The 288,358-nt window shown below is 42.5% G+C and overlaps 3 protein-coding genes and 1 non-coding gene across 4 annotated transcripts; 2 read left to right on the forward strand and 2 right to left on the reverse strand.

Annotated features, from left to right (window-relative positions):
• Positions 1-14,546: 14,546 nt before the first annotated feature.
• On the reverse strand, positions 14,547-114,464 carry dpf1 (double PHD fingers 1). Its single transcript, XM_060942170.1, has 12 exons — positions 114,343-114,464; positions 91,386-91,415; positions 83,502-83,662; positions 73,366-73,473; positions 73,017-73,144; positions 63,238-63,327; positions 52,317-52,395; positions 50,733-50,864; positions 30,763-30,882; positions 21,821-21,933; positions 21,605-21,686; positions 14,547-14,617 (listed from the first exon to the last, which is right to left on the reverse strand). The coding sequence occupies exons 1-12, from the start codon at positions 114,462-114,464 to the stop codon at positions 14,547-14,549; spliced, it is 1,236 nt and encodes a 411-aa protein (XP_060798153.1).
• Positions 114,465-124,238: 9,774 nt separating this feature from the next.
• LOC132900897 (zinc finger FYVE domain-containing protein 1-like) lies at positions 124,239-165,121 on the forward strand. The gene is made up of 11 exons (XM_060943242.1): positions 124,239-124,438; positions 145,989-146,493; positions 146,639-146,850; positions 152,477-152,583; positions 152,909-153,017; positions 153,111-153,208; positions 157,233-157,350; positions 157,623-157,793; positions 158,030-158,219; positions 159,539-159,637; positions 161,999-165,121. The coding sequence occupies exons 1-11, from the start codon at positions 124,325-124,327 to the stop codon at positions 162,229-162,231; spliced, it is 1,956 nt and encodes a 651-aa protein (XP_060799225.1). The 5' UTR covers positions 124,239-124,324; the 3' UTR covers positions 162,232-165,121.
• Positions 165,122-185,823: 20,702 nt separating this feature from the next.
• Positions 185,824-224,679, reverse strand: LOC132900265 (zinc finger FYVE domain-containing protein 1-like). The gene is made up of 6 exons (XM_060942272.1): positions 224,519-224,679; positions 190,438-190,942; positions 190,076-190,287; positions 186,444-186,550; positions 186,019-186,127; positions 185,824-185,925 (listed from the first exon to the last, which is right to left on the reverse strand). The coding sequence occupies exons 1-6, from the start codon at positions 224,630-224,632 to the stop codon at positions 185,824-185,826; spliced, it is 1,149 nt and encodes a 382-aa protein (XP_060798255.1). The 5' UTR covers positions 224,633-224,679.
• Positions 224,680-286,499: 61,820 nt separating this feature from the next.
• On the forward strand, positions 286,500-286,571 carry trnaq-cug (transfer RNA glutamine (anticodon CUG)). The gene has a single exon. It is a non-coding gene; the product is annotated as a tRNA-Gln (tRNA).
• Positions 286,572-288,358: the final 1,787 nt, after the last annotated feature.

A 288,358-nucleotide genomic window follows, 5' to 3' on the forward strand; every position in this document is an offset into this window, starting at 1 on the left:
ACTGCTGAATAAAAGCTATATCACATGAGCAAGAGTGTGATTTTCTTCAACATCAGCACTGTTGTGTTTATCTTCAGCCCAATCACAGCCATAACAATATTCAGTACAGCCTCACTCTTATTCAATATTTTATTTGCAATTACAGTTTCTTTAAATGTCATGATTATAATTTATTCTTCAGCTGTAAAATAAACCGTCTTAATCCTCTCAATCGCCAGCTTTTCAACAAACAAACAAGCGTTTGAGCCAGAGTGAAAGTCAAACCTTTTCAAGTGAACACGAACAGGCCTTGATCCTTGAAGAGAACATCATGGCTCAATTTAACGAGCTGATAACCCATGTCATGAGATCAATTAAGCCAGTGTGTGATGGTGTGATTGAAGTGAAAGAGGTTCCCACACTAAAACCCCACATCTTTTGAGTTTGCATCATAGTACAGCACCTTTCTGAAGTTTTCTGCCTTTTTATATTTTGTGTTTTTCTGTTTGTTCTCTGAACACGTTTCCTGCTTGCCCATCACAGCTCATTACGGACTCTGCTATGTTTTATCGGAAGACTAAACTGTCATCCTTTTGTAGTTTATGGTTATGTCTCATGTCAGCAAAGTCTTGAAGAACTCTTTATTTGGTCTACAATCATTTCTTGCCATCTGAATTTGAAGGAACTTTTCTTATCAGTTCTGATAACCTGTGGTTGGTAGAAGAGAGCAACTGGACTTGCTTGAAGATTCTTGAAAACGTTTCACCTCTCATCCTAAAGGCTTCCTCAGTTCTGTCTGACTAATAGGGAGTATCCAGTATCTATCCTCTCATGGAAGAGAGGACTTCCAGAAAACTGGCAGACATCTTTAGCCAGAGAGGATCGTTCATTTTTGTCAACCTAGAACGACCATCATTGAACAGAGGTGGGTGTCTATGACATCTTTTATCAGCCACCTACAATACAGCCATCAGCATTCTGATTCGGATTCTATGATGATCCATGAGAGGATAAATACTTGATACTTCCTATTAGTTAGACAGAACTGAGGAAGCCTTTAGGATGAGAGGTGAAACGTTTTCAAGAATCTTCAAGCAAGTCCAGTTGCTCTCTTCTACCAACCACAGATTACTATGTACCTGGATGACTGAGAATCTTCACAGACATCAGTCCTGATAGTTAATAAGTAAATAAAGCTTGATTTCTATAACACTTTTCTAAAGCAAGCTTACAAAGTGCTTTATGAGGGTGTTGTTGTTATTAATAATAATAATAATAATAATAATAATAATAATAATAGGGGCGGCATGGTGGTGTAGTGGTCAGCAAGAAGGTTCTGGGTTTGAGCCCAGTGGCCGATGGGGGACTTTCTGTGTGGAGTTTGCATGTTCTCCCCGTGTCCGCGTGGGTTTCCTCCGGGTGCTCCGGTTTCCCCCACAGTCCAAAGACATGCAGGTTAGGTTAACTGGTGACTCTAAATTGACCGTAGGTGTGAAATGTTGTTTGTCTTTATGTGTCAGCCCTGCAATGATCTGGAGACTTGTCCAGGGTGTACCCCGCCTCTCGGATGGATGGATGGATGGATGGATGGATGGATGGATGAATAATAATAATAAAAGCAAGCAATTGTCATCATAAAATGTATAAATGTAAAACAGAAATAAGAGCAAATAAAAATAATAGTAAAGCCAAAGTCAAGCAAGATAGCATCCAAACTCATACAATTATTATCATCATAAAATTTATGACAGCTGACCTGGGATTAGTCCCCATGTCAGAACTAAAACCTGACGAACTCAACTGTGAATACCTCCTTTTGTCAATAAGATTCCATTTGTTGAGCACAGAAGAGTCTTTATGATTACAGCAGCAGTTTCCTGAAGGTGCATATCGACAGCATCCATGTAAAATTACCACGTCCTAGATTCCCATTTAACACCAGGCCCAGTCGATTATCTCCATCCGCTTTTGTCTGTGTATCTCTGTGGTCCACCTCCACCTTCTGTTTCTAAGGGTAATGTGGTGGATCATCACAGCTGGCTCACAGAACAGGGTTTTACTTCCTGTAACTTCTGTGAGCCAGTCAGGACAACAGTCGCTTCACTTGTTCTCGAAAGGCATTCTCCTTTCTCAGTGCCACTAGTTCCGTTTGGGTTTCGTATGGAGAGTCTGTTGTGCTGCTTTGTGGGTGTGTGATGGCCACAGCCACATGGTCATATCATCCCACATTCTAGCTTTGCTGCACAGTCACCTATACGATCATACTCAAATAATTGACACACAGTTTGAGTTACAGTTTATTTGCTTTAACCTTACATTGTTTAATACAGTGGTGCTTGAAAGTTTGTGAACTCTTTAGAATTTTCTATATTTCTGCATAAATATGATGTAAACCGGCGGCACAGTGGTGTAGTGGTTAGCGCTGTCGCCTCACAGCAAGAAGGTCCGGGTTTGAGCCCCGTGGCCGGCGAGGGCCTTTCTGTGTGGAGTTTGCATGTTCTCCCCATGTTCGCGTGGGTTTCCTCCGGATGCTCCGGTTTCCCCCACAGTCCAAAGACATGCAGGTTAGGTTAACTGGTGACTCTAAATTGACCATAGGTGTGAATGTGAGTGTGAATGGTTGTCTGTGTCTATGTGTCAGCCCTGTGATGACCTGGCGACTTGTCCAGGGTGTACCCCGCCTTTCACCCGTAGTCAGCTGGGATAGGCTCCAGCTTGCCTGCGACCCTGTAGAAGGATAAAGCGGCTAGAGATAATGAGATGAGATGAGATGAGATGATGTAAACCATCATCAGATTGTCACACAAGTCCTAAAAGTAGATAAAGAGAACCCAGTTAAACAAATGAGACAAAAAAACATATATGTGAGTGGCAAAAGTACGTGAACCTCTAGGATTAGCAGTTAATTTGAAGGTGAAATTAGAGTCAGGTGTTTTCAATCAATGGGATGACAATCAGGTGTGAGTGGGCACCCTGTTTTATTTAAAGAACAGGGATCTATCAAAGTCTGATCTTCACAACGCATGTTTGTAGAAGTGTATCATGGCATGAATAAAGGAGATTTCTGAGGACCTCAGAAAAAACGTTGTTGATGCTCATCAGGCTGGAAAAGGTTACAAAACCATCTCTAAAGAGTTTGGACTCCACCAATCCACAGTCAGACAGATTGTGTACAAATGGAGGAAATTCAAGACCATTGTTACCCTCCCCAGGAGTGGTTGACCAACAAAGATCATTCCAAGAGCAAGGTGTAATAGTCTAATTACTAAGTGTAATAGACAGCGAGGTCAAAAAGGACCCCAGGGTAACTGCTAAGCAACTGAAGGCCTCTCTCACATTGGCTAATGTTAATGTTCATGAGTCCACCATCAGGAGAACACTGAACAACAATGGTGTGCATGGCAGGGTTGCAAGGAGAAAGACACTGCTCTCCAAAGAGAACATTGCTGCTCGTCTGCAGTTTGCTAAAGATCACATGAACAAGCCAGAAGGCTATTGGAAAAATGTTTTGTGGACAGATGAGACCAAAATAGAACTTTTTGGTTTAAATGAGAAGTGTTACATTTGGAGAAAGGAAAACACTGCATTCCAGCATAAGAACCTTATCCCATCTGTGAAACATGGTGGTGGTAGTATCATGGTTTGGGCCTGTTTTGCTGCATCTGGACCAGGACGGCTTGCCATCATTGATGGAACAATGAATTCTGAATTATACCAGTGAATTCTAAAAGAAAATGTCAGGACATCTGTCCATGAACTGAATCTCAAAAGAAGGTGGGTCATGCAGCAAGACAACGACCCTGAGCACACAAGCCGTTCTACCAAAGAATGGTTAAAGATGAATAAAGTTAATGTTTTGGAATGGCCAAGTCAAAGTCCTGACCTTAATCCAATCAAAATGTTGTGGAAGGACCTGAAGCGAGCAATTCATGTGAGGAAACCCACCAACATCCCCAAGTTGAAGCTGTTCTGTACGGAGGAATGGGCTAAAATTCCTCCAAGCTGGTGTGCAGGACTGATCAACAGTTACCGGAAACGTTTAGTTGCAGTTATTGCTGCACAAGGGGGTCACACCAGATCTCGTCTCGTCTCGTCTTCTTCCGCTTATCCAGGACCGGGTCGCGGAGGCAGCAGTCTAAGCATGGAAGCCCAAACTTCCCTTTCCCCAGACACCTCGGCCAGCTCCTCGGGAAGAACACCGAGGCGTTCCCAGGCCAGCCGAGAGACATAGTCCCTCCAGCGTGTCCTGGGTCTTCCCCGGGGCCTCCTCCCGGGGGGACATGCCTGGAACACCTCCCCAGGGAGGCGTCCAGGAGGCATCCGAAAAAGATGCCCGAGCCACCTCAGCTGGTTCCTCTCGATGTGGAGGAGCAGCGGCTCTACTCTGAGCTCCTCCCGAGTGACTGTGCTTCTCACCCTATCTCTAAGGGAGCGCCCAGCCACCCTGCGAAGGAAACTCATTTCAGCCGCTTGTATCCGCGATCTTGTTCTTTCTGTCATTACCCAAAGCTCATGACCATAGGTGAGAGTCGGAACGTAGATCGACTGGTAAATTGAGAGCTTCGCCTTTTGGCTCAGCTCCTTCTTCACCACGACGGACCGGTAAAGCGACCGCATCACTGCGGAGGCTGCACCGATCCGCCTGTCGATCTCACGCTCCATCCTTCCCTCACTCGTGAACAAGATCCCAAGATACTTAAACTCCTCCACTTGAGGCAGGACTTCTCCACCAACCTGGAGAGGGCAAGCCACCCTTTTCCGGTCGAGAACCATGGCCTCGGACTTGGAGGTGCTGATTCTCATCCCAGCCGCTTCACACTCGACTGCAAACCGCCCCAGTGCATGCTGAAGGTCCTGGTTTGAAGAAGCCAACAGGACAACATCATCCGCAAAAAGCAGAGATGAAATCCTGTGGTTCCCAAACAGGATTCCTTCCGGCCCCTGGCTGCGCCTAGAAATTCTGTCCATAAAAATTATGAACAGAACCGGTGACAACGGGCAGCCCTGACGGAGTCCAACATGCACTGGGAACAGGTCTGACTTACTGCCGGCAATGCGAACCAGACTCCTGCTCTGTTCATACAGGGACCGGACAGCCCTTAGCAAAGAGCCCCGAACCCCATACTCCCGAAGCACCCCCCACAGAATACCACGGGGGACACGGTCGAATGCCTTCTCCAGATCCACAAAGCACATGTGGACTGGTTGGGCAAACTCCCATGAACCCTCGAGCACCCTATGAAGGGTATAGAGCTGGTCCAGTGTTCCGCGACCAGGACGAAAACCGCATTGTTCCTCCTGGATCTGAGGTTCGACTATTGGTCGAATTCTCCTCTCCAGTACCCTGGAGTAAACTTTCCCTGGGAGGCTGAGAAGTGTGATTCCCCTGTAATTGGAGCACACTCTCCGGTCCCCTTTCTTAAAAAGAGGGACCACCACCCCAGTCTGCCACTCCAGAGGCACTGTCCCCGACCGCCACGCGATGTTGCAGAGGCGTGTCAACCAAGACAGCCCCACAACATCCAGAGACTTGAGATACTCAGGGCGGATCTCATCCACCCCCGGTGCCTTGCCACCGAGGAGCTTGCAAACTACCTCAGTGACTTCGGCTTGGGTAATGGACGAGTCCACCTCTGAGTCATCAGCCTCAGTCTCCTCAGTGGAAGACATGACGGTGGGATTGAGGAGATCCTCAAAGTATTCCTTCCACCGCCCGACAATGTCCCCAGTCGAGGTCAACAGCTCCCCACCCGCACTGTAAACAGTGTAGGCAGAGTACTGCTTCCCCCTCCTGAGGCGCCGGACGGTCTGCCAGAATTTCTTCGAAGCCGACCGATAGTCCTTCTCCATGGCCTCCCCGAACTCCTCCCAGTTCCGAGTTTTTGCCTCCGCAACTGCCCGAGCTGCAGCGCGCCTGGCCTGCCGATACCCGTCGGCTGCCTCAGGAGTCCCGGAGGTCAACATGGCCCAATAGGACTCCTTCTTCAGCTTGACGGCATCCCTTACTTCCGGTGTCCACCACCGGGTTCGGGGATTGCCGCCACGACAGGCACCGGAGACCTTGCGGCCACAGCTCCGAACAGCTGCATCCACAATGGAGGTAGAGAACATGGTCCACTCAGACTCAATGTCCCCCGCCTCCCTCGGAAGCTGGGAAAAGCTCTCCCGGAGGTGGGAGTTAAAGACCTCCCCAACAGAGTGCTCGGCCAGACGTTCCCAGCAGACCCTCACCATACGTTTGGGCCTGCCAGGTCTGTCCAGCTTCCTCCTCCGCCAGCGGATCCAACTCACCACCAGGTGGTGATCAGTTGACAACTCAGCCCCTCTCTTCACCCGAGTGTCCAAGACATAGGGTCGGAGATCAGATGACACGACTACAAAGTCGATCATCGACCTCCGACCTAAGGTGTCCTGGTGCCACGTGCACTTATGGACACCCCTATGCTCGAACATGGTGTTCGTTATGGACAAACTGTGACTAGCACAGAAGTCCAATAACAAAACACCACTCGGGTTCAGATCGGGGAGGCCGTTCCTCCCAACCACGCCCCTCCAGGTGTCACTGTCATCGCCCACGTGAGCATTGAAGTCCCCCAGTAGCACAATGGAGTCCCCAGTCTGAGCACCCCTCAGTACCTCTCCCAGGGACTCCAAGAAGGCCGGATACTCTATACTGCTATTTGGCCCGTAGGCACAAACAACAGCAAGAGCCCTCTCCCCAATCCGAAGGCGCAGAGAGGCGACCCTCTCGTTCACTGGGGTAAACTCCAACACATGGCGGCTGAGCTGGGGAGCTATAAGGAAGCCCACACCAGCCCGCCGCCGCTCACCACGGGCGACTCCAGAGAAGTGGAAAGTCCAGCCCCTCTCGAGGAGCTGGGTTCCAGAGCCCAAGCTGTGCGTGGAGGTGAGCCCGACTATCTCTAGCCGGTACCTCTCAACCTCCCGCACAAGCTCAGGCTCCTTCCCCCCCAGCGAAGTGACATTCCATGTCCCAACAGCCAGCCGCTGTGTCCGGGGATCAGGTCGTCGAGGCCCCTGCCTTCGACTGCCACCCAATCCACACTGCACCAAACCCCTACTGCTACCTCTGTGGGTGGTGAACCCACAGGAGGTCGGGCCCACGTCACCTCTTCGGGCTGAGCCCGGCCGGGCCCCATGGGCAAAGGCCCGGCCACCAAGCGCTCGCATACGAGCCCCAACCCCGGGCCTGGCTCCAGGGTGGGGCCCCGGCTGCGTCCTACCGGGCGACGTCACGGTCCTGGATTTTTTCTCCATAGGGGTTTTTTGGTGAACTGCTCTTGGTCTGGCCTGTCACCTAGGACCTGTCTGCCTTGGGAAACCCTAACAGGGGCATAATGCCCCCGACAACATAGCTCCTAGGATCATTCAAGCACACAAACCCCTCCACCACAATAAGGTGGCAGTTCTAGGAGGGGGTCACACCAGATACTGAAAGCAAATGTTCACATACTTTTGCCACTCACAGATATGTAATATTGGATCATTTTCCTCAGTAAATAAATGACCAAGTTTAATATTTTTGTCTCATTTGTTTAACTGGGTTCTCTTTATCTACTTTTAGGACTTGTGTGAAAATCTGATGATGTTTTAGGTCATATTTTTGCAGAAATATAGAAAATTCTAAAGGGTTCACAAACTTTCAAGCACCACTGTATGGAGTGCACACATTTAAACAGTGGAGGGTTGCAAAAGCTCTGTTTAGTTGTTTGAGGTTTTTTTTTTTTTTCTTGGGTTACCTTGAACATTGGGGGTGGTCCCTTCCTGGTTGGGCAAAAGGTGTGGCTGAGGGCTGAGGAGACATAAATCTTGGAGCCTGCTCATTAGGCCATACCACGTCTCACCGTGTGCCTGAGGGGGATTTGGTTTTAGTTAGTTTTGCTTTGTATCTGTTTGTCATCAGTGTTTATTTTTGTTTACCCTCTTCTGTGTGATTTAGTTTGGCCAGGCCACTATATACTGTATGTTCCCTTTTGTTTCATTGTGTGAGGTCAGTTTTGTTCAGTTAACGTTATGTCAGATGGCTGCTTGTCTTAAGTCAAATTATAGTTTGTTGACTTCTTTAATAGGCCTAGCTATTATTAATTTTGGTCTTTGGAAACTTTTTTTTTTTAATTTTGAGTAAATAAAACAGTGCCTTTTGAACCAAAAACTCCTGTGTCCTCTTGCATCCCTGTTTGGTCCCGTACAGGGTGTTCAAACCCAGCTGTATCCTCATGTACTTTGTGTGACGGTATTGTAGAAGGAGTCTGGCTGGAGAAGGACCTAACAAAATAAAATTATATGAAATACACTATCAGTAGAGGAGTTTGCATGTTCTCCCCGTGTCCGCGTGGGTTTCCTCCGGGTGCTCCGGTTTCCCCCACAGTCCAAAGACATGCAGGTTAGGTTAATTGGTGTCTCTAAATTGACCGTAGGTGTGAATGTGCGTGTGAATGGTTATTTGTCTCTGTGTCAGCCCTGCGATGACCTGGAGATTTGTCCAGGGTGTACCCCACCTTTCACCCATAGTCAGCTGCCTGCGACCCTGTACAGGATAAGCAGTTACAGATAATGGATGGATGGACACTATCAGTATATGTATAGTACATGGTGTCCTGTGATGGAAGGACTGGTGTCCTGTCCAGGGTTTATTCCTTCCTTATGCCCAGTGTTCTCAGGATAGGCTCTGGTTCTGCCATGCTCCTCTCCAGTTCCTGAAGATGAATGATGAACACCATAAGCGTGAAAAAATACTTCATCACTGCGTCTGCATATTACTCCCAATTCCTCCAAGAGACGCAAATAATGACCAAAAGAATAACATTCCGGGCGCCACGGTGGTGTAGTGGTTAGTGCTGTCGCCTCACAGCAAGAAGGTTCTGGTTTCGAGCCCGGCGGCCGGCGAGGGCCTTTCTGTGTGGAGTTTGCATGTTCTCCCCGTGTCCGCATGGGTTTCCTCCGGGTGCTCCGGTTTCCCCCACAGTCCAAAGACATGCAGGTTAGGTTAACTGGTGACTCTAAATTGACCGTAGGTGTGAATGTGAGTGTGAATGGTTGTCTGTGTCTATGTGTCAGCCCTGTGATGACCTGGTGACTTGTCCAGGGTGTACCCCGCCTTTCGCCCGTAGTCAGCTGGGATAGGCTCCAGCTTGCCTGCAACCCTGTAGAACAGGATAAAGCGGCTACAGATAATGAGATGAGATGAGATGAGATGAGATGAGATGAGATGAAGGACTGAATAGTTAAAAAAAACCTTGGATGTCCTTGAATTAAGGAACATCTCTCAGATGTTTTCACACTGAACAGCACTAAGGTTCCATGCGATGTGGTGAACTCTAGATGGCAGAAGAGTTGAAGAATTTCACAAAAGAGTTTTTTTGTCCAACACTCATTACACTCTGTTACACTCACTTTCCCATCTGTGTGTAGTGATTGTGATCAACGATAAAGTCATAAGAGGTGACAGCATCAGTGAGGGCAGTACTGTCATGGAATATGATATCATTTATGTTTAAAAAAAAACTTTAATTCCTTTCTCCTGTAACTACATCTATTATTTTTACTGCAGTTACTGAATAATTTATACTAAATCATATAATTTAATATGGATAACTAAATAACAAGGAGGTGAAGAGATGAAAGGAATGATTTTTATCATATTATTATTATTATTGTTGTTGTTTGTTGAATTAAACGAATTGCTCATTACTGCTCTTTAACGCTCTCGCTGTGTTTCAGGGCAAACTCAGTCCTGCTTGTAACTGCATATTTCTTGGTTACTCTGAGAATACGGTTCAACATGGAACACCTCAAAACAAAAAGGTGTGCCAAAATACCCTGCTGAGATGTTTGGACTGCCCCAGTACCCCAATACTCCGAGACAGAGCCTCTGTGGTGGAAAGAAAGGATGAAACTAGAGCATGTTAAAACTCCTTTCTGATTCTCTGACTGTGTTTATAAAAAGGAAATGCATTCCAAATTTATTCATACATTATATTTATGCATGACTACCCCCACCCTCCCTGCACACACCCCATCTACTTACAGTAATCTATCACCCCGGCATCATCCGCCATGCAAGCAGGCCCGCCGAGTTACCATGGCAACCGCCTCGGGCCTAGCTGCACTCCTATTGGCTAGGAGTCAGAGCCTGTCTGCTGGATGTGGTAATTGGCTTGGGGTCTCCAATCATGCTTCAACATACACACAGACAAACGTGTGTATACACACACACACACACACACACACACACACACACACACACACATGAATTGCCACATGATGATTCTAGGCAGCCAAAGACATATATGGTGTGAGACTGAGCCCAAGGTAATGATCTGATTTTGGTGCATGCGTGTGTGTTTTGGAAAGTGAGATACTGGGGTTGTGGTGTGAGTATTTTTGGACATACAGTAATGCAGTGTGTCCAGGAATGGAGGGATTCACAAAACAAGAAAATATGTGGAACACGTGCCCCCCAAAAAAAGAATGAAATAAAACCGTTAAAAAGGTTTATGTTATAGATAGATAGATAGATAGATAGATAGATAGATAGATAGATAGATAGATAGATAGAAATGAATTTTTTTTTCTCATGACTACAGAACTGGAATGGAGTCCTTGATTTCCAGTGGACTCTGATGCTGTGTTCTGTTTCCTTGTCGCTGGACTGGAACCATCTTTTGTACCTTTTGTGTTTAAATGTAAAGCTGCACATGTGGTGTGTGTGGTGTAGATTAAAGACTAAAGCTTTAAATGTTCATCAGTGATCCTCCAGGTCCAATTATGTACCTTCAATTATTTCTGAAGGTATAATGGAACGTTCTAAAGGTACAAAATACGTCTCGATGAAACCAGCCAGAAAATAAGGAACAGTACAGATTGTTACCTTTATTTCTCAAAGCGTCTCGAAGATCTTTGAATTTTTTTTTTGTATAATCAAGGTATTATACAGTATTATACATATGCTAATCACCCCTACAAGCCCTGATAATAAATCTACTTGCTGTGATTTCTTTCCATATGTTCAGTTTTGTGAGATGTTTTCACATCCTTAATCCCTGTTCTGGATTAATTACAGCAGGAACAAGTCAGGAATGAGGACACGTGTTTCAGAATGGCAGAAATGAAAAGGGGGATTGTATTATTAAAAAGGAGAAAGATGTAATGCCGGTGACACGCAACTTGCTAACTGTTTCAGTTTCAAAGCATTTCTAGTTTTAAGGTAAAAATCAATGACTCGATCAATTCAAATGAAATAAAAGAAAAGAAAAATGACAATAGCCTGAGCTCAAGCTCATTCCTTTTCCTGATTTTTTTTTCACTTTGTTTCTGAATATTGACATGAAATGAATCCATTCAAACACTTTGGCGAAGAAACATTTCTGCATAGCAAAAAGAAAGAAAGAAAGAAATGTAAAAAGGGCGAAAGCAAAGACCACAGAACAACAAGGAACAGGGGAAAAAACATAAAAACAGAAAACAAAGACTGTCTCTGTCTTTGACTGGACACACCTGGGATGTGTAGCCATACAATAGGCTGGTGTGTGTGTGTGTGAGAGAGAGAGAGAGAGAGAGACTATATGGACTATATTTATGATTTACCAATTCAAAAATATTTATTTCAGATATTTTCGAGCCCGAGACATACACTTTTAAGTCTTAAGTACTGAAGTTTTCATGGAACTTTAGAAACGACTCTGATCGGAGCACAAGCGCAGCTGATCAGCACCTTCTACTGAACATTTACTCAGTCAAACACATGGTACTTCATTCAAGATATGAATACAATCAGATCACATGACTGACCCCCACAGCAAAGGCCAACAAACTGACAAGCTTCATTCGGACTAATCACAGACCCTTCCGGAAGGACGGCATCAGCCACAGAGCAAAACACATTTCTACCGATTTTACTTTAGACTTGAAGCAGGAACACGGCTCTCATCCTTTCTGCTCGAGTCCCGAGGCCACGTCCACATGGATCATCAGGATATTTTTGAAAAACAATGAAAACAATTTTTACACCTGTTTCTTGTCCGTGAGAAAACTGCATGATAAAATGTTATGTTAAGAAAACTGGGCAGAAATCACGAAAAAAATGAAGAACACAGGATGAATATAGTGAACACATTCTCGAATAAAAAATTACAGAGTTCAAGGTAACATCCTGCACACACACACACACACACACACACACACACACACACACACACACACACACACACACACACAACTTCAGTGTCCATGTACAGGTTGAGGAAAAGTAGAGTTTTAATGTGTGTGTGTGTGTGTGTGTGTGTGTGTGTGTGTGTGTGTGTGTGTGTGTGTGTGTGTTTTAAAAAGGGCAGTGATCCAAACTTCTGCTTTTGTCTGAACCCAGAGAAAGAAACACGTTTTCAAAAATATCCGTGTGCACATGGATGAGGCCTGAAGGCGTAGATTTTGCGAAAGAGAAAGAAAAACTCCATTCTGTTTATGAACTAAGGCATCACAACATGCAAAGGTTTGGCTGTATTTTCATTGCTTTTGTCATCAAGTCAAAAAGAGTCACACTCAGTGCAAAATAGTTAAACAAGTACTCAAAAGTACTCAAAAGGATTGGTGAAAGTAATAGTACTGATGGAGAAAATCCCAGACTTGTGTCTAAACATGAAACATTTCTATTTGAATTTTATTTTATTGTGTTCAAAGTAAGCAATGAGCATCTAATGGTTCAAACCACATTTTTTTTTTTTGGAAAAAATACAAAAATAGAAATGACCCGACAGATTTTATCTTCCAGGAAGCTTCGTTTTCACATTTTTAATGTATATGAAGTCATAACATTTTCAGAGTCATATGGCAAAAGTACGTTCCATTCAAAAATAAGAGAGCAAAAGTTTATGTACAGCGAGTGAGCGAGTGTCTCCCAACTTAAAGCTTGTGGCTGAAACCAAAAAAAGCAGACAGTCTTTCAGGTAGGCCACAGATGGACGGGACTTTGGGTTCAAAATCGCCTCAGCACAAAGTCACATACACATGCTGGCATCCCAGTGATACTCTCCTGGGTTTATTCATTTTTTTTTCTTTTTGTTAAGCACACTGCAATTACAAAATCCCAGAACACAAAGCAGACGGACAGATAGGAAAGAGCTCATTGTACAAAAACGAGGCGCTATAGTTTCTCAGAACTGGCTTTCAGTTTGTCCAGAAAAGAGTAAAAAGGAAAAAAAGAAGAAGTGAAAGGAAATACGGTGCCATCATGGAGAAGCTTGAAATCCCAAAACCTCTGCACCTTTCCAACACGATGCCTAGTTTCACAGTTCCACTGAAAAGTGGCGCACGCACACACACACACACACACACGCAACGTCCCCATGAGGGTCACAAACACATTATTGCGAATTAAGTGTGCTTTCGGATTTTTTTTTTTTTTTAATCCCGCCCATTCTTAAAAGTTTCATTTTTAAAACAGTATCACAACATGCATCCAAAGTAATAATATAAAAAAAGAACAAACATTAAGGCCCTGTTTTTAAAACAAGGCTGGACATAATTCATTACTATACACCCTGACAAACACACAGAGAATATCTTATATTGGCTTTTTCAGAAGGAAAAAAAAAAGCAGAAGGGGAAGGGGGTGTTTTTGATGGATGAAAGCAGAAAGTTTGATCTTTTTAACGGACGAGTTTCACCCAAGCTGAATGCCATGCACCTCAGACCTCCTTGAACTTAAAGGGTATCCGTTCGAAGAAAACAACACCAAAGTTTGTGCGTTAAAAATAGACTCGTATTTCCAGACAAATCCAAAACCAAGTCTCTTAAGACTGCAGGATATCAAATTTCTTCTAATCAACGTTCGATCTGAGGGTGATGTGTTGAGCTCCATAAGGTGCACGTCGAAAGGAGCTGAATAATACATTGATTCATTTATCTCTCTGGAGCGGTAATGAGCTCTGAATCAGACCTGGTGGGTAAATACGCTCAGGAACCTTGCTGGTGTCTGCCTCTCACAGTGGGCTGCAGAGAGTGGGCGGCACCGCGGCTGAACAACACGAGTGGGGTGCTTCATGAACCGAAAGCCAATGGACGAAGGGAACCGTGAGATCTCGTGGTGTTTTCCTCATCAGCAGTCAAAGCGTTTTTTTTTTTTTTTTCCAATGAGAACACTCAGAGTCTCTTGCCATTCAAGTGCCCTCTTGAGCCACACATTAAAACTGACTCTTCAGTGACGAGTCGCTCGGCGCCTCTCGACTAAATGCTGCCAAATAAACGTGTGCATCAATAGAAATCATTCCCTCGTCAGATAGCTGGAGAAAATGACGAGGGAGATGTGGGGAAAGTATATTGAGGGCTGAAGAAAGACGAGGCACATCTGCGGTGCACCAGAAATGAAGAAGGAACCTGTTCTCTTCATGAAGTGGATGTTTGCAAATACTCCCTGCAGGAATGATGCAGTGTGTATTTTTTTGTTCATGCGAATTGAGCATCTCTTTCAATCTGCCATTGTTGCGTTGGTTTGTCTTGATGAGGCTGTGGAGGCAGAGGCTGGGTGACTGCAACCCAACATGTAATGAAGATTAATTCAGCATGATGTAAGCAGAGGCCTTTTCCTTCAGTTGTCGCAGACACAGGTGACAACTCCAGCTCCCTGTGGAGAACAGGAAACAGTTTGGAACTTTACACAGTCATCTATAAAATAGAGATGCATCAATACCTGTACTACAGGGGACTGGTCTGATACAGTGTCTTGCAAAAGTATTCATCCCCCTTGGTGTTTGTCCTGTTTTGTCGCATTACAAGCTGTAATTAAAATGGATTTTTGGAGGGTTAGCACCATTTGATTTACACAATATGCCTACCACTTTAAAGGTGCACATTGTTGTTTTATTGTGACACAAACAATAGCAAGAAGACAGAGTCATCTACAGTATATCCCTGCCCTATATACCAACTATATACCAAGTTTCAAGATGTTATTTGTCACATTTTTCAAGTTCTGCTTCAGGAAACCAACCCTACCTCTTTACACTGACCTCAGCAGCCCATGGCATAAACCCACCGGACCTTTGGTCCAGGCGAGCTAAAAATTAAAATTTCTCACATTTCTTAGTATCAAAAGGCACATCTACATTACTTAATCAACACATATACCAACTTTCAAGACCATACCACTCATAGTTTTCAGGTTCGACTCCAGAAACAAAACCTTAGGGGTCTAAGACTAACCTGAGAGACTAAGTCTGAAATTGTTTCCATGGAAACATGACAAATTAAAATTTCTCAAATTTCTTAGTATGAAAAGGCACATCTACATCACCTTGTTAATATGTATACCAAGTTTCAAATCCGTATCATGAATAGGTTTGCATATATGCTCCGGAAATGAACATTGCTCTTAGAAACTAAGTCAAAATTATTTTTATGTAAAAATTAGAAAAATACTTCTTTTTTTTTTCCAAAAATCCAAAATAGCAGAAGGCACCAGTTTACATGTTGCTTGACATGTATACAAAGTTTCATGAAGATATCTTCAGTAGTTTTAAAGATATGGCCCAGAAACAAAAATGTGACCGGATGGATGGACAGCCAGATGGATGGACCTTGTTTCTTTATCCCCCACCAAACTTCATTTGGGCAGGGGATAATTAAGATGAAAAAACAGAAATCTGGAGTGTGCATAGGTATTCAACCCCCCCAAAAAAGTCAATACTTTGTAGAGACACCTTTTGCTGCAATTACAGCTGCAAATCTCTTGGGGTATGTCTCTATTAGCTTAGCACATCTAGCCACTGGGATTTTTGACCATTCCTCAAGGCAAAACTGCTCCAACTCCTTCAAGTTAGATGGGTTGCGTTGGTGTACAACAGGGATTCTCAAACATTTGTGACCTGGGCCCCCCCGACTGTAGCAAGTGTACTTTGAGCCCCCCCCCAAAAAAAAAAAGATAGATAATCTATTATTATTATTATTATTATTATTATTGGGCTGTTTTTTATTGTTGTGTATTATTGCATTATTACAATGTTAGACAACACAGTCCGAGACTGAAAATGTTCAATTTTACCCGATATCCTTTTAAAAATTTCTGGATCCAGACGTGGTTCTGGATCACCTCCAAAATTTAAGTTATTCATTGGGCCAAGACACGTATCTAGTAAAATTTTCATGAAAATCTGTCTGTACATTTTTTTCTGCAAAGTTGCTAACAAACAAACAAACACATGAATGAACAAACAAACTCTACCAGAGTACGGGAGGTAGTGTTAACGAATGTCGTGTGACACATGAGCCTGCTTTGTTTGGCAGAGTTCTCAAATTCTCGGCTCAATTTTAGTTAAACACGGCCTCAGGTCATCCTCAATCTGTGCACGATTGCGGTACTTAGTTTTGAGCGCAGTCAGTTTTGAAAAGCCTGCCTCACATAAGTATGTTGACGCGAAAGGTAGGAAAATTTTTAAGGCAACGTCATAGAGCTAGGGGTCCTCCTGCATCAGTGTTACCCAGAAGGATGGAAGAGAACAGGTGCTAAAAAGGTGCTTCAGCCTGTTGTCACTCTTCAGCTCAATAAGCTGCTCTTGCATTTGCAGTGACAAATCGTTTGTGGTGCAAACAAATGGGTCCTGAGCCTATGAAAATGACCAGTAGTCCTCCTTGAAGTAAGAAACTAAATGCTGCTTAAACCCAGACAGGTGATCTGCAGCTGATTGAAAAATAGAGGAGAAATCACTGCCGCGTGCCTCAGTGATGACGTCTGCGAGGCTGGGGTACATGTCACAATTTCCGACAATTATGTGGTCATGCGGCTGCATGGTGGTGTAGTGGTTAGTGCTGTCGCCTCACAACAAGGAGGTCCGGGTTCGAGCCCAGTGGTCGGCGAGGGCCTTTCTGTGCGGAGTTTGCATGTTCTCCCTGTATCCGCGTGGGTTTCCTCCGGGTGCTCCGGTTTCCCCCACAGTCCAAAGACATGCAGGTTAGGTTAACTGGTGACTCTAAATTGAGCGTAGGTGTGAATGTGAGTGTGAATGGTTGTCTGTGTCTATGTGTCAGCCCTGTGATGACCTGGCGACTTGTCCAGGGTGTACCCCGCCTTTCGCCCATAGTCAGCTGGGATAGGCTCCAGCTTGCCTGCGACCCTGTAGAACAGGATAAAGCGGCTAGAGATGAGATGAGATGCGATCATGCCAGAGGACAAGTTTTTGGATGAAAGCATCCACTCTGTCAGCAAGGACCAACACATTGGAATCTTAGCTTTGCAAAGACAGATTCAAACTATTCAGTCTGTCAAATATGTCGACCAAATATGACAGGTAAGCTAGCCACAGGGAATCATGGAGGTGCTTGGCCAGTTCCAAATTGCTTTCAGTCAAAAACAACTTCACCTCTTCTTGCAGCTCATACAAGCGCTGTAACTCTCCCCCTCTGGAAAGCCAGCGAACCTCTGTGTGCAAGAGCAGCTTTTCATGCCCAGAACCCGTTTCCTGACAGAGGACCCCGAATAACCATGAGTTCAATGGATGCAACTTAATGTAATTTATCATCTAAACTGCCTGTTGAAGCACAGACTGGAACAGCGTCGTCATTTGTTTTAGCTGCAAGTGCCTCACAATGGATTGTGCAATGAGTCCATCTTGCTAACGGAGCTACCTGTTGAAGGCGTGTCACTAGGCCACTCTCACGTCCCGTCATTGATCGTGCTCCATCGGTACAAATACCAACACACTCCTCCCAGACCAAGTCTGCATTTTTGACAAATGAGTCAATAAGATGAAAGATTGCTTCCCCAGTTGTATGAGTTTGAAGAGGAAGACAAAACAGAACATCCTCTTCAATCTCCTGGTCTTTACAAACCTTACGTAGGTAAGCACCTCAGCCTGCCCAGCAATATCAGTCGACTCATCTAACTGCAATGCATAGTAAGGACTCTGTCTAACTAGTTGTAGCAATTGCTCCTTAACATCACTGGCCAAATCAGAGATCCTGCAAGCTACAGTGTCATTGGATAGTGGAATGTCACTAAGTTTAGTGGCGGCGCTTCCCCCAGCATTATTCTGCAAATATCCTGTGCTGCAGGCAAAATCAGTGTCTTGGCTATAGTATGTGGCTTCCCAAGTTTAGCTATTCTTTGGGAGACCACGTACAAAGCTTTGAGACACTGACTAGACACGGTGGTATGTTTGGTTATGGTGGACTTTTGTAGATGAAGGGCATCACACTTTCTTTTGAAATAATCCACTGGTTTTGTTTTTCATATCAGGGTGCTTGGTGCCTCATTAATTTGCATGGTTTCATGTTGTCATTGGCGAGCACCTCCGCACAAACGACACATTGCGGATGTGGTTCCAGTGTCCCAGTAACAGAAAAACCGTATTGTAAATAACTTGTCATATTTGCGGAGTTTTGGTTTTTTGGGAACTGGTGCATCAGTGGGACCAGCTCTTTTTTCACGAATTAGAAATTTGTCCATATTGTTTATTAACCCAATAAAAGATCGTTATTCTGTAAGTGTGAACGTAGCAAAGGGACTTGCTCAGCTAAGAATGCTGGCACCTTACCACCACGCACCAGACTTAGCTCCACTAAAATGAGCAATCTACAAACTGTGCTTAATGTAATTAAGTTAAAATATAATTAACTGTGATACGATGTTGGACCTTACAATTTTTAATTGAAAAAAAGGTGGAGGAAAGAGAGAAAAAAGTAGGAGAAAGATTAAAGAAAGGAGAAAGAGTAGGTTGACAAGTAGGAGAGAGAGATGGTAAGATCAGATTTAAATGGAGTTTTAAAGCAAGAAAAGAGGGCTGAAATAGTTTTTAAAAAGACTGTTTAAATTATTACTGCGATAGCAGTGCTGGAAGGCTAGCTATATATGCAAGGATATAGCTTTTAAAAAGGTTGTTGGTAAAAGGTAATTGAAAAGCTAATAGTAGGCTATATGAAAGCTGCAATGGTACGAGCTTGATTTGATTGCACAGTGGTGTGTTTCCGATGTCTGTGATCTCTTATGTACTTGAGGTGTGTCTATAAAAGTTCCTTGCTGAGATTTCAAATAATAACTCTCTGTTTTCATTGGCTGGACTGAAGACGAAGACATTTGTTATTTGTTGTTGCAACTGTAAACCAGCCTTTTGCATTTGCCACTGAGCGGTCTATGACCACGCCCCCCCCCCCCCCCAGTTTGAGAACCACTGGTGTACAGCAATCTTCAAGTTATGCCACAGATTCTCAATTGGATTGAGGACTGGGCTTTAACTAGGCCATTCCAAGACATTTAAATGTTTCCCTTTAAACCACTCCAGTGTAGCTTTAGCAGTATGTTTAGGGTCATTGTCCTACTGGAATGTAAACCTTCATCCCAGTCTCAAACCTCTGGCTGAGTCAAACAGGTTTTCCTCCAGAATTGCCCTGTATTTAGTGCTAGCCATCTTTCCTTCAGTCCTGACCAGCTTTCCTGTCCCTGCAGATGAAAAATATCCCCACAGCATGATGCTGCCACCACCATGCTTCACTGTTGGAATGGTGTTCTCAGGGTGTTGGGTTTGTACCACACATGGCATTTCCATGATGGCCAAAAAGATCAATGTTAGTCTCATTTGACCAGAGAATCTTCTTCCATGTGTTTGGGGAGTCTGACACACGCTGTTGGGCAAACTCCAAACGTTTACTTCAGCAATGGCTCTTTTTCTGGCCGCTCTTCCATAAAGCCCCGCTCTGTGGAGTGTACGGCTTAAAGTGGTCCTATGGACAGATACTCCCATCTCCACTGTGGAGCTTTGCAGCTCCTTCAGTGTTATCTTTGGTGTCTTTATTATCTCCGCCAAGGAGGTTATGTTTTCGGTAGCGTTGGTTTGTTTGTTTGTTGGTTTGTCTGTTAGCAACATTACGGAAAAAGTTATGAACGGATTGCTCTGAAATTTTTTCCAGAGGTGTGACTGGACACAAGTAACAATCCATTAAATTTTGGAGGTTATCCAGATCACCTTCTGGATCCTGGATTTTTTTAAAGGATTCTTGATGGAGGTCTGCGCTCTCCGAGTGCTTTTCTAGTTGTATCTCTGATTAATGCCCTCCTTGCCCAGTCTGTGAGTTTTGGTGGGAGGCCTTCTCTTGTCAGGTTTGTAGTGGTGACATATTCTTTCCATTTTGCTATAATGGATTTAATGGTGCTCCCTGGGATATTCAAAATTTGGGATATTTTTTATAACCCAACCCTGATCTATACTTCTCCACAACTTTGTCTCTGACCTGTTTGGAGGCTCCTTGGTTTTAATGTTGCTTGTTCAGTAGTGTTGCAGAGTCAGGGTCCTTCCAGAACAGGTTGATTTATACAGACATCATGTAACAGATCATGTGACACTGATTGCACACAGGTGGATCTTAATCAACTATATGAGTTATGAAGTGAATTGGTTGGACCAGCTCTTATTTAGGCGTTTCATACGAAAGGGGGTGAATACCTATGCATGCTCCAAACTTCTGGGGGTTTTTTCATCTTAATTATTTTTTGTGTCACAATAAAACAACAATTTGCTCCTTTAGAGTGGTAGGCATGTTGTGTAAATCAAATGGTGCTAACCCTCCAAAAATCTATTTTAATTCCAGCTTGTAATGCGACAAAACAGGACAAACACCAAGGGGGATGAATACTTTTGCAAAACACTGTACTTCTTTTGCTTGGAGAAAATGTTCTCATAGCATTTTTAGCATCAAATACTGCTTGGTACTATGTGACATAACCACGCGTATGTTGTCAGGTTATGAACAAATGACACAAAATGACAGCGATCTGGATGTATTTCACAATTACAAGGAACTTAACTTATACCATTTAATTGCAATTTGAAATAGAGACCGTGGGGGCAGCTGATCTGAGAGTGCAGAGGATGGTTAATAAAAATGAATGCATTGCGCGTACAAAGGTATTGAAATCATGTGCACGTGCACGCAGGTCAGTTGGCTCCACCCTTTCTATAAAAGACACTATTTAAACATAAAACTCAGCACAAGCAGTTCATTGCTACCCACACACACCAGCCAACATAAAAACACACAAAAAATGCTCCTGACATTCCTGATTGCATAATATTACAGTACGTAGGAGAATAATTTCAGTATCCATATCAGTCCAGGTATTAACAAATCCCAAAAAAACCCAAATATCATCTCATTATCTGTAGCCACTTTATCCTTCTACAGGGTCGCAGGCAAGCTGGAGCCTATCCCAGCTGACTATGGGCGAAAGGCGGGGTACACCCTGGACAAGTCGCCAGGTCATCACAGGGCTGACACACAGACAACCATTCACATTCACACCTACGGTCAATTTAGAGTCACCAGTTAACCTAACCTGCATGTCTTTGGACTGTGGGGGAAACCGGAGCACCCGGAGGAAACTCACGCGGAGAACATGCAAACTCCGCACAGAAAGGCCCTCACCGGCCATGGGGCTCGAACCCAGGACCTTCTTGCTGTGAGGCGACAGCACTAACCACTACACCACCGTGCCGCCAACCCAAATATGTGCTAGGACAATAGTACTCACACACCCTTACGTTTGCTTGATCATACTATTCTTCTTCTATTCTTCTCTATTTATATATTACAATGTATATGTAATAGTTTTAGAAGAAGTGCATACCCTCTGGAGGTTCTGCCATCGGTGGACTGAGACAGTACATGTGATATCCTCGATCGCAATCATCACAGAATAAAAGCTGATCCTACAGCCAGGGATTTGCAAACACACACGATAATAAAAAAAAAGTCAATATTCTGGATATGCCAAGCCATGTGGAAGTGTTAAGAGGTAATCAAATTAAACGAATCAGAAGCGAGCAGGTGAGCAGTAACTGACGTCATTCTCGGAGGTGCCACACAGGCTGCATGACTTGCACTCGATGCACTGCCAGCGGTACGTCCTCACTGCTGCTGTCATGTTGACTGTGAACTGCAGGCACGACGGGTGGCCTGGACAGAAAAAACACGCAAAAAAAACTTCAAGTGTTATATCTTTTTGAAGATCCTTCCAGGGCAGTTCAACAGACTTGTAGAATCAAGGTGCAGCAAAGCTGTTCTGGTCATTTGTAGTGGTTGAACACCTTACTAAAGACACTATACATTGGCTTTACCTGGAAATAATCACCTTTGTAGCATATATGTACACTCACCGGCCACTTTAATAGGAACTTGTTCTCGATTCTAAGATTCCTGTTCTTGGCTGCAGGAGTGGAACCCGATGTGGTATTCTGCTGTTGCAGGCTGAAATGCTTTTCTGCTCACCATGGTTGTAAATAGTGATTATATGAGTTACTATATCCTTCCTGGCAAAAAAGCTCAAACCATTCTGGCCATTTTCCTCTGACCTCTCTTAACAAGGCGTTTGTTTCCACCCACAGAACTGTCACTTACTCACTCAATGTTTTTTGTCTTTCGCACCATTCTGTGTAAACTCTAGAGACTGTTTGTGTGTGAAACCCCCAGGAGATCAGCAGTTTCTGAAATACTCAAACCAGTCCATCTGGCTCAAACCAACACCCATGCCATAGTGAAAGAAAGTCACACTTTGAGATCACAATTTTTCCCATTCTGATGTTTGAAGTGAACGTTAACTGAAGCTCTTGATTTGTATCTGCATGATTTTATGCATCGTGCTGTTGTCGAGGGATTGGCTGATTACAGAACTGCATAAAATAGCAGGTGAATGTATGCATGCTCCTAATAAAATGGCCAGTGAGTGTTTGTACATGTTCCACCTCCTATAGATGAATACACCACAGCCTGGCTAAACAAATGAAGCTTTAACTTGTTCATTTTCTATGTACAGCTATCTCTGAAGGTCCTTGTGGAACGTGTAAACCTTTATATGCAAGCATACAGTCTAGCGTGTCCTTCAAAATTAATGGCACCCTTCATGGAAAAATCAGCACGCTTAATATATAAAATGAATTACACAAAAGGTGAAAAAGAATCCTCTTTCCAATTCAGACAAGTTTTCAAGAGGGTTTGAATCTGGAGTCATCACAAAACACTGATTTTGTGTTTCTTTATTTCTGATTTGCTGAAGTATGTTTGATTCATCAGCTTATTGAAAGCTGTATCCACTGTACATAGCAAAGACGTCCAGGATTTGGGTGGAAATATTCTGAAAGCTGTCAGCATCCATGATGCTACCCTATCTTAGCCACACTGCATTGGCTCCCAATTAAGTTCAATATTGATTATAAAATACTACTATTGAACTTTAAAGCACTGAATGGTCTTGCACCACAATACCTGAGCAAGCATCTGGTCCTTTATGACCCACCACGCCTACTAAGATCAAAAGGTGCAGGCTATTTGTTGATACCTCGTATCGTGAAGGTTACATCAGGGGGCAGAGCCTTTTCTTACAAAGCCCCACAGTTATGGAACAGCCTTCTAAGTAGTGTTCGGGACTCAGACACAGTCTTAGCGTTTAGGTCTCGGCTGAAAACATATCTGTTTAGTCAAGCCTTTTGTTAATAGTGCTTATTAGGTAAAGGAGTAGATCTGGAGGATCCTCAGGCACAGTGTGTTTTGGTAAACTGGGATGTATGGATGCTGTTCCCCCCCACTCTCACTTGTTCACTCAGGTTTGTTGATGGTGTAGTGGCTGGCTGCTTTATGTCCTGGGGCTCCCTCATGCCTGTGTTACCTTCTGGCTCTCCTTTTTAGTTTTGCTGTTATAGTTAGTCCTGTCGGAGTCCCTGCTTGCACTCAGTGCAAAATGTATACTGTTCTTACTCATTAGGTGACATTGGGCATACCTAACAACCTGTGTTTCCTCTCTCTCTCTCTCTCTCTCTCTCTCTGTCTCTTCCCTCTGTCTGTCCCTCTCTGTCGAGTTACATGTCGATCCTGAGACACCAGTAACGCTGACCTCTTCTGCTCCTCGGACCTGCCTGATCCATCCTGATGCCCTACGTCTGGCCGGAGTCTCATCACATCGTTCCTATGGAGGACGGCCCCATATGGACAGATAAAAGTCGCACTTGGAAGATGCTCTGGACACTTACAGTAATACATTTATGTCTGAGGACTACAGTTGACTTGTTAACTTTCGGACTGCAGTCGTCATGAACAGTTTTGCACTCAAGTTTCCATCAACGAACAGTTTATAACTTCAACAAAACAGACCTCATGTTAAAACTATAATGAATTTCCTGGTTACACAGTTATACTTTGTGATTCTATAGGACACAGTTATAGAAGCGAGTTATTTATAATCACGCTATATGTTATCACCCAGATGAGGATGGGTTCCCTTTTGAGTCTGGTTCCTCTCAAGTTTTCTTCCTCGTGTCGTCTGAGGGAGTTTTTCCTCACCACCGTCGCCAAAGGCTTGCTCATTGGGGATAGATGAGGGATAAAATTAGCTCATGTTTAAAGTATTTAATCTTCTGTAAACCTGCTTTGCGACAATGTCTGTTGTTAAAAGTGCTTTACAAGTAAACTTGACTTGACTATCAATCTTCAAAAGAGCCCCTGAACCATCAGCCACAAAACAGCTCCAAAGCATCACTGATCCACCTCCATATTTCACAATGTGGGTATCAGGTGCATTTCTTTTCATCCAGTCACCAAACATGTTGATGGTGTGCATGGGCAAAAAGTTGGATGTTGGTCTCATCTGAGCGTCATACACAATACCAAGTGGAGTTCTAATGACATGAAGTTGAGCTCTGTTCCCAAAGTGCTTCTTTGTTACGATGCTTTCAAAAGGTTTGTCATGAAACTGCTGATTTTTTTTCAAGGAACTGAATAAACTATGCAGTTCGACAGTGATCTTTAGGTTTGTTTTTCCTCCTTCACCACCACCTCATTCTCCTCACTGTGTGGGGGCAGTGTGCAAATTTGTCCACCTCTTCTAAAATTTCCAACTTTGTCAAATGCATCATAACAACTTTTTTGTTTCAGAACAACATGTTCTGAAATTAGACTAACTTCTCTTCATCAATTTTGTCTGTAGATTCAAATATATGCTTATTTTATACAAACTTTATTCCTCATTATTATTAAGGACTGCCAATAATTCTGAAGAACATAATTATATACAATATATTACACACATTGTATGCAGTATATTATATACATATACACTATATTGCCAAAAGTATGTGCACCCCTGACCATCACATCCACATGTACATGTTGAACGCCTCATTCCAGATCTATTCCCCTTTTCCTGTTATAATAAGCTCCACTCTTCTGGGAAGGCTTTCCACTAGATTCTCAGGTGTGGCTGTAGGGATTTGTGCTCATTAGTGATGTCAGACACTGATGATGAGATGTTGAGGCTCCAGTTCCAGTTCATCCCAAAGGTGTTCAGTGGGGTTGAGTTCAGTCAGTTCTTCACTCCAACCTGAACACACCATGTCTTGTGTACAGGGGCATCATTATGCTGGAACAGGTTTGGAGCTCTTAGTTCCAGTGAAGAGAAATTAGAAAAAGCTATAGCACACAGAGACATTTTATATGACTGTGTGCTTCACAGACCCAGTTTGTGGTAACAGTTTGAGGAGGAACCACGAATGAGTCGAGTTATGGTCAGGGGAGCACTTACTTTTGGCCAAACCGTGTACAGGCAAAACATTTTAACATTTCAAGAATTAAGTTTGAGATACAGTTGACAGTCAAGAATGAGAAAATCTATGAAATAAGTAGGTATGAGATGAAAAAACATGTGATTTGTGTAACATACAAAATAAATTTACATTCACTTAAAATCCAAGAGGGAGAGAGACAGAGTGTGTGTGTGTGTGTGTATATATATATATATATATATATATATATATATATATATATATATATATATATATATATATATATATATATATATATGATATGACCTAAAACATCATCAGATTTTCACACAAGTCCTAAAAGTAGATAAAGAGAACCCAGTGAGACAAAAATATTATACTTGGTCATTTATTTATTAAGGAAAATGATCCAATATTACATATCTGTGAGTGGCAAAAGTATGTGAACCTCTAGGATTAGCAGTTAATTTGAAGGTGAAATTAGAGTCAGGTGTTTTCAATCAATGGGATGACAATCAGGTGTGAGTGGGCACCCTGTTTTATTTAAAGAACAGGGATCTATCAAAGTCTGATCTTCACAACACATGTTTGTGGAATTGTATCATGGCATGAACAAAGGAGATTTCTGAGGACCTCAGAAAAAGCGTTGTTGATGCTCATCAGACTGGAAAAGGTTACAAAACCATCTCTAAAGAGTTTGGACTCCACCAATCCACAGTCAGACAGATTGTGTACAAATGGAGGAAATTCAAGACCATTGTTACCCTCCCCAGGAGTGGTCGACCAACAAAGATCACTCCAAGAGCAAGGCGTGTAATAGTCGGCAAGGTCACAAAGGACCCCAGGGTAACTTCTAAGCAACTGGAGAAAACCACTGCTCTCCAAAGAGAACATTGCTGCTCATCTGCAGTTTGCTAAAGATCATGTGGACAAGCCAGAAGGCTATTGGAAAAATGTTTTGTGGACGGATGAGACCAAAATAGAACTTTTTGGTTTAAATGAGAAGCGTTATGTTTGGAGAAAGGAAAACACTGCATTCCAGCATAAGAACCTTATCCCATCTGTGAAACTTGGTGGTGGTAGCATCATGGTTTGGGCCTGTTTTGCTGCATCTGGGCCAGGACGGCTTGCCATCATTGATGGAACAATGAATTCTGAATTATACCAGCAAATTCTAAAAGAAAATGTCAGGACATCTGTCCATGAACTGAATCTCAAGAGAAGGTGGGTCATGCAGCAAGACAATGACCCTGAGCACACAAGTCGTTCTACCAAAGAATGGTTAAAGAAGAATAAAGTTAATGTTTTGGAATGGCCAAGTCAAAGTCCTGACCTTAATCCAATCGAAATGTTGTGGAAGGACCTGAAGCGAGCAGTTCATGTGAGGAAACCCACCAACATCCCAGAGTTGAAGCTGTTCTGTACGGAGGAATGGGCTAAAATTCCTCCAAGCCGGTGTGCAGGACTGATCAACAGTTACCGGAAATGTTTAGTTGCAGTTATTGCTGCACAAGGGGGTCACACCAGATACTGAAAGCAAAGGTTCACATACTTTTGCCACTCACAGATATGTAATATTGGATCATTTTCCTCAGTAAATAAATGACCAAGTATAATATTTTTGTCTCATTTGTTTAACTGGGTTCTCTTTATATATATATATATATATATATATATATATATATATATATATATATATATACATACACAGTGTGTGTGTATATATAAGGGTAAGTCAAAAAGTTCAAAGACAGATGTTATAATTTCAAAAGGAATCCAAAAGAATTCAAAAAAGGAATACAAAGAAGGAATTCTCCAAAGGAAACATCGCTTGCAGAAGTGTTGAGACTTAAATGGAGGATATGTAGAGAAATAGCTTTGTTATTTTCATAAATAAAGATTTTTTTCATTTGTCTTAGAACTTTTTGACTTACCCTCGTGTGTATATATATATATATATATATATACACACACACACACACACACACACACACACACACACACACACACACGGTATACACCAGTGGCGGCTGGTGGTCTTTCAAACAGGGGAGGCTGGTCGGTTATATTTCCAGATTTTAAAAGAAAAAACACATCAATTTTGCCCATACTCTTGCCTCTGATCTGGCTGATTGTTGGCAGGGTCACAAACTGTGAAATAACAGGTTTTTTTTGGCTCATTAGCCTACTGTCCAATATACATGACGGTGGTGATGGGGGGGGGGGGGGGATATTTTAACATTTTATATTTTAAAATTGTGGCATGTTGTTTAAAAATTGATCATTATTGAAAGCAGCTCTTTGTCAGGAACCTCAGCAGTAACAGCAGAGTGTTCTGGAATAGGCACAAGCACTGACCTTGGGGAGCCAAACATAGAGCTGGGTGCCACACATTTCATTCAATGACACTTTCCCTATATTTTACTTATTTTGACTGAGAAATGTTTTATTGACAATTTTGATAACCCTTCACTTTTAATCCAGGTCTGTAGTGTGAAATGTTCTCGGCTGTGTTTTTGTTTAAAAATGTTTTCCAAATTGTAGCTGTGTTTAATTCATATCCAGAAAAATATATATTCCAATATAATATACTCAGCATAAACATTTTAAATAGATTCTATATTTTTGGTCCATCCATGACATATTACTAAAGTAGCCTATTTACTGTTGTTGATGTGGGTCACTTGCTGTTAGCCAATTCACTTTCTCGTACCAGGAGAGCTGAAAGGAACGAGTATTATTCCCTACCTTTTTCACCAAGTCAATTTGAGGCGTTGGTCTACCCTGGTCTTTAATTTTAATTTTTTCCTCGAAAGGAAGACTGGCAAATGGCTTCGCCAAAATTAAATCAGCAATGCTTGGCATCCGTGAGCAGCTTTCTTGCTAGCTGACTAGCCCCCTCAAATTCAAGTTCAGTCACTCAAATAAACAACATTTCTGGAACTAAGATAGCAAACTTGACAACACTATATTTACACTTTATTTACAATGAAAATATATACAAACTAAAAAAGCTGGTAGAAACCGTATGTAATGAATGAAATTGAAATGTAAGCCGATCTCTTACAATACACCACAGCACTTGCGAATCCGCATGGGACTGAACTGAAATTCACCGCTGCCTGTCTATATTTGAAACGAGCTGTCAATCAAAGAAAATATCCGGCCGCTTTCACCAATCACCAGTCTCCTCACGGAAAGCTTTGCCATGTCCCTCCCACTGTGAGGCTGGGAGTCCGTGGGAGTCCGTGGGTGGGCGTTTTCGCAGTATTTGTCCAATAACCGTCTTGCATTTTGATATTGACAAGCGCATAGCTCTCAAATGCTATTGAAGTCCACTGAGGCTGGGAGTCCGGTGGGCGGGCGTTTTCGCAGTATTTGTCCAATAACCGTCTTGCATTTTGAGATTGAAAAGCGCATAGCTCCCAAATGCCATTGAAGTCCACTGAGGCTGGGCTGCATCGCGCTGTCACGAGGGGGAAAAACTCACGCACACATTAGGCGAACTGGGGAAAGTTATAACGGAATGATTTCGCACTGTAGTTGGGTTGAGCACATATATTTCTATGATTCTGGATCTGAAATAGCAATGTTATAAGGTCGGCTATAACATAAGCCTAGCGCAATTCATCCTACATGATGTTCGTCATTTTTAGAGGAGGCTGAGCCTCCCTCGTTGTCTTAGAGCAATCGCCCGTGGTATACACACACATACACACACACACACATATACATACATATATTTATCAAGTCAAGTCAATTTTATTGTCAAATATGCTATACATGCTCGACATACAGCATGGATGAAATTTCAGTCCTCTCTGACCCATGGTGCAAACAGGCAATGCAATAAATAAAAAGAGAATAATTGAAATAAACAATATAAACAGTATAAACACTCTAGATAAGAACTAGACATAGACTAAACACTCATATATATATATATATATATATATATATATATATATATATATATATATATATATATATTTACACACATACACACACACACACACACACACACACACACACACACACACACATATATAAATTGGAGCAAATAAACAGTAAAGGGCACTTGAGGTATACCAGGTAAACATGAAATAAGCAGTATAAACAATGAACTAATAGCTGTTAAGGTGAGGTAGTGCGGAATAGTGCAAATGAGCGAGGTAAAGTGAAATATGCAGTCCCTGAGTTCAGTGTGTGAATGAACACTGAGAGTATGTGTGTGTTGGGGGGGGGGGGGGGGGGGGAACTGTGAGGGTGACACAGGATAACACACAGTATATTATATATATATATATATATATATATATATATATATATATATATATATATATATATATATATATATATAATCCTCTTTTTTTAAACAGTTATTCCACAAAATCAAGTTGTACATGAGCTGATAGCTCATGAGGCATGTAACGCTGAGTTGGCTATAAGCCATGTACGATGAGATTGAGTGGAATAACTGTTTTATTCTATCCACATTCACTGGATTTTGAGAAACAGAGCATTTTTATTATTAGCAAATTTGATAAATAAAAACTTTATACAAACCATCCGACAAAATCATTTCTACTAAGAATGTAAACAAACCGGTGAAATTACAGGAGCAATACGTGAAAAATGTGATCATAATAATAATTTTTGAAAAATTAAAAAAAGAATCCATTCTTACTATCAAATACTTTTATTCCATATTTTGTTGCATTTTTTTTGGGGGGGGGGAGGTCTTCTTCTTCTTTCTGTTTTTTTTTTTTGATGGTGGTTGGCAAACCAACTTAAAGGTGCATTACTGCCACTGACTGGGCTGGTGTGTGGAACAGGAGATAATGGGAGGAAAAAAACTATATTCTTTTTGCTGTATCTGTTTCTTTTAAATACTTGATATTTGTTGGGGTTTTGTTTTTGAGGAGAGTTTTTATTTTATCTTCGGTTGGTCCAGCAACATGCTCTGCTATTTTGTTTTTCTCTACTCACAGTATATGAGCTGATATCCTGGTCATAGGAGTAGCCAATCAGAGTGCGTGATTGCTCATATCCAGTGAATGTGGATAGAATATTATGTGTATATATATATATATATATATATATATATATATATATATATATATATATATAAACACACTCACACACACACACACACACACACACACACACACACACACACTGTATACAGTATATGGGATTTTATTTCAAATATTTGTCAGAGAAATTGTCAACACACCTGATCGTCCGCAGTCTGCACAGGAGATAAGATCCTCTGGGCATCCCGTCTTCTTCGAGCCTCCAAGACAGAAATCACAGTAGCCATTGGGGATGACCGAGCCATCTGCTGCTTTTTTGGCTGTGGTATGACAGAAAAGGGGGACAAAAATTAGTCCACAAAAGGTCAGACTCCACCCTCATGTCTGTCTGTGTCTCAAAGAGCCTCTAGAATACTGAAAACATGAATCTTCAAGTACATGAATCATTATCAGTAATGAATGGATTTCAGGGCATATATTTATAGATATTACAGGTAACTGCTGCACTGTACTCGGTGAAATGGACGTTGATTATTTCACACGTTTTTAAAGACTAAACAACAACAAAATAAATAAATAAATAAATAAATGAGCTGCTGTCACAGTCCCTCCATCATTTTCCCTCCACATTTCTGTTCCCCAGCCATCAGGCTTCTGAAAGGATAGAGGGCTTTTCTTTTAATCGAGATGTTTTTATATTCCTAATAAGATATACGGTATTGTGTAATTTACAACCATAATAAAAAATTAAAAAGCACAAAACCCAGGCCGAGTAGTGAACATTCACAAATCATTCCTTTGCTCACTGTAAGGAAATGTAAGACAACGAAAGAGGAGCTGAGTCGTGAGTTTTCTCTCATGTGCTCGTGTTCAGTACTGAAGCGTGGAATTTGGCTGCACTGCTCACATACTGTACGAGCATGTGGTGGAGGAGGGGATGGGTTTCTCTCCACTGGGGAGCCTACGGCTCTGTTAAATATTGTCACAGGAACAGAGGGGATGCTGAGAACTGAGAGACAGGTACGCCACAGGAGGTTACTATGTTATATCATTAACAAGGAAGACAAGTTAGTTGGCAGCTTTCACACCCAGCTACTTACACACTGGCTTCACATGATCACAGCTGAACGCTTCAGTCAATCTCCCACAGGGGGACGTGAAGAGCAATGCAAGAGTTGCTTAAAGCAGCTAAATACGAGAACAAGAACAGTGCTTAGGTGCACTAACAGATATGTGGATGGGATTGTTGGGCTCCTCCAGAGAATAGCTAATGTTCAGACTTCAGCTCTCACGCATGCATGCACACACGAATGATTTGGAGAGCTTGGGTTCTCTCCAGTGAGGTTATTAATCCACCCCTGTCCCCTGAGATTCTAAGATCGGCGTGAATAGTGTGTGTGTGTGTGTGTGTGTGTGTGTGTGTGTGTGTGTGTGTGTGTGTGTGTGTGTGTGTGTGTGTGTGTGTGTTGGGGAGGGACTGTTGCAGTGTTTCTTTTTTAAGATTCTATGAGTCTGTTCTGCTCACTAATCTTTAGAGAGAACCCAGAGACAGAGAGAGAGAGAGAGAGAGAGAGAGAGAGAGAGAACCTCTGATCAGGATAAAAGGAAGACCGGACGAGTCGATGCAGTATTAAAAACTGTGATCCACATGTGCCGCATGTACCCCACACTCTAAAAACAGCGGTGTTCACACACTACACTGTAGGTCGGTTCACAAAATACAACAAGCACAAAGGTGGTGCAGAGGCTGTGACGCTGTCCAGGGTTCTGAAAAACTTCATGCAAAAATACATGATTTCTACTCTGGAATGCTTGCTTGTGTTTAGATGTGACTCCTGTCAGTCATTTTATACACACCGTCTCAGGCCACCTACAGTGGTGCTTGAAAGTTTGTGAACCCTTTAGAATTTTCTATATTTCTGCAAAAATATGACCTAAAACATCATCAGATTTTCACACAAGTCCTAAAAGTAGATAAAGAGAACCCAGTTAAACAAATGAAACAAAAATATTATACTTGGTCATTTATTTATTGAGGAAAATGATCCAATATTACATATCTGTGAGTGGCAAAAGTATGTGAACCTTTGCTTTCAGTATCTGGTGTGACCCCCTTGTGCAGCAATAACTGCAACTAAATGTTTGCGGTAACTGTTGATCAGTACTGCACACCGGCTTGGAGGAATTTTAGCCCATTCCTCCATACAGAACAGCTTCAACTCTGGGATGTTGGTGGGTTTCCTCACATGAACTGCTCGCTTCAGGTCCTTCCACAACATTTCCATTGGATTAAGGTCAGGACTTTGATTTGGCCATTCCAAAACATTAACTTTATTCTTCTTTAACCATTCTTTGGTAGAACAACTTGTGTGCTTAGGGTCGTTGTCTTGCTGCATGACCCACCTTCTCTTGAGATTCAGTTCATGGACAGATGTCCTGACATTTTCCTTTAGAATTCACTGGTATAATTCAGAATTCATTGTTCCATCAATGATGGCAAGCCGTCCTGGCCCAGATGCAGCAAAATAGGCCCAAACCATGATACTACCACCACCATGTTTCACAGATGGGATAAGGTTCTTATGCTGGAATGCAGTGTTTTCCTTTCTCCAAACATAATGCTTCTCATTTAAACCAAAAAGTTCTATTTTGGTCTCATCTGTCCACAAAACATTTTTCCAATAGCCTTCTGGCTTGTCCATGTGATCTTTAGCAAACTGCAGACGAGCAGCAATGTTCTCTTTGGAGAGCAGTGGTTTTCTCCTTGCACCCCTGCCATGCACACCATTGTTGTTCAGTGTTCTCCTGATGGTGGACTCATGAACATTAACATTAGCCAATGTGAGAGAGGCCTTCAGTTGCTTAGAAGTTACCCTGGGGTCCTTTGTGACCTCACTGACTATTACACGCCTTGCTCTTGGAGTGATCTTTGTTGGTCGACCACTCCTGGGGAGGGTAACAATGGTCTTGAATTTCCTCCATTTGTACACAATCTGTCTGACTGTGGATTGGTGGAGTCCAGACTCTTTAGAGATGGTTTTGTAACCTTTTCCAGCCTGATGAGCATCAACAACGCTTTTTCTGAGGTCCTCAGAAATCTCCTTTGTTCGTGCCATGATACACTTCCACAAACATGTGTTGTGAAGATCAGACTTTGATAGAGCCCTGTTCTTTAAATAAAACAGGGTGCCCACTCACACCTGATTGTCATCCCATTGATTGAAAACACCTGACTCTAATTTCACCTTCAAATTAACTGCTAATCCTAGAGGTTCACATACTTTTGCCACTCACAGATATGTAATATTGGATCATTTTCCTCAATAAATAAATGACCAAGTATAATGTTTTTGTCTCATTTGTTTAACTGGGTTCTCTTTATCTACTTTTAGGACTTATGGGGAAACTGATGTTTTAGGTCATATTTATGCAGAAATATAGAAAATTCTAAGGGGTTCACAAACTTTCAAGCACCACTGTAAGACCTTGGAGACAGAGCTTCATGAACATGGACTGGAGTCATTCAAATGTCAGACCCACCTCACCCCTTGGGACCTAGGGCCAGATTTACTAAGCAGCATATTAGTGTGAGACCGCAATTAAAAAAGTGCCAGTTCTGTGGGTGATCTACAAACACTGCACATATTAATGAACACAGATGCAGTCAGGGCATTTTCATCCTGACCAACACAATCCACCAAATTAGTGTCTGGTCATAAACAGGTACAGAATAACATGCCTCGGCAATCGATATGTTCTGATCCAGATAGGTTCCCCCTAATTTTGCAATTTGAAGAGCAAACTCGTCCTGAGGTCAGCCATAAAAATACCTTTCTTCACACCTTTCCATTGATAACTTTTCACTGTATGTCTTTAGGAAAATCCAGACAGTAGTTTTTTTAATGCTAAAAGAGGGTTTGTGCAGGCCGCACACTGTGGCCAATTATCTCGAAAAAAAAGATGAACGTTCTGCAATGAAACTTTCTCACCACTGATGAAACGAAAGTGACTGAACTGCAATTAAGAATTGTGCTCAAACTCATTTTACAAGGTGGAGTTTGTTTAAAGCAGAAGTGTGCCTCAGTTACACACAAATCTGGCCTTGGAGCTAAGTTCACTTTTCTTGTCTGATATCAGCTCAAGTGAGGAGCCATCTTAAGTCTCGCATTACTGTCTGAATGTTATCACGCTAAAATTTACAGCATGGTTTTGGGCTGTAAAGGCACTCAAGAATGATAGAATGCCATTTAAACCCAATGTTAAAAAAATAAATGTAGCACAATTAATTATGAGGGCGGCACGGTGGTGTAGTGGTTAGCGCTGTCGCCTCACAGCAAGAAGGTCCTGGGTTCGAGCCCCGGGGCCGGCGAGGGCCTTTCTGTGTGGAGTTTGCATGTTCTCCCCGTGTCCGCGTGGGTTTCCTCCGGGTGCTCCGGTTTCCCCCACAGTCCAAAGACATGCAGGTTAGGTTAACTGGTGACTCTAAATTGAGCGTAGGTGTGAATGTGAGTGTGAATGGTTGTCTGTGTCTATGTGTCAGCCCTGTGATGACCTGGCGACTTGTCCAGGGTGTACCCCGCCTTTCGCCCGTAGTCAGCTGGGATAGGCTCCAGCTTGCCTGCGACCCTGTAGAAGGATAAAGCGGCTAGAGATAATGAGATGAGATGAGATGAGATGAGACAATTAATTATTTAATAGACTCATCCATTTAAAGTCCAAGGAAAGTTTTTTTTATGCATGGACAAGGTCAATGGAGACAGCATCTTAATCAGAGACATTGCTTTTCTCAAGGACCAATTTGTTCTGGATAAAGTTATAACTCAAAGTGGGCTGTAAGTGTAGCAGTGTAGAGTGCTCAGTCAGCTTATCCTTCAAACCACAGTCACATGGTCACGTTTTCTTTACAGGCAAACATTTCTAATTCATAAAATCATCAGCATTGTTTGACTCAAAATCGTCACTGAAAGTTAGACCACCTTTCAGATTTTTCAAGTGTAGGTGATAAAAATAATTTTCCTCGACACCCAATCATTTTTGTTTAGTAGACTGAAAACTACATAATTCGAATCACAGACTTCCAATTTTATTAGGTTTTTTTTTTAAACAGAACATTTAATGAATTTAGAGCCATGTGACCCTAAATTCTCCACTATTTTTTCCTGCTTCACCATGACCCAATACAAGATACTACATCATGCATGATGTGGTGGGCTTTCTCCATTTGCCTAAGGCATTGTGGGATACAAATTTGAAACAGGAGATAAAAAGGAGGACGTGAGTGTGCGAATGAAACGTGAAAGACCGACTACAGTAACGGAAAGTGAGAAGAAAAGACGTTATGTTATATACAAAGGAAAGGAAACGCAGGACCAAACTAATAAATATCGGCGCTCAGCGAGCACCTCGGTGTGATCAGCTGTTCGATTAGCGACAGAATGATGGAACTGTCAGTGCACGCTCAAAGGTAAACCTGCGCATGCACACACACACGGACTTCCTCTGCCTGCTTGACTGCGCAAAGTGAGCAATTTATGCACATTATTTGCTTTAATCCCCTCAAATTAAATAACTTCCCAGCCACAGAATGGCTGTTTTTTTTTTTTTGGCTTTTATTTTTGAGGTATTACAGAAATAAACATATCACAATGACCAAATTTCAGAGGGAACTAAATTTGACCAGTTTTATGAAATCGAAAGGCCGTCTCGCTTTAAAAGTTTAATGACAATTTCATGACCTGGATTTGGTTCTTTATCTCATGGCTACATTAAGTTATGTGAACAGGCAACTATCGGAGCATGACGTAAAAATAATAAATAAAATTTAAAATATTAGGATGTGTTGGAACAAGTGCTGCTTTATAATCCACTGAATAATGAGAATGGAATCCATATTGATCAATTTAATTCAATTACACTTAGCAATGATTAATGTTGATAATTAAGGACTATTCATCCATCAATATATTGGCAATATACCAGACTCTGATTAGACATTTAGTTCTTTGCTTGTCCTATGAGCGACATCTCATCATATTAGTCTTTTTTCTCGAATGTCTTTCATTTTTAAATTGGATTTTGTTTTCATGATACACTGCAGTGCATTTTATAGCAAAGTGAAGAATGCAATTTCCATTTTAAGTCCACATTTTGGATTCCTGATGGATTTTTTTTTCCAAGTTCAAACACTGGACTTTGTTGAAAACGCGGTTCCCTGAAGCTTTTGCTCAAGAAAAATCTGGAAGGTAATTTGCATAATGTGAATGATGCATCCAGAAAAAACATTTAAGTGCCGGTGAAACCCAACTCTGAATCTCAGTACAGTACCTTTCCCTGCACACACACACACACACACATATATATATATATATATATATACACACGGGGCAGCATGGTGGTGTAGTGGTTAGCGCTGTCGCCTCACAGCAAGAAGGTCCGGGTTCGAGCCCCGTGGCCGGCGAGGGCCTTTCTGTGCGGAGTTTGCATGTTCTCCCCGTGTCCGCGTGGGTTTCCTCCGGGTGCTCCGGTTTCCCCCACAGTCCAAAGACATGCAGGTTAGGTTAACTGGTGACTCTAAATTGACCGTAGGTGTGAATGTGAGTGTGAATGGTTGTCTGTGTCTATGTGTCAGCCCTGTGATGACCTGGCGACTTGTCCAGGGTGTACCCCGCCTTTCGCCCGTAGTCAGCTGGGATAGGCTCCAGCTTGCCTGCGACCCTGTAGAAGGATAAAGCGGCTAGAGATAATGAGATGAGATGAGATATACACACACACACACAGAGTTGTGGTCAGAAGTTTACATACAGTGACATGAATGTCATCTTGGATATGAATGTCATGGCAATATTTGGGCATTCAATAATTTCTTTGAACTGTTCTTTTTCTGGTGCAGAATACTTGTACAGCATACATCTTTAATAATAAAAAATACACTAGAATTTGGTGGACAAGTTTTAATTTTCTTTGGGTTTTATGAAATCAACACAGTCAAAATTTACATACACTCACTTAGATTATTAATTCAGAGATGCTGAAACTTCCAAAATGTCTCTTATCTTACCAAGGCCGAGGTCTCTTAACTTCCTGTTAGTGATCATGATTGACTACAGCTGGTAGCTTCTCTGTGCCTTCATAAAAAGGAGTTGTTTACAGCACTCATTGGATTGACCAACACACAATACAATGGGAAAGTCCAAGCAGCTCAGTGCAGATCTGAGAAAAAGGATCGCAGATATACACAACTCCAGAATGTCTCTTGGAGCCATTTCTAAACAACTGCAAATTCCAAGATCAGTTCAAACAATTGTATGCCAGTTATTGTGATGTGTAGTCACTTTGCCAAGCCACTTTGCTTCAAGAAAACCCAAACTCTCACCCTCAACTGAAAGGACATTGGTTTGGTTGGTCAGGAACAACCTGGGAACCACCATGGCACAGCCCTGCCATGAACTGGAAGCTGATGGATCACTGCCTACAGTTCAGATCACCATGAACTAAGAGGCTGCTATCCAAGAAATAATCCCCTGCTCCAAAATTGACACCTTCAAGCTGAAATGAAGTTTGAAGCTGACCATATGGACAAAGAAAAAAGCCTTCTGGAGGAAAGCAGTATGGTCAGATGAGACAAAGATTGAGTTGTTTGGCCACAATGACCACCATGTACAGAGGGACACTGTACCAGCTGGTGGTGGTGGTAGGATCATCATGCTCTGGGCCTGTTTTGCTGCCAGTGGAACTGGTTCATTGCACAAAGTGGATGGAATAATGAAGGACTACCTCAGAATTCTTCAGCATAAACCACCAGAAACTTGAAAACGACTTGGGAGTTACAACAGGACAATGAACCCAAAGACGCTTCAGAGCTGGTTGTGGAGGATAAAGCAGGCTAACATGAAGCTTAAAACAAGTCCTGACTTCAACCCTATTGAAAATATATGGACCGTGCTTATAAGTCGAGTCCATGCCAAGAAAAAAAAAATTTAATTGAACTCTACCAATTCTACCATGAAGAGTCGTGAAATATCCAACCAGAATTCTGCCAGAAGCTTGTTCATGGGAAACAACAATGTTTGGTCAAGGTGAATCTTGCGAAGAGACATTTTACCCAGATATTAGGTGTGCTGTATGTATATTTTTGACCCTGTGTTGATTTCAGAAAACCCAAAGAAAATTAAAACTCGTGCACCAAATTTTAGGGTTTTTTAAATTAAAGATGTATACCGTACAATCATTCTGCCACAGAAAAAGAACAGTTCAGAGAAATTACTGAAAGCCCAACTACTGCCATGACATTCATATCCAAGATGACATTCATGTCACTGTACGTAAACTTCTGACCACAACTGTATATATATATGAGCCTAAATTAACAAACTCCGTTCGTCACAGAAGCTTTAATAAATGAAGAGAAACTGCTCAGTTCCTGCAGAGAAGTGACTCAGATGTGTATTTTGTATTATTTCAGCTCATCTTCAGCATGCGAATGCTGCTGTCTGTGATCCTGCAAAATAACAAAACGATGCTGAAAATTTTCACTTGCTGACATTCCGCAAAACACTGAGAAAAAAAGGTATGTTTTGAAGAAAATGCTTGTTCTGTAATGTATGTCAGTGGTGGGTATAGAATGTCTTTATTATTGAAAACATACACAGACATTCAGTATAAATAGCGAGCAGCAGAGAAAGTCTGCATTTAAAACACGATGATTGATAAAGTGAGATGCTGAAGCGCAGGAGGCAGGTTCGGAGAATATGGAAAAGTGCGTAGCGAGAAGTGAAGCACACAGTAAATAAGAAAGTGAGCAAATCTCCATGGCACTCTCGTTGAGAGCAGAGCATCTAATGTCTATAATTAGAACAGCAGACAAGTGCTGAATGCTGAACTGTCGTAAACCTACAGTATGTACTGTACTCGACTCATGTACCCATGTCCAGTATGAGGCGAAAAGAAATGCACAGCGCTATGGATCTCTCTTCCTCTTTCTCGTTCATTTGTTCTTTCACTCTCGCTGAGCAGTAAACACGGCACTAACTGCACCCGCACCATCTCTCGCACTGTTTTACATGCAGTTCAACATTAAAATGCTATAAAAACAACATTACAAAGGGAACAAAGGAAAATGCGCAGGGAACGAGTGCAAAACAAATGATCTGCATTGTTGAACAAACATGCTCTAATTCCTCAAAAGCGAAAACAATTTATCGCCAATCTAGAAGGAATTTTCATGGAAAGGAAGAGCTTGTGGAAATCTGCTCTTTTGTCTTGCTGTCATTTATTTCAACTGCAGACTGAGCTCACTGTTCCCCATGGAGCAGCAGCGAGTGCACACACACACACACACACACACACACACACACACACACACACACACACACACACACAAGTCTCTCAGATTTTTTCCCCTACAGGATGACAAAAAGTCTTGCAAAATGATTCAGCAGCTCTTGGTGTGTGTGTGTGTGTGTGTGTGTGTGTGTGTGTGTGTGTGTGTGTGTGTGTGTGTGTGTGTGTGTGTAGATATATATGTATATCATATATTAATAAGGTATAGAAGGCAAGGCTTGGCTTTGCTCTGTCGAACTGAAAAGTTCTTTAATGTAAAAATGCCTGTGGCTCTAATGTCAGCAAGGTAAAGACAGAGAAAGAAAAAATAAAAGGAGAAAGGAATAGACAGATTCCATGTCTTTGTGTAGTCCATGATCTTTCCCATGTCTCTGTTTTCTCTCCATATCCCAGTGCTGCACTTGTCCAATTACAGGGAGTACACAGGCAGAACAGCACACTTCATAGCTTTCAAGTGTGTCTGCAACCCCATGGGAATTTGGAAAAAAAAATCAAGACAGCGAAAGACATTCGTAAAACAGCCCCTCCTTCCATCTCAGCTCTCTCTGACTGCCTGGTTATTTCTGTCGCTTTTGGTCAGCCTTCCATGTCTCTTTTTTTCAAATGGTTCCAGAGGACCTAAATCAGATTCCGCTCAGATCGGGCCGTCCCTGGCTGGTCGATAAGGTCTTATTGAATTAGCACTTCCACAGAAATTACCCACAACCACCTGTTCCAATGCCCCGTGCCATATACGCAATATAAACTCATGCACAGTCGCATTGCGGCCATTATCCAAGACCAACAGAAACACCACAGTGCAGTGCTGCTCTCTTTCTGAAGAAGTGCACCATGAGACCCACAACCCACAGTAAAGCAGCCTGAAAAGTGTAGAAATACAGCAGAACCTGTACATTACCCTGAAGTTATTATGTTGTTCAACTGTTTTGATCTTCAGAGCTCATTATGTGATGGTCAGCTTGCAGGCATTTATTTAAACGAGATACTGCTTCACTTTATTCACGTCGTTTCACAGATTTATACGTTAAGTCTGAGGAAGATGAGACTATAACCAAACACCTCTATTAATAAATAGCATAAATACTCACCAGCCACTTTAATAAGTACATAAAATCATGCAGATTAAGAGCTTGAATTCATATTCATCTCAAACGTGTGATCTCTGTGGCGTTAAAATGATCGTGACATGGTAGTTTGAGAAGTTCAGAATTTGCTGGTGTCCTGGGGTTTTCACACACAGCAGTCTCTATACGGAATCGTGTAAAGAGAAGAAAGACCAGATTGGGCCAAGCTGATAGAAAGGCTGTGGTAACTCAAATAACTATCCTTTCCATCCATGGTCTAATGGTTAGAGAAGCAGCTTTGGGAACAAAAGGTTGCTGGTTCAATTCCCTTGACCAGCAGGAATGGGTAAAGTGCCTTTGAGCAAAGCACCTAACCTCCAACTGCTCCCCAGGCTGCTCTGGGTATGTACAGTAGTACGTTGCTCTGGATAAGAGCGTGCCTGTAATGTAATGTAATGTAATGTGATGAGCAGAAAAGCATCTCAGACAACACGTCATCTCAGAACTGGTTGGATTAATCTTGATTTCTGCAGAGATGTGCAGATGGTTTGGTCAGAATGTGACATGGATCCATGGCCAAACCCTGTCAACAGTTCAGGTTGTTGTTGGTGGTGGTGGTATAATAATGTGGGGAGCGTTTTCATGGCACACATTGAACCCATTAAAGGGAACATATTATGAAAAACTAATTTGTTCAGTGCTTGTGCAAATACATTTGGGTATATGGAGCCTTTCTCAGATTCAGCTACTTCTTCTATGTCACAAGTGGAGCTCATTAGAATTAGGTATTGAGTGTATATATCGGAGTATCTCTACTCACGGCTTGAGAATTGCCTTTGCAAATGAATATTCATGAGAAAGGTGGGATCTGATTGGTTAGCAGAAGTGGTGTAGTGGTTAGCGCTGTCGCCTCACAGCAAGAAGGTCCGGGTTCGAGCCCTGTGGCCGGCGAGGGCCTTTCTGTGTGGAGTTTGCATGTTCTCCCCGTGTCCGCATGGGTTTCCTCTGGGTGCTCCGTTTTCCCCCACAGTCCAAAGACATGCAGGTTAGGTTAACTGGTGACTCTAAATTGACCGTAGGTGTGAGTATGAATGGTTGTCTGTGTCTATGTGTCAGCCCTATGATGACCTGGCGACTTGTCCAGGGTGTACCCCGCCTTTCGCCCGTAGTCAGCTGGGATAGGCTCCAGCTTGCCTGCAACCCTGTAGAACAGGATAAAGCGGCTAGAGATAATGAATGAGATTCTCAAATCAGCCGTTCTGGACAGGGCAAGAAGGAGCTGTTGAGCTTTATCCTTGTGAAATTTTGACCAAAGCATGTCACAGTCATTTCATTCCAACTTCAGGAAACTGTGTCAACTTGTAGAAAAGGGGTAGAACATCCATCCGTTATCCGTAACCACTTGTAAGCTCAGCCCGAAGGGTAGAACATGTCACCTTTAATACCAAGTGAGCATTGTTTCAGTGCTCCAGCCACAATCTGAAGCAATTATCAGTTGCTAGAGTATGTTCTGAAATCCTGCGATAGAAATGTATAATTAAGATGTAAAACAGAAAGGCGGATTTCTGAAACTCGTGGGCACTACCAGATAAATATATACACTCAATACCTCCTACAGCTTGCACTTGCAGCACTTACACAGCTGATAAAGGACCTGCTGTTTCTCTGGAGATAACCACACTGTAGATTTTTACTATATTTTATTACTAAAATACATCGAATGTATAACCATGTGATGAAGGACGGCTCTCAAAGCGCCTGTTACTTAAGCAATCAATCTCTCTCTCTCTCCAGATATAGTACAGTATCGTGTAGTATATATAAAGTGAGCAACATATCAGCCAGACTGGTTCAGAAATCTACAGTAACTCAAATAATCACTCTTGACAGTTGTGGTGCATAGAAAAGCATCTCACTGCAGAACTGCTAGACTGTGACTGTTTTTTTTTTTGTGTGTCTGTGCGTACCATTTTATGCCATTCTCAGCAGACCAGACCATCTGACCTCAACTTCAATGTGAGGTTTAATGTGAACTGAAACTCTTGACCTACCGTATATTTGTACTATTCTGCTGCCACGTGATTGGCTGATTGGATAATTCCACGAATGAGCGGAGGTCCAGGGGTCAGCAGGCATGTTCATAATAAAGTGGGCAGTGAGTGTATCAAACGGATAGATCACGGGGCGTAAGATGTGGTGTGTGGGGAGAAGAAATCCGTCACCGCCGTGTCAGCTAAACCCACTTCCACTTTAATTTTGAAGCGTTTCTTAACACGTGCGCCACTGCAGACTCGATCAAACCTCCCACAGAAAGTGTAGAGAACATATTGGCATTAAAACAGGACACACACACACACACACACTGCAACACATTAACAGATGCAACCATGCAGATTAAGTCAGACAAAAATGCTATCACACAATCTCTCTCTCTCTCTCAGTCACACACACACACCATCAGTACCCTGGACACAGATTTTTGCATAATAACCTTTTTCTAGCCTGCTGCATTTGCTGCTGTTGTTTTTTGTTTTTTTTTTCCTCGGTATCCTATATACATCTGTCTGTCACATTACACTGGGCCTTGAACAGAGTGACACTGCAAAGAGATCAAATTGAGAGCTTTTTGTGCTGAATGAAACAATCCATGCCCCCCACACACACACAACCTGAAAGTGTGTACAGTATGTACCCGGAGTGCATCCTACATACTTTGTATACACATACACACACATGAAGTGTTGCTGCACTGTCCAACTGAACATAAGCAAAATAAGTTGAAGATAAAAATTTATTGGAGAAAAAAAAAAAACACGGCGGCACGGTGGTGTAGTGGTTAGCACTATCGCCTCACAGCAAGAAGGTCCGGGTTCAAGCCCCGTGGCCGGCGAGGGCCTTTCTGTGCGGAGTTTGCATGTTCTCCCCGTGTCCGCGTGGGTTTCCTCCGGGTGCTCCGGTTTCCCCCACAGTCCAAAGACATGCAGGTTAGGTTAACTGGTGACTCTAAATTGGCCGTAGGTGTGAATGTGAGTGTGAATGGTTGTCTGTGTCTATGTGTCAGCCCTGTGATGACCTGGCGACTTGTCCAGGGTGTACAGTACCCCGCCTTTCGCCCGTAGTCAGCTGGGATAGGCTCCAGCTTGCCTGCGACCCTGTAGAACAGGATAAAGCGGCTACAGATAATGAGATGAATGAGATGAGAAAACAAAAAACACTAAACCAAAAGCTTAGGATGAATCGATATTGCTGTGTGCAGCCTAATGTCACTGTAAAATAAAAATCCTTTATTATTTTAAAGACTGCAGCCATGCTTTTGTCATTCGAAGGCCTTTTTTTTATGTAGAACCTGTTCCTAAAGAACTTCACAACAATCCTGCCTCGATACAGTAGATGTTTCTTTGGAATGCCTTGTTTTTCCTCCTGTCACTGAGCAGAGTGTGTGGACGGAGAGAGAGAGAGAGAGAGAGAGAGAGAGAGAGAGAGAGAGAGAGACAAAAGACAGAGGGAGACAGTATGTTGGATGGGGGTGGCGAGGTGATTCTGATATAGCTCAAATTACTTTCAGAATCCATTCCCAGTGCTGCAACCCCCAGCCCTCCGTCATGCTCTTAATACGGAATAGCAAATGAGCTAGACTGCAATATCATTCACCCCCTGCACTCCCTGGCCTCATACATATGGAAAATCATAAAGAGAATTTTCATTCTCTCTCTCTCCATCTCTCTCTTTTGCCCTCTCTTTCATGTTTATTTCACACACACATAAAAAAAAAAAATCCCCCACACACACATACATGCGCACTCCTTGAAGCTCAGGCAAGTTGAAACTCTGTGGTCTCCCTTCTCCTTCCCCTGAACTTGATGTACATATAACAATGTACTCTTTATACCGGGAGTTGGCTAGCTGGCTGGTCGCCATGGCAACACCATCGCTAGGCAACGACCGTTGCTCTCGCCGCTTTGTTGCGTATTGGGTGTGTAAAGGAGTGTGAGGAAGGAGCTGGCAGTAGCAGAAGCTCAGCAGCTCATGGCTCGGGCCACGTCCCAAACGTACTCTGCTTATTTCCAGGAGCTAATGAGCATCAAGCGTGGACCTGACAGCAAGTGGTAATTACAACTGGGTTGGGTTTTATATGTCAAAGAAGTAAAAATTGCTTCAATGAATTCTGACGGCTACAAACATTTTTGTATAATTTCCAAAAATTAGCCTTCATACGGCTTTATACTGGATAAAGCATCAGCTGACCAAAAGATCCTGACATACCAGAAGCTCCAAAGTGAGCCGTATTCATAACTCGTAAAATGTCACGACTTCAACAGATATCATACTGATGAAGTGACTGCGAGTTGTTTCAATTACTAGGGTGTTATATCAGTATATTATTCTATCTACATTCACTGGATATGAGCAATCGTGCGCTCTGATTGGCTACTCTACGACTAGGATATCAGCTCATATACCATGAGTAGAGAAAAACAAAATGGCAGAGCGTGTTGCTGAACCAACTGAGGACGAAATAAAAACTCTACTCGAAAACAAAACCACAAAAAAAAAAGGCTGCAAAATATGGAATAAAAGTATTTGATGGTAAGAGCATATGTTTTCTTTTTGTTTTTCAATAATTATTATTATTATTATTATTATTATTATTATTATTACAGCATTTTACACAAATTGCTACTGTCATTTCGCTGGCTTGTTTACATTCTAAGTGGAAATAGTTTTGTCGGACATTTTGGATAAAGTTTTTATTTATTGAATTTGCAAAAAAATAAAAATAAAAATGCTCCGTTTCTCAAAATTCAGTGAATGTGAATAGAATAAAACAGTTACTCCACTCAATCTCGTCGTACACGGCTTATAGCCGATTCAGTGCTATGCGCCTCGTCAGCTATCGGCTCATGTACGACTCGATTTCATGGAATAACTGTTAAATATCTGAACTCACTGCAGGTTTCAGATCAATTTCAGCATCAAAACTGACAAAATCAGTCAGTCATTCGGATAATTGACACTTTTTGGAATTAAGTCTTTATTTGAAAAAAAAAACTTGTATGTACAGGACTTATGTACCGTATTTATTGAGATAAAGAGCTTAAGATGATGGTACACTACCGTTCAAAAGTTTGGGGTCACCCAGACAATTTTGTGTTTTCCATGAAAAGTCACACTTTTATTTACCACCATAAGTTGTAAAATGAATAGAAAATATAGTCAAGACATTTTTCTGGCCATTTTGAGCATTTAATCGACCCCACAAATGTGATGCTCCAGAAACTCAATCTGCTCAAAGGAAGGTCAGTTTTATCGCTTCTCTAAAGAGCTAAACTGTTTTCAGCTGTGCTAACATGATTGTACAAGGGTTTTCTAATCATCCATTAGCCTTCTGAGGCAATGAGCAAACACATTGTACCATTAGAACACTGGAGTGAGAGTTGCTGGAAATGGACCTCTATACACCTATGGAGATATTGCACCAAAAACCAGACATTTGCAGCTAGAATAGTCATTTACCACATTAGCAATGTATAGAGTGTATTTCTGATTAGTTTAAAGTGATCTTCATTGAAAAGAACAGTGCTTTTCTTTCAAAAATAAGGACATTTCAAAGTGACCCCAAACTTTTGAACGGTAGTGTATGTAGCACTGCATTAGGGTTAAAAGGGTTAAATTGGGAAAAATAAAGGCCTTTATTCACACTCCTGCCTTCAGTTTCAACTAAAACCATCGTCGTCAGGTTGTGTTTACCTTTTTATCATTAAATATGTGTGAAAACTTTACATTGGTTTAACTCACATTGTGGAGTGAAGAGAACATCATCCATTCACACATCTACAGTCAGAAGTTTATGACTGGTTTAAATGAACGCGATTCAGATAGTGTCAAAACACCTTTATTTATTTATTTATTTATTTATTTATTTTCATAAAAATTTGACCATACTTCCTGGTTTGTGCTCAAACACTTATGATTTAAAAAAAAAAAAAGACAAATTGGGTTGTCATCAATGTGATCAAATATAACACGATGTACACTGCGTTGAAGAACTGAACGCATCTGGCTGATGAGCGTGGAATACGCCGAGATCACGTAGAACTGATGCTTGAAAAGTTTTTGCTTGAAAATGTGAGATTTTCATCTGTGGCAGTGCAACTACGTCGATAAGACGCTGACATTATAAATTCCTGATGGTCTGAGTGAGATCAGACCTGGTGTTTAACTCCGGTGTCGTGTATTTATTCCTCCGTCTTTTGGAATCTCATACACAGCTTATGAATGTGAAATATTTGAGAGTAAAAATGCACCCTGGACAACTTTTTTAATTCACATCTGACCTTCAGTTTATTGTGGAATAGAATTAACTTAATTAAATTACTGTAATCTTTCATCAACATGAAAGTGGAAGTATTTTCACCAGTGAGATTTAACACCTGTGATGCAGCGGCGCTTTAGTCCTTTAGTCTGTCCTGCTCTCTTTCCTCCTCATCTGCAGGCTTGTAGTACTCGAGTCTGACTCGTGCCCTAATTTTAAGGACTCATGACTCGACTTGGACTTGAGCACTGATGACTCAGACTCGGACTCATGCGTTAACTGCATTCGGACTCGTAAATTGGAGAAAAGGACTCGGATTTCTTCTTTATTTTTTTGTAACATGCCATAATTATTAGGCATAAGATATTTATAGTGGGCGGCACGGTGGTGTAGTGGTTAGCGCTGTCGCCTCACAGCAAGAAGGTCCGGGTTCGAGCCCCGTAGCCGGCGAGGGCCTTTCTGTGCGGAGTTTGCATGTTCTCCCCGTGTCCGCGTGGGTTTCCTCCGGTTTCCCCCACAGTCCAAAGACATGCAGGTTAGGTTAACTGGTGACTCTAAATTGACCGTAGGTGTGAATGTGAGTGTGAATGGTTGTCTGTGTCTATGTGTCAGCCCTATGATGACCTGGCAACTTGTCCAGGGTGTACCCCGCCTTTCACCCGTAGTCAGCTGGGATAGGCTCCAGCTTGCCTGCGACCCTGTAGAACAGGATAAAGTGGCTAGAGATAATGAGATGAGATGAGAAGATATTTATATCTGCATTAATTTTTGTACTAATTTCCTGCAAGAGAATGCACATTCACCTGTTCATACGTCATGTTCAGGAACAAACTAACGTTAATGGCGCTAAAATGCCTGGAGAGAAGCCCCTAGGATTGTCCGCTTTGCTTCTATAGACTTCTCGTGCAGTGGGAAAAAATGCACTGCTGTGTGTCCCATATGTAGAAGAACTATCGAGGAGACGACGGGGACGACCTCGAACTTCAATCATCATTTGTTCAGACTCCACCCAGAGAAGGAAGTGACACACTATGTTCATTGGTCTGTTGATAGTGGGCGGGGCTTGCTGAGCGATGAACTAGCTAGTGTTAACCCTCTCTCATGTTATTTGCCCTGTTGATAGTGGGTGGGGCTTGCTGAGCGATGAACAAGCTTTTTATCTGTAGCCTGTTAACTAAAATGGAGCAGGCGAGCAGGAACGTTAGTCCAACACAGCAGCAGAGACGCTTTCACATAAAGGCAGCAACAGCCACCGTCAAATAGTGCGGATGGAGTCTTGTTCTCGGACTCGACTTGAAATTTTCTTTAACGGCTCGGATTTGAACACTGGGGACTCGAGGTTTAGTGACTCGACTACAACACTGCTCATCTGTACACAACCAGATCAGATTCCAAAGCGTCACCTTGAACACTGATACCACGTCAACACCATCGCTCTCGTCACCTCGTACACACGATAACGCAATGCAACTCTACTGTATGTTCGAATTCGCTGAAATCTGTTCCCTGATTAAACTCTACTCTAACTACGCTGATAACATCCTCCTGTGACCTCAGCATGAATCACAACCACCACCGTCTCACAATAATAATAATAATAATAATAATAATAATAATAATAATATAAATACAGCACGGATTCCTCATCACAAATAATCACGCATTTCTGTATCAGTGTTCCAGAGCGGAGTTTTACTTTCGGAGCAGATGCTTTTATGCCTTTAACTGTTCCAATCAGGTGTGTTTCTGTGTCATTACCATCAGAGCTGCGAAACGAGGCCTGCAATCATGTCACTCTACTCGATTATTCCTTTCATTTGCTCAGTGCAGGAGCCATTTTGAGTTTCAGTGCTGTTTGTTTATCAGCATCTTTAGTTGGAACATCAAATCAGCGACGAGAAACGGACTGCGGTGATGTCGGGTTTATAAATATACGTTTTGCAGAATGAAAGAGACAAAAAGAGGGTGAAATATGACAGAAAGAAGGAGAGGAGAGGAATGGGAGCGAGGAACTGAATAAAGAGTGATAATAATACTGGAATAAACAGAGTCTCTCTCTCTCTCTGACCCACAACCCAAGTCCCAATCTACACCTTGTGCTATTGTAGGGTACTCCGTGTGCATGTGTGTGTGTGTGTGTGTGTGTGTGTGTGTGTGTGTGTGTGTGATGTTGGGGGAAGGGTTAGGTTCTTAACTAGATCTCCCCGAGTCACAAAATCCAATTTTCAGGTGCACATCTAGAGGGGCGACCTCTAAAGCAAACAGCAACCTCCACTCCCCCCCCATCCCTCCACATCAGTGCCCACCCAAAACACCCCCAACACACACACACACACACACACACACACACACACTCCAAAGCCTCGGTGCCTCATAGGAAAAAGAATATGAGCAGACATGAATTTTAATGCAGTTTCTCATCTCCAGTCGAGCGGTTTCATTTCAGCCATGGAAATAAATAAAAAGTAGGGGGGAAAAGACGGAATACAGATAACGGATAGATGAATCTTCAATCAAAAATAAAGCAAAGAGAGATGACGGAGCAAAGGAGGATTGGAGAGAGAGAGAGATTGACAGCGGCTGACAGACAGACAGGGAGAAATTGAGAGAGATTTAAGAAGAGTGAAAAGACAAGACAAAGAGACGAGCCGAAAAAAAGAGAGAGAATGGGGAACGAAGGGAAGATATTGGGGGAAAGAAGACGACAGGAAAGGAGACAGCGAGTAAGATGGAGAGGAGGAGAGAGAAAATGGGAAAGCGAAAATCTCATCTCTTGGCAGAATAATCTGTCATTTATCAAACTGATTGAAAAAGGAGAGAAGAACGAGAGGGTGAGGCGAGGCGCTGGAGAAAACCAAATAAAGACAGAGAGAGAGAGAAAAAGAGAAAGAGAGAGAAAAAGAGGAGAATGTGGATTTGGTCCTGTTCCAATATTTCATCGTGCCGCTCGAGTCACGCGCCTCAGCATCACGTTCATGTCTAGACGTTTCTTTTTTTTTTCTTTCCTTGAAATATTGCATGAATAATGTATAGCTGAGGTTTCATTAAAACTTCCCCTAATTAATGATATTATTGCTCCTCGTGTGCTGTGGATGAGGTGTGTGTAACCTGGGAGATTGGGAGGGCATCAGAATATATGTGTCCTCTTACACATAATACCACACACACACACACACACACACACACCTTTGCAAACAGACTGCATGATAATATAAGTAATGAACACATTACTTTTTTCAGACAAACACAACAAGAGCCAACTGTTTTACACACACACACACACACACACACACACACACACACACAGGTGCGCAGCCAATTAACTGTAGGAAGCAAGTGTATGCATGCACAAGGACACTGCATTGAGGTCAAATGAGGGAACACTGCATAAAAATCATGGTCCAGTTTAATAATATGAGCAGAATATATTCCTGTGTGTGTGAGAGAGACATACGCTTGTGGTTGTTCTTGCGTTGAAAGGGTAGAGTGTGGCGTTCTGAGTCTTCTTCGCCCTCTTCATCTGCCAGGTGTGTGTGAGTGTAGTGGTAACTCAAACCCGGGCGGTTCTTGTAGCGCTTACCGCAGACTACAACACACACACAAAGCAGACAAATGATTATTAATAAAGTTCAAAACCACAGACCACTGTATTATATAAGTATGATATCATCATCCTCGGGCGGCACGGTGGTGTAGTGGTTAGCGCTGTCGCCTCACAGCAAGAAGGTCCTGGGTTCGAGCCCCAGGGCCGGCAAGGGCCTTTCTGTGTGGAGTTTGCATGTTCTCCCCGTGTCCGCGTGGGTTTCCTCCGGGTGCTCCGGTTTCCCCCACAGTCCAAAGACATGCAGGTTAGGTTAACTGGTGACTCTAAATTGACCGTAGGTGTGAATGTGAGTGTGAATGGTTGTCTGTGTCTATGTGTCAGCCCTGTGATGACCTGGCGACTTGTCCAGGGTGTACCCCGCCTTTCACCCGTAGTCAGCTGGGATAGGCTCCAGCTTGCCTGCGACCCTGTAGAAGGATAAAGCGGCTAGAGATAATGAGATGAGATGAGATCATCATCCTCGCGATAATACCGTCGCTGCTTTCAGTCGGAATAAAACCCGACGTGTTGCGGCGGGAAAATACAAACTCTAACCACCCAAAAGTTGATTATTTTCCAATAACAGCATGCTCTGGTGTGTTTTATTCCTCTTACACCACAGCAACTTGGCAACAATTTATTAAACAATGACACATCATAGTTTTGTTTTGGGGCAATTTATATTTACATTTAATGCGATGGAGAAGAGTTCGTTACTCAGTATGTCAGAGCAGCTCCTGGATACGGTGGTTACATCGCCAGCCTCGATTATTTCTCTCTCATTTCATATTACAGAGAAGCTGCAACAGCGTAAACTCATCTGTCCTCAACACTGACTGCTACAAAGCGCTGACATTGGAGACTCCCTCCATAAATGTTAAATAAACATCTCCTTACAAAAAAAAACATTTCACCATAATCAATAATTATATACAGAATTTATTAAATCGCACAGTACTGTGGATTACCTGTTACTATAGAAACAAACAGTAATGAAAAACATCACGACAGTATAAAATGATATGATCCTGGGATTGGGCTTGGAGCTGCACTACTGTCAGAGCCGCTGTTATCGAACATTAATCAACTCCTTCTGACCAATCAGAGCAGAGAGTTCAAAAAGACTGTGATCTCATGTATACTGTGTTACCTTATAGTTATAGCGCTATGGGCATGATCTGAGAATGAGGTTTCTTTCAATCAGAAATCGTTAAGATTGTTTTTATCGTAGTTTATTTTAAAGTTCAGAACGCAGTTTTGTCTATTTTTATCTCATGGGACACTTGTTCTGAAGCGCCTGTGTTTTCTCAGGGAGAGATGATGATGTGCACCACGAGAGAACAAGCTGAAGAGGATAAACACTGGACATGAAGTCCGTTTCTCACATGTGTGAATCCTCGCTGTAAAACTAGAACATAAAGCAGACACATGATGGAGCAGTGATACGATACGCACTGTCACAAACATATGGCTTGTCTCTGTCCTCTATGGAGGCTGGTTCCTGTCTCTTCCTCATTCCTCCGACACCGCAGGCCTGCATGGGACAAAATCACACACACACACACACTGACATGTGGCTTTGAAACCTGAGTCAGGAAGAAAAGAAAAAAGTGTGTTTCAGTGGAAGCGTATATTTAAAATGTATTCTACACGCTTTATTGATAAAACTTTCAAGTGAGTCACATGAAAAAAATTTTTTGTGTTGTTGTTGTGTGCTGGGGCGGCACAGTGGTGTAGTGGTTAGCGCTGTCGCCTCACAGCAAGAAGGTCCGGGTTCGAGCCCCGTGGCCGGCAAGGGCCTTTCTGTGTGGAGTTTGCATGTTCTCCCCGTGTCCGCGTGGGTTTCCTCCGGGTGCTCCGGTTTCCCCCACAGTCCAAAGACATGCAGGTTAGGTTAACTGGTGGCTCTAAATTGACTGTAAGTGTGAATGGTTGTCTGTGTCTATGTGTCAGCCCTGTGATGACCTGGTGACTTGTCCAGGGTGTACCCCGCCTTTCGCCCGTAGTCAGCTGGGATAGGCTCCAGCTCGCCTGCGACCCTGTAGAACAGGATAAAGTGGCTACAGGTGATGAGATGTTGTGTACTGTTTTTTGTAAACAGGGATATAAAAGTGTATCAGGTTTAAAGCACCAGTCAAAGGAGTGATTTTTACATTTTGACATTTTTAATGTCTTTCAAATGTATGTCACGCTTTCAAGTGTTTCATTTGACTCACCCTTGTACACATACACTCATACAAACTATAAATTAATTATTTTAGCGTCACATCAGATCCCCAGAATACAACACGGCCTACAGTCACGGCCGACTCGGACGACACGCCCCATAGTCCATCTTGAACTCTGTCACGCTCAAGATGACATCGGATTGATCACACACCTGAATCCAATCACAGTCACTTTCACACACTGACGCTCACTGGCCGTGCTGTGAAAACTGTCCATGCAGACGCTCATCTAAGTTTCCAAATCTGCTATTGCTTAACTCTTGAATATTTTCTATCATGAATACTCTCATTAAAAAGCTTAGAATTTCTGCTTTCCAAAGAAATGTATCTGTTCAGTACTTTGGGAGTAACGGCAGGTTGAATTCGATACAACAGAGTAAAAACTCTGCTCGGGAAACTGTCGGTGCTTTTCTTTTTGAGTCACGGGAAAGCAGTCAGGCGCTCTCTCTCTCTCTCTTTTGATCGGTTTCCGACTGGATTACTCGTGAATATCAATCAGATAACTTTTATAGGGATGTTCTCTCACTCTCACTGTTTCTGATAAAGGATTCAGCAAAATTTTCCATCAGCTAGTTTTGATGTTATGGTTCATGGGAGACTTTGAAGTGAGTTTTCAGAGCTTTACCTACTTATTTTTTCAAATCAAACTGATTCCTGTAAATAAATAACTATTTTAGAAAATAACTGGAGTTGTTTTGATGAAAAATATTGAGATCTTAGTGGTTGGAATGAGATTTTAAAAAACCTGAAGTTAGAAATGCGAGTGTTAATTTCAGTTCAGTTAATGTGAATTGTTTATTGGATGTGGATCAAACAGTTTTTTCGAGGTTCGCCTTGAAAGCTGTGAATATTAAATCGAAATAATCATTTATATTATTTAATATAAACACTGGTAGGCCTTACTTTTGAGAAATACAAAGGCCTACAGAGCACAAAGAGGAGATTAGAAATAATGTTTTATGACATTTTTTATTTTGATAGAGAATGGTAGATGTGAGACATTCAGTGCTTATTTAAGCAGATTTTATAATTAACACTGATTTCTCCTTCTTTGTGATGTATAAATGAAAGTAAAGATCAGCCTTATATTGCACAAATAAAGCCATTTCGTGAAACTTTGAAGAAGAGAGTGTACCGATTTAACATTTTACCTAATTAGCATAATTAATATTAATGAAATGCTAATGTGGCGGCACGGTGGTGTAGTGATTAGCGCTGTCGTCTCACAGCAAGAAGGTCCGGGTTCGAGCCCCGTGGCCGGCGAGGGCCTTTCTGTGCGGAGTTTGCATGTTCTCCCCGTGTCCGCGTGGGTTTCCTCCAGGTGCTCCGGTTTCCCCCACAGTCCAAAGACATGCAGGTTAGGTTAACTGGTGACTCTAAATTGACCGTAGGTGTGAATGTGAGTGTGAATGGTTGTCTGTGTCTATGTGTCAGCCCTGTGATGACCTGGCGACTTGTCCAGGGTGTACCCCGCCTTTCGCCCGTAGTCAGCTGGGATAGGCTCCAGCTTGCCTGCGACCCTGTAGAACAGGATAAAGCGGCTACAGATAATGAGATGAGATGAGAAATGCTAATGTGCATAATTTGTTTTTACTAATTTTTCAAAATTTGTATTCAGTATACAACCATCTATGTTCCTGCCAATTTCCATGTAAATATCTTGAAAAATAAAAAATTATTAAGAAAAAACATTTGATTTCATTGGTTACTGAGGCCCATTTTGGACCATGTGATCCTCAGACAGAATATTACAGCAGTTTTCCAAAAATTAAGCCGTTTCTTCAATCTTTGATTTGCAATATATCAAGAACGGATAAACATGTTTTAATTCTGTAAAAAGTATCTTGTTCTGCACTCAATTCTGAATTCAATGAGAGCAGTTTCAAGCAATTTGGATTGAATTTTCACCTGATATACCTACATACAGTATTTAAGGACTTCCCCAACACACACAAAATGCAAAGTACACACTCTTGTATTGTTATTTCTCCAGTTCATGACAGTTTGTGACGCTTTGTTCACCGTCACATTGCTTTTCTGCTTTTGACTTTCATCTTGACTTCCTGGTTTCCTGATTATTGTCGTGCTGAGTTCGTTCTGCTTGATCGCTGGAGCTTTGCTTGAATTCTGATCATGACTTTGATGATGTTTTGGATTTTGTCTGCGTGTTCATAAAGACTGCAGCCGCTCTGATGTTTCGTATGGACATCATAAATACATTTAGTTGTGCTTGTATTTTTTTTCAAGTAAATTAGTTGCACTCTTGTAGACTTAAGAAGAAACCTTTATTCGTCACATGCACACTTCAAGCACAGTGAAATTCATCCTCTGCATTTAACCCATCTGAAGCAGTGAACACACACACACAGAGCAGTGGGCAGCCATACTACAGCACCCAGGGAGCAGTCAGGGGTCAGACTGACTGAAACCCACGCAGACAACATGCAAACTCCACACAGAAAGGCCCTCGCCGGCCACTGGGTTCGAACCCGGAACCTTCTTGCTGTGAGGCAACTGTGCTAACCACTACACCACTGTGCCACCCTTAAGAATGTCATTTGTAAACATAATTGTTATTATTCAATCCACATTCACTGGATATGAGCAATTGTGTGCTCTGATTGGCTACTCTACTATTAGGCTATCAGCTCATATACTGTGAGTAGACAGGGCAGAAAATGGGAAGGGGGGGGTCAACCCAGTAAGGCCAGGGGTCCGGGGGCCACCAGAGTCCCCTGGAAACTGCAGTCTTTAAATGCCCGGAGGTGCATTTTGAGCTGTCAGAGACATGTCGTAAATGAAATCTCTTCAAGAAAATTACCATATCAAAAATATGTTTTAAAAGTAGGAACTTTCAAAACCATTTTATTAGGTCACTGAAAATTGTCAGAGTTGCAGGTATATGTGTAGAACATAATTGCAACTGATATATAGTAATATTTATGAAAGTTTCATTGTCATATAATGCATTTCCATATGACACACTACAGTGTCGTACACTGATCACAAAACACCTTATAATCAATAAATTAAATTATTACTGTTTTACCAACTGCAATCTGAGATCACTGGAGAATTTTAAGCAGACTGTCACAGGACAGACAAGTCTGAAATGTTGTTTGTCCGTCCGTCCGTCCGTCCAAATTTCAGCTTGTCTGAATGACGGGCCAAAGGGCTGGAACAATGCGGCCGGGGGTCAGGCGGGCCTCGAAAGCTGAAGGGCTTTAGATGCCTGTAGATGCTTCTCAGCTATTTCCAGGCACATTTTTGTGATCTTCAAAGGCCAAATTACACTCGACATTAGTTGCTAATTACATGACAAACTGAATATAATTTACAACCCCGATTCCAAAAAAGTTGGGACAAAGTATAAATTGTAAATAAAAACAGAATGCAATAATTTACAAATCTCAAAAACTGATATTGTATTCACAATAGAACATAGACAACATATCAAATGTCGAAAGTGAGACATTTTGAAATTTCATGCCAAATATTGGCTCATTTGAAATTTCATGACAGCAACACATCTCAAAAAAGTTGGGACAGGGGCAATAAGAGGCTGGAAAAGTTAAAGGTACAAAAAAGGAACAGCTGGAGGACCAAATTGCAACTCATTAGGTCAATTGGCAATAGGTCATTAACATGACTGGGTATAAAAAGAGCATCTTGGAGTGGCAGTGGCTCTCAGAAGTAAAGATGGGAAGAGGATCACCAATCCCCCTAATTCTGCGCCGACAAATAGTGGAGCAATATCAGAAAGGAGTTCAACAGTGTAAAATTGCAAAGAGTTTGAACATATCATCTACAGTGCATAATATCATCAAAAGATTCAGAGAATCTGGAAGAATCTCTGTGTGTAAGGGTCAAGGCCGGAAAACCATATTGGGTGCCCGTGATCTTCAGGCCCTTAGACGGCACTGCATCACATACAGGCATGCTTCTGTATTGGAAATCACAAAATGGGCTCAGGAATATTTCCAGAGAACATTATCTGTGAACACAATTCACCGTGCCATCTGCCGTTGCCAGCTAAAACTCTATAGTTCAAAGAAGAAGCCGTATCTAAACATGATCCAGAAGCGCAGACGTCTTCTCTGGGCCAAGGCTCATTTAAAATGGACTGTGGCAAAGTGGAAAACTGTTCTGTGGTCAGACGAATCAAAATTTGAAGTTCTTTATGGAAATCAGGGACGCCGTGTCATTCGGACTAAAGAGGAGAAGGACAACCCAAGTTGTTATCAGCGCTCAGTTCAGAAGCCTGCATCTCTGATGGTATGGGGTTGCATTAGTGCGTGTGGCATGGGCAGCTTACACATCTGGAAAGACACCATCAATGCTGAAAGGTATATCCAGGTTCTAGAGCAACATATGCTCCCATCCAGACGACGTCTCTTTCAGGGAAGACTTTGCATTTTCCAACATGACAATGCCAAACCACATACTGCATCAATTACAGCATCATGGCTGCGTAGAAGAAGGGTCCGGGTACTGAACTGGCCAGCCTGCAGTCCAGATCTTTCACCCATAGAAAACATTTGGCGCATCATAAAATGGAAGATACAACAAAAAAGACCTAAGACAGTTGAGCAACTAGAATCCTACATTAGACAAGAATGGGTTAACATTCCTATCCCTAAACTTGAGCAACTTGTCTCCTCAGTCCCCAGACGTTTACAGACTGTTGTAAAGAGAAAAGGGGATGTCTCACAGTGGTAAACATGGCCTTGTCCCAACTTTTTTGAGATGTGTTGTTGTCATGAAATTTAAAATCACCTAATTTTTCCCTTTAAATGATACATTTTCTCAGTTTAAACATTTCATATGTCATCTATGTTCTATTCTGCATAAAATATGGAATTTTGAAACTTCCACATCATTGCATTCCATTTTTATTTACAATTTGTACTTTGTCCCAACTTTTTTGGAATCGGGGTTGTACAACAAAATGTCAGACGATTCAAGAAAAACATGCTGAAAGTTCTATCTAAGAAAACAGTCGCACACATGGGTCAGTTCCGTGTCTAGAAAAAGTACGAGGAGCCAAGGATGGTCCAGCTGGTTACAACTTACTGGTCCTCATACGCTATATAGGTACTATAATAACACTCATGAAACATTATGTCAACAATGATTATTTTTATACTATGTTTATAATAAGTCCATAAGAAATTTAGTAATTAGCAATACAACTATTCTTACATAATAGAGTTAAAATTTTGAGGACGAGATTCCAAGTAACTTTGTCACAAAATGACTTTTAAAACAACTCAAAACTAGACACGGGAATATCATTTGGTATTCAGACTCAAATCTGCAGGACTAGAACTTAGAAAATAGAAAAAAAATCACGGCGAAAGAGAAACCAAATCAAAAGCAAAGAGTGAAAGTGATTATAATGCCATTACCATGGGAACAGTCTTTTATGAATGTGTAAGTGGGCGCTCAGCGCTCCGACTCCGGTGTGACTAAGGTGATAAGTTTTATGTTTCTTCTAATTGAGGTAATTTAAAAACTATAATATTATTTGGCAGTGAGCACATAGGAAAGTGTAAAGTATAAAGTTCCTGTTAAAATGTTTATCATGCTTGTATGATAAAAACTCACAAAGATATTTGTCTAAATACATGACCTACTCATTCTAAACCTGCTGAGCTTCACCGGAGAAGCTCTCGACCCCAGAGGGTTAAAATACGATGGAAAAAACCTGTAGTAATCTATTTTGTTTTAAATGTTAGTAGTAAACCTACCCAGCTGATAACAGCGTCGCGTGGTGTCATGCCAGAATGCACTCCTACTCGCTGATGAGAGGCGACTTGTCCTTCATCGAGAGCGTCCGCGATCAGCCAATCACAGGCCGTGTTACGACGTAATGTATTCACTCAGTGTAATATTTGGAAGGAAATTTGAAGTAGATTAGACCCAGAGCTTTACAATTTTTTCATGGGCCATCTGGTTTGATGCTTTTGAAACACAGACAGACAAATGCGAAAATTACCGGTCAGTGTCCGCCAGTCCGGCCTTATTTCCCACACATTTCCCAACATAGGAACTTTGTGCATCGACATAATAAAAAACCTAAGCTAGGACCAACTATTAAATATAAATTTATACCATAAACTATTCAGCTCAATCCCATATAATGATTTATTTTGTTTATTTTTTAAAAACCTTATTAATTAAATATAAAACTGCACGCACATCTCGGTATCTGCAATACTAATTTTTTTTTTTTCAATTGGGGGGAGGGGTGCATGCCAGGTACGCCCCCCTTAAATCCGCACCAGGTAGAGAAAAACAAAATGGCGGAGCGTGTTGCTGAACCAACCGAGGACGAAATAAAAACTCGACTTGAAAACACGTCCCCTACAAAAGCAACAAAATATGGAATAAAAGTATTTGATGGTAAGAATGTACACTACCCTTCAAAAGTTTGGGGTCACTTTGAAATGTCCTTATTTTTGAAAGAAAAGCACTGTTCTTTTCAATGAAGATCACTTTAAACTAATCAGAAATCCACTCTGTACATTGCTAATGTGGTAAATGACTATTCTAGCTGCAAATATCTTGTTTTTGGTGCAATATCTCCATAGGTGTATAGAGGCCCATTTCCAGCAACTCTCACTCCAGTGTTCTAATGGTACAATGTGTTTGCTCATTGCCTCAGAAGGCTAATGGATGATTAGAAAACCCTTGTACAATCATGTTAGCACAGCTGAAAACAGTTGAGCTCTTTAGAGAAGCTATAAAACTGACCTTCCTTTGAGCAGATTGAGTTTCTGGAGCATCACATTTGTGGGGTCGATTAAATGCTCAAAATGGCCAGAAAAATGTCTTGACTATATTTTCTATTCATTTTACAACTTATGGTGGTAAATAAAAGTGTGACTTTTCATGGAAAACACAAAATTGTCTGGGTGACCCCAAACTTTTGAACGGTAGTGTATCTTCTTTAATTCTTCAAGAATTATTATTATCGCATTTTTCACAAATTGCTCCTGTCATTTCGCCGGTTTGTTTACATTCTAAGTGGAAATGATTTTGTCAGACGTTTTGTATAAAGTTTTTATTTATCGAACTTGTTAAAAATAAAAATGCTCTGTTTCTCAAAATCCAGTGAATGTGGATAGAATAAAAGTTATTCCACTCAATCTCGTCGTACACGGCTTATTTCACGGCGCGCCTCGTCAGTGATCAGCTCATGTACGACTCGATTTCGTGGAATAACTGTTCGTCACACTTTAAGTACACTACAAATATATGACTGATATCCTGATATACTAATACACAACACATACAGTGCCCTCCATAATTATTGGCACCCCTTTTAAAGGTTGGATTTTTCTCATTTTTCAGTGTGGGATGAAACAACTTCATCAAAACGTGGATTTTTTCTAACCTTTACACAATGGATGCCAATAATTATGGAGGGAACTGTATACAGTACTTCAGTGCTGCTTGTACTGCAACTAAAATGCACTATGTTATAATTCAGTGTCACAAAATGTACCTGAATACGTTCAATAAACTCAAATAAAAATATATATTTACTTTTATACACAATAAAATAGAAAAAACCCACACACACAGTGTTCAGATCAGATGTCCGATGCCCAAATTTTCCCAAACTGAGTTGTACATCGACGAGAATTTCAACACAGGAATTCCTCAAGAAATCTACTGAGTCACCAGTTGTGATGTTTTCTGTTCTAAACTGGAACGATACATGTGAAGTCAAGCATTGGGAATACACTACTTTTTGATATACTCTTGGCTTTGCTGGACTGATTCACATTTTTGAAACATTAACGTGCTTTTTATTTCTATTACTTATTTTGAGTTGCATTGCAACTAAAATGTACAATACCTCCTTGATGTAATAAATCAGTCTTTATGTTGTTTTAATAATACCCTGAAAGTGAGACGGACTTTCGATTTCATAAAATCGGTGAAATTTAGTTCTCTCTGAAATTTGGTCACTGTGAAATATGTTTATTTCTGTAATATCTAAAAAAAATAATAATCAGGCCATTATGTGGCTGGGAAGTTATTTAATTTGAGGGGCTTGGAGCAAATAATGTGCATGAAATCGCTCGCGTCACGCAGTCAAGCAGACTGTCCGTGTGTGTGTGCGCGTGTGCGCAGGTTTACCTTTGAGCGTGCACTGACAGTTCCATCATTCTGTCGCTAAACGAACAGCTGATCACACCGAGGTGCTCGCTGAGTGCCGATATTTATTAGTTTGGTCCTGCGTTTCCTTTCCTTCATATATAACATAACGTCTTTTCTTCTCACTTTCCGTTACTGTAGTCGATCTTTCACGTTTCATTCGCACACTCACGTCCTCCATTTTTCTCTCCTGTTTCAAATTTGTATCCCATAATACCTTGCGCCAACAGGGAAAGGCCACCACGTCATGCATGACGTAGTATCTTGTATTGCGTCATGGTGAAGCAGGAAAAAATGGTGGAGAATTTAGGGTCACATGGCTCTAAATTCATTAAATGTTCTATTTTTAAAAAAAAACTAATAAAATTGGAAGTCTGTGATTCGAATTATGTAGTTTTCAGTCTACTAAACAAAAATACAGAAAAGTATATTTTAAGCAAATTTCCAGAAAGAACATCAAATACAGTATGTTTTAGATCCTTGAAGTAAATTGTTGATGTTCTTCGTGTAAAGCACACATTCGTGTGACAGACTGGGAAAACTCTTCACAGGGTTTAAAGAGAGAGAGAGAGAGAGAAAGAGAGAGATTTTATTTTATTATTATGATTTAACTCTGAAAACTACTGTCTTTCCTCATATGTAAGATTTTGGATGTGTCTTAACCAGAAATCAAGAAGTATTTTAAACAGGCTGAAAAAGTGAAAAACGAGAAAGCAGCAGGTTATTAAAAACGGATTAAGCTTGTTTCCATTTGCAAAGGCGAAATTATCAAAGTATGACATTCACTGCGGAAGGAAATCTCATTTCACGAGCAAGGGTTTATACAATATTTACAGGAAGCCTCGGCGCAATTCCAAAGCAATTACATATTTCCATTTGGTTCTGTTGAAATGTATTTCTATAGTTTCTTTATGTTCAGGTGTGAAAATATGTTGGAGTTAAAAATCCTCATTTTACGGCCACAAATCAGTCACAGCGACATGTGATGGGTTTCTCAGACATCTTCACGTACACGTATGAACATACAGAACAGACCGAACTAGATTTGGAAGATTGTGATATGATAAAAGCGTTTGATAAAACGAAAGGAAAGCCACTCGCTTCCCTTGTGGATGTTTCAGAGACGCGATTACTCTGACACTCCGTATGATTGGATCTACAGCAGTGTGATGCCGACACACCAAACTGAACTTTAATCAAATTAACTGGAAGTAAATTGAATAGAACTGCTCTACTGGATGTGCATACACTTTGTTCAACATGGGGAGAAGCAAAATGTCTCCATAACGTCTTGCCTTCCACACACAAGATGAACGAAGCACTAAGATGAAACACCCTCCACCCTTAATAATTAACGCTGTAGGGTTTGTAACACCTGAGAGCAGGGAGCACATCCCAATTAACAGTGGCGAGGGTGTGAGATTCTCACACAAACTGCTGACGCTTTCAGAGCTCCTCCAGCCACAGCTGCACCACAGCCCTCTTTGTTCTCTAAGCAAGCTTCTGGCTCACAGAGACACATTCTGAATTTATACACAAGTGTGTGTGTGTGTGTGTGTGTGTGTGTGTGTGTGTGTGTGTGTGTGTGTGTGTGTGTGTGTGCGCGCGCGCGCGTGTGTGCGCGCGCGCGCGTGTGTGTGTATGGACCGCAAGCTGCAGATGAACATGATAATCAACCCACTGGGGTTGAGTAACATCAACAAAAAGTATTCCAACAGCCGGGACAAAACATGCAACGGCGCCTGGTTTACTTTTTATGTCGCTCCTTCCATGATCACAGCACACGAGGGAACAGATCAATGAACTTCGTATCATCTGACAAGAGCTTGATGGATGACTGTCTGAGTGAGACAAGTGTGTGACTCACATTTGCAAAAAGCGCAAGCATGTTGACGACAAGCATAGTGCTGAGGTGTTGTTTGTTTGTTTGTTTGTTTGTTTGTTTGTTTGTTTGTTTGTTTGTTTGTTGTGAGACATACCCGTCCTTTGGTGCGGTTCTTGCGCTTAGGCACGTCCTCCTCCATTTCTTCCATGTCCAGCTCATGAGGAAAGTCTCCCACCAGCAGTTTCTGCAAACACACATCCCCCCCGTACCCCATAATAACACAGTAATCATTCCCTCTTGAGTTGTATTTACTGTATTCACATGATGATAAATATCTAAAAGGTCATATCTGGAGACGTGAACCAGCATATACAGTGCTGAGCGTAAATGAGTACACCCCCTTTGAAAAGTAACATTTTAAATAATATCTCAATGAACACAAACAATTTCCAAAATGTTGACAAGACAAAGTTTAATATAACATCTGTTTAACTTATAACGGGAAAGTAAGGTTAATAATATAACTTAGATTACACATTTTTCAGTTTTACTCAAATTAGGGTGGTGCAAAAATGAGTACACCCCACAACAAAAACTACTACATCTAGTACTTTGTATGGCCTCCATGATTTTTAATGACAGCACCAAGTCTTCTAGGCATGGAATGAACAAGTTGGCGACATTTTGCAACATCAGTCTTTTTCCATTCTTCAACAATGACCTCTTTTAGTGACTGGATGCTGGATGGAGAGCGATGCTCAACTTGTCTCTTCAGAATTCCCCGTAGGTGTTCGATTGGGTTCAGATCAGGAGACATACTTGGCCACTGAATCACTTTCACCCTGTTCTTCTTCAGAAATCCAACAGTGGCCTTAGATGTGTGTTTAGGATCATTGTCATGTTGGAAAAGTCCACGACGAACAAGGGCACGGAGTGATGGTAGCATCTTCTCTTTCAGTATAGAGCGATACGTCTGTGAATTCATGATGCCAGCAATGAAATGCAGCTCCCCGACACCAGCAGCACTCATGCAGCCCCACATAAGGACACTGCCACCACCATGTTTCACGGTAGGCACCAGGCATTTTTCTTTGTATTCCTCACCTTTGCGACGCCATACAGTTTTGAAGCCATCAGTTCCAAAAACATTTATCTTGGTCTCATCACTCCAGAGTATAAAGTCCCAGTAGTCTTCATCTTTGTCAACATGGGCCCTGGCAAACTCTAGGCAGGCTTTTTTGTGCCTGGGCTTTAGGAGAGGCTTCTTTCATGGACGGCATCCATGTATGCCATTCCTCTGCAGTGTACGCCGTATTGTGTCACGGGAAATAGTCACCCCAGTTTGGCTTTCTACTTCTTTAGATAACTGCAGTGAACTTGCATGCCAATTTTCTTCAACCCTTCTCATCAGAAGACGCTCCTGTTGAGGTGTTAACTTCCATGGACGACCTGGACGTCTCTGTGAGATGGTTGCAGTTCCAGCTTTCTTACATTTTTGTACCACTTTTGCTACAGTATTCTGACTGATAAGTAAAGCTTTGCTGATCTTCTTGTAGCCTTCACCTTTATGGTGTAAAGAAATTATTTTCTTTGGGGAATTCTGAAGAGACAAGTTGAGCATCACTCTCCATCCAGCATCCAGTCACTAAAAGAGGTCATTGTTGAAGAATGGAAAAAGATTGATGTCGCAAAATGTCGCCAACTTGTTCATTCCATGCCTAGAAGACTTGGTGCTGTCATTAAAAATCATGGAGGCCATACAAAGTACTAGATGTAGTAGGTTTTTTTGTGGGGTGTACTCATTTTTGCACCACCCTAATTTGAGTAAAACTGAAAAATGTGTAATCTAAGTTATATTATTAACCTTACTTTCATGTTATAAGTTAAAAAGATGTTATATTAAACTTTGTCTTGTCAACATTTTGGAAATTGTTTGTGTTCATTGAGATATTGTTTAAAATGTTACTTTTCAAAGGGGGTGCACTCATTTACACTGAGCATTGTACAGTGCCTTCCGAAAGTATCTGAACAGCAAGGTCAGTTGTTTTGTTTTAGCTTTACACTGAAGACATTTGGGTTCAAGACCAAAGACAAATGAGATATGTCAGAATTTCAGCTTTCATCTCCTGATATTTACATCTAAATGTGTGAAACAACTTGGAACATGGCACCTTTGTATAATACGATCAGAAATATTGGAACATGTGACTGACAGGTGTTTCTTGTTGCCCAGGTGTGACCTGTTAGATTGACTGTTTACATAATTAATAGCTCTGAACGTCTGCTCTTCTTCCGAGCCCTGGGTTTAACCTGTAAAGACTGCATGTGTTGTTAAAAAGGATAAACCAATATTAAGACCAGTGAGCTGTCAATGGGACACAATCAAGCCATCTTGAAGCTGAGAAAAAAAATTGGGAAAATCTTAACCTTCAATCTTGACCTTAACCCAACTGAGCATCATTTCACCTCCTGAAGAAGAGACTGAAGGGAGAAACCCACCAAAACAAACAACTACTGAAAGAAGCTGTGCTGTAACTCTGATGTATGAGGATCACGTGGTCCAAAATGGGCCTCATTACCCAATGAGATCAGATGTTTTTTCTGAAGATTTTTTTTTCAAGATATTTAAATGAAAAATTGGCAGGCACATAGATGGTTGTATACTGAATACAAAGTTTGAAAAATAAGTCAAGACCAAGCATGCAAATTAGTATGTAATTAGTATTAATTATGTTAATTAGGTAAAAACCGTTAAATCGGTACATTCTCTTCTTCAAAGTTTCACCAAATGGCTTTATTTGTGCAATATAAAGCTGATCTTAACTCTCATTTATACATCACAAAGAAAGAGAAATCAGTGTTAATTATAAAATATGCTGAAATAAGCACTGAATGGTAGATGTGAGACATTTTCTAACAAAATTTAAAAAAAGTAATTAAAGATTATTTTCTAATCCCCTCTTTGTGCTCTGTAGGCCTTTGTATTTCTAAGTCGGGCCTACTAGTGTTTATATAAAAGAATATAAATGATTATTTTGATTAATATTCGCAGCTTTCAAGGTGAACCTCGAAAAAGCTGTCTGATCCACATCCAATAAACAATTCACATTAACTGAACTGAAATTGACACTCGCGTTTCTGACTTCAGGTTTTTTTAAATCTCCTTCCGACCACTAAGATCTCAATATTTTTCATCAAAACAACTCCAGTTATATTATAGTTATTTATTTACAGGAATCAGTTTGATTTGAAAAAAATAAGTAGGTAAAGCTCTGAAAACTCGCTTCAAAGTCTCCCATGAATCATAACATCAAAACTAGCAGACGGAAAATTTTGCTGAATCCTTTATCAGAAACAGTGAGAACGAGAGAACATCCCTACAAAAGTTATCTGATTGATATTCACGAGTAATCCGGTCAGAAACCGATCAGAAGAGAGAGAGACTGACCGCTTTCCCGTGACTCAAAAAGCACCGGCAGTTTCCCGAGCAGAGTTTTTACTCTGTTGTACCCACTTCAACCTGCCGTTACTCCCAAAGTACTGAACAGATCTTAACCAGATACATTTCTTTGGGAAGCAGAAATACTGTAAGCTTTTTAATGACAGAAAATATTCAAGAGGGAAGCAGTGACAGATTTGGAAATGTAGATGAGTGTCTGCATGGGCAATTTTCACACCACGGCCAGTGAGCGTCTGATCTGCCTACTGTAACAGTTTGGTGATGTCAGTATGTCACTGGCTTGATGAGTTATTGGAAGGAAGGGATATGGAACCAAATATTAAGTAGTGTGTACTTTAAGACCATCATGTGTTCCAATACTTTTGCTCACCTAAGGATTGGGTGGTCTGCCACTAAGTGTGCCATGTTCTAAGTTGTTTAACACATTGAGATGCAAATATCAGGAAATGAAACTGAAGTGATGTGAATTGGAATCTAATCAGTTGAATGAAAATGCAAAGTCCAGAAATTAAAAGTAACTAAAAATAAATTTAAAACTCCAGCTTTAATTAAAAGGCAAAATATTTCATACATTCAGGTAATGTGCATAATTATTTTAATTTTATTTATTCATTTTTTGAATAAATAAATCTTTATTAAGGGAGTCTGTGATATATTTTTTAACAGTTAAAGAGATCCCCGAATATAAAAAGTTTTAGTGATGAAATATTACTGCATTTCTTGACCAAAATTAATATTTGGTCATGTTACTGCTGCCTCACAGCGCCAGGGTCCCTGACTCAAACCTGTCTGTGTGAAGTTTCACATGTTCTTCCTGTAGCTCTCTGTGTGGGTTTCCTCTGAGATCACTGGTTTCCTCCCACCTCCCAAACACATGCTAGTAGCAGGATTAGCTAATCTAAATAAATAAAAGTGGTTCCTGGGATTGACTGTGGTTCCCTGATCATGACAAAAAAAATTTACTGAAGATGAATGAACAAATAAATGAATGAATGAATGAATGAATGAATGAATGAATGAAGTACAGTGGATATAAAAAGTCTACACACCCCGTTAAAATGATCAGTTTTTCTGATGTAAAAAATGAGACCGCGATAAATAATTTCAAAACTTTTCCCACCTATAACCTGTACAATTCAATTGAAAAACAAACAAATCTGTTAGAGGGAAAAGCATAAAAAAAAAAAAAATGTACAATAAGCTGGTTGCATAAGTGTTCACACCCTTAAACTAATACTTTCTTGAAGCAGCTTTTGATTTAATTCCAGCGTTCAGTCTTTTTGGGTCGGAGTCTATCAGTCTGCCGCATCTAGACTTGGCAATATTTGCCCACTCTTCCTTGCAAAAGCGCTCCGTATCTGTCAGATTGCGAGGGTGTCTCTTGTGCACAGCCCTCTTCAGGTCACCCCACAGATTTTCAGTTGGATTTAGGTCTGGGCTCTGGCTGGGCCGTTCCAAAACTTTTTTGGGGTCATTGTCGTGCTGAAAGATTAAATTCCTCTTCATCTTCAGCTTTCTAGCAGACACCTGAAGGTTTTGGGGCCAAAATTGACTGGTGTTTAGAACTGTTCATAATTCCCTCCACCTTGACTAAAGCCCCTGTTCCAGCTGAAGAAAAACAACCCCAAAACATGATGCTGCCACCACCATGCTTCACCGTGGGTATGGGGTTCCTTTGGTGATGCGCAGTGTTGTTTTTGCACCAAACAGACCTTTTGGAATTGTGGCCACAAAGTTCAACCTTGGTTTCATCAGACCAGAACACATTTTCCCACATGCTTTTGGGAGAGTTGATGTATTTTTAGCCGGGCCTGGATGTTTTTCTTTGACCCTACCTCATAGTCCAGACATATGGAGAATACGGGAGATTGTTGTCACATGTAGTACACAACCAGTACTTACCAGAAATTCCTGCAGCTCCTTCAGTGTTGCTGTAGGCCTCTCGGCAGCCTCCCTGACCAGTTTTCGTCTTGTCTTTTCATCAGTTTTGGAGGGACGTCCAGTTCTCAATAACATCACTGTTGTCCCATATTTTCTCCACTTCTTGATGCCTGTCTCCACTGTGCTCCATGGTATATCTAATGCCGTGGAAATGTTTTGTACCCTTCTCCTGACTGATATCTTTCAACAATGAGATCCCTTTGACGCTTTGTAAGCTCTCTGTGAACCCTGGCTTTTGCTGGAGGATGCAATGGAGTTTGAGCTTTATTTGGGGTTAATCAATCATTTTAACTGATGGCAGGTGTGAACCCAAAAAGACTGAATACTGGAATTAAACCAAAAGGTGCTTCAACAAAGTATCAGTTTAAGGGTGTAAACGCTTCTGCAACCATGTTTGGGGGGGGGGTGGGGTTGTTATGTTTTTCCCCCGAACAGATTTGTTTGTTTTTCAATTGAATTGTACAGGTCACAGGTCACATTAAAGGTGGGAAAAGTTTTGAAATTATTTATTGTAGTCTCATTTTTTTACATCAGAAAAACATATTTTAATGGGGTGTGTATACTTTTTATATCCACTGTATTTTGACTGATTAGTCTACTGGAGAATGATGAATCAATCACATTCAATCATTCTGATCATTTCAAATATTTGCGATGAGGCAGTTATGTCATAATTATGACACGTCTGGTCTAACTTGCATGAAGTAAGAAGTGGAATGCGAGTTAAATGAAATTAAATAGCTCAGCCTTTATTAAAGTGAAGGCAGCAGGAGCAGGAGCCCCGAGAGAAACGTAAAGCCTGCAGGGGAAAAGAAGCTCAGAAGAGTTCCCTTCCTGCAGAGAGACAAGATGTAGGATCATAGGTCTTCTCCCTGATCAGCCTGAGGTCTGCAGAGTGCCTCTTAATTGAGGTGCAAATTGGCTAATTGTCGACCCATGGGATAGATGTCATGTCTGGTGTGTGTGTGTGTGTGCACGCTTGCGCGTGTGTGTACATAGTTATGTGTGTGAGGAACAAGACAAGGCTGCACCGAGAGCGATGACATGCTCACATACACACTATGTACATGAAATGTGTGCCCACTTGCAGTCTCTCCAAGCTGTCAGTGCAATTCTTGTTCATGCAAAGCACACAAGCACACACACACACACACACACACACACACACGTTGACAGCTGAGCTGATGAACTGTGGTAATGTCCGAGAGAGATATAGGCGCTATATAGCTCCATTAGAAGCAGCAGATGGTTGAGAGACAGATTTCTGATTATTGTAATCGATTCATTCCTCCATATAAAAGCTACATACTGTGTACTGAAATGATCTGAGGCATAAATGTAGAGTCGTGGAATCCTTTTGCACATTAATATTGCAATTTAATTTTATATAATATAATAAAATAATTTAATCTGGATGAGTTGTGTGAATGTACACCAAAGTTTAAATCCCAGAAAGACACTGTAAGCAGTCAAGCAGAGACTGCCCAATTCCGGAAGAGGTTCGTGTGCTTACAGAAGCTGACAAAGATCCGATCCAGAGTGATGCTGAAATTTGTTTCAGGTCTTATTTAAAACATGAGCACAATGAAGAGAAGGAACAAAATGCAATGTAACATAGATTTGGAAGTGTTTGGAAATTTGACTGGTGAAAAATGATGGGAAATGTTTTTGGCTACGCTGTCAGAAACAGGGGTAGAATCAGAGTCCATTTCTGTCCCCCAAGGTACAATCAACATTAATGTACCCCCTAGGGCTCATTTTTGGACCTCAAGGGCTAAAAAGGTACATATACAGTTGTGATCAGAAGTTTACATACAGTGACATGAATGTCATCTTGGATATGAATGTCATGGCAATATTTGGGCATTCAGTAATTTCTTTGAACTGTTCTTTTTCTGGGGCAGAATAAATGTACAGCATACAGCTTTAATAAAAAAAAATACACTAGAAGTTGGTGCACAAGTTTTAATTTTCTTTGGGTTTTCTGAAATCAACACAGGGTCAAAAATTTACATATGCTCACTTAGATTATTAATTCAGAGGTGCTGAAACTTCCAAAATGTCTCTTATCTTACCAAGGCCGAGGTCTCTTAACTTCCTGTTAGTGATCATGATTGACTACAGCTGGTAGCTTCTCTGTGCCTTCATAAAAAGGGGTTGTTTACAGCACTCATTGGATTGACCAACACACAGTAAAATGGGAAAGTCCAAACAGCTCAGTGCAGATCTGAGAAAAAGGATCGCAGATATACACAACTCCAGAATGTCTCTTGGAGCCATTTCTAAACAACTGCAAATTCCAAGATCAGTTCAAACAATTGTATCGAAGTTATTGTGATGTGTAGTCACTTTGCCAAGCCACTTTGCTTCAAGAAAACCCAAACTGTCACCCTCAACTGAAAGGACATTGGTTTGGTTGGTCAGGAACAACCTGGGAACCACTGTGGCACAGCCCTGCCATGAAATGGAAGCTGATGGATCACTGTCTACAATTCAGATCACCATGGACTAAGAGGCTGCTGTGCAAGAAATAACCCCCTGCTCCAAAATTGACACCTTCAAGCTTAACTAAAGTTTGAAGCTGACCACACAGACAAAGAAAAAGCCTTCTGGAGGAAAGCTGTATGGTCAGATGAGACAAAGATTGAGTAGTTTGGCCACAATGGTCACCATGTACAGAGCGACACTGTACCAGCTGCTGGTGGTGGTAGGATCATCATGCTCTGGGCCTGTTTTGCTGCCAGTGGAACTGGTTCATTGCACAAAGTGGATGGAATAATGAAGGAGGAGGACTACCTCAGAATTCTTCAGCATAATCCACCAGAAACTTGCACATGACTTGGGAGTTCCAACAGGATAATGAACCCAAACATGCATCAGAGCTGGTTGTGGAGGATAAAGCAGGCTAACATTATGCTTAAAACAAGTCCTGACTTCAACCCTATTGAAAATATATGGACCGTGCTTATAAGTCGAGTCCATGCCAAGAAAAAAAAAATTTAATTGAACTCTACCAATTCTACCATGAAGAGTCATGAAATATCCAACCAGAATTCTGCCAGAAGCTTGTTCATGGTAAACGAAAATGTTTGGTCAAGGTGAATCATGCAAAGAGACATTTTACACAAATATTAGGTGTGCTGTATGTATATTTTTGACCCTGTATGCATAATTTTGACCCTGCGTTGATTTCAGAAAACCCAAAGAAAATTAAAACTTGTGCACCAAATTTGAGTGTTTTTTTTATTAAAGATGTATGCTGTACAATCATTCTGCCACAGAAAAAGAACAGTTCAAAGAAATTACTGAAAGCCCAAATACTGCTATGGCATTCATACCCAAGATGACATTCATGTCACTGTATGTAAACTTCTGACCACAACTGTATGTTCCCTAGAAGTATATAAAGGGTACAGATATGTACCTGAGAGGGTCCTGCCCCAGTGACAAGCCGTTGTATCCCTAAAAGTACAATAATGGACTTTATTTCCTGAAAGTGCATGAATGCCAAGAATGTGTCATAATTATTGGGAAAAACTCAGATGATTTAAAAAAAAAAATTCAACTGTCAGAATCAACTTCCACCACATACACTGTACGAAGGTTTTATTTCCGTAACATCCTGTGTAATGGGACTTTCATGGCAAGAGTACAGTAAAAGTGTGCACCCTGTTCAAATGTATTTTAATGGCTGCATGTTTGAATGATGCCATGTTTAATCTGGCGAAGGTGCCAATCATGTCCCAGGTCTGGAGTGTGAGAGAGAGATAAGCACATGGGGTTGTAGCCCGAGTTTCTGATTTAAGTCCAAAGGTTACATCAATATTTATGTGAAAAGTTACTCATATTCAGTCAGTCATCCATGTGTACATGCTTCAGATGATTTTTCTGGCTGCACCATTCAGATTATCAGATTATCCAAATCACCTGCCTGCAGTTCACACCTCTACTCTGGGACAGAAAATGCATTCTTGCGTTTAAACACAATATGATGTCACATTAAATATTATAAAAATAAGATGATACAGTCTGGGTTTTGGTTTAATTTAACAGTATGGCTTCTATCTTCATTATCCAACAGCTTATATATATATATATATATATATATATATATATATATATATATATATATATATATATATATATATAAAGAAGCACTTGAGCCAGCATGTCCTATTATTTTGTGTTTATATTTTTTATAAAATATAATCACACAGATTATTGAAGCTGTGAGACACTAAATAGAGGTTATGAAATCATTATGTGTGTGTGTGTGTGTGTGTGTGTGTGTAAGATCAATTTTTAATCCTGCTTTTAATTTACTATTTTGGTTTGTCGAATTAAAACTTAGACTCCGTTCATTCTATGCGTCTGACAGTTTGAATGATAAGCTGACCTAGCACTCAAGTGAATTTTTTTCTGATTTGAGATCCTGCCTCCTCGAATGTCCTCCAAAAACACATTTTGTTGGTTTATCTGTAGAACTTCACCTGCACTGAAGTCCACAGATAAAAGTGATCAGTGTTGCTCACCTGGCACTCGCTCATGGCCTCCTCCTCCTTCGTCTCCACTTTCTTATCTAAAGGCTCTCCACTGAGAAGAGACTCAAGGACCGGACCCTCAGGAACACCTCCCTCCTTCTTCAGGGCAGACTCGTAGTCTGATCACACACACACACACACACACACACACACACACACACACACCAATAATCCCACAGTTGCTTTCAGCACATGCAAACAGTTTTTCAGGGATCTGTCTATCACAGTAGATCCCTGCATCTCTTTATTAATGAGTACTTTTTGACAAATTCACTGCTGCCCCTAAACCTACGGATGACCCCACATTCACTTCATCAACCAGACAGCACCTGTCTCTTACCGATCTTAAACTCGATGGGTCCCAGACGTGGGTCGTCCAGGATGTTTAACCGTTTTTTCTTACGCCAGCAGCGAGCTGGGTAAGTGTACAGCTGCCCCGGAGACACACCTGCAACCCAGAAGCAAAACCAAAACTGTGACACAGAAACTGTGTTGCTTTACAAATCAGGATTCTTCAGACATATCGCTTCAGTTCTTTTACAACCCCGATTCCAAAAAAGTTGGGGCAAAGTACAAATTGTAAATAAAAACGGAATGCAATAATTTACAAGTCTCAAAAACTGATATTGTATTCACAATAGAACATAGACAACATATCAAATGTCGAAAGTGAGACATTTTGAAATTTCATGCCAAATATTGGCTCATTTGAAATTTCATGACAGCAACACATCTCAAAAAAGTTGGCACAGGGGCAATAAGAGGCTGGAAAAGTTAAAGGTACAAAAAAGGAACAGCTGGAGGACCAAATTGCAACTCATTAGGTCAATTGGCAATAGGTCATTAACATGACTGGGTATAAAAAGAGCATCTTGGAGTGGCAGCGGCTCTCAGAAGTAAAGATGGGAAGAGGATCACCAATCCCCCTAATTCTGCGCCGACAAATAGTGGAGCAATATCAGAAAGGAGTTCAACAGTGTAAATTTGCAAAGAGTTTGAACATATCATCTACCGTGCATAATATTATCAAAAGATTCAGAGACTCTGGAAGAATCTCTGTGCATAAGGGTCAAGGCCGGAAAACCATACTGGGTGCCCGTGATCTTCGGGCCCTTAGATGGCACTGCATCACATACAGGCATGCTTCTGTATTGGAAATCGCAAAATGGGCTCAGGAATATTTCCAGAGAACATTATCTGTGAACACAATTCACCGTGCCATCCGCCGTTGCCAGCTAAAACTCTATAGTTCAAAGAAGCCGTATCTAAACATGATCCAGAAGCGCAGACGTCTTCTCTGGGCCAAGGCTCATTTAAAATGGACTGTGGAAAAGTGGAAAACTGTTCTGTGGTCAGACGAATCAAAATTTGAAGTTCTTTATGGAAATCAGGGACGCCGTGTCATTCGGACTAAAGAGGAGAAGGACGACCCAAGTTGTTATCAGCGCTCAGTTCAGAAGCCTGCATCTCTGACGGTATGGGGTTGCATTAGTGCGTGTGGCATGGGCAGCTTACACATCTGGAAAGACACCATCAATGCTGAAAGGTATATCCAGGTTCTAGAGCAACATATGCTCCCATCCAGACGACGTCTCTTTCAGGGAAGACCTCACATTTTCCAACATGACAATGCCAAACCACATACTGCATCAATTACAGCATCATGGCTGCGTAGAAGAAGGGTCCGGGTACTGAACTGGCCAGCCTGCAGTCCAGATCTTTCACCCATAGAAAACATTTGGCGCATCATAAAACGGAAGATACGACAAAAAAGACCTAAGACAGTTGAGCAACTAGAATCCTACATTAGACAAGAATGGGTTAACATTCCTATCCCTAAACTTGAGCATCTTGTCTCCTCAGTCCCCAGACGTTTACAGACTGTTGTAAAGAGAAAAGGGGATGTCTCACAGTGGTAAACATGGCCTTGTCCCAACTTTTTTGAGATGTGTCGTTGTCATGAAATTTAAAATCACCTAATTTTTCTCTTTAAATGATACATTTTCTCAGTTTAAACATTTGATATGTCATCTATATTCTATTCTGAATAAAATATGGAATTTTGAAACTTCCACATCATTGCATTCTGTTTTTATTTACAATTTGTACTTTGTCCCAACTTTTTTGGAATCGGGGTTGTATTCTTTATAGGGCACAGAATCAAAAAAGCTCTATGGAAAAACATATTTAACTTCATTCATGTGGTCATTTTCAGCGAAGTGCCTAATCTTGGGTCAGGGTCACCCTGGATGGGAGCGGGCATGTTACAGGGCACCATACACACACACACACACCAAGGGGCAATCTCATGGTCACCCAGCCACCGATGTACATGTTTTTGCAAGGTGGGAGGAAACCAAAGAACTCAGAGGAAACCTACGCAGACAGTAATACAAGTGGAATGAATATACTTGAAAATATATAATCCATAAAGTACAAATAAGCGCAAAATTATTCTAAGATGATGCCAGTACGGTGCAGCTTGATAGGTTTTAAAGGAAGCTTTAAAATTACTGTGTCCATAAAAAAGCCCTCTAGATGATGTCAAACTGCCAGCAAAAGCTATCAATTAATCCCCGGAACGCCTCCTATTTGAAAAGCAGCAATCAGATTTTGACACTTTGAGAAGAAATTTCTACAGAATGACATTCTCTGATGGAAGGCAGTGGTGGAAATCATACAAAAACACACTGACTCGAGTGAATGCACTGCTACTGGAGTAATAATTCGTTTCAGTCAGTGTAAGAGCACTGCTCAAGCAATTTTTTTTTCTGCTGAGAAGCTACTAGAGTTATTATTTTTCCAATTGCTTTTCAAAAGGTCTTCCTTTGACACGACTAATCCTTTCATCAGAAAGCATTTTGTGATTAATTCTGTTCACTGTGTGAGCGACACTGGAGTGAAAATCTTTGTCATTATGAACTGTACATACTGTAAAAAGAAAAGTAACATTAGCTAGCAGTTTAACTTAACCACATGCTGTTGAGGACTCAGTCGCTTGCTAGGTGCTGTGTGTTAACTAGCTAGCTAGTTAATGTTAATTGATACAGTACATAGTGAGCTATCTAGCAAAGAAATCCCTTGCACACTATCCTGAGCAATACACAGATCTCTTTAACACAATCACAACCAAACATCGCAGTGGCATAAGTTGAATACAGAGCGTTCATACTGTTCAACATCCCAAGATCTGGAGAGCGCGTCTAGCTCACTCGGCTTTCTTGCAGGTTGTATGTTTATATATACAGTTGTGGTCAGAAGTTTACATACAGTGACATGAATGTCATGGCAATATTTGGGCTTTCAACTATTTCTCTGAACTGTTCTTTTTCTGTGGCAGAATGATTGTACAGCGTATATCTTTAATTTAAAAAAAACCACTAGAATTCCATGCACAAGTTTTAATTTTCTTTGAGTTTTCTGAAATCAACACAGGGTCAAAATTATGCATCTCATCTCGTTATCTCTAGCCGCTTTATCCTGTTCTACAGGGTCGCAGGCAAGCTGGAGCCTATCCCAGCTGACTACGGGCGAAAGGCGGGGTACACCCTGGACAAGTCGCCAGGTCATCACAGGGCTGACACATAGACACAGACAACCATTCACACTCACATTCACACCTATGGTCAATTTAGAGTCACCAGTTAACCTAACCTGCATGTCTTTGGACTGTGGGGGAAACCGGAGCACCCGGAGGAAACCCACGCGGACACGGGGAGAACATGCAAACTCCGCACAGAAAGGCCCTCGCCGGCCACGGGGCTCGAACCCAGACCTTCTTGCTGTGAGGCAACAGCGCTAACCACTACACCACCGTGCCGCCCCAAAATTATACATACCGGGTCAAAAATTTACATACAGCACACCTAATATTTGGGTAAAATGTCTCTTCGCAAGATTCACCTTGACCAAACATTTTTGTTTCCCATCAACAAGCTTCTGGCAGAATGCTGGTTGGATATTTCGCAACTCTTCATGGTAGACTTGGTAGAGTTCAGTTTAATTTGTTTTTTTTTTTCTTGGCATGCACTCGACTTATCAGCACGGTCCATGTATTTTCAATCGGGTTGAAGTCAGGACTTGTTTTAAGCTTAATGTTAGCCTGCGTTATCTGTTTGGGTTCATTGTCCTGTTGTAACTCCCAAGTCGTGTGCAAGTTTCTGATGGTTTATGCTACCAGTACCAGTTTATGAACCAGTTCCACTGGCAGCAAAACAGCCCCAGAGCATGATGATCCTACCACCACCAGCAGCTGGTACAGTGTCCCTCTGTACATGGTGGTCATTGTGGCCAAACAACTCAATCTTTGTCTCATCTGACCATACAGCTTTCCTCCAGAAGGCTTTTTCTTTGTCCGTCTGGTCAGCTTCAAACTTTAGTTAAGCTTGAAGGTGTCAATTTTGGAGCAGGGAGTTAGTTCTTGGATAGCAGCCTCTTAGTCCATGGTGATCTGAACTGTAGACAGTGATCCATCAGCTTCTAGTTCATGGCAGTGCTGTGCCATGGTGGTTCCCAGGTTGTTCCTGACCATCCAAACCAATGTCCTTTCAGTTGAGGGTGACAGTTTGGGTTAGAGCCCTGCACTCCCACGGGAGTCCCGCAGGACTCGCGGGACCCGCCGCAAAGCAGTGCGGCACGGGACAAATTTTGAAAGCTCATTGCGGGCGTGGGCGGGAGCAGGAGTGCACATATGCGGGTGGGAGCAGGAGTGCACATATGCGGGCGGGAGCGGTGATGAGCTGCAGTCCCGCTAACTAAAAACGTGTTTAAAATAAAATGTATAAATTATTAATTTATGTCTATCATATATAATTTGTACTGGATATTTTATTTGGCATTAATAAAAACATTTTAAGATGCCTAAATTTGCAGAGAGAGTCAGATTGCCAGATTGAGTGAGGAATGGCATCTTAAATTTGCCATTGATCACCCTAACGGGCAATCCTTTGATCACTCTAATGACTCGCCGTTCACACCCAGCCTCCAGTGACCCACACTAACATGATGCCTCAATGACACCTTAGATGAGCTGGTCATCAGAATTCTGATTCTGATCCAGGAGAGGATAAATAACTCTCGTACGTTTCCGATTCCTTTCCTCTTCCGTGTTTGAGATCTCCGATCATGGCAGAAGAGCAGAGCTCCTTTACTGAAGCTCACAGTGCTTCAGAAGTAAGTGCTGCTTTAAAAAGAGGTACATTTACCGTTAAAAAGCCAAGAGTCCTGAAATCGGACATTTTAGAAATGCTTTACAAATGTAAACTGGGTTAGCCTAATGTTTTGTATGGCTGAACAATAAATATACCAAATTTCCACTTGGAATTACGTGCTCGCCTGTCTTTTATTATTATTATTATTATTATTATTATTATTATTAGAAACACTGACGAAGGCAACAGCCGAAACGTTTGTCTCCTTCTGCTGCTAAAAACAACTGAAAAGAAATGTAACTAAAAGAATAAGTTCAAGAGTGCGATCCATCTCTCCTTTCACACTAATTATTCATAGGAGATGCACCACGGGAGAGCGCATACTTAAATGATTAGCCTAGTTAAATAATTATTATTATTAGGTCTACATGCTGCCATTTCAACATTCCGAATTCAGAAACAAGGTAAATAATAACAAACGTGAACGTGAGCTGTAGATATTTATGTTCAAATCCACTCAAAGTAGGGGGCGAGGCACCATCGGACATTTTAGAAATGCTTTACAAATGTGTCAAGACAAGAACTTTCCTGAGAAATAACACGAACGTCTGCATCATGCGGGATTTGCGGGCGGAAGCGGGACAAAATATGGCAGGCGCAGGCGGGAGCGGGACTGAAAATCATAATTCTTTGCGGGCGCAGGCAGGAGTGGGACTGAAAAATCATAATTCTTTGCGGGCGTGGGCGGGAGCGGGACTGAAAAATCTGACCCGCGCAGACCTCTAGTTTGGGTTTTCTTGAAGCAAAGTGGCTTGGCAAAGTGACTACACCTCATCATAACTTGGATACAACTGTTTGAACTGATCTTGGAATTTGCATTTGTTTAGAAATGGCTCCAAGAGACATTCCAGAGTTGTGTATATCTGCGATCCTCTTTCTCAGATCTGCACTGAGCACCTTGGACTTTCCCATTTTACTGTGTGTTGGTCAATCCAATGAGTGCTGTAAACAACCCCTTTTTATGAAGGCACAGAGAAGCTACCAGCTGTAGTCAATCATGATCACTAACAGGAAGTTAAGAGACCTCGGCCTTTGCAAGAAAAGAGACATTTTGGAAGTTTCAGCACCTCTGAATTAATAACCTAAGTGAGCGTATGTAAATTTTTGACCCTGTGTTGATTTCAGAAAACCCAAAGAAAATTAAAACTTGTGCACCAAATTCTAGTGTTTTTTTATTAAAGCTGTATGCTGTACAATCATTCTGCCAGAGAAAAAGAACAGTTCAAAGAAATTACTGAAAGCCCAAATATTGCCATGACATTCATATCTAAGATGACCTTCACGTTACTGTATGTAAACTTCTGACCACAACTGTATATATAATGTTTCATTTGAAATGTTTAATTCTTTGGACCTGGGGTGTTCATCTGTCTCCTTTGGCTCAGACATTGCTGCAAATGACTGTCTTTGGCACATCAAGTCCAGACCTTTTGTCAAGAAATCGCTTGATTTTGATCGGGTCTTGAAATAGAAATCATTTAAAATTTGCACATACTGTATTTTAATTTATTTACAGACTTCTGTAGCGAAATGCAGGTTTGTTTGTTTGTTTGTTTGTTTGTAATGGTGATCAAAAATTAAATGTCAAGAAGCTGAATGTTTTCTTTTTTTTTAAATCTCAAAAAACTAGAAACACTGATTTATCACTTTACATCAGACAAAAAACATGCAACTTCAATTAAAGGGGTGTAGAGTTTTAATATCCACCACATACATAGTGTATATTTAACAGTTATTCCAAGAAATTGAGTCGTACATGTCTCATCTCATCTCATTATCTCTAGCCACTTTATCCTGTTCTACAGGGTCGCAGGCAAGCTGGAGCCTATCCCAGCTGACTACGGGCGAAAGGCGGGGTACACCCTGGACAAGTCGCCAGGTCATCACAAGGCTGACGCATAGACACAGACAACCATTCACACTCACATTCACACCTACGGTCAATTTAGAGTCACCAGTTAACCTAACCTGCATGTCTTTGGACTGTGGGGGAAACCAGAGCACCCGGAGGAAACCCACGCGGACACGGGGAGAACATGCAAACTCCACACAGAAAGGCCCTCACCGGCCACGGGGCTCGAACCCAGACCTTCTTGCTGTGAGGCGACAGCGCTAACCACTACACCACCGTGCCGCCCGAGTCGTACATGTGCTGATAGCCAATGAGACGCTTAGCACCAGGTTGGCTATAAGCCATATATGATGAGACTGAGTGGAATAACTCTTTTATTCTATCCACATTCACTGGATTTTGAGAAACAGAGCATTTTTATTTTTTACAAATTCGATAAATAAAAACTTTATACAAAACGTCCAACAAAATCATTTCCGCTTAGAATATAAACAAACCAGCAAACTGACAGTAGCAATTTGTGAAAAATGCTATAATAATAATAATAATAATATCTCATCTCATTATCTCTAGCCGCTTTATCCTGTTCTACAGGGTCACAGGCAAGCTGGAGCCTATCCCAGCTGACTACGGGCGAAAGGCGGGGTACACCCTGGACAAGTCGCCAGGTCATCACAGGGCTGACACATAGACACAGACAACCATTCACACTCACATTCACACCTACGGTCAATTTAGAGTCACCAGTTAACCTAACCTGCATGTCTTTGGGGGAAACTGGAGCACCCGGAGGAAACCCACCCGGACACGGGGAGAACATGCAAACTCCGCACAGAAAGGCCCTCGCCGGCCACAGGGCTCGAACCCGGACCTTCTTGCTGTGAGGCGACAGCGCTAACCACTACACCACCGTGCCGCCATAATAATAATAATTTTTGAAAAACAAAAGACACATTCTTCCCATCAAATACTTTTAGTTCATATTTTGCTGCTTTTTAAATATTTTTTGCCGTTTTCTTCTTCTTCTTCTTCTTCAGGGTATTTTTGGCAGCGGGCAAACCAACTTAAAGGTGCATTACTGCCACCAACTGGGCTGGAGTGTGGAACAGACGATATTGGGGGGGGAGGGGTGAACAAGAAATATTCTTTTCGCTATTTCTGTTTCTTTTAAATACTCGTTAACAATTTTTGGGGTTTTGTTTTCGAGTTGAGTTTTTATTTCATACTCAGTTGGTTCAGCGACATGCTCCACCATTTTGTTTTGTCTCTACTCACGGTATCGATGACTTGCAACCACGTGATCAAAATGTGCTACGTCATGAGCGTCCACCATGATGGTGGACATACAAAGCAACTAGGATGGCAGCCGCTGAAAGTGTGTTTGTAAACATTGCTGAATTTTCTCAGTATTACCATGATTTGAACAAACGAAAGAAGAAAGATGTGTGGTTTTAACCCATATTATTTTAAAAAGTCAGATTTTTCTGAGAATAAGACGCTTCTACCGACCATCGAGTACGAATATAGGTCATTTTGTCCAAAGCCTTTTTCATACGCACCATCAGTTATTTTATATTTCAGGTATTTGTTTGTTCGAAAAATGGAGGAATTCTCAGTGGAATTTGACCGAAGCAAAACACATTTTTGTAAAGCAAATGAGTGCCATAGTACGTGCGTTTCGACACTAAAGAATGTACTAACAGGGATAACCACGTCAGCCCGTGCCGCTTGCTGACCCTGGGATGAGTTCACTCCCTTGTCGCTTGCATGTCTATGTTTCCAGCTGGATCATGTTAAATCTTTAGGCGTGGAGCGACGCTCTCGCAGGGGCTTTTATTCGTGAACACCGGAATACCTGAAATATAAAATAATTGATAGTGCATATGGAAAAGGCTTTGGATGAAATGGTCATTGGACGAAGTGTCCTGATCCCCTCGTCTCCTCTCCATACTAAGCCTCAGAGTTTCCTCACCCTCTTTCCGAATCACGGACGGAATTCTAAAAAATCAGAACATGCCCCAGTTATGAGTACTGTTGTGACCACACCATATACAGCACAAAGATATGGCGTCGCTAAAAGAACGCTTAAAGCAGTGGAAAAACAAAGAGAGTTGCGCACGCGTGACTATGTTTTGTATGGAATGTCGCTTGACCCCGCATTTGTATATCCACCAACATGCCCGACATCCGGGTTTCTATTTTGCTTTGACGTCACTTGCAAGTCAAGGATATGAGCTGATATCCTAGTAGTAGAGTAGCCAATCAGAGCGCGCGATTGCTCATATCCAGTAAATGTGGATAGAATAATAACATCTATGTATTAAACTGTTTTTCCAAAATGCACTATATAGCCAAAAGTTTGTGGAGAAATTATAATAAGCTCCACTCTTCTGGGAAGACTTTCCACTGGACTTTGGGGGTGTGGCTGTGGGGACTTATGTTCATTCAGCTACAACAGCATTAGTGAGGTTGAATGAGGAGGTCTGGGGTGCAGTCGGTGTTCTAGTTCATCCTAAAGGCATTCAGTAGGGTTGAGTTCAGTCAGGGCCCTGTGCAGGACACTCGAGTTCTTCAGCTAAGAAAGATGAGACTGAGATGGTATGGGCACATCCTGAGAAGAGATGCAGAGCATGTTGGAAGGAGAATGTTGAGGATGGAGCTGCCAGGCACATGAAAACAAGGAAGGCCAAAGAGGAGATACATGGATGTGGTGAGAGATGACATGAAAGTGACAGGTGTGGTAGAGAAGGATGCGGAAGACAGGGAGCAATGGAGACGAAAGATCCACTGTGGCGACCCCTAAGCGGGAGCAGCCAAAAGAACAAGAAGGAGTTACTTCCAGTGAAGGGAAACTGTAATGTTCCAGCGGTCATAGACATTCTATACAATTGTGTACTCCAGATTTTATGTGATGGTCAGGTGTCCACAAACTTTTGGCCATTTCAAATATTTGGATCTTTCAGTATAAACTCATCATCATCATCATCATCATCCAAGTGACCCACACTGTGCTCTTAGACATATTGTGGATCACAGAACAAACTTCCTTAGCTCAGTCCAGAGTGAGGGTTATCGTCTGTATTCCTCTCCATGTTCTCTGCATGTCTGCATGGGTTTCCGATTTCCTCCCACCTCTGAAAAATGTCAGTGGGTGAAATGGCAACTCTGAATTCCTGAACTCTGAGGTGTGAATGTGTGTCCAAATAGTTCAGGGTGTTTTCCTGCCTCATGCCTTGTGTTCCTGAGATCAACCAAGACCCTGACCAGGGTCAAGTGGTTACTGAAGATGAACAAATCAATAAATGGAAGTTGAATTTCTTAAAATTACGTTTATTTATATTTAACAACAGACCTGTCTCCCTTACCCCTTTTCCTGTTAGATACAGTAATGTTGGCCAGGATACACACACTCACCCGGGCCTCTGTGGTTCTTCTCCATCCATATGTAGCAGTTGCTCTGTGCCACACCAGTCTGGGAGTCCAGGAAGGGCAGACGCATGGAGCGCTCGGCACACAGGCGAGCATTGTAGCTTCGGCAATGTTCAATCGCCTCACGATAAAACTCCTCACCCAGGCTGGAGAGAGGTACGAGGGTGAAGACATGGTTTAATATTAGTATCTACAGAGAAACTGAGATTGGATTTTTAAATCTTTACTTTTTTTTTTTTGCTAGTGGTTAGTTCTACATGGTAAATACACTGTGTGTGATCGTCTGAATCCCATGTTTTATCCGACAGAAAAATATAATTCTGTTTTTCACATCAAAACAATTAGTCATGTGAGAAAAAAAAAATCACTTTTAAAAATTTAAACCACATCATGTACATCTTTAAAAATGAATCTAAAAATAAATGAACCATGTGAAAAAGTCATATTCGATATAAACACATGCTCTACAGGTGAAAAATCCAGTGCATGCAAAAACAAACAAACAAACAAAAATAAACGTGTGAAGCAAAATGTGAAGTTTATAAAACCAGTGTATAAATTGTGAATAAAATCTCAGTCGTGACTTTTCTGTAAGGGTTTAACATATTCAAGGCTTCTGGGCTACTGCAGGCTTTTCAAAACTTAGAGACCTTTTTTCAGGCATGTGTTACTCTATAAACATCTGGCAAATTCGCAAACATGAACCCCTAGGCTAGATGACTGTAATGTCTTGCTGTTCCAGGAGGTGCATAAACAAGCTCCACATACTAGAGAAAGCAGCAGGATAAGCAGTATAGATAATGGATTGACCTCTAGCATTGAATGGTCTTGAACCACAGTACCAGAGTGAAATTTTTGGTCTTTTATGAGATGTCATGGCTGTTTTGATCAAAAGGTGCAGGCTCTTTATGAGTACATAGATTAATGAAGACAACACCAGGGGACAGACATTTTCCTACTGTACAAAGCCTCCCAGCAATGGAACGGCATTCCAATTAATGTTAGAGACTTGGACACAGTCTAATCTAAGTCTAGGCTGAAAACCGATTTGTTTCATCAAGCTTTCTGTTAGAGTTTCAAAATAGCTATTCGCGAGAAAATCTAGCCCTGCCCTTTCGACTGACTCTGAAGACTCCAAAGAGGTCCAAATGCAGGCAACATCAGCTAGACAACTGCAAGCAAGCAATTTGTATTGCAAAACAGCCAAACGTAATTTAATTTAATCCAAGCCATTAAGTTAATTTGATGAGATCTGAAACTATGGCCCTGTCCACACGGCAACGGATTCAGGTGAATTTGATAAAATTGTTTATCGTTTCGGCCTGGTGTCCACACGGCACCGGCGTTTTGGGTGCCCCAAAACAAAATCTTTTGAGAACAGCCTCCAGAATGGAAAAATCTGGCAACGGCTCCGTTGCGAAGTCGTCTGGATGAGTAGAACGGATTTGTGTACGATGACGTCACAACCACATGACAATCCCACCAGCAAAAGTAGGGGAAAAAAAGGAGCGATCTCACCTCTTCAGATGTTGGTTTAAGTCCAACAATACATTCCTCAAAAAGGGCGTAGAAGAACAAAGTAATCCATCAACGTGTAGCATTCAATTTATTTCGGACCATTAAAGAATTCTGGAGGATATCAGAATGTTGGCGTACCGGCTTCCATCTACCCCCGTTCATTCCTCTTTCCGCGTCTCCATTCAAAAAACGAGCACGTGATTTAAAGGGACTATAGCCATAGGACAGGGAGTGAGAAGGTGTGTGTGTGTGACAGTGACAGGGAAGAACCTAGGCTCATGCTCGCCCTGAATTTCTCTTAAAGTGAAGGCAGAAGAACGTTCAGCACCTGGCCAGGCTTTCTATGTATTAATTTACATAGACGTTTTAATATGAAAGATAAATAAGTGTCTTAGACAATAGATACTATTTTACGCTACTGACTAATAATCAAAACTTTATGTGGCTGATGCTACAGAAGAAGGGGTTTATGCGCATGCGTCTACTTCTTCTATTGTTCTGGTGTCTCCGATGGGACCGTCTTACAGCGCACGTAGAGGTGTGGCATGTGTATTGCATCGTTTTCAGCAAGCGTTGCGTTGCCATATGAACCTGATATTTTACTGATCCGTCGCCCATGTGGACGTGATATTTAAAAAAAAAATCTCGTTGCCGTTGTCGTGTGGATGTAGCCTAAGCTTCACACATCTGTTCTCCACCAACATACACCGTTATATGCTTTAACTGGTGGAAGTTTTGGGTCACAGTAACAAACTATTTCACACAAAAATAAAAGATGTGCAACAAAAATCTGACGGAACTGCACCCACAAGTGAGGATCACGTTTCGAGAGAAAAATTGCTCCGAGGATTGCATTTGGAGATCTGCAGATGGTGGTATATTTTGGGGTCACCAAGTCTTGAAATCTACAGTTCAACACCACCTCCACAGCAACAAACTATTTAGAAGGTGTGCAAGGAAAAGAAGTCTATGCTTATTTTCTATCGAACCACAAACATGAGCGCCTGGAGTTTGATCGATGATACTGGAACTTTGGAACTGGGTTCTGTGGTCAAATGAGGCAAAAATAGAACTTTTTGGCAACAAGCACTCAAGCCGAATTTGGAGTAAAAAAAAAAGAAGAAGAACGTTTATACATATAAGAACATAACTCCATTGGGTAAGTATGGTGGAGGGTCAGTGGTGTTGTGGAGTTGTTCTTTTCTCCAAAAGCCCTGGCAGTATGGACTCAAAGTTCCAGGAGATCTTAAAGGGAACTTGGCTGCCTTTACCAAGAAGCTACAGCTGGGCCATGGTCGGATCTTGTAGCAGAACACTGACGCAAAACTCACATCCAGATCCAAACAAAAATGGCTCAGTGATCACCGATTCAAATTTTGGAACCCTGACCCAAAGTTTATTGACAAGCTGTGGGTGAGCTGAAGAGGAGAGTCCATAGGCGAGAATTCAGGACTCTGTACTGAACATATTGACAAATCACTCTGTTTCCGCATTGTCAGGGATTTATAGGGGAGAAAGAAGCAAGCGCAGATTTAGTTTATTTTGAGGAAAATACACAAAATACTCATACCAAAAAATGAGAAGCAAAGCAAGGCAGCAACAAGAACAGGACAGGAATTCAGCTATAAAGACAAGCAAGAGGTAAAAGATAAACACCGAGTGTTGGACAGGACATGACTTAAATACCACTGCTTATTAAGCAAATACGAATCAGGTGCAAACAGTCATGTGACATGAATGTCGTAATCACGAGGTGCAGTGGCTGATGGGAGTTGTAGTCCTGCGCCGTATTCAGCGACTTTCACGATGTTCTCTTCAGCATTTCATCAAGCATTATCAAAGACTTGGTTTTGGGGTGGGCGTGTGTGGGGGGGGGTGAGGTACTGAGCTGCGATCAGCATAGTCCTGTGCAAAAGTCTGAGGCACCATATTTTTTTCATCCAAATTTTGTTATCGATTTCTATTTTATGACTTCTACATTATCAAGTCAGTCCAAAAACATTTTACAGTCCAAATGTTTGTATGTTTTCCAGCACAAAATTAAATCTTACAGAAAAAATATGTTTATATCTGAGCAGCGTATTCCATAGGAGATCACTTTTCAGATTAAAAAAGAAAACATAATGAAGGCTGCTGGGTTTTGGTGCAAAATGAAGACGCGAGTGTGACAGTCAAAGTGTCCAGAAGAACTGTGGCTGGTTCTGGAAGATGCTCAGTAAAACCTACAGCTCATTTCCGCATCAAACTGCACTCACTGTACCTCAGACGACTATTTTTTTTTTAAAGCAAAGGGTTGCCTCACACCAAATACTGACTTTGTTTCATTTATTATGGCTCACTGATTATTGTTTATAGTGGGAATGTTGAAACATTTTTCATTTCCTTTCATTATTTTTAAGCCATTTCTGGTCCACAGCATTTCTTTACATGTGCGTAAGACTTTTACACACTACTGTATATTTGAAAAAGAGCACGGTTTCACAGACTCCCACTCAGGGGCTGGAGGAGGTGGGCGTCCACCTCTGATTTAAGGGTGTGAACATTCTTTTTTTTTTTGTAATATATAAAATTTCATGATGTAGAATATCATGTACCAAACAGTCAACTCGATGTCAGCATCGGCCTTATAATGTTCAGGATGACTTTAACCAGTAGATGGCGTTTTGAGCCATTTTCAACCCATTAAAGGAGAACTGAAGGCAAATTTTTTTATTATCAAAATTCTATTTATCTCATTTTATTAAATATTGGAATGCATTTTTGATCGCTATTTTGTCGCTGCTATAGCAAGTTATGAGTGTTTGAAATATGCTCTGTAATATATCAGTCCATATGTCAAAGCAATGGCCGTAAACGAGATTCGTTGAGACCTGTGCGAGACATCGTAGGACAGAAGTAAAAGGTACAGCGGAAATCAAAGTGACCGACATCTGCCAACGTTGTCAAAAGACGCGCGCACCCTCTTTCGAATGCTGACGGAATCAAGCCGGAAGTTTTGTTTGTTTTGATAGCAATCAGGAAAGTTTGAAAAAAAGTAGACAGTAATCGTCATTTAAACTTGTTTTTGTGCAATACTTCGTTTGGAAAACAATTTTCAAAATGGCGGCACTGACACCTGGCTGACGCTTCACGTTTTGAAGTCTCGCACAAGTCTCGTGAAGATCGCGCGGATAAGCGATGCCTGCCGTGGACCAAACGAACTCAATTCAACAAGGCTAAAAACCGAATAGGCCGATAAGTATAATATTTAATTGCAGTTAGTTGCCAGTACGATATAAAGTTACTAAAACCGAAAATGTAATTGAATAACACGTTAATTAAGAAATAAAGCAAGTTTAAAAATGACTTCAGTTCCCCTTTAAATATCGATTTTTTTAAAATCACTCAAAAGCACATTTAAGTATACAGTACTTCTGAAAAGTTTAGATTTCTTTCATGCTGAGTGCGAGATTAAGCTAACTAAACACAAAGATTATGTTTTAATAACCATTTTTACACTTTCAATAATTGTGTGTGTGACTGTGGAGCTGATTGTATATTAAATTGGAAGTTTAATGAGCCACGTTTATCAAGCTGGATACAAATGAATTTGTGCGCAGGAAGAAACTTTCTATGAGGTCATTCCTAAGTTCCTTATGTTCCCCAACTCGATATAGCATACAATGGGTAGCTGAAAAAATGTTCCCCAGCTCAGTATTTGCTTAATATGACATCATGGGGACTGGCTATGGGGGGTAAGGTTAGGTTTGTATTAGGGTGAGAACATCTCATCTCATCTCATTATCTCTAGCCGCTTTATCCTGTTCTACAGGGTCGCAGGCAAGCTGGAGCCTATCCCAGCTGACTACGGGCGAAAGGCAGGGTACACCCTGGACAAGTCGCCAGGTCATCACAGGGCCGACACATAGACACAGACAACCATTCACACCTACGGTCAATTTAGAGTCACCAGTTAACCTAACCTGCATGTCTTTGGACTGTGGGGGAAACCGGAGCACCCGGAGGAAACCCACGCGGACACGGGGAGAACATGCAAACTCCGCACAGAAAGGCCCTCGCCAGCCACGGGGCTCGAACCCGGACCTTCTTGCTGTGAGGCGACAGTGCTAACCACTACACCACCGTGCCACCCGGGTGAGAACATCTCATCTCATCTCATCTCATTATCTCTAGCCGCTTTATCCTTCTACAGGGTCGCAGGCAAGCTGGAGCCTATCCCAGCTGACTACGGGCGAAAGGCGGGGTACACCCTGGACAAGTCGCCAGGTCATCACAGGGCTGACACATAGACACAGACAACCATTCACACTCACATTCACACCTACGGTCAATTTAGAGCCACCAGTTAACCTAACCTGCATGTCTTTGGACTGTGGGGGAAACCGGAGCACCCGGAGGAAACCCACGCGGACACGGGGAGAACATGCAAACTCCACACAGAAAGGCCCTCGCCGGCCACGGGGCTTGAACCCGGACCTTCTTGCTGTGAGGCGACAGCGCTAACCACTACACCACCGTGCCGCCGGGTGAGAACATAATATCCATAATTCTCTATAATCATCTGTAAATCTGTAAAGTAATCAGGTGACTTTTTAGCATCAGACAGCTTTGAGGAGATCGTCTAAATTTCTTACGAATGCAAATGAAGAATGAGATGTACCACCTAATCTGTTACAGTTTGTATTGGGACAGCTCGCTATTAGCATTCAGCTAGTTTTTTAGTCAAAGTTATTGATAAATTAGCATAAAACCTGTTGTTACTTAGCCTTCTCTCATGTTTTCCTCCATTCCTCAATGAAAGGGGAACTATCACAGTTCACGATTGGCAACTAAAACCGTGTGCGATTTGAGCTAGACTTCTTTTTCTTTCGTGAATCTTTCTTGTTCTTTCATATTTAAAGTAAATCTAAGCATTTCTACTTTATTTTGAATGAAAAACTTCAACCTTTCCAGAGTATATTTTTAGCTCTGTGGTTTGTTTGTTAGGGTTTTTTTTTTTTTAATCTGAAAGCTGCTTTGGTGAGCTCACAGAACATCCAAAATAACAGGAAACATCAGGCATCTCCTCCGCCTAAAAGCTGCTGTGCTTTTAATCTCAGAAAACCCTGAAACTCATTATAAAGTTCCCATCTCACCATTCGACTGATGCCACTTATCTCCCTTGAGCATCAAATCATTTTCACACCACACTTTATCAACGACTCAAAGTAGCCGTGAGATAAAATGACACCGCCACAGTTTATGAAATAACAAGAATGATGCATTCAACACCCAAAGCAAAAGCAAAATATCCTGTGACATCACTGTGGCGCATCTGTGCTCTAATGAAGAATTTCGGCCCTTGAAGCCCAATTCAACAGGATGCGAAATGAGACTGAATGACAGCAGCCACTGCGCAGAACAACACTGAATGATTCCAGGATTGACAGGCATTGATGAATCAAAAAAACATCACAACAGTTCGGAAATCTCTGCTGGTCTCAGGGGACGAATCAGAAGCCCAAGTGCCCAAAATGAGCAGATTTCATGTCCAGAATGTTCGGGAGGTTTTTTTTTTTCCCCATAGCTGTTTGATGTGCAACAGCTTTAACAATTAAAAAAAACTATTCCTTATTGACATTTACATTTCATTTCCTGAAATATCATGCATGCCTGATTCATCCTGTTATTCTACTTCTGCTGGTGTAGATGGTCCCACACGGATACTCAAAAGATTTGTGGAAACTTTCCCGTAAACAGTTTATTCCTGAGTCTCGACCTTGCTTCAGGAATACTGTCTGCTGTAATCATAAAATAACCATCCTGTAACTTCTTTTCAACACAATTACTACTCCGACTTCATGTACACTTGGAACAGAGTCACGATTTATCATCACATCACCAGAAGACGATGAGTTCATCTTATAGACCGGTTCTTTTCTCATGATGTCTCAGGGGGTTTTTCTTTGCTCACTCGGGATCTAAATGCACAGCATTTCAAATTTCTGTATTCTCATCATTCTGTAGGTTTTCAGAATGTGGAACTCATAAATATGTGAAGAAGACTGGAAAGCAAAATAAAACTCAAAATGCTTCCTACATGCAGCCAGCTGATTGTTAAATGCGTCAAGAGCACAATTAACCCACAACTTGTTGACTTTTTATCAGGAATAAACGCAATATGGTGCGTGATACATTTGTCTTCACGCACCAAGACTTTCCATGTGTTATCACATGATGTTAAGTACCCCTGTTTTATCCTGGCGCTTCGAACCTAGCATGTGAAAATGAATGTTATTGTGCAACCCAGGCTGCTCTGACGCATAGCAGTGTCACGAGCTTAGATTTGTGCATGCAGTGTAATAAGCATACCTGTTCTTTATGACTGTTCCACTCGACTGCCTGGAAAGAAAATCAGACAGAAACATGATAAGAGAACGAGAACAAAAATAATAACCATCATTGTCTTTAAAATCTGTGCTGTGATTCGAGAAGCCAAACATTCGGCTACTGTTATAAATTTCTCTAATTATGTTACACTGAAATGCATTCGTCTGCACATGAACGTGATTTCTGTAAGAAAATGCCAGACTGCAATCATCTACAGTGCGGCGGATTTTTCAAGGGATTTGTCGTCGTGGAGGAAAGAGTGAGACAGCAGGTGACAGAACCAGAGCCTGGAGTAAATTAGCCAGAGTTTGACTTGTGTTCATGTCAAGGAGTGAATGAGAAGGGTGCACGCTGGTGTGTTCTGCAGAGGCAGATTTTTTTTTTTCGGAGAGCCTTTAAAAGGTGTTGGAGTGTGTAAACGCATGTGTGTGCTGGTTTTTAACAGTTGACCAGTGGTATTGAACCTTGTGATTTAGTTTTTATTTCACTGCCATAGCAATATAAGGGGAAAAAAACCATAACAAGCTTAAACTACTGTCTGGGGTCCAGTTTGCTAAAAGCAATATAGAGTTAACTGCTTGAGAGAGTATTTAAAATGATGGCTCAACTGCTTTTCCCCCACTTACACAGTTTTAAAGCATGCTAATACACCATGACTGGATGACATTGGCTAAAATAATCATCGTGACCATTTTGTTCGACGATGAAATCGGGATTTTTAATTACAATTTATTTTTGTTGAGACTTGGCACATGAGCAAATTTCCTTTCACAGGTCTGTATTCTTTTATCTTTAGTTACATTAATGAAATACACGCAATCAATCCCGACATAAATTAGTACTACAAATCGCATATATACACTACCGTTCAAAAGTTTGGGGTCACCCAGACAATTTTGTGTTTTCCATGAAAAGTCACACTTTTATTTCCCACCATAAGTTGTAAAATGAATAGAAAATATAGTCAAGACATTTTTCTGGCCATTTTGAGCATTTAATCGACCCCACAAATGTGATGCTCCAGAAACTCAATCTGCTCAAAGGAAGGTCAGTTTTATAGCTTCTCTAAAGAGCTCAACTGTTTTCAGCTGTGCTAACATGATTGTACAAGGGTTTTCTAATCATCCATTAGCCTTCTGAGGCAATGAGCAAACACATTGTACCATTAGAACACTGGAGCACGGGCGATTGCTTTAAGACAACAAGGGAGGCTCAGCCTCCTCTAAAAATGACGAACATCGTGTAGGATGAATTGCGCTAGGCTTATGTTATAGCCGACCTTATAACATTGCTATTTCAGATCCAGAATCATAGAAATATATGTGCTCAACCCACTACAGTGCAAAATCATTCCGTTATAACTTTAATGTGTGCGTGAGTTTTCCCCCGCGTGACAGCGCGATGCAGCGCAGCCTCAGTGGACTTCAATGGCATTTGGGAGCTCTGCACTTTTCAATCTCAAAATGCAAGACGATTATTGGACAAATACTGCGAAAACGCCCGCCCCACGGACTCCCAGCCTCAGTGGACTTCAATGGCATTTGGGAGCTATGCGCTTGTCAATATCAAAATGCAAGACGGTTATTGGACAAATACTGCGAAAATGCCCGCCTACGAACTCCCAGCCTCACAGTGGGAGGGACATGGCAGTTTCCGCGAGGAGACTGGTGACTGGTGAAAGCGGCCGGATATTTTCTTTGATTGACAGCTCGTTTCAACTATAGACAGGCAATGGTGAATTTCAGTTCAATCCCATGCGGATTCGCAAGTGCTGTGGTGTATTGTAAGAGATCAGCTTACATTTCGATTTCATTCATTACATACGGTTTCTACCAGCTTTTTTAGTTTGTATATATTTTCATTGTAAATAAAGTGTAAATATAGTGTTGCCAAGTTTGCTATCTTAGTTCCAGAAATGTCGTTTATTTGAGTGACTGAACTTGAATTTGAGGGGGCTAGTCAGCTAGCAAGAAAGCTGCGCACGGATGCCAAGCATTGCTGATTTAATTTTGGCGAAGCCATTTGCCAGTCTTCCTTTCGAGGAAAAAATTAAAATTAAAGAGCAGGGTAGACCAACGCCTCAAATTGACTTGGTGAAAAAGGTAGGGAATAATACTCGTTCCTTTCAGCTCTCCTGGTACGAGAAAGTGAATTGGCTAACAGCAAGTGACCCACATCAACAACAGTAAATAAGCTACTTTAGTAATATGTCATGGATGAACCAAAAATATAGAATCTATTTAAAATGTTTATGCTGAGTATATTATATTGGAATATATATTTCTCTGGATATGAATTAAACACCACTACAATTTTGAAAACATTTTTAAACAAAAACACAGCCGAGAACATTTCACACTACAGACCTGGATTAAAAGTGAAGGGTTATCAAAATTGTCAATAAAACATTTCTCAGTCAAAATAAGTAAAATATAGGGAAAGTGTCATTGAATGAAATGTGTGGCACCCAGCTCTACTGCTGAGGTTCCTGACAAAGAGCTGCTTTTAATAATGATCAATTTTTAAACAACATGCCACAATTTTAAAATATAAAATGTTAAAATATACCCCCCCCCCCCCCAACACCACCATCATGTATATTGGACAGTAGGCTAATGGGCCAAAAGAACCTGTTATTTCACAGTTTGTGACGCTGCCAACAATCAGCCAGATCAGAGGCAAGAGTATGGGCAAAATTGATGTTTTTTCTTTTAAAATCTGGAAATATCGTAACCGACCAGCCTCCCCTGTTTGAAAGACTACCAGCCGCCACTGCACTGGAGTGATAGTTGCTGGAAATGGGCCTCTATACACCTATGGAGATATTGCACCAAAAACCAGACATTTGCAGCTAGAATAGTCATTTACCACATTAGCAATGTATAGAGTGGATTTCTGATTAGTTTAAAGTGATCTTCATTGAAAAGAACAGTGCTTTTCTTTCAAAAATAAGGACATTTCAAAGTGACCCCAAACTTTTGAACGGTAGTGTATAATCACTGTTTGTTGAATGCTTGAATCTGATTGGTGAAGAGAAAAATCAGACGATTGTGCCTGGGACGCAAAGTGTATATTAAATGCACTTGTTCTAAATGTTATTGTTTCTATAGTAAAAGCTCGTTCACAGGGACTCACAATAATCTACACAGAATAATACATAGATTTTAAAAATGTGTTTTTATTGAACAAAGTCAACTCAATGTAATCGCTGTTCCTGGGGACTGTCAGGAGACGTCTGTTTTCCAGACTGACGACTTTCTCTTTCTTGTTTCGCTCGAACATCTGGGATTATTTTTATCTTCTAAACTCACTTGTCTCACAGTGTTTCCACAACATTACACATGACTATAAATCTTTGAATGGAATTGAGAAGCACTCAGTATCATTCATTAATGAATTAAAGTGAATGTAATGCCTTATTGTAAGGCTTTAAAATGAATATATATCATTAGTAATGATCAAAATGAATTAATAAAGAAGAGGGGGAAATCATATTAATTATTTGTTATTTTATTATCAAGCACAAAACTATCGATAAATCGCAGCGTCCGGATCCCAGAAAAAGGCAGCCTTGCCTCAGGGATAATCTCGCATGACGCCATGCATGGAACCCCGGTTATCTGGGTCATTTCGGTTCATCTGACTCTGTACCTGTTTACGTGCTGAAATTGGATATTGTTCTTGGAATCTTACAAAAATAACGATGTGAAAGAAGCTGAGTTGTGTTTGGCTGTTCAAATCCTGATACATCAGGACATTCAGTTCACGAATTTCTGAGAAATGACACTAATCTAAAGCGGCAGTGGGTTAGGTTTGTGCAAATGAAGCGGGGAAATTTCGTGTCACCTACTAATAACAAATCCGATTCATCAAGTGTTCATCACCACCAGAACGACCACATGGGAATTACTGGAGCAAAAAAGAAACCCGTTTATTTAATAAATGACATTTGATCTGATGTTTGGACAGTTCGTCGATTCCCCTATTATCGCCCATTTCATATTTTCTTTCAGTAATTACACTGAATAAATGTACGCTTTAAAGATTATATTTCTGCATTTATTGAGGTACATGTAAATATTTTCCCTATATTTTGCAGCAGCCAGCTTAGAATAAAAATCCACAAACCAATCTGTGTTTCCAGTTCTCTCTGACTGGTGGTGCGCTATCGGTAGTGAGCGGGATTGTCGTGAACTGAGTGAACTGGCATCTGTTTCTCATCTTGGGGTCTCGAAAAGAAAACCATGTACTCCGTAATATCCTTGATAATCTTCTGCCCCTTCATCTGACATATAAGAATTCCAATCACTGTCAGAATTCTCTCCAAAATGTGGTTCCATATTGAGACTGGTGTAACCGCTACTGCGCACGGGAACGAAACTGACACCTGGATTGTTAGACGTGTGACATCACGCACCCTTTCGGGATCTTCCGGTTCAATCTCGGCTGATCTTATTGATTTTCCATCAATTTATGGCCTTTTGGATCAGCTATGATTCGAAAACACATTGTCAATCAACAGAATGATTGTTGCGTTGTCTCGTGTCATCTCATCTCATTATCTGTAGCCGCTTTATCCTGTTCTACAGGGTCGCAGGCAAGCTGGAGCCTATCCCAGCTGACTACGGGCGAAAGGCGGGGTACACCCTGGACAAGTCGCCAGGTCATCACAGGGCTGACACATAGACACAGACAACCATTCACACTCACATTCACACCTACGGCCAATTTAGAGTCACCAGTTAACCTAACCTGCATGTCTTTGGACTGTGGAGGAAACCGGAGCACCCGGAGGAAACCCACGCGGGCACGGGGAGAACATGCAAACTCCGCACAGAAAGGCCCTCGCCGGCCACGGGGCTCGAACCCAGACCTTCTTGCTGTGAGGTGACAGCGCCAACCACTACACCACCTTGCCACCCTTGTTGCTTTGTACAAGGAAAAAAGTGCGGTTTAGAGAAATTAAATTCACTTTAAACACTGTACTCTTTGGCATGTCGCTGTAGTACAAAAGGAATTTAAAAAAACACTTCAGGATGTGTTATACTGGGAAAATAAGCAACTTTGAGGTGGTAGCTGTAATTCTGTCACTCGAACTTGAACTTGTTCATTGATTAGCTACAACAGCATTCCAGGGCACGTGTTAATCTATACTTGACTCCAAAAATATTTTACATAAAAGATTGATTATTTGCGCAGCTGTACACTGTATTGTATACAGCGTATGAGAGAATGACCGAGCCCTGCATCGTAGCACAACACAATATCAAATATCCAAATCCGGCATTGAGGACATTATTAGATTTAGTTGCATTGCATTTATTGCGTTTATATTTATTCATTTGGCAGACACTTTTATCCAATGTGATATAGAAGTGAGGCAGAAAACAGTCTGTGAAGAGACTCGTGAAATGAGCCCAGTGCCACAAGACTGAGTGTCCACACACACACACACACAAACACACACACACACACACGAGCTGGATGAAGTACTGCTTCACAGAATTGCCACAAACATGTCAGACAAAAAGATAATACATAACTGTAACAATGATAACGTTATATGTTTAAGGCAAAATACTACAGATGAATATGGTAATTTTATAAATAAATAAATAAATAAATAAATATCACAAGCAATCTTTGCCCTTTACAACATCAAACATTGGCATTTATGCATGCAAATGAGGCTTTGTCTAATTAAATAAAATATCTGTAAATTTTCCTCCTGAATAGAACCAGAATTCTAGTCTTTGGATAACAGAATTCATTTAAAGATTTATTTCACTATTTCACACTTAAGAGACATTTTTACAGAACGATTGACTGGAATGTCATTTCTTTGTCTCTTTCTTTCAGCAAGGAAAATGTGTTATTTAAAAATGCTGCATTCCATTTTTCAGTATAAAAAAAAAATCTAACATACAGGACATCCAACGATAGTGAACATTTTATAATATCCTTCTGAATAAGGATGGAATAAACATATCAGGAATGTTTTCATGAGCACATGTTCGATAGAAATTGATATCTTTGGCTCTGAACATAGAAAAAAATACACTTTGAGTAAAATGATTTGACAAATATGATGCGTTTCCACTCAAAGTGCAATTTCTAAGGTATATAGAGGAAGATGACTGACAATGTTTTATGTTTCAGCAATAATTAATTGATAAACTGATATACAGTACATCAGGAAGGAAGCTTTCAGAGATATGACCTGACATAACATGACGTAATATCGGCTGGCTTTTTTCGTGGTATATCAGATATATTCCATTCAGCTCGCGTGATACTGAACAAGTCGAAGATGAGTAGCTGAATGGAATATATCTGATATACCACAAAAAAAGCCATGCAATATTATTATTATTATTATTATTATTATTATTATTATTATTATTATACATACACACTCTCTTTTCCAGTTTTTCACTGTCCATTGGTATGTTTTTCTCTTGTAAAGATGTGTGAAGAATATCTAATGAAGTTTTGGTCGCTTTTCAGGTGTTCAACGTGTCTTTCTCTTTCTTGGCAAACACAGAAATGCTTGTGTGTATGCGCAGCAGAAAACTCCCTCATTGGATATTCGCATCAGCTCCGATATGTGATGTCATGTTGTCTTGACAACCATGCAATATCGCAAACCACATTCAACTCTCATTCTCCATTGGGTAGAGTGATGTAATACATGTCAGATAAGCGATATGCTAACAATATTGCATGCTATCAAATCAAATTAATGAAACCCGCTAGAAGGGAACAGAACACGTTTTTATTCCATCAACAAAGAGTCCTGTATGGATAATAATTGTGCTTAATGCATGGAGTTTAAATTTGTCGTGAACAATGCTAATCTCAGTGAGAAATATTGTTCTGTTCTCTAATTTTGGTGTAAATACATTTCAGAGTTTATAATGTATCCATCACCAAGATACAATATTATTCTGTAAAACAAACAATCTATAAATACTGGTTGAATTTGTCGGCCAAATAAACGTGATGCATTAATTTCAATTTACACGTCACAAAGTTTCCAGCTGATTTCCTCCAAACTTGATTTTCTGCTAATATGATGAGACCTGAACAGTTTCATTAATCTCTCTAGATTGGCGGCGCCAAATTTAATGATCAAACGGTCCATTATTTTAAAGATAATTAACTGTATATTTAGAATAACCAATAAAACATTTTTTTTTCTACTAACTGGACTCATTTTGTGATGATGCGTCCCATTTTTTATTACTTTGTTCTCAGAGAAGGCACAATATAGATGCAGTTTATCCAGAATTGTCATTTCTAACTGTCGTGTCTTGCTTTAAAAAAAAAAAAAATCTCAGTGGCAGTTTCACCAAAAGACAGACATCGACATAAAATGTGTGAAAATAAAATGTGTGTAAAATAAAGAGCATTCACAGCAGTAGTCAGGATTGATCAATGTTTATATGAAGTGTTTGATTATGGATAGTGTTCCTACAGGAAATTATCCATCCTTCAACCTTATCTCACACACACACACACACACACACACACACACACACACACACACACACACGCCCCTTTTTATGCTGTTGAGCATAATGTGGGGGAAAAAAAGCACCAAGTTAAAAACCACAACACAAAAATCCACATGCAAAACAAAAATGGAGTCCTCCGGGTTCCTCCTGATGCCCCTCCCTCTTCTTCCCCATCCCAATCTGAATCGAAACCCCATCGCTCCTGCCCTCCTCCATTCCAGCACTCAGAGCGCAATCGGCACAAGTCGGCTCTCAATAATACTTTGACAGCTGTAGAAAATGGCCGCTCTCAGTTTGGTTGCTTCTCATTACATTATGCCATCGCCATGCGCCCTTGAAAGCTCTTTTCCAGAGGATAATGGAGAATAGTCTAATGGAAAAGGCAGGGTAAATAGGGCAGCCTGGCTCGAAACAGAAGCAGGAAATTCATCAGACTACAAATTTAACATTCGCTCATGAATTCTGTTTCCTCTCCCTTTTTTGTATAGAATGTGAAGGTAAAGAAGCAGAAATGATTTCCTCTGAACGTGTTACGGCTGCTGGGAAAGTGAGCCGGGGCTAAATCAGTGAGAAAAGCACGCCTTTAAACGCATTAAAGAACATCTTCAGCAAATCATCTTGTGCTTTCACTGTATTCGAGTTCATTATATCATTAGAGGTGAAACGATATGTAACCTTCAAACCAATATGATGTTTATATTCAGTACATCATGGTGTCCACTTACATGTTCACGTCTGAAAGAGAATGGCACTGATTGCTGTACAATTATCAGGTTGAAAAAATGATATCATTAAATATACAGTGGTGCTTGAAAGTTTGTAAACCCTTTAGAATTTTCTATGACCTAAACCATCATCAGATTTTCACACAAGTCCTAAAAGTAGATAAAGAGAATTCAGTTAAACAAATAAGAAAAAAATATTATACTTGGTCATTTATTTATTGAGGAAAATGATCCAATATTACATATCTGTGAGTGGCAAAAGTATGTGAACCTCTAGGATTAGCAGTTAATTTGAAGGTGAAATTAGAGTCAGGTGTTTTCAATCAATAGGATGACAATCAGGTGTGAGTGGGCACCCTGTTTTATTTAAAGAACAGGGGTCGATCAAAGTCTGATCTTCACAACACATGTTTGTGGAAGTGTATCATGGCACGAACAAAGGAGATTTCTGAGGACCTCAGAAAAAGCGTTGTTGATGCTCATCAGGCTGGAAAAGGTTACAAAACCATCTCTAAAGAGTTTGGACTCCACCAATCCACAGTCAGACAGATTGTGTACAAATGGAGGAAATTCAAGACCATTGTTACCCTCCTCAGGAGTGGTCGACCAACAAAGATCACTCCAAGAGCAAGACGTGTAATAGTCGGCAAGGTCACAAAGGACCCCAGGGTAACTTCTAAGCAACTGAAGGCCTCTCTCACGTTGGCTAATGTTAATGTTCATGAGTCCACCATCAGGAGAACACTGAACAACAATGGTGTGCATGGCAGGGTTGCAAGGAGAAAGCCACTGCTCTCCAAAAAGAACATTGCTGCTCATCTGCAGTTTGCTAAAGATCACATGGACAAGCCAGAAGGCTATTGGAAAAACGTTTTGTGGACAGATGAGACCAAAATAGAACTTTTTGGTTTAAATGAGAAGCGTTATGTTTGGGAAAAAAAATGCAGGAAAACACTGCATTCCCATCTGTGAAACATGGTGGTGGTAGTATCATGGTTTGGGCCTGTTTTGCTGCATCTGGGCCAGGACGGCTTGCCATCATTGATGGAACAATGAATTCTGAATTATACCAGTGAATTCTAAAGGAAAATGTCAGGACAGCTGTCCATGAACTGAATCTCAAGAGAAGGTGGGTCATGCAGCAAGACAACGACCCTAAGCACACAAGTCGTTCTACCAAAGAATGGTTAAAGAAGAATAAAGTTAATGTTTTGGAATGGCCAAGTCAAAGTCCTGACCTTAATCCAATCGAAATGTTGTGGAAGGACCTGAAGCGAGCAGTTCATGTGAGGAAACCCACCAACATCCCAGAGTTGAAGCTGTTCTGTACGGAGGAATGGGCTAAAATTCCTCCAAGCCGGTGTGCAGGACTGATCAACAGTTACCGCAAACGTTTAGCTGCAGTTATTGCTGCACAAGCAGGTCACACCAGATACTGAAAGCAAAGGTTCACATACTTTTGCCACTCACAGATATGTAATATTGGATCATTTTCCTCAATAAATAAATGACCAAGTTTAATATTTTTGTCTCATTTGTTTATCTGGGTTCTCTTTATCTACTTTTAGGACTTGTGTGAAACTCCGATTATGTTTTAGGTCATATTTATGCAGAAATATAGAAAATTTTAAAGGGTTCACAAACTTTCAAGCACCACTGTACAGAGTCACATCCAGAACTATTGGCAGCATTGATCAAGATGGGTTTCAAATAAGCTGATGAAAAAGTGACTAATTTGCTTAACCTCACACTGAATATGAGGGATTCATTTTCATTCAATACATTAACTTCATGCATTCATCTTCAGTCAGGTGAGAATATAGCCTGGATGTGATGCCAGCTCATCACATGGCACCATGTGCACTCCTTCACACTGAGGATAGTACCCAGTTTACCAACTGGCATGTTTTTAGGAGGTGTTGGAAGAAACCAGAGAACCTGAAGGAAACCTGGAGGAAGAACACTGCGCACAATTAAAGTTTAAAGGTTAGACCTCCATCCATTATCTATTCCGCTTATCCATCAGGGTTATGGAGGAAGCTGGTGACGATCCCAGCCGACTTTAGGTGAGGGTTCAACAAAGGGAGGTTCAAGTCTGCTCACCATCATCAAAAAGGAAGGTGGGGGGAAACATCAGGAAAAATGGGGGATGGGGTTTGGAAAATATCAAAAGTTGATGATCACGGGTAAATATCCAAGAGCATCTGAACCGAGCTCTTACCAGGCAGGAGTCGGGTCCTCTACAAACACACACAAAGTCCCGGTCTCCTCTAACCCAATACATCTCTGCTTATCGAAGCAGACAGGTGAAAATTCAGCTGAAAATGAACAATGATATACAAGCTCTAATAAACTGACTGACACCCAACACCTCACCAGCAATTAGTCACAATTAACACAATTTTTCTTCTGAACAGAATTAGAGGGCTCCCTCTAGAGGAGACTGATCATAAAATCATCTGAAGGACAGGGAGCTCTTTCAATTCAAAACAGAGAACAATTAAAAAAAAAAAGACACACACACACACACACACACACTTGAGGTATGGGATATTCATCAGAAAGCGGTAAGACAGGGATATAATTATTCAGAAATGACCAGAAAGTGATCCCAATGTCTGCATAAATGGAGTCGAATTCTTGGAAAATGGATTATAAGAACATTTCAGTAGTAGTGTGAGATTCTCATCTCATTCTCATTATCTCTAGCCGCTTTATCCTTCTACAGGGTCGCAGGCAAGCTGGAGCCTATCCCAGCTGACTACGGGCGAAAGGCGGGGTACACCCTGGACAAGTCGCCAGGTCATCACAGGGCTGACACATAGACACAGACAACCATTCACACTCACATTCACACCTACGGTCAATTTAGAGTCACCAGTTAACCTAACCTGCATGTCTTTGGACTGTGGGGGAAACCGGAGCACCCGGAGGAAACCCACGCGGACACGGGGAGAACATGCAAACTCCACACAGAAAGGCCCTCGCCGGCCCCGGGGCTTGAACCCAGGACCTTCTTGCTGTGAGGCGACAGCGCTAACCACTACACCACCGTGCCGCCCCGTAGTGTGAGATTGTCAGGAAAATATTTCACAGAAAACTGAAAATGCAGCATGTCTATTACAAAAAAATAAAAAATAAAAAACACCACACACACACTTCTATTACTTCCTGTTCAGTGTGTGTTTTTATGCTGCACACTTCACAATGGGATTTAACATGAACACGCTTATTTGAGGCCAAGGGGGCAACTTAGTACCGCCATTCCACCTACCAGCATGTTTTTGGAAGGTAGGAAGAAACCGAAGATCTCAGAGGAAACCCGCATGCACACAAAGAGAACATACTGTATGAAACTGGTGTCTTGGTGAATAAATAAAAAACGCTATGTTTTCACACAAATATACAGTAATACTATTTATTTGAAACAACTCATCAACATAATGCATGGTCTGGACAGAAACACAAAACTCAGATCACGAGTTCAAATCACAGGGGAAAACAGAGCGGTCATGCTCTCTGAGGTGGGAAGGGTGGCACACTTTCTCTCTCCTGTCAATCACAGCAACACTATTCAACCACAAGCGTCTGTGAGCTGATGTATGTGGAAGAGGGCAGACAGCGCTGTCCTGTGATGCTGCCTGAGCAGCAGTTTGAAAGTGTGCTTTTGGGTGCGAAGGAAGCACGTTAGCCTGAAGTATGACTGGAGAGAGCTGGCTGGTGGGCAGGAACTGATAGGTGACCAAATAAGGGGGAAAATGTTGTAATAGAATGTAAACGCTGGACAATCGCCACTTTAAACCACCACTTAAAGAAAAATGACTTGTCTTAATACTGTGAGACTCACCACTCATTTAGATATTTAGGGCTCAAGCACTGAAGGTCCAAGGCACCTATTGTAACCATTATAATTTTTCACTATTATTATCTCTCATCTCATCTCATTATCTGTAGCCGCTTTATCCTGTTCTACAGGGTCGCAGGCAAGCTGGAGCCTATCCCAGCTGACTACGGGCGAAAGGCGGGGTACACCCTGGACAAGTCGCCAGGTCATCACAAGGCTGACGCATAGACACAGACAACCATTCACACTCACATTCACACCTACGGTCAATTTAGAGTCACCAGTTAACCTAACCTGCATGTCTTTGGACTGTGGGGGAAACCGGAGCACCCGGAGGAAACCCACACGGACACGGGGAGAACATGCAAACTCCTCACAGAAAGGCCCTCGCCGGCCACGGGGCTCGAACCCGGACCTTCTTGCTGTGAGGCGACAGCGCTAACCACTACACCACCGTGCCACACACTATTATTATTATTATTATTGATACTTTCTGCCATGGGAATCTATGGTAGGGCCCACTATATGGATTTTGATTAAATCTGACACAGTGATCCAGGACAGTCCAAAGTATCCAGCTGTCACATTTGGGGTCAAATTTGAGGTCAAATTTGTATCCATCCATCTCTAGCGCCACCAGCAGGCCAAATTTCAAGGTACATTTTTGCTCATATCTTTTAAACCATTTGTCCAAGGGTTGTGGGTTTTTTTTTTCTCCTGAATCCTTGGGCCGTCTACTGCCATTAAAATTCTGCCATATTGGATTTTCCACCATTTTCTGAAAAACCTCCTTTTTCAAACAGGACCAATGATCTAGGATGATCACCACCAAACTGAGGATGTGTATATATGATCTACAGATGGTTCTAACCAAAAGTTATTCAAAGGATTTCACAAGAGCAAATGATATGGCTGCCGTTGTCCAATGAAATTTGATGGCGAAGCTGCTAAACAGGATGTGAGCCCATATCACAACAACACATTTATATTTCTTCACCAAACTTGGTGGACTGACTCAAGACCCAAACTAAAGGGAGTCCAGAAAGATCTGCCCCATTTTACCACTTGGGGGCACTATAATTAAAAAAACAAGGGTTTTTTTTTGTTATTACTGTTGAACAATCATGATTGTTATTTGAAGTCATGCCTTTTTAGATCCTGAGGTCTCGACATGTTGCTATTTCCTGTCCTGTGATTGTATTTGATGGCAAAGCTACCAATGCTTTTATGTATCTACACCAAACATGGTGAAATGACTCCGTCCTGAGGGAGTCCAGCAGCAATTATCCCATTTAACTAGCCTGGGGCACTAGAATAAGGAAAACATGATTTAGTCATTAATTTTCATGTCTTTGGTCTAAAAACCTGTTTGTTTGTTTTTTCCAAGTCAGGCTTTTTGCAATCCTGATGTCAGGACACGCTGACATTTCCGGTTCTGAAATTGTATTCGATAGCGAAACTGCCAAACAGGAAGTGAGCTCATATCTGGGCCAATCTTTGGTCAATTGACATAAAAACTTGCTGTGGTGCACACAGCCATGCCCTTGAGAAAATGACATGAAGTTTCCATGGCAACTAGGCCCTGCTTGGCCCCTTCATTGCTGCTTGCAGCTATATTTTATGCTTATTTCTATTGTTGTAATGTTGCCACGATATATATAAACACGCACAAATATCACTGCATGTTGTACACTGCACTTGACAATAGAACCTGAATGGATTAAAACTACTCATGCACACAAGTCAGGAGTCGGCGAGGGTAACACTGAATGCGGCGGTGTTCAATCCAGCTGTGATTTTAGTAAATGCTGATGGCCTCCAGAGCTTTTCTGGAACATTGCTAGTACTCAGAAGGGCACAGTGCACCCCCATCCCCCATATATACTGGAGACTGCCTTTTTCAATTCTCATACACTCCTTCAATTCTTCCCCTATCACCTCGACCCCTCCCTTTCCTCAGATACCCAGCCAAATCAGCTCATTTCATTTATTTCCCATTTCAATCCGTTTTGCATGCAGAAAGTGCATCTCGATACACATTTTATTCATATTTTACCAAATATAGTATTTTGAAGCCATTGGACAACACCAATATATAAAAACATGCTCCCCTCCGCCCCACCCACACACACACAACATAAAGCGCACAGCTTCCATCCAAGTCTTCTTTAGTGTGACTTTATCATCAATAAAAAGCTAATGTACACAATTCTCATGTGCTTGTGTCCAGAATTTGTGAAATTTGGATCCGGTATCAGTCGTTTAGTCTCTGGTTCCTCTGAAGGGTTCTTCCTCATGTTGTCTCAGGGAGTTTTCCTCGCCAGTGTCGCCTCTGGCTTTCTCATTCGGAATCTAAATCTACACCCTGATATCCGTAAAGCTGCTTTGTGACAACACCTTTTTCTTATTATGCGATTAAATTTTATTTAAAATGTAATTGCTGAAGCTTGATTATTTTTAAATCAGTCATCAGAGCACCAGCATTGGACAAAACAAAAAAAAATGCCACCGCACGTACATGTGCCTCTGTCATCCTGTAATGCAGGTTGATTGAATCTGACCTTGTGCAAAATTTATAGGAATGATCTCATTAATGAAGCTCTGACCACAAAGCTCCCCGTCCCACAAAGCTTTAACCTTTTATTTATGGTTCTTGTGAAGTCTTGTATATATGCAGTCCTGCTCTAGTTTCTAGTTTGTTTGTGCTTTGGTTTCTGGAAAATCACGTGAGCTGAGTGTGATTCAGTTTGTAATCGGATCCCGGCTTTTTCAAAATATCCTGCATCGCAAAACAATCACACCTTTCAGTGCAGGATTGACAGATCACTCGGGCTGAACGAAATGACAATATAATTTCGATATCGTGATAAATTGTCACAATACAGTTTTCATGAAAGTATTGTAGTATCAAATCAATCAAAGTCCTTCCCACGCCACATGGCGCGGCGCCGATCTCAGTTTCCGTAGCCCTCGGCCTCTCACATAGCTACGGTTACAGTGGGGGGCTAGTCCTCTGGTAACCACGAGAGTTTGACTCCCCACTCACATCTGTATTGCAGCATGCCTTGCCAGATGGCAGTAGGTACCATTTTTATAATGGTCTTTGGTATGACCCGACCATGAGTAGAACTCGCGATCTCCCGATCGAGAGGCGGACACGCTAACCACTAGGCCATTAGCCGGTAGTATTGTAGTACGGGGATATATTTTTAGAAACTTTGTGATTTTTATAACAGTTACAATCTCTGTTGGCAGATTTGATTTTTTTTTAACCCTTTCAATTTTTTTCAACATTATAATTTTTTACAGATTTGTTGCATTTACTTTTAGGGCCATTAAATAAGAAGTGTCATCAAACTAATGTTTAAAGGTTTATAGTAAACATTTAAGTGCAGCATTTCTGTTTGCTGGCGTTTCTTTTTTTTATTTTTTCGGAAACCTCCGTGTGGTAATGCGCACTGTGTCATGTATTATAGAAACGTCCTGAAATATCGTAACATGCCATGTTTGTCATATCACCCACCCTTCCAAGCCGCCACAGAATTATTGTACCTGATCAAACAATTATCATTCATGTTGGTTTGTTCGTGGAAGTATACAGTAAAACTGAACATAGTAAGCATGTGAATTGCAAACAGCAAAACAACAACATCATTACAGCCTGGTATTATTATTAAAGTTATTATATTTCCGTACTGTAGTATGATTTGTATGACTTGAATTGAACGGGTTTAATGCAAACCTGAGTGACTCAAAAACATGAATAAATAATCACTATACATCATGTCAAATTGAATCTATTGAGAATTTTATTCAAAAAAAAAATGTGAGTGGAAAGTTCAGGAATAAAATACGCTCCAGAGCCAATAAATAGCCAAAATACTATTGCAGACGTTTCCTAATAAGAGTGAAGTTTGAGAACTATTCCATGTGCTGCTTAGCCTGACCACGTCACGTCAACCTTCTCTCTTTTCTGTCTCAAACACACCTGGATTCGTCTCTCCATAACAACATCATCCAGATCGCTCAGTTACCTTCGATGATGTCACATCTTTTTATTTGGGCCAATCGGAGTCCGAGTCTCTCCCCAGCCATTTCTGGCCTCTTTTAGAAGGCCATGCTTACTGATCCCCCGTGAAAATGGCTGGTGGGACTGCTTCGTCAGAGGCGAGATGAATATTTCTTCCTTTGGCACTTTAATAACGAAGGCCTGGGGAGAAGGTCCATCCACGTAATAACAGCCAAAGTGGAGAAGCCATAAATCTTCTGATGGACCTACACACAGGGCTGCGCATTGCTGGATAGCTCTGAATGCACAGTCTGATTCACACACACACACCATGCCTCGCACAAACAGAGAAGACCACGCGAGTGGAAATGTGGAGTGCAGGTGAATAATAAGGAACATATTGTTTTTAGGTTGCGGCTGAAAGAAGGGAGAGCGCAGCTGTGAAAGTATTTTGATCGAACAGCCAATGGAGACCTGTTTTTTGTGATAATATTGAGTAGCCCCTTTCAATCAAAATGCTCAGTGGTGGGTTTCCCAAAAGCCTCTTAACGCTAAGAGCATCTTAACTAGGAGACAGAGAGAGAGAGTGTTCATTGTGCTGCTCGCTCTACCATTTAATGATGATCTTTGTGCTGCGACGCTTTTGGGAAACTCAGCACTGTTCAGTTCATCAGTCTGCACTAAATTCTCAGCAACGCTCAACCTCCAGTCTTTAGACAAAAACAGTCCCAGAGCGAACTTCCATCGTTTCTACACTAAAGGGCAGGCTGGTATACATGTGCTCTCAAACGTATCAGGCTTTCTGATTGGTTGCTCTTCAAATTTCTCTGAAAGCGGATTATTTTGGACTTTTGTGGAACCTTGCGCAACAACAATTACCGATGGTTGCAAGAAAAATACACAGTATGAAGGAGCAAGGCTGGGGCTGATTTCTTTCTGGCCCAGACTGTAGCTTTATCATCTATCAGTGACACTCGTGGCTGGTGATTAAACAGAGTGAAATCTTTATTCGGGAAGATATTTAGAAGAGAAACTAAAAGATGATAGTCTTAGCACATGCTAAGTACAAACTAAACAAAATAGTAGATGACAGAATCATACGTTTCATGTTTGCTTTTCAGCTGAAAAATAGCATGAACCTGGAGAGAAATAATTCAAAATTAGAAATCACAAATGCCTGTCTTTAAGTGTGTGTGTAAGAGAGAGAAAGAGAGAGAGAGAGAGAGAGAGAGAGAGAGAGAGAGAGAGATTGCTACACATCATCCTTATTATGCCATTACATCAACCTTGTGATCTACACTAATGCATTGCTGAACCCTAATAATTTCATTGTCGAGCGACTGATAGGTATGAGATTTTAGCCCTGTGTTTAATATCCCGACCATCCATCACTGCTTATACTGCTGTAATAAATAGCGACACACTGATTTACACTTGAACCACCGCGTTACCTCCTTCTATGCCTTCAGCAAACCGTGTGGCTTTGTCACATTCTCACGATCCTCTTAAACCAAACCTGAGTGAAGTTTCAGCAACATACTGTAGCATGCAGCAATCGCTCAGCACCCGCTGTAGAGGAACTCGAGTTGTGTGTGTGGCCTACTGACGAGGAAGGTTCTCCATGAGGTACCTCAACACTAGCTCACTGAGTGACAGTCAGTTAGGTAGCTGGCTTTGGAGAAATAGGTCATCGAGCTAAAAATACCTCTCTCACTGTCTCTCTCTCTCTCTCTCTTTTCGATCCGAAGACAAAGAATATCTGCCTGGAAAATATATAAAGATCTGACGGATTGGATGGTCCATCAGCCTCTGAAAGAAATTTCTTACAGCATTCTAGATGACGCTGCGCAAATAAACAAGGAAAGAGGGCCAGATGAAGAGAATGGTTCGAGGAGACGCAGGCATGAGAGCACTTGATGAGCTTTTATGGAGTTACAGAATACAGAAATCCTTTTCCTCAAATCGCCGATGCAAGACAGAAGAACTATCAGAGCCATCGGCTGAGAAAACCGCCTCAGACAAAATGCCACAAGAGGAAGGCATAATGAATGCCAGAAGCAGTTAGGAGAAATATCATTACACCATACAAACAGATGAGAAGGGAAAAAAAAAAAAACGCAAGATGGGAGTGTTCGAGTCTGAGAACAGGAGAATGAGTAAAAAGAGAGGGAAGGAAGGAAAGGGATTAAAAACGACTAATCCAGTGGACAATCCCTGTGAAAGCTGTGGATCTTTGGGGAGACCTGTCTGTTAATGGATCATCAGACATCTTCTCAGGAACCATTTCAACTCAATCGTCCAGAACAACCAAATCTAGCAGTCTATCACACCCTAGACATAACGGTTCACATCGTCTGGTGTTCAGTTCATCATTTGTTCAATTTTAATTGTAAGACCAGAATTCTAACAGGTATGCAAGGGGCACATCTGGGATTTTTTTTTCCCATGCGTATACCTGTATACCAGGCATTGTTTTGAAGCAAATGGTCGACATTTCAAATGAGCAAACCAGGAGATGACAAAAATATCCACTCCTTGTGGGTTTTGGTTCGGCTTCCTGCCATTCCATAAGAAACGACACAGATCTCAGGGCACTCTCAGAAAAAAACAATACTAAACGGCACCATTCCTTTTCACTTGGCTCAGGATACACACACACACCTTTTCACTGGTAAAGGTGCATACCTGGTCCTGTTATACTGTATGTCTTAAATCACAGGTTCCGAACCCTGTTCTTGGAGAACCTTGGAGTTCATGGAAAGCACTAAAGCATGGAGGACGAGTGCTACTCCATTCATTGTCATTTTTAAAAAGGTATACGTTATCCATCTCACCTTTCCAGGTAAAAGATACAGCCAAAAGTACAATATGTGGACACCTGACCACCCTTATGTCATTTTGAACATCCCATTCCAGATTTATTCTCCTTTACTGTTATAATAAACTCCACTCTTCTGGGAAGGCTTTCCACTAGATTTTGGGGCGTGGCTGTAGGGATTTGTGTTCATTCAGCTCCAAGAGCATTAATGAGCTCAGTCACTGATGTTGGGTGAGGAGGCCTGGGGTGCTGCCGATTCATCCCAAAGGTGCTCGGTGGGGTTGTGTTCAGGGTATTGTCATGCTGGAACAGCTTTGGACCTCTTAGTTCCAGTGAAGGGAAACTGTAATGCTCCAGAGTACAAAGTCATTCGATACAATTGTGTGCTCCAAACTTTGTGGCACCAGTTTGGCAAAGAACCAGATTTGGGTATGATGGTCAGGTGTCCATATACTTTTGGCCAAAGTGTATACATAAATATTCTGTACATATTGTACAAGGTGGGGGCGGCACGGTGGTGTAGTGGTTAGCGCTGTCGCCTCACAACAAGAAGGTCCGGGTTCGAGCCCCGTGGCCGGCAAGGGCCTTTCTGTGCGGAGTTTGCATGTTCTCCCCATGTGCGCGTGGGTTTCCTCTGGGTGCTCCGGTTTCCCCCACAGTCCAAAGACATGCAGGTTAGGTTAACTGGTGACTCTAAATTGACTGTAGGTGTGAATGCGAGTGTGAATGGTTGTCTGTGTCTATGTGTCAGCCCTGTGATGACCTGGCGACTTGTCCAGGGTGTACCCCGCCTTTCGCCCGCAGCCAGCTGGGATAGGCTCCAGCTTGCCTGCGACCCTGTAGAACAGGATAAAGCGGCTAGAGATAATGAGATGAGATATTGTACAAGGTGCAAAAGGTGTACCCTTTAGGATCCCCACAGCACTCAGAAGGAACGGTGCCGGGTTTTTTGTTTTTTGTTGTTTTTTTTTGCAAGTTTTGTAATCATATAAATCAAAAGCATGTGAAAATGTGTAACTTTAAAAATACTCTGCCAGGCCAAAAAAAAAAAAAAGTCACACACATATATTTCATTGGAAAGCATTTCACCTTGATTACGGCACACCTTCACCATGGCATTGTTTCAACAACCTGATCCATCATCACAACCTATATTTCCACCCAGAGTGGCATTAAGCTCTCACTGAGATCTTGTCTTGATGACAGGAAAGTCAAACCTCTTTGTAAAATCCTCGAGCATCTCAGAGACTCTCAGTGGGGTTAAGGTCGGGACTCTGTGGTGGTTAATTCATGTGTGAAAATGATTCCTCATGCTCCCTGAACCACTCTTTCACTGAGTTCTAATTTTATTCCTGTGCCATCAGAGAAGAAAAACCCCACTGATGTGAACCTGGTCATTCAGTACATTCAGGTCATCAGCTGACTTCATTTTATTGCCCCATACCGTTGCTGAGCCTCGACCTGTTCACCTGAAGCAACCCCAGATCATAACGCTGCCTCCAGATGGGGCATCGCTTCATGCGCTTCCCTTCTTATTCTGACACGCCCATCACTCAGGAATCGGGTCAATCTAGACTCATCAGACCACATGACCTTTTCCTACTGCTCCAGAGCCCAATCTTTTCGCTCCCTAACAAACTGAAGCCTTTTCTCTTGATTAGTCTCACTAACAAGTGGTTTTCTTATGGACACACAGCTGTTTAGTCCCAATCCTGTGAGTTCTCATTACCTCGTGCTTGTGGAAATGAGCTTACTTTCATTATTAAACACAGTCGTGAGTTCTGTGTTGATTTTTTACAATTCATCCTGACCAAGCTTTTCAGTGCTCTCTGATCATGGTCAGTCAAGATTTTTTTTTCCAAACACATTTCTTCCATGAAGCTGATGGTTCTTCTCTATCCTTCCAGGTTTAATAATGGGCTACGAACTGTCCAGTGCAATTCCAGTCATTTCAGCTCAGATCTCCATCTTTGCTTGATGCAAGCCAAAACACAGTAATGTCTTCCACGACCACAGGATAGGCCTTCCAACATGCTCACTTAAATGAGAATCTACTCACTGCATCAGTTCGAGGTGAAAGAACTGCTGTAACTGAAACACTTCAATCCAAATGATGACTTTTTTGTGTGTGTATACACTACACTATATGACTCCTGACCATCATACTCATGTATGGGTTTATCGCAACAAAGTTTGAAGCACATAACTGTCTTTGTTTGTTGTCGCGTTACAGTTTCCCTTCACTGCAGGAACTAATACCCCTTTTCCACCAAATCAGTTCCAGGGCTGGTTCGGGGCTGGTGCTGGTTCACAACTCATTCAACTTGCGAGCCAGCTGAGAACCAGTTTGCTTTTCCACAGCTCGGGGTGCTAAGGGGAGCCACGTCATTACGTCACTGTATATGTCAGTTACGTCGCTGCGTTTGCATAAACCTTGGCGTGAACATCGAAGCAACAACAACACAGAGAAGAAGAAGAAGCAGCAACAACAACAACAATAATGGATGACAGCTGCTTTACTGCATCCATGATATCTCATCGCTCATTTAAAAATGCCGACCTTTCGCGATCTTGCTATTGTTGTTGGTCTTAACAACTCCGCCCCCCCCCGCTGACGTAAGCGGTTCTTTCCTCTGGCCCAGCAGAGAGCTGGTGCTAGCCTGGAACCGTTTTTTCTGGCCCCAGAGCCAGTTCTTTGTCAGTGGAAACAGAAACCCCGGTTCCAAACTAAGCACTGGCCCCGAACCAGCCCTGGAACTGATTTGGTGGAAAAGGGGCATATGTTCCAGCATGATGTACACAAATGCGAGCTCCAGGAAGACATGGTGTGTGAAGGTTGGAGTGAAGAACTCGAGTGTCCTGCACAGAGCCCTGACTGAACTCAACACATTTGGGATGAACTGGAACACCGACCTCAATAATGAACACAAATCCCCACAGCCACACCCCAAAATCTAGTGGAAAGCCTTCGCAGAAGAGAAGAGAAGAGTAGAACTGGAAAGGGGAATAAATCTGGAATGAGACGTTCAACATGTGTATGGATGTGATGGTCGGGTGTCTACATACTTTTGGCCAGGCAGCGTATGCAACCGGACCTTCAGGACAAGGGGAAGGAATTGAATTGTGTGTGTGTGTGTGTGTGTGTGTGTGTTTTCTTTTACAGTTCCTTTGTAAGAGGACAAGATTGAGATCTGACTCTTTTGAAGGAATACCAATGCACAGACTGAAAACCAAACATCTCTCTCTCTCTCTCTCTCTCTCTCTGCACAAAGGATCTGAGAGGAAACTTGACGGAATGTGAACTGATGCTCTTCCAGCGCGCGTTGCGTTCGATGCCCAGTGTCAGAAATCAAAGCAGCAATAAGAAGTGGACATGCATATCTCTCTCTCTCTCTCTCTCTGCACAAAGGATCTGAGAGGAAACTTGACGGAATGTGAACTGATGCTCCTCCAGCGCGCGTTGCGTTCGATGCCCAGAATAAAACAGTGTCAGAAATCAAAGCAGCAATAAGAAGTGGACATGCATCTCTCTCTCTCTCTCTCTCTCTCTCACACACACACACACACACACACACAATCTCTTCTTCTTCTTCCTCGAGCGCGTGAACATGCAGTGCCGGCGCGCGCCGGTTCCCCGGTTCCGTTCAGCATACCAATGAACGTCCCTGAACGGATCTGAGCATTCAGGAGCATCAGTGTGATTAGTTGGGATGCTGAGACCAAGTTGCGGTCCATCAGTGCCGCACACACCGGAACATTCCTCCGTGTGGCTCAGAAGCGCGCGCGCTCCAGCCGCAGCACCGCCGGCGCGTCTCCGGTCTGCGGCATCCCATAATAACCCGGTTCGTGCCGTGAATTCCTTCATGCTATTTTTATACACAGGAATAAAACCCACCGTTACTTTATTATTATTATTATTATTATTATTATTATTATTATTATTTAATGATGTTTGGCATTCTGACACTGCGCTCCCGGAAATGAGGATTTTTTAATTTTTTTAAAAAATATATATGTTTTACTTACGATTTGGGAGGGTTCTGGACCGCTGTGGCCATTTTAGACTCGGACTGAGAGAATGTGTGAGAGCTGCAGATCCCCGGTATTGTACATGAAGCTCCGAATGTAAGCAGCAATTTCAATTTCATTCATTCTCAGGGGCTGCGGGTGCAGCAGCTGGCCAATAGGAGCGCAGGAGCGCGACGCACAGGCTCATGGGAAATGGAGTTTCTAGCGCGGGCTCTCTTCAAGCGTGGCACGAGCGCATACTACAACAACCGGCATGTATTCGTGCACGCGGTGGAACAGACCCGCCTCACAGTCTAAACATGTTACTGTAAAGTCAAGGTTGGAATGCACCCGCCCCACACACACACACCTGCTCTCTCTCTCTCTCTCTCTCTCTCTCTCTCTCTCTGGGGTTCATGATCAGTCTATTTTCTGCCATGTTTGTGTTCATCTAAAGTAGCCATCACGTGTGTGTGCGTGTGTGTGTGTCCGCAGTTTGTGCTCCTGTCTCTGTGTGTATTGTATGGAGTTTGTTTTAACTTGCTGGATTCTGTGGCACCACCTGGAGCAGACATCTGGAGTAGCATGAGATGCCAGTACAGGCTTTATCTCTTCACCCTGATGACCAGCTGAAGTGATAATTGATAACACGCCAAATATCCCATCATGGTTTTGCTTATCAGTAGGATACTGACTACTCCATTCCTGATGTGCAGCTCACCACAGTGGAATTTAGGATCACGTCTTAAACATTGCTTTTATTTGCTCCAATGGAGTCCAAGCTTCTGGAATCATGCACACTGTACTGTGTTGCTTATTAATTGATTCACAGAAAGCCACGTGTCCATCTCTAGTGCTGTAAAAAGAAAGTTCATGCCAAACCATCCCAACATCTGTCCTGGAGTATCCCCTGTCCTGGAGTATCCCCTGTCCAGCCTACCCCTGTCCTGGAGTACCACCTGTACAGTCTACATCTGTCCTGGAGTATCCCATGTCCTGGAGTATCCCCTGTCCTGGAGTACCACCTGTATAACCTACCCCTGTCATGGAGTACCACCTGTACAGCTTACCCTTGTCCAGGAGTACCACCTGTATAGCCTACCCCTGTCATGGAATACCACCTGTACAGCCTACCCTTGTCCTGGAGTACCACCTGTACAGCCTACCCTTGTCCTGGAGTACCACCTGTACAGCCTAACCTTGTCCTGGAGTACCACCTGTATAGCCTACCCTTGTCCTGGAGTACCACCTGTACAGCCTACCCTTGTCCTGGAGTACCACCTGTACAGTCTACCCTTGTCCTGGAGTACCACCTGTACAGCCTAACCTTGTCCTGGAGTACCACCTGTACAGCCTACCCTTGTCCTGGAGTACCACCTGTACAGCCTACCCTTGTCCTGGAGTACCACCTGTACATCCTAACCTTGTCCTGGAGTACCACTTGTACAGCCTAACCTTGTCCTGGAGTACCACCTGTATAGCCTACCCTTGTCCTAGAGTACCACCTGTACAGCCTACCCTTGTCCTGGAGTACCACCTGTACATCCTATGTCTGTCCTGGAGTATCCCCTGTCCTGGAGTATCCCCTTGTCCTGGAGTACCACCTGTACAGCCTACCCTTGTCCTGGAGTACCACCTGTACAGCCTACCCTTGTCCTGGAGTACCACCTGTACAGCCTAACCTTGTCCTGGAGTACCACCTGTACAGCCTACCCTTGTCCTGGAGTACCACCTGTACAGCCTACCCTTGTCCTGGAGTACCACCTGTACATCCTAACCTTGTCCTGGAGTACCACCTGTACAGCCTAACCTTGTCCTGGAGTACCACCTGTATAGCCTACCCTTGTCCTGGAGTACTACCTGTACAGCCTACCCTTGTCCTGGAGTACCACCTGTACAGCCTACCCTTGTCCTGGAGAACCACCTGTCCTGGAGTACCACCTGTACATCCTATGTCTGTCCTGGAGTATCCCCTGTCCTGGAGTATCCCCTGTCCAGCCTACCCCTGTCCTGGAGTACCACCTGTACAGTCTACATCTGTCCTGGAGTATCCCATGTCCTGGAGTATCCCCTGTCCTGGAGTACCACCTGTATAGCCTACCCTTGTCCTGGAGTACCACCTGTACAGCCTACCCTTGTCCAGGAGTACCACCTGTATAGCCTACCCTTGTCCTGGAGTACCACCTGTACAGCCTACCCTTTTCATGGAATACCACCTGTACAGCCTACCCTTGTCCTGGAGTATCACCTGTACAGTCTACCCTTCTCCTGGAGTACCACCTGTACAGCTTACCCTTATCCTGGAGCACCACCTGTACAGCCTACCTTTGTCCTGGAGTACCACCTGTACAGCCTACCCTTGTCCTGGAGTACCACCTGTATAGCCTACCCTTGTCCTGGAGTACCACCTGTACAGCCTACTCTTGTCCTGGAGTACCACCTGTATAGCCTACCCCTGTCCTGGAGTACCACCTGTACATCCTACCCTTGCCATGGAGTACCACCTGTACAGCCTACCCTTGTCATGGAGTTCTACCTAATCTTATGTACCCCTGTCCTGCAGTTGTTGTTTTTCCAGTTTTCTGTGCTCCAACACACCTGATTCACGTAATCACAGAATAACCATCCCTTTCTGAGTCAAAGTGGGTGTGTTAGATGAGGTTAAAAACTAAAACATGAACAGGATGAGGGTAGGCCAGCTCCTGGACCTGGGCTGGGAACCTGTGGCTTTTACATTTTGTACAGGAGACTGAAAATGAAATGTTGTTGGTCACTGTGGAACACAGTTTCACTGAATACCTCTGAAATATGCTCCATTTAGCTAACACACAGACATCACCTTTTTTTCCACTGGTTGTTTTTGAACGTGATGCTCAGGATTGAGAGCAGATGGAGCCAGTGAGATGTCCAGCAGATGGAGCCAGTGAGTCACCTGTGTTCAAAGTGCAGACAAAAGCCTTTTTAAACTAATTTTAACCAGTTTGCTTTCAGATGGTTTGACACATAAAGAAGCACTTTTTTTTTTTTTTTTTTTGCTTGGTTGCATCTTCTGTGCTCTGATGCTGAAACTATGATACCAGATAAAGAAAAAGTAATTCTCCATTAAATCAGTGTCACATTGACTGATTCCCAGATTCACCCTTAAAGGAAACGGCAAAGTGAAAATTGTTGTTCATGTTTCAAAATAGTTAATGCTTTAAATCTTTTTCAATCATATGCTCACCATAATATATGCAGAAAGACAAACTATTGATATAAAGTGTGATTATCATCTGGCGGCTGTGTGCATTGTGAACAGCCTGAGACAGGAGAACATGTGATTTAATCCTTTCAGTAATAGTATGAAAGAGAAAATTGAATTGAATTATTAGATCCACTGAAATGAGTGGGATTACAGTTCACTGCTGCATGGCGGCCATCTCACAAGCTCTCCAAAACAAATGAGTTGAATTTTCTGAGAGCATGAAAGAAATTTTAATTAATTATGCCTCAGATGTTATTCTGAAGATAGATGATGGGACCGAGTGTTCACCTTCTCTGGGTCTCAACACGTAGAGGAATAAAGGGCAGAGAGACGGCAGACAAATCAGTTAAAAATGCAGCATTGAAAGAGGGGAATGATGTGGAGGTCAGCCTCTTTAAAACAGAACTGAAGATCTTAATTAAGATGAAGATGAAAGGGGAAGACAAAGGGAGGAGTAATGAACAAGAAGATGGCTCATTGAGAAGTTTTGGCAAAGATCCAGAAAAACAAAGGGAGGATCTCATGATTGACATGAGCAGATGGTGGTGGTGCAATGGGTTGTGCTGCCACCTCACAGGTCCATGATCCCTGATTTGAAGTTTCTGTGCATCTTCTCCCTTCGTCCACATGAGTGCGAGCAAGCAGGAGACAAACCGTGACAGATAGTTTGATGAGTCAGTTACCCACAAGTCTGAGCGTTTATTGGTCTCTAAAGGAACACGTGTGGAAGAAGAAGACAGTGTGAATGTAAAGAGGACTGAGGTCTCGTCTGAGGGCCACACTCGGAAAGTAAATTGTCAAGTCATCTTTGTGTGTTATGTTGTTTTGTTTTTTCAGTTGTCCATCCATCCATCCATCCATCCATCCATCCAGCCTGTTAGCACAGTACCAGAAGACCTAGTTTTTGGATGTTTGTAGGATTTATATGGAATTATCATAGCAATTGATCTGAAATATTTTTTTTCTTCAAATAAGTTCCTTCCTGTTTGAAGTGTATGTTAAGGATATTTCAGGCTGGCAAGAAAGATGAGACTTCTTGGAGGCAGAGGAATCCCTGTTGACACCACCAATATCAACTTGTCATTTTTATTTTAAATCTTTATTTGTTTGAGAAAAAAAAAGAAGAGAGTGTGTGAATGATGCCCTGTGATGGACTGGTGTGGATTCTCCAGCCTTGTGCCCAGTCAGGGTGGAAGGATTGGATTACTCACAGGAGCATAAATCAGAAATGGATTATAATTGAACATAATTGATTATCCTATTTTTTAAAAGGATAAATGACTGGTGTCGAAAAAAATTAATTCATATTTGTTATCTTGATGCATACACTACCGTTCAAAAGTTTGGGGTCACTTTGAAATGTCCTTATTTTTGAAAGAAAAGCACTGTTCTTTTCAATGAAGATCACTTTAAGCTAATCAGAAATGCACTCTATACATTGCTAATGTGGTAAATGACTATTCTAGCTGCAAATGTCTGGTTTTTGGTGCAATATCTCCATAGGTGTATAGAGGCCCATTTCCAGCAACTCTCACTCCAGTGTTCTAATGGTACAATGTGTTTGCTCGTTGCCTCAGAAGGCTAATGGATGATTAGAAAACCCTTGTACAATCATGTTAGCACAGCTGAAAACAGTTGAGCTCTTTAGAGAAGCTATAAAACTGACCTTCCTTTGAGCAGATTGAGTTTCTGGAGCATCACATTTGTGGGATCGATTAAATGCTCAAAATGGCCAGAAAAATGTCTTGACTATATTTTCTATTCATTTTACAACTTATGGTGGTAAATAAAAGTGTGACTTTTCATGGAAAACACAAAATTGTCTGGGTGACCCCAAACTTTTGAACGGTAGTGTAATTTGGTGAGGAAGGTGTGTAACGCGGCTGTAACAAACCAGACGCTCGCAGATTAAGAATAAACTCAGGCCCACTTTACACGGGGACGGTCTGAAACAAAAACGCAAAAGTCCGTTTTCATTCTCACTTTTTCCCGCGTCTACACGACCATTTTCAAGGAGGAAATCTGCATCTATACGGTGATGCATAAATGTGTGGAATTCAATTGGATGTGCATGCCAGGCGGCTAGGTGGTGCTGTGAAAGACCTCCGCTATGTCTGCACGCATACGCAACGTCTTCCGTCTTGTCTGATCTGCACATCTGCGCCGCAAAAACTTTGACTACTCTGGCTATGGTAAGTAAGAAAGTAAGTAAAAAAGTAAGAGCATACTATACCCGCCTCTGTTCATTAACGGTATATGTGCAGATTCGGTATAGATGTTCGAAGGACTCCTGGACGTTTATTAAAGCTGCCAGAGCAGCTTGAAGGTCCGTTGGATCGATGTAATCAGACATGCGCTTACTTTCTTACTTCCCGGGCTGGCATGTACAGTATATGACATATGTATGACGTAAACGCGTACCCGACATGAGCAGATCCGAGCAGAGTTTCGCGTATTGGGTAGTTTAGACGGATATGCAACGGGGGCTGTTTTTAACTTATCCACTCTGGAAGGCGTTTTCAATTTTTTCCGTTTTTCAGCCTCGGAAACGCCGTCCCCGTGTAGACGAAAGGCACTTCCGATAAAATATTTAGTCGTTTTTACCCGACACTGTGGTAATCCTTCCACAGTGAGAGAAGACAATGTACAATAATCAGGCCAGGTCAATACAGGGAAATCCAACAAAGTAGTGAGGGCTAGACAAAACGAGGTCATGAAACGGGCAATAGTCCAAGAACCGGAAATCAGGAAAACACAAGCAAGGTAAACACAAGGGCTAGGCAAATCAGAGTCAAGAAACAAGCGAAGCTCGAGAAACCGGGAAGCGAGCAGATAAACACAAGGGCTAGGCAAAACGGGAAGAAACCGGAAGGCAAAAAGTGTCATACACGGAACCGCAATCAGAAATATAAATGCTCAGTAGGCTCACGGAAATGTGGAGGCAATACTGCTCAATGAACAAAACAAACAGAGGGGTATAAGAAAGAAAGAAAGAAAGAAAGAAAGAAAGAAAGAAAGAAAGAAAGAAAGAAAGCACAACTTTATTCATCACGCACTTGTGAAATTTCCTCTCTGCATTTAACCCATCTGAAGCAGTGAACACACACATGCACACACATGAACAATGAGCGCACACGCATACCCAGAGCAGTGGGCAGCCACACTAACAGCGCCCGGGGAGCAGTTGGGAGTTCGGTGCCTCGCTCAAGGCCACCTCAGCCCAAGGCCGTCCCATATTAACCTAACCTGCATGTCTTTGAACTATGGGGGAAACGGGAGCACGCAGAGGAAACCCATGCAGACATGGGGAGAACATGCAAACTCCACACAGAAAGGCCCTCGCCGGCCGCTGGGTTCAAACGCAGAACCTTCTTGTTGTGAGGTGACCGTGCTAACCACTACACCACCGTGCGGCCCAAAGTATGTTGCATTGGCCGTATAAATACAGACATGAACAAAAAGGTACAGGTGATGACAATTAGAACTTGGTGGAGCCACTCCTAGGAAGTGGCTCGGGGTTGGCTGATGGAGTGCACGTGGTAGTGTCAGGTGTGTGAGTGGGATTGTGGGAAGTGGAGTCCAGAGTGTTAGGTAAGCCCGGGAACGGGACAAGGTGGTTTGCCCATAACTTTGCTCTTTTAAATAGTCCTTCTGGACACCATCATTCACAAATGAACAAATCTATTTCTGAACAAATTTATTCACATATCGATCAGAGGCGATCAAATGGTATCGTATTGTATCATGTGGCATCGTAGCAGTTTCAGTTGACTGCGATCCTCACCAGGATAAACAACGCTTACTGATGATGATGATGATGATGATGATGAAGAATGGATGCTTTATGAAGGTACACTCTGTACCAGTAAGTGTCAGTGTGTTTGTAGGATTTTGAGTGGTGCTTGAAAGTTTGTGAACCCTTTAAAACTTTCTATATTTCTGCATAAATATGCCCTAAAACATCATCAGATTTTCACACAAGTCCTAAAAGTAGATAAAGAGAACCCAGTTAAACAAATGAGACAAAAATATATATACTTGGTCATTTCTTTATTGAGGCGGCACGGAGGTGTAGTGGTTAGCACTGTTGCCTCACAGTAAGAAGATCTGGGTTTGAGCCCCATGGTCGGCGAGGGCCTTTCTGTGCGGAGTTTGCATGTTCTCCCCGTGTCCGCGTGGGTTTCCTCCGGGTGCTCCGGTTTCCCCCACAGTCCAAAGACATGCAGGTTAGGTTAACTGGTGGCTCTAAATTGACCGTGAGTGTGAATGGTTGTCTGTGTCTAGTGTCAGCCCTGTGATGACCTGGCGACTTGTCCAGGGTGTACCCCGCCTTTTGCCCGTAGTCAGCTGGGATAGGCTCCAGCTTGCCTGCGACCCTGTAGAACAGGATAAACTGGCTAGAGATAATGAGATGAGATTTCTTTATTGAGGAAAATGATCCAATATTACATACCTGTGAGTGGCAAAAGTATGTGAACCTCTAGGATTAGCGGTTAATTTGAAGGTGAAATTAGAGTCAGGTGTTTTCAATCAATGGGATGCCAATCAGGTGTGAGTGGGCACCCTGTTTTATTTAAAGAACAGGGATCTATCAAAGTCTGATCTTCACAACACATGTTTGTGGAAGTGTATCATGGCACGAACAAAGGAGATTTCTGAGGACCTCAGAAAAAGCATTGTTGATGCTCATCAGGCTGGAAAAGGTTACAAAACCATCTCTAAAGAGTTTGGACTCCACCAATCCACAGTCAGACAGATTGTGTACAAATGGAGGAAATTCAAGACCACTGTTACCCTTCCCAGGAGTGGTCAACCAACAAAGATCACTCCAAGAGCAAGGCGTGTAATAGTCAGCGAGGTCACAAAGGACCCCAGGGTAACTTCTCAGCAACTGAAGGCCTCTCTCACATTGGCTAATGTTAATGTTCATAAGTCCACCTTCAGGAGAACACTGAACAACAATGGTGTGCATGGCAGGGTTGCAAGGAGAAAGCCACTGCTCTCCAAAAAGAACATTGCTGCTCATCTGCAGTTTGCTAAAGATCACATGGACAAGCCAGAAGGCTATTGGAAAAATGTTTTGTGGATGGATGAGACCAAAATAGAACTTTTTGGTTTAAATGAGAAGCGTTATGTTTGGAGAAAGGAAAACACTGCATTCCAGCATAAGAACCTTATCCCATCTGTGAAACATGTTGGTGGTAGTATCATGCTTTGTGCCTGTTTTGCTGCATCTGGACCAGGACGGCTTGCCATCATTGATGGAACAATGAATTCTGAATTATACCAGCGAATTCTAAAGGAAAATGTCAGGACATCTGTCCATGAACTGAATCTCAAGAGAAGGTGGGTCATGCAGCAAGACAACGACCCTAAGCACACAAGTCGTTCTACCAAAGAATGGTTAAAGAAGAAAAGTGAATGTTTTGGAATGGCCAAGTCAAAGTCCTGATCTTAATACAGTCGAAATGTTGTGGAAGGACCTGAAGCGAGCAGTTCATGTGAGGAAACCCACCAACATCCCAGAGTTGAAGCTGTTCTGTACGGAGGAATGGGCTAAAATTCCTCCAAGCCAGTGTGCAGGACTGATCAACAGTTACCGCAAACGTTTAGTTGCAGTTATTGCTGCACAAGGAGGTCACACCAGATACTGAAAGCAAAGGTTCACATACTTTTGCCACTCACAGATATGTAATATTGGATCATTTTCCTCAGTAAATAAATGACTAAGTATAATATTTTGTCTCATTTGTTTAACTGGGTTCTCTTTATCTACTTTTAGGACGTGTGTGAAAATCTAATATTGTTTTACATCATATTTATGCAGAAATATAGAAAATTCTAAAGGGTTCGCAAACTTTCAAGCACCACTGTATATAGTAGTATCATTGTAATAACAGATGAGCTGGTTCGATGCTGGAATTCAATTGATCCAAACAGGATGAAGGTCACAACAAGGTCAAAGGCCTGAAATAGTTTTTTCTGAAAGTTTGTATTTTTTTTTTAAACTGAAATGTTAATAGGCTAGCAATGTGATTTGCTCATAACTCTGATATTTAAAATAGCAGTCATTATGAATGAACAGTTGTGAACAAAATGAATCACAAAACATATCAGAGGCATGTCGTATCGCATCAGCTTCAGTTTACTGTGATCCTGAACAGGATCGTGTTCAGTAATGATAGATAAACTAATGCACGAATAAAATTGTTTAATGAAATAAATCTCTGTTGAGTCTTGAAATTACACTCCATGATTTAATATGAGGGCGGCACAGTGGTGTAGTGGTTAACGCTGTCGCCTCACAGCAAGAAGGTCCGGGTTCGAGCCCCGTGGCCGGCGAGGGCCTTTCTGTGTGGAGTTTGCATGTTCTCCCCGTGTCCGTGTGGGTTTCCTCCGGGTGCTCCGGTTTCCCCCACAGTCCAAAGACATGCAGGTTAGGTTAACTGGTGACTCTAAATTGATAGTCAGCTGGGATAGGCTCCAGCTTGCCTGCGACCCTGTAGAACAGGATAAAGCGGCTAGAGATAATGAGATGAGATGAGATAATTCAGGAAATTATAATATGAAAAATGGAATGAAGTTACACTCCGTGCCAATAGGTGGCGGTGATGCGCCGGTGTGTTTGGTAACAGCTGTGACGAAGACGAAGAAGACCTTGGAGGCGGAAGTGTTTACAGTCAGCGCACTTTCACTACCAGCAACAACAATTTGGAGGCTGTTCGGTGTGTGTGAGATGGTTAAAATTGTGTAATAATGTCGGAGATGTTACTGAAGGGGATGGAAGAAGTGTCTCTCGGTCAGTTGAAGGAAGAAGAGAAGGAGAGCGGAAGGAGTTTTCTCCTTATCGATGAAAATGAAACCCTGCAGGTAAATGTTAATGTGTTATGAAGTGCGCGTCCTGTTAGCATCAAAGCTAGTTAACATTAAAACACCGTTTTTGTAATTACACCGACATACCTGATGAGAGATTTAAGGAAGTGTGATAAACTCAGTCAGAAACAAAACAAACTGCCATGTGGTGGTAATTTAACGCTTTAAACTTGAGTATTTTAACTTCAGACACCAAAAGTGTGTTACTGATGTCGACCATAAAGTCAGTGATTAAGAGATTTCTCTCAAAACTGACAACAAAAGAATCTGGAACACGACTGGGTTAAAGTATTCAGATCTCCAGCTGTAAATTAATCTGTGACGTTTCCATCTCGTCACTCATTGATGATTATTTTGTCTGTGTATATAAACTATACACCTACACTTTGATTTTATATACAGTACCAGTCAAAAGTTTTTGGAAACACCTTCAAATTTCGTGTTTTTATTTTTTTCCTACAACCCCGATTCCAAAAAAGTTGGGACAAAGTACAAATTGTAAATAAAAACGGAATGCAATGATGTGGAAGATTCAAAATTCCATATTTTGTTCAGAATAGAACATAGATGACATATCAAATGTTTAAACTGAGGAAATGTATCAAAATTAGGTGATTTTTAAATTTCATGACAACAACACATCTCAAAAAAGTTGGGACAAGGCCATGTTTACCACTGTGAGACATCCCCTTTTCTCTTTACAACAGTCTGTAAACGTCTGGGGACTGAGGAGACAAGTTGCTCAAGTTTAGGGATAGGAATGTTAACCCATTCTTGTCTAATGTAGGATTCTAGTTGCTCGACTGTCTTAGGTCTTTTTTGTCGTATCTTCCGTTTTATGATGCGCCAAATGTTTTCTATGGGTGAATGATCTGGACTGCAGGCTGGCCAGTTCAGTACCCGGACCCTTCTTCTACGCAGCCATGATGCTGTAATTGATGCAGTATGTGGTTTGGCATTGTCATGTTGGAAAATGCAAAGTCTTCCCTGAAAGAGACGTCGTCTGGATGGGAGCATAAGTTGCTCTAGAACCTGGATATACCTTTCAGCATTGATGGTGTCTTTCCAGATGTGTAAGCTGCCCATGCCACATGCACTAGTGCAACCCCATACCATCAGAGATGCAGGCTTCTGAACTGAGCGCTGAGAACAACTTGGGTCGTCCTTCTCCTCTTTAGTCCAAATGACACAGCATCCCTGATTTCCATAAAGAACTTCAAATTTTGATTCGTCTGACCACAGAACAGTTTTTCACTTTGCCACAGTCCATTTTAAATGAGCCTTGGCCCAGAGAAGACGTCTGCACTTCTGGATCATGTTTAGATACGGCTTCTTCTTTGAACTATAGAGTTTTAGCTGGCAACGGCGGATGGCACGGTGAATTGTGTTCACAGATAATGTTCTCTGGAAATATTCCTGAGCCCATTTTGTGATTTCCAATACAGAAGCATGCCTGTATGTGATGCAGTGCCGTCTAAGGGCCCGAAGATCACGGGCACCCAGTATGGTTTTCCGGCCTTGACCCTTACGCACAGAGATTCTTCCAGATTCTCTGAATCTTTTGATGATATTATGCACTGTAGATGATATGTTCAAACTCTTTGCAATTTTACACTGTCGAACTCCTTTCTGATATTGCTCCACTATTTGTCGGCGCAGAATTAGGGGGATTGGTGATCCTCTTCCCATCTTTACTTCTGAGAGCCGCTGCTACTCCAGGATGCTCTTTTTATACCCAGTCATGTTAATGACCTATTGCCAGTTGACCTAATGAGTTGCAATTTGGTCCTCCAGCTGTTACGTTTTTGTACCTTTTAACTTTTCCAGCCTCTTATTGCCCCTGTCCCAACTTTTTTGAGATGTGTTGCTGTCATGAAATTTCAAATGAGCCAATATTTGGCATGAAATTTCAAAATGTCTCACTTTCGACATTTGATATGTTGTCTATGTTCTATTGTGAATACAATATCAGTTTTTGAGATTTGTAAATTATTGCATTCCGTTTTTATTTACAATTTGTACTTTGTCCCAACTTTTTTGGAATCGGGGTTGTACATTGTAAATTAATACTGAAGTCATCCAGACTATGCAGCAACATGTAAGGAATCATTTAGTAAACTTTAAAATGTTAATCAAACCAAAATATGTTTTAGGTTTTAGATTCTTCAAAGTAGGCACCTTTTGCTTTGATTATAGCTTTGCACACTCTTGACATTCTCTCAATCAGCTTCATGAGGTAATCACTCGAAATGGTTTTCCAACAGTCTTGAAGGAGTTCCCAGCGGTGCTGAGCACTCGTTGGCTGCTTTGCCTTCACTCTGCGGTCCAACTCATCCCAAACCATCTCAATTGGGTTTAGATCAGGTGATTGTGGAGGCCACGTCATCTGACGAAGCACTCCATCACCCTCTTTCTTGGTCAAATAGCCCTTACATACAGTAGCCTAGAGGTGTGTGTTGGGTCATTGTCCTGTTGAAAGACAAATGATGGGCCCACTAAGCGCAAACCAGATGGGATGGCATGTCGCTGCAGAATGCTGTGGTAGCCATGCTGGTTAAGGCCCTGTCCACACGGCAACGGATTCAGGTGACTCCGATACAATTGCTTATCGTTTAGGCCTGGCGTCCACACGGCACCGGCGTTTTGGGTGCCCAAAACGCAATCTTTTTGAGAACGGGTTCCAGAGTGGAAAGATCTGGCAACGTTGCCGTTGCGAAGTCGTCTGGATGAGTAGAACGGATTTGTTTACGATGACGTCACAACCACATGACTGTGAGTGCTTCACTCCGGGTGGAAGTGTAACGAACTCGATGCGAGTTGTCACCAAATCCTTTAACTTGGTTCATGAAACGTGCTTACAAAATATTTTCACTGTGAATATTTATTGTGTAATGGTGTAAAGTGAGAGAGAGAGAGAGAGAGAGAGAAAGAAAATAGCCCTTAGGGCAGAGTCAATCCCGCCAGCAAAAATAGGGAAAAAAAGGAGCGATCTCACCTCTTCAGATGCTGGTTTAAGTCTGACAATACATTCCTTAAAAAGGGCGTAGAACAACAAATTAATCCATCAACGTGTAGCATTCAATTTATTCCGGACCATTAAAGACGCCGCCTTCCGCGTAGAATCATACGTCATCCTCGCTGCCATATTGGATGGGTCAAAGCGGAGAATAAAGATGCCTCATTCATGTGCTGCGTTTAACTGTACCAACAGGTTTGCCGTCCAAACGAGATCACATGGGATTACCTTTCACAGGTGAGACTGGAAAAATACTTTTCATTGTATTTGGTCATTATAATGTAATTTTACGAACAGATTTTTCTGACTTTGTGGCTAATATGAAGTCTCGCGCATAATAGTTTATGCGCATGCGTCCTTACTACTTCTATTGTTCTGGTGTCTCCGAAGGGACCGTCTTACAGCGCCCCTAGAGGTGTGGCATGTGTATTGCATCGTTTTCAGCAAGCGTTGCGTTGCCATATGGACCTGATCTTTTACTGATCGTTGCCCATTTGGACGCGATATATTTTTAAATAACATCTCGTTGCCGTTGTCGTGTGGATGTAGCCTAAGTGTGCCTTCGATTTTGAATAAATCGCCATCAGTGTCACCAGCAAAGCACCCCCATACCATCACACTTCCTCCTCCATATTTCACTGTGGGTACCACACATGTAGGAACCATCTGCTCACCTTTTCTGCGTCTTACAAAGACATGGCGATTGGAACCAAAAATCTCAAATTTGGACTCCTCAGACCAAAAGGACAGATTTCCACTGGTCTAATGTCCATTCCTTGTGTTCCTTGGCCCAAGCTATTCTCTTCCTCTTGTTGTTCTTCCTTAGAAGTGGCTTCTTTGCAGCAATTCAACCATAAAGTCCAGATTCCCGCAGTCTTCTCTGAACAGTTGATGTTGAGATGTGTGTGTGCTACTTGAACTCTGTGAAGCATTTAGGTGGGCTCTTATCTGGGGTGCTGTTAACTTATGGTTTCTGAGGCTGGTAACTCTGATGAATTTATCCTGTGCAACAGAGGTAACCCTAGGTCTTCCTTTCCTGGGGCGGTCCTGATGAGAGCCAGTTTCATCATAACGTTTGATGGTCTTTGTGACTGCACCTGGGGATACTTTCAAAGTTCTTGAAATTTGTCGGACTGACTGACCTTCATTTCTTAAAGTAATGATGGACTGTCGTTTTTCTTTACTTAGTTGAGTAGTTCTTGGCATAATATGGATTAGAACAGTACTCAAATAGGGCCATTCACTGTATACCAACTCTACCTCTTCACAACACAACTGATGGTCTCAAACACATTAAGAGGTCACGAAATTAACTTTTGACAAGGCACAGCTGTAAACTGAAAGCCATTCCAGGTGACTACCTCGTAAAGCTGACTGAGAAAATGCCAAGATGTGCAAAGCTGTCATCTAAGCAAAAGGTGCCTACATTGAAGACTCTAAAATATAAAACACATTCTGGTTTGATTAACACTTTTTTTTTTTTTTTGTTGACCAAATAATTCCATATATATTTCTTCATAATGTGGACTTTTTAGTATTAATCTACAATTCAGAAAACTTTAAAATAATGAGAAACCACTGAATTAGAGGGTGTTTCCAAACTTTTGACTGGTACTGTGTGTGTGTGTGTGTGTGTGTGTGTGTGTGTGTGTGTGTATATATATATATATATATATATATATATATATATATATATATGGGTCTGTCTCAGAAACTGGGTGCTGTGGGGGTCCCCCACTAAATATACTCAGTCAATAAACTATACGGTTTTGAATGGTGATGTTGGTTTTAATTTGAAATAAAATGATGAAAGAAATAATACAGATAAAACTAAATCTTTGATGTGAATACTCTATTCAGAATTTGGCAAAAATTCTACAAATTTGTGGAAAAATGGCGGCTTGATCTGGGACATGATAAATGGTTGACTACATCGCATTCCCTTAAAAAGGTTGTAGTCCACTGCAAAGTCTACAGTTATCACTAATTGTATTTTAAGTTGTAACTTTATCCACCTAAGGATTGGTGTGCTCACAGAATAATCATAACCGTAATAAAACATCATGCAAAATATTTCATCACCGTCGTAACTCCATTTTCCGCAGACCCGAAACCAATACCATCGTGTGTTTTGATCTAAACGGAAAGCTTCAGGGTCAAGGTCACAACCTCACCAAAAGTAGTACCGTAACTTAAAATCACTACGCCATATAAAAATTTAGTTATAAATCTGCGATTTTGTTTTTTAAAACGAAAGCTGAAAGTTAGGTATAGAATGTTTCTTACAGAATATGTTACGATGGTAGCTGGCCTTGTATGAATTTCTGAGCTATAAAATGAGTTGTGGTCTATTTTTTACCGTAGCGTGTTATTTGTGTGCGGGGAAGGACACACATTAACAATTTGCATGTGTAGAATGGAATTTTCCACTCCAACAGTTAGAAGTTGATCGTGCTTCCATTTGCGGTCTTTCTGTTACTCGGGTGATCTGTTCGGATGTTATCACTGAAAAGGTGAGTTTTGACAGTTTTATTTTGTTTTAGTCTTGCAGTATAAGGCAAGAGAATATTTCTTTTTCATCTTACTTTCATATTTCGTAGTGTTTGCGTATTTTTGGCCAATATTTTGCAACCATGGTCGATTTAGATCGAACTTTTGATAGAATCTACGGCCAGTCATTTTGCCCCGCCCCCGCCTCGCGCTCCGTCCGGTGCGGTAGTGATGTCCCGTTGCTCTCGCGCCGCAGCAGAGACCCGCGCGACCTTCAGCCGGTACAGTCGCTGTTCTTTTACCACCGCCGTTATTCTCATCTTTCCGGTGTGTTCTTGATTTTTCCATTGTGTCCTATTTCGCCATATCAAATCCCCAAAATGTATCATATTATTCATATTTAAGTGAATAATCAATTCAGTCATCATAACTTGGCATTTTTAACCCAAGCAATCAAAGAGGAAATTTATTCAATATTTTCACTCATCTGTGAAGGAGGGGCTTTAATTCTTCATGATGTATTTATTTTATATGGAAATCAATTTTACAAAAGCATTTGAATTGTAATCAAAAAAAATTTCCACAGTGGAGACCAGATAAAGCAAGACATGACAAAAGAAACATTGAGTGTTAAGTAAATGCAAAAAAAAATAGTAAAATTAGAAAATTAATTTTTAGGGCATGCTGTAATGGGAAACTAATCATCAGCAGTAATGTGATGAAGCAGTGTTACTGTGCAACCTTGCAGCTGATTTGTTTTCCGAGAACTGCACATTTTTATTCCCTTTATAATAACACTGCAGTTTGCTCTTATTAGTTCTTAACAAGGTTTATAATAGGGCTAAGATTTGCTCAGGGTACCATTCTTATATCTCAATGGATAATTTTAATTAATGTGACACCCAAGCATATTTTATCTTTATTTCGAACATGTAAACAAACAATGAATAGATGAACAGTAAACAAGAAAAGCAAAACAGCCTTTGCAACAAGAACACGTAAAAAGCCACTAAATTAGAAAATAAACCAGAAATAATATAGGTAGTAATAATGATATCAGAAGAAAAATACAAACAAGGACGCACTAAGCAGTTTTGAGTTTACATGTCTGAAAAGGAGTGGGCTGAAGTAAAAGCTTAATTAATCCCACCCCCTTCATAAGTCAATATAAATTTATTATCTTGCTTCCTTTTACACTGTATATATTTTACACTGTACACTCGTTTCAGGTCCTTCCACAACATTTTGATTGGATTAAGGTCAGAACTTTGACTTGGACATTCTAAAACATTAACTTTTATTCTTCTTTAACCATTCTTTGGTAGAACGACTTGTGTGCTTAGGGTCGTTGTCTTGCTGCATGACCCACCTTCTCTTGAGATTCAGTTCATGGACAGATGTCCTGACATTTTCCTTTAGAATTCGCTGGTATAATTCAGAATTCATTGTTCCATCAATGATGGCAAGCCGTCCTGGCCCAGATGCAGCAAAACAGGCCCAAACCATGATATTACCACCACCACGTTTCACAGATGGGATAAGGTTCTTATGTTGGAATGCAGTGTTTTCCTTTCTCCAAACATAACGCTTCTCATTTAAACCAAAAAGTTCTATTTTGGTCTCATCCGTCCACAAAACATTTTTCCAATAGCCTTCTGGCTTGTCCACGTGATCTTTAGCAAACTGAAAATGAGAAGCAATGTTCTTTTTGGAGAGCAGTGGCTTTCTCCTTGCAACCCTGCCATGCACACCATTGTTGTTCAGTGTTCTCCTGATGGTGGAATCATGAACATTAACATTAGCCAATGTAAGAGAGGCCTTCAGTTGCTTAGAAGTTACCCTGGGGTCCTTTGTGACCTCGCCAACTATTACACGCCTTACTCTTGGAGTGATCTTTGTTGGTCGACCACTTCTGGGGAGGGTAACAATTAGGGCTGCTCGATATTGAGAAATATCAATATTGCGATATTTTCAGTCAATATTGATATCACGATATTTTAAACGATATTTTTTTTTTTGCTGATTCGTGTAAAGCTTGCGCCAACTCAAAGAGGATGGACTCAAATTCCTCCAATTTATCTCTTGCTTTTCCATTTAGTTTGCAAAATTAAAGTATTTAGGCATGCACTTGCTTTGATTCTACCGTCCTCTGCTGGCTTGTGTCTACCTCTATACCTTGTTGAGTGCTAAGCACATAGCCTAGTGTATATTATGGGACCTTTTTGTGAAGACAGTATATTTGTATTATGACTAAATTTTATTATTTTCTAAATGATACCTGCTAAAACACCTAGATATAACCATACAAAAAGGGTCTATTTTGAAACAATCAAATTTGAAATAAAAAAAACTCATGTTTATCTCACTTAAAGGGGTTTATTAAGCATTTCTCACTATAACAAAACAAATAAATATATTAAGAAAAAATGTAAGGTTTCCAATGTATACAAAACATGTCTATATTTATATAAAAACATTTATATGAAGAAAATAAAAAATAGACTTTGTTCTACTTTTTTCCAAAAATGCTGCATCCAAAAATAAAATGTTCCACTTTTGTATTTGTTACATTTTTTTCGTTAACACCCACCATTGAACTTGGAATGAACTTGAAATGAGCACCTGTCCTGAACTAGCAAATGCTGCTAAAGATTTTTTGCTAGAAACACCAGCCTGTTGACATGGTCAGGTTTCAAAGATGCTCGCAAGCAAGTGACAATGTTCCCACTAGTGCTGAAAACTCTCTCTGAAGAGGAACTTGTGGCAGGTATACACAAGTATTTTCTGGCAAGCTTTGAAAGACGTGGGTAGATGGCCTTCGCATCTCTCCACCATATCATCGGGTCCTTCTCAGCATCTATTGTTTCGGACTGGAAGTAAGACTGGACCTCGAGAGAAATTACTTGGTCTTCTTGTAGGTGAGGCCCTGCACCCTGGTCTGGAGTGGCCTTGAAGAAGCTGGCCAGGAGCTTCCTCTTCTTGCTAGGAACATCTGTACCAGCTGCATCCTCAGTATCAGCAGGGGCCACAGTTGTCACTGAAGGGGCTTCCACCTTAGAGTCAAAAACACATAGAAAAACACATTCAACAGATGTGTGTTAATATATTAATACATACAACGCAATAACAACAACAGTAATGATAATAGTAATAATAATATACCATATAATAATACCACACAGTTAAACAATAATGTTGTATTAGTGCATTGTTATAAATTAAATTATTATTACCATAGCACTGGGAGCTCTGGCATCCCTCAGCTCCAGTTTCACTCGACTCACAATGGATTCCTTCTGGTCTTCATCCACATACTTCAACTTGAATCTTGGGTCTAGGGCAGACGCCATGTCAAGTAGCTCTTGTGTTTCACTGCCACTGTATTTCTCATTGAGGTAGCCCAGTATGTCATGCTTGATGGTTTTGGCAAGCAGTGTGTCATCATCTTGATCTTTCAAGACTGAGTTATTGAAGAGATGCAGTGTTGGCTTCACAAGAGAGATGCTCACATATTTTTCTCCTGACAGCGCGTCTGTGAAATCAACCAGAGGGGCCAGTGACTTATTGACAGCTTCCAGTACATCGATGTCTTGCCAGGAGAGGTATAGATGTCGTTGTTTCCGGTCATTGGAAAGGACCTGGGCAATCGCCTTCTGTTGCTCAAGGATTCTGGCGACCATGGCCTGTCTAGATCCCCATCTGGTCGGGCATTCGGTCTTGAGGGCGTGCTGAGGCAGATTCAGTTGCTTCTGGGCTTCTTAAAGTTCCCTCTTCTTTTTCCAGCTGTAGCTGAAGCTACTGACCAACCTCTTACAGACTCCCATGGCACGGCTGATCTTGTCATCGGAATTCTTCATTGCATTTTCTAAGATTAAAGAAAAAAAACCACAAAGGTGTAAAATAGTTTGTATTTCACATTATTTGCCTTGTAAGGCCACCCACGACTGAACTGGAGGAAACCTAGGACTAATAATGAATTATACCACAGCGAGCTAACTGATTTAAAGCTCATTCAGATTAGGATAAGCAAAGATAAGATTAAAGCACAATGCATTTAATGTTAGTCTGTGCATCGTTTCTCAAAAGCATAATTGATAACCAGTTAACAACTTGGTAATCAGCTGTCTGTAGCTCATTCAAAAGAGTGTTTCGTCTTCAAAACAAGCCTTCCTTTACTTCATTATGAACATTTTAGCCAATTCGTCGACTGAATGTTTTATCATAATGTCCGTGTTTTTTGTTTGTTTGCTTGTTTTGAAGAGAACGACAAGTTCAGCCTAGCTAGCTACCTTCAAGTTGTCAACTAGTTATAGTTATTAGCAATGATGCGGTCGAAAACGCAACCACGAGAAAGCGGTTGTCCAGTTGACAGAGGTTAGGTACCATCACTTATGCCATTTAACAAAGGAATAATAGCTACTCAGTACTCACCTATGGCCAAGTGCAGTCGATGCCCGAAACATTGGAGCCTCGTCCATCCATTGATTTGTGTAGCCAGGTTAACGTTCGCTGCGTTATCAGTGGTGATGCAGACCAACTTGCTTTCGTCTAATCCCCATTGCGCCAGAGATTCCCTCAATATGTCCGCGATGTTTTGCCCCGTATGGTCTTCTGGCATGAAAGCCGTCTGCAGACACTTTACTTTTAAGTTGAGCTCGTTGTCGATGAAGTGCACAGTGAGGCTAATATATGGTTCGCTTGTACGGCTAGACCATAGATCCGTTGTTGCTGCGAAGTGATCCGCTTCCAACACTTCTTTTGAAACTTTCTCTTGGCAATTCTCGTACATCCCTGGCAGGACATTTCTGGTGAAATAATGTCGAGAGGGCAGAGCATAGCGTTTGTCAAGCTCTCTGATCATTTTCTTAAAGCCCTCGCCCTCGACTGTATTGATAGCCTGCATATCTTTGGCTAGAAAATAGCCGATGGATTCGGTCAATGCTTTGTGCCTCTCTGAATTTGTGGCATACTGAGTTGCGTTGTACAGTGTGCCTTGAATTGATGACTGGGTGGTCTTGCTGGTTGAAGCGACGTTGGCCTGGTCCATTTTTTGTTTTTTCTTTACTAGGTCATCGTGAATTGCCCTGTGGTTTACCTTGAGGTGTGTGAATAAGTTTGATGTGTTGGCAAAAGGCGCAGACACCACTCGCCGGCAAATCCTGCATATAATTGTTTTCTGGTCTTCATCCTTCTCCTCAAACCCGAAATGGTCCCATACTACCGAACAACTTCTCCCTATTTTGGCGACCAACTGAGCCTGCACTGATACTTCTCCTGCATCTTCCATTTCTAGCTTGCTAATGTCTTCACTCAACACAGAGACCGAAGAGAGCGCGCGAGACTGCAGAGCAGTTTTGAAGTCAATGACGTACCACACGCCGCGTTTTGATTAACCCATTCGCGGCCACGCCGGTGCCGTGGCAGTACAGATAAATGACAAAAATCGTTTATAATCTGTATTATTAATTTTCATATCGTTTGACGCCAATATCGTTATCGCGATTTAAATATGATATATTGCACAGCTCTAGTAACAATGGTCTTGAATTTCCTTCATTTGTACACAATCTGTCTGACTGTGGATTGGTGGAGTCCAAACTCTTTAGAGATGGTTTTGTAACCTTATCCAGCCTGATGAGCATAACACTTTTTCTGAGGCCCTCAGAAATCTCCTTTGTTTGTGCCATGATACACTTCCACGAACATGTGTTGTGAAGATCAGACTTTGATCGACCCCTGTTCTTTAAATAAAATAGGGTGCCCACTCACACCTGATTGTCATCCCATTGATTGAAAACACCTGACTCTAATTTCACCTTCAAATTAACTGCTAATCCTAGAGATTCACATACTTTTGCCACTCACAGATATGTAATATTGGATCATTTTCCTCAGTAAATAAATGACCAAGTAGAATATTTTTGTTTCATTTGTTTAGCTGGGTTCTCTTTATCTACTTTTAGGACTTGTGTGAAAATCTGATGATGTTTTAGGCCATATTTATGCAAAAATATAGAAAATTCTAAAGGGTTCACAAACTTTCAAGCACCACTGTAATTAATATTAGTCCAATACAGTGCCTGTTCATAAAAAATGTCAACAATATTCTCAACCTATGGATCCCATGTATTATGCAGATAGAATATTGACTTTGTTTTCTGCCAGTTTCTCGTGATGGTGTTTTTGTCGGGAAAAATTCAATAGAAATTAATACCTAAAGAAATTTTGCGTTAATAGTAAATTATAAATGAGATATGTAGTATCTTTTCTCATTTCCGTGCATGAAAGAGTGAATATATGAGACTTTTACTATCTGATGGTTTAGTCAATTAATCTGTCACATCCATCCACCGGGCGGCACGGTGGTGTAGTGGTTAGCGCTGTCGCCTCACAGCAAGAAGGTCCTGGGTTCGAACCCCGGGTCCGGCGAGGGCCTTTCTGTGTGGAGTTTGCATGTTCTCCCCGTGTCCGCGTGGGTTTCCTCCGGGTGCTCCGGTTTCCCCCACAGTCCAAAGACATGCAGGTTAGGTTAACTGGTGACTATAAATTGACCGTAGGTGTGAATGGTTGTCTGTGTCTATGTGTCAGCCCTGTGATGACCTGGCGACTTGTCCAGGGTGTACCCCGCCTTTCGCCCGTAGTCAGCTGGGATGGGCTCCAGCTTGCCTGCGACCCTGTAGAAGGATAAAGCGGCTAGAGATAATGAGATGAGAATGAGACATCCATCCACCAATTTTAGGCCAATGAAAATATCTGTGTCAGGAAAAACGTCAGTCATTGATAATTAGTAGAACACTGGTATACTATTTCTTCTTATCTCGAATAGATATTTTTGATGATGATGATGCCCTTTATTGTCACTAGTCACATGTACCAGCGAAATTAGCCGTCAACCTGTCCGTACATATACAACATACAATTGACATAGGGTAGACAGGACAGGAAGACAGGGATGAAGATAAAAAGGAAACACAACATGAGGAGAGATGAGGAAAAAAGAACACCCCCCCACTATGCTCCTGCCAGGAGTACAGTGTGGGAACATTTAAAAAACCTTTGCACATAAGCACACAACAACACAAGTACACTTTAAACACGGGACTTGAGGGGGGGGTAAGGGAGGAGGTAATCCAGCGCAAGCAAGCAGCTGTCCGCTCCTGCAGCCATGAAGGCGCTGGTCACACACCCGCTTGTCACACTGGGGGTAAAAATGGCGACCGTGGAAAGTTAGAGAAGGAGAGTGTCTCCTGGCAGTGACCTTCAGGGGGAAATGTTGCCTCAGCAACGGCCTGAACCGAGGCCGGTGCTGTCTCAGGGACCCAAATGTCGATAAGATATAAATTGTTTGGTCTTTCCAGACGCAGTCTGTGCACGTCCACACCGCTCGTCCATATCTGTCCATTCCGTCCATTCTATTCAAATTCAAATTGATCTTCAAAAAATGTATTCCTTGCAAAGCTGAAAGCTGCTCCGAGATAACAACCATTTTGTGGTTAAAGTTCTGAATGTCCACAGTCCGAGTGCCAACAGCTTTGTCCACCACTCCAATCATATCGGGCAGCTTTGTGGGGCTTTGAACAGCTGTCACTGTTGTCTGATTTCCTCGATATACCAGGGCAATGCCTAATCCAATCAGCAAAAGTCCTGTAATCATGGTTCCAAATAGGTAGATATCTTCAATGTCCTCCACAGAAAGAATCACCAGGCACACGACCCGCCACTGCTCCCACGCGTCCATCGTGTAACCAGCCGCAAACATTTTGTTACAGAATGTGACTAAAGTCTAAATTATGGGAAAAATAGAGGAGAAACGACAAAGCGGCTGAAAAGAAAGCAAGGTGGAGAATGGAAATAACTGCCAACAATGAGCAATATCAAAGTATTAAAAAAAAGACAGAGCAAGGAAACAAAAAAAGAACGTCAAAAGCAACTTACGAAATCACAGTTGGAGTAACAGAGAGAAAAAGACAGAATGCGACAACAAAAGCATAGAAACAACTAACTTAAAGTGCATATCACGGGTAAATTCAGGAGCAAGATCAACGTAATTCTCTTATTTTATATTAAACTTTGGTCAACTATCTGTAATATTTTGCATTTTGTGCAATTTTTTTCCCTTGCGCAATACCAGAAAAATTCAGTTGAAATCAAGCCATTTGAGGCGAATTGGTCTGCCTCTGAAAAAAGTTGGCCTTTGGATTTCCCGGCAAACACTGATTTTCGTGACATCGCGTGCGGGACGCCTCCCTCTGAATCCTACGTCAGCGCTGGTTTGTTTATGAGAAAACAACCTGGTGGTTTTCTGCAAATGTCTTCACCGTTATCGCGTCTCTCGTTTTCTTCCGCTTATCTGGGACCGGGTCGCGGAGGCAGCAGTCTAAGCATGGAAGCCCAAACTTCCCTTTCCCCAGACACCTCGGCCAGCTCCTCGGGAAGAACACCGAGGCGTTCCCAGGCCAGCCGAGAGACATAGTCCCTCCAGCGTGTCCTGGGTCTTCCCCGGGGCCTCCTCCCGGGGGGACATGCCTGGAAAACCTCCCCAGGGAGGCGTCCAGGAGGCATCCGACAAAGATGCCCGAGCCACCTCAGCTGGTTCCTCTCGATGTGGAGGAGCAGCGGCTCTACTCCGAGCTCCTCCCGAGTGACTGTGCTTCTCACCCTATCTCTAAGGGAGCGCCCAGCCACCCTGCGAAGGAAACTCATTTCAGCCGCTTGTATCCGCGATCTTGTTCTTTCTGTCATTACCCAAAGCTCATGACCATAGGTGAGAGTCGGAACGTAGATCGACCGGTAAATTGAGAGCTTCGCCTTTTGGCTCAGCTCCTTCTTCACCACGACGGACCGGTAAAGCGACCGCATCACTGCGGAGGCTGCACCGATCCGCCTGTCGATCTCACGCTTCATCCTTCCCTCACTCGTGAACAAGATCCCGAGATACTTAAACTCCTCCACTTGAGGCAGGACTTCTCCACCAACCTGGAGAGGGCAAGCCACCCTTTTCCGGTCGAGAACCATGGCCTCGGACTTGGAGGTGCTGATTCTCATCCCAGCCGCTTCACACTCGACTGCAAACCGCCCCAGTGCATGCTGAAGGTCCTGGTTTGAAGAAGCCAACAGGACAACATCATCCGCAAAAAGCAGAGATGAAATCCTGTGGTTCCCAAACAGGATTCCTTCCGGCCCCTGGCTGCGCCTAGAAATTCTGTCCATAAAAATTATGAACAGAACCGGTGACAAAGGGCAGCCCTGCCGGAGTCCAACATGCACTGGGAACAGGTCTGACTTACTGCCAGCAATGCGAACCAGACTCCTGCTCCGTTCGTACAGGGACCGGACAGCCCTTAGCAAAGAGCCCCGAAGCACCCCCCACAGAATACCACGGGGGACACGGTCGAATGCCTTCTCCAGATCCACAAAGCACATGTGGACTGGTTGGGCAAACTCCCATGAACCCTCGAGCACCCTATGAAGGGTATAGAGCTGGTCCAGTGTTCCGCGACCAGGACGAAAACCGCATTGTTCCTCCTGGATCCGAGGTTCGACTATTGGTCGAATTCTCCTCTCCAGTACCCTGGAGTAAACTTTCCCTGGGAGGCTGAGAAGTGTGATTCCCCTATAATTGAAGCACATTCTCCGGTCCCCTTTCTTAAAAAGAGGGACCACCACCCCAGTCTGCCACTCCAGAGGCACTGTCCCCGACCGCCACGCGATGTTGCAGAGGCGTGTCAACCAAGACAGCCCCACAACATCCAGAGACTTGAGATACTCAGGGCGGATCTCATCCACCCCCGGTGCCTTGCCACCGAGGAGCTTGCAAACCACCTCAGTGACTTCGGCTTGGGTAATGGACGAGTCCACCTCTGAGTCATCAGCCTCAGTCTCCTCAGTGGAAGACATGACGGTGGGATTGAGGAGATCCTCAAAGTATTCCTTCCACCGCCCGACAATGTCCCCAGTTGAGGTCAACAGCTCCCCACCCGCACTGTAAACAGTGTTGGCAGAGTACTGCTTCCCCCTCCTGAGGCGCCGGACGGTTTGCCAGAATTTCTTCGAGGCCGACCGATAGTCCTTCTCCATGGCCTCCCCGAACTCCTCCCAGTTCCGAGTTTTTGCCTCCGCAACTGCCCGAGCTGCAGCACGCCTGGCCTGCCGATACCCGTCGGCTGCCTCAGGAGTCCCGGAGGTCAACATGGCCCGATAGGACTCCTTCTTCAGCTTGACGGCATCCCTTACTTCCGGTGTCCACCACCGGGTTCGGGGATTGCCGCCACGACAGGCACCGGAGACCTTGCGGCCACAGCTCCGAACAGCTGCGTCCACAATGGAGGTAGAGAACATGGTCCACTCAGACTCAATGTCCCCCGCCTCCCTCGGAAGCTGGGAAAAGCTCTCCCGGAGGTGGGAGTTAAAGACCTCCCCAACAGAGTGCTCGGCCAGACGTTCCCAGCAGACCCTCACCATACGTTTAGGCTTGCCAGGTCTGTCCAGCTTCCTCCTCCGCCAGCGGATCCAACTCACCACCAGGTGGTGATCAGTTGACAGCTCAGCCCCTCTCTTCACCCGAGTGTCCAAGACATAGGGCCGGAGATCAGATGAAACGACTACAAAGTCGATCATCGACCTCCGACCTAAGGTGTCCTGGTGCCACGTGCACTTATGGACACCCCTATGCTCGAACATGGTGTTCGTTATGGACAAACCGTGACTAGCACAGAAGTCCAATAACAAAACACCACTCGGGTTCAGATCGGGGAGGCCGTTCCTCCCAACCACGCCCCTCCAGGTGTCACTGTCGTCGCCCACGTGAGCATTGAAGTCCCCCAGTAGCACAATGGAGTCCCCAGTCTGAGCACCCCTCAGTACCTCTCCCAGGGACTCCAAGAAGGCCGGATACTCTATACTGCTATTTGGCCCATAGGCACAAACAGCAAGAGCCCTCTCCCCAATCCGAAGGCGCAGAGAGGCGACCCTCTCGTTCACTGGGGTAAACACCAACACATGGCGGCTGAGCTGGGGAGCTATAAGCAAGCCCACACCAGCCCGCCACCGCTCACCACGGGCGACTCCAGAGAAGTGGAAAGTCCAGCCCCTCTCGAGGAGCTGGGTTCCAGAGCCCAAGCTATGCGTGGAGGTGAGCCCGACTATCTCTAGCCGGTACCTCTCAACCTCCCGCACAAGCTCAGGCTCCTTCCCCCCCAGCGAAGTGACATTCCATGTCCCAACAGCCAGCCGCTGTGTCCGGGGATCAGGTCGTCGAGGCCCCTGCCTTCGACTGCCACCCAATCCACATTGCACCAAACCCCTACTGCTACCTCTGTGGGTGGTGAACCCACAGGAGGTCAGGCCCACGTCACCTCTTCGGGCTGAGCCCGGCCGGGCCCCATGGGCAAAGGCCCGGCCACCAAGCACTCGCATACGAGCCCCAACCCCGGGCCTGGCTCCAGGGTGGGGCCCCGGCTGCGTCCTACCGGGCGACGTCACGGTCCTGGATTTTTTCTCCATAGGGGGTTTTTGGTGAACTGCTCTTGGTCTGGCCTGTCACCTAGGACCTGTCTGCCTTGGGAAACCCTACTAGGGGCATAATGCCCCCGACAACATAGCTCCTAGGATCATTCAAGCACACAAACCCCTCCACCACAATAAGGTGGCAGTTCTAGGAGGGGACCGTTACCGTTATCGCGTAATTATTAAAATGGTTAACAGATGTATCGTAGGAGGGTGTAGCAACACCAATCTTGATGGGATTAGTACTCATCGTTTCCCAAAAGGCCGGACAATGAGAGAGAAATGGGAGCGCTTGGTCTACACAGGCTGTGCACTGAAACCGTGCAAAGCTCGCACAGCCTGCTGGTGCTTCCACAGGTGACGTCACGAATCTGGCTCCAGACTCCCTTGGGATTTTTCCAGACGCGTTTTATTTTATTTTTTTCTGCTGTAGACAGATGGCCTTGTGCAAAATTAACCTTCTGGATGAGTGTGTAAAGGGACATACTTTCATATAAAAAAAAATGAAATTGGTCCAGAATATGCACTTTAATGAATGTGAAAAACATCTTTCAATTAATATAAAAAAAGTCTTCAGACCAACGTAGATGGCTCCCCGAAATCTAGTTTCTTGTTATTATCGAGTGATATCATATAGCACAGAGCTCAATTTCATTCTAAATATACTGTAAGCACCTTAATATAAAATGTACAGAGTTTTTCGTTGCAGTCTTTTTGAACTGTGTTTGTGCTGATTTCTTTGAGTTTATTGAATAAAGTCTTTCTACAGTTATGATTGTATTCCAGTGTGTATGTTCTAGCTATTTCTCACATTGCTATACATCTTTCACATCTCATCTAATTATCTCTAGCCGCTTTATCCTTCTACAGGGTCGCAGGCAAGCTGGAGCCTATCCCAGCTGACTACGGGCGAAAGGCGGGGTACACCCTGGACAAGTCGCCAGGTCATCACAGGGCTCATCTTTCACATGCATATTGCAATTTATACTAATTCCATTTAAGTATATCTCTATTTTGTCACATCCATCCACCAACAAAATATAGATCGTATGTGCTAAAATCATTGACATGTTTTCCGAAATGTCGAGTTCATGCTGTCTTGAAGTTTATTGTGTCTGTTTTGGAGAACATTAAACCATAGTTTAAACATAGTTTGATGCATCTAAGTTGACTTTCTTGTAAAACTGGCCACCAAATCGGTACCCAAAGCAAATTTTAGCGGAATAGTATTCCTTTAAGGCACGTTTTAATTCTTGCAGAACGTCCTTGAGACCAGTTCATTCCTGTTATCACTCATGTTACAGCAACAGTAAACAGCTGGTTGTTTACCTGCCTCACTTTTTTGCCCTGTTTTTTGGAATTAATCAGACAAATAAGTCAATCAGTCAGTCAATAAACAGCTTGTTTTGATGCCAAGCAAGCTAAGTTTTTCCTGCTGGTGGAAAAAGTACTGACTGCTCCAAATGACTGGTTTCTGTCGACCTGCTTGTTTGTTGTTCTGATTGTGACGGTCGGTCGATCGCAGGGACTCTTGTGGACACGATACAGTCACGAGAAAAAGAAAGTACTTCAGGTCTCTCTGTTTATCAGGGATGTGGGACAGTCTTCAGGACAGAGCTGTTTGCACTTTGTACTTTCATGATAACGTGACTACTTTATTTTTTTTTTTGGTTGGTTGGTTGGTTGGTTAAGAGAAATAAAATAAGGTGTGTGTCTAGCTGGACCATTCTCAGAAAATGTGATAAGTAACAGTAAAGACATTTCAGAAATGTTTGTATCCATTAATTTTAGTTACTGTACAATCCTTGTAAATATCTTTAATAGACAAAAAAAGCATATTTCACGAATTCACAAAGCAAGAGGTGGAAAAATAATGCCCAGTTGTTGTCTTTACCATTACCTATAATGTCTTTACTGTTACCCTATAGAGTAACGGTAAAGACATCTCATGGCATTTTTGAGGTCACTGAGTGCAGAAAAAAAAGAGAAACAAATTTATGCATTTATTATCCCATCCTAACTTGCTACTTGGCTTACTAAACCTTTTCAACATGCAGCATCATTTATCTTTATCATTTGGAGGTAACAGCAAAGACAGTTAATTTCCCTGACATCTTGAAATTTTATATTTGCCTGATCAGTGTCCTGGATTCCAATATTGACGCATCATTGATTTCTTCTCTTCCCTCCCTCCAAAAAAGGCTGCTCAACATCCTGGTCCTTCCTCATGTAGCTGCACTGCCCTCTAGTGTCAAAGCCCTGAGTTACAGCATGATTTTACCATTTGGGTAACAGTAAAGACATCAAGAAAGTATACATTCTTGCGCATATATTTTAGGCTATACATCAAAAACTGTTGACGCAAAAATCATGATATTTTCCACAATAAAAAGTGACGGTTTCGAGGTAATATTTCAGAAAGAAAAGTGAAAATAAAATTAAAAACAAAGGAACTATTTTCATTCAAATTTCACTAATCCTCATTTTAGACACATGGCGGTAATGACATTTTGGTATATCTCATCTCATCTCTAGCCGCTTTATCCTTCTACAGGGTCGCAGGCAAGCTGGAGCCTATCCCAGCTGACTACGGGCGAAAGGCAGGGTACACCCTGGACAAGTCGCCAGGTCATCACAGGGCTGACATATAGACACAGACAACCATTCACACTCACATTCACACCTACGGTCAATTTAGAGTCACCAGTTAACCTAACCTGCATGTCTTTGGACTGTGGGGGAAACCGGAGCACCCGGAGGAAACCCACGTGGACACGGGGAGAACATGCAAACTCCGCACAGAAAGGCCCTCGCCGGCCCCGGGGCTCGAACCCGGACCTTCTTGCTGTGAGGCGACAGCGCTAACCACTACACCACCGTGCCGCCCATTTTGGTATATTTTGGCAAAATAAAATTTTTGCAAATGCAGACATTGTCATATATAATTTTTTATTTTTTAAACACAACTCTGTTAAATTCTTTCTTAAAATAAATGTATAATGGGGGCCAGGATTAATAGTTTTTGAGAAAAAACAGACTTCCCGTTTAAACCTGAATTTGTCACGTTTTCTGAATGGCCCAGCTGCTGTGACATGATCACTGGAGCTGACTTTCCAGAATGTGAATGTAACTATAAACGGTTAAAAGCACTCCAGATCACTGATGAATAAGTTCAGATTGAACTGTAATTTTAGTAGGCGGTGAGTTGCTGTGCTGTTTAACGAATAAAACCGTGCCGTTATTGGAAAATAATCAACTTTATTCCGCTTCTATCATCTCTGCTTTGCAGTCTGTCCTTCTGCGTCACGCCGCACTGTGATTGATTTATTTTCCTGTAACGGCGTGCCCCCAGGTGTTCTCTACCTTATATAACGTATCCCAGGCTGCATTCCGGTTCCCATTTTCATTTCTACAATCCGGGTAAATTGAAACGGTGTTTAATTGCTTGCTGTTATACTGAGATGATCTCACACTCCACCGTCTGACGGGGAGACAGCGGTCTTCGAACCCTCCTGCTTCAGGATCCAACGGCATATCAGAGATGTGGGGCTCATGATGGGACGGTTTCAGTGTTGGTTTAATGTTAGTCTGATGATAACAGCTAGTCTTAATTAACCTTAACTCCATAACTTCACCATGTGGCACTGACATTCAGATTCATGTTGATAAGAAATCCAATACAGAAGTAGTGGCGACTCGTCCCGGTGGTAATTAGCCGAATGTAGTCTTGATCCTGGACACTGCGGCTTCTTTAAAGAGCCGCACGTCGATTTGTTTGGGGGGGGGGGGGGAGGTTTTATTAATTATCTTTACATTTCTTCATCATGTGTACTCACTTTAGATAAAGAAATGAGTTGCTTTGGAGGCTCTGAGTGAGCCGTATTGTCCACTCGTGCAGCTCCGAATGCCGTGGAAGCCACCGTGTTGATCATGTGACCAAAACGCAGAAGAGAAGAACTCCATGAGGTCTCAGTTTTCTGCTTGCAGCAGTCGCCTCTGCCTTGTTCATGAGGGATCTGCATTTCTGTGAAGCCCTTTTGTGACAATATCTCGTATTTTATCATTTATTGTTAAGTGTTTTTACAAATAAGATTGGATGGAATTGAGAATAAAACGGTGGATGCTCAAGGTGTACATTTAGACAGTGCGTGAAGGATTAAAGGGTTAAGTCGTGTCCTAAGTGTTTAAAAAAAAAAAAAACCTTTATAGCACTTTTTTTGGGGGTTGATGAAAGTCCCAAAAATCCAAGTACTTTAATCTGGAACAGAACCGAGCTGATCAGCTTTCTAGATTTAAAAAAATATGCGAGAGCGCTGCAACTAAATTGTGCTGACGAATCCCATCTAATCGAGCCGCAAGAGCTGCCTCTGTTTTTCACTCCAACTCATTGAAACGGCGCAGTAAGACATGCTCGGCGTAAAGCTTTCGGTCATATTTGCTGTTCTTTTAACGCAAAGAAAAATTGCTGATTGTCCCTTTAATAAATAAGTACTAGAACCGTCTCGAACAGTCGCTGTGTATCTGTGGTGTTCCCAGGTGGAAAAGGAAAACCACTTCCTGAGGAAACTGGGCTGCAGCGCAGCAGAAGGAGTCAAGGTGCTCTCGATCTTCGGCAACACGGGCGACGGCAAATCGCACACGCTGAACCACGTGCTGTTTGACGGCGAGGAAGTGTTCGCGACCTCTCCCTCTCCGGCTTCATGTACCGTTGGAGTGTGGGCCGCGCACGAGCCTCGTCTGGGCCTGATCGTGCTGGACACAGAGGGTCTGCTCGGCGCCTCCACAAACCAGAACCAGAGAATGCGCCTGCTGTTAAAAGTCCTGGCTGTGTCCGACGTGGTCGTGTACCGCACACGGGCCGAGCGTCTGCACAACGACATGTTCCATTTCTTAGGCAGCGCTTCAGCCGCGTACCTGAAGTACTTCACGCCTCAGCTGCGTGCTCTGTCCAACCGCTGTGGGCTCGACGTGCCGCTCTCTCACCTCGGGCCGGCGGTGGTGGTGTTCCAGGAGACCTCGCGCACTCAGCTGCTGGGTCACGGTGAGCAAATCAGCACACAATCTCCTCTACAAACAGGGGGGTGAAAATGTGCCTGTCGTCAACTTAAAAAAGAGCCCTATTTTTGAATTTTTTAAAAATTGTATGATTTAAACGTTGAGACTGTAGTGTTTGTGCTTGTCGACAGACACCACAGTGCCGGCGGATATCCTGCTTCAGAAACGTTTCCATGACCTGAGCCTGAGCACAGAAGCCTTCAGCTCCGTGCAGTATGTCGGCACGCAGACCATCACACCTCCAACGGACTTCTCTCAGCTCAGGGACACCATCACGAAGCAGGTGAAGAGCACGGCGTCACGAGCCCCACGCCAGCCAGACATCGTCTTCAGCGCCCTGCAGGTAGGACGTCCTCCACCTCGACACGGGGGATTGGGTTGATTTCACAATAACCGTGTCCTCTTAGATCATGAAGAATTAAAAACACATTAAAGTGTCTGTAACGCCTCTAAACCCCACTTTTTTTTCCTTGTACAAAGCAACAATCATCGTTGATTGACCATAGCTGATCATTCCGATCAGGGAATGGCTGACCGACAATAGATTATCCCTACATTTGGGCAAGACAGTGTCCATCCTCTTTGCTTCAAAAAAGAGGCTATGCAATTTTAAAACCATTCAGGTGCAATGTGCTGGCAATATTTTATCCAGTGCTTCTGAAGTGAAGTACTTGGGTCTAACTTTAGACCAATCCTTAAATGGAGATGGCATTGTGGACAAAATAGTCAGCAGATCTAATGCCAAACTAAAGTTTCTGTATAGACAGGCTGGCAACCTGAGTCCAGACACTAAGAAACTTCTTACTTCAGGCCTACTACAAAGTCACTACGCCAGCACAGCATGGTATTCTGGCACAACTAAAAGGAGCAAGTCACAGCTCCAGTGTGCACAGAATAAAATCATCAGGTTTATTTTGAATGCACCGTTCAGAACACACATAGGAGCTGATGAATTTAGACGGGTCGGTATGTTGCCAGTTGATTTTAGATCCAAACAACTCAAAACCCATCTCATCTCATTATCTCTAGCCGCTTTATCCTTCTACAGGGTCGCAGGCAAGCTGGAGCCTATCCCAGCTGACTACGGGCGAAAGGCGGGGTACACCCTGGACAAGTCGCCAGGTCATCACAGGGCTGACACATAGACACAGACAACCATTCACACTCACATTCACACCTACGGTCAATTTAGAGTCACCAGTTAACCTAACCTGCATGTCTTTGGACTGTGGGGGAAACCGGAGCACCCGGAGGAAACCCACGCGGACACGGGGAGAACATGCAAACTCCACACAGAAAGGCCCTCGCCGGCCCCGGGGCTCGAACCCAGGACCTTCTTGCTGTGAGGCGACAGCGCTAACCACTACACCCCCGTGCCGCCCCTCAAAGCCCATATGATGTTCAAAATTCAAAATTCCTCAGCGCCTCAATACTTGTCTTCTGCAATTCAAAATGTTACCCATAACTACAGTACAAGATCCAGTCACTCTTCTCTTCAGCTCCCCCGGTGTGGTCCTTTTGGAAAAACTTCTTTTCTGTACACTGCAACCAAAATTTGGAATGAACTACCTTCAGAAATAAAATTAGTAGAAAATTTTTCCCTGTTCAAGAAGAAGGTAAAACAGCATTTTTTCAACATTCTATTTGATGAGGAAGCAGCAGATTGTGTATTTTTAGTTTCTATATTCTTAATTTCATTCTTTATTTATTATTATTTTTATTATTATTATTATTATGTGTTGTTTTTTTTTTTGCTTTTCTTGTTTTTCTACTATTATTAACATTATCAATATTGTTCAGTATTATTTGTTATGGTATTAGTTTTCACATTTTTGCTATGCTTCCCCATGATATTCAGTTATACAGTATTGTCAAATTATTTTTATTTTGTTATTTTTTAATTGTGTGTAGCTATTTTTTGTCTGTGTTAAGGGACCACAATGGAAACAAGTTTTTATGCTTTTTTGTGTTATCCCTGCCACACCTGTACTGTTTTTATTGTACGTTTATGGCTAAATAAACAAACAAACAAAAAAAGGCCATAAATTAACGGAAAATCAATAAGATCAGCCGATTTTCACGGAATCTGCCGAGACTGAAGCGGAAGATCCCGAAGGGGTGCGTGACGTCACGCGTGTAACAATCCAGGTGTCAATTTGATTCCCGTGTGTGCAGCAGTGGTTAGACTAGTCTTGATATGGAATCGCGTTTTGGAGAGAATTCTGACAGTGATTGGGATTCTTATATGTCGGATGAAGGGGCTGATGATTGTCAAGGATATTCCGGAGTAAATGGTTATCTTTTCGAGCCCCCAAGACGATAAACTGCCAGCTCACGACAGTCTTCCTCTGTAGCATGCGTGAGAGAGAGAGATGTGCAGAACGCGGTGGTTACCTTTCATCATGTTTTCCTGAACAAAACTAAAAACAAATTGAGTCTTACAATATTGCAATCTGAGAGCATTTAACACGCTTCAGTTCATAATTCATGATTCTGCGTGCATTTTTTTTTTCCTGTTAAAGTGCATCAGATATGATACGATCGGATGTAGCGAGCGTGTAAATGTTGCTCATAATCCTGCGTCTGGTGCACTGTGTGTGTGTGTGTGTGTGTGTGTGTGTGGGATAATAAGGGAATTGACGAACTGTCCAAGTGTCAGATCAAATGTCATTTATTAAATAAACGAGTTTCTTTTTGCTCCAGTAATTCCCATGTGGTCGTTCCGATGGTGATGAACACTTGATGAATCAGATTTATTATTAGTCAGAGACACAAAAATCTGCCCGCTTCGTTTGTACAAACCTCACCCACCCACTGCCGCTTTAGATTAGTGTCATTTCTCAGAAATTCGTGAACTGAATGTCCTGCTGTATCGGGATTTGAACAGCCAAACACAACGCAGCGCTTTCACATCGTTATTTTTGTACGATTCCAACAACAATATCCAATTTCAGCGAGTAAACAAGCACTGAGTCAGATGAACGGAAATGACCTGGATAACCAGGGTTCCACGCGTGACGTCATGCGAGATTATCCCGGAGGCAAGGCTGCCTTTTTCCAGGATCCGCGATTTATCCATAGTTTTGTGCTTGATAATAAAATGACAAATTATTACTTCATTTTGGTCGTTACTAACTATGTTCATTATAAGGCATTACATTCACTTTAAAGGTTTAGGTGTTCTACTATTACACAGAATGTTACACAGGCTGACCGTAATACTGTGTTCAGAAGGAAAATGAGCATCTGGATCAAAACAGATGTGTCCGATAACACAAACAGAACTGCGCATGGCAAAGTATAGCCTCAAATCGGACAAGTCGCGCCAACAGAAGTCGACACCGAGTGTACGGAGCGTTTAATGCCAGGGTTTGACTCGCTTTATACGTAAAGCGTCTGCCTCTGTTCATTTACTCGTTCCTGTCTGACTGCATGACGGTCATTTGGACGTGTGCTGAAGACACAAAGAGCTGGGTCTCAAATCCCATACTTGTGTTCTGTTCTAAACAGTACGTAAGTGTTATTCCGTTACAGTTAATGTTTTAATTGGGGGGGAAACTCGTGTGGGTTTAAAACTTACCAAAGTGTATTTTTGTACTGTATATTCAAGTATCAGTATCACAATCAGGCCATCCTTAAAAAAAATCCGTTTCCTGTCCACCGGGTGAGCAAAAAAATTTTCATTCGGGAGGGAGGGATTTTTTTTTTTATATGGATGGATAAGAAATCGCAATGCTGTTTGCTTTTTCTTTCAGTACTTTTTTATTACAAAAGCAGACACATTTAATAAAATATGACAGTTTAATCAACTGAAACTTGTACAAAAACTTTAAGTTAGCATTTTAAATGCTGACTGCAACATTTGCAAAACTTTTACAAAGGTACTTAAAATGTCCGACACACGGACTTTTTGTAGTTCTAAATCGAGCGTTAGGCCGAGTTCGGATGAAATTACACTATTAAAATGATCACTGAATGATTTGTTTTTCTGAATCTTTACTATTTTGTTGTTCGCTAGAATACTATTTTGCGATTTCACACTTAAGCAAAATTTAAAACTCCGGATCTCCTTCCTTCATGGTGACTGCCATTTTTTTGTGCCGCACGGCGCATGCGCAGAGCTGATTCAGTACAGAGTGCGCGTGCACTCGGCGGAGGCAGTAGTGTGTCGGAGGGAACAGAAGCAGAGATGACGCTTATTTTGTCTCCGGTAAACCAGTCTTCTCTCGTTCAATTACGTGCTGGCATCAAAAGACACCGTTGGGTGTAAATGAAGCCAAACTGAGTGGTTGGAGTGTATTTTCATACACAAATGGAGAAATGTTGGCTGAGTGTGTAATTGTGTCGCCCCACTGCAGACCGTTGTCGTTGTTAATTCATAGCATGCTCAGCTGCGTGAATGTGTCATGCACCGAAAATAAGAGATTTACAAGCCAGGAACGCCTCATGATGCAATACGCAAGAAAAGAAAGAAGATTTACTGCCATTTTACTTTGTATTTGAGTAAAGTGAATAAATAAATGGTCTGTGGAAAATACATTTAATCCTGGGAACTGCGTGCACAGGAGTTTATTTTGTGTTTACCCCCCCGGCTGGCTACTTATTTGTCATGGCTGGCTAGTATGAGCCTTAGTGGAAAGCCCTGGGAATGCGGAAATGTCAAGTTCGATTTTAGATTAACGAACCCGAAAAAAATGTCAAAAAACCAGCGTTTAAAAAAAAAAAAAAATTTCAACTGCACAATACGGCACTCACCCGGCCGGTGGACCGGAAACAGGACATTTTTTAATAATGGCCTCACCTAGGACAAGAATGTTACATGTCCGAGGTGTGTGAGGTTTTTTTTTTTTAAATCAGAAGTTAACTGGAAGTATGCTCTGAAAGCTAGTGATCACTCACAGGATGCTTTTTCTTCTTAAAAGTTCAGAGCAAACAGGGGTCGAAATTAACTTTTGAATGTACTTGCCCTCAGGGCAACCAACCCCAAAAATGTACTTGCCCACATGCATGTTTCAGTTGCCCTACTTTTTTGCAGGTTGACTGGGTAAGTAATTTGCATAAAAAGCAATCTGGATGTATATTACAGAGTATGCAATAAAATATTTCAACTTGTTTTGCCATTGTTTGATTACTGATTGATAGAAATAAAGTTATAACGCTCGTATGTGTTTGGTGTTTATTTCATCATGATGAACAGTAAAACAACTCGGTATAACTACTAGTATCTTCTATTAAACAGTCAGAAAACATCATGTCATCATGGTCAAGTGGAACTGATCAAATCAGAATTAAAAATCAGTCCAAAAAGACGCTTCGTTCGTTCTAGCCTACGTGACCGTGGCGCCCCGTGTGAATAATCGTAATATCATGTAGCGCCATCTCGCGAATGGAAGCGTCAACTACCGCAACGAACCAAAGTCAAGGACAAACGAAAGAGAAGACAGGAAAAATCAAGTTTCCGTTCTGTTTCTGTTAGGAATCACAACTAATTAATTTTTCTTGGTAAAATAGACATTCAAACACAGTTGTCCGACGGACAACTAGTGATAATTTTATTGTTGCCCGAGTATGAGAATGACTGACTTGCCCATGTCCGTTGGTACATGCTTAATTTCGACCCCTGAGTAAAGCCGTGACGTTCTCGCCAGACTCGAAGAGCATCTTTTATCAGAAAACTCCACAGCTCAGAACGACTTGCTTTGCCGTGACGCGCTGTTAAAAATCGTCCCGCTGTACAAAAGGTACGCAGGCGAGTACGATGTGTGTCGAGTTGTGTATCGTGTCGAACTCTGACCCCGAACTAAAATCTTGAAGTCGCTGCTGTACTGATGGACCAACACGCTAATAAAACCTGGTCATTGATGGGTTTACGGTCGAGATAAAACCCAGGTGCGTAAAAACACGGAGAATTAAATGTGTATCTGTACCCTTGTGTGACCTGCACTCGTTGTTGTTTTTTCCACACTCAGGCCTTGAGTGATCGGTTCTGCGGAGAAATCTCTGATGACAAAATTAGCATGTACTCCTTCTTCCCTGACGAGTATTTCACCTGCCCTTCTGTCTGCCTCAGCTGCAAGTAAGTACACCATGAGTTCCTGCTGCTGCGTTGGATTGAAAGCGTGCAGTGTGTGTGTGTGTGGCAGCTAAAATATCTGAGTCCAAGCTCAATTTCACAAGCTTCCGTCATGAACTATTTTTAATCAACACTTGGACTTTTTTGAGCTAACTCAGTGTTTTAGAGGCAGAAAGAACACACTGAGGGTTAGACGCTCAAAATATCTTGGTGATGATGGTGTTGTAATAAAGTAAAAACACTCCTCAGTATATTCCAGTCTGTTGTTGGGTTGATTAAAATGGTGCTTTGTGACCTTTTTTTTCCTTTTCTTTGGTTGTGGCTTTAGCATTCGCTGTAAGAATGGCATGAACCACCAGAAGGACCGAATGCCACATATGGCGGATGGATTGTGCCAGTACACTCATCAGTACAACAACAAGGTTATTATATGCAAGGTGAGTTAACATCATACTGACCGCTTGATTTCGTTTCTGTCCAAAAGCAAACCGAAGTAAGTCGTGACAACCTGTGTGTGTTGCTGTCTCCAGAAATGCTATGAAGGTGGAAGGGAAGTGATTGTCGTGCCCAAGACCTCCGCCTCCTCTGATAACCCGTGGTTTGGTCTGGCGAAGTACGCCTGGTCCGGGTGAGCGAGCAAGAGAGTTTTATTACGTGATTAGTTGAATTGGACATAGATTCCGTTCTTCACACTTCCATCCAATCAGTTGTCATTTCTGCCGTCATGTCTTGGAACATGAGCATACAAAGGGATTATTTTTGTAGTCGGTGAACAAATTTGTTTTAATATCGCAGTATGTGAGTTTGACTTCTCACTCAAAAATACACAAAAAGAACACTTTTTCAAGCCAATCAGTATATGAATCTGGACTGATTGACAGCTGTGCCAATGTTTTAAACTGTAATATGAACGGAGACCCTGGAGGCCCCGCCCCTTTTTCCTCATCTCGCCCAAGTCTTCTTGTCTCAACTTATGTGCTTGAAATCAGAGGTGGACAGTAACGAAGTGCATTAACTTGAGTGCTTCACTACTTTTCCGACTGGACTGGACTTCTCCGCAGGTGACACTGAGACGGCCGATCAGTAATCACTAGGGTCACGTCACGTCCATAGACTGTATAAAATCAAGTCCAGTGATTTCTCAGCAGCGTTATTTAACACGATCAGTCGATGGCAGAATGGAAGGAGGCGGTTCTTCTGGGGAACGCACGCACTCATGGCTATAGCTAGAACCCATGTTTCAGTTTCCTGAATGGATTAAAGATCCGTTTTGTTTTAAACGTTTGCCGAAAACCAACCACATCGCAGTCTACACCTGCGGAAGCATATTGAGGTTTGTAAACGTTTTATTCCAAGAGAAAGCTTGCAGTGAAGTTGTCTGTGCTTTTAGAGCTAGCGATAACATTGCAAACGTAGCTATGCAGTCTGGTTAGTCAAATGACTTTCTATGGATTTTCCCGCCAAGTTGCCGTAGCCTTGTCCACGGCTAACGATAACACACAGCTAGTTAACGTGGACACTGTTAGTTAGCATGTAAAAACGGAGTTATGCTAACATGAATAATGTTAACTTATCTGAAGTCCTTTTAGAAATATATGTTTTAGCATAATCTTGCCAAATAAACAAAATGTAGAAATCTTTCTTTTCTAGTAGTGTTAGATACCCAATATGATTTCTAAGAACTAAAAAAAAAAAACTAAGAGTCCTTTATTTGCCACATGCACACTTGAAGCACAGTGAAATTCATCTTCTGCATTTAACCCATCTGAAGCAGTGAACACACACGCGCGCGCACCCAGAGCAGTGGGCAGCCACACCAGAGCACCCGGGGAGCAGTCAGGGGTCAGGTACCTTGCTCAAGGGCACCTCAGCCCAAGGCCGCCCCACGTCAACCTCACTGCATGTCTTTGGATTGTGGGGGAAACCGGAGCACCCGGAAGAAACCCACGCAGACACGGGGAGAACATACAAACTCCACACAGAAAAGTCCTCGCCGGCCGCTGGGTTCGAACCCGGAACCTTCTTGCTGTGAGGCGACCGTGCTAACCACTACACCGCCATACACGTGCCGCCATGGTGTTTGCACACATTTTGAGTTTGAAAAGATTCTGCTAGCATGTTAGGTGGCGCTTCACTGACTAGCTAGCTTAACGTTAAACCACCATGATTCCACAGGCAGATCCATATGCGCATGAATACATACACTTGCACACGTGAGACCTGTGAGATGGACAGTATTGTACTCGTCAGTCACAACAAATTGCTGGAATTTGTTTTGATGTCAGATGATGGTCTTGCATTTTTTTGTCTTGCTTAAAGCAGTGCTGCTGTTGGGCAGTTATTAAGCTCGAGGTGTGGACCTGGGTTTTAATCAGGTTGGATTGTCCTTTTTATTTTCTGAGCAACCTACACATACAGCTATTCCACGGTCTTCCTGATTAACCTACACATACATGTGTGCACACACTGCCAGAGCTGGGTCAGAACACTACCATGCTGCTTTGTGGGGGCGGGAAGGAGTGTTACGATTTAAAAAAAAAAAAAGACAATGGCTCTTTCTCAGTTCAGTTGTGTTTCATTTTGTAACGTTCTACCAGGTGTTTATTCTACAGGTTCTACAAGTTAGTCAGTAAATCCAGTCGGTTGCTTCAGAGGCATTAGGTTTTGTAAGCGTTGTGGCACTAATACAACAATGCGTTGACAGAAAATGTACTTTAGTATTTTTAAAAACAAATACTTCAGTACTTAAGTAAAAATTTGACTGGACAACTTTCACTTGTATTGGAGTAACATTTGACCAGTGGGATCTGTACTTTGACTTAAGTAATGAACTTAGGTACTTTGTCCACCTCTGGCTTGAAAGATGCACGATCCTTCACTTTGTCCAAGGACATGGAGGGGAAAAAAATCAATCATATATACATACACACTAGCAGGTTACCCGGCATTGCCCGGGTTTTGCAAATTTCTGGGTTGCCCTCAGAATTCCATGTCAAATTTGGTGAAGATCGGTTGAGAAATGGTCATGTTAACCCAAGACGAACAAAAATCCAAACATCCACCACCCAGGAGCCCACCGGGGACCCCCTGGGGTCCAAATATGGAATTTCTGAGTTCTGCCAAATTGTGGCTATCTCCTGTACCTACATGCCAAGTTTAGTGAAGATCTGTCGAGAGTTTGTGTTGATAGGAATGCTTTCACATTACGTTTAACGTAAAAGGTATTGAGGGAGAGGGTGGGTGGATGTTGTGCCCCCCCAGGGACCTCCATGGGGCCCGTACATTAATTTTGTTTATATCTGCAAATTTCCGGGTCATCCCTAGACCTACTTGCCAAATTTGGTGAAAATCTGTCGAGAAATGGCGACGTTAGCTCAGGACCAACGAACAAACAAACAAAAACTTTGCCGCTTATCATATACAATACCATTCAAAAGTTTGGGGTCACTTTGAAATGTGCTTATTTTTGAAAGAAAAGCACTGTTCTTTTCAATGAAGATCACTTTAAACTAATCAGAAATCCACTCTATACATTGCTAATGTGGTAAATGACTATTCTAGCTGCAAATGTCTGGTTTTTGGTGCAATATCTCCATAGGTGTATAGAGGCCCATTTCCAGCAACTCTCACTCCAGTGTTCTAATGGTACAATGTGTTTGCTCATTGCCTCAGAAGGCTAATGGATGATTAGAAAACCCTTGTACAATCATGTTAGCACAGCTGAAAACAGTTGAGCTCTTTAGAGAAGCTATAAAACTGACCTTCCTTTGAGCAGATTGAGTTTCTGGAGCATCACATTTGTGGGGTCGATTAAATGCTCAAAATGGCCAGAAAAATGCCTTGACTATATTTTCTATTCATTTTACAACTTATGGTGGGAAATAAAAGTGTGACTTTTCATGGAAAACACAAAATTGTCTGGGTGACCTCAAACTTTTGAATGGTAGTGTAGATATATAATGTGTATATCCCTGTGTCTGAAATCACTCCCTACTCACTATATAGGGCACTATATAGTGGGGACGCCATTTTGTAGTGCTGTCCGAAACCTATATAGTGCACTCAAAAGTATCCCACAATGCATCACAAAAAGTAGTGTACAGCCGATGGTCACTAACCAAAGCAATATATCCCATCATGCATTGCAGTCACGCTGAAAGAAATCAAATCAAAAGTCTCAAATTTGATTTAATAAAAGGCAGCGGCAAAGAAGAAAGAATTCAGCCTTGATTTAAAAAAAAAAAAAAAAACAAATGCAGCAGACACAAAGTCCTTTGTATTTATTAATGTGGGAAATACGCTCAGTATAATATGGATTTATTACAAAAATGCACGCATGTATTTATTATTTTGAAAACTCACCAGCTGACTGATCGGGCACGTTTAATTGTGTGACGGACTACTGTCCGAAAACGGGGGGGGGGTCCTCTTCTCATTTTACCAACGAGCTCGCTATATAGTAATTCACTATGCAGGGAGTAGTGAACGAACGAGCGATTTCAGACACAGGGTGTACGTTCATAAAATGACACCTTCACACTTGGTACAATTTAAAAATAAATAAATAAAAATCCCTAAAATATATCTTTGAAAGTTCACCTCAGGTCACTGTGATGAGATCTATAGTAGATCCTTTAACGCGGTTTCTGCAGGTACGTGCTGGAGTGTCCGTACTGCGGCATCATCTACCGGAGCAGGCAGTACTGGGTGGGGAATCAGGACCCCGAGAGCACTGTGGTGCGCAGTGAAGTCAAGCACGTCTGGCAGGGGGTGAGTCTTTCTTTCTTTCTCTCTCTCTCTCTCTCTCTCTCCTTCCCTCCCTCCCTCCCTCCCATTCATATTTGTACCGGTAGGAAAACCTCAGCACAGACGACTGTGACGTCGCCACGATTCGAAATTCGGGTCTCCTGATGGCAGAGCGAGCACTGGGAGCATAAATGTTCCTGTTACACTGATCTAAGATCTGAAATGATAAACGTGTGGTCTGTTGCTCAGTAGTGATCAGACCACGTTTAAAACCACTCTCTGAACTGTCTCTCCAGTCGGAAGCTTTCCAGACAGACCACCAGAACGCGGCCCAGCGGGTGTTAGATGGAGTAAACTACGTCCTCCAGTCTGTCTCCGAGTACAGCTCCGGTCCCACCAAAGCAGTCACAGCCTGGATCACAGATCAGGTGGCTCCGCCCTATTGGAGGCCGAATGCCGAAATTACAGTAAGTTAAACCTCCACTTGATTACAGCGTAACTCGGGAGGAGTGACCCAACCTGGTGTGGAGTGAAAATGTGACTGATGATGCACTCCTCATCCAAACAGCATTGATATTTCTGACTAAAGTGCATTTCTATAGCGTTTACACAAGATGAATGAAAGGATTTAGAATTAACCAGCAAATTGAGCTGAAAAAATTTTGAAAAGCTTATCCTCAGCCATAATGTTCCCGTTCTGAAGGAATGCCACGGCTGTAAGCGGGTGTTCGAGGAGGCCGAGAGGAAGCACCACTGCCGTGCTTGCGGTGAGGGTTTCTGTCAGGCCTGCTCCACCCGCAGCATGCCTGTGCCGGAGAGGGGCTGGGGCAGGAACCCGGTGCGAGTTTGCGATGCCTGCCATCAGCAAGGAGGAGCTCCACAAACCATCCAGGGTAAGAATATAAGCCTCAGGCTCTGATATTAGAGGGATGAATAGTAGCATTAATGCTGGGATCAGCCTACAGGAACTCTGGGACGCCCTGATGAAAAATCTGGCATGTCGGAATATTTTGCATTTTCTTGTCTGTTTTTCTCCAATATGTTTGATAAGAGCCATGATTGGCAGTTTATTGACCCTCCTCCCTAATGTTAAAGATGATTGGTCGAGGTCAAATTTGTAACGTTGAGTCTCCCGAACAAAACGCAGCGTCGTCTGATCCCAGTACGAGTCTCGCCAATGTAGCACGATCCCAAATGGTGCACTGTATGAGGCTTCAATTAGAGCCCTGCACTCCGCGGGACCCGACCAAAGCAGTGCGGCGCGGGACAAATTTTGAAGGCTCATTGTGGGCGGGAGGGGGAGTGCACAATGTGGGAGCGAGCGGGAGAGGTGATAAGCTGCAGTCCCGCTAACTAAAAACATGTTTAAAATAAAATTTATAAATTATGTCTATCATATATAATTTGTGCTGGATATTTTATTTGGCATTAATAAAAACATTTTAAGATGCCTAAATTTGCGGATGTGGTCTAATCTCGCATACGTTTCCGATTCCTTTCCGCTCTTCCGTGTTTGAGATCTCCGATCATGGCAGAAGAGCAGAGCTCCTCTAGTGAAGCTCACAGTGCTTCAGAAGTAAGTGCTATTGGTTTAATGCTAACTTGGTTGGTTGTTTGGGAAACACACCCCTGAACGTGAGCTGTAGATGTTTTTATGCTGAAATCCACTCAAAGTAGGGGGCGGGGCACCATCACGCTGTTTCTTTAAATTATATTAATTTCTTATAGGCCTACTTGTATTTCCTAGAATGTAAATGAGAGGAGTGACATATAAGCTATGTGCAATGTACAATATTCTTAATATCCACTGTAGATTTTGGTAGGTGTGTTGGGTATCTCTGTAAAGCCTCAGCTGCGCATGCTGCCTGGCAACGCGCACCCTCGCTATGTGCGCTAGGTGAAGGATCGGTCAGTGGAGAGCTCAGCTAAGCTCAGCATGTTTAATTCCCCAAACCAATGACAAGAACTTTCGTGAGAAATAACACGAACGTCTGCATCATGCGGGATTTGCAGGCGGGAGCGGGACAAAATATGGCAGGCGGGAGCGGGACTGAAAATCATAATTCTTTGCAGGAGTGGGACTGAAAATTCTGTCCCGCACAGACCTCTAGCTTCAATCAGCTGAAGCTTTGTTTCCTTTTTTTGATCGAATTCGACTGTATGTGTTTGCATTGCGTCATGGTATCTTTCGCTGACCCGTTGTTCCCTGCAGTGGCGCAGACGGAGCCCAAGGCACTTGTGGCGCGCAGGGTGACGGAGATGGCGCAGTCGACGCTGGATATGGTCTCCAATGCGGTCGACTACCCTCTCTGTAAGTGTGTGAAATGCACAACATGGCTGCGATCATGCTTTTGCTTCAGGACTTGCTTATTTTGATTCACTAATTCTAAAACATGAAAATCTGGAGATTTATAAAACTAAAACCTTTAAATACGCTACGTTACTGCAATTACTGTAGCTCCATTTCCTGTATCGTTTTTTTGAAGGAAAAAAAAAAGTTTCCTCTGCAGTTCTTGTATGTGCAAGAATGAGTCATGTGGGTATGACTTCTTATCTCAATCCTGTGAATCCTCTGGATTATTATTATTTATATCTCAGTGCTCATTTGAGACAAAATCTTATTGCCCTCATAATTGATTCTGCTCTGCATAAAGTAATAAAGGGAATGCGATATGCTAGTAATGAAATACAGTGGATATAAAAAGTCTACACACCCCGTTAAAATGATCGGTTTTTCTGATGTAAAAAAAATGAGATCACGATAAATAATTTCAAAACTTTTCCCACCTTTAATGTGCCCTATAACCTGTACAATTAGGCGGGAAATTTTTTTTTTTTTTTTAAATGTACAATGAGCTGGTTGCAGAAGTGTTTACACCCTTAAACTAATACTTTATTGAAGCAGCTTTTGGTTTAATTCGAGCATTCAGTCTTTTTGGGTTCAAACCTGCCATCAGTTAAAATGACTCTGATTAACCCCAAATAAAGTTCAAACTCCGTCGCGTCCTCCAGCAAAAGCCAGGGTTCACAGAGAGCTTACAGAGCATCAGAGGGATCTCATTGTTGAAAGGTATCAGTCAGGAGAAGCGGACAAAAACCATTTCCACGGCATTAGATATACCATGGAGCACAGTGAAGACAGCCATCAAGAAGTGGAGAAAATATGGGACAACAGTGACGTTACCGAGAACTGGACGTCCCTCCAAAACTGATGAAAAGACAAGACGAAAACTGGTCAGGGAGGCTGCCGAGAGGCCGACAGCAACACTGAAGGAGCTGCAGGAATTTCTGGTAAGTGCTGGTTGTGTACTACATGTGACAACAATCTCCCGTATTCTCCATATGTCTGGACTATGAGGTAGGGTCAAAGAAAAACATCCAGGCCCAGCTAAAAATACATCAACTCTCCCAAAAGCATGTGGGAAAATGTGTTCTGGTCTGATGAAACCAAGGTTGAACTTTTTGGCCACAATTCCAAAAGGTATGTTTGGCACAAAAACAGCACTGCGCATCACCAAAAGAACCCCATAGCCACGGTGAAGCATGGTGGTGGCAGCATCATGTTTTGGGGTTGTTTTTCTTCAGCTGGAACAGGGGATTTAGTCAAGGTGGAGGAAATTATGAACAGTTCTAAATACCAGTCAGTTTTGGCCCAAAACCTTCAGGTGTCTGCTAGAAAGATGAAGAGGAATTTCATCTTTCAGCATGACAATGACCCCAAAAAGTTTTGGAACAGCCCAGCCAGAGCCCAGACCTAAATCCAACTGAAAGTCTGTGGGGTGACCTGAAGAGGGCTGTGCACAAGAGACGCCCTCGCAATCTGACAGATTCGGAGCGCTTTTGCAAGGAAGAGTGGGCAAATATTGCCAAGTCTAGATGTGTCGGGCTGATAGACTCCAACCCAGAAGACTGAACGCTGGAATTAAATCAAAAGCTGCTTCAACAAAGTATTAGTTTAAGGGTGTGAACACTTATGCAACCAGCTTATTGTACATTTTTAATGTTTTATGTTTTTCCCCCAAACAGATTTGTTTGTTTTTCAATTGAATTATACAGGTTATAGGTCACATTAAAGGTGGGAAAAGTTTTGAAATTATTTATCGCGGTCGCTTTTTTTTTTTAATTAAACATCAGAAAAACCAATCATTTTAACGGGGCGTGTAGACGTTTTATATCCACTGTATAAATGATGGTCGGATTCTTCAACATGGTCCTTGTAGAAAACCCAGTGTAATCTTTGCAAAAGTTCAAACAAATTTATGACGCACTCCAGAGAAGTAATGTAATGAGCTCCTGATGTGATTTTATAAATGTGATATATCTGAAGTAAAATGGATTCAAATCTCATATTTTGGTTGTCAATGATTTCTGAATCTGCTCAACAACCCAGAAACAAGGGTTTTTTAAAAAAAAAATAATAATAATAACCAGTGACTGAAAGTATTTTTAGGAAGTTATTCGACCTGCTGTTGTATTTCTTGTGCACCTTCTGGATCGTGACAGCGATGTGTTTAGCTCCAGTGGACTCTGGACTGTTAGATACTGCAGGCTGCATGAAGCTGAAGTTTGGGCTTTGTTGTATAAACCTGGAGGCAAAACCGGGATGAATAATCGACATGACCAACTCGAACCAATCACAATACTGACTTCCATCCTTGTGTCATCACTGCAGGTTTCGTAAAGGGAGTGGCGCGACCTGACTACTGGGTACCAGACCATGAGATCACTCAGTGCCATCAGTGTGCCAAGGCGTTCAGCTCGAGCGTGCCCAAGCACCACTGCCGTGCATGCGGTCAGGGGGTGTGTGCTGGCTGCTCGGCTCAATGCCGCCCCGTGCCGTCTCGTGGCTGGGATCATCCGGTGAGGGTGTGCGATGCCTGTGCCACCCAGTTAGACTCCCAGTGACTCCAGAAATCACGGCTCTGAAACACAAAAAGAGGAAAGTGTCCGATTGAGCTCAGAGACTTCAGTGTAGTACACTCGCATCTTATCTGAAGGCGTTAACCTTAAACATCAGTCAAAAGATGTCCCTGAATGCCACGCTGAGAGGCTGAGTTAATCAGCAGCTTGTAAATGACTGTCCTTTTATTTTGCAGACAGTCGGGGAAACCATTCGGTGCAGGTTTATTTCCTGTACTTTTCCAAAACCTCCCCATGTGCATCGTCCGACAGCACGGGCTCTGACGTTTATTACTCTCAACACTACAGGCTGCAGTTTAGTGTTCATAAAGAACATTCAGGAGGATCAAGGAGAGCAAAAGTTCCCACTGTGAACATCATGTGGTGGGTGTGGCACTTTATAGAAAAGGGTCACGTAAAGACTCCACCCACTAAAAATCAGGTACTTGCCGCCTTTTTACACAAATGATCTGCTCGTTTCTACACCATGCAAACATTTCATATAATTATTAAAAAAAAAATTGCACCGAGTTTTGCAGACCTGGCAGCCTTTATGCATTTTTATGTCGAAGCTCAGCAGTTTATCCCCCCCGAGTACGCTGCTACACGTTCTCGCTCATAAATACACAAGAGAGCTTTTTTTTATTCCTACAATAAAAAGAGACCGATTAGCTCATGGAAATATGAATCTGGAATGATTGGTCAGTGTGGTTTTTTTTGAACGCTTCAAAATCAAGCCCCGCCCCTTTTCCGTCGTCTCAAATGGAGTTCTGAAAGATGCGACTCCACTCAGAAGATCGCCAACAGTAAAATGGTCGGTCAGTGCGTTCACAGAAATCCGAGCACAGGATCTGAGACTCTGAAGAGATTTAGTGTAAAGTTTTTCGTGTTAGTTGTTAACACTTGGCTGAATGCTGTTCTATGACTTTTTTTTTTTTTTTTTTTTACATTTAATCAGATTTCCAGTGAAGAAATGCATCAAGTCCAGAGCCCTTTGTGTGGCCAAGTTGGCGCGCTTGATGACCACAGGAAAATAACTTTCGTTCTTAGTGCTTGAATGTGTTTGATGCAGCAGCGCTGTGTCACCAGGCCTGCATTCAACACAGCACGAATTTATGCAATTCATTCTTACAAGAGCTACAATTAATACAGCTGCTTTAAAAAAATAAATTAAATATGCGTGAACGTCTGGTCCGTCACCGTCTCCTGTCGACGTCATTTAGTGTGTGGTTTTTTTTTATTTCTAATCATATTTCACTGTCAGCCAGTGACTTGGAAGCCTTCATGCGTTAAAGTCTGTGAAAAACCTTCTGAATGAGCGTTTAGAGAATAGGGAGAGAAACTGATATTTAACGCTGAGAAAACTCAATTTCTTTACTTCTCTTGAAGATTTCGTCCTGCATAATGGACATGCAGTCGGCTTCAGAATTACTGCCGCCGTTGGGGAAGAAATGTCTTTGTGGGTAACCTCGCACTGAACATCCCTGTATTTCAGCAATATCCCATGAACACGAGTGTTGTGTTGGCTATCAGCAAGTCTGTGCACGAGGTCACAATAATTCTAGCGCGTGGTTTTGCTTGTATATAAAATTTAGTTTTCCTAAAATACTTTCATCCAATGGAAGGTTCCGTTTCAGTCACGATTCCGTATAAATATCAAGACGTTTTCTTCCTACCTAATCTTGTCCCTCTTTAACAAGGGTGCCAATAATTCTGGAGCAATTCTCAGAAGGCAGCTGCAGACGTGGGCACCACTGTAACTGGAATTAAATCGCAGTGGATGCGAACTTTAAATAAAATAAAAAATAACAACGTGACTGTGAAGATCAGGAAGGTATGGGAACATCTTACCATCTCACAGAAGCTGAAGATGTTTTAATAAGGCAAGAGATGACATTTAGCCGAGCAGTTAGTCCAGGAAAAGCAGGAGTGTTCTCATAATTCGTCATTAATAGTGACGTTTTACACAAGTTCTGTTTTGATGCCAGTTTTATGCGCACAAAGTTAAAAAGTAGAATTTGATGTCCAAGCTCTTACTTGTTTTTGGAGTTAACGTATTGCCCATACGCCTCAAAAACGCATCCTGAGATCTGACGACGATGCCACTACTTCATATTTCTCCTCGTCCAGGTCTGTGTGGTCAGGTGGATTTAGTTTTGATGTTCAGATCATCTCCTGGATCTCTAACGTGTCTCGACTACAGACAAGTAGGAAGTTTGCGTTTGCATATATTTTTAATGAGCCCAGCTCATTAATTTTATGATCTCGGCTCTCGGTCTATATCTGTATTGCACTTTAGCTAGTTATTTAATCTTTTTTCTGCTGTTATAGAACGAAATATCATAACCATAAATGCATTACACTATGTGACACAATCATATAACAGAAATGTAATTATATAAAGCCAGTCAGTTACTCAGTTCGGCAGAAGACAAAATCATCCAATTATAACCACTTTAACAATTGTCTGCCTGTATAATCATCTGCTTTGTCAAGTCTCACACGATTGGGGCAGGTTCGTTCATGACCAACACCACACCAAAGTAACTTTGTTTAAACGAAACAGCACAAAGGTGTCCGAGTTCATGAGAAGAGTGATTTCAGAGTGTTGGTAGACCTTGCCTTGGACAATGTGTGATGTTTAAAATGGTCTTCATATGGTTTACTCGTAGCACTTTATTTGTTTAAACAGTTTGAGGGAATATTAGAGGATTTTTTTTTAAATAATAATCTCTGGATTTTCAACGTTTTTGGTTTCCAACCTGTGGACTGGAACAAATCCCTCTGGATTTTTACGATGTGATTGAACCAAAGTAATTCTGTTGATCACATTTTCATTTTTTATAATCCTGTTTTATCTTTTCAGAATATTAAAGAATATGATGAAAACAAGAAAGATTTACTTTTTTAAAAAGTGTCTGTCTTTTTATTTATCCATCCGTGGTATCTTGTAGCGTGTTTTGGGCTTTGAAAAATGCTTCGTCAGTCGATAATGCTGTATGTCAGGAATTAAACATAATGAGGTGTGCTGTTACAGGAAAATAATCAACAACAGAGAGTGTCGTGTGATGAAACAGAAGGCGGTTATTTTCCAGTAATAGCCGATCCCAAAGCGTTTTATTCCTCTGATACAACAGCAGAGTTGTTGAACTGTTCCAATTTTTAATTTATTAACATTTAACGCATCACACATTTTAGAAATGTTTATAGTTAGAAGTTTGGAACGTCTGTGGGACAAGTTACTTCATTCAAATCACTCCCAGCACTGACACGAGAGACTCCTTCCATAAATATTAAATAAACCTTTTCAGAGATTTTTCCATAGCAATGATTTATATCAGGGGTCTTCAATTAAAAGTCACTGAGGTCCAGGTATTAAATTTTGTCCAAGTAGAAGGTCCGAACCGAAGTCCAGCTTGTGTCTTATAGCCTTCCCCTATGTCCACATTTTCATATGGTTTCAACAATATTTATTGTTAATTTCCAATGCAGGAAATGAACTGAGTGCACAACTATCTCTTTTACCATAAATAAAAGTAGTCCCAGGAAAATACATTCAAGGCCTTTATTTCAGATTAAAGAAAACAGAAACCTCAGAATAAAATAAATAAAAAAGCACAAACAGAGGGGAATAACTCCTTTTTCTCTTAAATTCAAGAGGTCCCAACCTGAAGAATTGAAGGCCTACACTTCAAGTAAAAAAGTCAACTCAGAAAACATTAACTAAAAAGTGCAAACAGAGCGTTGACTTCACATTTTCTCTTCTTTGTTCTTAAAATAAGGAGGTCCCAGCCTAAAAAAATGAGGGCCTACTTTTCAAGAAAAAAAAAAAAGTCCACATCTTCAGAAAACAAGTGGCTTTTTAGGAGGGGAAATGCAAACAGAACATTTTTCTTTGAACTTTTCTCTTTTAATTCTTCTTTTACTTTTCTTAATGAGAAAAATGGGCATGTGGCTGACCTGCCAGTAATTTAAAGCTTGGTTGGAATGGAGTTGGTGCCATTCTCATGCAGATATGTAGGAGTTCATTGTTGAGCCTCAAATAATGTCTCAGCACGGTGTTTAAGCACTCCTTCACAACTGTCCCATCACTAAGTGTTTTTTTTATGTTGCCCCAAAATCCACGCTACTTTTAAGGAACATTCGTTTGCATGTTGCTGGGCTGTAAGTGTGTGTGATGAGTCGGGTAGCCCTGTCATACTGTGCTTGCAGTTAGGTTATTTTGCGGGCCCTCAGCTCGGACTTCAGGGGAGAACTTTGCTCAAAAGAGCTGTGCTTCGTTTCGTAGTGGCGCTTCACGTTGCCGCTTTTAATTAATGCTACGTTTTCGGAGTATATGAGGCACACTGGTTTTGAACTGCTCGCCGGAAGAATGAACATATATTTCTCCGTCCATTCATCTTTTAAAACGATTTTCCTTGTCTACTTTCCGCCGCCTTTTGGAGCAAGCCATGCTGTCTCTGAACTGAACTCTCTTCCTCTCTGCTTGTTGCTCTGCTGTGGTGCGCTGGGGAAACTAACGATTTTATTGGCTCAACTGAGTGAAGCTATTGTTGTATTAACTGGAGTAGCAGCGCCCGCTGTCAATAGCCACGACCGTCCAAAATAATGCTCCATGAAAATTACTTAATTTCGTGAATTTACGGGTCACGGGTCCGGACCGAGGTCCGCCATTTGGTGATGCCTGATTTATATTTTTGTTTATCCATTTATTATTAGGCCGAGATGAAAAGATCCACCTTACAGTTCCTTATGAATGAGTTACTATAGAAACTATAATGTATTAGAAACCGCACATTCAATATAAACCTGTGATTTGAGCTACAGCCAGAACAACTGTCAGAGCTCATCTCATCTCATTATCTCTAGCCGCTTTATCCTTCTACAGGGTCGCAGGCAAGCTGGATCCTATCCCAGCTGACTACAGGCGAAAGGCGGGGTACACCCTGGACAAGTCGCCAGGTCATCACAGGGCTGACACATAGACACAGACAACCATTCACACTCACATTCACACCTACGGTCAATTTAGAGTCACCAGTTAACCATGTCTTTGGGGGAAACTGGAGCACCCGGAGGAAACCCATGGGGAGAACATGCAAACTCCGCACAGAAAGGCCCTCGCCGGCCCCGGGGCTCGAACCCAGGACCTTCTTGCTGTGAGGCGACAGCGCTAACCACTACACCACCGCGCCGCCCACTGTCAGAGCTGCTACCAAAAAAAATAAAAATAAAAAATAAGCACCATCTGTGCCAAAAATATTGGAACCGTAACTCCAGTTCCTTCATTTATTTGCTTTACACTGAAGACATTTTGGGCTTGAGAGTAAAAAAATGAATACGTGACAATGTCAGAATTTCAACTTTCATTTCCTGATGTTTATGTCTGTATACAGTTAGGTCCATATATATTTGAACACTGACACAATTTTTTTTTTTTTACCTGTTTACTGAAACATATTCAAGTTATAGTTATATAATGGACATAAAGTCCAGACTTTCAGCTTTCATTTGAGGGTATCCACATTAAAATTGGATGAAGGGTTTAGGAGTTTCAGCTCCTTAACATGTGCCACCCTGTTTTTAAAGGGACCAAAAGTAATTGGACAATTGACTCAAAGGCTATTTCATGGGCAGGTGTGGGCAATTCCTTCGTTATGTCATTCTCAATTAAGCAGATAAAAGGCCTGGAGTTGATTTGAGGTGTGGTGCTTGCATTTGGAAGATTTTGCTGTGAAGAAAACATGCGGTCAAAGGAGCTCTCCATGCAGGTGAAACAAGCCATCCTTAAGCTGCGAAAACAGAAAAAAACCCATCCGAGAAATTGCTACAATATTAGGAGTGGCAAAATCTACAGTTTGGTACATCCTGAGAAAGAAAGAAAGCATTGGTGAACTCATCAATGCAAAAAGACCTGGACACTCACAGTAGACAACAGTGGTGGATGATCGCAGAATAATTTCCATGGTGAAGAGAAACCTCTTCACAACAGCCAACCAAGTGAACAACACTCTCCAGGAGGTAGGCGTATCAATATCCAAATCTACCATAAAGAGAAGACTGCATGAAAGTAAATACAGAGGGTTCACTGCACGGTGCAAGCCACTCATAAGCCTCAAGAATAAAAAGGCTAGATTGGACTTTGCTAAAAAACATCTAAAAAAGCCAGCACAGTTCTGCAAGAACATTCTTTGGACAGATGAAACCAAGTTCAACCTCTACCAGAATGATGGGGGGAAAAAAAAGTATGGCGAAGGCGTGGTACAGCTCATGATCCAAAGCATACCACATCATCTGTAAAACACGGCAGAGGCAGTGTGATGGCTTGGGCATGCATGGCTGCCAGTGGCACTGGGTCACTAGTGTTTATTGATGATGTGACACAGGGCAGAAGCAGCCGGATGAATTCTGAGGTATTCAGAGACATACTGTGTGCTCAAATCCAGCCAAATGCAGCCAAGCTGATTGGTCGGCGTTTCATAATACAGATGGACAATGACCCAAAACATAAAGCCAAATCAACCCAGGAGTTTATTAAAGCAAAGAAGTGGAATATTCTTGAATGGCCAAGTCAGTCACCTGATCTCAACCCAATTGAGCATGCATTTCACTTGTTAAAGACTAAACTTCAGACAGAAAGGCCCACAAACAAACAGCAACTGAAAACCGCTGCAATGAACATTTTATTTACAATTATTTAATTTGTCCAATTACTTTTGAGCCCCTGAAATGAAGGGATTGTGTTTAAAAAATGCTTTAGTTCCTCACATTTTTATGTAATCATTTTGTTCAAACCACTGAATTAAAGCTGAAAGTCTGAACTTCAACTGCATCTGAATTGTTTTGTTCAAAATTCATTGTGGTAATGTACAGAACCAAAATTAGAAAAATGTTGCCTCTGTCCAAATATTTATGAACCTAACTGTATGTTAAACAACTTGGAACATGGCACCTTTAGTGGCAGACCATCCAATTATTAGGTGAGCAAAAGTACAGGAACACATGATGGTCTTAAACACCACTGAATATTTGGTTCCATTTCCTTTCCTTCCAATAACTCCTCAATCCAGAGATCCACAGACACATCACCAAACTTCTGCATTCTTCTTCTGTGATGCTTTTCCAGATTTTTAGTGCAGCTTCTTTCATTTGTTTTGTTTTGGTGGTTTTCTCCCTTCAGTCTCCTCATCAGGAGGTGAAATGCTGCTCACTTACCTTTACCTGTAGATTCCTCCACAAAACGGACATTGCCGTTACAGAGGCGACTTGAAACGTTTCCTTATCAAGTCGGCGAACCCATTTTGTGATTGGGTCATTCTTTTCACCTGATCACTGGAAACTCCAAGGAGTTCGCTGACTGATGTGATCGTCATTGCTCGGGTTAGTCACTAATCAGATGTCGTGGTGGACAGTGACAAGCTGTCACAGCCAGTTGCATATTTTTCGACCTCAGTCTGGCAGACCACTGGGGGACGCATCCCTTGTTGATTCGCGTGATGGATGATGCGGCATGGGGGTTCAACTGTCGACAACATTAAAAATATGCTTAAATGATTTCTCCATGGGAGGGTTTTCTCCCGTTGTTTTGGGTCGAGACACCATCTCTTGTCTCACGGTTCTCTGGTAACTGGAGCTGTGCACTTTTTCCCGTTGTCAGATGAATGATCATCTGCGAAACTACCTTGTTCTCAGTACCGCAACACCAGTCCTTCGATGCCCGCCACTGGAACTACAACTACCCGTGAGGAGTAGAGGGATTTTATATCGGGGTTTACTCCCCTAGATCCGCCATGTTCAGTATTAACAGGGTAACCTCACGTAGGATGTGGCTCTTTACCATGCACGGACGGTCATTCACACACGAAGAGGCTATAGTTTTCGCATCCCATGGTGCTGGATTGTTGGGACCAGTCTGGGACACTATTAGAAGGCCATCCAGGAAAGGTACTACCCCTCCCCATTTACTCCTTTACCCCAGTTGGGTCAAAGTCCAGTGATTGACTTGTCCAGTATAAAAACTTCCATTTCCCCCCCTTGATGAAGTCCTTTGTGTTGCTGCATGATGAAGTTCTCTACAAATTGTCATACAATGTTTCTATTGACTTCTGAATTCATTCTGCTGCTGACATTAGGAGTTCTACCATCAATAAAGGTTAGGGAGTCCGTTCCAGAAGCAGCCATGAAAGCCCAAGCCATGACATGACCTCCAACATGCTTGACCCATGAGCTTGTATGTTTTAGATCCTGAGCAGATCCTTTCTTTCTCCACAGTTTGTCTTTTCCATCACTTTGGTAGGGGGTAATCTTGGTTCCAGAACTTTTCTGAAGTTGTTTGAGTTATTTTCTGAAGTGTGATTTGCATCTTGTGGTATGCCTTTTATATCCCTGCTCTCTAAGTCTTCTTTGAACAGTGGATTGAGATACCTTCACCCCTGCCTGATGGAGGTTGTTGGTGAGGTCACGGATTCTTTTGGGGTTTACACCAGTGGTTTCTTTATTTTTCAGGACAATTGTATTGGCTCTGATTTGATCTGATTTTCCTTTTTTTTCTCCACTTCAAAATGGCTTGCTGTTCTTGTATAGACAGCTCTCTGGTCTTCATGTTAGTTTCATAAATGCAGCCTTTGCATGTTCCAGTATTTTTGATTGCTTGAAAAATGTGTGGGTTCAGATAAACGGTCCCAGTTTGAAGTCGTTTTACACATCCTGAAGTAGTTATGGGCTAAAGAAAGTACAGTCTTTTTAAATCTGTTTTTATTCATCAGGGATTAAATAACTTCTATCAACAACCGCAAGTGACCCCCCCCCCAAAAAAAAAAAAAAAAAAACACATTTCAATAAAATTTTTTCATAGTCTTTTTTTTTATATTATATAATTGATATTTTTATTAGTTTCATATCTTTTTTTTCTTATAATTCTTTTTTCTCTTAAGACCATAATGGTAGTTTTAATTAATCCAAAATGTAATCAATGAGATTATTAAAATTTACATTTGAAATTGCAAATTAGTGTAGTTTTATACTGTATTTTTGAAATTGTAAATTAGTATCATTTTGCAGGGCCACTATAGATACCAGCTGTGCTGAATGGGCCACCCTGTGGAAATAAAGTTTATCTAATCATATCAAAAAGAAGCCAACATTCAGAAACCTGGTGGGAAAAATAATTATAATATTAGTTAATCATCAGGAACTGTGACTACCTCTTTAAAAGCAGAACTTTTGGCAGAGCGGTGTTCTAGAACACACGGGTGTATGTATACGCCATTGAAAGAAGAAAGGACATGAGCTTTGATTTCAGAGAAGCAGCTGTTGCTGTTCATCAGTTTGAGAGGGGTTATAAGGCCATCTCCGAACAATTTGATATTCACTATGATAAAGTGAGGAGGACTGTTTACAAATGGAGAGCCTTCAAGACAGTTGCCAAATCTTCCCAGGAGTGGGCGTCCCAGCAAATTTAGTCCCAGGTCAGACAGTTTAATGTTCAGAGATACCCCAAGAGCTCCATCTTGTGACCTACAGGCTGCTGTCAGCACATTAAATGTTTTTTCATGACGACACAACTAGAACTAGAAAAACACTGAACAAGTTTTGTTTTCATGGAAAAGTGGCTTGGGAAACGCTCTTTCTCTCCAAAAAGATTATGGAGTAGTCTAGCGTTAGGTTTTCATAATTGCATCTGAACAAACCACAAATGTTGTGGAACAGTATCCTTTGGCCTGATGAGATCAAGGTGGAGCTGTCTAGTGAAAACCAAAAAACACTATCACTACAAACCCCTCATACCAACTGTAAAGCACGGTGGTGAAGGGATGATGATGATGATTTGGGCTTGTTTTGCAGCCAGAGGCCATGAGAAACTTGCAGTTATTGAGAGAACGATAAACTCCGCTTTATACCAGACCAGAGCGTCAGCCACGCAGTAGCTCACACAGCCGTCCTGTGAGAAACCAGACTCGTTTATAATTAGCCAAGTTGTTGTTCATTAGAACAATTTGATATTCAAACCAATCAGAATCAAAATCCAATGAAAACTCAGGGAGGAGGAGTAGCGATTTTCTTCAAAGTTTGTTAACCGGCCTAATTAGCAACTCATTAATGAGAAATCACAAAACCAGGGAGTCACTTTTGTGCAGAATGTATTAGATCTTCCAAACAAAACAATCCGAGGCAAAATTCATTGAAAACTCCGGGAGGAGGAGCAATTTTTGTGAACTGTGGATAGACAGACAACAGACGCCACGTGATGACGACAATAGCTCATTGCCCTACGGCCGGTGAGCTAAATATTTTTGAGACAAATGTGAAGCAATCTGTCCAGCAACTTAAGTTGGACTGAAATTGGGTCATACAACAGGAAAGTAAGCCCAGGGACACCAGTAAATCGATATCTGAATGGCTAAAGAAGAGAAAAAATCAAGGATGTTGGAATGTCCTCGTCATAGTCCAGACCTTCATCCCACTGAGACAACCAAATGTGATCGGCTCTTAAAAGAGCTGTGTCTAAACAAATGCCCTCAAACATCAATGAACGGAAGCAATGTTGGCAAGAAGAGTGGGACAAAATTCCTCCAAAATGAGGCAAGAGACTGAGGGTATTTGTTTATGGAAGTTAGTGAGGACCACACAACTGTTATTTCGGTCTGGATAAATAAAAGCATAGAATTGAAGCAGGGTGTACTTTCTTTTTCCCATGAATTTAATTATATCAGGAAATGAACGACGATGATCTGGTCCATCATCTCATTCATTTTTTGACCTCAAACCCAAATGTCTTCAGGGTACAGCAAATAAATAAATAAAAAGGTGCCGTTGATGTCCCAATACTTTTGGAAGGCATTGTGCCAACATTCCTTTCATTCTTCTGTGTATACAGTATAATGTTGCAATGTGATACGAGTCTTTCTGTTTGAAGACAGAACGAATGATCGAGCAGATAAACAAATCAGCAAAAAAAAAATCTTTTCATTTATTTTTGCCTTGAAGCTTTTGTTCCTTCAGAAAATGATATTTTAATGGGGACAAAAATGTAGTTTCATTTAGAAAGCTGGTGTAGAGGATGTTGGGACAGATGTTCTTGGAATCCAGAATCTGATAAAAGACCAGACATTTCCTCTGCTGATAGCATTACATCTCCTTAACAAGGTTTTCCTTTCTGTGTCTTGATGAGACAAACGTGTCCCTGGTCCACAGTGTATCAGGTCTGGTTCTGGATGGAAAATTAGTTTCATGTAATAGATTTGAGATTGTACGACATTTAAGAACAGCTTTATACATGTTCAGTGAAGATGACTGGAAATATCCGGAGAGGTAATTGATGGATCTGGATCGTCACGGTTTGACAAAAAGTTTAAGTTGAGAATCTTTCAAATCTCTTTGCTTTGTCCTTCTGAGGAAACCATATGATGAGTGTGTGAGTGGAAAGACCTCTTTTCATCCAGAGAACATATAGAAGCCTTTCGACTGACAGCATCAGGAATCACACTGGTTATTAAATTGGACAGAGTTCCTGCTTCGCACCGTTTTTGATGTGGCCAGTAAATAAAAGCACTGCCTCACACACATCCAAGAAGGATTGTGCCTTTTATTTTATAGCTACAGGCTACATATGATGGGTGCAAAACATCTCATTATGAAAAAAGTAAAAAGAACTGAAACACTTATTTTCCAAACATTACCTTGAGAATATGACCCTGTTTTAAGATTAGAGAGATATCAGGCCTTGTAGCACTCGAGTCCGACTCGTGCCCTAATTTTAAGGACTCGTGACTTGGACTCGGACTCGTGCGTTAACTGCATTCGGACTCGTAAACTGGAGACGAGGACTCAGATTTTTTCTTTATTTTTTGTAACATGCCGTAATTATTTGGCATAAGGGTAGTATCTCACTGGGCTGCGACGAGTTGGAGACGCAACAATTGCGATAAAATATGCGAATTAGCGACAATTTTCACTTGGAATCACACTGAATTGATATTTGCATATTTTATTGCAATTGTCTCCAACTAGTCGCAGGCTGTCGCAGCCCATGTGAGATGCACTCGCACTTGCTGTCTCATGGAAACTGACTTGAGAAGGGTTCGTGACGGCTTTGCGACACCAGCAACGCATTTGCGGCTATTTTGAGAGCAATTTTGTCGCACGAATTTTTTGAACGTGTTCAAAATTTCAGCGACGAAGGAGCGACACTTTGCGACTCATGCGAGGAAATTGAGAAGCCCCGCGAATGTTTCAAGACACTTGAAACTCTCTCACGAATGGTGTTCGCAATTTGTTGCAAGCTGTCGCAGCCCAGTGAGATACTGGCTTTAGATATTTATATCTACATTAATTTTTATACTAATTTTTTTGCAAAAGAATGCACATTCTGAATGGCTGATAAGCGTGGAATACGCCGAGATCATGTCGAACTGATACTTGAAAGATTTTTGCTTGAAAATGTGAGATTTTCATCTGTGGCAGTGCAACTACGTTGATCAGACGCTGACATTATAAATTCCTGACGGTCTGAGTGAGATCAGACCTGGTGTTTAACTCCGGTGTCGTGTATTTATTCCTCCGTCTTTTGGAATCTCATACACAGCTTATGAATGTGAAATATTTGAATAAAAATGCACCCTGGACAACTTTTTAATTAACATCTGACCTTCAGTTTATTGTGGAATAGAATTAACTTAATTAAATTACTGTAATCTTTCATCAACATGAAAGTGGAAGTATTTTCACCAGTGAGATTTAACACCTGTGATGCAGCGGCGCTTTAGTCCTTTAGTCTGTCCTGCTCTCTTTCCTCCTCATCTGCAGGCTTGTAGTACTCGAGTCTGACTCGTGCCCTAATTTTAAGGACTCATGACTCGACTTGGACTTGAGCACTGACGACTCGGATTCCTGCATTAACTGCATTTGGACTCGTAAACTGGAGATGAGGACTCTGATTTTTTTCTTTATTTTTTTTGTAACGTGCCATAATAATTTGGCATAAGATATTTATATCTACATTAATTCTTGTGCAAGAGAATGCACACTCACCTATTCATATATCATGTTCAGGAATAAACTAATGCTAAAATGCCTGGAGAGAAGCCCCTAGGATTGTCCACTTTGCTTCTACAGACTTCTCGTGCGGTGGGAAAAAATGCACTGCTGTGTGTTCCATATGTAGAAGAACTATCGAGGAGACGACGGGGACGACCTCGAACTTCAATTGTCATTTGGTAAGACTCCACCCAGAGAAGGAAGTGACACACTATGTTCATTGGTCTGTTGATAGTGGGCGGGGCTTGCTGAGTGATGAACTAGCTAGTGTTAACCCTCTCACATGTTATTTGCCCTGTTGATAGTGGGCGGGGCTTGCTGAGCGATGAACAAGCTTTTTATCTGTAGCCTGTTAACTAAAATGGGGCAGTCGAGCAGGAACGTTAGTCCAACACAGCAGCAGAGACGCTTTCACATAAAGGCAGCAACAGCCACCGTCACATGGTGCGGATGGAGTCTTGTCCTCAGATTCGACTTGAACACTGGGGACTCGAGACTGGACTCGGACTCAAGGTTTAGTGACTTGACGACAACACTGAGATACCTGACATGTCTCTCGGCCTATTTATTGTCCCAGTATAACTGAATTCACTTGAATTTGTAAATGTGGATACGGACTTAATCCCCTTCAGTGGAGGAGTTTCACATTTGCATACAAGAGGCACGGACTCATCTCATCTCATCTCATTATCTCTAGCCGCTTTATCCTTCTACAGGGTCGCAGGCAAGCTGGAGCCTATCCCAGCTGACTACGGGCGAAAGGCGGGGTACACCCTGGACAAGTCGCCAGGTCATCACAGGGCTGACACATAGACACAGACAACCATTCACACTCACATTCACACCTACGCTCAATTTAGAGTCACCAGTTAACCTAACCTGCATGTCTTTGGACTGTGGGGGAAACCGAAGCACCCGGAGGAAACCCACGTGGACACGGGGAGAACATGCAAACTCCACACAGAAAGGCCCTCGCCGGCCACGGGGCTCGAACCCGGACCTTCTTGCTGTGAGGCGACAGCGCTAACCACTACACCACCTGAGGCACGGACTTTTTGTGAAATTTACAACAGGAAAAAAAAAACCACATGCTGTGCTGATTTAAAGGCATTTGGATATTGTCACGTTTTTCGTCGTCATTATAGAAATGACAAATTGAAGCACAAACGCTAGAATTCACTCAATCCGCCTCTCGTTTTTGGAAGCAAAGCCAATTCTTCCTTTATGCTCAAATCACTGGACAACAACAGGTTCATAATCAGACAGATTTGTTCATGTCATTATGTGCACTGCATGTCAACTTGGTGCTCGTTTCTAGGCAACTTTGATGAATAGGGTGATTACTGACACCACTAAGCCCAATTACTTGTAATTACTTGTAATTGCCTCTGCAAATCAAGCTAGAGAAGGAATTTTGTGTGCTTTTACTTTGTCACTTTTTTGATGTTTATCCAACATTGGTATACACAAAGGTTGATGAAACACTGTATATTGATACTCTGCATTAGTGTGCGTGTGTGGTCCCACTCCATCACCCAACAATTGTGATTGCTTTTCCTTCTGACATGGAATCTTCTACATTAGGTTGAACTACAATATGGCCAAAACTACAGTATGTGCACACCTGCCCATCACACCCACATGTTGGCCTTCCCAAGTGGTTGAAAGCACTCAACAGCCCAAACCTGCAAACCTGCCCCAGTATGACAATGGCTCAGTGCACATACACTTTTGGCCTTAGAGTGTATATTATTATTATTATTATTATTATTATTATTGTCAACAGTCTTGACTATTTAATTTTGGCATGGAGACAAAAATGCAAATTTGCCACAGTGCACATGCATGATATGAACACAAAAGAAAATCCACTTGTGATCTGAGAAATTAAATTCTATCAACCAGTGTTATTGGGCAGCATGGTGGTGTAGTGGTTAGCACTGTCGCCTCACAGCAAGAAAGTTCTGGGTTCGAGCCCAGTGGCTGACGGGAGCCTTTTGGTGTGGAGTTTGCATGTTCTCCCCGTGTCTGTATAGGTTTTCTCTGGGTGCTCCGGTTTCCCCCACAGTCCAAAGACATGCAGGTTAGGTTAACTGGTGCCACAATTTAGAGCCTTGGTGGAGCCCATTCCTCTCCAAGCTTAAATGTCCTAGAAACACCAATGATGGACCGTTAAAATGTCATCAGTGGTGCCCTTACTGGCTACTGGGAAGAGCCAGTGTTACTGAGTTATGCAGTAATCAGAGCTTGATTTGGGGGGGAGGGGATTGTTTAACACAGAAATCATATCCTCACGTTTATCACAACTGGAAGGTTCTCCAGGCACATCACGAACAACACTGTCAGAACAGTGATGATACAGAATAACCACTAGATGTCCTACAATTCCAAAATATTGTTCTAAGAAGGAAACAGATCACTCTGACCACACACACATGATATCCCATAACTTTTGTGATTTAAAAATGTATATCTTGTGACCGACCATCTGAGCACTGTAAAGCGATATCACAAAATGTCTCAGCTTTTATTAAACAAAGCTGTCTAGTGTAAAATAAACTGCCATTGCTGCTTCAGGAGTTTGTTGGAAATTTAACTTCATTGCCTGTAAATTAACTCAACGCTGGGAATGGGAAGGTCGGGATTCCATTATATGAGAAAGTAAATTTTCCTATAACAGCATGAGCTGAGGTGTTTTATTCCTCTTATGCCACATGCTGTCCTTCAAGAACACTAATAAAAGAAGAAGAAACCTTTATTTATCACATGCACACTTCAAGCACAGTGAAATTCATCCTCTGCATTTAACCCATCTGAAGCAGTGAACACACACACAGAGCAGTGGGCAGCCACACTAGCGCGCCCGGGGAGCAGTCAGGGGTCAGGTACCTTGCTCAAGGGCACTTCAGCCCAAGGCCGCCCCACGTCAACCTAACCGCACGTCTTTGGACTGTGGGGGAAACCGGAGCACCCGGAGAAAACCCACGCAGACACGGGGAGAACATGCAAACTCCACACAGAAAGGCCCTCGCCGGCCGCCAGGCTCGAACCCGGAACCTTCTTGCTGTGAGGCGACAGCGCTAACCACTACACCACCGTGCCGCCCAAGCAAGTGACTCTGGTGAGACTTTGATATATAAAATCTATTAAAAATGACAACATGATGTAAATCAATCAAGCGTTCACCATACAAGTTTGTTTGAGTTATTTTATTACTATAGAAACAGTGTATAAAACGCCCGTTACTTACCTGTGATTTGCTTTGCCACCAACACTCTTGGTCGAGCTGTGCCCTAAGAGTGAATCAGCCTTGTAATCAATTCAGATTTGAGAATTCGACAAGGTTGTGGAATAAAAAAGAATAAATTTAAACACTAATTTTAAAAAGTCACAGAACCCACTTTAAGAACTATGGCTTGAATGCAGGTACACGTACCCAAGTCGCTCTGACACTACAGCGAGAAATTCTCTGCCACACCAAAGACTGGACCAAAGGAGCACCTTCTGTTCGTGAACTGCTTGGATTTCATCAAGGAGCAAATGGAGAAGTTGCCAAATCTAATCAAAACTATGACTGTTAGATTTGTAAACATTTTATATCACTAGTTACCAAGATGGAGAGAAGATAGCAGGAAGAGCTCTCACAAGCTATGAGCAATTAAGGCATATGAGAAAACTACAACATTAATAACTGACGTTTAGGAGAAAGACCATGCCTCCAGCTCTAACTTCATTCTCGTTAACGGACTATGAATTCCCATCTCGCTTTCTCCACTAGTGATGAAGCTTCCACATGACCGGGCTTCACCCCAACTGCACAAATGCAAACAAACTTCTCTCCAGACTAAACCTTTTCTCACTGGCCTCAAAAGTCAATGCCTCAGATAAAGAGTTGTCCAGCCACTGGCACGTGCCAACTTCTTCATTTGATATCCACCATATTTTGAGCCTGCAGTGAAGAGCTACCACACTATCACTCATCTACTGTGAAATATATATATAAGCATATCATTAAACCCTAATCTTCAGACATAATTAATTGTACATTTTCATGAAATCTGTCCTAAACATTTTTTCTATCAAGTAAAAAAGCAAAATATATTTTAAAGTATACATCGGGAGTAGGGGGCGGCACGGTGGTGTAGTGGTTAGCGCTGTTGCCTCACAGCAAGAAGGTTCGGGTTCGAGCCCCGTGGCCAGCGAGGGCCTTTCTGTGCGGAGTTTGCATGTTCTCCCCGTGTCCGCGTGGGTTTCCTCCAGGTGCTACAGTTTCCCCCACAGTCCAAAGACATGCAGGTTAGGTTAACTGGTGACTCTAAATTGACCGTAGGTGTGAGTGTGAATGGTTGTCTGTGTCTATGTGTCAGCCCTGTGATGAACTGGCGACTTGTCCAGGGTGTACCCCGCCTTTCGCCCATAGTCAGCTGGGATAGGCTCCAGCTTGCCTGCGACCCTGTAGAACAGGATAAAGCGGCTACAGATAATGAGATGAGATGAGACAACGGGAGTAAAACTGGAAGTGTTTTAAATCGTTTGTGTGTTGTATTTAGTATTTGACAGTGTATTGAAAATGGTCTAAAATGTAATTTTGTGTCTGGCAGCTATTAAAAATTTCAACAATGTTCAAGCAGACACTAGAATAAAGATACTGATCTATTACTCTCTTTTGGAAAAATGTTGAAATGTTGCTGATTTAAATGTCTTGGTGGTGGTCTTTGCTTTTTTTTCTTTTCAGATTCATTAAAGATGAGGATTTTCATCTCATCTCATTATCTGTAGCCGCTTTATCCTGTTCTACAGGGTCGCAGGCAAGCTGGAGTCTATCCCAGCTGACTACGGGCGAAAGGCGGGGTACACCCTGGACAAGTCGCCAGGTCATCACAGGGCTGACACAGACAACCATTCACACTCACATTCACACCTACGGTCAATTTAGAGTCACCAGTTAACCTAACCTGCATGTCTTTGGACTGTGGGGGAAACCGGAGCACCCGGAGGAAACCCACGCAGACACGGGGAGAACATGCAAACTCCGCACAGAAAGGCCCTCGCCGACCACGGGGCTCGAACCCAGACCTTCTTGCTGTGAGGCGACAGCGCTAACCACTACACCACCGTGCCGCCTGGATTTTTTACTGAAATCTTTGCATCTTTCATTACAATTCATCTCCACCTTACAGATCCTAAGTTTACTGCAACTGTTTTCTCAGTCATTCAGAGTGAGCTCCTTCTAGATGCTGTACATACTCTAGACCAGACAAGTGCCTTCAAAAAGGTTATGAGTGAGTGGAGGTCTTTTTGGAATGCTGTGAGTCAAGTTTAGTGTTTTTGTTTGTTTGTTTGTTTTTTGTGCCTGATCTTGTAAACCCCTCGTACACATGAATAGTCAGTGCCCCCAAAATGCACTGTTGCTTTGGCGTTGTGTAAGCACTGTAAGTCAAAATGCGTAGACTTTTTTTTTTTTTGGTACCTGAGGTCCTATGAGAGACAGAATGGGGGGAAAGAATCCAGGAAATCACATTGTAGGATTTTTAATGAATTAATTGGTAACTTCCTCGGTAAAATAAATATTTGGTCACCTACAAACAAGCAAGATTTCTGGCTCTCACAGACCTGTAACAACTTCTTTAAGAGGCTCCTCTGTCCTCCACTCGTTACCTGTATTAATGGCACCTGTTTGAACTCGTTATCAGTGTAAAAGACACCTGTCCACAACCTCAAACAGTCACACTCCAAACTCCACTATGGCGAAGACAAAAGAGCTGTCAAAGGACACCAGAAACAAAATTGTAGACCTGCACCAGGCTGGGAAGACTGAATCTGCAATAGGTAAGCAGCTTGGTGTGAAGAAATCAACTGTGGGAGCAATTATTAGAAAATGGAAGACATACAAGACCACTGATAATCTGCCTCGATCTGTGGCTCCACGCAAGATCTCACCCCATGGGGTCAAAATGATCAAAAAGAACGGTGAGCAAAAATCCCAGAACCACACGAGGGGACCTAGTGAATGACCTGCAGAGAGCTGGGACCAAAGTAACAAAGGCTACCATCAGTAACACACTACGCCGCCAGGGACTCAAATCCTGCAGTGCCAGACGTGTCCCCCTGCTTAAGCCAGTACATGTCCAGGCCTGTCTGAAGTTTGCTAGAGAGCATTTGGATGATCCAGAAGAGGATTGGGAGAATGTCATATGGTCAGATGAAACCAAAATAGAACTTTTTGGTAAAAACTCAACTTGTCGTGTTTGGAGGAGAAAGAATGCTGAGTTGCATCCAAAGAACACCATACCTACTGTGAAGCATGGGGGTGGAAACATCATGCTTTGGGGTTGTTTTTCTGCAAAGGGACCAGGACGACTTATCGTTGTAAAGGAAAGAATGAATGGGGCCATGTATCGTGAGATTTTGAGTGAAAACCTCCTTCCATCAGCAAGGGCACTGAAGATGAAACGTGGCTGGGTCTTTCAGCATGACAATGATCCCAAACACACTGCCCGGGCAACGAAGGAGTGGCTTCGTAAGAAGCATTTCAAGGTCCTGGAGTGGCCTAGCCAGTCTCCAGATCTCAACCCCATAGAAAATCTTTGGAGGGAGTTGAAAGTCCGTGTTGCCCAGCGACAGCCCCAAAACATCACTGCTCTAGAGGAGATCTGCATGGAGGAATGGGCCAAAATACCAGCAACAGTGTGTGAAAACCTTGTGAAGACCTACAGAAAACGTTTGACCTCTGTCATTGCCAACAAAGGGTATATAACAAAGTATTGAGATGAACTTTTGTTATTGACCAAATACTTATTTTCCACCATAATTTGCAAATAAATTCTTTAAAAATCAGACAATGTGATTTCCTGGATTCTTTCCCCCCATTCTGCCTCTCATATTGAGGTATACCTATGATGAAAATTACAGGCCTCTCTCATCTTTTTAAGTGGGAGAACTTGCACAATTGGTGACTGACTAAATACTTTTTTGCCCCACTGTATATGATAAGCGGCAAAATTTTTGTTTGTTTGTTCGTTGGTCCTGAGCTAACGTCGCCATTTCTCGATGGATTTTCACCAAATTTGGCAAGTAGGTCTAGGGATGACCCGGAAATTTGCAGATATAAACAAAATTAATGTATGGGCCCCATGGAGGTCCCTGGGGGGCACAACATCCACCCACCCTCTCCCTCAGTGCCTTTTACGTTAAACGTAATGTGAAAGCATTCCTATCGACACAAACTCTCGACAGATCTTCACTAAACTTGGCATGTAGGTACAGGAGATGGCCACAATTTGGCAGAACTCAGAAATTCCATATTTGGACCCCAGGGGGTCCCCGGTGGGCTCCTGGGTGGTGGATGTTTGGATTTTTGTTCGTCTTGGGTTAACATGACTATTTCTCAACTGATCTTCACCAAATTTGACATGGAATTCTGAGGGCAACCCAGAATTTTGCAAAACCCGGGCAATGCCGGGTAACCTGCTAGTGTGTATGTATATATGATTTGATTTTTTTCCCCCTCCATGTCCTTGGACAAAGTGACGGATCGTGCATCTTTCAAGCCAGAGGTGGACAAAGTACCCAAGTTCATTACTTAAGTCAAAGTACAGATCCCACTGGTCAAATGTTACTCCAATACAAGTGAAAGTTGTCCAGTCAAATTTTTACTTAAGTACTGAAGTATTTGTCTTTAAAAATACTAAAGGACATTTTCTGTCAACGCATTGTTGTATTATTGCCACAACGCTTACAAAACCTAATGCCTCTGAAACAACCGACTGGATTTACTGACTAACTTGTAGAACCTGTAGAATAAACACCTGGTAGAACGTTACAAAATGAAACACAACTGAACTGAGAAAGAGCCATTGTCTTTTTTTTTTTTAAATCGTAACACTCCTTCCCGCCCCCACAAAGCGGCATGATAGTGTTCTGACCCAGCTCTGGCAGTGTGTGCACACATGTATGTGTAGGTTAATCAGGAAGACCGTGGAATAGCTGTAAATGCAGCTTGCTCAGAAAATAAAAAGGACAATCCAACCTGATTAAAACCCAGGTCCACACCTCGAGCTTAATAACTGCCCAACAGCAACATTGCTTTCAGCAAGACAAAAAAATGCAAGACCATCATCTGACATCAAAACAAATTCCAGCAATTTGTTGTGACTGACTAGTACAATACTGTCCATCTCACAGGTCTCACGCGTGCAAGTGTATGTATTCATGCACATATGGATCTGCCTGTGGAATCATGGTGGTTTAACGTTAAGCTAGCTAGTCAGTGAAGCGCCACCTAACACGCTAGCAGAATCTTTTCAAACTCAAAATGTGTTCAAACACCGTGGCAGCACAGTGGTGTAGTGGTTAGCACGGTCTCCTCACAGCAAGAAGGTTCCGGGTTCGAACCCAGCAGCCGTTGAGGGTCTTTCTGTGTGGAGTTTGTATGTTCTTCCCGTGTCTGCGTGGGTTTCCCCCGGGTGCTCCGGTTTCCCCCACAATCCAAAAGACATGCAGTTAGCTTGATGTCGGGCAGCCTTGGGCTGAGGTGCCCTTGAGCAAGGTACCTGACCCCTGACTGCTTCCCGGGCGCTATAGTATGGCTGCCCACTGCTGTGTGTGCGCGTGTTCACTGCTTCAAATGGGTTAAATGCAGAGGATGAATTTCACTGTGCTTCAAGTGTGCATGTGGCGAATAAAGGATTCTTAGTTTTTTTTTTTAGTTCTTAGAAATCATATTGGGTATCTAAGGTTACTAGAAAAGAAAGATTTCTACATTTTGTTTATTTGGCAAGATTATGCTAAAATATATATTTCTAAAAGGACTTCAGATAAGTTAACGTTATTCATGTTAGCGTAACTCCATTTTTACATGCTAACTAACAGTGTCCAAGTTAACTAGCTATGTGTTATCGTTAGCCGTGGACAAAGCTACGGCAACTTGGCGGGAAAATCCATAGAAAGTCATTTGACTAACCAGACTGCATAGCTACGTTTGCAACATTATTGCTAGCTCTAAAAGCACAGACAACTTCACTGCAAGCTTTCTCTTGGAATAAAAGGTTTATAAACCTCAATATGCTTCCGCAGGTGTAGACTGCGATGTGGTTGGTTTTCGGCAAACATTTAAAACAAAACGAATCTTTAATCCTTTCAGGAAACTGAAACATGGGTTCTAGCTATAGCCATGAGTGCGTGCGTTCCCTAGAAGAACCGCCTCCTTCCATTCCGCCATCGACTGATCGTGTTAAATAACGCTGCTGAGAAATCACTGGACTTGATTTTATACAGTCTATGGACGTGACGTGACCCTAGTGATTACTGATCGTCCGTCTCAGTGTCACCTGCGGAGAAGTCCAGTCCAGTCCAGTAGGAAAAGTAGTGAAGTTAAAGTCATAAGTTGCCAAAAAAATTAACAAGTACAGATACTCAAAAAGTGTACTTAAGCAGGGGCTTCAAAATTTGGGAGAATATCAGGGTACAAATAATTTACAGCAGGGTGCAAAATGGTAAAATGTCAGCTAGCAGCACTCATTGATTATATATAAGAGAGAGAGATGCAAGTACGAATTTTTCATGGGGCGGGATGGTTTGGAACAGGTCATCTAAAACTGGGATAACATTTACCCGGGACGGGTATTTGAGGCGGGTTGTCTAGCTTAAGCTTGATTAGCGTTGTTATGCACGCAGTTTGTTTTTTCGAGCAGCTGTCAAACGCAGAGTCAACTTTACGATCTGCGATTATAATGTCTTAAGCAAGGCTGAGAAACGGTGGACTAAGACGTATTTATTTTTTTATATCAACACAATGACAGAATACATTTGCGTTCAAAACGTACTTACCTTTCCCTCTAGACCTTTTTAGCCACACATCCAGCATGGAGCCGCTTGCAACTCTCTTCGTCGCCATTAGTGAGTCACATGATGGTATGAACCATTCACAGTCTATGGAACACTCTAAGCCAATCAGAGTACGGCTTACATATGGCACAAGGGGCAGTAATGGCTGCACTCATGTCGAGGATGTAAACAAAGTTGATGCGGCAACGGACATACATGACATAGTGGATGTAATTTACGTTCACAACATTTTTTGCCGTCAGAAATATTTAATATTAAATTTTGTGACTCGACTGATAATAGCCGGCGGCATAACAAGCCACAGACGGCGATTTGCCGCCGGTGACCGGCTACTTTTGAGACCGCAGCTTAAGTACAGTACTCAAGTAAATGCACTTCGTTACTGTCCACCTCTGATTTCAAGCACATAAGTTGAGACAAGAGGACTTGGGCGAGATGAGGAAAAAGGGGCGGGGCTTCCAGGGTCTCCGTTCATTCGGTCCAGATTCATATACTGATTGGCTTAAAAAAGTGTTCTTTTTGTGTATTTTTGAGTGAGAAGTCAAACTCACATACTGCGATATTAAAACAAATTTGTTCACCGACTACAAAAATAATCCCTTTGTATGCTCATGTTCCAAGACATGACGGCAGAAATGACAACTGATTGGACGGAAGTGTGAAGAATGGAATCTATGTCCAATTCAACTAATCACGTAATAAAACTCTCTTGCTCGCTCACCCGGACCAGGCGTACTTCGCCAGACCAAACCACGGGTTATCAGAGGAAGCGGAGGTCTTGGGCACGACAATCACTTCCCTTCCACCTTCATAGCATTTCTGGAGACAGCAACACACACAGGTTGTCACGACTTACTTCGGTTTGCTTTTGGACAGAAACGAAATCAAGCGGTCAGTATGATGTTAACTCACCTTGCATATAATAACCTTGTTGTTGTACTGATGAGTGTACTGGCACAATCCATCCACCATATGTGGCATTCGGTCCTTCTGGTGGTTCATGCCATTCTTACAGCGAATGCTAAAGCCACAACCAAAGAAAAGAAAAAAAAAGGTCACAAAGCACCATTTTAATCACCCCAACAACAGACTGGAATATACTGAGTGTTTTTACTTTATTACAACACCATCATCACCAATATATTTTGAGCGTCTAACCCTCAGTGTGTTCTTTCTGCCTCTAAAACACTGAGTTAGCTCAAAAAAGTCCAAGTGTTGATTAAAAATAGTTCATGACGGAAGCTTGTGAAATTGAGCTCGGACTCGGATATTTTAGCTGCCACACACACTGCACGCTTTCAATCCAACGCAGCAGCAGGAACTCATGGCGTACTTACTTGCAGCTGAGGCAGACAGAAGGGCAGGTGAAATACTCGTCAGGGAAGAAGGAGTACATGCTAATTTTGTCATCAGAGATTTCTCCGCGGAACCGATCACTCAAGGCCTGAGTGTGGAAAAAACAACAACGAGTGCAGGTCACACAAGGGTACAGATACACATTTAATTCTCCGTGTTTTTACGCACCTGGGTTTTATCTCGACCGTAAACCCATCAATGACCAGGTTTTATTAGCGTGTTGGTCCATCAGTACAGCAGCGACTTCAAGATTTTAGTTCGGGGTCAGAGTTCGACACGATACACAACTCGACACACATCGTACTCGCCTGCGTACCTTTTGTACAGCGGGACGATTTTTAACAGCGCGTCACGGCAAAGCAAGTCGTTCTGAGCTGTGGAGTTTTCTGATAAAAGATGCTCTTCGAGTCTGGCGAGAACGTCACGGCTTTACTCAGGGGTCGAAATTAAGCATGTACCGACGGACATGGGCAAGTCAGTCATTCTCATACTCGGGCAACAATAAAATTATCACTAGTTGTCCGTCGGACAACTGTGTTTGAATGTCTATTTTACCAAGAAAAATTAAGTTGTTGTGATTCCTAACAGAAACAGAACGGAAACTATTTTTTCCCGTCTTCTCTTTCGTTTGTCCTTGACTTTGGTTCGTTGCGGTAGTTGACGCTTCCATTCGCGAGATGGCGCTACATGATATTATGATTATTCACACGGGGCGCCACGGTCACGTAGGCTAGAACGAACGAAGCGTCTTTTTGGACTGATTTTTAATTCTGATTTGATCAGTTCCACTTGACCATGATGACATGATGTTTTCTGACTGTTTAACATGTTGAATAGAAGATACTAGTAGTTATACCGAGTTGTTTTACTGTTCATCATGATGAAATAAACACCAAACACATACAGTACGAGTGTTATAACTTTATTGTGTTATAACTTTATTTCTATCAATCAGTAATCAAACAATGGCAAAACAAGTTGAAATATTTTATTGCATACTCTATAATATACATCCAGATTGCTTTTTATGCAAATTACCCAGTCAACCTGCAAAAAAGTAGGGCAACTGAAACATGCGTGCGGGCAAGTACATTTTTGGGGTTGGTTGCCCTGAGGGCAAGTACATTCAAAAGTTAATTTCGACCCCTGTTTACTCTGAACTTTTAAGAAGAAAAAGCATCCTGTGAGTGATCACTAGCTTTCAGAGCATACTTCCAGTTAACTACTGATTTAAAAAACAAACAAACAAACAAAAAACCCTCACATACCTCGGACATGTAATATTCTTGTCCTAGGTGATTGTGATACTGATACTTGAATATACAAAAATACACTTTGGTAAGTTTTAAACCCACACAAGTTTCCCCCCCAATTAAAACACTAACTGTAATGGAACAACACTTACGTACTGTCTAGAACAGAACACAAGTATGGGATTTGAGACCCAGCTCTTTGTGTCTTCAGCACACGTCCAAATGACCGTCATGCAGTCAGACAGGAACGAGTAAATGAACGAACGCAGACGTTTTACGTATAAAGCGAGTCAAACCCTGGCATTAAACGCTCCGTACACTCGGTGTCGACTTCTGTTGGCGCGACTTGTCCGATTTGAGGCTATACTTTGCCATGCGCAGTTCTGTTTGTGTTATCGGACACATCTGTTTTGATCCAGATGCTCATTTTCCTTCTGAACACAGTATTACGGTCAGCCTGTGTAACATTCTGTGTAATAGTAGAACACCTAAACCTTTAAAGTGAATGTAATGCCTTATAATGAACATCGTTAGTAACGACCAAAATGAAGTAATAATTTGTCATTTTATTATCAAGCACAAAACTATGGATAAATCGTGAATCCTGGAAAAAGGCAGCCTTGCCTCCAGGATAATCTCGTATGACGTCACGCGTGGAACCCTGGTTATCCAGGTCATTTCCGTTCATCTGACTCCGTGCTTGTTTACTCGCTGAAATTGGATATTGTTGTTGGAATCTTACAAAAATAACGATGTGAAAGCGCTGCGTTGTGTTTGGCTGTTCAAATCCCGATACAGCAGGACATTCAGTTCACGAATTTCTGAGAAATGACACTAATCTAAAGCGGCAGTGGGTGGGTGAGGTTTGTACAAACGAAGCGGGCAGATTTTGTGTCTCTGACTAATAATAAATCTGATTCATCAAGTGTTCATCACCATCGGAACGACCACATGGGAATTACTGGAGCAAAAAGAAACCCGTTTATTTAATAAATGACATTTGATCTGACATTTGGACAGTTCGTCAATTCCCTTATTATCCCTCACACACACACACACACACACACACAGTGCACCAGACGCAGGATTATGAGCAACATTTACACGCTCACGACATCCGATCTTATCATATCTGATGCACTTTAACAGGAAAAAAAAATGCACGCACAATCATGAATTATGAACTGAAGCGTGTTAAATGCTCTCAGATTGCAATATTGCAACTCAATTTGTTTTTAGTTTTGTTCAGGAAAACATGATGAAAGGTAACCACCGCGTTCTGCACATCTCTCTCATGCATGCTACAGAGGAAGACTGTCGTGAACTGGCAGTTTCTCGTCTTGAAGGCTCGAAAAGATAACCATTTACTCCGGAATATCCTTGACAATCATCAGCCCCTTCATCCGACATATAAGAATCCCAATCACTGTCAGAATTCTCTCCAAAACATGATTCCATATCAAGACTGGTCTAACCTAGTCTGGTTAACACCAGACCATATCACAAGTGAAATATGGTCTGGAATCCACCTATTGAATTTCTCGTAGGGGAGGTGTGGTTTACGATTGTCAACGGCCGTTTATTGGACATTGCGAATGTCTATCATTTGGCATATACGTAGCCCATGGCCAATCATGGCAGTTGTACCCGGTGACGTAGTTAGAGCGACGAAGAAGATGAAGAGGCGAAGAAGAGAAGGAAAGAGAAGCAAGGCAAAGGCATCTGTCTTCGTGTCAACGAAAGACTGTAACGCCAAACGCTGTTCTTTTTTTAAAACAAACTTTCGCTCTAAACTATTCAGAACAGTGTCTAAAGCTTGATCGAAAGTTTGGTTCGTATCGCTCGCCGCCATGTTAAATGTGATCCGTAAACAGTCCCAAATAAACTACAAGCTTCCGTTTGTCGAGTAGTACACGTCACTGTCTTTCCACCCCTCCTCACTCTCTGATTGGCTCCCTAACTCAGGCGAGCCTTTAGACCATAGTTTCCATGCTGTCTTTTCAGATCGGAACGATTGTGCAAAGCAGCATGGGATTTCCCAGGCTAGGTCTAACCACTGCTGCACACGGGAACAAAATTGATACCTCGATTGTTACACGTGTGACGTCACGCACCCCTTCGGGATCTTCCGCTTCAGTCTTGGCAGATTCCGTGAAAATCGGCTGATTTTCCGTTAATTTATGGCCTTTTAGATCAGCTATGGTCAATCAACGATGATTGTTGCTTTGTACAAGGAAAAAAAAGTGGGGTTTAGAGGTGTTACATACACTTTAATGTGTTTTTAATTCTTCGTGATCTAAGAGGACGCGGTTATTGTGAAATCAACCCAATCCCCCATGTCGAGGTGGAGGATGTCCTACCTGCAGGGCGCTGAAGACGATGTCTGGCTGGCGTGGGGCTCGTGACGCCATGCTCTTCACCTGCTTCGTGATGGTGTCCCTGAGCTGAGAGAAGTCCGTTGGAGGTGTGATGGTCTGCGTGCCGACATACTGCATGGAGCTGAAGGCTTCTGTGCTCAGGCTCAGGTCATGGAAACGTTTCTGAAGCAGGATATCCGCCGGCACTGTGGTGTGTGTCGACAAGCACAAACACTACAGTCTCAACGTTCAAATCGATTCATACAATTTAAAAAAAATTCAAAAATAGGGCTCTTTTTTAAGTTGACGACAGGCACATTTTCACCCCCCTGTTTGTAGAGGAGATCGTGTGCTGATTTGCTCACCGTGACCCAGCAGCTGAGTGCGCGAGGTCTCCTGGAACACCACCACCGCCGGCCCGAGGTTAGAGAGCGGCACATCGAGCCCACAGCGGTTGGACAGAGCACGCAGCTGAGGCGTGAAGTACTTCAGGTACGCGGCTGAAGCGCTGCCTAAGAAATGGAACATGTCGTTGTGCAGACGCTCGGCCCGCGTGCGGTACACGGCCACGTCAGACACAACCAGGACTTTTAACAGCAGGCGCATTCTCTGGTTCTGGTTTGTGGAGGCGCCGAGCAGACCCTCTGTGTCCAGCACGATCAGGCCCAGACGAGGCTCGTGCGCGGCCCACACTCCAACGGTACACGAAGCCGGAGAGGGAGAGGTCGCGAACACTTCCTCGCCGTCAAACAGCACGTGGTTCAGCGTGTGCGATTTGCCATCGCCCGTGTTGCCGAAGATCGAGAGCACCTTGACTCCTTCTGCTGCGCTGCAGCCCAGTTTCCTCAGGAAGTGGTTTTCCTTTTCCACCTGGGAACACCACAGATACACAGCGACTGTTCGAGATGGTTCTAGTACTTATTTATTAAAGGGACAATCAGCAATTTTTCTTTGCGTTAAAAGAACAGCAAATATGACCAAAAGCTTTACGCCGAGCACGTCTTACTGCGCCGTTTCAATGAGTTGGAGTGAAAAACAGAGGCAGCTCTTGTGGCTCGATTAGATGGGATTCGTCGGCACAATTTAGTTACAGCGCTCTCGCATATTTTTTTAAATCTAGAAAGCTGATCAGCTCGGTTCTGTTCCAGATTAAAGTACTTGGATTTTTGGGACTTTCATCAACCCAAACAGTAAAAAGAAATTCTTTGAAGAAATAAAAAAAAAGTGCTAAACCATCCTTCTGTGCTATATAGTTTTTTTTTTAAACACTTAGGACACGACTTAACCCTTTAATCCTTCACGCATTGTCTCAATGTACACCTTGAACATGCACCGTTTTATTCTCAATTCCATCCAATCTTATTTGTAAAAACACTTAACAATAAATGATAAAATACGAGATATTGTCACAAAAGGGCTTCACAGAAATGCAGATCCCTCGTGAACAAGGCGGAGGCGACTGCTGCAAGCAGAAAACTGAGACCTCATGGAGTTCTTCTCTTCTGCGTTTTGGTCACATGATTAACACGGTGGCTTCCACGGCATTCGGAGCTGCACGAGTGGACAATACGGCTCACTCAGAGCCTCCAAAGCAACTCGTTTCTTTATCTAAAGTGAGTACACATGATGAAGAAATGTAAAGATAATTAATAAAACCTCTTCCTCCCCCCCCCAAACAAATCGACGTGCGGCTCTTTAAAGAAGCCGCAGTGTCCAGGATCAAGACTACTGCTGTGTTCATGTGCTATGGGAAGATGATAGTTTCCAGTTGGGAAGTGGTATTTACCAGTGTGTTATGTTCACATGCTTTTGTTGTTGTTGACAAATTAAAGATGGTGGACCAGATTCAGAATCAGGCCTGTTATTTGGCTAAAACAATTATAGATTGCCTTGTTCATCAGCTGCAGCAGGAATATGAGTTATCAAAAGTCAAAAGGTAAATAATGCTGAATATTTCCTGATCATGACAAGTAGAGATTTTCTTAACACATTGAATGCCACACAGTTTTTGGAAATTTGGCTGTAGCCACAATGAGAGTAGCCAGTATCTAGATCATTGTTGGTGTTCTTTGGACAGCCACAGAATATTTTGTATTAGGCTATAATATACATATAATAATAATATAATATACATAACATGACTCGTTTAAAAGGTGAGAGTCAGCTTTCCGTAGCTTTTCTTTCTTGGTTCATAAGTTAGTCTTGTACCGCTCGCCGCCATGTTGAAAAGGTTAAAGTTCATCTCATCTCGGCAACTCGTGTATCAAAATTTTCTACGAGTTGCCCAGTGGAAAATACCACAAGAGGGGGCGTTCATGTGTGCTTTCCATGTCGGCGTTTGGTATTTACCATAATTCCCATAGCACTTGAACGCACCATACATTCGGCTAATTACCCCCGGGACGAGTCGCCACTACTTCTGTATTGGATTTCTTATCAACATGAATCTGAATGTCAGTGCCACATGGTGAAGTTATGGAGTTAAGGTTAATTAAGACTAGCTGTTATCATCAGACTAACATTAGGCCATTATTAAAAAATGTTCTGTTTCCGGTCCACCGGCCGGGTGAGTGCCGTTTGTGCGGTTGAAAATTTTTTTTAACGCCGTTTTTTCGACATTTTTTTCGGGTTCGTAAATCTAAAATCGAACTTGACATTTCCGCATTCCCAGGGCTTTCCACTAAGGCTCATACTAGCCAGCCATGACAAATAAGTAGCCAGCCGGGGGGGGGGAATGAAACACAAAATAAACTCCTGTGCACGCAGTTCCCAGGATTAAATGTATTTTCCACAGACCATTTATTTATTCACTTTACTCAAATACAAAGTAAAATGGCAGTAAATCTTCTTTCTTTTCTTGCGTATTGCATCATGAGGCGTTCCTGGCTTGTAAATCTCTTATTTTCGGTGCATGACACATTCACGCAGCTGAGCATGCTATGAATTAACAACGACAACGGTCTGCAGTGGGGCGACACAATTACACACTCAGCGAACATTTCTCCATTTGTGTATGAAAATACACTCCAACCACTCAGTTTGGTTTCATTTACAACCAACGGTGTCTTTTGATGCCAGCACGTAATTGAACGAGAGAAGACTGGTTTACCGGAGACAAAATAAGCGTTCTCTCTGCTTCTGTTCCCTCCGACGGCCCCGACACACTACTGCCTCCGCCGAGTGCACGCACACACCGCATGTCGGGGCCGCGGATGAGTTACTCTCCCCTGATCAACGAAGTCAGCAGGGAATTTGTGGTCATTATCGGTACAAACAGCGCGAATCACAACTTAAATGAGTGCGGTTCAGTTTGACATTATTGTCAGTCCGTTAGATAAACATTTAATTTTATTAAAATCGAAAATTAATATTTAGAGCCTGTGGGCTACAAAAATAATAGTCATTAAAGTAGCCGGCTGGACTTAATTGTGTAGTCGGCTTTATGGCCGGCAGCCGGCGCTTGTGGAAAGCCCTGCATTCCGCACAGAATATAGAATTGAATCAGTTTCGCGCATGTGCCGTGCGGCACAAAAAATGGCGGCCACCATGAAGGAAGGAGATCCGGAGTTTTCAAACATTTGCTTAAGTGTGAAATCGCAAAATAGTATTCTAGCGAACAACAAAATAGTAAAGATTCAGAAAAACAAATAATTCAGTGATCATTTTAATAGTGTAATTTCATCCGAACTCGGCCTAACGCTCGATTTAGAACTACAAAAAGTCCGTGTGTCGGACATTTTAAGTACCTTTGTAAAAGTTTTGCAAATGTTGCAGTCAGCATTTAAAATGCTAACTTAAAGTTTTTGTACAAGTTTCAGTTGATTAAACTGTCATTTTATTAAATGTGTCTGCTTTTGTAATAAAAAAGTACTGAAAGAAAAAGCAAACATAGCATTGCGATTTCTTATCCATCCATATAAAAAAAAAATCCCTCCCTCCCGACTGAAAATTTTTTTGCTTACCCAGTGGACAGGAAATGGATTTTTTTTTTAAGGATGGCCTTAAACCAACACTGAAACCGTCCCATCATGAGCCCCACATCTCTGATATGCCGTTGGATCCTGAAGCAGGAGGGTTCGAAGACCGCTGTCTCCCCGTCAGACGGTGGAGTGTGAGATCATCTCAGTATAACAGCAAGCAATTAAACACCGTTTCAATTTAACCGGATTGTAGAAATGAAAATGGGAACCGGAATGCAGCCTGGGATACGTTATGTAAGGTAGAGAACACCTGGGGGCACGCCGTTACAGGAAAATAAATCAATCACAGTGCGGCATGACGCAGAAGGACAGACTGCAAAGCAGAGATGATAGAAGCGAAATAAAGTTGATTATTTTCCAATAACGGCACGGTTTTATTCATTAAACAGCACAGCAACTCACCGCCTACTAAAATTACAGTTCTGAACTTATTCATCAGTGATCTGGAGTGCTTTTAACCGTTTATAGTTACATTCACATTCTGGAAAGTCAGCTCCAGTGATCACGTCACAGTAGCTGGGCCATTCAGAAAACGTGACAAATTCAGGTTTAAACGTGAAGTCTGTTTTTTCTCAAAAACTATTAATCCTGGCCCCCATTATACATTTATTTTAAGAAAGAATTTAACAGAGTTGTGTTTAAAAAATAAAAAATGATATATGACAATGTCTGCATTTGCAAAAATTTTATTTTGCCAAAATATACCAAAATGTCATTACCGCCATGTGTCTAAAATGAGGATTAGTGAAATTTGAATGAAAATAGTTCCTTTGTTTTTAATTTTATTTTCACTTTTTTCTTTCTGAAATATTACCTTGAAACCTTCACTTTTTATTGTGGAAAATATCATGATTTTTGCGTCAACAGTTTTTGATGTATAGCCTAAAATATATGCGCAAGAATGTGTACTTTCTTGATGTCTTTACCGTTACCCAAATGGTAAACTCATGCTGTAACTCAGGGCTTTGACACTAGAGGGCAGTGCAGCTACATGAGGAAGGACCAGGATGTTGAGCAGCCTTTTTTTTTTTTTTTTGGGGGGGGGGGGAGAAGAAGTCAATGATGCGTCAATATTGGAATCCAGGACACTCATCTCATCTCATTATCTGTAGCCGCTTTATCCTTCTACAGGGTCGCAGGCAAGCTGGAGCCTATCCCAGCTGACTACGGGTGAAAGGCGGGGTACACCCTGGACAAGTCGCCAGGTCATCACAGGGCTGACACATAGACACAGACAACCATTCACACTCACATTCACACCTACGGTCAATTTAGAGTCACCAGTTAACCTAACCTGCATGTCTTTGGACTGTGGGGGAAACCGGAGCACCCGGAGGAAACCCACGCGGACACGGGGAGAACATGCAAACTCCACACAGAAAGGCCCTTGCCGGCCCCGGGGCTCGAACCCAGGACCTTCTTGCTGTGAGGCGACAGCGCTAACCACTACACCACCGTGCCGCCCATCCAGGACACTGATCAGGCAAATATAAAATTTCAAGATGTCAGGGAAATTAACTGTCTTTGCCGTTACCTCCAAATGATAAAGATAAATGATGCTGCATGTTGAAAAGGTTTAGTAAGCCAAGTAGCAAGTTAGGATGGGATAATAAATGCATAAATTTGTTTCTCTTTTTTTCTGCACTCAGTGACCTCAAAAATGCCATGAGATGTCTTTACCATTACTCTATAGGGTAACAGTAAAGACATTATGGGTAATGGTAAAAACAACAACTGGGCATTATTTTTTCATAATAATGATCTCTTGCTTTGTGAATTTGTGAAATATGCTTTTTTTTTGGTCTATTAAAGATATTTACAAGGATTGTACAGTAACTAAAATTAGTGGATATGAACATTTCTGAAATGTCTTTACTGTTACTTATCACATTTTCTGAGAATGGCCCAGCTACACACACACACACACACACACACACACACACACACACCTTATTTTATTTCTCTTAACATTTAAACCAACCAACCAACCAACCAAAAAAAAAAAAAAGTCACGTTATCATGATAGTACAAAGTGCAAACAGCTCTGTCCTGAAGACTGTCCCACATCCCTGATAAACAGAGAGACCTGAAGTACTTTCTTTTTCTCGTGACTGTATTGTGTCCACAAGAGTCCCTGCGATCGACCGACCGTCACAATCAGAACAACAAACAAGCAGGTCGACAGAAACCGGTCATTTGGAGCAGTCAGTACTTTTTCCACCAGCAGGAAAAACTTAGCTTGCTTGGCATCAAAACAAGCTGTTTATTGACTGACTGATTGACTTATTTGTCTGATTAATTCCAAGAAACAGAGCAAAAAAGTGAGGCAGGTAAACAACCAGCTGTTTACTGTTGCTGTAACATGAGTGATAACAGGAATTAACTGGTCTCAAGGACGTTCTGCAAGAATTAAAACGTGCCTTAAAGGAATACTATTCCGCTAAAATTTGCTTTGGGTACCGATTTGGTTGCCAGTTTTACAAGGAAGTCAACTTAGATGCATCAAACTATGTTTAAAATATTGTTTAATGTTCTCCAAAACAGACACAATAAACTTCAAGACAGCATGAGCTCGACATTTCGGAAAACATGTCAATGATTTTAGCACATACGATCTATATTTTGTTGGTGGACGGATGTGACAAAATAGAAATATACTTAAATGGAATTAGTATAAATTGCAATATGCATGTGAAAGATGTACACTACCGTTCAAAAGTTTGGGGTCACTTTGAAATGTCCTTATTTTTGAAAGAAAAGCACTGTTCTTTTCAATGAAGATCACTTTAAACTAATCAGAAATACACTCTATACATTGCTAATGTGGTAAGTGACTATTCTAGCTAAGGCCCTGTCCACACGGCAACGGATTCAGGTAAATCTGATAAAATTGTTTATCGTTTCGGCCTGGCGTCCACACGGCACTGGCGTTTTGGGTGCCCCAAAACGAAATCTTTTGAGAACGGGTCCCAGAGTGGAAAAATATGGCAACGGCGCCGTTGCGAAGTCGTCTGGATGAGTAGAATGGATTTGTTTACGATGACGTCACAACCACATGACTGTCAGTGCTTCACGCCGGGTAGAAGTGTAACGAACTCGATGCGAGTTGTCAACAAATCCTATAACTTGGTTCATGAAACGCGCTTACAAAATATTTTCACTGTGAATATTTACTGTGTAATGGTGCAAAGTGAGAGAGAGAGAGAGAGAGAGAGAGAGAGAATAGCCCTTAGGGCAGAGTCTTTAGTCCAAACACTGCGGAAGCTAATGTGGCTAATGCTACAGAAGAAGGGGTTTATGCGCATGCGTCTACTTCTTCTTCTATTGTTCTGGTGTCTCTGATGGGACCATCTTACAGCGCACCTAGAGGTGTGGCATGTGTATTGCATCGTTTTCAGCAAGCGTTGCGTTGACATATGGACCCGAAATTTAACTGATCCGTTGCCCATGTGGACGCGATATTTAAAAAAAAAAAATCTCGTTGCCGTTGTCGTGTGGATGTAACCTAAATTCTACCAAATATCTCCATAGGTGTATAGAGGCCCATTTCCAGCAACTATCACTCTAGTGTTCTAATGGTACAATGTGTTTGCTCATTGCCTCAGAAGGCTAATGGATGATTAGAAAACCCTTGTACAATCATGTTAGCACAGCTGAAAACAGTTGAGCTCTTTAGAGAAGCTATAAAACTGACCTTCTTTTGAGCAGATTGAGTTTCTGGAGCATCACATTTGTGGGATCGATTAAATGCTCAAAATGGCCAGAAAAATGTCTTGACTATATTTTCTATTCATTTTACAACTTATGGTGGTAAATAAAAGTGTGACTTTTCATGGAAAACACAAAATTGTCTGGGTGACCCCAAACTTTTGAACGGTAGTGTATAGCAATGTGAGAAATAGCTAGAACATTTACACTGGAATACAATCATAACTGTAGAAAGACTTTATTCAATAAGCTCAAAGAAATCAGCACAAACATACAGTTCAAAAAGACTGCAACGAAAAACTCTGTACATTTTATATTAAGGTGCTTACAGTATATTTAGAATGAAATTGAGCTCTGTGCTATATGATATCACTCGATAATAACAAGAAACTAGATTTTGGGGAGCCATCTACGTTGGTCTGAAGACTTTTTTTATATTAATTGAAAGATGTTTTTCACATTCATTAAAGTTCATATTCTGGACCAATTTCGTTTTTTTTTTATATATATATATATATGAAAGTATGTCCCTTTGCACACTCATCCAGAAGGATAATTTTGCACAAGGCCATCTGTCTACAGCAGAAAAAAATTAAAAACAAAACGCGTCTGGAAAAATCCCAAGGGAGTCTGGAGCCAGATTCGTGACGTCACCTGCGGAAGCGCCAGCAGGCTGCGCGAGCTTTGCACGGTTTCAGTGCACAGCCTGTGTAGACCAAGCGCTCCCATTTCTCTCTCATTGTCCGGTCTTTTGGGAAACGATGAGTACTAATCCCATCAAGACTGGTGTTGCTACACCCTCCTACGATACATCTGTTAACCATTTTAATAATTGCGCAATAACGGTGAAGAAATTTGCAGAAAACCACCAGGTCATTTTCTCATAAACAAACCAGCGCTGACGTAGGATTCAGAGGGCGGCGTCCCGCACACGACGTCACGAAAATCAATGTTTGCCGGGAAATCCAAATGCCAAGTTTTTTCAGAGGCGGACCAATTCGCCTCAAATGGCTTGATTTCAACTGAATTTTTCTGGTATTGTGCAAGGGGAAAAAATTGCACAACATGCAAAATGTTACAGATAGTTGACCAAAGTTTAATATAAAATAAGAGAATTACGTTGATCTTGCTCCTGAATTTACCCGTGATATGCACTTTAAGTTAGTTGTTTCTATGCTTTTTTTGTCGCATTCTGTCTTTTTCTCTCCGTTGCTCCAACTGTGAATTCATAAGTTACTTTTGACGTTCTTTTTTTGTTTCCTTGCTCTGTCTTTTCTTTTAATACTTTGATATTGCTCATTGTTGGCAGTTATTTCCATTCTCCACCTTGCTTTCTTTTCAGCCGCTTTGTCATTTCTCCTCTATTTTTCCCATAATTTAGACTTTAGTCACATTCTGTATCAAAACGTTTGCGGCTGGTTACACGATGGAAGCGTGGGAGCGGTGGCGGGTCGTGTGCCTGGCGATTCTTTCTGTGGAGGACACTGAAGATATCTACCTATTCGGAACCATGATTACAGGACTTTTGCTGATTGGATTAGGCATTGCCCTGGTATATCGAGGAAATCAGACAACAGTGACAGCTGTTCAAAGCTCCACAAAGCTGCCCGATATGATTGGAGTGGTGGACAAAGCTGTTGGCACTCGGACTGTGGACATTCAGAACTTTAACCACAAAATGGTTGTTATCTCGGAGCAGCTTTCAGCTTTGCAAGGAATACGTTTTTCGGAGATCAATTTGAATTTGAATAGAATGGACGGAATGGACAGATATGGACGAGCGGTGTGGACGTGCAAAGACTGCGTCTGGAAAGACCAAACAATTTATATCTTATCGACATTCGGGTCCCTGAGACAGCACCGGCCTCGGTTCAGGCCGTTGCTGAAGCAACATTCCCCCCTGAAGGTCACTGCCAGGAGACACTCTCGCGTTCCTTCTCTAACTTTCCGCAGTCGCCATTTTTACCCCCACTGTGACAAGCGGGTGCGTGACCAGCGCCTTCATGGCTGCAGGAGCGAATGGCTGCTTGCTTGCGCTGGATTACCTCCTCCCCTCCCCCCTACCCCCCTCAAGTCCCGTGTTTAAAGTGTACTTGTGTTGTTGTGTGCTTATGTGCAAAGGTTTTTTAAATGTTCCCATACTGTACTCCTGACAGGAGCATAGTGGGGGGTGTTCTTTTTTTCCTTATCTCTCCTCATGTTGTGTTTCCTTTTTATCTTCATCCCTGTCTTCCTGTCCTGTCTACCCTATGTCAAGTGTATGTTGTATATGTACGGACAGGTTGATGGCTAATTTCACTGGTACATGTGACTAGTGACAATAAAGGGCATCATCATCATCAAAAATATCTATTCGAGATAAGAAGAAATAGTATACCAGTGTTCTAATAATTATCAATGACTGACGTTTTTCCTGACACAGATATTTTCATTGGCCTAAAATTGGTGGACGGATGTGACAGATTAATTGACTAAACCATCAGATAGTAAAAGTCTCATATATTCACTCTTTCATGCACGGAAATGAGAAAAGATACTACATATATCATTTATAATTTACTATTAACGCAAAATTCCTTTAGGTATTAATTTCTACTGAATTTTTCCCGACAATAACACCATCACAAGAAACTGGCAGAAAACAAAGTCAATATTCTATTTGCATAATACATGGGATCCATAGGTTGAGAATATTGTTGACATTTATGAACAGGCACTGTATTTGACTAATATTAATTATTTGAAACTCTTCAACTGAACTATAAAGGACACTGAAAGAAATTATAAAAATTGGTGGACGGATGTGACAATGGATGATTATTCCATTACAATATTAGTAACAAACTTATACCTACTGTATTTAGTTGTGTACAAATATTAATGCAGTAAATCCAAAATTTAAAAATAAATAAATAAATAAATCAGGAACAAAAAGTCGACGGACGTGACATAAATACGGAAGCCGAGAGAGGCCCTTCATATAATCCTTTTTTATATTCACCTTGTTATCCCGAGATAACGACATAATTAATTCAGGATCTCGAGAAAACACCACAACTAATTCGAGATCTCGAGAAAACAAAACAATTATTTCATGATCTCGAGTAAACAGCTGAGAAATGGTTCGTTCAGGTGCGCCAAGAGACTTGTGATATGCTGACTTTGGGGCTATTTCTCATTCTGTATTGAGGTTTTTCACCCACGTGACCAAGTCATGTGATGCATCGTTAGGCTGCCATTTTGGACGTCACGGCTCGAATCAGTTTGAATGCGAGGAAGGCGACAAACGAAAAGCATAAAAGAAAAAGGAGCGAGATGCAGAAAACACCTTCACTATCCAGCGACGTAGGGCATTTACAGGGCGAGCAGAGGGAGAGGTATTTGCAAAAATTGAGGTTAGCAGGCTTAGAGAACGACGTTTACCTGCTTCCACCAGGATTGCTCACTGACGTACGGAAGTACACGAAGCCCTCGTCTTTACCTGACTTCGGCCCACATGATCTGTATACCTATGTCGTTAAAAACCCATCGCCATACACAGGTATTGATCTGAAAGCGTATAAGAGTTTGGATGCCTACAAATATTTTGTGTCAGGCTGGGTAACATGCCTACATCAGTGGGTCGTCCCTGGAGCCGGTGGTGGCCATCTTATTACAGCTAAGGTTTGTTCACATTTTCATTTACTTTCAGTCCTCAGGATAAACAAAATGTTATTAAATGTCATTGAAATAACTTCTTAGTCTGTTGAGACATGACCCGTTATAAATTTGCTGTTACCAGGCAATGACCAAGAACTGTATTATTAGGATTATCTGTGTATTATCTGTGTTGTAGCAGTGTACTAGCAGCTAGCTGTTAGCACTAGCTAATGTCAACAACATAGTAGCTAGTATGTTACTGTAGCAATGTTTACATTCAGTGATTTGGATGACTGTTAAAACCTTTCAGTCTCAAGTTTTTCCTTTACTTTATTTACTAGTTTACTGTAATTATGATCCGGCAGCTATTTACACCGGATCCAGTGTAAATAGCTGCCAGAGCGCGCTCCGGAACCTCGGCCGGAGCACTCCGGGAGCAAGCCGGAGCGCGCTGCTTAATTTGAGGGGGAGCAAGCCGGAGCGCGCTCCGGAACCTCGGCCGGAGCACTCCGGGAGCAAGCCGGAGCGCGCTGCTTAATTTGAGGGGGAGCAAGCCGGAGCGCGCTCCGGAACTTCGGCCGGAGCACTCCGGGAGCAAGCCGGAGCGCGCTGCTTAATTTGAGGGGGAGCAAGCCGGAGCGCGCTCCGGAACCTCGGCCGGAGCATTCCGGGAGCAAGCCGGAGCGCGCTGCTTAATTTGAGGGGGAGCAAGCCGGAGCGCGCTCCGGAACCTCGGCCGGAGCACTCCGGGAGCAAGCCGGAGCGCGCTGCTTAATTTGAGGGGGAGCAAGCCGGAGCGTGCTCCGGAACCTCGGCCGGAGCACTCCGGGAGCAAGCCGGAGCGCGCTGCTTAATTTGAGGGGGAGCAAGCTGGACCGCGCTCCGGCAGCTATTTACACTGGATCCGGTGGGGATCGCAGATTTATAACTACATTTTTATATGGCGTAGTGATTTTAAGTTACTACTTTTGGTGAGGTCGTGACCTCGACCCTGAGGCTTTCCGTTTAGATCAAAACACACGATGGTATTGGTTTTGGGTCTGCGGAAAATGGAGTTACGACGGTGATGAAATATTTTGCATGATGTTTTATTACGGTTATGATTATTCTGTGAGCGCACCAATCCTTAGGTGTATAAAGTTACAACTTAAAATACAATTAGTGATAACTGTAGACTTTTCAGTGGACTACAACCTTTTTAAGGGAATGCAATGTAGTCAACCATTTATCATGTCCCACATCAAGCCGCCATTTTTCCACAAATTTGTAGAATTTTTGCCAAATTCTGAATAGAGTATTCACATCAAAGATTTAGTTTTATCTGTATTATTTCTTTCATCATTTTATTTCAAATTAAAACCAGCATCACCATTCAAAACTGTATAGTTTATTGACTGAGTATATTTAGTGGGGGACCCCCACAGTACCCAGTTTCTGAGACAGACCCATATATATACACACACAGTACCAGTCAAAAGTTTGGAAACACCCTCTAATTCAGTGGTTTTTCATTATTTTAAAATTTTCTGAATTGTAGATTAATACTAAAAAGTCGACATTATGAAGAAATATATATCGAATTATTTAGTAAACAAAAAAGTGTTAATCAAACCAGAATGTCTCATCTCATTATCTGTAGCCGCTTTATCCTGTTCTACAGGGTCGCAGGCGAGCTGGAGCCTATCCCAGCTGACTACGGGCGAAAGGCGGGGTACACCCTGGACAAGTCGCCAGGTCATCACAGGGCTGACACATAGACACAGACAACCATTCACACTCACATTCACACCTACGCTCAATTTAGAGTCACCAGTTAACCTAACCTGCATGTCTTTGGGCTGTGGGGGAAACCGGAGCACCCGGAGGAAACCCACGCGGACACGGGGAGAACATGCAAACTCCGCACAGAAAGGCCCTCGCCGGCCACGGGGCTCGAACCCGGACCTTCTTGCTGTGAGGCGACAGTGCTAACCACTACACCACCATGCCACCCCAAACCAGAATGTGTTTTATATTTTAGATTCTTCAAAGTAGACACCTTTTGCTTAGATGACAGCTTTGCACATCTTGGCATTTTCTCAGTCAACTTTACGAGGTAGTCACCTGGAATGGCTTTCAGTTTACAGCTGTGCCTTGTCAAAAGTTAATTTCGTGACCTCTTAATGTGTTTGAGACCATCAGTTGTGTTGTGAAGAGGTAGAGTTGGTATACAGTGAATGGCCCTATTTGAGTACTGTTCTAATCCATATTATGCCAAGAACTACTCAACTAAGTAAAGAAAAACGACAGTCCATCATTACTTTAAGAAATGAAGGTCAGTCAGTCCGAAAAATTTCAAGAACTTTGAAAGTATCCCCAGGTGCAGTCACAAAGCCCATCAAACGTTATGATGAAACTGGCTCTCATCAGGACCGCCCCAGGAAAGGAAGACCTAGGGTTACCTCTGTTGCACAGGATAAGTTCATCAGAGTTACCAGCCTCAGAAACCATAAGTTAACAGCACCCCAGATAAGAGCCCACCTAAATGCTTCACAGAGTTCAAGTAGCACACACACATCTCAACATCAACTGTTCAGAGAAGACTGCGGGAATCTGGACTTTATGGCCAAATTGCTGCAAAGAAGCCACTTCTAAGGAAGAACAACAAGAGGAAGAGAATAGCTTGGGCCAAGGAACACAAGTAATGGACATTAGACCAGTGGAAATCTGTCCTTTGGTCTGATGAGTCCAAATTTGAGATTTTTGGTTCCAATCGCCATGTCTTTGTAAGACGCAGAAAAGGTGAGCAGATGGTTCCTACATTTGTGGTTTCCACAGTGAAGTATGGAGGAGGAAGTGTGATGGTATGGGGGTGCTTTGCTGGTGACACTGTTGGCGATTTATTCAAAATCGAAGGCACACTTAACCAGCATGGCTACCACAGCATTCTGCAGCGACATGCCATCCCATCTGGTTTGCGCTTAGTGGGCCCATCATTTGTCTTTCAACAGGACAATGACCCAAAACACACCTCTAGGCTACTGTATGTAAGGGCTATTTGACCAAGAAAGAGGGTGATGGAGTGCTTCGTCAGATGACGTGGCCTCCACAATCACCTGATCTAAACCCAATAGAGATCTTGCAATCACGTGACCGGAATGTAAACAGCCACCACCTTGTCGGTAAAAAACACAGCTGAATATTGTTGCACTCATATACAAAATGGATCAATTTCAACCGACGGACTACACAGCTCATTTTTCTAATGAACAGATAACTAGATATATGTCTAAAATAAACGACCTACAGATTAGTGACCCTTATCGCTTACCGGACGTAGTTTTCACGACCGTGTCAGTGGATATTGAACTGCCAGAGGTGGAATACCCAGATGTGTATAATTACCTCATTAACTTTCCCTCGCTGTTCAGTGCTGAAGCACTGCATGCTTATAAATCTCTGGACAGTTATCTTTACAGAAATTCAGGATTTGTCAGCCGCCCTCAGATGTGGCATCTTGTAAACAAGAAAATAACAATCCTCATTGGACGGGTAAGTCACTTAAGTATTACTAGTACTGATACTAGATATATCAGTAGTATCTAGTATAGCACTGACCAGCCGATTATAGAATAGAATAGAATAGAATAAGGTAATTCCAGCTGTAATTCCAAATCGTCCGTCTTGTTTACCATGGATCTGGCGTTGGAGAGGTAGAGGCTTGGCAGTGGAGATTTGAGTGGCTGTTTTCTGAGCTTAGTCAACAGGCCGGCTCTGCCTGCAGCCTCGCTTTTGCTTCCTCTCCCGACGCCGCCTCCTTCGCCTGCCAGACCCGATAACAATCCATGGAGACCCCGCTGGTCTCGCTATCTCATCCAGAATGTTGTGCATGCGATGGAAATCACTACAAACCGTCATTTTCTGCTGGAAACCAATGTCCAGTAAGTCCATACGGTTGTAGTGGATATTGAAGTCCGGTACAGATGAACAACACGCAAAAATACACACAAAAAACATAAAAAACGTGCACAGGTAGGGAGAGCTTGTAGCCGCAGCCGTTGTAGTAGAATTGTATATAGTAGGGTTTTCCAGAAGAAAAGGTAGAAGCAGAAGTAGAAGTAGAAGGCGGAAATATGGCGTTTGACTGACAAGATGGCATCTATCACAATCTGGATCAGCTGTGACGTCACATGCAAGATCTCTATAAAGGCTCCCACTCCATTGTGTTGATGGTGCTGTGTGACGCAAGGTATCGTTTCACAATGGTGGATGTCGGAGCCTACGGACGTGAGAGCAACGGTGGGGTGTTCAAGGAAAGTACCTTTGGGTCCTTGCTCCTCGACCACAAACTGAACCTGCCCCCACCAGCTGACCTTCCCGGGACCACGGTCAAGATACCACATGTTGTTGTGGGTGACGCTGCTTTCCCCCTCCACTGCAATCTCATGCGACCATTTCAAGGTATGTGTGACCGTGTCTGCTATGTAAACTGAAACAATTCTTCAACGGTCTACTGCATTTCCTGATGCCTTCTATATTAACAAGTGGAATGCTAAAATATGTTATAGCCATGATTGCAGTGACCGTCTACGCCATGTAAACAAAAGTAAAATTGAATGTTCTACAATCTACATGCAGTGCAATAATGAGTGTTTCATTGTCTCCCCTCCCTCAATGCAGGAACAACGGCCAGTGGAGTTTCTCCCTGACAAAGTTGTGCATGTGGTGAAGGCTTGTGTGGTGCTGCACAACTACCTCATCCACACAGACGAGGTGGCAAGCCAAGAGTCCCGGTACATACCGGCCAGCTTTGCAGACATGGACAGAGCTGGGTCTGTGAGGCCTGGTGAGTGGTGAGCTGAAGTCACCGGGGACTCCAACATGGACCCTGTTGACCCATCAAGGATGTCCAGAGCCCGCGCCACCAGAGCATCTATGGCTGTGAGGAATGACCTCATGTCTTTCTTCCAGACTGAAAACGGATCTGTGCCATGGCAGAACGAGATGGTGACTCGTGGCACGCTTGGAACACTTGAGGAGTGATGGCCCTCATAAATGACCTCAACTTTAATATTCTTTGTATGATGTTACAGAAAAGACTGTTCTGATGTTCAAATGTGATAACATTTCCGTGGGTTGACTTTTACAAATTGGTATTTCAGAATAATAAAGACACCTTTTCCAAAAAGATTTGTTTTTATTTTCCAAAGAACAATGGCGAGGAGTAAAAAGGCAAATATAACAATAACAAAATATAACAATGTATGACAAGGTGTGAAAATACAAAATGCAAATAGAAATTCTGAACATGTAAATAGATAAAAAAAGGAAAATAAAGTGGCAAGGTGTAAAAAGGCAAATAGAATAGTAACAAAATATAACAACAAACTATAACAAAGGTGTAAAAAGGCAAATGACAATATTGAACATGCACATACCTGTAAATTCTGAACACGTAAGTAGATGAAAATAGAAATAAAGTGGCAAGGGGTAAAAAGGCAAATAGAACAGTAACAACAAAATATAACAATGTATAACTACGGTTTAAAAAGGCAAATGACAATGTTGAAAATGCAAATAAATTCTGAACATGTAAATAGATGAAAATAAAGTGGCATGGTGTAAAAATGGTGAAAAAAATGTAAATACAGATCCTGTCAGGCCTGTGCCCGTGCCTCTGCCCGTACCTGAGCCACTCCATCATAAACCTGATTGAGGAGGTTCCTCGTGAACTCCTCCCTTCTGCCCTCTGGGATCTTCCTCAGCAGGTCCGCACACAGCGTTGCAAAGGAAGAGCAGTCATCATGCACCAGACTGCTTTGCAGCATCTGCCGACTTTCAACCAGTCGGTCCAAGTGTGCCTGTATGTCTGGCTGAAGACCAGAGTCCTCTGTGCGCCTGTGTTTGCAGTGTCTGGCCACCATTCGCTGGGGCGCTGGCCGCACAGACGGAGCAGGTGAGGCTGGAGTCAGACGTGCTGGAGACTCGGCCGCAGCTGGTGAGGCAGGGGGCAGACGTGCTGTAGGTACAGTCACAGTTGGTGAGGCAGGGGGCACAGGGCACAGCAGTGTAGAGCGCACAGAGAGCGCAGCTGAGGTGGAAGGCACAGGCTGGGAGGCATACAATGACTCCAGGGTCTGAGTGGGCGAAGGTGGACCAGAACTGGAGTCTGTCTCCTGTGATGACTGTGCCTGTTAACGAAAAACAATCAATTGGTCATTGTCTATGTAGCTGGTCATTGTACAGATCATGCTATAGTGTAGATGCATGAATAGCACCATTGCACAAGTGAAATGTAGTACACATTGCCATATTCTCATCCAGTCACTTTTTACACTTGCTATGGTACTGGTTAAACTGGAAATACAAGCATTGGCGTCACAATACACAAATGGTAACCTGCCTTTTGTTTTCACAAACTGCAGGCACTGCGTACCGCATGTACACAGCATTGTATCTGGGAAGCTTGGCTACTGTAGCTTCGTATTTCTTTACCCAAACTCAAAACACAGAGCATTGGCGCCACATTCACCAAACATTAGCTTGTTTTTTTTTGTTCAAACTACAAGAAGCACTATCTGTGCCGCGACAACAAAGGATAGTACCTTGTTCACTCACTCCAGCTAGCTAGCAAGCTAGCTCACTCATTCTACCTGGCTAGGCACATGATAAAGTACAAAGTGATACGATATTTACCTCTGAAGGGAAATTTGAAGATGTTTTCCTATGCTTTACGTAAGGCTCCAGCCAGGACATAAAAATGTAAAAAGGTGGGACCCTTTCCCCACCCGGATCCCCGCTCTTTTTGGCCATCATTGCCTTTCGCTGCTGAACAAACTTGTCGCACAGGTTCTTCCACCTCCTCGCGCACTCGATCAAATCCATGCCCAGATTCTGCGATATCTCCCTCCACGAATTATTGGAGTATGCGCTGTCCTTATAATGACTAGAACTGGAGTCGTATAGATGTACGTACTTCCTCACTTCCTCGATCAACCGCTCTTCGTGCTGCTCCATCTTTGCTCGTGTTTTTAAAAATGGCGGTCGTGAAAACAAAACAAACCGGGAAAGTAGGGAAGGGGAAGTGCGTGTACAGCGGATGTAGAGTGGACCAATCAGAGCCCTCTTGTCTGCGACGCTGTCTGCGAGGCTGTCTGCGGTGGTCACAATTTTTGAGAGGTGTGCGCAGAGCGTCTGTGAAGGGGGGGGCTTCGCAGACGCCATCTGCGATGCCATCTGCGAGGACTGGGTTGTCAGCATAAATTGGCCTTTAGACAGCACTGCATCACATACAGGCATGCTTCTGTATTGGAAATCACAAAATGGGCTCAGGAATATTTCCAGAGAACATTATCTGTGAACACAATTCACCGTGCCATCCGCCGTTGCCAGCTAAAACTCTATAGTTCAAAGAAGAAGCCGTATCTAAACATGATCCAGAAGCGCAGACGTCTTCTCTGGGCCAAGGCTCATTTAAAATGGACTGTGGCAAAGTGGAAAACTGTTCTGTGGTCAGACGAATCAAAATGTGAAGTTCTTTATGGAAATCAGGGACGCCATGTCATTCGGACTAAAGAGGAGAAGGACAACCCAAGTTGTTATCAATGCTCAGTTCAGAAGCCTGCATCTCTGATGGTATGGGGTTGCATTAGTGCGTGTGGCATGGGCAGCTTACACATCTGGAAAGACACCATCAATGCTGAAAGGTATATCCAGGTTCTAGAGCAACATATGCTTCCATCCAGACGACGTCTCTTTCAGGGAAGACCTTGCATTTTCCAACATGACAATGCCAAACCACATACTGCATCAATTACAGCACCATGGCTGCGTAGAAGAAGGGTCCGGGTACTGAACTGGCCAGCCTGCAGTCCAGATCTTTCACCCATAGAAAACATTTGGCGCATCATAAAACGGAAGATACGACAAAAAAGACCTAAGACAGTTGAGCAACTAGAATCCTACATTAGACAAGAATGGGTTAACATTCCTATCCCTAAACTTGAGCAACTTGTCTCCTCAGTCCCCAGACATTTACAGACTGTTGTAAAGAGAAAAGGGGATGTCTCACAGTGGTAAACATGGCCTTGTCCCAATTTTTTTGAGATGTGTTGTCATGAAATTTAAAATCACCTAATTTTTCTCTTTAAATGATACATTTTCTCAGTTTAAACATTTCATCTATATTCTATTCTGAATAAAATATGGAATTTTGAAACTTCCACATCATTGCATTCCGTTTTTATTTACAATTTGTACTTTGTCCCAACTTTTTTGGATTCCGGGTTGTAGGAAAAAAATAAAAACACGGAATTTGAAGGTGTTTCCAAAAACTTTTGACTGGTACTGTATATAAAATCAAAGTGTAGGTGTATAGTTTATATACACAGACAAAATAATCATCAGTGAGTGACGAGATGGAAACGTCACAGATTAATTTACAGCTGGAGATCTGAATACTTTAACCCAGTCGTGTTCCAGATTCTTTTGTTGTCAGTTTTGAGAGAAATCTCTTAATCACTGACTTTATGGTCGACATCAGTAACACACTTTTGGTGTCTGAAGTTAAAATACTCAAGTTTAAAGCTTTAAATCACCACCACATGTCAGTTTGTTTTGTTTCTGACTGAGTTTATCACACTTCCTTACATCTTTTTTTTTTATTGTCAAATATCATTGCATGCATTTTGTATAAAAAATATATATAACAGTCTGCCAGGGGTTATGGCATGGAAATAATAGTAGAAAAACAAATAAACAGCAACAGAAACAGGAAAATAAATAAAATTACATGAATGCGTTGTACAGCACAAAAAGGGAATAAGACTTCACAGCTTTCTTATTAAGAGAACAAGAGATGGATGCTATATAATGATTTACATAAATGGAGAATTCAATAAAGGTTGGCTTTACATTTTGAAATTTTGACTTGTGTATATAATGTTTAGCTAAAATGATAATGAGGTTAATTAAGTAAAACTCAGAAGTGGCATTCCTGTCTTGAGTAACAAAACCAAAGAGTACATTTTCCCATTTCAAAGCAAAATCAGGGTAGACAGAATCTATATCTTGATAGTTTAGACCAAAATGTCTTTGTATGAGAGCATGACCAAAATAAGTGTTCAAGTGTTTCTCTGTGATCCCTACAAAAGGTGCAGTTTACATCAATATCTTTTTTAAGTTTCTGTAAATAGTGGTTGGTTGGGTAAAACCTATGTACCAACTTAAAAGAAATCTCTCTGACCTTATTAGTCAAGCAGAATTTATGTGGTAGCAGCCACACTTTATCCCAGCAAATGTCCCCTACATAACTAGACCAGAATGATAAAGAAGGTGGCGCAGTGGTGATTTCTTGTTGGAAAAGTTGACGGATTGTTTTGTTTGAATTCTTCTGATTTGAAAAGCAACTTCTTCCAACATTAGTCTCAGCAACATCACGCACGACAGGGTCATATAACTGACCCTTAAGGCCTCTAAATAAAGAAATTATGCCTGCAGGGATGGCATCAAAAACAACAGAAAAGTCCTTCGGGGTGACAGGGATACCATATTTAAGAAGAAACTCAGAATAGGAATAAAGATGACCATCTTGATTGAAGAGTTGATTAACTAAAATGATACTGTTATCAAACCAATGCTTTAAAAAGAGTGATCTATTTTTAAATAAAATATGCTTATTGTTCCAAATATAAAATCTTTGTGGGCTAAAGTTGTGTTTATATATCAGTGACCAGGCCAACAGGATTTGTTTATGGTAAGAAGCAAGTTTTACAGGAATTTTATCAATATTGTAATTGCACATTAGAACAAAGTTCAGACCCCCCAAAGAAGAAAAAATGTAATTGGGAATAAAGTTCCACAGTGATGTTGGATGCCTTAGAAAACGCTTAACCCAGTTTATTTTAAACATGTAATTCAATGTGGAAAAATCTGGAAAGTTAAGGCCACCCTTACAGTATTCATTCATTATGACAGATTTTTTAACAAAGTGAGTACGGTTTTTCCAGACAAAGTCATATAAAATTTTGTCTATAGCTTTACATGTTTGTGTATCTACGCTCAAGGAGAGAGCAGCATACGTTATCCTGGAGATCCCCTCTGCTTTGGAAAGTAAAATTCTGCCACTTAAAGACAGATTACGAAGAAGCCATTGATTTAATCTTTTTTTTGTTTTATCAATAATGGGAGAGAAATTAACTGAGCATCTATGAGAGTCTTGTTTGTCTATAGTGACACCCAAATAAACTACAGAGTTTTTAACAGGAATATTTGAAACAGAATCAACGTCGCAGTCCTTGATAGCTAGTAGTTCACACTTTTTTAGATTTAAGTGAAGACCAGATGCCCTAGAAAACACATCCATAAGGCTGATGGCTAAAGGGACTTGAGAACTGTTCTTTTGAAACAAAGTTGTATCATCAGCTAATTGACTGATGAAAATAGTTTTATCAGCTATGGTGATACCTTGTAGGTTGCTTAATATAAGTGCACAAAAGTTGGGCAGCAAGCAAAAATAAGTACGGTGAAAAAGGGGCGCAGATACGTTTTTTGAACTGGGGGGGGGACAAAGCTGCCAGCAAACCAACCCCAACCCCCAACATGTGTTGTGCGAGGAATATACTCTGATGCCCTCAGAGCGGCGACATTACTCAGCTAAGACAAAAAAACCATCACTCCTTCATCCCTGCAACCGTTAGCTTAGGCCTACTAATAAATAAAGAGTAGGAATAGAGCACACCTGTGATGTCTGGTGCTCTCATGTGCTATTTACCACTGACACGACAGGATGTCATGTGGGTTGAATATGCAAAACTAGTTTTAAAACCGCTAAGTTCCAACTATTAAACATAGCGAGAGGCTGGGCTACGTGTGTGTGTGTAAAGTGTAAACCAGCGCATCCTGACTTTCTAACTATGCCTGTGTGTTGCGTGAGCGGCAGTCAGTCAACAACTCTTCGCAAAGTTTCCTTATGAAACAATATGCTCGCTGAAATTATGGCAGGGAACGCCAGATTAAACATTAAAACTGCCTTCTGAGCACTGTATCTACAGGCTACCACTGAAAGAAGGAGGCTACCAGAAAGGCATCTCTACTCCGTATGATTTTACTTTCACTACGACATTACTTTGAACAGACTACCAAAAAATTGCAAGGTGATATGATAAAGTAAGGCACAGTTTACTTACAGTCATTGTTTTTTGAAAAAACGATGCAATCGTTTTCTGCCTTTTTGGTTTGGCACCCTTCATCATGCCGTGTTGGGGTCCTGAACTAGGAGCTGTCCCCGATATGCCTGTCAAACTTGTTGTGGGTAACCATAGCAACCAAGCTCGAGCTCGCAACCTGTGCAGCCTGCTCAGCTCAACCAACCGAATATCAGTCTCTGTTTTGTTTTATGTGAGTTGTTGCAACTATGTATGTACTGTACTGCTGTGCACCTCAATAAACCGAATGGTAATTAGTCTTTTGATTTTTCCGTGAGGTTTGCCTTATGCAAAGAAAGACATCATAGATGTTTTTTTCCTCCCTATAAGTGGGGGGGACCGAACGAGGTGAATTTAAATCTGGGTGGGACGAATCCCACCCATCCCACCCTCTATCTGCGCCCGTGTGGTGAAATAGGACATCCTTGACGGATGCCTCTCTGAACATCAAATCTAGCTGAAGATCCATGTTTAAGCTTTATAGAACAGTTTGCTCTGTTGTAGAGTGTTTTTATAGCATTACAGAAGAAGTTACCAAAACCAAATTTTCTAAGTGCGTCATAGAGAAAGTTGTGCTCAACTGTATCAAAGGCCTTGCGGAAATCTAAGAAAAAAATAAAGCTATCATCGTAAATTAAGTGAGAGTAGTCAATAAGATCTAAAACCAGTCTAATGTTGTCAGAGATATGCCTGTTGTGCATAAACCCAGTTTGAGCCTCATCAATAACTGAAGAAAGTACAGCTTTAATTCTTTTGGTGAAAATGATAGCCAGCAACTTGTAGTCATTGTTCAGCAAACAAATAGGACGCCAGTTGTCAATCAAGAGTATGTCTTTTTGAGGCTTTGGAATAAGTGTTATTAAACCTTGAGTCATGCTCCATGGCAATGTACTGACTGATAAGCTCTCATTAAAAACTTCTAACAAAAAAGGTGCTAACTGTAGAGAGAATAATTTATAGAATTCAGACGTTAAGCCGTCTGTTTCAGGAGATTTGTTATCCTTTAAAAGACTAATACAATTCTTAACCTCTCATAGAGATAAGGGAAGATCACACGTTTTTTTCTGATTCATCAAGTTGGGGAATATCCTGTAACAAGTTAAAGAATGTTTGTGCGTCACTGTCAGAGTATTCTGTTTTGTATAGTGTCTTGTAAAAGGTGGAGCAAAATTTTGAAATAATATTGGGGTCGTCAGTTACAACATCATTAATTTTAAGTTCAGATACAGAGTTCATATTGGCTCTATACTTCTCCAGTTTAAAGAAATAGGCAGAGTTCTGTTCACCTTCCTCTAACCATCGCCTCCGTGATCTAATAAAGGCATCTTTAGCCCTCCTTTTATACACTCCATTTAAGTTCTCTTGCAAATTAACCAACTCTACTTTCTGTTCAGGGCGGCACGGTGGTGTAGTGGTTAGCGCTGTCGCCTCACAGCAAGAAGGTCCGGGTTCGAGCCCCGTGGCCGGCGAGGGCCTTTCTGTGTGGAGTTTGCATGTTCTCCCCGTGTCCGCGTGGGTTTCCTCCGGGTGCTCCGGTTTCCCCCACAGTCCAAAGACATGCAGGTTAGGTTAACTGGTGACTCTAAATTGACCGTAGGTGTGAGTGTGAATGGTTGTCTATGTGTCAGCCCTGTGATGACCTGGCGACTTGTCCAGGGTGTACCCTGCCTTTCGCCCGTAGTCAGCTGGGATAGGCTCCAGCTTGCCTGCGACCCTGTAGAAGGATAAAGCGGCTAGAGATAATGAGATGAGATGAGACTTTCTGTTCATCTGTAAGGGTGTCTGGAGATATCTGGGAGAGCACAGCGATTTTGCTAATGATGTTCTGTTCTTCAGCAGCCCTAATCTTGGCAAGGTTACTACCAAACTTCCTAAGATACTTAGAAGATTCATATTTAAATAACTCCCAGTTTAAACCAAAAGAATTATCACGTTTAGCTTTGGTGAGGAAATGCTTGATTAGTTGCAATATATGAGATTTTACTTCTTCATGCTCAAGAAGACAGTTGTTTAATTTCCAGTAGTTGGCTTTGATGTAGCAACTATTTGAAGGCAGTAAGTTTATAGAGATAGATATGGCTTTGTGATCACTGAGGGGACATGGAAGAATCTTAAATGAGATGTCCTGCTCTTTTAAATTACTAGAGACTAATCAGAAGTCAATACGTGATAACGTGTATATAGCAGTATTTGGAAATTTAGCTCTCCATACGTCCACCAAGTTAAATCTTTCCACGAATGATTTTAGAAAAGTGTTTCTTGTGCTGCAGACATGAGGCCATCTATCTATTTTAGGATTTAGAACTACATTAAAATCCCCTCCCATTACTATATGAGAATTAGGGAATTTAGGCAACCAGTGTTTAAGTCTGTCTTCTATGTCCACAAATAGTTGAGTGTTCTCAACATATGAGTTGTACCCATACACATTTACGATAATGAAAGTAACCTTATTGTGATTAATTACTTGACAAATGTAATGCCCATTTGGGTCTGTATCTGTGTGCACAATATTGCCATTAAACCTATGCTTTAGGGTTAACACACCTGCAGATCTTTCGTTGCAATGAGAAAACCATAGATCATATCCCCACTGACTTCTCCAAAAGTTGACGTCCTTAGAAACTGAATGAGATTCCTGGTAGAAACATAAATGTGTATTTTGCTGTTTTGAAAACAAAAAAAGTGCTTTACGTTTAGTGATATTTCTTAAACCCCTGGCATTTAACGAAAGAATAGATAAAGAAATGCTTTGAGAACGAAGTAGCTAGATAAACTGTAATATCTGGCACACTGAGCCAGCACTGCACTGTTAACATTACCATCAGGGCTCTACACTAACTTTTTTTTTTCAGGAGCACACGTGCTCCTAAGTTAAAAATTTTAGGAGCACAGGGAAAAAAATGGGGGCACAAGCAGGTTTTCATTTTAAAGGTTTATTGCAGCGCAAACCTTAGACACACCAACACATAAAACGCAAAATTCAATTGAGAATGAATGAATGAACGAATGAATGAATGAACAAACAAATGAATAACGAACAACTAAATGAATGAACAAACAGTAGCTAAACAGAGAGCAGAGCTCAGCAGAGCTAACAACATCATCAAGGACAGCTCCCACCCTGGCTCGGAGTTCTTTGACTTGCTGCCCTCAGGCAGGCGTTACAGGTGCATCAAAGCAAGGACCAACAGACTCAAAAACAGTTTTTTACCCACAGGCCATAACCACCTTGAACAATTAGCCTTTTTCACATTACGTCACTTGCAGGGGAACTCATATCCGTTTTCAGCCTTTTGAATGGAAGAAAAGGTGTACGGTGGCAACATATGTTAACAAAACTGTATCAATCTTAGCTGTGAATGACAATAATATTGCGCATTGTTGTTTATCATTACGTATTGTTAGCGACCATTCCAGTCACCTGTCTGCCTTGTTTTGGAGAGGAAGTTTACTGACTTTCTATGGTTGCCACTTGTTAGCCAGCAGATTAGCATGCCTCTTCCATTCAAAAGGCTGAAAATGGATGTGAGGTTCTTCTGCAAGTGATGTAATGTGAAAAAGGCTAATTACATGCACCGACTGATGCCACTTCTGGCAGGTGCAACAATGCACCAACAAGGACCTAAAAGGACAATATTCTCACACTTACCTGATACAGTGCAATACTTATTACAGTGCAACCTCACAGAGCAACTTTTTAGTTTTTATAGCGTTTGTATATTTTATATTTATATTTCTACACTTTTACATCCATACCCAATACAATGCAATACCAAATACAGTGCAATATCCTGAGTTTTGTAGCTGAACTGAGTTTCTATAACTAACTAGAGACAATTCCCCAGTGGGAAATTGTGAGAGTGATGCAGTGCGCGTAGCAGTCACAGTTGCAGGAGCTGAGCTGTACTCTTTGACTACGTTCAGACTGCACCCTAAAACGACCCATATCCAATTTTTTTGCCCATATGCGACCTGTATCCGATTTGTTATTGACAATCTGAATAACACAGATCCTATTTTTTCACATGCGACCCAGGCCGCTTGGATATGTGGTCCTAATTCCGATGCATATCCGTTATTTTCACATGCGACTGTAGTCTGACCGGACAGGTCGCATTCATGCGACCTATACGTCATCAACAAGAGACAAACGTCACTATTCTGCGTTGGCTAATCCCACCTCTTTGGTGGAAAACAACAACATTTGTACAGTTTTCAGAATTTAAATAGACTTTTATAGAATTGATCAAGCTAATGGTGGATTTGGTAGGGACCTGGATGTTAAATCATCCTGTATTACAAGATTATAAGATTGTTCTGGAAATTTCCAGTAATTTGACACCTTCGGTCTCATTACTCTGCTGCCCACATTAATCAGATTATTGTGTGAGTTCCGCTGCCGCCACAAAAACCACATCGCCAGGTCTCGCCTCATCTCCATGCTTTACTTGAAAACTTGAAGAGTGCGCTTTTTTTTAGTTTATGTATTACGTAGATGTGCTTATTACGTGTCAATTTGCGCATGCGGGACACTTTTGGGTCGTTTGCCGTTCATATTGGAGATCGCATACAAGTCTTATATAATTGGTAATGTGAACGGCCTAACAAAAAAATTGGATTTCACAACAAATCGGATATGGGTCGTTTCAGGTTGCAGTCTGAACGTAGTGTTTGAATGTGTGACCTGCCATGAAGCTACAAGCCTGTGTCTCTCTGAGATGGAGCAGCCCCTCCCTCCTGTGTGTGTGAGAGTGAGCAGCCCCTCCCCCACCCGCGCGCTCAGAGCAGAGACACAGGGAAGCACACAGAAACAGTGTTGCCAGATACTGCTGACGTTTTCCAGCCCAAAATATGTTCAGAACCCGCCAAAATGCACTTAAAACCGCAACAAATCTGGCAACACTGCACAGAAACTGCAGGATTTCCTCAGAGCGCTCCCTCCAAACAACGGGGATTTACACGAAACCGGAAGGAGATATTCACAAAATTCTTTCACATTGAGCACTACAAGGCTCTGATGAACACATTGATGTAATTTTCTTGTCTCTAGTGTAAAAAATGATATTAGGCAGGCTATCCAGCGCTGGATTTACATACTTTGCAGTTTAATGTTTGATATATTTTAGAATGTTAAACTCGTCGCATCTGTGCTCAGTGCTTTCGGCCGCAAGAAGCCCTCGCACGAATGCGCGTGGTTTTTTTTCGTCGTTCGCATGCCGAAAAATTCGCTTGCAAATGCGAGTGAAATGTGCGCACTGTAGAGCCCTGATTACCATCAGGAAAAAAACACAGCCTAATATGAATTAGGCAGGCCAAATGGTCGAACATGTCTGTAAACCTAAAACTTATGGTTAAGGCAACCCACAGTTGAGAGAGCTTTCTTAGCTCTTAGTCTTTGAGGTAGGTCTACATGGTCTAGAGAAAACGTCTTGACCGAAAGGCGAACAAGCAACTCGTAGTCCAGCCTCCTGCAGACTAGAGGTCACATCAGGTAAGATCGGGGAAAAGTTCATCTTCACTGATGAATGCACGTCCCCCTACAAAGTAGGCATTCTTTCCTTCATCACGCGCTTTCTTCACCACAGGCCACAGGATCATTCTGGAATCCTTCGCAGATTTCGGCAGATCTTCGGCGAATCGGAGCTTGTGGTCATGCATGAAGGGATGATTTTTTGCAGCCCTCCAAACACCATCTCTGCATGAACGCAGGGCGAATCGGATGATGATGGCCCTCGGCCCCGTGTCCCCTGGCTTCTTTTTCCCAAGGCGATGTGCGATGTCGATGGCCTCATCAGCTTTGTCTTCCTTCTGGAGGATGGTTTGACATAGTTGCACCACATTTTTCTTCACGTTTTCGTTTTGGCTTTCAGGAACACCATACAGCTTCTGTTAGGGTTTTGCTGGGATTCGAACCTGGTTCGTTGGTGTGATAATCCAGCAAACCCTCACTAGGCCACCAGGGGGATGACTCAAATGCAGAGGCGTGAGGCGGAAGTAGAAAAAGAATCAAAAGGTTTATTTTAACTATATACACTATATACAGGGCAAAACAAAAGACAAAAAAAAAACCAAAGAGTATAATCCAAAAGAAAAGCAAAGTGCAAAAATACAAAAGCTAAGAAGATCAAAAAACACAGTACAAAGGAAACTGGAGATAAACATAACAGCACAAAGACTCCGTGACAAGAGGACTGAACTCAGGGGTATAAATAGACAAACTAATTAAGGACACAGGTGAAGATAATTAGGCAATTAACACAAACTCAAAACACAGGAACAGTGGCGGCCTCTAGAGGCCAAAATGAACACGACATGAAAAGGAAATAACAGCGGCCTCTAGAGGCCAAAACAGTCCTAGTCCTAACAGGACCCCCCCCCTAGGAGCGTCTCCTGACGTTCCCAGGGCGATCCGGATGGGCCGAATGGAAGTCCCGACATAGTTCTTTATCAAGGACATCCCGAGCAGGAACCCAGCAGCGCTCCTCAGGACCATAGCCCTCCCAGTCCACCAGATATTGCAACCCGCCGCGGACCCGGCGGGAGTCAAGCAGGCGATTCACAGTGAACACAGTCTGCCCCTGGAAGATGCGGGGGGGTGGGGGGTTCCTAGGGGCAGGGGCATACGTAGACGTCAGTACGGGCCGTAACAGGGAAACATGGAAAGTGGGGTTGATCCTCAGAGTCCGGGGCAACTGGAGCCGGTAGGAGACAGGGTTCACCCTGCGCACCACCTTGAAGGGGCCAATGTAGCGAGGAGCAAGCTTGCGGTTCTCCACCCGCAGTGGAAGGTCCTTAGTGGACAGCCAAACACGCTGCCCAGGGCGGAAAGCATGTGCAGGTCTTCTATGGCGGTTGGCCTGAGTCTGGTTGGTTCTGGAGGTCTGTATGAGGGTCTTCCTGACCTTGCTCCAGGTCTTGCGACACCGTCTCACATATTGGTTGACCGAGGGCACCCCCGCGTCCTCCTCCTGGTCCGGGAACAGAGGTGGCTGGAACCCGAATTGGCACTGGAATGGCGACAGCTTGGTGGCCGATGACTGCAGGGTGTTGTGGGCGTACTCCGCCCATGGCAGCCAGGTGCTCCACGATGTCGGGTTATCCATAGCCAGGCCTCGCAGGGTGGTTTCCAGGTCCTGGTTGAGCCTCTCCGTCTGACCATTGGACTGTGGGTGAAACCCAGAGGAGAGGCTGGCAGTGGCTCCGATGACCTTGCAGAACCCGTGCCACACTCGGGAGGAGAACTGGGGCCCTCGGTCTGAGACGATGTCCTGTGGAAGACCAAAGACTCGGAAGACATGATTAAACAAAAGTTTCGCAGTTTCAAGAGCAGAGGGGAGTTTGCACAGTGGTATGAAGCGGCAGGCCTTGGAGAATCTGTCAACTAAGACCAAAATGACCGTGTTACCTTGTGACTCAGGGAGACCCGTGATAAAGTCGACTGCCACGTGGGACCAGGGACGCCGGGGAATGGTCAGAGGATGCAGGAGACCCTGGGGACGCTGTCGTGGGTTCTTGGTTCTGGTGCAAACCTCACAGGACAGGACAAATGACCTTACTTCCTTCTCCATGTTAGGCCACCAGAAGCGTCTTTTCAGGAAGTCCAGGGTCCTCCGAGCTCCCGGGTGGGCGGTGAGAGGGGAAGAGTGACCCCACTGGAGAACCTTGGCCCGGGCTTGATGTGGGACGTACAAGAGGCCTGGTGGCCCCGTCCCAGGACCGGGGTCCTGGCGTTGGGCTCGTCGGACAGCCTCCTCAATACCCCAGCGGACAGGGGCCACAATCCGGGACACAGGGATAATAGGCCCGACTTCATTCTCCCTGTTAGTGGCAGAGAACAGTCTGGACAGTGCGTCAGGTTTGGTGTTCTTGGAGCCGGGGCGGTATGAGAGGGTGAAGTCAAACCGACTGAAAAACAGGGCCCACCTAGCCTGTCGAGGGTTCAGTCTCTTGGCTTGCTGGAGGTACTCCAGGTTCTTGTGGTCAGTCCAAACCAGGAATGGATGTTGTGCTCCCTCCAGCCAGTGCCTCCACTCCTCAAGGGCCAGTTTGACCGCTAGCAGTTCTCGATCCCCCACATCGTACCGGGACTCAGCAGGACTCAGGCGGTGGGAGAAGTAAGCGCAGGGGTGCAGCTTTCCTTCCGAACGTTGAGAGAGCACCGCGCCGACACCACTGTCCGAGGCGTCCACCTCCACGATGAATGGTTGGGAGGTGTCCGGGAGAACCAGAATGGGTGCCGTGCAGAAGCGGTCCTTGAGGTCTTTGAACGCCTTTTCTGCCTGAGGAGACCAGCCATAAGATCCACCTGTCCCTTTGGTGAGGTCTGACATGGGTGCTGCCACAGAACTGAAGTTCCTGATGAACTTGCGGTAGAAGTTAGCGAATCCTAAGAACCGCTGAACCTCCTTAACGGACTTGGGAGTAGGCCAATCCCGGACGGCCAGGGTCTTGGCAGGGTCCATTTGGAGTTGGCCTGTCCGTACAATAAATCCCAGAAAGGAGACCTCGGGAACATGAAATTCGCATTTCTGGGCCTTGGCGAACAGATTGTTCTGTAGCAGCCTCTGGAGAACCTGGCGGACATGGTGGCGGTGCTCCTGCACGGTCTTGGAAAAGATAAGGATGTCGTCGAGGTAGACAAAAACGTATAGGTTAATCATGTCCCTTAAGACGTCGTTGATTAGGGCCTGAAAAACAGCTGGTGCGTTGGTGAGTCCGAAGGGCATCACCTGGTATTCGTAGTGCCCAGACGGGGTGTTAAAGGCAGTCTTCCACTCGTCTCCCTGTCGGATACGGATGAGGTGGTATGCGTTCCGTAGGTCCAACTTGGTGAAGACGGTGGCGCCTTGGAGCAGGTCGAAAGCTGTGGACATCAGCGGAAGGGGATATCGGTTGCGCACAGTGATCTTATTCAGGCCCCTGTAATCAATACATGGTCGGAGCCCCCCATCCTTCTTGCCGACAAAGAAGAAGCCGGCTCCAGCAGGTGAAGTGGAGGGTCGAATAAACCCAGAGACCAGGGCATCTTTGAGGTATTCCTCCATGGCCTTGCGTTCTGGCTGAGAGAGTGAAAACAGTCTGCCACGAGGAGGGGTAGTCCCAGGGAGCAAGTCGATGGCACAGTCGTAGGCCCGGTGCGGAGGAAGAACGGCGGCCCTGCTCTTGCTGAATACCTCCTTGAGATCCCAGTACTCTGTGGGAACTTGAGATAACTCGGTGAGATCAGGGGGCTCGGCAGGAGACACAGGAGAGCTAGAGAGCAAACAAGAGGCATGGCATGCAGGGCCCCATTCCACAACCTGGCTTGTTACCCAGTCTATGCGAGGGTTGTGGCGAGTAAGCCAAGGAAGGCCTAGAATAACTGGGAACTCAGGTGAAGGAATCAGGTGCAGGGATATTTCTTCCTTGTGACCTTGAGACTGGAGGAAAACTGGAGAAGTAACTTGGGTGACTCTTCCATCACCTAACGCTTGGCCATCGAGGGCAGACACAGACAGTGGGACTTCAAGAGGTGCAGTCGGAATATTGATGCTTTGGGCGAAGTGAATATCCATAAAGTTCCCAGCCGCCCCTGAGTCTATCAAAGCTTGACAAGAGTGGACAGACTCACCCCAGGAGATGGAGACCGGGATGTAGATTCCTTGGCCAGGGAGTCCGGGAGAGAGGGTAGGCCCCGTCACAACCCTCCCTCGGCTGGACGGGGCGGTCCTTTTCCCAAGAGTTCGGGACATGATGCTCGGAAGTGACCAGGCTTGCCACAGTAGATGCAGCACTTGTCCCTCCTTCTGCGCTCCCTCTCAGATGCGGAGAGGCGAGTACGACCCACTTGCATGGGTTCTGGACAGTCACTGAAGGAGGTAGACGGTCTCCAGGTAGAGGTAGGGAGGCTGGAGGGGCTCAAGGCTTGGTGGCGTTCTCTCATCCTGTTGTCCAGACGAATAGCATGTGAGATGAGGGTTTCGAGGTCACTTGGGCATCCAATAGAGGCCAGACCGTCCTTGATGGGGTCAGACAGACCATGGTGGAAGGCTGACACCAGGGCAGTCTCGTTCCATCCACTTACTGCTGCGAGTGTTCGGAACGAGATGGCGTAATCTGCGACGCTTCCTCCTTGCCGGATGGACATGAGCTTTCGGGCTGCGTCGGTACTGATGTCTGCCTGATCGAAGACCCGAAGCATCTCTTCAGAAAACAGCTGGAAATCAAAGCACTCAGGTCCCTGTCTTTGCCAGATAGCAGTAGCCCAGGCTCGCGCCTTACCAGCTAATAAGGTGATCACAAAGGCAATCTTGCGGCGATCCGTAGTGTAGGTGGTAGGCTGAAGCTCAAAGGTGAGTTGACACTGGGTAAGGAACTCTCGGCACTCACTGTGCTTGCCGTCATACCTCTGTGGTGCAGGAAGGCTGGGTTCGCGAGGTGAAGAAGGCAGCATTGCAGGAGGCACTGGAGCAGGAGTGGGAGCTGGATCAGGAGCAGGAACTGGATCAGGAGATGCAGGCAGAGATGTCAGCTGTGCCAGGGTTTTCCCAATTTGCTGAAGCAGTTCCTCGTGGCGAGCGAGGGCCTCACGTTGGCTGGTGAGCGTACGTCCATGAGCGTCCATGGTCGCTCCGAAGCGTGTCAAAGCTGCCATAATTCCCTGAAGGTTGGCCGGGTAGACAGTTGAAGCAGCCTCTGCTGAGTCGGTCATGACGGAGTCTTTCTGTTAGGGTTTTGCTGGGATTCGAACCTGGTTCGTTGGTGTGATAATCCAGCAAACCCCCACTAGGCCACCAGGGGGATGACTCAAATGCAGAGGCGTGAGGCGGAAGTAGAAAAAGAATCAAAAGGTTTATTTTAACTATATACACTATATACAGGGCAAAACAAAAGACAAAAAAAAAACCAAAGAGTATAATCCAAAAGAAAAGCAAAGTGCAAAAATACAAAAGCTAAGAAGATCAAAAAACACAGTACAAAGGAAACTGGAGATAAACATAACAGCACAAAGACTCCGTGACAAGAGGACTGAACTCAGGGGTATAAATAGACAAACTAATTAAGGACACAGGTGAAGATAATTAGGCAATTAACACAAACTCAAAACACAGGAACAGTGGCGGCCTCTAGAGGCCAAAATGAACACGACATGAAAAGGAAATAACAGCGGCCTCTAGAGGCCAAAACAGTCCTAGTCCTAACAGCTTCAAGTTCCATCTTCTTGAGTATGACTCCATATCAGAGATACGTGCCTGGAGTTTAGCCATTTTCGATTCTTCTTTTTTGAGTCATGTGTCGACATTGTTTACTTTCTTCTGAGTATCTTTTATTTCACTGAATGCAAAGTCCATTGATTTCTTTAAGCCTTCTATTTTCATAGTGTTGTCATCAATTTTCTTTGAATTTTCGCTCACCAACCTCTCGATGGCATCAGCGCAGTCGTTGATGAGTTTGGACAAAGTTTGGATAACCTTGTTGTCCTGTGTAGATTCCTTGTCCGTTCCGTACAGAGCTTTTTTGGCAACTGGAGATTTGGACAGTGTCACTGGTATGGATGGAAAGTCGTCAGCCATCACTGCTACTGTAGACACGAGGCTGTAGTCATGGCAGGATGCTATCAAAGCGTTAGCTTTATCTGGTGTGCCGTCTATGATGTTGTGTCTTTTCCTTTCACGATTAGGCATTTGGTAGCAGCAGGTAGTTATATGATATTTCGTTGTTAAATTGTTCTGGGTTCGTCTGTATTTACGTATTACCATTTCTTTTCCGTTGTTTTTTAAAGTTTTGTGCAGGAGCTCAGCAAAGGACGTCTTACTCGGTCGCCATCTTGGAAAACCTCCACACTTCCTTAAATCTCTCATCAGATATTTCGATGTAATTACAAAAACGGTGTTTTAATGTTGACTAGCTTTGATGCTAACAGAACGTGCACTTCATGACACATTAACATTTACCTGCAGGGTTTCATTTTCATCGATAAGGAGAAAACTCCTTCCGCTCTCCTTCTCTTCTTCCTTCAACTGACCGAGAGACACTTCTTCCATCTCCTTCAGTAACATCTCCGACATTATTACACAATTTTAACCATCTCACACACACCAAACAGCCTCCAGATTGTTGTTGCTGGTAGTCTTCTTCTTCTGTCGATTTATTGGCGGTTAACAATCGATGTGTATTACCGCCATCTACCGGGCTGAGGTGTGATCTCAAGGGATATTAATCGTTGCAAATGCCTGCATGAGAATAACTCAAAACTGAGCCTGTAGTCAGACCTTGAGCAGGTCACGTCCTGATAGAATGTTCAAAAGATATCAATATTATGTCTCAAGCAATGTGTTATCATAACAGTACAATGCACAGTGAGACACAAGGTCACAGAAGAATTCTAGCCTTCTTTAACAATATTAAGAGATGTATGCTTGAGTTAATCCTTGCTCTTCTTGATGTGTATTGGTGCTCAGAGGGCGGGCATGCCCTATCAGCCCTCGTCCCACCTCACCGGAGCTTAGAGAAACTCTGGCCAAATTGTCTAGAGTTTGTGTAGAATGCTAAACGACATAACCAAACAAAAATCTTCCCAGAAACCAGTTACGAGGATAACCAAACAAAATCTTCCTGTAAACCAATTACGAGGATAACCAAACAAAATCTTCCTGTAAACCAATTACGAGAATTCCTGGTAGTGAAAGTGTGCTGACTGTAAACACTTCCGCCTCCAAGATCTTCTTCGTCTTCGTCACAGTGGTTACCAAACACACCGGCGCATCACCGCCACCTAGTGGCACGGAGTGTAACTTCATTCCATTTTTCATATTTTAATTTCCTGAATTATTCTCATTCATCTCATCTCATCTCATCTCATTATCTCTAGCCGCTTTATCCTTCTACAGGGTCGCAGGCAAGCTGGAGCCTATCCCAGCTGACTACGGGCGAAAGGCGGGGTACACCCTGGACAAGTCGCCAGGTCATCACAGGGCTGACACATAGACACAGACAACCATTCACACTCACATTCACACCTACGGTCAATTTAGAGTCACCAGTTAACCTAACCTGGATGTCTTTGGACTGTGGGGGAAACCGGAGCACCCGGAGGAAACCCACGCGGACACGGGGAGAACATGCAAACTCTGCACAGCAAGGCCCTCGCCGGCCATGGGGCTTGAACCCGGACCTTCTTGCTGTGAGGCGACAGCGCTAACCACTACACCACTGTGCCGCCCTCATATTAAATCATGGAGTGTAATTTCAAGATTCAACAGAGCTTTATTTCATAAAACAATTTTATTCGTGCATTAGTTTATCTATCATTACTGAACATGATCCTGTTCAGGATCACAGTAAACTGAAGCTGATGCGATATGACATGCCTCTGATATGTTTTGTGATTCATTTTGTTCACAACTGTTCATTCATGACAACTGCTATTTTAAATATCAGAGTTATGGGCAAATCACATTGCTAGCCTATTAACATTTCAGTTTAAAAAAAAAAACGAACTTTCAGAAAAAAAACTATTTCAGACCGTTGACCTTGTTGTGACCTTCATTCTGTTTGGATCAATTGAATTCCAGCATCGAACCAGCTCATCTGTTGTTACAATGATACTACTATATACAGTGGTGCTTGAAAGTTTGTGAACTCTTTAGAATTTTCTATATTTCTGCATAAATATGACCTAAAACAACATCAGATTTTCACACAAGTCCTAAAAGTAGATAAAGAGAACCCAGTTAAACAAATGAGACAAAAATATTATACTTGGTCATTTATTTATTGAGGAAAATCATCCAATATTACATATCTGTGAGTGGCAAAAGTATGTGAACCTTTGCTATCAGTATCTGGTGTGACCCCCTTGTGCAACAATAACTGCAACTAAACATTTGCGGTAACTGTTGATCAGTCCTGCACACCGGCTTGGAGGAATTTTAGCCCATTCCTCCATACAGAACAGCTTCAACTCTGGGATGTTGGTGGGTTTCCTCACATGAACTGCTCGCTTCAGGTCCTTCCACAACATTTCCATTGGATTAAGATCAGGACTTTGGCTTGGCCATTCCAAAACATTAACTTTATTCTTCTTTAACCATTCTTTGGTAGAACAGCTTGTGTGCTTAGGGTATTTGTCTTGCTGCATGACCCACCTTCTCTTGAGATTCAGTTCATGGACAGATGTCCTGACATTTTCCTTTAGAATTCGCTGGTATAATTCAGAATTCATTGTTCCATCAATGGTGGCAAGCTGTCCTGGCCCAGATGCAGCAAAACAGGTCCAAACCATGATACTACCACCACCATGTTTCACAGATGGGATAAGGTTCTTATGCTGGAATGCAGTGTTTTCCTTTCTCCAAACATAACGCTTCTCATTTAAACCAAAAAGTTCTATTTTGGTCTCATCCGTCCACAAAACATTTTTCCAATAGCCTTCTGGCTTGTACACATGATCTTTAGCAAACTGCAGATGAGCAGCAATGTTCTTTTTGGAGAGCAGTGGCTTTCTCCTTGCAACCCTGCCATGCACACCATTGTTGTTCAGTGTTCTCCTGATGGTGGACTCATGAATATTAACATTAGCCAATGTGAGAGAGGCCTTCAGTTGCTTAGAAGTTACCCCGGGGTCCTTTGTGACCTCGTCGACTATTATATGCCTTGCTCTTGGAGGGATCTTTGTTGGTCGACCACTCCTGGGGAGCCTAACAGTGGTCTTGAATTTCCTCCATTTGTACACAATCTGTCTGACTGTGGATTGGTGGAGTCTGTAGGTGTAATTAATGATTTGTGTATTTAAGATTTGGATAAGTGATCAATCTTTAATAATTACATAAAATCAGTCTCATTTGGATCGTTGAAGTGAATCATTCAATGAATCGAATGAAGGAATCATTTAATGAATCCGTGAATCATTTAGTGAATCGTTCAATGAATCATTTAGTGAATCGTTCAATGAATCATACCATTAATCCTGGATAAATTACCAAACAGCTAGATTATGATATATTATCAAATTATCATTGATCACTTACCATAATACAAATTGTCTACACCTTCCTTGAATTCTTTTGACTGCGCAACTTCAAAATATCGAAACAGCAGATGAATGCACACACAGCTTTGATAATAAATTAATTTATTATACAAAGATCAAAAATGGATAAATCAGTTGGACTATATACAGTGAGGTGTGTGTATGTGAATGTGTGTGTGTGTGTGTCCCCGTGCCAGGACGAGCCAGAGTGTCTTATCTGCAATCTTGGTATGTGTGTGTGTGTGTGTGTGTGTGTGTGTGTGTGTGTGTCCGTGCCAGGACGAGCCAGAGTGTCTTATCTGCAATCTTGGAGGAGGGGACCCCTCAGGATTTAGTGAGCACGCGTTTTCTCAGTAACAAAGAAATTCCACACTCATAACATTATCAAACTCACTGAAATCTTAATAAGGTCAAAATATGAGTGAGTTAAATGAAATTAGAATGTTAGGAGAGAGAGAGAGAGAGAAAGAAAAAGACATGCACAAACTTATGGATTAACCAATTTTAAATCAATAATACCAAATAATAGAGAATCAACAATAATACACAGTGTGCACACTGTAGGTGGAATTGGGATTAATTAAATTATAAATTATGTAATAATTGATAATTGAATTAATCAATTTATAATTAAAGATCAGTCTCATAAAATCTTAAATTATTAATCTTAATATTCACTGTGAATGGTTACATTCAAGATTAATGGTAGCTCTGCATTAGATGGGAAACCCAGTTGTATACAAAAGCTAAATTTGAAGGAAAAAGGAGTTCTAAATAGTTGACCTTGTGAATAAACAGGAACAAGTAAAATGTAATTCAATTTGATTAGCTTTTATTTGTCTACTACTCACTAATAAGAATCTCACAAAATACATTCAATGTCGGGCAAAGGTAATAACAAGGCACAACAATGGAACAATTACACCTGGGCCATAGGTTTGGGGCAGGAGAGAGGGGGAGAGAGAGAGAAAGAGAGAGATAGGAAAAGAGAATCCCTTGTGTGTGCGTGTGTGTGTGACTAGGGAAAGCCGATGCGTGCGTGTGTGTAGGTGTGTGTGTGTGTATCTGTGGGCAGATGCTAACGACTAGCCACTCTAGCAATGCTTAAGCAAAATGGCGGTCAATGCCTAGATGTCATAAACTAGGTGACGTATCACAGGTAGCTCAATGAGGGAGGTACCAAAATGGCATCGGGGAATATGGCGCCTGCAGGCCTAGTCGAGAACACAAGCCTACCAGCTAGCGTATCACCCTGAGGTAGCTAGCAATGAGTTGCTAATGAGAATCTGGCCACATTACAGCTGGATCCAAACACTGTGCTTAACAACAATTTCCAACAGACTATCTAGGCAAAGAACTCAACGCGAGGGAGAGAGAGAGAGAGATAGAGAGAGGGGAAGAGTAATAGGTGTTGGATGGAGAGGACTAGGCCTTGTAGTGGTCCAGCCTCAGGGCTTAAAATAACAAACTTGTCGCTGCGCTGCTAATCAGATAGGGAAGCTAGCAATGGAGTTAAGGAAAGACATAAACATGCAAGATACCCTGTTTAACAAGTTCAAAGAAAAACAGAACCAAAACAAACAATAAAAAAAAACACCTTCCGTGTCTGAGCGGGTATGCTAAACAGCTCAAAGCTTAAACATGACCCTAACAACCATCTGAATAAGCTACAAATTACTAAAATTTGCCCAAGTGCCTACTCAATGCGATGGAAGTTCGTTCTCCGATGTCTGCGCTGAGGGTCGCGGTCCGAGGAGAGGAGGTTAGCGGCGAGTTGTGTCCAACCGCGGCTAAACGAAGCAGGGAGATGGAGGCCTAGCTGGTCCACGGTGCTTCGGGAGAAACCTCCGGTGATGCGTCGACGAGAAAAAGGCTGAGAGGAGCGAAGCTGTCCGCAAATCCCTCTTAGCGTGGAAAACTACTTAACTGTAGTTAAACTTTGCAAAGGTTTAGAATCAAAACCACTATATCACTGAAACCTAGCGGGTTGTTCAAAAGTTCGGCCGAAACTAATTTGAACAGGCTGTTCTCAGACAATAGCGGTTAGTCTCAACACTGTAGCGAGCGTGCCTACAGTCCGTCCGACCACTCCAGTAGTCAGAACATGAGAGGGTGAATCGAGGCGCTCTCGATACAGTTAAAGCAGTTCCACTTTACGTCACATCCGGGTGTAGCACGCAAGGAATTGTGGGATCGTTATGGGGCGCTGGCAAGTTACCAACAACACTTATTCCTTAATATAATTTCACACTTAGTGAATTAATTACTGACTAGACTAATATTATTTTGCCCAGTGCCTTTCCTTACTGCAAACTTTCGTCTTCTGTAGAAAGCAGAGTCTCTTCCATGGAAATGGCAGGCAGGCTGAAGATTGCGCTTCGAAGAGAGAGGGAAAGAGCAAGCGGTTGCTCTGAAGTTTTCTTTAAAGATCTTCATAGCTCGTGAGAAGAAAGTTCTGATCAGACAGGTTAGGACGGTCCAGCCGCTCCCAACACCAATAAAACTGCCTTTTGGTTGCAGTCTAGTACGTAATAAAAGAATGACTGAAAGAACAAACCGGTTTATAACTCACTTGAGTTAAAAGCGCGCGTGTTTCTGGAGTCCACCGTGATCAAGGGTGGATAGAAGGAGGAGAACGTTCTAAAACGTGTCTCTTGCCGGAAAGAGTCGTGGTTTCGGACGGTCCGATGGTGAGCGTCCCTCTATGGTCTGTCCTCCACCGAGTTCAGACACCAGAGACAAAGAAAAATGGAGTTTCCAAGTCTCTTATGTGAAACCTGAGGAATGATGTACGTGATCCCGCCCAGGCGTGACGTAGTCAACGCGGAAGTGTAGTTCTTAGACACAAGATGGCGGCATGATACCTACAAGTCCAAATTCTTTAGAGATGGTTTTGTAACCTTGTCCAGCCTGATGAGCATCAACAATGCTTTTTCTGAGGTCCTCAGAAATCTCCTTTGTTCGTGCCATGATACACTTCCACAAACATGTGTTGTGAAGATCAGGCTTTGATAGATCCCTGTTCTTTAAATAAAACAGGGTGCCCACTCACACCTGATTGTCATCCCATTGATTGAAAACACCTGACTCTAATTTCACCTTCAAATTAACTGCTAATCTTAGAGGTTCACATACTTTTGCCACTCACAGGTATGTAATATTGGATCATTTTCCTCAATAAATAAATCTCATTATCTCTAGCCGCTTTATCCTGTTCTACAGGGTCGCAGGCAAGCTGGAGCCTATCCCAGCTGACTACGGGTGAAAGGCAGGGTACACCCTGGACAAGTTGCCAGATCATCACAGGGCTGACACATAGACACAGACAACCATTCACACTCACGGTCAATTTAGAGTCACCAGTTAACCTAACCTGCATGTCTTTGGACTGTGGGGGAAACCGGAGCACCCGGAGGAAATCCACGGGGACAACATGCAAACTTTGCACAGAAAGGCCCTCGCCGGCCACGGGGCTCGAACCAGATCTTCTTGCTATGAGGCGACAGCGCTAACCACTACACCACTGTGCCGCCTCAATAAATAAGTGACCAAGTATAATTTTTTTTGTCTCATTTGTTTAACTGGGTTCTCTTTATCTACTTTTAGGACTTGTGTGAAAATCTGATGATGCTTTAGGTCATATTTATGCAGAAATATAGAAAGTTCTAAAGGGTTCACAAACTTTCAAGCACCACTCTAAATCCTACAAACACACTGCCACTTACTGGTACAGAGTGTAACTTCATAAAGCATCCATTCTTCATCATCATCATCATCATCATCATCATCAGTAAGCGTTGTTTATCCTGGTGAGGATCGCAGCCAACTGAAACTGCTACGATGCCACATGATACAATACGATACCATTTGGTCGTCTGTGATCGATATATGAATAAATTTGTTCAGAAATAGATTTGTTCATTTGTGAATGATGGTGTCTAGAAGGACTATTTTAAAGAGCAAAGTTATGGGCAAATCACCTTGTCACGTTCCCGGGCTTACCTAACACTCTGGACTCCACTTCCCACAATCCCACTCACACACCTGACACTACCATGTGCACTCCATCAGCCAACCCCGAGCCACTTCCTAGGAGTGGCTCCACCAAGTTCTATTTGTCATCACCTGTCACTTTTTGTTCATGTCTGTATTTATACGGCCAATGCAACATACTTTGGGCCGCACGGTGGTGTAGTGGTTAGCACGGTCACCTCACAACAAGAAGGTTCTGCGTTTGAACCCAGTGGCCGGCGAGGGCCTTTCTGTGTGGAGTTTGCATGTTCTCCCCGTGTCTGCGTGGGTTTCCTCCAGGTGCTTCGGTTTCCCCCACAGTTCAAAGACATGCAGGTTAGGTTAATATGGGACGGCCTTGGGCTGAGGTGGCCTTAAGCGAGGCACCGAACTCCTAACTGCTCCCTGGGCGCTGTTAGTGTGGCTGCCCACTGCTCTGGGTATGTGTGTGTGCTCATTGTTCACGTGCATGTGTGTGTTCACTGCTTCAGATGGGTTAAATGCAGAGAGGAAATTTCACAAGTGCGTGATGAATAAAGTTGTTCTTTCTTCCTTCCTTCCTTCCTTCCTTCCTTCTGTTTGTTTTGTTCATTGAGCAGTATTGCCTCCACATTTCCGTGAGCCTACTGAGCATTTATATTTCTGATTGCGGTTCCATGTATGACACTTTTTGCCTTCCGGTTTCTTCCCGTTTTGCCTAGCCTTTGTGTTTATCTGCTCGCTTCCCGGTTTCTCGATCTTCGCTTGTTTCTTGACTCTGATTTGCCTAGCCCTTGTGTTTACCTTGCTTGTGTTTTCCTGATTTCCGGTTCTTGGACTATTGCCCGTTTCATGACCTCGTTTTGTCTAGCCCTCACTACTTTGTTGGATTTCTCTGTATTGACCTGGCCTGATTATTGTACATTGTCTTCTCTCACTGTGTCTATTAAAACCTTGACTGCCCATTTACACGAGGACGCTGTCGGGTAAAAACGACTAAATATTTTATCGGAAGTGCCTTTCGTCTACACGGGGACGGCGTTTCCGAGGCTGAAAAATGGAAAAAATTGAAAATGCCTTCCAGAGTGAATAAGTTAAAAACAGCCCCTGTTGCATATCCGTCTAAACTACCCAATACGCGAAACTCTGCTCGGATCTGCTCACGTCGGGTACGCGTTTACGTCATACATATGTCATATACTGTACATGCCAGCCCGGGAAGTAAGAAAGTAAGTAAAAAAGTAAGAGCATGTCTGATTACATCGATCCAACGGACCTTCAAGCTGCTCTGGCAGCTTTAATAAACGTCCAGGAGTCCTTCGAACATCTATACCGAATCTGCACATATACCGTTAATGAACAGAGGCGGGTATAGTATGCTCTTACTTTTTTACTTACTTTCTTACTTACCATAGCCAGAGTAGTCAAAGTTTTTGCGGCGCAGATGTGCAGATCAGATAAGACGGAAGACGTTGCGCATGCGTGCAGACATAGCGGAGGTCTTTCACAGCACCACCTAGCCGCCTGGCATGCACATCCAATTGAATTCCACACATTTATGCGTCACCGTATAGACGCAGATTTCCTCCTTGAAAACGGCCATGTAGACACGGAAAAAAGTGAGAACAAAAACGGACTTTTGCGTTTTTGTTTCAGACCGTCCCCGTGTAAAGTGGGCCTGAGTTTATTCTTAATCCGCGAGCGTCTGGTTTGTTACAGCCACGTTACACACCTTCCTAACCAAATTACACTACCGTTCAAGAGTTTGGGGTCACCCAGACAATTTTGTGTTTTCCATGAAAAGTCACACTTTTATTTACCACCATAAGTTGTAAAATGAATAGAAAATATAGTCAAGACATTTTTCTGGCCATTTTGAGCATTTAATCGACCCCACAAATGTGATGCTCCAGAACATAGGCGGTTTTAAACGGGGGCCAGGGGGGGCCAGTGCCCCTGTATAATTGCTCCTGGCCCCTGTTGTGGCCCCTGTGCTGAACAGATAATAAGCTTTATTAATTTCGACGTGCGCTGGCTCAAAGATCAGAACTGACATGACAGAGTGTTCTACACGGACTCCTTAAAGCGCTACACGCACACTGTTACCTGCATCAGAAAGATCAGCAGCAGCGCGAATTGTAAACTTTGGACATGAGAGAACAGCTGTAGCTCTGCAAGAACTAGGCTACTGCAAAGAGGCGAAGGTAAGGAAAATTATTCAATTTTGTAACGTCAGTGTTTGCACATATCCGTGTTTTACTGTTGTTCACTACAATAATAAATCCGTTTTATTGCGCTTTCTTAAAAGTGCGTTGCAAAGCAATAAGTAGCCTAACTTAATATTTTTGGGAAATGGGTAAAATAACCGACAGTGTTTAACCTTCTTGTAAAACTTGAATGGCCTTGTGATATATAGAGGCTACATTCCTCTCCGTTTACTTTTTAGTATAGGCCTACTTTAGGCTATCATCATGAAAAGGAGCAAGGACATTATGTCCTTTTTTGCCCCTGTTGGCAAAAAGCAACATAGAGAGAGTAAGGAAGATGAAGATTATGAAAGAGGAGAGAGAGCCAGAGGTGGAGAGAGAGCCAGAGGTGGTGGTTGGAGAGGTGGAAAGTGAGGCATCTGAAAGGCAATCTGAGAGTGAGGATGAAGACATTCAGGATCAGATTGAGGGACAACCCAACGAGTCATTGGGACAACCAGATTCACCATGCATATCAAGTACAGCACCATCAGGTTTGTGATGTTGAACAAGTGTGTGTGTGTGTGTGTGTGTGTGTGTGTGTGTGTGTGAGCGGTGTCAGCCTACAATTCATATAGCCTACCCTGAAAGTGTGAAGTCTGAATAATAATTAATAAATATAAAATAAAAATAATAGATATAATAATAGGGCGGTACGGTGGTGTAGTGGTTAGCGCTGTTGCCTCACAGCAAGAAGGTCTGGGTTCGAGCCCCCGTGGCCGGCGAGGGCCTTTCTGTGCAGAGTTTGCATGTTCTCCCCGTGTCCACATGGGTTTCCTCCAGGTGCTCCGGATTCCCCCACAGTCCAAAGACATGCAGGTTAGGTTAACTGGTGACTCTAAATTGACCGTGAGTGTGAGTGGTTGTCTATGTGTCAGCCCTGTGATGACCTGGCGACTTGTCCAGGGTGTATCCCGCCTCTCGCCCGTAGTCAGCTGGGATAGGCTCCAGCTTGCCTGCGACCCTGTAGAAGGATAAAGCGGCTACAGATAATGAGATGAGATATAATAATAAATAAATGAATAATGATAAATGTTGTTCTCAGTCGCACTCTCATATTTACTGTATTCATCTTTCTCCAGATATCAGCAAGTGCTTGGACGACACTCCAGTGCAGCCACATCTGAAGAAAAGGTTCATTGTATGCAAAAATAGAAATCTTATTTTACAAAAAAGAGAAACATGGTTTTAAGATTTATTGAGCACAATTTATTTTATGTTTAGGCTATTGAGACAGAATGTTTCTCATTGTATTTATGCTCAATGTATGTTTTGGTTTTAAATAAACTAAACAAAACATTTTGAACACTTAAATATTGCCATGTTTTGTCCATATGTGCCCCCGTGAAAAAACACTGGCCCCACCTCGGCCCCCCTAGTAATTTTGGTCTAGAACCGCCACTGCTCCAGAAACTCAATCTGCTCAAAGGAAGGTCAGTTTTATAGCTTCTCTAAAGAGCTCAACTGTTTTCAGCTGTGCTAACATGATTGTACAAGGGTTTTCTAATCATCCATTAGCCTTCTGAGGCAATGAGCAAACACATTGTACCATTAGAACACTGGAGTGAGAGTTGCTGGAAATGGGCCTCTATACACCTATGGAGATATTGCACCAAAAACCAGACATTTGCAGCTAGAATAGTCATTTACCACATTAGCAATGTATAGAGTGGATTTCTGATTAGCTTAAAGTGATCTTCATTGAAAAGAACAGTGCTTTTCTTTCAAAAATAAGGACATTTCAAAGTGACCCCAAACTTTTGAACGGTAGTGTATGCATCAAGATAACAAATATGAATTAATTTTTTGATGCCATTCATTTATCCTTTTTAAAAAAAGAATAATCTATTATGTTCAATTATAATCCATTTCTGATTTATGCTCCTGTGAGTAATCCAATCCTTCCACCCTGACTGGGCACAAGGCTGGAGAATCCACACCAGTCCATCACAGGGCATCATTCACACACTCTCTTCTTTTTTTTTTTTTCCTCAAACAAATAAAGATTTAAAATAAAAATGAGAAGTTGATATTGGTGGTGTCAACAGGGATTCCTCTGCCTCCAAGAAGTCTCATCTTTCTTGCCAGCCTGAAATTTCCTTAACATACACTTCAAACAGGAAGGAACTTATTTGAAGAAAAAAAATATTTCAGATCAATTGCTATGATAATTCCATATAAATCCTACAAACATCCAAACACTAGGTCTTCTGGTACTGTGCTAACAGGCTGGATGGATGGATGGACAACTGAAAAAAACAAAACAACATAACACACAAAGATGACTTGACAATTTACTTTCCGAGTGTGGCCCTCAGACGAGACCTCAGTCCTCTTTACGTTCACACTGTCTTCTTCTTCCACACATGTTCCTTTAGAGACCAATAAACGCTCAGACTTGTGGGTAACTGACTCATCAAACTACCTGTCACAGTTTGTCTCCTGCTTGCTCACACTCATGTGGACGAAGGGAGAAGATGCACAGAAACTTCAAATCAGGGATCATGGACCTGTGAGGTAGCAGCACAACCCACTGCACCACCACCATCTGCTCATGTCAATCATGAGATCCTCCCTTTGTTTTTCTGGATCTTTGCCAAAACTTCTCAACGAGCCATCTTCCTGTTCATTACTCCTCCCTTTGTCTTCCCTCTTCATCTTAAGATCTTCAGTTCTGTTTTAAAGAGGCTGACCTCCACATCATTCCCCTCTTTCAATGCTGCATTTTTTACTGATTTGTCTGCCGTCTCTCTGCCCTTTATTCCTCTACGTGTTGAGACCCAGCCCTACATGCCTGCCGTAGCTAACAGCAAGACGTATCCCAATGCCAGCATGCCTGTGGTGGGTATCACACCTTCGCAGATGGTGGCAAATGTCTTCTGCAGTGCCACTGGTTCCACAGGCGGAGGCACTATCGGGGTTGGTACAGGGCCCAAGACTGGCACACTTTGTGGCGGTCCTTCGACTTTTCCTAACCTGTCTGGGGGCTTTGCTAGTGCTACATTCAGCAACCAACCAGCCTCCCATGGGCTTGCACAAAACTCACTCCCCTCCACCACCACTGTGGCTTCCACCTGCATGACACAGAATGGCACCATGACGAGTGGGAGTGGTAGTACCAACAACTGGCCAATGGAGGGTCTACAGCAGTCCAGTCTCCCGGATGATGCCCAGGAAGCAGAGCGCTTTGAGGCCAAGTGGGCAGCTCTGGAGTCCAAATCACAAACCAAGGCACCCAACCCTTTCTCCAACGATTTACAAAAGACCTTTGAAATCGAGCTATAATTGCAAATATATAGACCTTGAAACGAGTAATAAAATCCCACATCCTGTTGCTTCTGGCTTCTGTTTGTTCTCCTCTTTTGTTGCTCTCACATTTGCACCTGCTCTTCAGGACTCTGTAGACAACTGACCAATTTGTTTTGTCATTCCAAGTGACTCTTGATGTGGGAACATGAGCGCATCCTAGAACCCAACACTTAATTTTAAAGAATGGAACGTCGTCTTGGTTTGAGCTTGCTGTTCCTGCAATGGCCCAGTGAAGTGAATCACATGACCTTCGACCTGTAAAAGGAGCAAATGACTGATTATGATGCGGCCAAAAAGTTTATTTATTTCTTCATTTCATTGTGAAAAAGATTTTAAATCTACTTTTTACTCATTGGATTTGTTGTTTCCCTGTATTTATTTTACATCAACCCTCTGTGGCAGAAGAGCACGTATAATTTGGGAGTACAGAGAAGCTCTGACTCACGAGACGAGAACAGAGGCTGCATGATCGAAAACTTACTAATGGAACTGCTAGTAAATGGGAGTGTAAATAGCATGTTGTTTTTCTTACCTCTTATTTATCACCCTGTTTGTGGATGCTAATTATTATTCCAGCCCTGTGAGTCACAGCTGAAGCATCATATCGACACCTTGCCAACAACACATGGACATCAAACTGAGAGGCTGATTATGCTGATAAATCTCTTAGCACAAAGAGCTTCAGAGATCATTTCTAATTGACATCAGGGCCCCAGCAGTGTAGTAGGAGAAGAGTCTAAAACCCAACAGTGAAAATGTGCCTGTTTAGACTTGAGCCTGATTTTCAGTCAGGACTTCATGTCTGAATAAATAACATGGCCTTGACAACCTGTAGGTACATGAAAGCCTGGTATTGTTGCATTGACGATACAATTTGTTCGGGTATTTTTTCCACAGACAAGGACATACATTTGAAAATTATGTGAAAAAGATCACGCTCCTAGGGTGAACACTCAATGTCATTTTTCCTATAATTGGATTTGGAGAGTTTAGTTTGAAGCCGATGGGCAAAAAGGGAAAACGCAAAGTGTATTCTGTTGGAAAGTGAGGAAGAAATCAGCAAGGAGGCCCTGATGTGAAAAATGTACGTGGGATCATTTCTGAGGATGGGAGAGGTGAGTGATGTCGGAGAGCAATGTTGTGATGTGATGGATGGAGTTGAAAAGATCGAATTGTTTCCAGAAAACTTTGAGCATGAAGGACTAGACATGGATTAGAAGTCCTGGAATCATGAACAGCAGTGTTTGATATGATGCCCGCTTGTTCACGATATATTCTTTTAATTCTGTTATCATAAGAATATACAGTACATACTGTACAATATGTTTACTGACTTTTGAACTTTTTTTAATTTTATTTTTGAACTATTCATCCTGGAAAATAAATAAATAAACTAATAATCATATATCAAATCAAAAGCTAAAATATACTCAGCAATGTACATGCTCTGAACAGTAAGTATTTTCGTCACCAAAGCCGGCCTCGCCATTTATCTGTCCAGGGATCCTTCATTCCAGTGCATCACACATTTCTGTGTATATTTTTCTACTGATGCAGCTCTCACTCTGCAATAATGCTCCATGCTTTCTGGTAGTTTTGTTATTCTAAAGTGATTTAAATGGACACGGATCTCAGCGTAGCTCCGTGGCGTGTTCTGATTGAACATGCTGAGTGATTGGATTTGATCGGACTCCAGCGTCTGGAGTTTCTCAGTGAGGAGGATAAAAGCTAGATATTCAAAGCCAGACTGCACACTGTGCTATATGGAACACTGAAGATAATAATAATAACAATAATAATAATAATAATACAAAGGACAGGCACAATATATTTCCAAATTGGTTCACTAAGACCACACAGTTCGCGCATCACAAATTTGGTTGATTTCCATCCAGTGTATTGTTGATCACCACTAATACCACTAATATACAGGGTTACCGGAGCCTGTTGAGGCTGTAAAATGGGTTCTATTTCAATTTTCCCAAAGGAAACGTGTTTGCAATATGGCCTCATAAAATCCCAGGTTTTCTGTGTGTGATATGCTCAAAGAGGTTGGAAAGTTCACGGATAAATAAAAAATTGATTGGAAAAATAATTTTTTGCATCTGAATTCTGTTCCAAAAATCACTAAAAGCTTATCTGCCATTATTAGATCACAGTGATTTTCAGGTCAGCGGCGCTGCATGTGTGACGTCATTTGCAAGAAGGTCCTGGGTTTGAGTTTCAGTGGCTGGTGACGGCTTTTCTGTGTGGAATTTCCATGTTCTCCCAGTGTCTGCGTGGGTTTCCCCCCATAGTCCAAAGACATGCAGGTTAGGCTAATTGGTGGCTCTAAATTGACTGTGAGTGTGAATGGTTGTCTGTGTCTATGTGTCAGCCCTGCGATGACCTGGTGACTTGTCCAGGGTGTACCCTGCCTCTCACCCATAGTCAGCTGGGATAGGCTGCAGCTCACCTGCGACCCTGTAGAATAGGATAAGCGGCTATAGATAATGGATGGATGGAACTATTTAATATGTCTCGTTTTATAAGGTATAATTTCCAGGGGCAATGTCATTTTCATAAGACTTGCACTTTAAGAATTTCAAATCCCAGAGGACCCCTTGATCTTCTCTAACAGAGGGTGGTTTTGCTTGGACATTTTTCAAGTTATCCCCCTTTTCATAGAATCTGCAATTTCAGGATTACTCTGCCTCTTGTATATACATATTAGCATACCAATTTCCACAATAAGAACCTACAAACTCTCGATGTCAGCACTGCTTTGTAATGACACCAGTGCTCACAGACATCACTTGGCTCTCTGAAGACAAAAGCACAAATAATTTTTACAGGAGCATATACAACTACACTGAAATGTCCATTGTGCTGGAGTATGGTTTGAACTGAATTCTAAATGATTTTAGTCCTTTCTATGGTACCCAGAGTCATATCAATGTTCCAGTTGTTATGCAACTGGAAATGAATTAAAACAAAAGTACCTTGATTGAACACAGACCAATATGCAATCGGATACATCGGTCCAGGCGGCACGGTGGCGTAGTGGTTAGCGCTGTCGCCTCACAGCAAGAAGGTCTGGGTTCGAGCCCCATGGCCGGCGAGGGCCTTTCTGTGCGGAGTTTGCATGTTCTCCCCGTGTCCGCGTGGGTTTCCTCCGGGTGCTCCGGTTTCCCCCACGGTCCAAAGACATGCAGGTTAGGTTAACTGGTGACTCTAAATTGAGCGTAGGTGTGAATGTGAGTGTGAATGGTTGTCTGTGTCTATGTGTCGGCCCTGTGATGACCTGGTGACTTGTCCAGGGTGTACCCTGACTTTCACCCGTAGTCAGCTGGGATAGGCTCCAGCTTGCCTGCGACCCTGTAGAACAGGATAAAGCAGCTAGAGATAATGAGATGAGATGAATGAGATGAGATACATCGGTCCAGGGATACGATTCTCAATTTCAGTGTGATAACTGCTTTTCTGTCATGTCATCCTTCTGGAAACAAGGGCCCTTTTGCTCAGACACCAGTCCCCTTGACCAAGCTTCCCATCATGGTTACTCGAATGCCATGTTGTGGTCTCAAACAGGAAGCTATGTTTAGGGAGCGTGTTAATGCTAATCTTTTTCTCACAAATTCAGTTTTTGGGGAATCCACACATTTGGGCTGAGTATACCTGCCTTGGCATACAAAATTTAGCGATGTAAACCAACACACTCTCGATGTCACTAAACACAAGCTGCAGGACATACACTACCGTTCAAAAGTTTGGGGTCACTTTGAAATTTCCTTATTTTTGAAAGAAAAGCACTGTTCTTTTCAATGAAGATCACTTTAAACTAATCAGAAATACACTCTATACATTGCTAATGTGGTAAATGACTATTCTAGCTGCAAATGTCTGGTTTTTGGTGCAATATCTCCATAGGTGTATAGAGGCCCATTTCCAGCAACTATCACTCCAGTGTTCTAATGGTACAATGTGTTTGCTCATTGCCTCAGAAGGATGATTAGAAAACCCTTGTACAATCATGTTAGCACAGCTGAAAACAGTTGAGCTCTTTAGAGAAGCTATAAAACTGACCTTCCTTTGAGCAGATTGAGTTTCTGGAGCATCACATTTGTGGGGTCGATTAAATGCTCAAAATGGCCAGAAAAATGTCTTGACTAGATTTTCTATTCATTTTACAACTTATGGTGGTAAATAAAAGTGTGACTTTTCATGGAAAACACAAAATTGTCTGGGTGACCCCAAACTTTTGAACGATAGTGTAGTTCGTCAAAAGGTGGGCGACACCATCTTGTGATGTCAAGCGTCCAGCTGAGAATGAAGAGCACACTGATTCTAGACTTCAAATCACAGAGGACTCCTTTCAGGGAATGCAGGTTCCAAGAGCAATCCTTTTCAGCAATGATCCAAAAGTGGAACAATGGAGGATCTAGGACACAAATCACAAATACAAATGGAATTCCAAGTTCTTTCTGCTTAATACTGGATTCATTTTGCATTCTTTGGCTCGTCCTGGGAATTGACCATGTCTCAGTAAAAAATAAATAAATTATTAATAATAATAATAATAATAATAATAATAAACAACTCAGTCACCATAAACCCTGTTTTTAAATATCTCCTTTCCAAATGAATGTAGTTCATGTTATTGTTGCAGTAGTCATGAATATGGGCAACGTCAACAAAGGGTTTTCTTGCTAATTATGAAAGCGGACAGCTTGTCCCGACTATCCTCAGACTCACAACCCTTGCTACGGAATTTGTCTCACACACAATAATTTAATTATAGCCATGGTTGACCACAGCAAAATCAATAAAGTCATACAGATTTTCTGAAGAAAGCAAAAGTAACATGAACCTGCTTTCCTTCACACATCTCATGCAACCATCTCATACGTTGAGCAGGATCCTGTAGACATGAAAAAGTCAAACCTTTGAAGGATATAATGAAATTCCAGCAGCACATGAATACTTCAGTGTGGATTGTTTGGCTTGTTGGTCTAGTGGTATGATTCTTGCTTTGGGTGTGAGAGGTCCTTTGCCTTTGCACCATCGCCTCCTAAGACGCTGTCTTACTGCAGTCTTCGTGCCCTCAACTTTTCTTTTTTTTTACTTTTATGACTACAGTGAAATCAGTAAATTATATGCATTTAAGGAAGCCTGCATCCCTGTCTCCTTCATTTGATTGAATGGTCTCAATTGGGGTGACAATTCATAGCACTGTTTGAAGTGGGTTTATTCTGAGTGTTGGTTAAAAACCTCTGGTAGGTCTAACCACTGGTGGTGGTCACCAAGCACTGGGCCCTGCCACATTAGCAACTGAGGAAAAACTGGAATTAAGACACTTCATGTCTTAAAGTAACGATCAACTAACGAAGTGGCCACTTTGCATCAGGGAATATCTCATGCTCTGTCACTGTTGGTTATTTTCCAATAACAGCATGTTTTATTTTTTCCATGTTGAATTGTTACCTCTGGATGTGATTAGTGACCAGAGAAGTAACTTAAGGAAAGCTACCTCCAGTGTCAATTAATGTGCCTACTCAAAGACAGTCAAATAAGAGCATAAGAAATGGTTTCATCTTCTGTATTAGTGTTTGTGTGTCCTGAATTTAAAATGGTCACATCAGTCCAAATTTAATTTGGTACTTCATATTTTCGAAATGATTTGATTGTACATTCTTACCATGATCTCATTTCATGTGTTCACATTACAAATTTTGAATGAAGTTGTACTGTTTTTTTTTGTCAAACTGATCTTTTGAATCAGATTTGAGCCACTTTTGATTTGTTTTTAATTTCACACTTTATTGCACATACTCTATATACTGTACATCACTTCTGAACCCCCTCCCACACTCATTTCTCTGGGCAAGGATGTACAGCATTTGTTTCTGGCATTTATTAATCTTATCTCCTTTATGACTTATTTGACTATTTAAGATTCTTTGTGAAGTGCAACATGTGGATTATGCATGTAATGTTATTTATTTTGAACTGCAAGTGAACAGAGGTCTATACACACTCGGGGCACTTTTACTCCTAAAAGTGGTTTTGCCTTGTCCAAATCAGAGTGAAATGCAGTACATCACATGTTTGATTCACTGACTTCAGAGTAACAACTGTACAGATGACAGAGTCCTTATATGATTGACTTACATAGATTAATTTATAATCCAAACACTAAAATTATACTTAAATCTAAAAAGTTTTTTACCCCCCGTGGATAACGTAAAAGAGCTGTTTGATAATTTACAGTTCATTTGTCGGTGTATGCACAGGCATTTTTTGTAAAAGAAATTGTTCAGGAAACACTAAAGTTGGCTTTGATAATTAAATGCCATGCTCGTTATATCTGCATGCCAAACCCTGTGTAATAAACTAAACATTAAGTGTGTCGAGATGACCGGACTCAAAAGCAAGACTAGCAGTTCAACAGGTAAGAGTGATTTATTGAAAAGCAAGACAGAAAAAAAAACATGCAAGAAACAATCAGTTACATGGCTGGCCTTCATGCAGTACCTTCCAAGTGATATTTGTCAGGAAACGGAATAAAGACAGACACTCAGTTAACATATTCCCACTCAAAATAAACATGAGGTGCCTGGTCAAACTGTCTTCACGTGGTGAGCAGACTGCTGGAAGCATCAGCCTGAATAAGGAGAAAAACACACAAATCAGTGTGAGACAACTTGCTATCAAGTGCTATACAGCGAGTGTGGCTCCTTCAGGATCTGTGTCCTCGCATGGAGCAACAATAAATGGAACACACTGATTTAAATTGCAAACATTTTATGGTTATGTTATGGTTTTGTGAGGCGGCACGGTGGTGTTGTGGTTAGCACTGTTGCCTCACAGCAAGAAGGTCCTCGGTTTGAGCCCAGCAGCTGACGAGGGTCTTTCTGTGTGGAGTTTGCATGTTGTCCGTGTGGGTTTCCTCCGGGTGCTCCGGTTTTCCCCACAGTCCAAAGACATGCAGGTTAGACTAATTGGTAGCTCCAAATTGACCGTGAGTGTGAACGGTTGTTTGTTTCTATGTGCCTGCGAGGACCTGGTGACTTGTCCAGGGTGTACCCTGCCGCTCACCCATAGTCAACTGGGATAGGCTGCAGCTCATCTGCAACGGGGATAAGTGGCTACAGATAATGGATGGATGGTTTTGTGATTTTTATTTCCCTTCAATACCTGTTTGCAATTCAGTTTCACTGGCAGACAAAATTGCACAAATTATGATAAGGTGCATCACTACTGTTGGGTGTGTTAGAAGCACACGTGTTAGCATTTGCGTGAAATGTGGCATCATAATTTTGTTTGAAGTATAAATTTTTAAAATGAAGCACATAGTATAGTTTCCAGATATGAGAATTTCTCATACAGATAAATAACTATAAATCTTCATTTGTTTGTGAACAATAATGTTTGAGTGAGTAAATTTGGTGGTGGATTCAGACTTTATAGTACACACATGTACAGAACCAATCAAAGGTTTGGACACCTAATTCAATGTTTTTTCTTTATTTTTATTCAAAGATTTATTACAACACCATGTCTTAAACTAATGATGGATGTCGTTTCTCTTTACTTAGTTGAGCGGGTCTTGATATATAGATTAGTACAGTCGTAAAATAGGGCTATTTACTGTACTTTTATTATTTACTACTTGATCTCAATCACATTAAAAAGGCAAGAAACTCGTTCACTAATTAACTTTAGATGAAGCACGCCTGTTAATTGAAAAGCATTCCAGGTGACGACCTCATGAAGCCGGTGAAGATAATGCCAATAGTGTACAAAGCGTCATCAAGATAAACAGTGACTACTTTGAAGAATCTAAAATATGAAACGCTTTTCACATTTTCTTTGTTTACCACATAATTCCATACATGTTCCATGTGTTATTTCATAGTTGTGATGTCATCAGTATTGTTCTACAATGTGGAAAATAGTCAAAATACAGAAAACCCTGTGAATGAGTAGGGGTACACAAACTTTTGACTGGTACTGTAATTACAGCATAGATTATACAGAGTACATTATTAACGCAGATACTCAGGGGTGTTCTTTAAGGGGGAACATTTAATCTGACCTGCAGTTCTTCTGCCAGTTCGAGTAGACTCTCCAGGATCATGTCACCCTCCCTGAGATCTGCAGATTCGCCTGCTTGCCAGTTTGGATTCTGACCAGTGTAATGGTGGTGGCCGAAGAAGGAATACTGGACAATAAGGGGTAAAATTGTGTTACAACACACATCAAGGTTTCACTTTTTTTGACATCCCAACATTCCCTTCACAACACAAATCATCAAATCTTAATATGGATGCACAGGCTCAAATAATGACTGGCAATTTCTTCTGATTAGTACACAATCTGAAAAAGTTTCTCAGCACTCACAGGGTAATATCCATAATAAATGTTGGAGCCAGCTGGGTGTTGGGAGAAGGTCATGTTTGAATCCAAGGAGCCAGCTGGGTGTTGGGAGAAGTTCATGTTTGAATCCAAGGAGCCTGGGCTACAGTAGTGATACCCTGCAAAAAAAAAAAAGTTATTAAATGACTTCCCATTTGGGAACACATTAACACCATCTCAGTAAAGCATTATTCTGGAAAATATTACAATACAGCTCCTATAGCCACTCTTATTTCCTCCCTACTGTACTAAACGGTGCTGACATATCAAGCTTTAAAAATAGTTGTGTCAGAAACAATTGAAAGAAATCACATGCAGTATAAAGCCTGACCGATAGACAGGTTGGCCAAATTAAGGCCCTGTTAAATTATTGGTATCAACAGAAATCATGTGCATGAAGCACCTCTAATATAATTAAAAAATAAATATTCAGTATGAAAAAGCACACGAGTGCAAACAAAAGCCAAAAACATACTGCCAAGCACCATATGGCATTATCACTCGTATTTTGTTCAAAAAAAAAAAAAAAAGAAGCAGTTTTGCAAGACATCGTAGTACTTGCTGCTTATAAGAAACACCAACACTGATGCTGAGAAACAATACACTGGGCGACATCCCAAATTGCAAGTGTACATCAAAATAATACACCATAACACAGTATTTGCTTCAGAAGCATGCGATTGGGATGTATAGTAGATTTACAAGAATTAAACTATCATACTATTCATTACCTGGTGCGTAAAATCCGTAATGTGAGTGATGAGGTATGAACATCCCAGCAGGCATTGAGCTTGGTGAGCCCTCATGGATGTGCCTGCAGCTGGATTGGTGCGAACACTGCAAGTTCATTGGGAAGTGGTGGAACCCAGAGCCTGGATTGCCATGGCCCATTACAGATGCTTGGGAGGGTTCGGATGTCCTGTCACAATCCATCACATTCTGTGAGCCATCACCATGATGGTTGTGAAGAGTTTCCTCAACCAAGACTGAATCTAAACACAGAGACAGGGCAGATATTAATGAATAAAAAGTACTAAAAATTCAGATGATTGCTAGAGACCAAAAACTTAGCTAGCTGGCACTGTACAAGCAAGATGACTTTCCTTTTCTTATTCTCTGTCTATTGTCTACAAATTCCTGTAGATGACTCACTTTTTTTTCAAGGCTATGCTCCGATTAGTGAAATAGTCGTTTTAGGTGTGTCCAAACTTTTTACTGGTACTGTAGCTAGCCCTTTATCAGTGTACCATATGAAAAATCTCCACACCCAAACTACCATAAATATCATTTTAAAAAAAAATTACCATAAATAACCCAAAAATATGTTTTCAACTAGAATACTTGCATGTGGAAGGTGATCCCTCTTGATTTGCAATATTTGTTGGCATAATGTTAATCGTGAAGCATTCAGTCCCCTTTCAAGGAATTTAGTCCACTCTCTTATCTGTTATCTTATGTCTCGTGCACATTCGAGGATTTTCAAATCTTAGCCAAGTTTAAAAATGTGGGCCACAGACAGATTTAATCGATTTTTTTTTTTTGTATTTTAGTCGTAAGAATGCACACACCAGATGATTCATTCAAGGTGCAAGACCACACATTTGGCGATTATACTGAAACGATGTAGATGAATAAATACGTATTTTAAACTACCAACCGTTTATCATCGTAGCAGAGTTTTCCTTGGGTGAATTCGCCATCTGATAACAGAAACCCTTTGTTAACTTGCTGGTCACCTTTATCCCAGCAGCAATCTTGGCCTTGTTGCCAGGCGTGAGTCGCTTTAATTTGACCAGAAGCTCTGGGTTTGCCCGTCTGAAGTACTCATTGTGAAAGTGATGCCGCTGGGCCAAGGCGAAAGCTTTGCCGAGTTGCTGCTTCTCTGAGCTGTCATGATCTGGGTGCACTTTTCTGAAACCATACAGGTTTAGCTGGCGAAAGAAACTGATGATGGAAGTGGTTTTGAAGTACACTCTCGTCTGCTCATTAGGAGAACCTAACACTTCTTCTTCAAAGGGTTCCTGATAGATGAGTACTTGTTCCCCACTGGAGTCCCAGCAGATTGAGCAAATTTGAGGATCGTTCACCAAACGCCACAACTTGCTGGGGAAATGGTTGGGGTTGATCGGGACAGTGAAGCATGTTTCTTTGACTTCCATACCAGCTGAAGAATTTGCAAGCACCTGGTGAAAACGGACAGGAGCTCAGGGTTAGTGAACTGGAGTTATTGATTTATATAGACATTTGTAAACTAACTTGATTACAACAGTTGCTCTTTAGTGTTGACTAGTTAGCAAGGCTGGGGGGGGGGGGGGGGGGACAACAACGTGTCACACTCTCAGAAAATAAAGTGCAGTAGTAGTCCTATTATGCATTGTCATTGGGACAGTACCCTCTAATGTGCTTATTTGTCCCATTTATATACTTCCTGGGAACGCATATGGACCTTTCTGATCCTAAGAAGTACCCATAGTTACCTTGAGGCCCAATAATGAGCCCTAAGGGTACATTAGTGTAGATTGTACCTTGGGGAACAGAAATGGACTCTTACTGTAACACTATTTCTGACAGTGGAGACTTGACCAGCCTCCTTTTTATTTGTTTTGTTTTAAAATAATCAAACAAAATCCAGACCCAAAGTCAGTTTGAATTACACGATCATGTGTGGCTTATTGTCTGATATCTGGAAACATACACCTGTTATTTTGGTTCCTTTTGGAGGTTCTCTCTTCTCAGAACCGTTAAAACTATGCGGGAACCGTTACTCACGCACCAGTCTCGCGCGTTTACATTCAAAAGGAGACAAGCATGCGCATTTTCTTCTCTAGCACGCGCTGTGGAAAAACATGAATATTCAATGAGCGCGCGCGTGGACTTGTCCAATCAGAGTAACAAGCGCATGTAACTTCATCCGGCCCCCTGATCTCTCTGCAAAACATCTGACTATTTTCTACATTGTAGAACAATACTGAAGAGATAGAAACTATCAAATAACATATGGAACATAGTCCATTTCCACATCAGTCGAAATAAAGTCAATATTTGGTGTGAGATGACCCTTTGCTTGAAAAAAAAAATAGTAGTCTGAGGTACAATGAGTGCAGTTTTATGCGGAAGTGAGCTGTAGGTTTTACTGAGCATCTTGCAGAACCAGCCGCAGTTCTTCGGGACACTTTGACTGTCACACTCACTTCTTCATTTTGCACCCCAGCAGCCTTCATAACGTTTCCTTTTTTAATCTGAAAAGTGCTCATGTAATATGCTGTTCAAACATTTTGTTTTTTCTGTAACATTTAATTTTGTGCTGGAAAATGAATGTTTGGGACTCTAAAATGTTTTTGTACTCACGCGATAATGTAGAAGGCATAAAATAAAAATCTATAACAGTTTGTATGAAAAAATAGGGTGCATAAGACTTTTGCACAGTCCTGTGTATATATAAAAATATTACTGCATTTGTGAATCTTATTTTCTTTCACAAGAAATTTCAAAGCAGGTGTCTATCCATCCATCCATCCATCCATTATCTGTGGCCGCTTATCCTGTTCTACGGGGTCGCAGGCAAGCTGGAGTCTATCCCAGCTGACCATAAACTGGAACATTTACTGGAAGATTACAGTAACTGGCAAACACACCGCCTAGTGGCCAGCGTTAGTAATTACCAGTCAGACACCCCGCCTAGTGGCCAGCGTTAGTAATTACCAGTCAGACACCCCGCCTAGTGGCCAGCGTTAGTAATTACCAGTCAGACACCCCGCCTAGTGGCCAGCGTTAGTAATTACCAGTCAGACACCCCGCCTAGTGGCCAGCGTTAGTAATTACCAGTCAGACACCCCGCCTAGTGGCCAGCGTTAGTAATTACCAGTCAGACACCCCGCCTAGTGGCCAGCGTTAGTAATTACCAGTCAGACACCCCGCCTAGTGGCCAGCATTAGTAATTACCAGTCAGACACCCCGCCTAGTGGCCAGCGTTAGTAATTACCAGTCAGACACCCCGCCTAGTGGCCAGCGTTAGTAATTACCAGTCAGACACCCCGCCTAGTGGCCAGCGTTAGTAATTACCAGTCAGACACCCCGCCTAGTGGCCAGCGTTAGTAATTACCAGTCAGACACCCCGCCTAGTGGCCAGCGTTAGTAATTACCAGTCAGACACCCCGCCTAGGGCGGCACGGTGGTGTAGTGGTTAGCGCTGTCGCCTCACAGCAAGAAGGTCCTGGGTTCGGGGCCGGCGAGGGCCTTTCTGTGTGTTTGCATGTTCTCCCCGTGTCCGCGTGGGTTTCCTCCGGGTGCTCCGGTTTCCCCCACAGTCCAAAGACATGCAGGTTAGGTTAACTGACCGTAGGTGTGAATGGTTGTCTGTGTCTATGTGTCAGCCCTGTGATGACCTGGCGACTTGTCCAGGGTGTACCCCGCCTTTCACCCGTAGTCAGCTGGGATAGGCTCCAGCTCGCCTGCGACCCTGTAGAAGGATAAAGCGGCTAGAGATAATGAGATGAGATACCCCGCCTAGTGGCCAGCGTTAGTAATTACCAGTCAGACACACCGCCTAGTGGCCAGTGTTAGTAATTACCAGTCAGACACACTGCCGAGTGAAGAATGTCTCAGCGTTAAGAGGGTTTTGGGAAACCCAGCCCTGATCAGTATGAAGGTAGAGAAGAAGGAATGAGAATAGACAGTCATGCGATTAGTGTGTGTCGTGTTAGTAGACTATTAAAACTTAAAAAAATACAAATCACTCAGTTAATACAAGGTGACTTACTCCGAAGGAGAAGATTAAACCGCTGATGGCCGCTGATGAATTGCTGATAAGTTGCTGATGATTGCTGGAAACTCGCTGTTACTCGCTGTGAAGGTTTGTGTCGCTCTGAAGCTCTGTGTGGATGTGCGGCTCTTATATAGCTGCAGATTTTGAAACATAACTAATTAAACTGTTTTCATTTAAACTAATTAAACTGTTTTCATTTAAACTAATTGAACTAATGAAATTGTCTGAATCATGTGACCTGGGTTTTCCCCTAAACTTTCGGGGAAAACCCAGGTCATGTGACCAGGTGACATCAGCTCCCTGAGAGAGCGACAGAGCGCGCGCATCCTGATCGCTGTGTGTTGCTCAGTAGCCCATTCAGTGCTGTGTGTGGGCGGCTTTCCATCTTCTCTCCCGGACCGAGAGCGCATAGGCTCGCCAGAGTGAAGCCATCTGGCCGCCATCTTACCCCTCACATCGCGTCGATTTGGTTTGTGTGTTAAACCGTCATATCCGATCAAACTGGCCCCAAGACAAGTATCTCCTGACCCCCATCCCCATTACCTCCTCTTATTTTCTCAACTTTACCCCCATTCCTTACATATCTTTATAGCGCTCCCCTTCACTGTTTTTTTTCTTTTCCATTTCAGTCTCTGGTCATTTTTTTGAACAGCTCTTTTACTACTATAATTATTTTTACAGACATTATTTCAGTTTATCTTTTTCTTTTGTTTAGTTCTTCCTTCCTTTCTATCTGTTTATTTAAATACCAATGCAAAGGCTATCCTTCCTTTCTGTTTAGGACAGCTGTTGAAACAGGAATATTTTCTCATGTTATTTGCCATTTTCACTTCATTCTTAGTCAGGTTTTAACAGTATTTATTGGTCACAAGCTGCATGAATATTGTGACAGTGAATTATGTGACTTTGCAGCTTTCACTGATTATTTCTTCCATACAGCGTTCCAATGCTCTCCCAACTGAGCTGCTTTACCTGAAAATCAGTAACGTATGAGGTAAAAATCAGCCGCTTGGTCCAGGAGCAAGGTGAATCCCGTTTTATCTGATGACCACGTTCGTAGAACAAGCCTGACCATGCCACCATCAGAGCTCTGTTCTAACGCTCCCCGAGCCACCATGTTGCACCCCGTGCACACATTTCTTTAACTGCATGGACCAAAATTCACAGCCATAGGGTGGCCAGACGTCCGGCTTCCAAGTCCGGCCCTGGCTGGGACTTGGAAACACGAGTCTGTCCGGTAAACCAGCTGCTCACAACTAAACTTGTTAGGATATGGATGACAGTGCAAATGCACATCTACTATATCTACCTTAAGTTTAATTTCAGTGGTTTATTACTCCACAATGTTTTTAACAAATACAAATATGGTGTTCTAGCCAATTAAGAGCTAATACATGAATTATAATAAATACTATGAATGCTTTAAAACGTTTTATAATGTTGCCTATTTGTTCTTTGAGAATCTACAAATGTAGTGCTTTTTGGTACTCAGCACCTTAAGTTTAATTTCAGTGGTTTGTTAACTCCACAATGTTTTTAATAAATATACTGTGTGCTCTAGCCAATTAAGAGCTAATACATGAATTATAATAAATACTATGAATGCTTTGACCTTACTCTTTTTTCCCCACAATCATAATCTTTAACCCTACAAAATTGCGATGTTGATTTCACCAAACTTGAGTGACGTGCATAAAAATAATCCATTCTCAATCTTGCCACTGTGGTTTACATAAAAATTTGAGGGCTATGAATCAGATGGGATTTGCCATTATTCACCCTAAAATTGATTAGAATGCAGGAAATTGCATCTAAGAAATCCAAAATTTTCTGGGGGAGGGCCCCCAGACCCCCCATCCAAATAATGTCCTCCTTTTTGGTGTTATGGAAATGGTCACCCTAGCCATGACCCATTTTCATCTTTAACAAAAGTTATTTCTTTGTCCATCATTCAAAGTGGGCAAAAGCTATTAAAGGTTCCACCAAGAATTGGACTCGGATGACTGGATTCAAAGGCCAGAGTGCTAACCGTTACACCATGGAACCAAGTTATGCTCCACTTTTATTTTTCAGAAGATGACTACAGACCAGGGACATTGCTAGACATAAAGCTCTACTGGGGCACAGCCCCCCCCCCCCCCATATCAAAGGTTTATGGTAGTTATTGATTTTCACCCTGGCAAGACTGCATAGTTTTTGTAGCTTATATAAATGCTAGTATGCACTGACTTTTGAGTGCTGTGGGATTCTGTAGATTAGAACTAACTAACTACTTTTGACAATGCAGTGAACTTACTGAAGGTTGACAGCCATAAATCAAATGCATACAGCATCAACAACTAGCATCACTGTTGCCAGCTGACAGAGCATAGCTCAATGATGATAATATTAACATACAGCTAGATCATCTTACCTCCCTCCACCTTATCCACATCTCTCCTTACTGCTTCTCTCCCTGCCTCTGTTTTGGATGAAGAATTTCCTGATGTCCATCTGCAGAGGTACAACCACGATTCCAAAAAAGTTGGGACAAAGTACAAATTGTAAATAAAAACGGAATGCAATGATGTGGAAGTTTCAAAATTCCATATTTTATTCAGAATAGAACATAGATGACATCAAATGTTTAAACTGAGAAAATGTATCATTTAAAGAGAAAAATTAGGTGATTTTAAATTTCATGACAACACATCTCAAAAAAGTTGGGACAAGGCCATGTTTACCACTGTGAGACATCCCCTTTTCTCTTTACAACAGTCTGGGGACTGAGGAGACAAGTTGCTCAAGTTTAGGGACAGGAATGTTAACCCATTCTAGTCTAATGTAGGATTCTAGTTGCTCAACTGTCAGGTCTTTTTTGTCGTCTCTTCCGTTTTATGATGCGCCAAATGTTTTCTATGGGTGAAAGATCTGGACTGCAGGCTGGCCAGTTCAGTACCCGGACCCTTCTTCTACGCAGCCATGATGCTGTAATTGATGCAGTATGTGGTTTGGCATTGTCATGTTGGAAAATGCAAGGTCTTCCCTGAAAGAGACGTCGTCTGGATGGGAGCATATGTTGCTCTAGAACCTGGATATACCTTTCAGCATTGATGGTGTCTTTCCAGATGTGTAAGCTGCCCATGCCACACGCACTAATGCAACCCCATACCATCAGAGATGCAGGCTTCTGAACTGAGCACTGATAACAACTTGGGTCGTCCTTCTCCTCTTTAGTCCGAATGACACGGCGTCCCTGATTTCCATAAAGAACTTCAAATTTTGATTCGTCTGACCACAGAACAGTTTTCCACTTTGCCACAGTCCATTTTAAATGAGCCTTGGCCCAGAGAAGACGTCTGCGCTTCTGGATCATGTTTAGATACGGCTGCTTCTTTGAACTATAGAGTTTTAGCTGGCAACGGCGGATGGCACAGTGAATTGTGTTCACAGATAATGTTCTCTGGAAATATTCCTGAGCCCATTTTGTGATTTCCAATACAGAAGCATGCCTGTATGTGATGCAGTGCCGTCTAAGGGCCCGAAGATCACGGGCACCCAGTATGGTTTTCCAGCCTTGACCCTTACGCACAGAGATTCTTCCAGATTCTCTGAATCTTTTGATGATATTATGCACTGTAGATGATGATATGTTCAAACTCTTTGCAATTTTACACTGTCAAACTCCTTTCTGATATTGCTCCACTATTTGTCGGTGCAGAATTAGGGGGATTGGTGATCCTCTTCCCATCTTTACTTCTGAGAGCTGCTGCCACTCCAAGATGCTCTTTTTATACCCAGTCATGTTAATGACCTATTGCCAATTGACCTAATGAGTTGCAATTTGGTCCTCCAGCTGTTCCTTTTTTGTACCTTTAACTTTTCCAGCCTCTTATTGCCCCTGTCCCAACTTTTTTGAGATGTGTTGCTGTCATGAAATTTCAAATGAGCCAATATTTGGCCTGAAATTTCAAAATGTCTCACTTTCGACATTTGATATGTTGTCTATGTTCTATTGTGAATACAATATCAGTTTTTGAGATTTGTAAATTATTGCATTCTGTTTTTATTAACAATTTGTACTTTGTCCCAACTTTTTTGGAATCGGGGTTGTAATTCAGTAATATTTAGTGGTATAGAACATACAGTTTCACTTAAAAATATATACTTTTGCTGCGTGAACTTGCGTGGCATCGCTGTACCTTCCTTTTCGCGTGCTTGGCTGTATGTGCGTTCCCTACATCCACATGGATGTGCAGATACACAGAATGCGCGTCTTATATTTAGGGACAGAAAGTTGCCTACATTGATGCACCTTGAACTAGAAAAACACCAACTCTATTCCTGATATTATCGATCTAAATTAACCATAGGCTATTTTCAGGCTATACTATCTTTACTTTTAAGCTCATGGTCATTATACGGGCCATTCATTTACATGCTATAATGATATGATCTATGTTTTGTTTTGTTTTGAGGACTGTCTAGGTTATGATAATATTTGCATATTTCCATCAGGCTTTTCTATCAAGGAAAAACGTTTTGAGTTTATGAATTTTCCATGTTCTTGAATGTATGCCACTATAGGAAGCATGGCAACCGAATATCTTTTCATACTTGTGTGGATTGTTTGTAATCTGGCAACATAAATATTTTGATAGTGGGATAGGCTACTGTATGTCTTAGCAATATTTTGTAAATCTATATCATGTACCGGCATAACTATGTAATGTAAGCGACATTAGAATATCAGTCCAAAGACAAATTGTTGCTGTAATTTGCTGTTGCTGTAATTTCAAAACCAGATTAATTGCGAAAGGCAAAAGGCCCAGATGAATACTTTATACCATTTGAAACGGGAGGGACTGTTGTGTATTTTGATGGATGGTTTGTTGTGTAAACTCAGGAGTTAGCGAGGGATTGCGTCGACAAAAACGGATGTGGAGATGGATGCAGAGCTGTATGCAGAATATGATTAAATTTGATGTGAATTCATTGATGTTAATTTTCGCAAACCGTTTATCACAGCAACTAGTGGGTAGCACCGTTGCAAAACTCAAGTTGTGTGTGTGTGGTCATTGTGTGAGGAGTATTCCACCAGCAATTTTATAGAGACGAATGGGTGTGGTTTGATCGCATCGGTCGTATAGTCTATATTCCGCAATGCCAAAGGCATTACTGTTTCTGAAATGTGATCAGGAAATTTTACTGGGGCACAGCAGGTATATACTGCACGTGCCCCAGTAAAATGGGTTTGGTGATGCTGATGACACAGACATATAGTGCATTATATCATTGAAGCTGCAATGATACTGCAATAAACCCCAGGTCCAAAATTGCAGAACTGGCCCATACCCATCTTGAAAAGAACTTGTTCCATGTTAAAGTGTTAGTCTAATGAAAATTACTTCATAAAATCCCAGGTTTTCTGTGTATCATGTGCTCAAAAAGGGTGGAAAGTTCAAGGATAAATAAAAAATTGATTCAAAAAGTCATTTTTTGCATCTGAATTCTGTTCAAAAAATCACTAAAAGCTTATCTGCCATTATTAGATCGCAGCGATTTACAGGTCAGCGGCGCTGCATGTGTGACGTCATTTGCACCACTGCCTTCTTTTGTGTTCACACGAACTCTACACTATTCGCTCCAGTGGTGTGTGTTCTTAATACTGATTCTTTTAAAAAACGACACGAAAGCTCTTCAAATTCATCCTCAAACTTTGGTTGGTTGTCTGAGGACAATTTAGAACCTATAGCCACAGAGAAAGAGGCAGATGAATACGCAAGCCAAGTCGTTCGTGAAGAAGAAGAGCAACAGCTGTTCCAGCCATTTTCTGGAACCCAGGAAATTAATACATGGTAGAAATATATATATATATCTCGTCTCGTCTCGTCTTCTTCCGCTTTATCCGGGACCGGGTCGCGGAGGCAGCAGTCTAAGCAGGGAAGCCCAAACTTCCCTTTCCCCAGACACCTCGGCCAGCTCCTCGGGAAGAACACCGAGGCGTTCCCAGGCCAGCTGAGAGACATAGTCCCTCCAGCGTGTCCTGGGTCTTCCCCGGGGCCTCCTCCCGGGGGGACATGCCTGGAACACCTCCCCAGGGAGGCGTCCAGGAGGCATCCGAAAAAGATGCCCGAGCCACCTCAGCTGATTCCTCTCGATGTGGAGCAGCAGCGGCTCTACTCCGAGCTCCTCCCGAGTGACTGTGCTTCTCACCCTATCTCTAAGGGAGCGCCCAGCCACCCTGCGAAGGAAACTCATTTCGGCCGCTTGTATCCGCGATCTTGTCCTTTCGGTCATTACCCAAAGCTCATGACCATAGGTGAGAGTCGGAACCATACGTTTGGGCCTGCCAGGTCTGTCCAGCTTCCTCCTCCGCCAGCGGATCCAACTCACCACCAGGTGGTGATCAGTTGACAGCTCAGCCCCTCTCTTCACCCGAGTGTCCAAGACATAGGGCCGGAGATCAGATGAAACGACTACAAGGTCTATCATTGACCTCCGACCTAAGGTGTCCTGGTGCCACGTGCACTTATGGACACCCCTATGCTCGAACATGGTGTTCGTTATGGACAAACCATGACTAGCACAGAAGTCCAATAACAAAACACCACTCGGGTTCAGATCGGGGAGGCCGTTCCTCCCAACCACGCCCCTCCAGGTGTCACTGTCATCTCCCACGTGAGCATTGAAGTCCCCCAGTAACACAATGGAGTCCCCAGTCTGAGCACTCCTCAGTACCTCTCCCAGGGACTCCAAGAAGGCCGGATACTCTATACTGCTATTTGGGCCATAGGCACAAACAACAGCAAGAGCCCTCTCCCCAATCCGAAGGCGCAGCGAGGCGACCCTCTCGTTCACTGGGGTAAACTCCAACACATGGCGGCTGAGCTGGGGAGCTATAAGCAAGCCCACACCAGCCCGCCGCCGCTCACCACGGGCGACTCCAGAGAAGTGGAGAGTCCAGCCCCTCTCGAGGAGCTGGGTTCCAGAGCCCAAGCTGTGCGTGGAGGTGAGCCCGACTATCTCTAGCCGGTACCTCTCAACCTCCCGCACAAGCTCAGGCTCTTTCCCCCCCAGCGAAGTGACATTCCATGTCCCAACAGCCAGCCGCTGTGTCCGGGGATCAGGTCGTCGAGGCCCCTGCCTTCGACTGCCACCCAATCCACATTGCACCAGTCCCCTACTGCTACCTCTGTGGGTGGTGAACCCACAGGAGGTCGGGCCCACGTCAGCTCTTCGGGCTGAGCCCGGCCGGGCCCCATGGGCAAAGGCCCGGCCACCAAGCGCTCGCATACGAGCCCCAACCCCGGGCCTGGCTCCAGGGTGGGGCCCCGGCTGCGTCATCCCGGGCGACGTCACGGTCCTCGGATTTTTCTCCATAGGGGTTTTGGTGAACTGCTCTTAGTCTGGCCTGTCACCTAGGACCTGTCTGCCTTGGGAAACCCTGACAGGGGCATAATGCCCCCGACAACATAGCTCCTAGGATCATTCAAGCACACAAACCCCTCCACCACAATAAGGTGGCAGTTCAAGGAGGGGTATATATATATATATATATATATATATATATATATATATATATATATATATATATATATTGTAATTGTCATCTTTGTAACCTCACTTGATAGACACAAGGCAGGCTAAATAATGGTAATAAATAATGGTAATAAATAGACACTGACTTTTACTTTTCACTGCTGGAGCACAACAGGCAGGAATTTATTAGGATTCACCTCCAAAACTAAGTCACTCATAAAACTACAACCTTTTCTAATTCTAACAGTACCAATTAGGACCACATACTGTACACCCTTTATATTTTGTCCTACTGTCACCTCACAGCAAGAAGGTCCGGGTTCAAACCCAGCAGCCAGTGAGGGCCTTTATGTGTGGAGTTTGCATGTTCTCCCCATGTCTGCATGGGTTTCCTGTGGATGCTCCGGTTTCCCCCACAGTCCAAAGACATGCAGGTTAGGTTAACTGGTGGCTCTAAATTGACCGTAGGTGTGAATGTGAGTGGTTGTTTGTCTCTAAGTGTCAGGCCTGCGATAACCTGGCGACTTGTCCAGGGTGAACCCCGCCTCTCGCCCATAGTCAGCTGGGATAAGCTCCAACTTGCCTGCGATCCTATAGAACAGGATAAGCATCTACAGACGATGGATGGATGGATATTTTGTGCTACAGTGTGAAGTAGAGGTGTGTATGGGGGGGTTGTCAGCGCGCAATTACCTTTATTTATTTATTTATTTATTTATTTATTTATTTTTTAACTAAAATCATTGTATCTCTGCAACCATGAAAATGCATTTGAAAACCAGATGGCAAGAGCCTTCTGTGATCCAGCTTTCAATCAACTTTCACAGCGATGCACTCAAATTTAGAGAGCAAGAACAGTACTGAAAACACTATCATTCTGTATCTAGCACACCATTCAACAAGCCCCCTGAAACGTGTGTTCTGAAACCATCTCAAGTAGCACTTTGAGGCATTTTCTTCAAGAGCCAAATTGGTGAAAGAGTTCTTCGCGGAGCAATCTTATTTTTATCATGAGCTTGAAAAAATATCCTGGATGATCATCATAGAGATTGGAGTGCATCTGAATGTCTCTGCATTAGACTGTGCAAAAAGTCCAGCAACATTTTGTTGGTGCATCACCTTGATGTGATTTCAAGAAACAGCCTTCTAAACTGGAGTCACATGTGCTACCTTTGCGCCACAAGGTCTGGGGGTAGCTGGTGCACACTGGACCATCAAGGCACAGAGTTGGCATCGCTCTGAAATCTGAACTCAAGCTTTGCCAGAGGACGGGCACAAGCTCAATACAAAAGCATGGCCTGACTGGACTACCCTTCCCAATATATTCAGCGATATTTCCAAGATCATATGGTAGTTCTCACCTCGGTGCATGAATGTAAAGTGTGGACAACTGATGCTCAGCTTAGGTGCGAGACACGCAATGTGACAAGACTGAGGGTCAACTTTATTTTGGCTCACATCAAACTTTTACATTTTCTATGAATATCGACGTTTTTGAACGCGGCAAAGACCAGATGGCATGAGCAGGGGATTCATTTAATCAGAAGAAGCTGTCGAACATGTGTGTCCAAGGTCCTGACACGCTTTGACTGTTAAAGAAACATAAGAGCGTAGCCTGGGAAGCTCATTGGGGAGCACATCAGTGTTTTAATCTGATGGTCCAATGGCTAGTTCACTGCTTGTCAGAGGAATAGACTTGTTTTTTCGTCATTTGGTCTCCTTGTCCCGAAAAGACAAGCATTTGATGCATGTCAAACCAGTCCAATACCATGACAAGAAAGGCATTCCTTGAACCCAGGCAAGACCTTTTATAAAGAAGAGTCGTGCTGGTAGCATTCTGCAAGTGAGCTGCTGGTCAAGATCCTTCATGTTGTAAAAGAAAACACATGTCCCATGCTCACCTTAGAGCCTGCACTGCTCAGTTGATAGGTCCAAGATTCAGCATCCTTTGAGTTAACTGTACGGTTTGACAGGTTAAACAAGTACTTTTTTGACATTATTTGTTCCAGATGACGGGCAATCGAGGAAAAGGTGCTAGAGTGCTGCTTTTTATGAGTTAAACAGAGACAAGATGACACCTTGTTATCCTTGGATAGTGCTGTTGAACAAAAAAATAGGAGACAAGCACCCTGCTGTTCATTTCATGAGTCAGTTACATAAATAAGCTTTTGACAGCCGCAAGATCATCTCTGATCCAGTGCGGAGGACAAATTTTCTCAGTGGAAACAGTTGGATGTGTGCATCCACAGGCTCAACACATTCTTTCCCGAAAGCAAAGCTGGAAGCCCGAGTAGCTCAGTTGGTAGTACATCAGACTTTTAATCTGAGGGTTCAGGTGCTTGTTTTGATAGGTTTACTGTCTCAGAGGGGAAAGCCAAGACCTGGTTAAAAACGCATTTGAAAACAACCAGATAGCAAGAGCTTTCTGTGATCCAGCTTTAAATCATACTTTCACCGTGATGCACTCAAGTTCAGAGCAGAAACGGCAGTGTGGTTGAAGTGGGCAGGTGTCAAACTTGGAACTTTCATGTCATGATTGGAGTTAATAATAAACGATATCACTGATGAATGTCCCTTCCCTCAAACCAATATATCAATAATTTTTTATGGTTTCATATAGAATAGAATAGAATGCCTTTATTGTCACTATACACATGTACAATGAGATTTAAAGCATCTCCAATAACAGTGCAAACAGCGTGTAGAGAGAGAGAGAGAGGAAGGGGGGTAAGGTGCACAGTCTGAGGTGTATTTGTTGTGTTACACATTATGGAGTGAGGTATTGCACATATAAAGTATTGCACAGAGACAGTCACATTATAAATTATTGCACGAGAGAGTCACATTATAAGATAAAATATTACACATTATGAATTATTGCAAGGTAAGGTAAGGTGCACAGACTTGAGGTGTATGTACTGTGTGTAAGGTGCACAGTCCTGAGGTGAATGTGTTGCGTTTCACATTATGGAGTGTGGTATTGCACATTAGGCCAAAAAAAAAAAAGTGTGTTTCCGGTTACGTAGATTTCAAAACTAGGGTCGGTAGGCAGGCATTTTTTTTTTTTGAATTTTTTTTTTCAAGATGGCTGCCATAACCTATATTTAGACAGGAATAATTTCACAAAATATAATGAATTTCTTTGCAGGTCACCTGAGTTACCACCTTCTGATGAATCTGATGCAGCATGAGACACCTTTTAACATGAATTTTTCTGTAAATATAACAGCTCAATACACCATGTTTGTTTCAGTTCAGGGTCTATGGTTATAAAGGTGAAGAACAACAGCTTACTGCATTCACAGTGGTGTGATGGTTAGCATGCTGGCCTGGCACTGTAGTGACCTGGGTTCAAATCCCAGTGGCGACACCAAAAGTTTGTAACCTGGTTTCTCAAACTGCATAGTATCCCATATTTAATACATATGCTACATTTAAAAACAAGAAAATTCGAGATAGCTTTTGGAATATGGTCTGAGTGGCTATATTCAAAGTATCAAATGTTCATTTATAAATTAATAAAATGAGGTTTAAATTTGAAAATAGTCAACACATTTGGAAGTAGAAAAGAAACTGTGCCTAAATATATTTAGATTTAATTTATTTAACATTCTTAACAAATTACACAAAATTGATTCACAGAATAGTATATATAGGAATCCACTTTTGATAGCAACATGATAAATACTTTTACATACAGTTTTGCTATGAAACTAGGACAATATTTGGAAATTTGATCTTTTGGCCATATATTTATAATTATTGTCATGTTCATAATTTATTGATTCAATGCACCTCCTTTCTGATATTGCACCATTTAAAAAAAGGTGTCTACGAATTCACCTACATTTTGTCTACGAATTTCTATCTACGAATTCACTTTGTCTACGAATTCACCAATCCCCTTTTTATAATTGTACAGATATATTTAATATATATTTATATATTTAAGGTAATATAATGCTTTTAATGTTCATGCACTTTTTAAAATGTGATTTTACAAATACAAATTTATGTTTATAATTTCAGGGTTCTTCTTTAATTTATTAAATATTTGTGGGTTGGGGGATCTAGGGGATAGCTTCATGGCTAATCCCTTGCTAGATCATGCTAGAAAATCGTTTTGACTTGGACACATGTTCAGCGATTTTCAGATTTATCTATACGCACCTACTGGTCTTTTTCGGTGGAAACTCACGTCCTCTCGCCATGAGAATCTGAAAAGCGTCGATAGTCTTCGCTGTAGCTTCGTTGGCAGCCGTTTCCAAAGGGTTGTCCACTGGGATACAAGTATACTTTAACTTTTTTACGCCAAAATTGGCCACAAGGTCACCAATTATAAGACCAGGATCCACATCAAAATATTTCGTTGACGAGTTTATGTCCAGATCTGTGGAGGCCTTGCTTTGAAAGATTTCCCCTTTACCGTGTTCACTATGGTAGTGATAAAAAATGTCTCGCACAGTCAACAGTTTTGAAAATGATGTCAGTGCCTTAATGCCGCCAATGTGTTTACAAGGATCAATTTCAATCGCCACGACCACATGTGAGAACATGGCAGCCGCCATTTTCCCAGTGAGTGACAAAAACTTCCGGTTCACGCGGTTGGGTTATATGTAAAAGTCGCGACTGGGAAAAAACCGAAAAAATTTTAGGGTCGGGCGGTACGGATTAGGGTCAGTCGGGTAACCGGAAACACACATATTTTTTTTTTTGGCCTTATCAAAGTATTGCATAGAGAGTCACCTTATAAAGTACTGCACATTTATAAATTAGTAAAATAGTAAAATAAAATAGACTATAAAGTCAGAGCATATCCGAGTTCAGGGCGGTTATGGCTTTTGGAAAGAAGCTGTTTTTTAATCTTTGTCTTTGTCCTGATGCACCTGTAGCGCCTCCCTGAGGGCAACAGGTCGAACAGATCAAAGCCAGGGTAGGAGCTCATCTCATCTCATTATCTCTAGCTGCTTTATCCTGTTCTACAGGGTCACAGGCAAGCTGGAGCCTATCCCAGCTGACTACGGGCAAAAGGCGGGGTACACCCTGGACAAGTCGCCAGGTCATCACAGGGCTGACACATAGACACCGACAACCATTCACACTCACACCTACGGACAATTTAGAGTCACCAGTTAACCTAACCTGCATGTCTTTGGACTGTGGGGGAAACCAGAGCACCCAGAGAACATTCAAACTCCACACAGAAAGGCCCTTGCCGGCCACAGGGCTCGAACCCAGACCTTCTTGCTGTGAGGCGACAGCACTAACCACTACATCACCATGCCACCCAGGGTGGGAGCTGCCCTTGATAATATTCTTAGGTCTGCTAAGGCAGCGGGAGGTGTAACTGTCCATCAGGGAGGGGAGAGGGCAGCCAATGATCTTCTGTGCTGCCTTAACTACCCTCTGGAGCCTCTCCCTGTCTACAGCAGTGCAGGGTGCCATACCATACTGTAATACAGTACGTCAGCAGGCTCTCGATGGATGAGCGGTAGAAGGTCAGCAGCAGGCAGTGTTGCCAGATTGGGCGGTTTTAAGTGCATTTTGGCGGATTTGAACATGTTTTGGGCTGGAAAACGTCAGCAGTATCTGGCAACACTGGCAGCAGGTTGGAGCTTAAGTTGTACTTCCTGAGGACTCTCAGGAAGTGTAGCCGCTACTGAGCCTTCTTAACGACTGCTGTAATGTTTGCTGACCAGGAGATGTCGGCGGAGATGAGGACACCGAGAAACCGGAAGGTGTGGACCCTCTCTACATACACGTTGTTGATGTAGAGGGGGGCTAGGTCGGTGCTGTGCTTCCTGAAGTCAACAATGAGCTCTTTGGTTTTCTTGGTGTTCAGAGCGAGGTTATTTTCTCAACACCAGGCTGCCAACTTCAGGACCTCCTCTCTGTAGGCTGCCTCGTCTCCCTTTGAGATGAGTCCGACCACTGTGGTGTCGTCAGCACCACAGTGGTCGGACTCATCTCACATATATTTCGTCATGATATTTTTATTTTCTAAATATTTATCAACATACCGCCATTGTGGCACAGGAGCCTGTAATTGGTGGACAGCTGACAGAGGGTGTCTCCCACTGGTTGTAAATCGTGACATAAAAATCATAAACACATACGGGGCCTGCTGATTGGCAGTTCACATACTGAAGCCAAGCGGAGATGTCCGGCGTCTGTTGCTGTTGTCCGAAGAAAACTACAGCTAAAAAACCTCTACTAATGAATTACTTGGACAATCTTAATCAGAAAGAAGTGAAAGATAGATATACAGTACATGGAAATTACAGTTTGTTTAAAATAAAATATATTGCTCTCGACTTTCAAACTATATTGTAAGATTTTTAATTTTGTCTAATAGTGCATGGTACAATAATTACAAACGCTAACAGAATCAGCACATTCCAACTGTGGCTGTAGTTATACAGTAACTATAATCACCCTTGTAATAATAATTTCAGTAAAAGGTTAATGCTCAGTTCCCTCTTCATTTATTCTCGATTCAAAAGGCACAACTGAGTCACACAGGTTGACCAGTGTGTAACAGACAATAACAATTTTATCCAAAATAGATTTTCCTGCCTTAGCCGATTTATTTCTGTTTCACATGTGTGCAGCTGTTGTAAAGTTCAGTGTGTGTGTGTGTGTGTGTGTGTGTAGAACTCTCTTGAACTGGAGGTTAATTTCTACACAATTCTTACAATTCTCAGAAATCCAAACACCCTTAGGTTTCTGCTTTATATTTAAACAACCATGTGAGCGCTCGAGCGGGAGGAGTGTTTCTTGCTGACCACCAAGTGCGCGTGCACCGTTAAAGCCAAATATAAACAATAACAGCGATTGGTCGTATAGGCAGAGCACTTAAACAAGTATTTTCTAATGTTACCTGCCCAGAAAACTACTAGATGTGCATTAGTGCCATTCTGTGACCTCAATAACAATAAAATAGATGAACAAAATGTCGCAAAATGACTAAAACTGTAAGATTCTAGATCAGTTCTGCTGCTGTTCTTCTGACTCCATGGAGTCGGTTGAAAATGGCGCTGGGAACAGTGGGGGCAGGTCAATATGCTGAGGCTCCGCCCCCTTCCAATTATCCAGATGAGAAAGACTATGCGATATTAAATCATAAATACTTTTGCTTAATTCATTTATAAGTCTGACTTGTTTACTCATCCTACTTCACCCAGTATCCATCTAATTATTTTAATCCATTTTTGAAATATATTTATTTAAGTTTTGTGTGAACACCAACACTTCCGGTATACTTCCGCCCGCCGGGGCGCCGGACAAATGAGTGCGTGTGTGGCTCACTCTCTGAGGTCTATGTCAAATCTAGAGCTCATAGGCTCATCAGAGTGAAGCCATGGCCACCATCTTACCACTCACATCGCTTCTGTGTTAAAGCAGTGGTTCTCACACTGGGGGCGCAGACACTCGGCGAGTGGGGCGTGTGGTCACAGACCGCTCAGTGGCAAAGGCAGGGGCTGGTTACTTGTTTAACCTGCAAAATGATATCGTTAACTCATAGAATGTTGAATCTTGGTCCGATTAACTGAGCTGTGCAGGCTGTAAGGTGAGCTGTACTGAACCATTGGACATATTTTCTTTTCAAACATGAAAAAGTTTGACCATCAGGTCGCTTGGAAAATGTTACCATCATGAGTCTGCTTTATAACTGTCATTCTAAAGTCTTAACTTGGTTCAAGGAAAACCTTTCTTGTTATGGTATTGGACTCCTTTGACAAGCATCACCATTTTCAACCATACCTGTCTTTTCGGAACAAGGAGACCAATTGGGTAAAAAGCAAGTCTGTTCCTCTGACAAAGACAGAATTAAGCATTGGACCATCAGATTAAAACACTGATGCGCTCCTGACTAAGCTTTCCATGCCCCGCTCTTCTGTTTCTTTCAGAGTCAAAGCATGTCAGGACTTTGGACACACATTTTCAACAGGTTCCTCTGATTCAGTGGAAGCCCTGCTCATACCATCTGCTGTTTGTCACATTCAAAAACATTGTAATATACCTTTCCTTTGAACCCTCAAAACAGGGTACCCTCAAAAACCAACTTTTCCACTGATTGCCCATCATGTGACACAAATAGTGACAAAAAGGATTCATATAAAATGTAAAAGTGTGAAGTTAACCGAAAGAAAGTTGACACCTTGGGCTTGTCACATTGGGTGACAAGTGCCTAAGTTGAGCATCAGTTGTCCATGCTTTTTTTTCACACACTGAGGTGAGAACTGCCATATGATCTTGGAAATATCCATTAATCTATTGGGAAGGGAACTCCAGCCAGGTTATGCTTAAGAATATATGAATAAGTTTTCAACGGCTGCAATTCCAAGAGGAGATGTCTGATCCAGTGCAGAGAACACATTTTCTCATTTCAGCATTTCTTTAAGCTGAATGAATAATGTTGATTTTTTTTACTGAATTCTTCAGTCAAGAGCTTAGATTACTTGGTGCTGATTAATTTTCTATAACAGCAGCTCTGACAGCTGCAAGGCAAATCACAGGTTTCTATAAAACCCTGGTACCAAAAAGCTTGGAACGCTGTGTAAAATGTTCATAAAAACAGCATTGTTGTAGTCAAGACCACCTAAACCAAGACCAAGACCACAGTGTATCAAGACAAGACCAAGACTTTGAGGGGTCAAGACCGAGACAAGACCAAGACCGAGGCAGGGCGAGACCAAGTCAAGACCAAGACCAGACCAGTGTCCCGCACTGCATGACACACTTATGATAAAATGTGGAACATGCAAACCATAAGCACCCCTCAAATAGACCTGTAAGTAATCCACATTCCCATAAAAACACCCACAGAAAACAAATGAAGATTCCTGTTCATTCACCTCTTTTGTTGACCTATATTATATGTCTGTATAATGAAATGTCTTGATAAAATAATCAAAAGGCACTGCAGAGATGAATTTCATGTGTGGGAATTTTCCTTTGTTTTCTATAAGCAAACAAATACAAACACTAAGGAGCTGAAATCAACTTAACCATCTTTATTTAACACTGTACTGAATGATTTACCATCCATCTAATACAGTACAATTTTTTTGTGCAAGCAGTTTCAAAAATGATGACATCATATGCCAAACCAGAACAAACTGCAGTGCTGAAACATTTAAGTCCATGCGCACCACGAATGATAAACACATGACATGGACATTGTGAAAGACCACAAAAATGTGGACTTTAAAGTAGAGTTTGGTTGCATTTTAGAAATATCAGAGACTGCAACATTCTGTGACCTAAAGGTGCATGATGGGGTCTCATTATGATGCCCCCTCTACTAAAAACCCTCTCCACTGGTGCTGAGGAGGCAGGGACTGACAGCACCTTCAGTGCCAACTTGTGGAGTTGTGGGAATCGGTCATGGTTTTTGGCCCAGAAGATGAGTGCATTGTCAGTGTCAGAGTCATTGATGGCATCAAAGTATTTGCTTATCTGTGTTATAACACTTGAATCCTGGGGTGAGTTGCGCTTCTTGTGAGCCTTGTAGCGGGACAGAACGTATGGGCATTTGACTGGTGGCGAATCACTGGATGAATACACATTCATGGCCCCAGAGTCAGTTGCATCTCCTTCACTGTCGATCATGTTCTCCACCTCTGACAACAAAGTGTCTGAAAAACACAAACAAATACACAATGACAGGATTAAAACCATAATTCAACTTTGACTATGTAAGGACTTTTTTTTACTATTTCTTTCCCTGGATAATACTAACCTGTCAGTGTCCTCTTCAGCTCATCTCTGATCTTCTTCACTGATGTTGCATTTCCTCCATTTGTGACGTCCAGATCCACCCAGCTTAGGCCAAACTGTGCATCCAGCATGGTAGCCAAGAAGTACACATTGTGGTTAAAAGGTTCATCTGTTCCACTCTCTTTGGCCATGTTTGCTTTTGTAAAGATTCCAGAGAATCTTTTCAGCAGAGACTGCCGAAGGGCTCTGACTAATGGCCGGCACTGCATTCGGGTCTCTTCCATCTTGAGTAGGTGTGTATTCAAGTCCAGGACAGTTGGAACCACCATGCTAATTGTAACTGATTTCTCTCCTTCTGTCAGGTCTGTTTCCTCGGAGAATGGTGCAAGAACTGCACTAAGTTCCTTCAGCTGGTTCCACTCGCAAGCACTAAAGACTACATCCTCATAGTCCTTGCTGCACATTTCGTTCAGGGCTTTGTGGTCCAGAACTGACTGTGAGGGCCTGTACTTGTTTGAAAGTGCTGTTCCAATGAGTGGTGCTTGCTGCTGGAATAGTCTTATTTGCGTCAAACATAGCCTCAAACTTGTCTTTGAATTGTGAGCTACTATGTAACAGAGTTGTGAACCGTGATGTTTTGGCTATGGTGCGGGAGATTGACCTCACCTCCTTCATGTCGTCATTGACAACTAACTGCAGAGAGTGGGCAAAACAGGAAAGCCGTTCACCTGAAGACCAGGGTAATTCTGTGTCTTCCACTGAATCCATGTCCTCCCACAAGTGCTCATCATCTAGATTCTCCTCCTCACTCTCATCAGACTGGTGTTGTGGCATGTGAACTTTGAAAGCGCATTTCATATTGGCAGCATTGTCTGTGATGATATAGCTTATCTTCTGGCGGATAGCATATTCCTCTGTTATTTCCTCAAAAGCAGAAGCAATTCATTCTGCACTATGTCTACCTGTAAAATGCCTACAGTCCAGCAGGTAAGATTCAATTGCATAGGAATCCTTTGATTCAGAGCACACATGGGCAGTCACTCCAAGAAAAGAGCGAAGCCTGCGATCTGACCAGAGATCTGTTGTTAATGACACGGACAACCGAGTCTTCAGCTTCTTCAAAACAGTTTCCTTGACCTTCCTTACCAACTCTGGTATCCGTTTCTCATAAATTGTTCTTCTAGAGATTGGTGTGTACTTACTGTCGATTATCATTCAAATTTCCATCACAAATCCCTTTTGTGTTCCACATTACTACAGTACAGAACACCAGTTTAATAGTATCCATGCACATGTATTTTAAATACAAACAAACTATAGTGCTCTGTAAAATAATGCATCCTCATAATTTACAATTCTCAGAAATCCAAACACCCTCAGGTTTCTGCTTTATATTTACACAGTCATGTTAGCGCACGAGTGGGAGGAGCGTTTCTTGCTGACCACCAAGTGCGTGTGCACCGTTAAAGCCAAATATAAACAATAACAGTGATTGGTCGTATAGGCAGAGCACTTAAACAAGTATTTTCTAATGTTACCTGCCCAGAAAACTACTAGATGTGCATTAGTGCCATTCTGTGACCTCATTAATAATAAAATAAATGAACAAAATGTCGCAAAATGACTAAAACTGTTAGATTCTAGATCAGTTCCGTTGCTGTTCTTCTTACTCCATGGAGTCAGTTGAAAATGGTACTGGGAACAATGGGGGCGGGTCAATACGGGGTGCTGAGGCTCCACCCCCTTCCAATTATCCAGATGAGAAAGACTATGCGATATTAAATCCATTTATAAGTCAGACTTGTTTACTCATCCTACTTCACCCAGTATCCATCTAATTATTTTAATCCATTTTTTAAATGTATTTACCGTAAAATACCAAATAATAGCCGAGTTCCAATTAACCGCCGAGTTCCCTTTAACGGCCGGGTGTACGCGTGTGTTGTGACAAATAAAGGCCGGTTCCGAATACTCGCCGGGGTCTAAAAAAAAAAAAAAAAAGCGTCCGAACGTTCTATCTAGAATCTTGAGGCCCAGCACTTTTCTGGTTTTCTGGTGTTTAAACGATTTTGCACTGCATAGTTTTCTACCGAAACAATATGAATGAATGAATGAATGAATGAATGAAATTATTTCTATAATACTGTTTACAACATTTTGTTACGTGATAATAAACATGCCATTTCAATGTTATAATCTTGGTCTACCGTAATATTTCTTGAGGAATGCAACTCCGTAACTTTTGACAGATGTCTTAGCCACCCCTTTGGGTATACCCAACGAAAGCCAGCGTGTGTGGTGACATTGAGGACTGCGGGTTTCCAAGGTTGGACTGCTGCTTCTGTTAAACGACCTAAATTGCCGAATGCATGCGTCAAAGCACACACTGAGTTTTATTAAAGACCTTATACCATTTCACTTGCCCTTACCCATTCGGATCTGGAAGACGCTTTACAAAAAAGGTGAGAGCGTTCTAACATGCATTTCAGTCTGCTCGCGGCCAATCTAATCCAAGGGGCCTTTTCAACAAGTAATCTGTCGTGCAAGTTGGGCAGAAGCACGCGTCAGGCAGGCAACATGTAGGCCTACAAGTCAGTAACCTATTCAACTAACTTTCATCCGAACTTTAAGTTTTCTACGGGGTCGAGCCACCGTACCAACTCACTCGGGGAATAGGCTCATATCGGCCAAATAGGGAGACGTCTTGGAGAGAAACGTGAGAATGCAAGATGACAGTATGTAGCCACTGCAGGTCACTTATTTTTCAGCATAAGAAAAAACCCTTTGGTTTGACACTTCGCACCCTAATTATGTTGCTTCAACGTCGCGCCCTCCATGCAATTTCAGATTGACAGACATCGCGAAGCGCAAAGGGTGGAGGCTGCATGGGTGAGGGTGATAGCAAGTGACCATAACTTTGCAGAGTAATTAAATCACAGTGCTGCGCACAGACAATGGTGTGGTTTCTTGATTATTTTGTAAAGCATGCACTTAACTAGTCATTAACAGGAAAAGGTGTGTGATTTATCCTTTATCCACCCCGACTGTGCCATGCGAAGATGCATTCTGCGTCTTCAAAATTCCCCGAAGTCGGCACCGTGCTATCTGTAATCTAACTCTAAACAAACTGTAAGTTATACTGGTTAAAAGTAGGCCTATCTGAGAATGATTTTTTTCCCCGTTTTGAGGTAGATTTTGGGGAAGGTATTTGTGAAGAAGGAATTAATCGCCTGTTCCAAATAGCCGCCTAGTCTCTAATACGCGCCGGGTCTCTTACGTGATTGAGACAAATAATCGCCCGGGCTATTATTTGGTATTTTACGGTATTTAAGTTTTGTGTGAACACCAACACTTCCGGTATACTTCCGCCTGCTGGGGTGCCAGACAAATGAGTGTGTGTGTGGCTCACTCTCTGAGCTCTATTGCCGCTTTTCCACTACAAACGCGGCTGAGCCGTGCCGTGCTGAGTCGAGCTGAGTCGAGCTGAGCGGGGCTATTGAAGTTGCATTTCGACTACAACCGCGCTGAACCGTGCTGGCTGGAAGTGGGTGGACACATTGGGTGGAGTTAGCGAAAGTGGGTGGACGTCACGTGATGTCGTTAAGCAGCGCAAACAGTGACATCAGTGACAGTGGCGGAACAAGTCAGAGCCGGGCCGGGGGCGGGGCAAATGACCGGGCATTTTATTAAAGCTTATCATAACATCATTTTAGGCTACAAAATGTCCGCAACTGCGGTGTTTACCAATTTCAACACTACCGGGTGCAACTATGTTATTTAGTACATCAAGTCCTTCAAACGAACATGTAACTCAGAAACAAAAAACATTAGGATACTGTACATGGCTCATAATAAAACATCAATAGCCTATACTGCGCACATTATTTGAAGGGCATACGAATGAGCGCTCAGAGGTTGCAACGGTGACAGGAAGAGTCAGAAATAAAAAGAGGGCGGTGCAAACCTCACTGAATGCACTGTGTTTACCAATTTCAACACTACGGGGTGCAACTATGTTATTTTGTACATTAAGTCCTTCAAACGAACATGTAACTCAAACAAAAAAACATTAGGCGACATACTGTACATGGCTCATAATAAAACATCAATAGCCTACTGCGCGCATTATTTGAAGGGCATACGACGAGCCTTGCGCTCCGCGAACTCGTCCACGATGCTCTGTATTATGTCACTGATTCAGTGATCTTTTAAGCGGTAGTCTCACGACCCGAATAGTAAACAATAAACATGGAGGACATGGAGTCGTTAGCGTTGCTGGTCTTGGTGCTGTGGCTTGTTGTCACCGACAACGCCAACAGATACTGGCAAGAGCGTATAGATGAGGCGAGGCGCATAAGGCTTCAGAAATTCTCGTAATTCATAATTATTCTTCTTCCGGGTTTGCGGTGTTTACAGATCCCAGCGCGCTCGCGGGGCGTGTGTGGGCATGTGAGGACACGCCTCCTCACCAATCAGTGCACAGGGGAGTGTCTGCTCACGCCTCCAGCCTCACTCGGCACGGTTTGGCTCGCTTCAGCCCCACTCCAAAACGGTGCGAGTTTTAGGGGCTAAGCAGGGCTGAAACAAGCTGAGTCGTGCTGGTTTTTGGTAGTCGAAACGCGAGCCGTGTCGGGCTGAAGTGAGCTGAAGCGAGCTGAAGTGAGCTGAAAAAGGGTAGTGGAAAAGGGCCATATGTCAAACCTAGAGCTCATAGGCTCATCAGAGTGAAGCCATGGCCACCATCTTACCACTCGCATTGCGTGTATTTGTCTTCTGTGTTAAAGCAGTGGTTCTCAAACTGGGGGCGCAGGCACTCGGCGAGTGGGGTGTGTGGTCACAGACCGCTCAGTGGCAAATGCAAGGGGCTGGTTTACAGTTGCACCAACAAATAACGAACGTCTTTGTCTTCAGTCCAGCCACTGAAAATGCAGAGTTATTATTTGAAATTTCAGCAAGGAACTTTTATAGACACATCTCAAGTACATAAGAGATCACAGACATCGGAAACACACCACTGTGCAATCGAGTCAAGCTCGTACCATTGCAGCTTTCATATAGCCTTCTATTAGCTTTTCAATTACCTTTTACCAGCAGCCTTTTTAAAGGCTATATCCTTGCATATATAGCTAGCCTTCCAGCACTGCTATTGCAGTAATAACTTAAACAGTCTTTTTAAATACTATTTCAGCCCTCTTTTCTCGCTTTAAAACTCCATTTAAATCCGATCTTACCATTTCTCTTTCCTACTTGTCAACTTACTTTCCCCTTTGCCTACTTGTCAACCTACTCTTTCTCCTTTCTTTAAGCTTTCTCCTACTTTTTTCTCTTTCCTCCACCTTTTTTCTTCAATTAAAATTGTAAGGTCCAACATCGTATCACAGTTAATTATATTTTAACTTAATTACATTAAGCACGGTTTGTGGATTGCTCATTTTAGTGGAGCTAAGTCTGGTGCCTGGTGGTAAGGTGCCAGCATTCTTAGCTGAGCAAGTCCCTTTGCTACGTTCACACTTGCAGAATAATGATCGTTTATTGGGTTAATAACCAATATCGACAAATTTCTAATTCGTGAAAAAAGAGCTGGTCCCACTGATGCACCAGTTCCCAAAAAAACAAAACTCCGCAAATATGACGAAAGTTATTTAACATATGTTTTTTATGTTACTGGCACACTGGAACCATGCCCACAATGTGTCGTTTGTGTGGAGGTGCTCGCCAATGAGAGCATGAAACTACAAATTAAAGAGGCATTTGGAGACCAAGCACCCTGACATGAAAAACAAACTGGTGGATTATTTCAAAAGAAAGCGTGATGCCCTTCATCTACAAAAGTCCACCATAACCAAACATACCACCATGTCTAGTCAGTGTCTCGAAGCTTCATACGTGGTCTCCCAAAGAATAGCTAAACTTGGGAAGCCACATACTATAGCCGAGACACTGATTTTGCCTGCAGCACAGAATTTGCAGAATAATGCTGGGGGAAAGTGCCGCTGCTAAACTTGGTGACATTCCACTATCCAATGTCATTAGCTCGCAGGATCTCTGATTTGGCCAGTGATGTTAAGGTGCAATTGTTTCGAGCGAGGGACGTGACTGATTCATGGCGGTGCGGACGTGAATTTACTGAGCTCCACTTACCACTCGTTACTTTAATGTTTTCTGGAGGCAAACTATGCTGAACTACGTTACAACATCAAAATCGGCAGTACCACACACCAGTGGTCCCACCAAAGACGCCGAAAGTTCCCCGCAGAAGAAAAGATTCAGGGATTCATCGACTAGCATATCAAGAGCCGAGCTGGAAAGCGCCATCTTAGCAGGAGTGAAGCAAGCGCTATCTGAACAGAGAACGGAGCTAAACACCATTGTCACCACCGCGGTCAAAGCCGCTTTGGATGATGTTCTCCTACCGCAAATATCTGACCTAAGACTTGAATTGAAAAATACCAATGACACTTTAGCTACAACCACAGACCAAATCGAACAGCTTGAGAAATCTGTGAAGCGCGTTCAGTCAAGATGTGATTCTACACAGGCAGCGGCTAGGCAGGACAGGGACCAGGTCGCAGCTATGAGGATGGCAATCGACGAGCTACGCAACAAACTGGCTGAAATGGAAGACCGGAGCAGGAGATCTAATCTTCGTTTAGTCGGACTGAGTGAAGGTGCGGAAGGTGACAACTGCATCGCATTCTTAAAGAAAAACCTGGTCAAATGGATCCCTGCTCTCATGGGGCAAGACATCAGGATAGAACGAGCACACCGCGTATACGGCGATAAGTCCAGCCGGCCTCGTACAATCATATTCAAACTGCTGGATTACAACGACAGACAAGCCATCCTTAGCGGCGCGAGAGCGGTGCCTTTAGTTAAGCATGGCTCGGACACTCTCCGTTTCTTTCCAGACTTCAGTGCTGACACCACCAAGAAGCGAAAGGCTTTCACTGAAGTGAGGAAGAAAATCGAGTCATTTGGGATCGAAACATTCCTCCAATACCCGGCCACCCTGAAGATCACTTACCACGGAAGACAAATACTGTGCCACTCACCAGCTGAAGCAGAGCAGTTCCTCCTCACCAACAACCTCACCTACAGACAGGCCACCAGCGCTACACCAAGAGGAAAGAGGGGCGCAGCTGTGGACGACGCCCAGACCTCCGAGATGGATAAAAACGCAGAACTCCAGATGTACACACTCGAACAACCTGCCTTCACCGCAAGCAATGCTACCGAAGTAACATCTGTCTCTCCATCTAGCTAAGTCCGTGAGCTAGCTTAACATATGGGTATTTGCGTTGACATTGAAAGGCTCTTGATGGTAAGCCGTTTTCTTTTTCTTTCTTGCCCCCCCCTTTTTTTTTTTTTTTTTAAATGATACAGTGCTTTCATTTCGCGTTGTTTGATTCATCATCCTCGCGACGACATTACGACAGTGGACTTTTTTGTCTCGCTTGTAGTAAGCTACAGTAATTTGTTTTATCATTCTGACGAAAAATGCAATATTAAGCCTATTTGCTTTCCTTTTCATTTCTCAACATAATGCCCATGTAACGAGTGGGGAGGGTGTGGGATTGCGCCGCTATGAGGAGCCACGACTCAATGTTTTCTCTTTTTTTACTGGCCAATGGGGCTTTTCAAACAGACTCCTTGCGGCTCGTAAAACTTTTGTATACAGTTATGCGTGTTGTTGCTTTTGTTATTTGTTTAGTGTGTCTGGCAGCTGTTAACTTTTTTCTTGTCTGGCTTTGCACGATGTCCGAGGGCAATTTTGTATTACTGTTTCTCAATCCTATGACACTCTTATTTAATAGACTAAACCATGTCTAGCTTAAATATTATATCCTGGAATGTGCGCGGTCTTAACACGCCTGTGAAGAGAACGCGATGCTTAGAGTTTTTGAACAGAAAATCAGTTTCCATAGCCCTAATTCAAGAATCCCACTTGAAAGAGGCAGATGTAAATCGCTTTCAGAACAAGAATTATAAGTTGTTGGCATACTCTTGTGCTTCCAATAAGACAAAAGGTGTACTGATATTGGCTAAAAGGTCTTTGCAGGTAGCTATAAATTTAGCAGGTGGAGATGACCTTGGTCGTTTTGTCTATGTAGTTATCACAGTACACCACACCAAATACCTACTGTCATCTATTTATGCTCCAAATGACCCCGACCAACATTTTTTTAACAATATCATAGAAACGTTACTACAATTCAGTGACCACAATACCATCATAGGGGGGGATTTTAATGCATCCATTCATTTAGGATTAGACCGCTCCTCTAATACACCCAACTCATCTGCCTCTCTGTCCTCTTCTCTCCTAAATACTTTTGTTACAGAAATGAATGTAGTCGACCCATGGCGTATTCAAAATCCCCTTGTGAAAGAATACACTTTTTATTCATCAAGACACAAATCATTTTCCAGAATTGATTATATTTTTGTCAGTACCCCCTTACTTCAGTGTTTCAATTCTATTGACATACTGCCTATCTTGATCTCTGACCACTCTCCCATTATTTGCACTATCACCCCTGTGCCCACAGCTGCCAAACCCTGTAGATGGCGCTTCAATGACTCATTGCTGTATGATAGAATGTTTCTAGATCAATTAAAAACAGGGCTTGTGGAATTCCTGGAACTTAATACAGAGCAATGCCCTAACCCCCAGATGCTGTGGGAAGTTACAAAATGCTTCATACGTGGGTACTGTATTGCCTTTTCTTCAAAAGCTAAAAGACTTAAAAACATACGCTTTATTGACCTGGAAGAAAAAATCAAGTCTTTGGAACATGAGCAGGCCCAATCGTTCTCAGATGATGCATGTCAAAAGTTAATGTCTTTGAAACTAGAATATAACCGTCTGTCAATGTCCAAAGCAGAGTTTATTATTCACAGAACTAAACAGAAATATTACTTTCATTCAGATAGAACTAGTCACCTACTTGCATTGAGGCTGAAAGACTCAGAGTCTAAAGCGAATATAGATCTAATAAGAAATAAAGATGGAAAAATTGACACTGATCCCAGAGCTATTAATAACACCTTCAAAGAATTCTACTCCAAATTGTACTCTTCTGAGGTGGTCCTTGACAAAGATTCATGCAAAAAATTCTTAGAAAATCTTGACCTTCCTGTGCTCTCAGCAGAGGATCAAGAAATTCTTGAAAAACCTATAACCCTAGAGGAACTGTATAAGGCAGCCAAGTCACTTAAAAAGGGAAAATCCCCAGGCCCCGATGGCATCCCACCAGAATTATATCTGGCCATCTGGGATTTGGTAGGTCCTCTCATACTGGGTTCCATGAATTATGCTATAGAACATGGTACCCCTCATCGAGATCAAAACACTGCACTTATTATTTTGTTACAGAAGAAAAATAAAGATCCATTAGATTGCTCTAGTTACCGCCCCATATCTTTAATCAATAGTGATATCAAAATTCTAGCTAAAGCTTTGGTCTCTCGTATTGAGCTCATTATGGATAGTCTTATACATTATGACCAAACTGGGTTTCTTAGAGGGCGGCTAGCCTCCGACAATATGCGCCGCCTACTACACATTATCGAACACGCTCACACATATCCCAACACCTGCGCAGTTTTTTCCCTAGACGCGCTCAAGGCTTTCGACAGACTTGAACTTGACTACTTATGGACTGTATTGCATCACTTTGGTTTTGGCCCCAAGTTTATAGGTACTATCCAGACTCTTTACAAAAATCCTACAGCCTCCATTTCAACAGGCACTAAACATTCTGCACCCTTCCCACTTCGAAGAGGATGCCGTCAAGGCTGTCCTCTATCACCTCTCCTTTTTGCTCTGTCATTGGAACCATTAGCACAGGCCCTTAGGCAAAGCCCAGTTATTTCCCCTGTTACATTGTATGGTTCACATCATCACGTATCATTGTATGCAGATGACATAATTTTGTACCTATCCAACCTAAATGTATCTATACCAAGCGTGTTAGAATTATTTAATGAATTTAGTACTATGTCAGGTTACAAAATTAATTGGGATAAATCATCTCTAATGGCCCTTAATACCATCTCACAACACATTAGCCTCCCTACCAACATTGTATTTACTAAATCATTCACTTATCTTGGAATTAAAATAACGGATTCTTTGCCAAAGATCATCCATATGAACTTCAGTGAGATGAGTCAGAAGATAAAACTTGATCTGCAGCGATGGACTAATCTTAAAATCTCAATGCAAGCCAGAATCAGTACAGTCAAAATGAATGTTCTACCAAGACTTAACTTTTTGTCTTTTATGATCCCATGCATACCGCCTCCAAAATATTTTGAAGATTTGAACTCAGCAGTATCTAAATTCATCTGGAGTGGCAAACAACCTAGGTTGCGTTTTTCAGTCTTGCAGCGCACAAAATTAGATGGGGGGCTTGCACTTCCTAATTTTAAACTTTATTTCTGGGCATTTCAAATCAGAGCTATGCGCACTTGGGCAGACCCTAAAAGTGCAGTATCATGGAGAAGTATAGAATCTGCTCTAGCGCATCCCCACAGGCTCCAAGATTTACCTTTCACAGGGGTTGGGCATCGTAAATCTTATACTAAATTGGGTAGTATTGTTTCATCAACATTAGCTGCCTGGAATAGTGCTGAAAAAGCATCGGGTCTCTCAAAGAAATTATTTACACAATCACCGCTATGGAATAACTTCAATTTCCTGTCAGATCATAAACCTTTTGTTTATCCTCTGTGGTCATCCAGGGGTATTTTCACGTTTTCTAATTTATTTGGTGCAAATGGTTTGCGCACATTCCAGGATATCCAACAAGAATATAATTTACCAGGATTCTCATTCTTCTTGTACCTCAGGTTGCGTTCAGCCATGGAAGCTTATGGTGTCCCATGGAACTCAGCTTTAAATGACCACCCAATGTTTTGTTGGATTAATCCCATTAAGTGTTCAAGGGGTGCAGTCACTAGAATTTATAATTTTTTACTCACTAGCGTTCAAAAACCTATACAGATTCTATCAAAATGGGACCTGGAACTTTCTTGGTTGGGATTCAAACCGGATTGGGAAACAGTGTGGTCAAATCTTTGCCTCACTTCTAAAAATCTTAGTCATGTACTTATCCATTTTAAGACTATCCACCGTTTCTATCATACACCCTATAAACGATATCTCATGAAACGTGTAACCCATCCTCACTGCAGCATCTGTAACACAGGAACTACTGGTACATTTCTACACATGTTCTGGGACTGTCCAGTTATTCAACGCTTTTGGAACTATGTCATCTGTGTGTTACGTGATCTCACAGGACTGGACTTTGACTTGGACCCTTGCTTACTTTTGCTTAATGATGATTCAATGTATGATTTTTCTCTGTGTGAAAAAAGAGTGTTGATGTCAGGGTTCACTGCTGCTAAGAAGACTATACTACAGCAATGGATACGCCCAGACACAAATCTTAGAAAATTTTGGATAGCTTCTTATCACTATATAGTTTGTTTGGAAGGTACAACTGCAAAGATTAACAAGGCAAAGGAAACCACTGTAAACACTTGGATGAGCATAGCTGCTGCCCTTAACGACCTTCTATGAATACCTCTATCTCTTTGTGTTTGCTGCCAGCACAAGTTAAGTGTCCTGTATTTTTAATTTAATTTAATTTTATTTTATTTAGTGCTTTATCCTGAAAGTAGCCGTCTTGGGTTTGTATGTATGTTTTAAAATATAATAAAAAGATGATCACAAAAAAAAGGTGCAATTGTTTCAACTAGTTAGACAGAGTCCTTACTATGCATTGCAGTTAGATGCGTCGATTGATATTGCTGGGCAGGCTCAGGTGCTTACCTACGTAAGGTTTGTGAAAGACCAGGGGATTGAAGAGGATGTTCTGTTTTGTCTTCCTCTTCAAACCCGTACAACTGGGGAAGCAATCTTTCATCTTATTGACTTGTTTGTTAAAAATGCAGACTTGGTCTGGGAGAAGCATGTTGGTATTTGTACCGATGGGGCGTGATCAATGACAGGATGTGAGAGTGTGACACACCTTCAACAGGTAGCTCCGTTAGCAAGATGGACTCATTGCATGATCCATTGCTAGGCACTTGCAGCTCAACAGGCAGTTCAGATGATAAATTACATTAAGTTACGTCAATTGAATTCATGGTTATTCGAGGTCCTCTGTCAGGAAATGGGTTCTGGGCATGAACAGCTGCCCTTGCACACAGCACTTTGCTGGCTTTCCAGAGGGAGAGTGTTACAGCTCTTGTATGAGCTGCTAGAAGAGGTGAAGTTGTTTTTGACTGAAAGCAATTCGGAACTGGCCAAGCACCTCCATGATTCCCTGTGGCTAGCTTCCTTGTCATATTTGGTCGACATATTTGACAGACTGAATAGTTTGAATCTGTCTTTGCAAGGCCGAGATCCCAATGTGTTGGTCCTTGCTGACAGAGTGGATGCTTTCATCCAAAAACTTGTCCTCTGGCATGACTGCATAATTGTCTGAAGTTGTGACATGTTTCCCAGCCTCACAGACTTCATCGCTGAGGCACACAGCAGTGATTTCTCCTGCATTTTTCAATCAACTGCAGATCACCTGTCTGGGCTTAAGCAGCAGTTAGTTTCTTATTTCAAGGAGGACTACTGGTCATTTTCATGGGTTCAGGACCCATTTGTTTGCACCTCAAACGATTTGTCACTGCAAATGCAAGAGCAGCTTAATGAGCTGAAGAGTGACAGCAGGCTGAAGCACCTTTTTTGCACCTGTTCTCTTACATCCTTCTGGGTAACACTGATGCAGGAGTACTCCCAGCTCTATGACGTTGCCTTAAAAATTCTCCTACATTTCAAGTCAAGTCAAGTCAACTTTATTGTCAAATATGCTATACATGCTCGACATACAGCACAGATGAAATTTCAGTCCTCTCTGACCCATGGTGCAAACAGGCAATGCAATAAATAAAAAATAGAATAATTGAAATAAACAATATAAACAGTATAAACACTCTAGATAAGAAATAGACATATAGACATAGACTAAACACTCACTCACACACACACACACACACACACACACACACACATTATATATATATATATATATATATATACATACACACACATAAATTGGAGCAAAAGGACATAAAATAAACAGTCAAGGGCACTTGAGGTATAGCAGGTAAACATGAAATAACCAGTATAAACAATAAACTAATAGCTGTTAAGGTGAGGTAGTGCAGAATAGTGCAAATGAGCGAGGTAAAGTGAAATGTGCAGTCCCTGAGTTCAGTGTGCGAATGAATGTTGAGAGTGTGTGTGTGTGTGTGTGTGTGTGTGTTGGGGGGAGACTGTGAGGGTGACATGACATCAGATGCTGAAGGGGGGGCAGGGGGGTGTGCTGGCAGAATCTGTGGCAGGGGGCAGAGGGGGGAGGAGGGGCAGAACAGGGAGGGAGTTGAGCCTCCTGACCGCCTGGTAAAAGAAACTGTCCTTGAGCCTGCTTGTTTTGGCCCGGCGACTCCGCAGTCTCCTCCCCGACGGCAGCAGGCTGAAGAGGCTGTGAGATGGGTGGGTGGGGTCACCTGCAATCCTGATGGCTTTGCGGGTGAGGCAGGAGTTATAGATTTCCATAAGAGAAGGGAGAGAGACACCAATGATCCTCTCAGCTGCTCTCACGGTGCGCTGCAGAGTCTTACAGCAGGACACGGTGCAGGCACCGTATCACACGATGATGCAGCTGGTCAGGATGTTCTTGATGGTGTCTCTGTAGAATGTGTGCATGATGGGAGCCGGGGCTCTTGCTCTCCTCAGTTTGCGGAGGAAGTACAGATGCTGTTGGGCTTTTTTGGCCAGTGATGCGGTGTTGTTGTTCCAGGACAGGTCTTCAGAGATGTGCACACCCAGAAACTTGGTGCTGCTCACCCTCTCCACTGCAGCACGGTTGATAGTTAGTGGCGCATGCTGGGTGTGCGCTCTCCTGAAGTCCACAACAATCTCCTTCGTCTTCTCCACATTCAGGCGGAGATTGTTGTCCTTGCACCACATGGCCAAGCGGCTCACCTCACTCCTGTAGATTGTCTCATCACCATTGTTGATGAGACCCACCACAGTCGTGTCATCCGCAAACTTAATGAAGAGGTTGGAGCTGGATGTTGGTGTGCAGTCGTGGGTCAGCAGAGTGAAGAGGAGGGGGCTCAGCACACATCCTTGGGGGGGCCCTGTGTTCAATGTGATGGTGCTGGAGGAGTTGCTGCCGACCCGTACAGACTGTGGTCTCCCCGTCAGGAAGTCCAGCAGCCAGTTGCACAGGGAGGTGTTGAGTCCCAGCTGGTCTAGTTTATGAATGAGCTACTGAGGAATGATTGTGTTGAATGCTGAGCTAAAGTCTATGAACAGCATTCTGACGGACGAGTCTTTTGTCTCCAGGTGGGTGAGGGCTGAGTGGAGGGCAGTAGAGATGGCATCATCGGTCGAACGGTTGGACTGATATGCAAACTGGAAAGGGTCCAGGGTGGGGGGGAGGGCAGACTTGATATGCCGCATGACTAGTCGCTCGAAGCACTTCATGAGGATGGGAGTGAGTGCAATCAGGCGGTAGTCATTGAAGCAGGAGGGAGACGGCTTCTTCAGGACCGGGATGATGGTGGTGGCTTTGAGGCACATGGGGACAACAGCCTGGCTCAATGAGATGTTGAAGATGTCTGTTAAGACATCTGTGAGCTCCTCGGCACAGTCTCTCAGGACACGACCAGGAATGTTCTCAGGACCCGGGGCTTTCCGTGCATTTGTCATCCTGAGAGCTCGCCTCACGCTGTCTGAGGACAGCATCAACACCTGGTCGCCGGGAGGTGGTGGGGTCTTCTGTGCCGTGGTGCTGTTGTCTGCCTCAAAGCGAGCGAAGAAGTCGTTAAACTGATTCAGCAGAGAGGTGGAGTTATCACAGGTCTGCGGCAAGGGCTTGTAGTCTGTGATGGTCTGAATCCCCTGCCACAGGTTCCTGGTGTCTCTGCTGTAGTTGAAGTAGACAGCAATGTTCCTGGAATACTGTCTTTTGGCCACCTTGATGCCTCGTGACAGGTTGGCCCAAGCTGTCCTCAGGCCCACCTCATCCCCAGCTCTGAAGGCGGCGTTCCGAGCCCTCAGGAGCCTATGGACTTCCCCTGTCAGCCATGGCTTCTGATTGGCCGAATGGAGATGGTTCTGGTGACTGTAACGTCGTCCATGCACTTCCTCATGTAGGCAGTGACGGTCTCCGTGTACTTCTGGAGATCTGTAGTGTTGTTGTAGGTGGCCGCCTGTCTGAACATGCTCCAGTCAGTGTGGAAAAACAGTCCTGGAGTGCCTCTGAGGACCCCTCTGGCCACACACGTACCTGCTTTGTAGCTGGTTTGGTGACTTTAACCAGCGGCCTGTATGATTGCATTAGCATAACAGTGGAGTGATCTAAGGCCCCAAGGTGTGTGTGGGTGTGTGTGTGTGTGGGTGGGGGGTGGGGGGGGGGTAGGGCTTTGTAGGCACCTTTGTGCATGGTGTAAACATTGTCCAGATTATTGTTTCCACGTTTGGGAAAGTTGATATGTCCATAGAGTTTTGGAAACACGCTCTTGGGGTTTACATGGTTGAAATCCCCAGTCAGAATGAGGAAAGCATATGGGTGGGCTGTCTGCTGCTCACTGATGTGCTGATAGAGTTCATTCAGTGCTTCACTCCTGTTGTTATTGGACCCGGGAGGGATGTATATTGCTACCAGCAATATGGCTGTAAAGTCCCTCGGCAGGTAGAATGGCTGACACTTAATAATTATAAACTCCACCAGTGGTGAGCAGTGTTTGCAGACCACAGCAGCATCGTGGCACCAGGCATCACTGATGTAAACATAGAGTCCTCCGCCGTGAGTCTTCCCCCCCTTGACTAGTGCTCTGTCTGACCGGTAGCATGTTAGCTGGGCTAGCTGAATGGCACAGTCCGGGACGCTGTCATTAAGCCATGTTTCCACAAACACAAGGACACAACACTCACTCACAGACTTAGATGATGAGTGGAGTAGGCGGACATAATCCAGCTTGTTGTCCAGTGAGCATACGTTGGCCAGAGGGATGTACAGTAGGGATAGCCGGCCGATGAGGGCTAGCCACTAGCCTAGCCCAGACACCTCCGCGCTTGCCCCTCTTCTACTTCCACATGTTCCGCCTGTGGCGCTTCTACTGTGGGCTGGATGCAGGAGTGGGGGTCGGTGGTTGAGCAGGCCTCCGGAGCAAACCGTAGTTGCATAGCACTTCCGCGTCTGCTGGATTTATCCGTGAATATAGTTCTGCAGATGTCGAGCAGAAACTCATGGGAGTATGTGCACCTTAAGACTGATGGACGCGACAAAGACGAACAGATACACGCTGTTTTAAAACACAAAAAACACGAAAACACCGTTCTGTCGGGACGGAGAGGAGCCACTGCGTGTGTACGCGCCACCATCTTGGAAACAATTCTTATATATAATCTTATACCAGTAACTTAAACACACAATACAAATTACATGTATTAATCTAAATGCACATAAACAACGTGTTGTTTTTGTTATTTTTTTATCCAAATGAGAGTCGGAGCTTACCCATCTGTGTTCTCACTTCTTGAAGGCCAATCTTGTGGCCGATTGTTTTGAAACAATTTCAGTTGTTCGTTCAGTTTTCCGTTCATTCACTTCTTCCACGTAAGGGTGAAATGGCAGCAATATCCAGTTTAGAAATAAGATGGGTGCTCCATTAATTCTCTCCATACTGTGTATTCCACCATTACTGTTTGGCTCAGGCAATTACTAAAACCCGGGATGGAATGGGATGCCACCAGTTTTAGCAACAACCGTGGGGAGGTCACTGCGCAAGCGATATGTCCCGTCCCGTTTCGTCCCGGGTTTTAGCAACAACCCTCGGCTCACTCCGGGAGGACTGGTGCAGCTGAACTCACTTTAAAAAAATAAAATAAACACTTTCCTTTCCTTGCTTTATTTTTCTTTAATTGTTGATACTGCACCCTCTTTCAATACGGGCTTATAACCAATGCTCCTCAATAGATCAGAGGTTTCATACAAGTCTTCAGTAAAATGTGCAGAGCAGAGGAGAGAACACTTCATAGCCACCCAATGTGCCCGTGAATTTCTCGCAAAACGCATCCAAATCTTTGCAGTTTGAACATTCTTGGGCCATGAATGCAACGTAAATCCACCTTCTGTCATGTTGCTGCACCCGCCAGCAATGCATCTACGTGGCATGGTGATAAATTAGCTCAAAATGGAGGATAGGAGTTGCAGTCAGCTCTGTGTTTTAGTATAGTGGAAATGGTTATGAGACCGATAGACTACCTGTTGTGATGTTACGGACGTCAAGGTCATTCACTCAGACTGCTACCTGTATAAATCACTTTAATTGTAAAAATTACTATATTAGATGTATTGTTAGTGCTTAAAACTATTCCTGTGCCATTTTTGAGGTCTCAAGGCATTTATAAATGAAAGTAAGGCCATGGCTCTGCATATATGCTTTAAACTCCAACTGGATGGTTCGGTCTTCTGGACCGACAGCACTTCAGTGTTGAAGTATATCAATAATGAGGATAGGTGTTTTCAAACATTTGTGGCAAATAGAGTCTCAGCCATTTGAGAAGCATCCAAGCCATCACAGTGGCGACATGTCCGCACCAAAGACAATCCAGCAGATGATGCATCAAGAGAACTGAAGGTGTCCGGCTTGCTGAAGAATGACTGTTGGCTTGAAGGGCCTGCATTTCTTTGGAAGGATTAGGAGGATTGGCCCAATGTAGTGTTGGACATTTCAGTGGATTCCAACGATCCAGAGGTTAGATGTGAAGTGACCACAAATGTTATATGTATAAGTTTAATCCTGCTAACCAGCTCATTGTCTGTTTCTCTGAATGGAAGTGTCTTAAGACAGCAGTTGCCTGATTCCTCAGATTAAAGGCTATGCTGCTGTAACAAATTCGCTAATGAAAGCAAAGGCTTCTATGGCTAGCAGTCTTAGGCTACGTTTACATTAGACCGTGTCTGTCTCGTTTTCTTCGCGGATGCACTGTCCGTTTACATTAAACCACCTGGAAAAGCCGGGAAACGGGAATCCGCCAGCGTCCACATATTCAATCTAGATCGTATCTGGTCCGGTGCTGTGTAAACATTGAGATACGCGAATACGCTGTGCTGAGCTCTAGCTGGCGTCCTCATTGGACAACGTCACTGTGACATCCACCTTCCTGATTCGCTGGCGTTGGTCATGTGACGCGACTGCTGAAAAACGGCGCGGACTTCCGCCTTGTATCACCTTTCATTAAAGAGTATAAAAGTATGAAAATACTGCAAATACTGATGCAAATACTGCCCATTGTGTAGTTATGATTGTCTTTAGGCTTGCCATCCTTCCACTTGCAAGTAGTAAGTGATATGCGCTGGGATCACACACACAGCGGCTCAGTCCCGAATCGTGGCTTGTGCACTTCACTCGCGCGCTGTGTGAGCTGCGCAGGGCCGGAGTGCGCACCCTCCAGAGGGCACTCGCTGTTCAGGGCGGAGTGATTTGGAGCGCAGGATGCCTGCGGAGCCGAGCGTATCCGTGTATTGGTGTTGCTGTGTGCACGGCTAACGGTTTTAGTGTAAATGCGAATCGTTTTAAGAACGTTAATCTGATGATCCGCTGATTCGACGTAATGTAAACGTAGCCTTAAGATAACCAGTCAGAATTGTTCAACACAAGCCAAAGCTCAAAGAGTCACAGATCTTGGAGTTGCATTTTAACAGTGGATGAGCTGTTGGTTCTTGGTTCAATCCCAGGTTTCAGCATTGAGAAGTGTGGCTTCTATATGTCTCAGTCTGTGACCAGTGTGATGTTTCCCTTTTTTTTTTTTTTTTGGCCAGGGTGAAGCCAGTAATTTGGTGGTTAAAACAATTAAGTTGCACAGCTTTGGTTCTATGGTGTAATGGTTAGCACTCTGGACTCTGAATCCAGTGATCTGAGTTCAAATCTCAGTGGGACCTTTGAAGCTTTTGTTTGCAGCTTCTAAACTAGCATGCACAGACTGTCTCAAAGGAAGGCTCCTTTTGGTCAAGCCAACTTTTATGTCCCAAACCCTTTGTGACCGTCACCATGGAACAACTTCTTTTCAAGATGGTATTGGGCCAGTTCTGCAATTTTGAATCAGGGCTTTATTGCAGTATCATTGCAGTGTCGATGGTACTGGCCACTACACTGAAAAAAATAAATCTGAGGAGAAGTAAATTTAACATAATTTGAATTTGTGATATTAACAATAAAAATTCAAGTTTGTCTGTTTACACAAATATATCTAGTTTTGAATCAATTTTTGTTTGTTAGGAACAAAAATAATTTTTCTCAACAAGAATAATTAAGTTATGCAAGCCAATCTTCTTATGTTCACAATCTCAACAAAACAAACCTTGTTATCTTTCCTCTTTTCCATTCAACACCAAACACTATGAGGTATATGCGCCCCAAGTGCATCGTAGGAACATTTTGCAGCAACAAGTCTGGTCCAAACCAGTCTGAACCAGGTCTGAGCTGAGCGCCTTTGACATTTAACATTAAATATCAGTAAGGTAAGAAAAATGTTTTTCTTTCTTTTTTTTTGCTTATTGTTGTCGAAAACCAGAATTAATCAGACACTGTTCATGTTAACTGAAGTTACCGTAATGTGTTAAGAGCCTTGTAAAGGAATTAAGTTACACGACTTATAAGCTAACAACTTAATGGCGCCAAATCTGTAACATTAGCTAGACCCTACCAACCTTCGGTCAGCCTGTGGCTAGCGTCGGTCTGTAAGCATTATTGCTGGCAATTTTTCTGCGGGGTATCCTGCCCCATTTTAAGTTGAGATGGTCACCTTGCCAAGGCCTTAATGCTTAATGTTATTTGAATGGTAGGTATAAATAAAGTCGATCATTTAAGTGGCCTGCTCGACCGTTACTGTTGAATGGCTGGGCTGGTCCTCACAATTATAGCTGATTCTGTGCAAATGTAAAACACACACATGCTGCAAGTTTAATGCCATCCACACAGCTTCTTTACTTAACCGACAACACAGAGTTATAAAGAATCGCAGCAAGATTAAAATCTCATCTCATTCTCTCTAGCCGCTTTATCCTGTTCTACAGGGTCGCAGGCGAGCTGGAGCCTATCCCAGCTGACTACAGGCAAAAGGCAGGGTACACCCTGGACAAGTCGCCAGGTCATCACAGGGCTGAAACATAGACACAGACAACCATTCACATTCACACCTACAGTCAATTTAGAGTCACCAGTTAACCTAACCTGCATGTCTTTGGACTGTGGGGGAAACCGGAGCACCTGGAGGAAACCCACGCAGACAACATGCAAACTCCGCACAGAAAGGCCCTCGCCAGCCACGGGGCTCGAACCCGGACCTTCTTGCTGTGAGGCGACAGCGCTAACCACTACACCACCATGCCACCCAGAATTAAAATCAAATGTCCCATTTTTATTTTGCTGTACATACGTATATGGGTGCAACCTCCAGTTCCAGCTCTCCCTCCCTGGCTCCCCGAGGCTGGGGGATGCAGCACGTTATAGTATTATTCAATTGATGTTTCTGGAGTAAACCTTGAGAACGGTGAAACACTAAAATAAAACTTAAGCATATGAATATATGAATAAAAAGTTCGACCTGACATGAGATGTGCCACTCCTCATGGAAATACATAATCATATGATAATAATTGGATAAAGAACAAGATTAAAAACTCGCTGCAGCTGCAAACAGACCGACCATTCAAAGCAGAAAAGGAAA

Source organism: Neoarius graeffei, chromosome 16 (assembly GCF_027579695.1).
Source record: "Neoarius graeffei isolate fNeoGra1 chromosome 16, fNeoGra1.pri, whole genome shotgun sequence".
NCBI lineage: Eukaryota > Metazoa > Chordata > Actinopteri > Siluriformes > Ariidae > Neoarius > Neoarius graeffei.

Coding starts and splice junctions, on each gene's coding strand:
- dpf1 (XM_060942170.1), bottom strand. CDS start 114,464: ATGAAATTGAAATTGCTGCTTACATTCGGAGCTTCATGTACAATACCG. Junction 91,416..114,342: donor GTCCAGAACCCTCCCAAATC/GTAAGTAAAACA, acceptor TTTTCTTTCCAG/GCAGTCGAGTGGAACAGTCA. Junction 83,663..91,385: donor GGAACAGTCATAAAGAACAG/GTATGCTTATTA, acceptor ACCTCTCTCCAG/CCTGGGTGAGGAGTTTTATC.
- LOC132900897 (XM_060943242.1), top strand. CDS start 124,325: ATGTCGGAGATGTTACTGAAGGGGATGGAAGAAGTGTCTCTCGGTCAG. Junction 124,439..145,988: donor ATGAAAATGAAACCCTGCAG/GTAAATGTTAAT, acceptor TGGTGTTCCCAG/GTGGAAAAGGAAAACCACTT. Junction 157,351..157,622: donor TCAAGCACGTCTGGCAGGGG/GTGAGTCTTTCT, acceptor CTGTCTCTCCAG/TCGGAAGCTTTCCAGACAGA.
- LOC132900265 (XM_060942272.1), bottom strand. CDS start 224,632: ATGTCGGAGATGTTACTGAAGGAGATGGAAGAAGTGTCTCTCGGTCAG. Junction 190,943..224,518: donor ATGAAAATGAAACCCTGCAG/GTAAATGTTAAT, acceptor TGGTGTTCCCAG/GTGGAAAAGGAAAACCACTT. Junction 190,288..190,437: donor CACTCAGCTGCTGGGTCACG/GTGAGCAAATCA, acceptor GCTTGTCGACAC/ACACCACAGTGCCGGCGGAT.